The sequence below is a fragment of the Vicugna pacos genome, chromosome X, assembly GCF_048564905.1.
Source record: "Vicugna pacos chromosome X, VicPac4, whole genome shotgun sequence".
NCBI lineage: Eukaryota > Metazoa > Chordata > Mammalia > Artiodactyla > Camelidae > Vicugna > Vicugna pacos.
Window position 1 is genome coordinate 82655436 of NC_133023.1, and position 229215 is coordinate 82884650.

Sequence of the window (229215 nt, forward strand, 5' to 3'; positions counted from 1 at the left end):
GGATTTTCTAGTTCACTGCATACTGTTTGCTTTGCTCTTACCCCTATGCAGCTGTCTTCCTCTTGCCAGTGCTGTGCTTTCTTCTCGCCTCTCTCACTCGCCTCTCCCCAGCTCTCTGCTTGCTCTTCTGTGCTCTACCTGATGTTGTTATGCCATTGGGTGTCTAACCAGTCATTTTCTTAGTTTCAGGGTGTGGATGGCAGTGTGATTGATGTCTTCAGGCCGCTTGGCTTTCACTGACCTCTTCCTGAGGACTTGTCTGCTGTGGTACTTGATGTTTCAGTGGCTGATAATTGGGGTGTTGCCATATTCATATATTTCCTGATAGGTTTTTTTTTCTTTTTGTTTTTGGTGGTTTTTTTTTTTTTTTGGAGGGGGTAAAATTAGGTTTATTTATTTATTTGTTTTTAGAGGAGGTACTGGGGATTGAACCCAGGATCTCATGCATGCTAAATAAGCATGTGCTCTAGTGCTTGAGCTATATCCTTCCTCCCCCCTTTCCTGATAGGTTTTATTTGGTTTCTTGAGCAGAAAGGCAAAAAATAGTTGGGATATAAGCTGAAGAGAAGAATACTGACAATTCTAAGTTTATTTTTAAAATGTTCGCTGTCACTGTATAAATACACTGCAAAGTGACAAGTCAAAGTGAGTGAAAAGGTAGCATTAAGATGGATACAGAGAAAAATCAAACAATATTCCTCCCTAAAATAAATATTAGAAACTCACTATGTTAAATAGTATGTTATTACAGGAAGGAGCACAGATTTTAGAATTAGATAAACTTGGATTTGATTTCCTCTATTAATACCTTCCTTGGGTAAGTTATTCTGTATTAATTTCCATGTCTTTATCTGTAATACGAGAATGATTCTAAGTGAAATTGTAAAGATTTACTGAAAAATAGCATGTATGTAAAGCCTGGTGCCTAGCCAGTAGGTGTACTCAACAACCGTAACATTTCTTACTGCCTCTCCTGAATCCCTGAGCCACTCCCCCTCAAAAAGTATGTAAGTATGTGAGAAGCACCTTCTAGATATTGAGATTTCATAGACGAATAGTATTTTAGACACTGGCATAGGGCACCAACATTTTTTTGCCAACTTGACACTTTTTAAAACTGCCACCATCTCCTATCACCTTTTCATAAAAGAGAGAACATTTTAATACTAAAAAAAGTCACTCAAAAGTCAAACACAATCTTATCATCTTAGAGCAACAGTCTATTAAAGTAGATAACTCTAACTTTTGAAAAAAGTAACCATATCCTTTCATTTTTCCTTTTTCCTTTGGTGAAAATTTCATTGTGGACTTGGTGTGGCTGCCTGAGAACCACTGTGCTAGATGAACAAGTTTAAAACTATATTTCATTAGAAGAGCTTTGAAGAGTCATATTGAACCTTCCCCCCCACCCCGTCTTGTTTACCTTAAATGGAATTAAAATATGAGTGACTCAACATAACTTAGCATGCCATTTTCTCTGGTCTTCAAATTATACAGCTGGGTAGTTGCTTTTTATTCTTCGAAATATGTGCTCACCATTAATATATCCATCCCCAAAAGTTCAATTTCAGTTGTATAGTTTTGAGAGTCAGAGGCCAGATCTCGTCACTGATATGAAAAAATTAAATTATCATAATATTTTTAAGTCCTTTATTTATTATGGGGGTTCAGGGTAAAGACATGTTGGCATTTAATATTTCCCCATAAGTTTTCAAAGGAAAATCTTTCCCAGGTTCACTGGTTTCTAGCTTCCAGCCTTACTTCTTCACTAAGTAGCTGTTTATTGAATACCTGCTATATACAGGCCACGGCTGGGACTGGAGAAGAATAAGGCAGCACCCCTGTGCCAGAAGAGCTCACAGTCTGGTGAAAATGGCCACAGAAACAAGTAAGAGACCTGGAACTATCTTCTGGCTGTGGCCCTAGAAATGGCCCTTCTCATCCTAACCCCTCTCTGTTCTACCCTTCCTAGTAACTCGTGGCAGCCCACTGATTCTCAGGCCAGTCTTTGTTCATCTACTATTACAAGCAGCAAGGATAATATGGGTAAAAGACCTTATATGTAAGCATAAGTGAAGCCGAGAAAATGAATCCCCACCATGCCAACATCTCCCTTGGTCTCTGGTTCAATCCTCCCAGCCTAGAATCATTGTCTTATTTCCCCTAAAATCTTAACTGTCTTCTGTTTTGAGCTAACTTCTCTTAACAGATCCCCTCCCCTCAACTGCTCTCCTGTTCCTTTCCGTTCTGAAGCTTAACCCATTTTGTTCTGTTTTGTTCTCTAGATTTGAGTCATCTAGTCTTCTGGGGAGCCCAGGTTTCCCCCTGTTAACCACAGCCACTTGGCTGGTATAGATCCATGCACATGAAATACATTCAGGTCGGTACATCAGGGCCAGCGTGGAAGGTGGTGTGCAGATGAGGGGAGAGATCCACTGCAGATTCTCCAACAAATCAAATCCCATCAGTAGGTTATTTAGGGTGGTTCAAGCAGATAGAGTTTGCTTGTACATACAACTACCTTGCTTTACGTTTTTAAAAAAAATTTTTTTGGAATAACTTTAGATTTACAGAAAAGTGGCAAAGGAAAAACAGAGTTCCCATATACTCTTTACCAAGCTTCCCCTAATGTTAATATCTTACATTACCATGGTACAGTCATCAAAACTAAGACACCCACTCTGGTGCAATACTATTAAGTAAACTCCAGGCTTTACTCACATTGCACCAGTTTTCCACTAGTGTCTTTTTTCAGTTACAAGATCCAATTCAGACTACCTTACTGCATTTAGGCAAATTGTGCTTTCTTAATTTAATAAACTTTTTATTTTAGAATAGCTTTAGATTTTCAGAAAAATTTACAAAAGAGTTCACATATTCCCTTTACCACTTTCTCCTGTTTTTAACATCTTACATTACAGTGGTACATTTTTCACGTTAAGGAACCAACATTGGTACATTACTATTGACTAAACTCCACAGTTTATTCAGATTTCACCAGTTTTTGCCTAATGCCTTTTTTGTTCTGGGATCGCGTCCAGAATGTGACATTGCATGTGCTCGTCCAGTCTCCTTAGGCTCTTCTTAGCCATGACAGTTTCTGATGCTTTCCGCACTTTTGATGACCTCAACAGTTTTGAGGAGTACTGGTTAATTATTTTGTTTACTGTCCCTCAGTTTGGGTTTGTCTGGTATTTTTCTCATGATTCAACTGGGATTATGGAATTTGGGGAGGAAAACCACAGAGGTGAATTGCTTTTCATTACATCACATCAAGGATATATACTATCAGCATGACTGATCACCTGGCTGAGAAATGTTTCTCAGATTTCCACTATAAAGTTACTTTTTTTCTCCCTTTCCATAAATCTACTCTTTGGAAGTGAATCGCTAAGCACAGCCCAAACTCAAGGGGCAGGGAGGAGTTAAGGCCCACCTCCTTGAGGAGCAAGTATCTGTATAACTTAATTTGAAATTGCTGTGTATAAGAGATAAGTCTCTTCTTCCTCCTTTATTTATTCAACTATTTGTTTATATCAGCATGGACTTATGGATATTTATTTTATACTTTGAGTTATAATCCAATACTGCATTATTTTGTTCAACTTTTTCCAGCCTTAGCCATTGAGAGTTCTTTCAAGTTGGCTTCTGTGTCCCTTTGACTTTTTTTTTTTGAATACGTCCTTAATTTCTATCGCTCCCAACATGCTCCAGGATCATTTTGTATATTTCCTGTCCCAGCCCTATAGTCAGCCATTTGTCCAAGTTCCTTTTATTGGAAACTGGTTTTAGAAACCAAGATCTGGGTGGTAGGTGTACTGACTGCTACTGAGGTATTGTTTCTTTTATGCTCTCTTAGCTGACAGAGCAAAAAAATATATGCATGTATATTTATCTCTGTATATATACATTTCTATAAACATTTCTATGTAACTATCTCTATTAAATCAGATGTGTGTCCTTACTGATGTGTCTGACTAATCCATTAACACATGGATTATTCTAGCTTCCTCTCTTGCTTATGAATAACCTCCTCCAACAGTGAGCCACTGGTTCCCACCATTGACTACCTACTTACTTATTTGTTCAATCCCAACATAACATATTCAGCAGTTTCAGAATTACTAACCCATACCCCCACAAGAAACACCTTTACCAACTATAATACAGATTTTACATACAGTCTTCTGTCTTTTATGTCATAATTTCTGGTCACAACATTGTTTTTCAAAGTTAATTAGGTCAGAGCCTTTTTTCTCCACTCACATTACATTTTAAAATATTAGATTCATTTAAATTATCTGTTCCTCTAGTAAAATCTCTTGGGATTTGATGATATACTTAGCCATACTTATTTAGTAAGTAAGCAGTGGCATTCTTTTGCAGACAGCTTCTCTCCTGCTGAAAAAGACATGGAGGTAGAGCCATTCTGATGGACACTGTAAAAATTAAGTACATCGGTCATTGGGACTCATGCTTTGGCTCTTTGCAGCAGCTAACCTGACAGCCCCATAACTTGGTTGCAGTGAGCCTGCCTTAGTAGTTCTCTAGGGCTGCTATAACAAAATACCACAGACTGGGTGGCTTAAACAAAAACAATTTATTCTCTTACGGTCCTGAAGGCTGGAAGTCCAAGATCAAGATGCTGGCTGATTTGGCTGCTGAGAACTCTTTTCGTAGGCTTGAAGATGGCCGCCCTCTTGCTGCCTCTTCACAGGATTGTCCCTCTGTGCACATGTGCACCTGATGTCTCTGTGTGTTCTAATCTCTTCTCATAAGGACACCAGTCAGATTGGATTAAGTCAAATCACTTTAAGGCCTCATTTTCACTTAATCTCCTCTTTAAAGGCCTTATCTCCAAATATAGTCGCATTCTGAGGTACTAGAGGGTTAGGGCTTCAACATACGAATTTTGGGGCAACACAATTCAGTCCATTAACACTGCCCCCAACAGTCATTATATTCAAAATAACTCTAAAAAGTTATTTTTTTAAAAGCTGTAGTAACAGCAGGAAACAGGGAAATTGGAAATATTAAAATTAATTATGTAGCCTGTGGCTATGATTTTTTGGGCCCTGAGTTTAAGGTTATACATGAAATACATCTAAACCAGACAAGCTCAGAGATGAAGCAAACAGCGTAGAATGGGCTGTGTAGACAGGGCTTGTGTGTGTGTGTGTGTGTGTGTGTGTGTGTGTGTGTGTAAAATGTTTAGACATAAACAGATACTTAAAATGTCTAAAATCAAAACTCATTCCTTCACATGTACCATTTAAAACTTTTAAACATGTTTACTGAGATATAATTCACATAATATCAAATTAACCCATTTAAAGTGTACAATTCAATGGTCTTAGTTATGTACCTGTCACCCCAAGAAGCCCTGCAATCACTTACCACTTCTGTTCACCCAGCCCCAGTCCCACTAATATACTTTCTATCTGGACACTTCATATAAATAGAATCATACAATATGTGCCCTTTCATCTCTGGCTTCTTTCACTTCGTTTAATACTTTCAAGGTTCATCCATGTTGTATCATATATCAATATTTCATTCCATTGCATTTCTAAATAGTTTTCCATTGTACATTTTGTTTATACATTCATCAGTTGATTGACATTTATGTTGTTTCCCATCTTTGGCTATTATAAATGATGATCTGAACATTTATGTACAACTTTTTGTATGGTCATTTGTTTTAATTTCTCTTGGGTATATGGTAACTGTAATTTTTTGAGAAACTGCCAAACTGTTTTCTCTAGTGGCTGTACAATTTGCACATCTACCAGCAATGTATAACGGTTCCAATTTCTCCATATTATCATCAACACTTGTTATTGTCCATTTTTTAAATTATAGCCATCCTAGTTGTGAAAAGTCCATTGTCATTGTGGTTTTGATTTGCATTTCCCTAATTAAAAATGATGTTGGGCATCTTTTCATGTGCTTGCTCGCCATTTATATGTCTTATTTGGAAAAAGGTCTATTCAAACCTTTTGCCCTTTTTTTGTTATTTTTCTTTTGGTTATTGAGTTGTAAGAGTATTTTATATATTCTGGATATAAATCAGATACATGATATATCTGACAGATGATTTATCAGATACACGATTTGCAGGTATTTTCTCCAATTCTTTATGTTATCTTTTCACATTCTTGATGTGTCCTTTGAAGCACATATCTTTTAAATTTGGGTGTATCTATTTTTTCTTCTGTCATTTTTGCTTTTGGTGTTATATGTAACAAACCATTGCCTAACAAATCCAAGGTCACAGAGATTTACTCCTAAGTTTTCTTCCAAAAGTCTTAATAGTTTTAGCTCTTAAATTTAGGTCTATGATCCATTTTAAGTTAATTTTTATATATGGTATATGGAAGGAGTTCAACTTTATTCTTTTGCACGTGGGTATCCAGTATTCCAACCACCATTTCTTGATAAGATTATTTTTCCGCATTGAATTGTCTTGGCATCCTTGTCAAAAATCACTTGACCATAATGTAAGGGTTTATTTCTCGACTTACAGTCCTATCCACTGATCTCTATGCCTATCCATATACCAATACCAAATCATCTTGATTACAGCACCTGTATAATAACTTTTGAAATTGGGAACTCTGAGTCCTCCATCTTTGTTCTTTTCAAAATGGTTTCAGCTATCCTGGGTCACTTGCATTTCCACATGAATTTTAGGATCAGCTTGTCAATTTCTGCAAAAACTGTTATAATTTAGTAGGAAAATTTATCCTAATTTCTCTGGTAAAAATACATTTTTTGATGTACTTTTGAAGAGCTTATTTGAATTATTAAAATTTGAAAAGTCTGTGAGAACCAAATTTGAAGCAGCTGGTTGAGGCTAAAACAACACAGGAAAAACTTCAAGGCAAATGCTTTTCAAATAATCACCTGAGTTGCCTTGAAACATCTATAATATGCTTTGGATCTCAGAAATTCATGAAGGAATTACAATTATTATTTCAATCATTTTATTGCATGTTTTCTGAGTTCCTACTCCATGAGTAACTATAAAAAATAAAAGATAATAAGGTATTGCCCTTTCCTTGAAAGTTCACATCAGAACACCCTTCATTAATAGAAAGCTTTTCCCACTATTAAAACTTGTTAATAAAGCCTCTTCAGGTTAGTACAAGAGCATAACCAACAGGAAGATCTGTTACACATCTATTCAATTTCTAGTTTTGTGAGAAACCTAAATCTATAGCTTTTTGCCAAATCCTATAGAGAAACCATGACTTAAAGTAAAATGCAATCCTCAGAGAAGCATTCATGAGAAACAGAGTTGGGTTATATTTGCTGATTGCTGGCTGGGACTAATAGCAATACTTAGGTGGTAGAGAGGATTTGGTTGCTAGCATACCTGATCTATAAGCTAACACAAATTCATAAGGAGTCCTTTTTAATTTAAAATATTATTTATTTTACTTTAATATTTGTCCATTGTAGAAAACTTGACACATACCAAAAAGTATAAGAAATAGTCACCCATAATACTGTAATTCAGAGATAACCGATATTAATATTTTAGAGTATTTATTTTTATGCATGTATTTTTAAGAGCCTATATAATTATACAAGATAATTTGAATAATATTCATCGGCTATACATGGGTAGTTTCCATGTTTTTTCTTGGTGCATAAATGTTCCATCATATGGACACAGTTTAAGCAATCTATAGAACACTCAGGTTGTAACTGTATTTTATTACTATGAATAACAATGGGAGATATAGAGGCAAACATCTTCGTCAGAATTTCTGATTATTGACTTAAGATGATAAATCCGTAAAATGAAAGAATAAAGCGTGAGCTCCTAAAGCTAAGCAGTATCATAGATTGTAAAAATCTGCAGAAGAATTGGGAGCCCCAGTTTTTAGTCCTGGTTCTGGTGGCCTTGTGACTTCAGGAAAGTTAAGTAATTTTCTGAGAGCCTAACAAAATGAAGTATTTAGATTAAGACTCCTTCTAACTCAGATGGTCCATATGCCTGGTCTGCATTCCTTCAGAGGCAGTGTTGCTAAGAACTTACTTTCTTGTTTGCTCAGCAGACATCTCGAGGACCTGTGATATGCAAGGCACTCGCAGTTTATGTCCCCAGCAAAGTCCTAGCCATTTGAAGTCTGTTGAAGTCAACCCGGGGAGCTCACTTCCAGAGATGGGATTCCTGGCAAAAGAATTGACTGGCAGGAAAAAGGAGGGTGGGTGACAGAGTTGATCGCCTTTCCCCACATATCTATAGGGCCAGCCTCCCCATGCAGGTATATCAATTCTGCCTTTATTATACTTCCAGAGCTTCATTTGTTTAGGTCTCTACCCTGGGAAGGAATAACTAGTTAAGCTGGTATCAGTTAATTTTGCTTATCACTTGGCATAAACTAATAGTTGAATATAAAGAAAAATAGGGCACTGGAAAAATGTTGAAAGGTGCCAGGAAGGAAGAAGGAAGCAGATATGGGAGATACGAAGACTCCAAAACAAACTCTGTGGGCCTCACATTTTTGTCTGGGGTATTCCAAGCTGTGTTTCTGTTAGAGGCCATACCAAGGTTACTTACATCTAGTATATGGAATGTTAGACTAGGTTGATGATAGTAAAATTGGTGGCTCACAGCCCAATCCCGACAATAACCAAAACTACCAGAGGGGAACACTAGAGCATCCCTGAGTGCTACACCGCAGTAAATTTCAGCTGCTCCTGGAGCTGGCTGTATTGGGCGCATGGCAGCTAGGAACCCCAGTAAAGCCAGGGCCATCACCTGTCTCACCCAACTGCCAGGACAGGTCAGGCTTTATGTTGTTAATATCCTTATGTTCACGCTGATATAACTTGTGACCTGTGGCACCAGAAAGACGTAATCTTGAGTTCTACCCCTAGAATTTCTAATTACAACTGACCATGCCCCAAATCAGTATATTGACAAGCACCTTCCCTGGCAGTCTTTTTCCCGAACACATTGATCAGCTGGATCAGTAAATATTGTCCTCTAGGTGGTACTCAACATTTAAAATATCGCCATGCATAGTATTCATTATCTGGATAAGAAGAACAAAAGCGTAACTTAAAATTGCTAGAACAAAAGCCCGTAGATTTTCACTATCCCTAGTTGGGGAGAGTGGGAAGGAATATTGAAGCAGATGGCAGATGACTGTACTTTGCCTCCCCTGGAAACAGACCAAACAGAGGGAACCAAAAAGCAAGAATATTAATCTGCTGAGCCCCTAAACAAATTTCACATATAGTTTTAGTGACCCATGAAAGTAACCTAAGTTATTTACAAAGCAAAGTGTTTTGTAAAGCAGGGCAAGCCAGAACTGAACCTATTTTCCAAAAATGTTGAATATTAGTGAAACTTAATAATAGCCAAAGAGAATTTAAATTGAATCTCACTCTGGTAAGTCAGAGTCCATAATCAGTAGCGTCTTCTACAAGGTGAGTTTTGGATGAGGCAAAAAGACAGGACTTTATGAAGCTCTGTGTGTGGCAAGTGTGAACCCCAAAGTATGAGGTGGTGGGAGTGCAGACAAACTGCAGAGGCAGCAACAGCTGGAACAGACACTGGTGGCAGTGGAAGTGGAAGGTGTGGGAAAGCCTTAAAACCCCCTGAGAATCAAGTTGAAATAGATACAGAAGACAGGAGAGAATCATTCCACTTTATTGTTATTATGGATTGACCCATAGAATGTATATGAAAGTTGATCACAGGGCTTGCAAGTATGAGGTGTTCAACAAATGTTCACTCTGAATTGAGTCTGCTGCAGCACAGAGTACAAGGTGAAAAAGGCTAGAGTAATAGAAGAGAGATTGGGAATTATGTGTGACTTCATTGGCTCTATTTTTGCCTTGACATGAGCATTTGCTAAATCAAAGGAATAAACCATTAGACGCTGGGTTCGGTCAGCCAAGCTTTTATGCATCTCTGTTAGGGAAAGGATTTATTTTAAGCTTATAAATATAAACAGTTACATGAAAGCATTTCGGTCTCATGCATTAGTGTCAAGAACAGAACATTTTGTTTCTCCTTTTTCAAGGCCCTCTCCCTTCAGTCTGACGGGGCAGCACTTCTCAAACTGTGCTCTGTTTGGTTGGTCCACCTTCCTCAGAAGCACCTGGGAGCTTGTTATATATGCAGACTCCTGGGTCACACTGAATCAGAATCTCAGGGAGAAGGGAGACAGGAATCTGTTTTTCACAACTTTCTAGGAGATGGTTTTGCACCCTCAAGTTTAAAAGTCCCTGAGCTAGGAATGGAAGTTCAAGCAGCTAACTCACTTGGGCAAGGCCAAGAGGCAGTCAAGTATGGCCATAGGTTTGCCCAAGGCCAACAACCAATGGTGGGTGTGCTGGTAAATGTTTTAATTAACAATTGGCTCTCCACATTGTAAAATGACTATAACTTAATAAAAGTTTTTAAAAAACAAAAAAAAATTGACTCTCCAAAAGAAAGCCTCAATTTGTAGCATTTACCATTTCCATCACGTAAATACTCTCCCTATAGGCAATTTCAAGCTACCATTGTGACATCACCTAATGTGGACTTGAAAAGAGACACACAGTGGTCCACTTTTATATGGTATTCCCACCATGCAGATATAATTGATGTAAATCATCTCAAGATCAAAAATAATAGTAAAAGATAGGAAAACAATTAGGGACTGATAAGCTTTTGAGTATTTCCTTTGTTTTTTTTATAATTTATCTTATAATTTTAATTTTAACTATGACTGGCTAACAAATGGCTTGCAAATTTAATGATCGGCTCTCGCAGGTATTATAAGCTGGCACCAGCACACCATTGCCTGCAAGCATTCCTGAAAGACACATGACCCTCCTTTGGCTTGTGGACTAATCATGGCACACGAGCATCCCAAGAAAATCTGCCATCTGCCCAGTGAGGAGAGAGCAAGGTTTCAGGAGAGTAGGGGTGGGGAAGGGCTGTTTAGAGATTAATTTTGCCAGTAACCAACATCCATGTATAACCATTGGTTTGTTCACTCTGGGACCTGTGTGGCCACACAGAACCCACCAGACAGCTACTTTAGCCTCATTCAGAGACCTGCCCCAGAGCCCGCACTAAGCAAAAAGGGTATGCGTATATGCCTGCCACCCTCAGGCAGACTGTCCTCTGCATCTTGTTCTCTAGCCCAGGATTTCCTGAGTGTCAGGCACAGACAACCTGCATCAGGTCAAGGGAGGGGAGGAAGTATGCTTAGAATGCAGAGTCCAGGGCCCACCCCAGACCTAAATCAGAATCACAGGGAGCCAGGCCCTGGAATTTGCATATTTACAAACTCACCAAGCAATTCTGATAAGCACTAACAGTTTAGAACCCCTGGGTTGGAGTAGCTGTTGTTAAAGATAGGTACACATATCCCTGAGGGTACATGAAGAGTTTCCAAGGTATATATAGGCACAGATAGTTTTAAAGGAATCAATTTCCAGATCTTCCACTTCCATACTTTCTCAGATTTCCTAAAATCCTGCCTGAGAAAGAGGCAACCTGTAGAATCTCCTTTTCTGCCTCTTTCATATCACCTATATCTCCCTTTACAGACCAAAAAAAAAAATCATACTTATCCATCCCAAAACTACTATGGGGATTGGTCCCAGGGTGTAAAAACCTCCACAGAGACAAACAGAAGGATGATTCAAAATACTGGTGTTGGGGCTGAGAACATGAATGACTGCAATAACAGGATAGCATATCTTTTTTTTTAAGTGAAGTACAGTCAGTTACAACGTGTCAATTTCTGGTGTACAGCACAATGTCCCAGTCATGCATATATATACATATATTTGTTTTCATACTCTTTCATTAAAGGTTATTACAATATATTGAATATAGTTCCCTGTGCTATACAAAAGAAGCTTGTTTTTAAATCTATTTTTATATATAGTGGCTAACATTTGTAAATCTCAAACTCCCAAATTTATCCCTTCCCACTCCCTTTCCCCAGTAACCATAAGAGTTGTTTACTGTTTACGAGTCTGTTTCTGTTCTGTAGATGAGTTCATAGTGTCCTTTTTTTCTTTTTTATTTAGATTCCACATATGAGTGATATATGGTATTTTTCTTTCTCTTTCTGGCTTACTTCACTTACAATGACGATCTCTAGGTCCATCCATGTTGCTGCAAATGGCATTATTGTATTAATTTTTATGACCAAGTAGTATTCCATTGTATAAATATACCACATCTTCTTTATCCAGTCATCTGTCGATGGACATTTAGGTTGTTCCCATGTCTTGGCTATTGTATATAGTACTGCTATGAACATTGGGGTGCATGTATCTTTTCGAATTAAGATTCCCTCTGGATATATACTCAGAAGTGGGATTTCTGGATCATATGGTGAGTCTATTTTAATTTTTTGAGGAATCTCCATACTGTTTTCCATAATGGCTGCACCAAACTACATTCCCACCAGCAATGTGGGAGGGTACCCTTTTCTCCACACCCTCTCCAGCATTTGTCGTTCGTAGACTTTTTAAGGATGGCCATTCTGACTGGTGTTTAGCGATACCTCATTGTAGTTTTGATTTGCATTTCTCTGATAATTAGTGATATCAATGGGCTGTTTTTTAATAGAAAAATTGTCAAAGATTTCTTTGAAATGATGGTGTGTACGAGGAGTAGAGTGTATTCTGACTCTGTCATTACTTTTATGACTTTGGACAAGTAGCTTCCCCACCTCCCTGGGCTTCATTACCCCTATCTGCAAAATAAGACATTGACCAAAAAGATATTTCAAGTCTTTCCAGCTCTAACTGGTGATTTCGCCTTTCACCTACTTGTTTTTATTTTCCCATTAGCAATCTGTTTTCAGGCCATTGTGTAATTTCAGCTCACCTCCACTAGAGGGTAGCCAGAGAAAGAAGATGAAGCTCAAAACAGTTCGTATTCTTTAGTCAGTCTGGGCCCCTCCCCCCAAAAAAGTTGGCAGAAGAAATGAAGTTATACGGACAAAAATTTCTGCTGGTTTTATTTCTCTTAGCCATTGTGCTATATTATAGGAAGAAATTCTGACAGAGGTGTTTAATATAATTTTCTTTTCATTCAATATAAGGAAAATAAGTAGTACATATTTGCCGTGTTCAGACTCTCTATGCCCAGCTGAGAAATTTAATCTTTACTAATCAGTCTTCAAGCCCACCCCTTCCCCATTCTTTTTACTGGAGATTTCCAATGAAGACTTTTGATTAGGAACCTTCACTGATTTCCATTTGCTTACCACAAAAAAAACCTATACTCTGGACAAGTTTCTGATCAACTTTGATTCCCATCACTCCCCAGAAATTAGATCACACATAGTTCCTTGAAGAAATGACTGATTTCAGGGCTGGGCTGGGTAGGCACAAGATGAACCTGGAATGTATTGTTATGCCTGAAATTAGGGAAGTGTTCAAAATAGATGATGGGGGCATGTCACAAGGACAGGAACAAGCTTGAAAGGGCCATAAGCCAAATGTATGACAAATTGAGAACCAAAATAATTAAGTACAGTAATGAAATAGCAAACATTGGAACAACAGAAAGCCATGAGCCCATACCAATAACAGATAAATAAATATAAACAGATACATACATATATACACACAAAAGTGGAAGAAAGGGAGGGATCTTGTTTACAACAGAGTGCAACTGGTGAAAGCAAAGAAGTGCTTGAGTTGCAAAATATTGGTCAGACAAGAATCATCAATGGCTTTTTTTTTTGGTTTTAAACATTTTTTTATTGAGTTATAGTCATTTTACAATGTTGTGTCAAATAGAATCATCAATGGCTTTTGATTAGGAGTAGGGTATTTACATGTCTCAAAGTATTACCCCTGCAGATTGCTTGCTAATAGCATATTAAAAAAAAAGTTAACTAACTGTACAGTGAAGAAATGGACAACACCTTGATCAAGGGATCCAATTAACATCACCAGTGAGGCACAAATGGACAGTGTGTGCCTCCAGATACGAGACTCTGAGAAGGACCTGGCATCGCCTATGTAGTATTTCAGTTGAGAATGCATCACCTGAATCTAATAATGTGGAAATGTCAAACAAACCCCAAATAAGGAACGTTCTATTGAAAAAGTAAAGAGGAGGGTGAGGACTGTATTGCTTGAAAATGTCGATGTCATAAAAGACAAAGTCTATGGTATTGTTTCCAGATTAAAGAGACATGACAATTAAATATATACCTGATACTAGACTGGAACCTGTATGGGGGAAATGCTATAAAGGACATTGTTGGGTCAATTGACAAAATTGGAATATCATGGTCGATCACATAAAACTGTGTCAATATTAAATTTCTTGAAGTTGGTAACTGTACTGTGGTCATGTAAAAGAATATCCCTAGTCTTATGAAATACACAGTGAAATATTTAGGGGTAATGGCTCATAAATTATGTAACTTATTCTCAAATGGTTCAGAAAAGAATATGAATATGTATACAGAGAGAGAGAAAGAGCATATGAAAATGAGCTATAATAGTAATCAGGGGTATTCTCTGTGCCATTCTTTTTCTTGCAACTTTTCTGTAATTTTGAAATTATTTCTAAATTTACAAGCTTACAATAAAAAATGTAGTTGCAAATCCTGATCATGCCCCTTATAGAGGTATAGATATATCTCTATGACCCGAGGCAATATATATCACTCTCCAGCAGAGGCAGTTACCAATCATTGAGCACTTACCACGGGTCAATGTGGGAAGCATTTTACCTGCATTATCTCAGCCCTTGAAACAATACTTCAGGAGAGGCTTTATCCTGTTTGTATGATGAGGAAACTAAAGCTCAGAGAAGTTAAGTAACTTGCCAAAGATCACCTAGTAATTAAGTGGTTGCGTTGAGATTCGAACCCAGGTCTGATACTAATACCTCATTTCCAAAGAAGATAATAGTACTTAGTCATTTTTTTTCTTTTTACATAGCAATAATTATATTCTAAAACATTTTAAAATTAATTTATTTAACAGTGTGATCGTTTCTTTTCTGTCTTCCCCCACTGACCACAAGGACAGAGATGGTTGCCTATTTTGTTTAATGATATGTTCTCAAGCATCTGGAATAATGTCTGGCACATAGCAGGTGCTCGGTAATGTTTTCAAAGTAGGCTTATGCCTTTGAAGTGTTGAGAGGATTAAATAGGATGATGTGAATAACACTTTCGATATATTTTGCTGTAACTTTTAAATGAGCTTGTCACTTTTGAGCAGGGGCCCTATCAGTTCTATCAAAGCTTTGAGATTGACGAATCTCTCCTCACAGAACTAAGGTGGGGAAGCCTCTGTGTTGCAAGTTTGTAGACAGAAAACAGCTAGGCCAAAGGGCATATTCTGCTTACATCTACAAAACACCTGAAAGGCACTAAATTAATGGAAAATTTTTCATAACTTAGGACAGAATTTTAAAATACGGGTAGTTTCCAATCTTTTCAACTCCTGGACCCTGGCAAGGAAACCCTTCTTTTCCCAAGGGAGATAGATTTTCCATGTCATTGGAAATGAAAATGTGATGGTAATATCTCCATTCTAGGAGCCTAAGAGAAGCTAAAAAATGTTGAGGGATTGGTCTTGGTAGAAACTCAAGACCAGATCAAGTAACATTGAGGTTTCAGGCATATTTTTAGTATATTGTGCTGGCCCCACTTTAAGGAGGAAATAAAAATGAGAAAAAAATATGTCAGCCAAACAAAGGAGGTAGTCTGTGATTTTCATGAAAACAGTGTCTGGGTTTGCTAACCACTTAATCCCCGCCCCTAGCCCCGTGCCTGGCACGTAGTAGGTACTCAGGAAATGTTTGTAAACTGATGAACCATCAGGTTTTGCCGCAGTAACAACCCCCCAGATCCTAGATACAACAACAAAGCTTTATCTCTTGTTCATGGTTCTGTGGGCTGGCTGTGGGTCTACTAAGATTGGCTAGTCTGGCCTCTTAGGTTCAGATGTGCTCCTCGAACCAGTATCCACACCAAACAGAAGCAGCTACCTGTACATGGTCATCTTTTTAGTAGATGGCAGAAGTACAAGAAGGAAGCAAAAATAGTAGATGCCTCTTAAAGGCTCTGCTCAGAACTGATACACTATCACTTTGGCCATGAATATGCGCCAAATGGAACCATTGGTCAAAATCAGTCACATGCTCAAACCAAAGTAGATAGAATGAGGAAATAGACTCCACCTCCTCTACTGGATGGGACGTATTGCAGAGCTGCATGGTAAAGGGTTTAGGTGTATAATTCTATCATAGGGAGGAGGAAGAGCTGAGAATAATGATCCAGTATTCTAGACACTTGTCCACACACAGAGCAGAGTTAAGGTGGCTGTGGAGGCCTGTTTATTTATTCTGATTATAATTATTCATGCATTTGTGCTTATTTAACTAAGACCTATCTCTTGCACTGAATAAGAGCTCCTTAAGGGCTGGGATAGTGTCAAGTTGGGCTCCTCATTGAAATCCCAGCATCTAGAACAGTGCCTGCCACGTAGTAGATGCTTAAAAATGTCATTGAAATAATGGATGAATAAATGGATAATGAATAATGTTCCATTAGAGTTTTTACATGACCCACGCCTTTTTCTAGAATACCAGAGTGTTTCACAGTTCTGTCAGAAATGGCCCTGCAATCACTTCAGAGAACAGAGGTTACTTAAGATTTGGAAGAAAATATTACAAAAGGACAAAGGTTTGTTTAAAAAATTCTAGAAGAGGAACCTCCAAGCTGGAATTTAGGTCTGACTCTGCAATCCCAGAATGTATCTGGAAAGTTTTGATAAGAAACGTGTCCCTCCGAGTAAAGTCGAACAGAGATAACACGTTAGCCAGTCTTGCATAAAAAACTCCAGGACATAAACCAAGTAGGCAAAGGAGAAAAAGTCCTTGCACAAGCTTTCAGGGGAGAAAAGAAATCATTACTGCCCATTTACTTAGTCATGCTGAATAAATCTTCAGTTGTTAAATAAAATGGGCCTTATTCTCAGTTAACCCCCCGGGGGCTCCCTGCACAGTCAGACAGAGATGTTCTGTGAAGAGCCTAATTGTCCAGATACAGGGGGAAATCGAATGCTTACCTAACAGAGAAGCAAACGTTCGCCCTTCTGTACATCCCACCTTTTCCCACAGAAATATCCCACAGCAGAGGCATATGAATGCTGTAAGCATAAAATTTCACTGACGTCTTGGATTGTACTTTAAAAATCCATGCAACTTTTGCTTTTTACTCCATAATACATCCAAGTTCGTTGTCATATAAAAATGCCATTTAAAATTACTCATTATCTAGTCAAATAGACCCTCGAGGAAGATGCAGCTTGTTGCTTTACATAAGACTCTTTCTCCATCCCGGCCGGCTTTTAGGGCTCACCAATCTCTGCTTGAGAAACAGGCCTTTTTATCCTTGTGCTGAAGCTGTTAACCAGATTATAATACTCAGATCTGCCTAGCTAGACTTTGCCACCTGAAACAGGAGGCAGCCCCAAAAGGAAAGCCAGAAGGGAATCCAAAGCAAGTGAAAACCAAAGGATCAGAATCAACAGAAGTGAGATGTTACTCCAGGGGGGCTTGGGACATTTCTCTAGGAGCTGTTGTGAATGGTATTGAAAGACGCAGTGAGCGCTTTTGCTGTTCTGACCCATGGCCTAATTTGAGATGTCACTCTAAAATCTTCCAAGTCCCTGCCTCCACAGACATCCGCAGTGTATTTGCACAATAGTGCAAATGGAAGTGTGTCTGCCTGGAGGGGTATAGGTTGTCCAATAAGATTAGAGAAGAGTCTTCTTTTTATGATTACAAGAGTAATTCTCACTCATTGTGTAATGGAAAAGTATTTAAAAAGTAGGAAAAAAATAAGCTGATGACCCAGAGCAACCCCATTTTGGCCTATTTTCTTCCCACTTTTTTTCCTGCCTTTTTAAAAAAAGTGTAATAGAGATCATATCACATATATAAATTTTTATCTAGATGTTTGTCACTGAGTATTATAGCATTTTCCTGTGCCCTTAAATATTCCTCCAGTGATTCTGTTTAATGATTGCACAGTAGCCTGATATCTAGATATGCAATAATTTACTCAGCCATTCTCTTAATATTAGAGAGTTAGATTGTCTCCAATTTTTCAGTTTTCTTAAATCAGACTTGGATGAACACTTTTGGGCACAAATTCTTGTCCACAATGTAGACTGCACTTAGGTAAGCATATTAGAATAGGGACTCAAAAGATACACACTTTTTTTCTGCAGGAATGTGGGTTTTTATATATTTTGTATATTTTAGATAGGTATATATATTTATAGTGGCTTAGGCTATTGTAGGGTTTTTTTAATTACTGTGGTAAAATACAAATAACATAAAATGCACCATTTTGCCCACTTTTAAGTGTACAGTTCAGTGGAATTAAGTATTACACATTGTTGTGCAACCATCAACCCCATCCATCTCCAGGATTTGTTCATCATCCCAAACTGAGACTCTGTCCCCATTAAACACTTACTCTCTACTCCCCCCTCTTTCCAGCCCCTGGCAACCACCCTTCTACTTTCTGTCTCTATGACTCTGCATTCTCCAAGAACCTCATAAAAGTGGATTTCCACAGTAGTTGTCCTTTTGTTACTGGCTTATTTCACTCAGGGATATGCACATTTTTAAGGCTCTTGGTACATACAGTCAGGGTTCTTAGTTGCAAGCAGCAGAAGTTGACTCTGGATGATTAAGCAGAAAAAAGAGTTTATTTAAGGATATTGAATCTTTCACAGAACAGTTGGGAGGACTGGATAATCAAGGCCAAACTGCCAGAAACAATGCCCCAAACCAGGTCACAGAACAAGCTTGATGAAAAAGATATCATAGTCTAAGTAAGTAACACATCTTAGAGTTCAACATATATGGTGGCCTTGAACCTCACTATAAAAAACCCCATGGCCCTGCACTTTTGCCAGCACCAAAAAAAAAAAAAAAGAAAAAGAAAGAAAGAAAAGAAAGAAAAAGAAAGCAGGACCCCTCTTTTCATCATCTATGTCAGCAAAAATGGAAGCTCCGCACAGAGCCTGGTTTAATTACCATCCTCACTGCCGTGCCTTAGACTCCCGAAAGCAAAGCTGAGGCCACATGCTTGCAGGCTGACTACAAGGGACACTGAGACTCTGAGGTGGGCCTTACAAACTTGGAATTTCCACAAACATAGAAAGTAAGGTTTCCAGATAAAATACAGGATGCCTGGCCCAGTTTGAATTTCAGATAAACAACAAATAATTTTTAATAGAAGCATATCTCAAACATTTATGTAACATACATGTACTTAAAAATTGTTTGCTGTTTATCTGAAATTCAAACTTAACCAGTCAACCTATATTTTTATTTGCTAAATCTGGCAACCCAAATAGAAATGCTGTTCAGAAGATGATGGACAGCCACAAGTGAATATTTTAAACACCCACCACACTGTCACACCAACAATGAATAGGCGAGTCTAACTCAACAATAGTCTCACTTCAAAAAAAGTTTGCTAATTTGATAGGCAAGAAATGATATATAATTATTGTTTTAATTTGCCTTTCTTTGATTTTTAGTGAGGCCGAACTAGTTTTCAATCCATTCTTTCTTTCCCAGTAATTTTTCTTATTTAAAAAAATTTTTTTATTGAAGTATAGTTGATTCATAGTGTTATGTTAGTTTTTGGTGTACAGCATAGTTATTCAGTCATATATATATACATATATATATATATATATTCTTTTTCACAATAGGTGATTACAAAAATCTTCATTATTTTTACTTCCCCTTTGTGAACAGATCAGTCTTGTGCTGGTCTTTCTGTGTTCCTTATCAAAGAGAGCATTTGCTCTTCATACAAAATATATTTTCCCTCTGCCTAGTTTATTGTTGATCTTGTAATTCATGATCCTTTTACTTACAGGGGTTTTACATGATCAAGTCTCTTGCTTTCCCCTTCATATATAGAACAATTTCCCCCATCTAGAGATCAGATATTCACTTATATTTTCTTCCAGTTTTCTATGGTTTGATTTTTTTTTTTTACTCTTTGATGTGCATGGAGTGGGGGTGATTAAAGACTTTTTTCTAAAAAGTTAACCAATTATCCTAGTAGGATTTGTTGGACAATATGAAGTTTAAGAAAAACTAAAATTCTCTTACTGTTTTTTCCAGTTTTACTGAGATATAATTGACATAATGCCATTATGTAAGTGTAATGTAAACAATGTAATGATAAATGTATATATTGTGAAATGATTACCCCAAGAAGTTTAAATAACACCCACCACCTCACACAGTTAAAATCTTTTTTCCCTTGTGATGAGACCTTTCAAAGTCTACTCTCAAATAGCAACTTTCAAATATACATTATTGTTAATTATAGTCATCATGCTGTACATTACACCGCCATGACTTATCTTATAACTGCAAGTTCATACCTTTTGACAGCCTTCATCCAGTTGTCTCATCCTCTATCCCCCCACCTCTGGCAACCACAAATATGATCTCTCTTTCTATGAGCTTGGGTTTTTTAGATTCCACAGAGAACTGAGATCATACAGAATTTGTCTTTTTCTGTTTGACTTATCTCATTTAGCATAATATATCAAGGTCCATCCATATTGCAAATGATAGGATCTCACTTATATGTGGAATCTTAAAAAGCCAAACTCATAAAAACAGAGAGTAGAAAGGTGGTTACCAGAGGTTGGAGAGGTGGCAGAATTGAGGAGATGTTTATGGGAGCAAACTTGCAACCAGTAGTTAAGTCCTGGAGAGCTAATGCATGGCATAGTGACTATAGGTAACAACAACACCGTATTAACAAACTTCAAAATCTCTTAGCAACTTTAAAGCTTATAATACAGTATTACATTATCTGTACTGTTCTCACCACAAAAAAAAACCCTGATAATTATGTGACAGGATAGAGGTGTTAGCTGACACTATGGTGGTAATCACATCGTAATATATCAATGCATCAAATCAACAGGTTGTATTTCTTAAACTTACACAATGTTACATGTCAATTATAGCACAATAAAAATACATCAATTTTTAAAAAAGGATAAATTTAAGAAAATAAAATAAATGAAGTGAGAGAGTATTCCAGGTAGCAAGAATAAGCATTACAAAGGTCCTGTGGTAGAAATAAGTGCTGTATTTTCAGAGATTCTAGTCGAAAGAAGCCCTTTTGCTTAGAGGAGAAGGAAGACATGCCCTGGGAGATAGGGAACAGTGCCAGACCTGCTACCACTAGCATCTCGTAGGGGCTCTGGCCAAAAGGAGCATAAACTCACACATACAAAATTAGGATACTGCATTAATTTTTATTATCTACTAACTATAGATAATATTATATCTACAATTTTTAAAATCTCACTTAAAAATTAATATTAGCATTTTTTCAAATTATTAAAGAAAACATGATTTTTAAATGGCTATACTATAATAGATTGGATATTTATATTCAACATATAGATTTATTTCTAATTTTTCTAGATAATGCTATTTTACAAAATTCTTATAAATAGTATTGTGATGGAGATATCTGTATACCAATTCTTGTGACAATGTTTACATTTTTAAAGAAAGGTTTTTTTGGAAAAACTAATATATGTGATCTTGATTTAAAAAAAAAGATTAAATAGAAAACCTTTTCCCAAATACCTATTTGGTAGTTTATACCAAATTTGTAGTTGCTGCTTAAATATTTATAGAGGCTTAAAACTATTTTCTCACTGTAAGGGAGTTTTGGCCCTATGTCCTTTTCTTCCCTGATGGAAGATGTAGGGATTGTTGCCATTCTTTCAGCTAAACGAATTGTAGAGCTTCAGTTTAGCACTCTGTCAACAAGACTGATGCTGTCTTCTCTTTATATGTTTTCTCCTTTCTTTTGATACCAAGTATTTGATTCCAGAGGGAGAGACTCTGACCAAGCCAACTAGTAACATCCATAGTGGGCAGAGACTAGAGCAACAGGCCAAGTCAGATGTTGCCATTCTATGGATTGATGTCATTGGATAAGTGCCCATTTCTGGTCCAGTCAGTGGCTGCAGTTAAGGAACAGCCTCAGGCCACTTGCTTCAGCAGGGGATTACAGGAATAGATAAGAATAGCAAGCATAGCAAATGCTGAGATTTATATGTCAAATAGAAGGAAAGAGAAGGTTCCTTTCCCCATTGTTGGATACTCTACAGTAATTCTGTGTAGAGAAGCCAATACATGGCTCCCTCACCAACATCTCAAACCCAACATGTCCAAAATTTAATGTTGATCCCTTCTCCAAAGTTTTCTGCCATCTCTACTAGTCTTTCCCATATCAATAAATGGCATAACCATTCAGCCAATTTGTAAAGCCCTATATCTGGGAGTCATTCTTGGTTCTTTCTTGTTCTGACATTCTGGTCCAGACATGCATTCTTCAACTGGTCCTGTGAGTGCTACATCCAAATATATATATTTGATATATTTTCAAATTTGAGATATAATATATATTTGAGATATATAAAGATATATATGTATTGAGATATAAAGATATATATTTATTTGAGATATATACTTATGTATATCAAACTTATCTGCATATCTTCATGTTTACTGTTAACACTATAGTCCAAGCTACCATCATCTCTCACCTGAGCTACTATAATTGCTTCCTAACTGGTCTTGCTTACATTCTTAGCCTCTACAATCCATTCTCCACTGAGTAGCCATAGTAATCTTGGAAAAATATTAAGGTGGGTTATATTACTTTTTGGCATAAAACTCTTCAATGGTTTTCCATTGTTTTAAGAAGGGACTGAACTAAAAAATCTACAGTGTCTCCTCTGGATCAAAAATGTTGTGCTCCCTGTGGGGCAAGGCATAGATGTGGGGAAAGGAAAGGCATATTTGGGGGATAATGAGAAAATCAGCCCAGCTGGAAAGGAGTTAGAAAGTGATGTAAATCATTTGAAAGATTATTTCAAATTAGGGTCAGACAAAGGCATTTTGACCTTATTCTGTAGACAATGGGGAGCCTATGAGGGTTTTCCAAGCCAAAAGACATGATAAAAATAGTCTTTAGAAAGATATAATGATGGCAATGTGCAGTCTATCGTTGTCAGCAAAGACTGTCAAATAGAGTGGTGACCATGGAGATGGAAAGAAAGGATCCTGTACATTTTGTAGAAATAACCAAAATATTCCAGGGGTCATGAATAATTCCAACATTGGAAAATCACTGAATATAAATCACCACTTAACGGATTAAAGTGAACAAAATACGTGATCATATCAATAGATCCGGGGAGGGCGGAATCATCTGACTAAAATTCATTGCTGATTCATGATAAAAACTTGAGCAAGCTTGGAATAAAAGGAAACATCCTTAAACTGATACAGTGTATCTACCAAAAAACTTACAGCAAGTATCATCCTTAACGTCAATAATACTGTAGAAGCATTCTCATTAGTATAGAAGTCGTACCTGCCGTACAACATTATATTGGAGAGTCTAGCCAGTGCAATAAGGAACAAAAGAAGTATAAGAATTGGAAAGGAAGAAACAAGTCTATTCTTTCTTGACATGATATGATTGTTTACTTAGAAAATCTAAAATAATCCACAAACCATTATTAGATCCCATATGAGAATTCAGCAAGATTGCTGCATACAAGATCAATGTTAAAAATTCAGCAGGGTTCTACCTGCTAAGAATGGCTAACCACAAAATAGAAAAAAAATCATACAATAGGACAAAAACTATTGAATCACTTTTTGTTAAGTAAATTTAAAAAAAGGTAAAAATTTTCTGGTGAAAATTATAAAATGACATTACTGAAGAGAGATGTGTACCATGTTTGGTGATGGGAAGACTCAATATCATAAAGAGATCAATTTTCCCCCAATCGATCTATAAATTCAATGCAATGCCAATAAAAAGTCCCTAGTGCTTTGTGTGCGTGTGTGAAATTTGATAGTTTGATCCTCCAATTCATATGGAAGAGAAGTGCCAATAACCAACACATTTTGAAGGAGAACAATATGAGAGGATTTTCCTTACAAGATATGATGACTTATAAAAATATACCAATGAAGACATCATGGTATTGGCCCAGGGACAGATAGGAAGTTCAATGGATTGGAACATAGAAACCAGAATAAACTCACCCCTATATGGAAACTTGGTATATGACAGAGCTACTTTACAAGTAAGAGGAGAGAGGTTGGACTGTTCACTAAATGGTTCTAGAACAATTGGTTGTCCAAACTGAAAGAGATTGATAACATTAGATCACAACCAGACACCATGCACAGAATTAAATCCCAGCTAATTAAATACTTAAATATGAAAACAGGACGTCAACACTTTTAGAAGAAAGCCTGATAATACTGAATAATCATGCAGACGAAGAGAAAGGGGAATCTTCATAAACTTCACATGCAGGACTGTACCATCACTTGGAAGGACAACGTGCTAGTCTGTGGGAAAGTTGAGGATGGTCCTGGAGATGCGAACTCCAGAGAAACTCTCACGTAGTTGCAAAGGAAATGTGTACAAGAATGTTCATTCCAGTATCATTCATGATGCTGAAAAGTTGGAAATAACCTACAAGTCAATAGGAGAATGGGTAAATAAATGGTAATAAATTCATGCAATGGAATAGTACATAGCAGTTCAAAGGAATGAACTAGATATAAATATATTAGTATGGATAACAGTCAAGATCATTATGTTGAATTACAAAAGCAAGTTGTGTGTACAATATACCATCTACGTAAAAATTTAAGACACACAAAACAACAGTACATAGTGTTAACGTATAGGTAGTAAAAGTATAAAACCTTGGATGGGAGGGGGAGGGTATATCTGAGTGGTAGAGTGCATGCCTAGCATGCATGAGGTCCTGGGTTCAATTCCCAGTACCTCCACTAAAAAAGAATAATATTAAATAAATAGGTAAATAAACCTAATTATCCCTCCCCCTGAAAAATAAGTAAAATTTTGTAAAAACCTTGCATGGGAAGCTATATACAGAATTTACATAGTGATTCCCTATAAGGGAGTAGGGAATAAGACTGAGGAAAGGTACAGAGGAGATTTCAAATGTATTAATAATGTCTTATTTCTGGAAAAACTCTGAAAAAAATTTTGTAACTATATGAGGAGATGGATGATAACTAAACTTATTATGGTAATGGTTTCACAGTATACGTACATTAAGTCATTATGCTGTACACCTTAAACTTATACAGAGCTAAAAGTCAATAGTATACTTGAATAAAACTGGGAAAAAATTTTATAAGAAAAAAAGAAAACCTCTGAATTCCATATGGCAAAATATTAAGGTCTGTCATGTCTGAGCAGTGGTTAAATAGGTGTTTATTCTCTGCTCCTTTATATGTGTTTGAAATATTTCATAAATGCAAAACATTTTTTAAAAAAAGAATCGACAAGACGAGGTGATTGATAGAGTGTGGGTGTGAAGTCAAGAAAGGAGTCAGAGATGACTCAGGTTTCGTGCCTGGTGATGATGTCACTGACAAAGGGAGAAGCTAGGGAAGCTGGCTGTGTGGACGATAAGGAGCTATTTATTCTGATATGTTCAGCTTAAGGAAATAGCAGAACATCCAGCTAGAAATGCATTAGGATGCATGAAGCTGGAGGTTGGGGTAGGAAACTAGCCTGCAAAGAGGGAGTGGCAAAGCAGGACACTCCCCCTGAGCCCCATCTTTTCAACATGTCACAGAGCGTTTAATGGAGAAGAGATTCAAGAGGGAGGGGATGAGGGCCAATGTGGAGTCAGGTAATCGGGACTGAGGAAAGGTGACTGAATACAGTGATGACTTTCGGGTGAGAAGACTGTATCAGGCAGGGATGAGAGTCCAGGTGGCAGGCAGCTAAGGAACAACTGAGTGGGAAAGGAAGGAGAGGTGATGGAAGCCCATTCATTTTAGAAGATGGGCAATGAAAGGGAGATACTGTAGAATATGGATAAGTATATATACAGGAAAAGTAGAAAAATTTGCATGGGAAGTATATACACAGAATTTATATATGTATATACATATATATTCACACATATACATGTGTATATGAGTGTATGTATATGTATATATGTGTCTTAGTCCGTTTGGGCTGCTAACAAAATACCACATACTGAGTAGCTTATTAAAAAAACAAATTTGTCTCTTATTGTTCTGGAGGCCAAAAGTCTGAGATCAGTAAGCCAGCATGGTCAGGTGAGGACCCTTTTCTGGGTTACAGACTTCTCATTGCATCCTCACTTGCTGGAAGGGGCTAGGGAGCTCTGTGGGGTCTCTCTTATAAGAGCAGTAATCCCATTCGTGAGGGCTCCACCCTCAAGACCTTATCACCTCCCAAAGGCCCTGCCTCCTTAATAATCACATTAAGATTTCAACGTATGAATTTTGGGGGGACACAAACATTCAGACCATGGTGCGTTCTCTCTCTCGCTCTCTCTATATATATGGAAAATATTTTAATCATTCATGATACTAATTAACAGACGTCAAAATCTGTTACAATGAACAAATATGTAAATACACACACAAATATGATGCATACATAATTATGTGTATCTATATTATATAGCTATTCAAATGTTTAGCTTGTGCAAAGAGAGGATGAAGAAAGAACTTAACATTTAGGATGATCCCATACCCAAAGTTTCAAATGGACTACCAGTCATAATTGCAGACAAAGAAACATCTCAGAAAGTTTTTCACATGGAGTACTGTGAGGAGGACAAGAAGTCAAAACTACACTGACTCTGTAGACACTTCCAGCCATTTCAAGAGAAATGTGAAACTAAAGGCAATAGCCATTAAGGATTAAATACAAAAACTAAATCCTAAGAGTGAAAAATTGCTAAGTACTAGTGGCAAACCAAATACAATGGCCAAGCAATTGATGTGGAGAGATTCAGTCTCGCTTACATTCACAAATCAGAAGAGCAGGTGGAACATATGAAGTCACCAAGGTGGAGGCAGTCCAGAAGACTAAGTAAAGGACCAAAGAGATAGAGCAGTTTCACGCAATAGACTAAGCAGAATTTCCCACATGTATCTAACCAAGGAACACTTTTTTTTTAATCTTTTGGGGGGGGCGTGGGGGGAGGTAATTAGGCTTATTTTTATTTATTTATTTATTTTAAAGGAGGTACTAGGGATTGAACCCAGGACCTCGTGCATGCTAAGCATGTGCTCTACCTCTGAGCTATACCCTTCCTCTGGGACACTCTTAAAATTATCAGGTGTGGCTGCAACTCCACCAGGAGCTCAGGACAGAATGCTCATTCCAATTAAAGTAAACAACCAAACAACAAAAAAGTTTTTTTTTTTTTGGTGGGGGAGGTAATTAGGTTTATTTATTCATTCTCAGAGGAGGTACTGGGGATTGAACCCAGGACCTCATGCATGCTAAGCATGCACTCTACCAATTGAGCTATCCTCTCCCCCCAAAAAAGTTTTACTGGCAAATTAATTGTTAGAAGATATGATTACAATTTGATTCACAGCCTTTATAAATTTTATAACATATTTGACTAAAAAATCATTAGAATAAATGACATTCTGCTATTTTATCTTAAAAAATACATAAATTTTATAAGATACCAAAATACCTTCTGATAACACATTTAGAAGATTAAATTATTTTTATTTATTACAAAATATATTAAGCTCAGACAGCCTGTATTCTCAAGTTTTGTTATAAAATGTGACATAAAAAGCAAAGTTTAAAGATGAGGACGGTGCTTTTTGTGTCTTTTTATCACACCCTTTCTTCATATTATGAACAATTGTGCCGAATAGAAGTTTTATATCATTCAGTCATTCAACAAATATTTTTTGAGCGCCTACTACATGCCAAGCACTGTTCTAGATGCTGTGGATATAGCGATGAACAAAACAGAGAAAAAGTTCTTCTCACATAGAGCTGGGGAGACACAAATGCTAAACAAAATATAGGTAATAAGTGCTTTGGGAAGAAAACAAAACAGAGAAGAGAAAAAATAGGAAGTCCAGGGGTAGAGCTAAGTTGCAATTTTAGGTGGGGTGTTTAGAGAAGGCTTCACTGAGAAGGTGGCATTTGAGCAAAGGTTGGAAGGGCGGAGAGAGGGAGCCACGGGGTGGGGGGAGCGGTCTGGGGTAACAGCATTCCAGCAAGAGCAGACACCTGGAGGCTGGAGCCTGCCTGGCACGTTTGGGAAACAGCAGGGAAGCCGGTAGGTCTGGTGTGAAGGAAGTGGAGGAAAATAGTGAGGAGGGCAGAGAGGTCGCTGGAGGGCATGAACCACTGACATGACTTTGGCTTTTGCTGAGTGAAATGAGGGGTACATGGAGAGTTTTGAGCAGACTGCTGTGATCTGACTTCATTTGAATAGAATCACGCTGGCTGCTGTGTTGTGAACAAACTGAAGGGGCCGAGGCTGCAAGCAGGAAGACCTGATGAGACCTTAGGAGGTTGATGAATTACCCAAGTAAGAGATGATGGTGCTTTGGCCCAGAGTATTGGCAGTGGAGGTGGTGAGAAATGATCTTATTAAAGGTAGAACCACCGGAGTATGTTGATGGACTGGATACAAGGTATGGGAGAAAGAGAGGAGTCTACGTTGGCTCCAAGATTTTGGGCCTGAACTGGAAAAACAGACTTGCCATTCTCCGAGATGTGTAAGCCTCTGGAATAATTTGCTGGGGAGATGAAAAGCTTTGTTTTGGGCATATTAAGTTTGAGATGCCTCTACTAAATCCAGGTAGGGTGGTTGAGTAGATCAGGGGAGCGGTCTGAGCTGGAGAATAACCTGGAAGTCGTCAGCATACAGATCTGTGCTGTCTAATACAGCCTCCATTAGCCACACTGGCTATCAAGAACTTGAAACGTGGCTAGCCTGGATGAGATGTGTTGTAAGTTTAAAATACCCATAGGATTTTGAAGACTTGATACAGAAAAAAGGAAGTGAAATAACTCATTAGTAACAATTTCATATTGATCACAAGTTGAAATTATAGTATTTCAGCTGTGCTAGTTTAAGGAAAATACATTAAAATGAATTTCACCTGTTTCTTTTTACTTTTTGAAAATGGCTACCAGGAGTTTTAAATGATATATGTGGCTCTCATTGTATTTCTATTGGATAGCACTGGTACAGACAATATATAAAGCCATGAACACTGCATAAGATCAGCAAGGGAGCAAGAGAAGTAGCCAGAGAGGAGGTCCAAAGATGGCGCTTTCAGGCATGACATTCACACATATACACACAAATATATATATAATATATATACATAAATATTGTATTTACATAAATATATATTGTATATAGCACATTATATATTGTATATATATGCATTTCAAATTTATTCAGTTATAATTGTAAATAATAAAGCTCTTTCTCTCTCCCTATATACACATATATATGTGTATCCATGTAACCACCACCCCACAATACAGTTGACCCTTGAAAAACTCAGGGGTTGGAGTGCCCACCCTCTGCACAGTTGAAAATTCACATATAACTTTCCATTCGGCCTTCTATATCTGCAGTTCCTTCATATCCTAAGTTCTGTATCCTCAAGTTCAACTAACCTTGGTTTGTGAAGTAGGGTAATAGATATTTATTGAAAAAAAAATCACTTATAAGTGGACCCACGCAGTTCAAATCCATGTTGTTCAAGGGTGAACTGCATTTTAATTCCATCTTAACATGAAGAAATCATTTGGAATAGATTCATTAGAGCAAAGGGAGGAACACAAATGCCCTGTTTTACACTCTTTAATTCAGCATTTTTTAAGTCATCTGTTTCAGAAATCATTACTTCATTCTAGATAGCTCCTGAGTTTTTAGAAATCAAAGGCTCTAATTGTTTATATTCACTTGCAACTATTCTAGCTTTGTTAGATTCAGACTCTGAGCACCATAAGACTCTGGGTTTTATTTATTTTGTTTACTTATTTGTTTGTTTGTAACTTTTGCCCCCAACCAAAATATCCCTGGGGAGTGAAGAGGAGTTCATATAGCATGGGGCCTCTTGCATACAATTGAACAGATTGTCCCTACACATGCCCAGGGGGTGCCCCTCACATAGTCTAGGACGTGGTTTCTCTAGAATTGTTTAGTGTGGCAGCCCTGGTGGTTCATCTGTTTAATACGTACTTCTGAGTGTCATAGAAACTGCAGACACTTGGGAGGATGCTGTATTTCAGTATGAGCTTTAGTTGGTCAATGCTGCGTATGCATTGATTCCCTGACTAACGTATTTTCCTCCTCCTGGTGTTCTTTGATGGACTTTCAGGAGTGGTTGGGATGGCACGCCATTTAAAAAAGCAGATTATCACATAATAAGAACAATTGTATGAATGTGCTCCCTTAGACATTGCTGTTCCCAACACTTTCTGTTCTCCTTGGCAGTTTTTTTTTTTTTTGGTAACACCTTATCCACACCAAACTTGCACAGAAGCAGTTTATCAGGCCATGATTAACTTTAGACTTTTAGAGTAAGGAAATTCCTGAAAACAGACACTATGCACTATGCAGCTATAGTTTTACAAGCACAGCTTCTCTATTGACTTTTCATTACGGAAAATGTTATATACAACATACACAAAAGCAGAAAGCACAGTATAATGAATCTTCATGTACCCATAACCCACTTCAACAATTACTGGCTTTTTGCTAATCTTGTTTCATCTACCACCCCCCCTTTTTTTGCTATAGTGTTTTTATTGAGCTGAAGTTTATATAACATTCAGTTAACCATTTTTTTCTTTCTTTTTTTTTTAACATTTCTTACTGAGTTACAGTCATTTTACAATGTTGTGTCAAATTCCAGTGTAGAGTACAATTTTTCAGTTATACATGAACATACATATATTCATTGTCACATTTTTTTTCGCAGTATCTACAAATTTTGAAATCTCAGTCTGTCCCTTCCCACCCCCCACCCCCTTGGCAACCACAAGTTGGTATTCTATGTCTATGAGTCTGTTTCTGTTTTGTATTTATGTTTTGGGTTTTTTTTAGATTCCACAAATGAGCAGTCTCATATGGTATTTTTCTTTCTCTTTCTGGCTTACTTCCCTTAGAATGGCATTCTCTAGGAACATCCATGTTGCTGCAAATGGCGTTATGTTGTTGGGTTTTATGGCTGAGTAGTATTCCATTGTATAAATATACAACCACTTCTTTATCCAGTCATCTGTTGATGGACATTTAGGCTGTCTCCATGTCTTGGCTATTGTAAATAGTGCTGCTATGAACATTGGGGTGCAGGTGTCATCCTGAAGTAGGGTTCCTTCTGGATATATGCCCAGGAGCGGGATTCCTGGGTCATATGATAAGTCTATTCCTAGTCTTTTGAGGAATCTCCATACTGTTTTCCACAGTGGCTGCACCAAACTGCATTCCCACCAACAGTGTAGGGGGGTTACCTTTTCTCCACAGCCTCTCCAGCATTTGTCATTTGTGGACATTTGAATGATGGTCATTCTGACTGGTGTGAGGTGATACCTCATTGTAGTTTTGATTTGCATTTCCCTGATAATTAGTGATACTGAGCATTTTTTCATGTGCCTATTGATCATTTGTATGTCTTCCTTGGAGAATTGCTTGTTTAGGTCTTTTGCCCATTTTTGGATGGGGTTGTTTGTTTCTTTCTTGTTAAGTCGTTTGATCTGCTTATATATTCTGGAGATCAAGCCTTTGTCGGTTTCATTTGCAAAAATTTTCTCCCATTCCGTAGGTTGTCATTTTGTTTTGCTTATGGTTTCCTTTGCTGTGCAGAAGCTTGTAAGTTTAATTAGGTCCCATTTGTTTCAGTTAACCATTTTTTAAATGTAAAAATTAATTGTGGTAAAAAACAATATAAAATTTACTCTCTGAACCATTTTTAAGTGTACTGCACAGTAAACTATATTCACATTGTTGTGTAACAGACTTCTAGAACTTTTTCATCTAGCCAAACTGAAACTCTATACCCATTGAACAACTCCCCATTTCCTCCTCTCTCCAGCCTCTGGCAACCACCATTCTATTTCTGTTCCCCTAATTCTGACCACTCTAGATAGCTCACATAAGTGAAATCATACAATATTTGTCCTTCTGTGACTGGTTTATTTCACTCAGTATAATGTTCTCAAGGTTCAGCCATGTTATAGCACGTGACAGGATTTCCTTCTTTTTAAAGGTTGAATAACATTCTATAGCTAATCATTTAAAAATGTACAATTCAGTGGCATTTAGCGCATTCAAAATACTATGCAGCTACCACCTCTCTCTAGTTTCAAAAGTTTTTCATCATCTTAGAAGAACACACTATATCCATCAAGTAATTATTCCCCATTTTCCCTTCCACCAACCCCTGGCAACCACTAATCTGCTTTCTGTCTCTATGGATTTGCCTTTTCTGGGTATTTCATGTAAATAGAATCATACAATATGTGACTTTTTGTGTCTGGCTTTTTTCACTTAGCGTAATGTTTTCAAGGTTCATCCAAGTTGTAACAAGTATCAGTATTTCATTCCTTTTTATGGCTGAAGATATTTCATTATATGCTAGACCACAATTTCTTTATCTGTGCTTCTACTGATGGACATTTGGGCTGTTTCCACCTTTTAGCTATTATGAATAATGCTGCTATAAACATGCATTTAAAGTTTCTGTATGGACATATGCTTTCATTTCTCTTGGATATTTACCTAGGATTGGAATTGCTTGATCATATGGTAATTCCATGTTTAAGTTTTTGAAGAATCGCCAAAATGTTTTTCTACAGCAGCTGCACTATTTTACATTCCTACCAGCAATGTAAGAGGATTCCAATTTCTGTACATCCTGGCCAACACTTGTTATTTCCTTCTTCTCTTTCTTGCACCTCCCCCTCTATCTCTTTCTCTCTCTCTCTCTTTCTTTCTTTCGTTTTGATTATAGCCATCCTAGTGGGTGGGAATTAGTATCTCATCATAGTTTCAATTTGCATTTCTTTAGTGGACAACCATGTTGAGCATCTTTTCATGTGTCACTTGGCCATTTGTTCATCTTTGGAGGGATGTCTATTCAAGTCCTTTGTCCACTTTTTTGTTTGTTTGTTTGTTTGTTTTCACCTCCACAATTTTTTTTTGACTCTAAGGTCTTTATTCTTTTTTTTTAACATTTTTTATTGATTTATAATCATTTTACAATGTTGTGTCAAATTCCAGTGTTCAGCACAATTTTTCAGTCATTCATGGACATACACACACTCACTGTCACATTTTTTTCTCTGTGAGTTATCATAACATTTTTGTGTATATTTCCCTGTGCTATACAGTGTAATCTTGTCTATCTATTCTACAATTTTAAAATCCCAGTCTATCCCTTCCCACCCTCCACCCCCCTGGTAACCACAAGTCTGTATTCTCTGTCTGTGAGTCTATTTCTGTCCTGTATTTATGCTTTGTTTTTGTTTGTTTGTTTGTTTTTGTTTTTTAGATTCCACATATGAGCGATCTCATATGGTATTTTTCTTTCTCTTTCTGGCTTACTTCACTTAGAATGACATTCTCCAGGAGCATCCATGTTGCTGCAAATGGCCTTTGTCCACTTTTTGATTGGGTTGTTTGTCTTTTTCTTGCTGAGTTGTAAGAATTCTTAAAAAAAAAGAGAATTCTTTACATATACTGGACACTAAACTCTTATTGGATAAACAATTTTCAGATATTTTTTTCCATTCTGTGGGTTGTCTCTTCAACTTATTGATAATGTATTTTGATGCACAAACGTTTTTAATTTTGATAAAGTCCAGTTCATCTATTTTCTTTTTGGTGCTTCTCGTTTTGGTGTCCAAGTCTACCTGTGACTGTGGTCAGAGGGTGATCGGAGCTAAAATTGCAGGGGCGCTGAAGCAGCAGGGGGCTGACCCAGCATTCTTTTCCCTTCATGTAGCCTCAGGACCTCTCCATGTGGTCTCTCCACATGGGCTAATCTGGGCTTCCTCCCTGAATGGTGGTGTGAGACAGAGAAATTGCCTTTCTTTTTTTTTAGATTGTAAAATAAGATAAATTTATTTATTTATTTAAACTTTTAAATTGAAGTATAGTTGATTTACAATGTTGTGTTAGTTTCTGGTGCACAGCATAGTGATTCAGTCATATATATATATACTCCTTTTTATATTCTTTTTCATTATAGGGTCTTACAAGATATTGAGTATAGTTCCCTGTGCTATACAGTAAGACCTTGTTGTTTATCTATTTTGTATGTAGTAGTTTGTATCTGCCCATCTCAAGCTCTCAATTTATCCCTCCTCCCCCCTTCCCACCCAATAACCGTAAGTGTGTTGTCTATGTCTGTGAGTCTCTGTTTTGTAAATAATTTTATTTATGTCATTTTTTAGATTCCACATATAAGTGATATTATATGATATTTGTCTTTCTCTGTCTGACTTGCTTCACTTACTATGATAATCTCTATGTCCATCCATGTTGCTGCAAATGGCAATACTTCATTCTTTTTTATGGCTGAGAAGTATATATATTTTATATATATACACACACACACACACACACACACACACACACACACACCTTCTTTATCCAGTCATCTGTCAGTGGACATTTAGGTTATTTCCATGTCTTGCCTATTGTAAATAGCGCTGCTCTGAACGTTGGGGTGCATGTATCTTATCAAATTAGTTTTCTCTGGATATATGCCTAGGAGTGGGATTGCTGGATCATATGATAACTCTATTTTTAGTTTTTTAAGGAACCTCCATACTGTCCTCCATAGTGGCTGCACCAATTTACATTCCCACCAACAGTGTAGGAGGTTCCTTTTCCTCCACATCCTCTCCAGCATTTATTATTCTTTTTTTGAGATGTTGAAAAATGGTGGGGTTTTTTTTAATTGAAGTATAGTCAGTTTACAATGTTGTGTAGCATTTATTATTTGTACTTTTTGATGATGGCCATTCTGACTGGTGTGTGGTGATATGTCATTGTAGTTTTGATTTGCATTTCTCCAATGATTAGTGATGTTGAGCATCTTTTCATGTGCCTATTGGCCATCTGGATGCAGACAGACTGCTTATAATGGCAGGGCTCCAAACAGGTATCAAAAAAGAACGAGACAGACAATGTACTACTTTTTATGACCTAGCTTCAGAAGCCACATTGTGTCACTCTGCCATAGTCTCAAGCCCACCAGGATTCCAGAAGGGGCAACACAGACCCCTGACCTCATGGGTGTGCAACTTGGGCAGGCCCAACGGGCCCCACCCTTAGAAGGACCCCACACTTGGTTTAATGTTCTTCAGTCATTATCTTAAATCTTACACTCTTTGAAGGAGGTGAATTTAGAAAAACTAAAACAAGAGGGTGAAGTTTGTGGCTTTGGGGCATAAGAAACCTCCCGTTATTCCAAGTGGTGCAGTAGGCTGTGAATGTTTACACAATAAGGTTTATATGATTTTAAATGTCTCATACTTGTAATAGGACTTTTAACTTTTTCGAATACTCATCTGCTGCATATATTACTGTATCTAGTCTGACACCATCACTAGAAATTCATGGATGATGGATCCAGAATGAGACAAAGTGAGATGGAGTTTCTCTCAGGGCCACATGGACACTATACGACTACCATGTGACTCATCTTTCTCATCTGTAAAATGGGAAAAAAATTGTCTTGGTTCTACCTACCTTTCAAGATTGTTTTGAGGCTTGAAAGAGATCATAGATATAAACATGCTTTGGAGATTCTGCAGCTCTCTGCAATCTCAGTTTGCTTGTTGTAAAGGCCTCCGACCCAGAGAAGTGGGCAAGGAATCACAATCACTTTCGTTTTGCTTTATCTGTCTTATCTAACTAGCCATGAACATCCTCTCTTTGGAAAAGCCTCACACAATAATTTTGTATGTTTTAATTAATTACTGAGTGACCCTTATGTGCTGGGCACTGTTCTAGACCTGCCTTGTCCAGTTTCATAGCCATTAGCTGCATGTGGCTATTGAGCACGTGAAATGGGGCTTTTGTGACCAAAGAACTGAATTTGTCATTTTATTTACTTTTAATTAGTTTATATTTAAATATAAAAACTGCTATGTGATACAGTTATTGGAAGACTTCTAAACAATTTGGATATGGGAATCTTCTCTTGGAATTAATATGATGAATAGAAATACAGATCATGGATTTCAGATGAAAATTTAGAATCTGAACAATGTGAGGGTAAAGTCTGGATTTTGAAGACTTACTATGAAAAAAACAAAGTAAAAAAAAAAACTTACTAATAATTTTTACAGACAGACCTCAGGCATATTGTGGGTTTGGTTCCAGACCACCTCAATGAAGTAAATATCACAATAAAGTGACTCACACGAATTTTTTGGTTTCCCAATGCATATAAAAGTCATGTTTATGCTATATTGCAGTCTATTAAGTGCACAATAACATTATGTCAAAAAGCACATATCTTAATTAAAAAATACTCTATTGTCAAAAAATGCCAACCATCATCTAAGCCTTCAGTGAGCTGTAATTTTTTGCAATAGTAACATCAAAGATGACTAATCACAGATCATAACAAATATAATAATAATGAAAAAGTTTGAAATATTGCGAGAATTACCAACATGTCACACAGAGACATGAAGTGAGCAAATGTTGGAAAAATGGCACCAGTAGATTTGTCTGACGCAGGTGGGGGCACCTTCAAGGCATGAAAAATGCAGTATTTGCAAAGGGCAATAAAACGAGGTCTGCCTGTATATTGATTTCATGTCAAAGTGATATAATTTTGGGTATACTGGATCAAAGGAAATATACTGTTAAAATTAATTTCACAACTTTTTTTCCTGACTTTTAATGTGGCTGCTAGAAACTTAAAATTACATATGTGGCTCACATTATATTTCTATGGGATGGTGCTGCCCTAAGTATTGAAGAGAGAACAGTGAATAAATCAGACAAAACGCCCTCACTCCTGGAGCTTAAATTTTTGTGTGGAAGACAGATGATAAACAAAATAACTACATTAATACATATACATCACATGAAATGGTGATAAGTGCTTTGGAGAAAAATATAGGATAAGTTAGATAAGAGTGTTACCATCTTAAACAGGCAGGTCAAGGAAGGCCTGAGAAGCTGACATTAGGCACGACCCAAAGGAGTTGAGGGAGTAAAGCCATCAGTCCATGTGGGGAAGAGCCTTCCAGGTAGAGGGAACAGTCAGTGATGAGGCTCCGGTGATGGACAGTGCCTGCCATTTCAAGAAACCACAAGGAGGCATGAGAGTACAAGGGGGAGGATCAGTAGGAGATGGGATTGGAGAGTCCGGGGAAAGGAGATGCAGTGGGACAGGTCATGTAGACCATGACAGGCAGCTTCTGACTTGGTGCCCAATGATCCCCACCTCCTGTTGCTAACGCCCTTGTATATCTCCTTCCCTTGATTGTGGGCTGGATCTAATGAATAGAATCCAGCAAAACTGATGGGGTGTCACTACCAGGATGAGGTTCTTAAAGCCTGTGGCTTCCACTTGCTGTTAGTCTCTTGCTCTTTTGTTGGCTGCCATGTTAGGAACGCCCCATGGAGAAGCCCATGTGGCAGGGAAGTGAAAGCAGCCTACAGCCAACTGCCAGTGAGGAACTGAGGCCTTCAGTCAAGCCACCTATGAGGATCTGATCCTGCCAACAACCACTGAGTGAGCCTAGCAGGAGATCCTGACCCAGTTGAACTCTGAGATAAGTGAGACTTCACCCAACACCCTGATCACAGACTTGTGGGAGATCCTGGATCCACACTTTGATTTCAGTCTCATGAAAGATTCTGATCTGGGGGATCCAGCTACGTTGTGCTAAGATTCCCAAACCATAGAAACTATGAGATAATAAATGTGTGTTGTTTTAAACTGCTAAAGTTGGGGGTAATTTGTTGCACAGCAAGAGGTGACTAATATACTAGATCTTGTAGGTCACTCTACGTGAAAAGTGGGTGAGGGGGGTTGATCAGAATCACTGGCTGGTGTGTTACAAATAGACTGTAGCAGGGCAAGTGGGGAAGCAGGGGGGTCCGTTGGGAGGCCACTAAAATATCTAGGCAAGAGATGCTGGGGACTGGGCCTAGGGTGGTATGGATAGAGATGGTGAGCATTGCTTGGATCTTGAATGCATTTTGAACGCAGAGGCAACAGGATTTGCTGTTCGATTAGGTGCATGCTGTGTAAGAGGTAAGAGATGACTCTAAGGTTTTTAGCCTGAGCAACTAGAAAAAAACTGTCATATACTGAGAGAGAGGAAATTATTGAAGGAGTACATTTGTGGAGAAGGAATAGGAGCTAGGTTTTGGGCATGCTTAATATGAGGTAGCAATTAGACATCCAACTGGGGATGATGAATTGAATATACAAGTCTGGTGGCTGAAGCTGGAAATACAAAGTTGAGAGTCTGCGGCATTTAGATGATAAGATAGGAACATCCTCTTGCTCTCCACTCCTGCTTCCCTCCCACGAGGCCCCCTCTGTTAGCTTAGGTACAGGGATGTAGATACATACGCACAAAGATTTTTTTCCTCAAGTAGATTTGTTCTACCACTTGCTTTTTATTGATATCTTTTGGAGCTTTTTCCATGTATATACATATACCACATTCTTTTTTAATAGCCATGGAGAATTCCTTAGTATGAATGAATCCTGTATGTCCATTTATTTATTCATTCACTCAACAACTATTTTTTGAGCACCTACTATGTGCTAGGCACTGGTCTAGGGATTGAGAAAAAAAGTAGTCCCTTACGGATGGATATTTACGTTGTTTCTAATACTTCACTATTACAAACATTGATACAATGAGTATCTTTATGCAGGCATCTCAGTTCACCTGTGAGAGGTTTTCTTTGGTATTGATTCATAGAAGTGGAATTTCAAGGGCAAAGCGCTCAATAGCATTTTTTTTCAGATACTACTATTTTTTTTTAATTTTCCACTGTTTTGGATTCTCTTTTTTGGGGGGAGGTAATTAGGTTTATTTATTCTTTTTTTAATTGAAGTATAGTTGATTTACAATGTTGTGTTAGTTTCTGGTGTACAGCATAGTGATTCAGTTACACATATATATTCTTTTTCACATTCTTTATTATAGGTTATTACAAGCCATTGAATATAGTTTCCTGTGCTATACAGTGGGTCCTTGTTGTTTATCTATTTTGTATGTAGTAGTTTGTATCTGCTAATCCCAAACTCCTAATTTATCGATGGCATTTCTAATACATGAATCTTGAGTTCAGTTAGGATAAGGTTAACAAGGCAGGTCAATTCGTGATGAAATCAAAGATATTTAACAAATGTAGAAAAGAAATCACCCAATAAAATGCTCTATTGGAAGCTATAGGACTGCCTCTACAATTTCCCTTTACTATGTGAGTGTAGTCATGTCCAAATCCTACTCATCTTCAAGGTCCAACTGAAAGGCCCCCTCCCTCAGGAGGACTTCCATAGGCCCTAATAGGATGTGATCCTGCGATCTTCCTCTTTACCTCAAGTATGCTCCTTATCACATACTTCCTTATATCATAAATATGTTCTCTACTAGACTTTTTTTTTCCTTGAAAGGAACAGACAGTGTCTTTAATTCATCCTGCATCCTTCCTCAGTGCACAGTACAATGCTCAATGTTTATGTAATTAAACAGAAGCCCTAAAGTGAAAAAGTGAAACCTACAGTGTCAGGAATAAGAATGGAGCCTACATAATGACCAGATGGTGTTTGCATATCATCCGTGTGACATATGCTTCCGATGGCTCACAAGGCTCTGTAGAAATCGCCTACTTCTCCAGTTCCATCTCACACTCCTCCTCCTTCTTCTATGCTCCAATCACGCTGGCCTTTTTTTCTGGCTTTGAACACACTAAGTCTGCCTCCATCCCCAGGCCTTTGTACCTGTCATTCCCTCTACCTGGAGTGCTCTGCCTCTTGAACTCTGCTGGCTGCTTCTTTTCCTTAAGACTCAGCTCAGTTTTCACCTCCTTCAAGAGGACTTCCTTCACCATCTATTTTATTTATTGATTGACTGACTGACTATCTGACTGACTGACATATAGTCAGTTTACAGTGTTGTGTCAATTTCTGGTGTATAGCATAATGATTCAGTCATACATGTACCTACATATATTCGTTTTCATATTCTTTTTCATTATAGGTTACTACAAGATATTGAGTATTGTTCCCTGTGCTATACAGAAGAAACTTGCTGTTTATCTGTTTTATATATAGTAGCTAATATTTACAAATCTTTAACTCCCAGTTTACCCCTTCCCACTCCCTTCCCCCTGGTAACCATGAGTTTCTTTTCTATTTGACCATCTATTCTAAATTAAGTCCCCTACTCCAGTTAATCTCTATCCTAGCACCTTAATTTAACCCTTCACATACTATTTCTCACTTTCTGGAATTAATGTGTTCATTTGCTTGCACTAGAATGTAAGTTCCACCAGAAGAGGGACCTTGCCCTTCTTGTTCCACCCTGTGTACTTTTAATGGCTACAATAGAGTGTAGCAATAAGGATGCTTTTGGCTGAAAGTAACAGAATATTCAACTAAAAACTGGGTTTTCTTTTCTCAGAGGTAGGCAAATCTAGGGTTGGTTCAACAGTTCAATGCTGTCTGGATTCTGGATGGGCTTCCCTGTGACGGATGGTCTTGGACTTTCCTTGTGGTTGCGAAATGGCTGCCAAGGGCAGATGCATCACCAGAAAAGACCCCTCTCAGGGAGAAAGGGGAGCAGAGGCCTCTCTGCACAGCTCTTTTTAAAAAGGTGGAAAAACTCAGGAGCCCTCCTCCCACACTTATATTCCATTGGCCTAAAGTGAATGGGAGTCAGGACCATTCCTCTAGTAAAGGAGAATGAGGTTATGTTTTTTTTTTTTTAAAAACAGTCATAATTCATTGCCTGGAGCTGGGCCTGCCTTTCCTAAATCCTGTGACTCTGCTCTACCAGAAGCAAATCTGGGCTCCTAGCAAGGGAAAACTGTTATGACTGTTGTGGGGGTAACCATCAGTATGGGCCACACAGGCACGTGTGGAATGGAGGGCATGAATTTGTGCTGATCTACCTCCATTCAACAAGATATAAATTTTATATACATGTACTATGCAAAGCCAAGACTGGTGATACAAGGCATCTGCCTTTACAGGACTTCCAGGTCCCAAACCCTCTTGGATCCTATGTCTTGGCTTTACTGGGACTGATGTGATGGCTGCTGAAACAGGCTTGCTGCTAGGAGACTTGGCCTTTTCTGGATTCACAGAAACCATCAGCCAGGCCCTTGTTTTCATAACAGAGTCCTATATGTAGGTGTGACTGCTTGGTCTCTGAAGATGGGGAAAAGTGGGGAAAGTGCCCTATAGCAGTGGTAGGAACCTGCTTAGAAGGGCTGCATGGCAGCCCACAAATTATTGGCCATTTTCAAATTCGACACATGAAGTAACCAAACAGAGAAAACCGCTGCGATTAGCAGAGTTCCTGGCTTCACACGTGGGGAAGTTTTACTGGGTCACTAGTGCTTCAAGATTCACATCGTATTTCTCTCTTAAGCATGTTTTACATCAAACTAGATGTTCTTTAATTCTCGGGAAACAATTTCTTGGAAGGTGAAGAGGATAAGGGAAGGAGTAGGAAATGGAGAGGTGATAGCAGGGCGTGTAAAAGCTTCTAGAAGACCATTAAGTCCTCCAAACTCCAGGTCATGGCCTTCCCAATACCACCCCCACCCCACCCCACCCCTGGCGCACAGTGTCTCCTGAATCAGACAACCTGCCGCTGGCTCGGGCCCCACCAGCCAGCTCTCCCCTCGCCCTGGCTGGGGGTGGGGATGGGGAGTAGGTTCGGCCACAGCGAGCTTCCACTCCCCGAAGCTTACTCCCTCCTGAGGTTCCCCCCTCCCTCCCCGCCCACGGGAGAAGGACCGATGGGTAAGAAAACGGTGTGCGTATCGGAGGACCCAGGCGAGTCGCTCCGGCCAGAAAATCGCTCTGCCTTCTTCGACAGACTTCGGCGCGACCCCTCCCCAGCGGAGCACACAATAGGCGGCCGCTCCACATTGTTCCCCAGCCTCTCTCCGGCTCGGCCCCGGGGGCTTGCGGGTGGGAGGAACGTGAGAGTTCCCCAGTCCTCCCACGGGCACTGCAGCCTCCTGGGTGCGAACGGAGCACCGGGGTAGAGTACGCCGCACATTTGGGGACATTTCGTGTGTGCCCCCCACCCCGCCCCATATACACACGCGCGAAAAATAAAGCAGCCAGATCGCCCCTCCCGGATGCGGCTGCACCAGCAACATCAGCTGCGGGCGGAGCCCGAGCGGTTGCCACTTCCCCCCTCTTCCCTCGTGACCCTCGCCCCCCCGCCCCAGTTCTCCCTCCGCCTCCACACACCCTTCCTCGCCAGACACACCCTCCTCCTCGGGCAGCTCGTGAGCGGAGCTCGGGCTCTCTAGGGGAGGGAGCGGCCGCCGCCGTCGCCGTGGGGCCGGACAGCGAGCGGGCGAGCGGGCGAAGGAGGGAAGGAGGGAAGGAGGGAGGGGCCGCGGAGAGCGGGAGGGAGGAGCCGCGGGAGCCGCGCCGCCGCCGCGCTGCGATGTGGCCGGCCGGCCGGCGTGTAAACAGAGGGAGCAGCAGCGGCCGCGGCCGCCCCGGCCCGGGGCAGTGAGCACGCCCGCCGAGACCTGCCCGCCGCTGCCATGGCCGAAGTGCGCAAATTCACCAAGCGGCTCAGCAAGCCGGGCACGGCGGCCGAGCTCCGGCAGAGCGTGTCGGAGGCCGTGCGGGGCTCCGTGGTGCTGGTAAGTGGCCGGGAGACGGGGCGTCCTGGGGGACGCGCTCCGGGCGAGAGCGACCGGGCGGCTTCCCGCGCGCGCGGGACCGGGACGGGGACGGCGGCGGCCGCCCGGTGCGCTCCGCGCTCTCTTTCTCCGCTTCAGTAAGTTTTCGCACCCGCCGCCGCTGGCGGGGGTCCGAGTCCCAGGCGCCGGCTGACAGCGCCGCGGCTGCCCGGCTGCCCGGCTGCCCTGCACGGCGGAGGCGTGCGCCCGGCTAGACGCTGACGGGTAATCGGGGGCTCGGAACAGGAGCCCGGGCGGACGGTGTGAGCTCCAGAGCGGACCCCGCGCTGCTCTAGACCCCGCACAAAGAGCCGGCGACCCGGGCGCGACAACATCCCCATTCCCTCCTGCCGGCACCTGAGGTAGCCTAGGCGGAAGGATGCGACGAGCGTTTTGCACATATACACTCCCGCGCGCGCACACACACCGTGTACGCAAAAAAGAACCCCACCCAAAAAGCCCCGGGCGCCCAAGCTCCGGCGGGCGGTGAGAACAGAGGAAGCAGAGCGACTTCCTCCTGCTGCTGGGGAGCGGGTGGTGATGGGTGTAGAAGGGGTGCTGTTGGTGCTGGTGCTGCTCCCGCGGAGGGAGGGGATTGGAGACAACAGGGTTCGGGGGAGAGTGGGCGGGGGAGTCGGCCGCCGCTGGGCGAGGGTGTCCCCTGGGACCCGGGAGCGCTCCAGAGGCAGGGAGATGGGGCCGTGGGGATTTGGGGAAGATGGTGTGCGCCAGTCCAGGGATGGAGGACCTGGGCTCAGAGCCCCACCGCTCAGGGTTGGGGGATGGGGATTGGAAAGCGCGCTGCCCCCCTGAGAACCCTCCCATCGCACCCTGAGCCTCATCCGGATTGTCTGACTCAGGAGCGAAGCGGAAGGGTGCTAACGGGCACTTACCCCTGCCCCTGTTTTCAAGACGCTCGTTGCCAATTTCCTGGACCAGCGAGCAATACCTAAATAAGCAATCAGACTGGTTAAGTAGTGTTTGTTTTGTTACTTTGTTTTTTTTTTTGTTTTTTTGTTTGTTCGTTTTTGTCTCTCTCCATTCCCTCCACCTTACAGCGAGTCGTCTGCTGTGTTTAAATTTCACCATTAAGAGTGGGCTTTTTTTTATTAAAACAACTTATCATCGGAAGGGAACTTCACAGCTTTTCTTGTAATTTTTCTGTTAATCTTGTAGAATCTGCGATAAAAACCAACATTAAAGGGAGGCCAGGGGCCTGATCCCAACAGTGGAGAAAGTTGACATTAGTGGGAGTTCTGGAGGAGGATCAAAGGTAAAATATGTACCTTTGAGATAAAGATCTGATCCCTAATAGCTACAACTGTGCAAAGCCAAGTGACTTTAAAGAAATCTCTCTATCGTGGCTGGACCCTTGAAAGTTTAATCCTGCTGTTTAGCAGAGCTAAAAACCCAGACCTTTAATGTTGTTTTAATGGACTTGGCTTATTGTGTGTCTCGCTGATTTTAGAATGAGGTCCTTTTAGGGTCAGATTGGAACCTCAGATTGTCATCACAGCCACTTAAGAGAGGGAGGCAAGCTGTGTGCAGGGCATTTATACCAGGGCTCTCATCTTGGGTGATTGTTAACAAGTGATTCAGTCTCCCTCGCACAGAAAAGGCTTTCCTAAATTCAGGCAGAAAGAAAACCTCACTTAAGCAGAGGTGGCTGGCCCTCTACCACATGGTGTGAAGGGAGCTGGTGAAGTGGACAGATGGTCTCAAGAGAATAAATGGGACTTGCAAACCTCCACTGGGATTTGACCGGCATTTGACCTGCCACCCTCAGCAGCAAAAAGTTAACATTCGCATTCTTGCCCAGGTTTTGGGGTTTGAAAAGAAAAATTGGTTAACAGAGGTGCAGCTGCCCTTTCCTAACCATGGGCTCTGTGGCAGAGCTGGAAAAACAGTTATTGGGAGGAGACTGCTTGGAGACGCTGCCAACCTAGCTTACTTGGGACAGAGGCCACAGATTTTTACCAGGCAAGGCACGGGAATGATATTTATTTACTACTCTGGTATGTGGTCCACCCTGAGATTTTGAGGGTGGGGGAGAACAGAGTCTAGGAATCTAAATCAGTATCTGTTGAGCCCCTGCTACGTGCAAGACACAATCCTAGATGCCCTAAAATTATGAGTGAATGTGGATGACTTATCTTCATTTGTTTCCATTAGTTCCAAGCTGGGTTGGGTCTGTGTGTATATGTTTGTCAAGAGGACTTCCAGATTCTGTACACAAATCGATTTAGATTATTCATAGCACCTTAGTGAATGCTGTTCTCAAGCTGTTCAGTCAATTAAGAAATGAGGAAACAGTCTTAAATGGAGTGTACTCTCCTAAACCGCTCTCTTTCTTGGCCTCTGCTTTTCTGACACCAAGAGCTTGGTAACCAAAGTTAGCAAAGCCATGGGCGGCTAGAGGGCGAGTGGACTGTGTGGCTGCTACTGCCATAACCTCTGATTCTTTTCTGATTTAATATTTATTAGGGACAGCTGAGGTAGGATTTACTCTTGCTGCTACGAACCCGCGACACTCAAGTTAGGGCTTCAATATGGAGTTACATACTCATTAGAGTTCAAGATGGAGTCATTTCTGCCGCACGTCAAGCTTTCCTGTGGTGTATCTCTCACTAGAACTTGGAAAACACACCAAGCTGAACAAATATACAGAATTTCCTGTTTAGGTGGTTTAAAAAAAAACAATTATACCCTTTTTGGCGTGTTGCTAACATCATTCAGTTTTGTTCACTGAAAAATTCAGAAGGCCTGGGCTATATATAGCACGTAGTTGTGTATTCAAACCTTCATTCAGTTATCAGTACTTCCTCGAATCTATTAACTACGTAATGAAGCAGACAGAGAAAGAGACTGTTTCTTTGCTGCATTTTTCTGTAAGTTCGGCATTTTTATGAAGGTCAGTTTTAACCCAGGGAAAGGGATAATTACAGAATTAACCACTGACAAGAGATTTCTCAAGAGAGGCTTGGGGAGGAATATTATAACCTGAGAGTGTATGTGATTAACTGAGAAGTGTTTACATATATACACATTTTAAAATGCAGAGTTTTAACGCTGTTTTTGTTATAATATCAGGATGTAGCTCTTTGTGCCTCTGAGGGAACAAAGGCATTTGGTAAACCTGTTGTATTCTGGCTGCCCTTGGGAGGAGTCATTGTGTCAGCCTGGGAAAGTCGCCTAGGAGGGGTTTAAATACTGGTTGCTTGCTGCTGCTGAATTTACTTCAATTCCCTGTGCGCCAAAGGATCAGGAAAGAGTTGCCAGATATTACTGATTGTAGCCCCTTGAGGCAGGGCAAGGTGTGCGTGGTCTCCTGGCTGGCAGCGGTCAGATTTCATACAACCAGGCCAGTGGAGAAAAGCTCTCTGAGAGCTGAGACTGGCCCAACAGGGTCTGCAGCTGGTGACCCTCCTCCCCAACACACACGACTACCTTTGCGAGGAAAGGTTCGCACTTAGGGAAGACCTGAAAATAAATCAGCACCTCTGCTCCCTCTTCCCAGGGGAATTGGTGTTAAGTACTTAATAGCAGACCAAACAACTCACGTGGTGGAGTAAAGCCTGTTGCAACGGGCTTCTTTGACCAGTTCAGAGACTTAGCTCAGCTCTGAATGAATGAACTGAGAGGCGGGAGAGTGACCCCCAGTGTTGGTGAGTAAAGGTGAAATAGCCTCACTGCGCCTGTTGGCTCCTCCAGGTTTGGAGAAGCCATGACTAGAGGACCCGCCCCAAAGCCCAGGACAGAGGCTGCTGTAAAACCACAGAGGACTCCTCCCGAACCCTCTTTGGAGCACCAAAGAGTAGAATTTATTTAATAAGCTAAACAGATTAAACAAATTCCCTGGCTTGATTCTTTTCCTCTTCTGATCATCAGTAAGCCTTCTTTTTTTTTTAAAAAAAATTATTGCTTTATTACATAATAAATACATGTTTGTTGTAGAAAAGTTAGAAGAACAAAAGAATAATCATCACCATCTCATTACTCAGGACTGTTGTTATTGTAACATATATATATGTGGAAACTCTTTTTTTCTCTGTGTATGTATATATGAAAACATGGGTTGAAAAATATATAAAATTTTAAATAATTATTTCACTTACCAATATCTCATGAACATTTCTTCATGTCAGTAATAAAAATCTACATAATTATGTTGAATGACTGCCAAAAATTCCACTGTGAATGTACCATACATAGGTAGTCACCCTTTATTGTTTGATATTTTGAGGGATTCTAATTTTGTGTTATAATCCTGAGCTGTCCAGTACAGTAGCTACTAGCCACCTGTGGCTATTTCCATTTAAATTTAAATTGATTAAAAAATTGGAAATCAGCTCTGACGTTGCAGTCACCACAGTTCAAGTGTTCAATAGCCACACGTGCCCGGTGGCTAGCATAGAGGACAGCACAGAGAGAATATTTCCATCATTGCAGAAAGTTCTTTCAGACAACACTGGTTTAAACATGGATTTAAATGAACATCTTTGAGCACGCCCTTTCAAATTTATTAGATTGTCCCTTTAGGATAAATTTCTAGCATTGGAATCGCTTGCTCAAACATTAAACATATTTTTAGCATTAAAAATTCCTCCTAAACATGCTGTTAAATTGCTCTGCAGAAAGTTACTGCCACTTGCTCTTTTGTCACCAGGATATGTTTCCCCTCTCACATGCCAACGCCGGTAATTAATATTTTTTAACCTTTGCAATCTGATAGGAGATTAACGGCATATCACTGTTCTCATTTGCCTTTCTTTGGTTAGTCTTGAGGTTGAACAAGTTTTCATATGTTGATTAGCCATTTATATTTCTTCTTTTGAGGATTTGAATGAATCTTCTTACAGACTTATTTCCTGGTTTGTAATTCTTGCACTAACGGTCTCTACCCCAAGATTCTGTTCCAATAAGCCTAGGGTGGGGCCAGTCATCTGTATTTTGAAAAACGACCCAAAGTGATTTTGATGTGCACCGAAATGCAGATCTTGACCACTTGCTTACTCAAGGCAGGAATGTCCTCTGCACCGCCCCTGACAAAGGCTGGCTTAGAGGGCTAGGTTAGAAATGGTTCTTGCGCTGAAATTTGCTCTCTGTAAGTTCCACCACTGGCTAGGCCCAGCTCTGCCACTTGAAGGCGTGCAGAATATGTTTGCTTCCTCTTTCACATGACAACCCTTCAAATATTTGGAGACTGCCGCCATGTCATTTGCAAACTCACTCCTTCCAAAGTCAAAGAGCCTTCGTTTCTCTTGCCTTCCTCCCTCACATGACTTGGTTTCAAAATGCTTCACTGTCATGGTCATCTTGTGTGGGCTCTTTTCCGAGGTTTCAGTGTCCTTCAGAAAATGAGGGAGGCAGCGCCCAGGCTCGAGAGTCAGACCTGGGCTTGAATCTGCCTTCTCTCACCTGTGTGCGTTGTGAACCCAGGCAAGTCAGGCAAGATCTCATTTTCCTCATCTGTGAAATGGGGATAAATAGTTGTCCCAACCTTGTGGGGTTCTTGTGAGGGTCACAGAAGGCAATATATAGAAAGTGTGTGATGTATAAGTGATTCATAAAGACTATAAAGAGAGAGCTAGTAAAAAAAAAAGTATTCTAGAAGAATCTATTACAGATTACAGTGGGCAGGGGGCAATATTTCTTACCCCTTCTGGATGTGAGCCAAGAAGTGAGGGGCTGTGTATCCTTTCCCAATGCCAGTCCCTCACACAGTTCCTGCAATGCAGCAGGGACTCAGCGGGAAATCCACTGGCAACGATCTGTAGGATGGACCCCGTGTTGGGTGGCTGGAGGCCAGGTCACTAGTAAAAATATCTAGTTCCGGGGAGGGATAACCAAGGCTTTGAGGCGGTGACAATGGAGATAAGGCAGAAGACGAAAGAGAAGTGATAAAAGCAACAGGATTTAGTGATTCTAGTAGGGGGAATCGAAGGGGGAAGGAAGAAGTAGGAGGCAGAGAGAGGCGGGGAGGAGGAAGGAGGAGGGGGAAGGGGAGAGTCAGTGTGTTCAGTGATGGGGGAAGGGAAAAGAAAATGAGCAGCCTCTACTTGAGAGGGTTGTTAGGGCAAAGGCGAATTTCAGTGAAGCCGGGCGGTGGACAGAACCTTCTGGGGGAAAGGCTGAGCACATAGTGGTGTGTTTTGGCCAAAGGCTGGGGTTCTAGAGGGCAAAGAAGAAAGTGTTTCAAATGGGATCCGGAAGGGGAGGAAGAGCCAGGGCTCAGTGTGGCTGATGAGATGAGATTGTAGGCGAGATTAGCTGATGGAGGAGGTTTACACCTTTGGGGGTGATTAAGGAAGTGGGGGCAGGGTGTGGAGGAATGGTCTGGAGGCCAGCCCCAGACTTCCAGTTAGAACTGGTGATGGGAAGTCATGTCACCCCCTGGGCAGCTTCCCCTCCCGGGGTCTAGGAGCCGGTGGGGCGGGAGTGGGCGGGGAGGGGTGGAATGGGGGTGGTGGAAGGCTGACAGCCTCCTTCCCCAGGTGCCTAAAAACTCCAAATAGGGTGTTTCTGGCCCTTAAGGGACTCTCAGGCCTGGAAAGGAGATTAGATGTATGCAAATAACTGCAACCAAGAAGATGAAAGCAGGAGGCTAGTGATTGGTTCTGCCTTCTCTCTTCAGTTAGTTACATCATTTATGTCCACCCCCAAAGCTTTTTTTTGTATATGTGTGTGATCCTTAATTTTTTTCCCCCAAGAGGTCGGTCCTTTCTGGGTTCAACAATGTTAAATTAGGTCTTTTCTAATGAACAGTGTTCATCTTGAGATTTCCCACAGTTACTCCACTACAGAGGTTTAAACATTTTTTTAATGGGAAAGTAAATGGCAGCATCTAAGACTGAGAAATTCATACATGGTGTGTGTGTGTATATCTCACCTTGGCATTCCTTGACCTGACCTGACCTCTGGACTGCCTGCTGCCTTCCTAAATCCTCAGTGCTCCACCTTTGGAGCCCCCCTTGCTTGTTTGTTGGAATTCAGTTCAGAGGAGTCATTCACCACCCCCACCCCGATTTTGCTTTCTTCTGAGATATAAAATCTCAGTAGGCATGTTGAAAAATTATTACTTTTAGTTTTTTTTGTTTTGTTTTCTCTTTTTTTTTTTTTAACACAGAAGGGAAGGCTAGAAACCACAGGCGGGAGAAGGAGCGAGAGCTGTTTCCCCTTTCCTGTAAATCCTAATGGTAATTTTATGATACATTTCTCTTTGGGATTCAGATCTCTTGGTTTCCTTTAGCTTTTGTCAGGAGCACAGAGGGGTTCGTGGGTAACACTGGCCTGTCGCTTACACCAACCAAGAGCCAGGTGCCTCTCAGATTCTTGCAGGGCCTCACCCTGGAGGCTCCTAGAGCAGTGACTGGGGCAAAGGGTCTGTCTCAATCAGCTCCATTGCCTGTGACTGCTCGTTAGAGCAGAGGGGTTCTGGAAGCACATTGCTTGAGTCAAAGTTCAGCTTAGCTGCTTACTAGCTGGGTGACCCTGGGCCAGTTGTTTAACCTTCTGGGCCTTGATAACCCTCTCAGGGGTGTTTTGAATGGCTTCACAAGTTGCATGCAAAGAGCTTGGGAGGAGGGCTTGGCGAATGGAAGGCGCAGGGAGAACCACTGTGGCTCTGTTATTTCTGGGCTTTAAGGTGGGCAAGAGGTCTGTTGTGTCTGTGTTTTGTCAACAGACAAAAGTAAATAGGTAGAAGGGAAGCAGGTACCCTTGCTTGTTTATTTTCACGCCCCAAAGGGTGAGCTACATACATGGCTAAGCCAAGAATCGTACCCTTCCTGGAAGAATAAGCTGGCCGCCCATGAGGATCTGGGGAGTATCCATTCCCAGGCCAATGTGGTCATACTGAAGAGCCGAGTGGATACGAGCCAGGGCTCTGGGTCTTTGGTTGTTCTTGCCTCCAGACTAGTCAGATGAGTGAGTGGGAAGGGTAGTCATCTGGTGGGGAGGAATACCCCGTCCTGTGCCCGGGGAGAAGGTCCTCCAGTCTGGGAAACTTGCACGCGTGGCCTTTGGCAGAAGCACTCACTTTTATGACAATCTGTTCATCGTGTTTTATGCCAAGGTGTGGATAGAGAACTGGGCTTTGTATGGAAAAATAGAACGTCAGCGCTCTTTCCTTTTCCTCTCAAAACTTTATTAACATCCTGTTCACTAATGAATCCTTATGTTTAAAAATAAAATGAATATTGAGATTCAAATGCCTTTTTTTCAAGATGTATTTTGGAAACATGTATTGTAGTGGAAAATTTAAAAGCTTTACGGTCTCCTAAGAAATCAATGTCCTTTTCTATCTGGCTATTCTGGTTTTGTGGTAGCAGGATAAGTTCTCTTAGGAATAGTGCGTACAGGTTTCCAGCATGGTTGATACCATGGAAAATGTACCAGCTGTCCCGGGGACACACGGTTTACCTTTTGTCCATGTACAGCCTCACACAGTCATTTGCTATTAATGATTTCCTGCAATTCTTCACCTTATTTTTATTGCCCATTGAGTTTATTGTTGATGGCAAGTTGTATTTTTGCCTTTTTTGACAGCTTATGTTGGACTGTGTATATTTCAAGCTGCTGAGAAACGTTCGAACGTATTCTGCTACTTCGGCTTTCCCATCATGTTGCTTTCCCTGATGACTGAAATGTTTTCCTGGGTGAGATTTAACTAAGAAGTCAAGTGTTCTTCTAAGCCTCTGAGACAGAGCATCTTTTTTTTTTCCCCCGGAACATCTTTATTTGAAGTGCTTCAGTGAAGTGTGTCAGGAGGCTGGGCAAGGTCTTTGTATGAAATGGTTTTTAGATGAAGACAAGATCTTGTATTTTTATACCCCCGATCTTAGGAAGGATTAAAAATGCTATTATGCCTATGACGTCATGTGTTCTTACATGTCACTATGAAACACATGCCACGTTCTTACTTCTTTTCCATGTGTGGGGAAACAGAGGCATGGTTTCAAGCGAGGCTGGCTGTGGGCCATCCCTATTACCTAAGTGACAGAACTGGTAATGAACTACAGCCGTCTCTGTTTCTTTGACATAATCAGGTAAAGAAGCACTTGTTTCTGGGCCAGATTCCACAGTAGATCAGGTGGAGGAACCTCTTTTTGTGTGGTTTTGGTAATGATCTCCTGTTGGGAAACTGTTTATTTCTGAACAAGCTTAGATCTCTTTAGTGGGAAAGTAGGAGGTGAGGACAGGGGTAAAAAAAAGAGGGGTGGGGTTGTTATTGAGAAATGTGGGCAAGATCAGTATAGATTTTTCCTTGCCAAAGTTAGCCTAAGGATTTTGAGAACTCTTTGCAATTGGCTGCCCTTCCTTTCTTTGCTGTTTGAATAACTATATGGGGAAAAAATAGTCTCCAGAACCCTGGCTCTGCCGAGGTACCTGGGATCATTTTCATGGAAACGTTTTTATGATTTTCTTTAAGCAGGTTCGTGTTGTCCAAAAATAACAACATATATGTTTCTCTCCATGCCTTTTATATGAGTAGTTTAGTTTTCCCACTTGAGAAACTGCCAGCTTTATGCCTTACAGGACCTGTTGTCCGTGTTCACGGTGTGAGTAGAAGAGTGTTGTTGGCAAAACCAGTTTATTTTCATAGGTTCACAAGTTCCTAAGCCTTCGCTCCATTAAAGAGACCTGAAGGAGGGAATACAACCTTCTGAGTTGCTGAGCTTACCACCAAGAAATAACAAATCCAGGAGGGCTCTGAATCAACTGTTGCAAAAATTGAACGCAATCATTATTTGAAGGCTCATGGAGACCAGCTGGGTGTTTAGCTCAAGCCCTGTTGCTTGTGGGGCAGAGAAGCTTCTACCTGCTCACCTGCCCCTGGGCACTACTGGTGACCGGCATGACTGCTTAGAGAGAAACTTTGCCTCTGTCTTCTGCTTCCAAGCAAAACGAAACAGTCTGGCAGAATTCTCACCGAGGGAGCCAGAAGAGAATTCCGGAAGGCTCCTTGCTTCAATTCTGTAACTGAGGCCCTGCTCCCTCTCCCTGCCCGCCCGCCTCCTCTGCATGGAGCTGGAGCTACATGGATGTCCCCCGCTGGCTCAGTGCCACCTCAGGCCCAGAGACCAGTCTGGGCCTAAGCAGGGGACTTCAGAGGCCTCTCATCTTCAGAGATTAGGGTCTAGGCCTCAAGTCCTATAGGCTACTGGTTCTGTCCTGTCTGTAAAATCCATTTGAGATCACTGGGTTTTATCTTCTTCCTCGTTCCCCTTGTGTCACTTTCCCCATCACTGTGTCCTTGTCTTGACCCCCTACCCAGTATCTAACCCTCTGCCTTGGTTTGCCAGCCAATTACCCAGTTCCTCCAGGAGAGTTCTGGTTTCGTCGCTGGTCCTGAGGAGGGCTGCCCAACCCCCACCGAGACTGGCCCACAGCTTGAGCTCATCACAGTGGGGTTGTGCACTGAGGGGGTGAGTGTCTGCTTGGAGAGCTCAGAGGAGGCAGTGTGCTTGAGATGAGGCCTTCCAGCAGTGGCCCTGCCGCGGGTTGCACTAGATGCACGGCCTGTTAGTTTCCTACGGCCACTGTAACGAATGGCCACAAATTTCGTGTCTCAAAAGAACACAAATTTATAATCTCGCAGTTCTGGAGATCAGAACTCTGAAATGGGTTTCCCTGGACTAACACCAATGTGTCTGCAAGTCCTCACTTCATCCCAGAAAGAAGCTCTAGGGGAGAATCTGTTACCTTGCGTTTTTCAGCTTCTGAAGGTGGCCTGCATTCCTTAGCTCATGGCCCCTTCCTCCATCTTCATGCCAGCAATGTCTGGTCAAGTCTTTCTCATGTCGTAGCATACTGACACTTGCTTCTGTCATCATAGCTCCTTCTCTGGTTCTGATTCTCCTGCCTCCCTCCCTCCCTTGGTAGGAGGATTACGTTGGTCCCACCAAGATAATTAATCCAGGATAATCTCCCCATATCAAAACCCTTAATTTAGCCATGTCTGCAAAATCTCTTTTCCATGTAATGTGACATAGTCACAGGTTCCAGGGATTAAGAAGTGAACATCTTTGGGAAACCATTGCTCTGCCTAGTGCTCAGGTGTTGCTGGAGGTTGAGGAGTGGTGGGATCCTGGGGTCAGATGGGTTCCCAACATGGATACTGATACCTCATGGTGGAGGAGGAACAGGGGTCTGATAGATCGCACACTGTGAGCCAGGGGCAGACGTCTTCACAGAATTCAAATGAGGAAGCACAATCCTTTTTGAGAATTTTGGCTGAAAGAAAGCAATCTATGTTTGTAGTCTGCAATTTCAATTTGGATGTTTTCTTAAATTCTTCATAATTAAAAAAATTTTTTTCCCACACAAAACTCCCTCAGTCTGGAGTTCTTACAAGTGGGCACGGCTTTCAGACTTGAGGTGTTTCAAGATACAAGCTGGCCAGACACTTAGCAGGCACTTAGCCAGCTCAGGCCTATGGAATTTTCCACCCTCAGCTAAAGAGTAAAGAGGTAAGGGGATGTGTGTGTGTGTTTAAAAGAGAAAGGGATGGTTTCACATCACAGAGAATAACTCTTCGGCTGACAAGCCCCAAGACACCTCTCATGTGTCCGGTGTGAGAGACACTTCACTCATGCTGAAGGTCAAGTTAGACCGGCCATGGCCTTCCTGCATTTTCAAGGTAATTGACGGACCCTTTCCCAGAAATGGGTTTCTATTCATGATTAGAGAAGCAGAGAGAGGGACTGGAAAAGCGCTCTGATTCCTCTGGCTTCATGATGATTTCACTTGAGAGAGAAATTGAAACTTCCTCTCTTGTTCACCAAGTCCAGTCACTGCCATCTTGGACAAACACACACCACAGCTTCCTGGCTGATCACATTTGCACCAGCCCTGCTCACACTAGCCACTCTAACGTCCACAATGAGCTGATGGCAGGGAGCTTTACTGCCCTGAAGAAGCACTCGATCATAGATGTCGATTGCATTTTCTATTTTTATATCAGTTCTAATTGGCCATGGCTGTATTTCTCTGAGGCCTGGCCTATCTTCTTTCAGGCCCGCGGATAACTGGCTGTAAGGCGCTGAAAAGCATTATGTAAAAGGTTGGGAAACCCCCAGATTTTGTTTCAAAATCCGTACAGACAAAATATACATTAACCATCTTCACTTACTCCTGTCCATTTTTCCTTTCTTTTCTCCTCAATAGGAAAACAGTTCCAATTCTCCTTATAAGCCATATCAATTCAAAAATGCAGATATTTTCAGTGGCATTATTTTAAAATCTTTTTCTAACATATTTATATACTACTAATCTTTAAAATGTGAAACTGTAATCCTGTTTAAATCTTCTTTAGAAACTGATGTTCATTTTCTTTCTTTTTCCTTCAGGGGGGAGGTTTATTTATTTGTTTATTTTTAGTGGGGGGACAGGGGATTGAACCCAAGACCTAGTGTGTTCTAAGCATGCGCTCTGCCACTTGAGCTGTACTCTCTCCCCTCTGATGTTCATTTTTTTCATGTTATAATTTCTTGCCCTTTCACTTGCCTTATTTTATTTTATTATAGTGTATTTCATATTATTTTACTGAGTTTCTTATTTCTGTTTTGGAGTTTTTCCTTTTTTACTGGCCCTCATCTGAATTTCGTGGCTTATGGGTAGTAGGCCTTCAGTCAGTGAGCTACATGACAGAGTTGATGCCTCAGGACTGTGGAACATCTGGGAGTGTGGCATATACCACAAGGAGCTAGAAAGCAAATGTGTTGTTTGAGGGTGAGCTAGACAGAGGGAGGGAGAGAGAGGGAGAAGGGGAGAGAGAGAAAGAGAGAGGGAGGGCGCGACGCTTGCTGAGCTGTGGGAGATAGCAAGCTGCCTTAGCTGAAGGAAAAGACAGATACTTTCCTTTGGGGCATACAAAAATCCCAAGGGAAATGCTTTTAGAACTGTTGCTTGAACTGAAGAGAAGCGGAGAATCTATTTCCACTGATTTCTTTTTACTGGATTAAATCTACTTAGGGCAAGGCTGGGGGTGGGGTGAGAGAAGGCAAGAAGACAAGGACTTAATTTGAGGAAACTCGAGGATAAAAATAAGGTGAAAGGAAGGGTTTCTTACCCTCATTATAACAGACCAGGAGACCAGAGATTAAAATATTAGCAATATTTAATGAGCGTAGCAGTATGTTTTCAGATTCAGACAGGAAGAAAGCGACCTCTGGAGAAACTGCACTAGGTGCATGGAACAGTTTTGTGCGGGACCGAAGCCGGGTGAGTAGACTTTATCTCAGGGGTTGCTGGCAGTGCACGCGGTCAGCTCACATCGTTCAATACCCCAAATCAATCAGTTAAGGAAGGTGGAGGATACTTGTGTGCAGTTCTCCGCAGGATGTGACAGTTGGAACCCAGTTCTCCGAGTTAAATGCAAGTGAGAGACTTGTGACCCCTGGAAACCTGTAGGAGCCAGATTTCTTCTGAGAATCCAGGGTGGAGGGACTCACGTGCTTCACTTCCTCCATGTTCTGATGTAAGGAGGGCAGCAGTTCATACCTATTCCAGACCCATGTTTCTCAGGGCAGCCAACCCTGCTGGACAGGCCTGGTGGCAACGGCAACTGCCTCTCCAAGGCCTTGAGACATCCTGTGAGAGTGGCGCCCACTGGGGCTGGGCTCCTCTTGCTAAAAACATTCTCTGCTAAATTTCTTTCTTTCTCTTTTCACCTTCTACTGCCCCCTGATTGTCCTCCCCTCATCCTCATTTTCCTCAACTGCTGCTCTGGGCGTTCACCTCTCTGCACTGCTACCTTCCAGGAAAGGCTTCTGTATCTGGCTCCCCGGCTCCAGCCTCCCCCTCAGCGGCTGTCCCAGAGCCAGGCCCGTGCTCTGGGAACTTCCTTCCCCTGTGGGCACACGCTGGCTGGCCCCGCCTCATCTTTTTCTCACCTCTTTCTTCTCTCTCTCCTCAGTGTTTGGCCATAAAGTGTTCTCCATGGGACAGGGCCATGGCTGTGTTTATTTTTTTTAACCTTTTCTTTAGCCAAGGATGGAAAATTCCAAAGGCCTGAGCTAGTGATGGCTGGGTGCCTTTTCTGGAAATCCAGTGGCCTGGATGCTAAGGGAATGTCGTGGAGTGACACATCTGGCAAGGTTGTCCCCGAAAATGTCCTGGCTTTGGCTTTAGTGCCAACAGAAGAAGCAGAGGTTCTGTCTGTGGAATTATGGAATAAGAAGGAAGAGTTTGAGAAATTATATAATTACAACTACAGAGCCCAGTTTACGTCACTTTTTTTTTTGCTGGGTTGCATTGGGAAAGAGTGGCCTTTGGCTTAGTAGACCTTTCAGAAGTGAAACCTTCCACATGAGAAACAAATGAAGTTCCTGTGGCTCAATTTAATGGAGGATTTTGCTTTCTTGGGGTGATGAGTTGGCCGAGGCTGTGCGTATTTCAGAGCAACCAGGGACATTTCAGTGTCTCCTGGAGGGCATGAGCGTCCTTTCAGTTGACACCAGGCGGAATGGAGTAGATCTCCCCCAATGTCGCATTTCTTGCCTCCTCTCTGGAGAAGTCATTTAGGCAGGATCTTACCCGCATGTCCCTAGGGGTATGACAAATCAGAGTGGACCATCTTGACAGCAAAAAAGTTATTGTATTGAAATAGCTAGAAACTGACCCACCATTCTGCTGCCTCTCAGGAAAGGATGAGGGAAGATAACAAAGTCTCCAAACCCATAAAAATACCAATTCTATCTGCATTGGCTCAGCATTACTGTAAATGAGCACGCAGATTTCTTAGCGGGCCTTCCTGTTCCTTCCTGTCCACCAGGAGGGCCCATCCCACTTTTGAACAACTTGTCTTCTCCCATCACATCCCTTCCTGTGGCCAGTGCTTTAGCTGTGCTGGATCATTTCTGCTCCCTCCACACATTCTCCACTTTCTCAACTCCATACCTTCGCACATGCAGACCCCTCTTCCTGGAATACCCTTCCAGCTCCTTCCCTGCTAAAGGGAATCCTATCTGTCCTGCAGGGCTCAGGTCAGATGGGCACCCTCACCCCTTACATTTGGAGCAAATCGCTCCTAATACAGGCCCATCGCCTCCTGTTACTTGTGTTGGTTTCCTGTGACTACTGTAAAAAATTATCCCCGACTAGATGGCTTAAAAACAGCAAATTAATTCTCTAATAGTTCTGGAGGCCAGAAGTTCAAAATCAGTATCACTGGGCCGCAGTCCCTCTGGAGAATTTAGGGCGGGATCTGTTTCTTGCCTCTCCCAGCACTGGGAGCTGCCAGCATCCCCTGGCTTATGGCTGCATCACTCTAGTCTCTGTCTATGTGGCTCACATGGCCTTCTCTTCTGTCGTGTCAAATCTCCCTTTGCCTTTTTCTTTTTTTAATCAAGATATAGTGGATTTACAATGTTATGTTAATTTCTGGTGTACAGCATAGTGATTCAGTTTTATATATATATATATAATATATATATATATAATATATATATATTCCTTTTCATTGTCTTTTTCATTATAGGCTATTACAAGGTATTGAATATAGTTCCCTATGCTATACAGTAGGTCCCTGTTGTTTCCCCTGCCTTTTTCTTGTAAGGACATTGGTGATGGCATTTAAGGCCCACTCCAGTAATCCAGGATAATCCCTTCATCTAGAGACCTTTATGAACTCAATCACACTTGTAAAGACTGCTTTGTCAGAAGGTACCATTTGCGGGTTCCAGGGATTAGGGTGGGGGTTTATCTTTGTGGGGGAGGAGCATTTTTCAGCCCACCACTCCAGTTCTCCAGTTTTAGACAGGATTGATCCCATTCTGTGCCTCATAGCTATAGCTGACAATTTCTCTCATCCACCAGCATGTAAATGCCTTAAGGAGCTGGCAGGAGAGTCAAAGGAGCTAATGCACAGGAGTCAGAGTGCCAGAAAGGCCCAGCAATTCCACCGGCCCTCTCTGTTACCGTGGGTGGGCTATTTAACTTTGTGGAAACTCAGTGTGCTCATTTGTAAAATGTTAATAATGTCGACCTCAGTGGGCTTTGCAGAGTTGTGTATAATAGCAAAACAAACAAAACCCAGAAAACCCCCCAAGCTTAAAGAACCTAAATATTCAAAAGTAAGGGATTGGGCAAAATGTGTATCCATACACCAGAAAACCATGCAGTCGTTAAAATCGCATCTGTTTTTATTATTGACATGGAAAAAAGTGTAGTTTATGAAACAGCATGCAAAATATGATTGTATTTTCATAAAATAATGCATATGTGATACATGTAACTTTAGTTATGTAACCACTCTGTGCCTCAGTTTTCTCATCTGTAAAATGGAAATAGTGCTAGTGCTGACTTCACAGGGTTGTAAGAATTGAGTGAAATAATACAATAAAACACTTAGAATAAATCCTGGAACATAGGAAACACTGAATAAATGTTAGCTGTTAGTATTATTGTTGTATTCAAAGAAAACATTCTCAAAGGGAGTGCCTGTGTTTATAATATATGTGTGTGTATAACAATGCATATCTCTGGGATTATAGGTAAATTTTATTCTTGCTTCCCATTTTCTGTTTTTAAGATACAGCATTTCTATAATCAGAAAAAGGAGAATTCAAGAAAAGTTCCATACTTACTCTTCAGGCTGGCGTATATATGTGATGTATAGTATCTGTATAGTAATTAGCATGGTGCTGTGATTATTAAAATACTTCCTCCTAGAATCCTTCAGCTCCTTGCCCATTGCTTTGCACATCTCACGTCCTCTGTCTCTTGAACCCATAAAATTAAGATGCTCTAGAAATCAGAGACTTTAATTCCCACTTGCTTGTCATTCCTATCTGCTTAAGTATTCTCCCAATTTTGACCGTAATGGGTTCTCTATAAAGTGAAGTTTCAAAGGGTGTGTGTATATATGCCCATGATATATATGCCTGTAGGTCTACATATATCTACATAATGTTTCATATTATCTCCATAATTTTTGAGAGATAGAAATGCCTACCCTGAATTTTCTGAAATGTAAATTAAAATCTCTCTCCTCTTTCTTGCACGTGACCTAGGTCTTAGGTTGTCGATACTGCAGTCATCCTTTGCTGCCATTAATATTAGCGATCTCTAGAGGGACTTAAATTTCAAGTAAAGCTAATTAATAGGTGATATGCATTGATGTTGTAAGGATTTCTGTTTGCAGTGTTCCTAATTTTGAACATGCTGTCTTTGTTCTTTTATTTAAAAACAATCTTTGACTTCTTGTGGATTTAAAACAAATGGATGGGAGAATTACTGATGAATTAGGAGCTTTGAAATGGAAGGCCTTGCCTCTGACATTTCAGAGAATTAGATTATGCTGCACATCTTGGTGAGCAGGGTCTCCTTTTCCCTCTGTACTGTGTGCCCTTTTTTTTTTCTATGAGCATGTACATCTTTGAGTTCAGTTTTTTTCATTGTTTTTGTCCATCTGTCTGTCCTTTTCCTACCACATTTCTCACTCCTTTTCTTTCCAGTCCCCACTCTGATCATAATATAAAACTGATATATAAAAATTGATTTGTTATATTTCAACTGAGTTTTGAATATTTTCTCTTCATAACTTAAAAAGTAGCGAGGAGGGAGTCATGAATAGAGCAAGCCCAGAGGAACTGTGAAGCAGTGAAACTATTCTATGCCATACTCTGAGGGTAGATACATGCTCCTACATATTTGTCAAGACCCGTAGAATGTACAACACCGAGAGTGAACCCTCATGTAAACCGTGGACGTTGGGTGATTATGATGCGTCAGGGGAGGTTCATCATTTGTAACAAATGCAGGGCTCTGGTAGGGAATGTTGATAATGCGGGAAGCTGTGCTGTGTGTGTGGGCAGGGGGTACATGGGAACTGAGCTCCCTGTACTTTCTGTTCAGTTTTGCTGGGAACCTAAAACTGCTTGGAAAATTAAAGTCTAATTTTTAAAAAAATACCATGCATGAAATATTTTATTTTTGGAAAAAATAAACTTAAACGTAGTTCTTTTGTGCTGATATGGACCTTTAACTTTTTTGCCCATCAATGGTCTTTTTTTTTTTTTTCCTTTCCTGGTAGTCTGGAAGGTTGCATTCTCAGCTCTCTTGCCAACTTGTTTGGCATAATTAGTAAGACTAACAAATGTGGATTGAATACTTTGAAGGCTTTGGATGAAACAGCTAGGTAAAAAGCAAAGCAATTTTATTGTTACAGCGGGGGAATTATGAGTCAGAAGTTTTAAGGTCAACTCCTCACTGTATGACCCTGGAGGCGATGCACCCCACGGATGAAATGGGCATAGGAACCACCAAAATCATGGTGAAGGGGTACCTGTAATCAAATTCAGGCTTTGGTAACAGCTGTGTTTGCTGGATGAGGCCCATGTGCAAATCAAATCATTTAGCATACATTAGAGGAATCTGATTTTTGAATAAATGTGATGGGAATCCTTTGGCAAAGCGAAGAATCCTTTTGTAATGCAAATGACCACCCACTAATTTATATGTTTTGTAAGGTAAGATTTCATGCTTTAGGTTTATATAACTCCGGTGCCTTTTAAAATCAGATTGCTTTGGTGCCTGGGAGAGAAGCATCGCCCTGGGAAGTTGCATTAACTCCTTCAGCCCTGAGGAAGCCATTTAGTCAATTATTGTTTCTGGGAACTAAATAATACCCTTGTCACCTGAGAGATTTAAAATAGCCTTTGTAAGTGGCTCCTTAGTCTCTGAAAGAACATGACTCATTCCTTCATTGTAACCTGAAAGAAATCCAAGTGTCAGAAGACACTGGGAAATGGACTTCAGTTATGCTTCTAAACATCAATACTAGAGGTTTTAAATATTAAGAAACCAATGTGATACGGGTTAAAAGTTGATGGTTGGAGCCACTAAATTAGGATGTGGCTGAAAGGGCAAGGGGTGGATTGGCAGTCTTTCCTAGAATATTCCTTGGGAAATTCTTTCTGGTGGCATTAAGAGTCTTGAGCCTCGGCTGTATTCTGTGTACCATAGATTGTCCCATTCTGTCCAGGGAGCCCACCCTGACCCTTGCATTTCTGACTGCCTGGTGTTTACCTCTGGCCCCATGACGTTTCTTCCACCATCTTTACTTAGGGTTGCTTCTGCCTCAAGCAGCCTTTGGACCCATCTTCTGCATGTGACCAGTGAAAGGAAGCTTAATGTATTAGAACAAGTCTTGCATTAGTGCTGGGAGATAGACTGCATTCCTGTACCTCTAAAAACCCATGTTCTTGACAATATAAAATAGGGCTGTGGAGGGTGAGGGTTCTCCAAGTCTGGGTCAGCCACTGCCTTTCATTGACCTCAGTGGATGCCACTTAATGGAAAAATATGATCAGGGTTCACCCTATGGAATCATTGCTTAATATTGTAGATGACTCATTGGAACTAGTGTGTTAGAAAATTACTTCCAGATGTGTAGCAGAAACTTTTCCAGAAGGAAGAATTAAACTCTGGAAAACTGATTGAGTTTTCTTTTTCCTTTTTATGATCTTTGGGCCAGAATCAGATCTTCCTGTTTACGGTTAGTCAACATATATTTGGGGTTCTAAGTAGAAGGATCTTGTTCACTTACTGGTAGACTGGTACCCACGGAAGTGGGGGGCTGCCTTCAGCCTGCCTCCCATCCCGTATCAACATCCGCTCTCCCCACGCCTCCCATCTTCTAACCACGATGAATGATCTGGAAGCCTTACCTAGTTCCTCAGGCACTGGCCTCATTCTTTATCATTATCAACAATCATCTATGAGCATTCCTCTGTGAGGGCACGTTGCTAGGTACTGTGGAGGGTGGAAGTAATATCTAGTTGGAGAGCAGCAGAAGTACGCGTGATACAGCGAAGTGATGGAGAATGTGAGCGCTAATGTCAGTATCAGAGTCGAAATGGCACTTTCTGGTTGGAGAATGTTGGGAAAGTTCCTTAACCTTTCAAAGTGTCAGTTTCTTGGGCTATAAAATGGGAGTGACGGTGATAATAATACCTACCTCATGAGGTAAGTGTGAGGCCTAAAATATAATTCATAATAAATGCTGGGCATCGGCTACATAAGCGTTAGCTAGTATTAGTCATCTGCTTTGCTCCCCCCACCCCCTGTGCCTAGTTTGGGCGTATTAGCGTGAAACATGAGTTGTTGACTGATGCCCTCCAAGAAGCACCTCCAAGTCTATGATTTTTTAAGATTCTCTTTAACTTGATTTCACTCCAGCAGAGAATTCGCTGGCGTCTCCCGTTCAATGAATTTTTAGTTGGGCCGTCTTAAAAGAGATAGTGTTGTCATCTCCTCGGAGGCCCAGGATGACAGATCTTGTAGATCACACAATAGTCAGAAGGAAAGTATTCATAAATAGCACAGCCTGGAGCCCTTGCAAAAGCTAAGCCTGCTTCAACAAGGTGCCGCTGGTAAATAAAATCTTATAATTTTCATCCTCCTTTTCTTTTTTTTTTAACAGCTTACCTGTTATCACATTGTATTCAGGCAGTTTCCTGTTGAGTGTGTATTCTCCTCCCAGACCTCAAATTGATAAATGTGTTTTGATACTAGAATGTGATCAAAACACTTCTAGGCATATCCATTACTGTTCAATAGAAATTGATATCTCTACTGTTTGAAGAATTAAAAATGTTTAGGAATTTGTGAAACAGCCGCTGAAACTGCTGTAGTGGTTAAGAGTGTTCATGCCAGAGTTTTAACAGCCCTGGCCTTGAATCCTGACTGAATGAATTTTCTGTTGCTGCACAGCAAATGACCACAAACTCGGCAGCTTAAAATAAAACACACTTCTTATTTTAGTTTTGCTGGTCCAGAAGTATGGGCAGGGCACAGCTGGAGTCTCTACTCAGGGTTTCACAGGTGTCGGCAGGACTGTGTTCTCATCGGGTAGCTCAGGGGTCTGCCTTTTCTAGGCTCCTTCAAGTTGGCTTGATTCAGTTCCTTGTGGTTGTAGGACTGATTGGACCTGTTTTCTTGCTGGCTTTCAGCTGGGGGTGGCTGTCAGTTCCTCTGGGATACCCTCAGGTCCTAGCCTCTTGGGCCTCTCATAACATGGCTATCTGCTTCTTCATGGGCAGCAGGTGAATCTCCTTCTCCAGCAAGGGCCTGGTTCCTCTTCTAAGAATCACCTGATTAGAGCAGGCCCACCCCGGATGATTTCTCTTTTGATGACCTCAGAGTCCATTTATTAGTAACCTAATCAGGGGAGTGATAGCTCCTAATATTCACAGGTCCCACTTACAACCAAGGGGAGGGAACTATACAGCGCGAGTAGACTAGGGGAAGAAATCTTAGGGAACATCATTTTGACTCTGTCACTCCCTTGGATGGGTTGCCTAACCTCTCTTAGTGTCAGTTTTCTCATTGATAAAATATGAGTAATGATAATATTTCCTGCCTCACAGGATTATTGCGAGAATTACATGAGATAACACATGTAATGCATTTAGCACAGCACCTGGTGCTTAGCAAGCTTTCAATAACTGTTAGAATCGTGGTAGAGAAGAGCTACTTTTCTTCCTCCTCTCTTTTCTTTTTTTGGGGGGAGGGGTGAAATAATTAGGTTTATTTATTTAATTATTTTTTGTTAATGGAGGTACTGGGGATTGAACCCAGGACCTGGTGCATGCTAAGTACGTGCTCTACCACTGAGCTACACCCTCCCCTCTTCCTCCCCTCTTATCTTTCCACCCCACTCATCCCATAATGAAATGTCTCTGAAGGCAGATCATGTGAGCATAGACTAAAGGAGTTGAGGTTTTTTTCTCTCTAATGATTTAAGTACAAAAAGGATTTTTTAAGAATCAAGGTGATTTAACACTGAAATTTCTAAGCCAGTTGTTTTGGAATGTCTAGGTGAAGGCCATACTACAGATACTCTTCTAATTTTATTCTTTGCTAAATAAATGCACGTACAGTACTCAGTTCATGCCCCCGGGTATGAGGGATATTTCCTAGTTAAGGGAAAAGTTTCAGATTATAGTCCAGTCATGAAAAAATGGTTTGGTAGATCAGTGATCTATAATTGAGAATACCTTTGATAACAAATGCTTGCTTTATAGAGCAGGAAATATCAGCTTACAGGACCTGCACTTTAGTCTAGAGACGTTCGACGGTTCAGCCTCACAATAGTCCTGAAATTTTGACTTAATTTAGTCACATTCCAGGGGCTTTGAGTGTGGTTCCAGGGCCATCCCTAGAAGAAAACGAGGATGTGGTGCTTCTTCCCATTGCCTGTAGAAACTGATTAGATTTGAAAAATATTTGGAAAATAAGATTCCCACGTGATAGGGAGTTGTTTAGAAGCCACATTTTGCCGGCAGGAGTAGGGAGGCAGGGAGGGGCAAGGGGGAGAAAAGAAATGAAGGCCAGGGACACAAAAATGGCAATGCCTGCAATATACAGACAGAGGGAGTCACTTCTGGAGAGTTAGAGTTTACAAGAGGGAACTGAACTTGGGTGTCACTTTTCACAGTAATGACTTAAACAGTCCCTTCCATTCAGAAGTAACAGATCTGCTTGTTTATCTTCCACGTGAGAAGTTTGGAAGTTGGAGTGTTGCATAGTCAAGAACCAGCCAGAGAAAAGGGTGGCTTATGAAACTTCTGCCTGGTGGAACTGGGGAAGCTTAAAAGTCTCACAGGATCCCATGTCCCCACCATCCTGCCCACCGCCATTGGGCTCACCGACCACACCCAGCATGAGTTCCCTTTCTGTGATTCTCACTGGCACACAAGTGTCCTGCAGCATTAGCTGCCTAAGGAGGAGCCAAGTTAGGGCAGGAGTTATGAGATGTTACCTCATAGAGAAGAAATCAGTTCTGGTTCCTTTTCCCACAGAAAGGAAGTCTAAAACGAGATCTAAGGATTCCTTTCCCCATCTATACTTCAGGCAGTCTCCCTGCCCTCTAAAAATTTTACCTGCAGTTTCTTTAAAAAATAAAGTTGATTAAAAACTTTTGTGTATCAGAGGACACTATCAAGAGAATGAAAGGCAACCCACAGAATGGGGGAAAATATTTGCAAAGCATATAAAGAATTAATGTCCAGAATATATGAAGAACTCCTACAACTCAACAACAAAAAAGCAAACAGCTTGATTTGAAAATGGCCCAAAAACTTGAGTAGACATTTCCCCAAAGATATACAAATGGCCAATAAGCACAAGAAGAGATGCTCATCATCACTAATCTTTATGTAGATACACATCAAAACTACCATGAGATACCTCTTCACACCCATTAAGATGGTTATTATCAAAAAAGTGGAAAGTAACAAATGTAGAAGATGACGAGAAATTGGAACCCTTGTACAATGCTGGTAGGAATGTAAAATGGTGTCACCACTGTGGAAAACTGCTTGGCAGTTCCTCAAAAAGCTAAATATAGAATCACCATATGATCCAGCAATCCCACTTCTAGATGTGGACCCAGAAGAACCGAAAGCTGGGACTCATCCAGATACTTGCACACCAGTGTGCTATCAACACATCCTATCAGTGTTCATATCATATTACTCACAATAGCCAAAAAGTGGAAACAAATCAAATGTCCATCAGCAGGTAAACAAAACGTGGCACATATGTACAGTGGAATAATATTCAGCCTCTAAAAGGAATGAAATTCTGACACATGGATGAACCTTAAAAATATTGTGCTGAGTGAAATAAGCCAGACACAAAAGGACAATTATTGTATGCCTCTACTTATATGAGGTACCTAGAGTAGGCAAATTCGTAAAGACAGAAAATAGATTAGAGGTTATTGGGGCTTGTGGGGGAAGGGGAGTTAGTGTTTAATGGGTACAGAGTTTCTGTTTGGGATGATAAAAAAAATCTGGACATGGGTAATGGTGACGATAGTTGCAGAACAATGTAAATGGACTAAATACCACTGAAGTGTACACTTAAGACTTGTTAAAATGGTAAATTTTATGTTATGTATATTTTAGCATAATTTAAAAAGCTAATAAAATTAATTTTGTGGTTTTGGATTATAACAGCAATACTCCTTTGTGCTAGAAAATTTTAGGGAAAAGCAGAAAACGAAGAAAAAAAATCACACCTAATCCCATCACTCAGGATACACAAATCTCTAATGTTTTCATTTGACTGTACTTACTTTTTAAATTTTTTTATTTTTTAAATTTTTTCAAGATTTTTATTTACTTATTTATTTAGTGTATATATATATATTTATTGAAATATAGTCGGTTTACAATGTTATGTCAACATATTTACTTCTAACTACTCTCCTCTTGTCAGTAAAATGACAGTCACTTTCTACCACTTCCTGGATAGGTGGTATAATAATGCCTACTTCTTCCCCCATGAAATTTTGGTGCCTTAAACAATCCACAAACAGAAAAAAAATAAAAAAGGCCTTTGAGTAGTGAAAGAAGGAGCCACCGTGGCAGATGGCAGGTCTTGCATCGCAAAGCTGTTCCTCAACAGTGCGGTGCTTCTGGGGCCGCGACCACATCGTGGGGACAGCTGCTGGCAAGAGCACGGAGACCCAGGGTCAGCAGGTCTGGCTTCCAGCTACAGTTTTTAAAAATTTTTTTATTTGAAGTGTAGTTGATTTACAGTGCTGTGTTAGTTTCTGATGTACAGCATAGTGATTCAGTTATATATTGATATATATATTTCTTCATATTCTTTTTCACTATAGGTTATTACAAGATATTGAATGTAGTTCTCTATGCTCTACAGTAGGACCTTATTGTTTATCTACTTTATATACAGTAGTTTGTATCTGCTAATCCCAAACTCCTAATTTATCCCTCCCCTGATGTTTCCCCTTTGGTAATGTAAGTTTGTTTTTTATGTCTATCTGTTCCTGTTTTGTAAATAAGTTCATTTATATCATTTTTTAGATTCCACATAATAAGTGATATATCATATTTGTCTCTGTGTGACCTGGCTTCACTTAGTATGATAATCTCTAGATCCATCCATATTGCTGCAAATAGTATTATTTCATCCTTTTTTATGGCTGAGTAATATTCTATTGTATATATTACACAGTAACTTCTTTATCCAGTCATCTGTTGATGGACACTTAGTTTGCTTCCATGTCTTGCCTGCTACTATAAATAGTCCAGCTACAATTTTATGAACAGTGTGAACAGTGTATAAAAGGGCTTTAGTGTTTGGTTTTTCTTGTGCTGCACTCTGAGCCCTGGGGCAGCATCACATTTAACCACGGATTCAAGTCCTCCTTATACCAAGCACCTAAGGTATACGCTTCTACACTTGCTTTAAGAGGTGGCAAGGGCTCTTACCTCTTGTGTCCACTGTCAGCCACTCTGTGCCGTGCCTGCCCCAGGGCCTTCTGAAAGGAGCTCTGGCCACCGCCCGTGAGGGAGAGAAAGAAGCAAAGGCATTGCAGCAGGCGGCCTCTGCCTGCTTGCCGGCTGGCCTCCTCACTTGCAGCCTGCAAACGGCTACCGTCAGGTGCTGGTATTTACAGGAAAGCGGGGCCAACCTTTTACCTGGCCAGAGGCTGCAGCTTCTGCAATTGATGCCAGTATGTTCCGGGAAACTCTTGCTGGGCCAGACCTGGATTGCTCCTTCAGGGAAGCCTCCAGTGGTCAGAGGAACTGGGAAAAGGCTCAGTAGTTTAACAAGGGATGGGGCGACTGGTAGAGAAAGCTCTGAAGCATTTCGGTGGGCTCAGCCTTGAATTCTGGAAAGAAACTACTTTCCTGCTTGATAATCGGATATTTAAATGTGGGGTGAAAACGGCATTGGAGAGAGTGGACTTGAAATGGTAAGAAATCCTTCAGTTGGTTCATCCTTTGACTATGTGTATTTAAAGCAGAGAAGCAATAATCCTGTTTTTCCAGAATTACCTTGATTGTGAAATATGTCAGCAGCAGCAGTGAAGTGATTACTCTGATCTTCCTCCTTAAACCCAGTGGAATTCCACAAGCAAACAAGTACTGTCCTTTGAACAGTCAGCACCATAGGAGGCCACACAATTATTTCCTAATGTCATTGCTCAAAACGTAAGGAATTTCTTTCAGAATGAATGTATGAGTCATGAGAGATGACCAGGGCCTTTACTATATAGTCCCATCTCATACGTAAATTTTTTAATCACATATTTTTTTTTTATCATTAGGTGAGGGTCCGCATTTTGGTAATAAAGGAAAACTATCATTTTTAAAAACCTGACTTCTAGTGGTTTATTTGCATTTCTCTAAGTCTATAATTGCATCAGTGTTCCCTTCTGCACCCCCCCCCCTTTTCTGGTTGGTATAGGGCCAGTCATTTTAAGCTAAAGGTTCACTTTCTTACGCTGGAACGTCACATAGCCTATTGAAATCCTTCGAAATTTTAAACACCTTGTGTGAGAACCTTGATAAGGAGTTACCTCTTTACTTTTGAACTAGTACGTAGCATCGTACACATAGCAGGTCCTCAGTAAATACTTTTTGGTGGATTCGCTTGGATATCAAAGGGAGTTTGAACAATAGTCCCAAATTCTTTATGCTCTAAAGTTTCTCATATTATCTGAAACACTGGAACTATTAGAAATCAACAATATGAATCTAATTTAGAAGGAGGAAAAAATGGAAAAGAGCTGGAGGAACATCAGAATGGTCACTAACAGTTATCCTCTATGGATGATGGGATTCTAAGTGACTTTTATTTTCTTCTTGACGTTTTTAGATTGAAGATTCTTCAGTGAATCTGTATTGATTTATAATTATACAAAACCAATAAATCTTATATAAAAATAATGCAGCCTGTTTATAAGAAGGCAGTGGATCTTAGCCTTTCTTGGGTCACACACTCTGGGGTTCTGGAAAGGTCTGCATCCTCTTCCTATAAAGGTGTGCATACAGCATTTTCCATATAATCTTGGACTTTCACAGATTCCATGGAGCCCATCCGAGGATCACTTAGGACCCCAGGTTAGGGACCAAATTAGGAATGGAAAAAGTGGCACCCAAAAAGGAGTGCCAAATAAACGTGGACGGATATAGGGTTGTATGCGTTTTGCTATTGTTGGTGTTAGGGACATCGGATTCAGAACAGTCCTCGCATCAAGCTATGCAGATCAACCAGAACACCATTGCTAGAGGAGATTTTCCATTCGCGAAACCTCAGGTGTCCTGTTCTTCTTTAAGTCATGGGGAGCTGACAAGAAGTAAGTAAAAGCCTTGAGAGGGGAAATGAGAGTCCAGCTGAACCTAGGATTTGTATCCCGGTAAATGAAGGCCCTGAGCACTCGGTCAGGATTTCCTCCAGCAGCTGCGAAGACAGGCTGGGGAGGGGTGTGGACAAGGTTCCAAATGACAAGGGGTGTCACAAGACGGCTATTGGCCACAGGGGTCCAGGTTGAAATGAAAATGAACGCAAGACAGGAATGTGCTGTCATACGGAGAGAATGGGCAAGGGTGATGTTAGCCTAGTTGGAGGTTGTCCTGGGGAGAAGCTGTAGAGATTCTTTTCTAGGAAGGATATAGTTTTGTCATTCTGACAGTGGTTCAGCCACATGCTATGGGTAGAGGCCTGGAGAGGCAGGATTGTTGTAAGTCTGAGGTCTCACAGTGGCATTGCACTGGATGAGGAGCGTTGCAAAATAGGGATGCTTAGATAAGGTTGTGGGGAGGGCTTCTGCACATGTGTGCCGGGATGCACTTTGGATTACTTTTAGGTGAGGAAGCCAGCAAAAGTACCTGTAGGCACTTCCGGGACACAGAGTAAAGGTGAGCTCAGGGGAGGAAAGGGATGGGGGGAGAGAGGTTGTTCAGGAGGAAGTTTGGTAGTGGGAGAACTATTACAGCACAAAATGAATTTTGCTAGAATCATCAGCTTTCTCTCGGGCTTAATTTAGATGCCCAACCAACATGATTTTCTACGTCCTGACACTTCATGTATCTTTGTGTAGGTGTGCGTGGTCCTGTGAAAACTTTACATATGATATTGTGAATTTACCAAAAGGAGAAATGAATGGGTGATGATTCATGTTATTCAAGCGTTCAGTAGCAGGGCTCCTAGGACAGCTACCCAAATTTGTGTATTTCAGTGAGTATTTTGTAGATTGTGAGGCAGAAAATCTTTTTTTAAGGGGGGCAGGTAATTAAGTTTACCTATTTTTTTATTTAATGGAGGTACTGGGGATTGAACCAAGGACCTCATGCGTGCTAGGCATGCAGTCTACCACTGAGCTATTTCCTCCCTGGAGAGGCAGGAAATCTTAATGGCGAGGGTTAGACAGATTCTAACAGTGGATTCAGGATTTTGCTCATTCAGTCATTCAAGATATAATGGAGGGGGGCACTGGGGATAGAGCTGTGTATAAGACAAAAACTCTTTAATCACTTCATTCTAGAATGAATGAAGAGTTTAGCGCTTTCATTCTAGTGAGAGGAGAGACAGAAAAGGAAATGGACACCTCAGCACTTGGTAATGAGACTAGGATGGGGAAGGAAGTACAGGCACTAGCTCTGGATTTGAGGAGGTAGGTAGCACTGGGTAGGAGGGAGTAGCCATTTGTACCTAGAAAGATGGGCAGCTTCATGGAGTTGCGATGGGGCTGGGTAAGAACTGGCAGAGGGGTCAGGAGCAGCAAAGGTGAGGTAACAGGGCCCATTTGGAGACCTGCCCGCCTCCTGGGGTTGGAGGGCATAGGCTGGAGGCTGGGGTGGAGGCTTGGTCTTAAAAGCCTTGCTAAATAGTTCAAGTTTTTTTTCTGCAGGCTATGTTGAACCATTGGAGATAAAGATTAAGCAAAGGAATACTGTGATACAACTTAATGTTCTAGTTCCATCAAAAATTTAACCATTTTGGATCAAATTAGCCATTGAAAAGGCACTGGAAACAAATTAAGTGCAGGTTGGCAGTTGATCTTTTCAAAATAAAATGTTCAGGCCAATTTAGTCTCTGTCGCACAAGGAAGATGCAAGTATTTCTTTCTCTGTTTTAAGAAAAGCTCTTCACCGAAACAGAGCCCTCACTTGATTTTCCTCAATAGTTTCATGTGCAACTCTAATGAGTAGTTTTCCATAATTCAGTGTGTTGCTCCTGGAAAATGTAGACAATGGGGCAGATTTTCAGCCTATGCTGTCATTTTATGGATTAATTTCCATTAGCGCTGACCTTCTGGCTTTTAGTGCATAAATATGAGTAAAACATCTGTTCATGTCATTCCCCTGCTTAAAACCCTCTGCTGGCTGCCCGTCGCCTACACTAGGAAACAGTCCAGTCTCATTGCCTTGGCATACGTGGTCCTCTGTAAACATGCCTTTCCAGCTCATCTCTGCCATTTCTCCCTCTTCTGTATGTCCCCAGACTCCCTGAACACATGCTTTTCTTCCTCCTCTAGTACTGATGCTCTCGTCTTCACCTGCAATGCGTTTCTTTTCCTTGCCTGCCATGGACATTTTTCATTCTGTCCTTCAAGGCTCAGCGCACATGCCACCTCCTCTCTGAGCCTCCTTCACCAGTGGAATTAATCTCTCCATTACCCACATCCCCACAGCAATCTCGGTGTCTCCTGTCCCAGCCCTTACCCCATCGTATTTTAACTCTGTTTAGGGGTCAGTCTTTCCCCTCAAGCCCATGACTTTGTGAAGGGCAGGGCCCACATTTTGCCCATCTTGGTTTTTTTTTGGTTTTCTACCCACTGCGCGGCACATGGTTGATGCTCAGTGGCTGTGCAGAACTAAGCTGTGTGTTCTGTGTTTCTCACTTTTGTACCAGGCCCGGTAGTGGAATCTGGCCACAGCATAGGGTAATCAGACATGAACACCTAACCATTCTCATGAGGGTGGCATGGTTCTGTACTGGGAACTCCTCTTACTAAATAGCGGAGGGGTTTTTTTTAGGTCTAAGGAAGTGAAACTGCATAGGTTATTTTTTCCTAGCTTTCTTTACAGCTTTGTTGAGATGTAATTCGCATACCATACAACTCACCCATTTAAAGTGGATGTGCCAGTGGTTTTTTAATATATTCACAGATGTGTGTGACCATGACCACATCAATTTTATAACATTGTAATCACCTCAAGGTTGTTAAGACATTGAAAAACCTTTCATAGAGTTAACCCCTAAGACTCTACTTTCAAATGGTATCTCTGATGATAGGGGGTTTGTCATAGGGAGGGAATTGGCTTCAAGAAGGAAACAAAGATTAGAGATAAGGCAGGCTTTTACAATTTTTTAAAGAGGAAGATGTGTCAAAAAGCTGAACAGCCAAGGGATGGTTACCCAAGGATTGCTGATCTGATTTAATGCCCTTTCCTACCAGTTGAGAGAGGCTCAGCTCTTGGAGCTGTACCCCACTGAGACCCCGTAAGGCTAGATAGTGTAGACAGGAAAGTGAGAGATGGGTTTCTGGATGAACAAGAGCTGGGGAAATCACTGAAACTTTAGTAATAGGAGAGTAGGTTCTGAGCTTGATTACACTCAGCTAAAGCAACGTGGGGATGAGTGATTGTAGACGGGACACTGAGGACAGTCTGCCCAGGATGCATTAGGGCTGGTAGGACAGTAAAATAAGGATCATGACCAGGAAGCGTCTTCTGTAGACTCCACCCTCACCTCACGAAAAGGCAGGACCTAGCTGAAGAAGGTCCACTTGTTCAATCACAAGTGGGTAGACAGGATAACCATGGCTCAGGTCACCATATACTGGAATATTATACCAGGAAATGGGGCATCTCCTGATATTTTAAAGAGGTAACCTTAAGAAAAGTCAAAGGAGCTCTCACTTTACTGATTTCAAAGGGCTTTCAGAATGTATTACCTCTTAAAGTGGTCTAACCTGAAAATACTGGTTGGTTCGAAAAAGGCAGAGAGAATTTCAGTTTATGGGTAGATCCAATATGACTGATTATGGAAGTGAAATTGTTTGTAGAAAGGTACATTTTTGCCCCAGTCAAGGTTGATTCTCAAAAGGAGGCCCATCAGTTTTCTTTGCTCCATTATCAGGAGCAAATTAACGGGCTGGGTAGACCAATGGTTGGCTCTGGTGTGGAAAATGATGTGTAGCTGATTTATAGATTACTGAGCTTTTGTAACGAAATAGGCTTGTCTCATTGTGTTCAAATGACACAAACATGACCTTTCAGTTTTTATGTTTTCGTGGAATGTAAGTAATGTAGCTGGCTAAATCCAAAGACCTATAGAACATCAGTGCACTTTACATTTTGTTCTGCTTAAGAATGCAAAGTATGTTATGGTTCTGTTTATCAAACTCAGGAAAAAGTCAATGAGATTTCTTTTTTTATTGTTATTGGAGTGGGACCCAAAATCCAGGGCAAGTTGTAAATTAGTTGATGGGCAGAATGATGGGCACACAATGTCATTTCTCCTTGCATGAGTGAATTATCTGTGATAATTTTGTATGTCTATGTGAACTTGTTAAATTCTTTGATTTGTTAGAAAGCCATTAGGTGTGACCAAGGCGCATTTTTTTTGTCAATAATGGTTTGCTAAAGACTAGAAACAATGTTCTAGTTTTAAAAAGGTACTTTGCCATTCTCTCAATTTATTCAAGCCTTTCTTTTCATTTGTACTTCTTTTTGTCTTATCTTTGAGTTGTTTAAATCCTTATTAGCACAAAATGAACACAAAAAGTGAGTAAGTGAATTCAAATCAGTTCTCCTACCTGCCAGCCAGCAAATTGAGTAAACTTATAATTATTGGTTAAAATGAAGTTTTAGAGTATAGAGTTTATCAAAATTCTATTTATTCATTTGTAGATAATCTAGATTGTCTAGATAATATTTGAATTGGCTGTAATGAAAGACAGTTAACCAAGTTTGAACTAATCATATTGTATATATAGACTTGTTTATTTTGTGATTAAAAAATATACGTTCTTTGTAGGTTTTAAAAAACAGTTGTTGAGTTTATATAAATAGCCAAATAGACTTAGAAAAGGGAAGTAATTTGGCATTTAAAAAGCATTCCTCCCTATGCGAAATGTTTTATTTTTCCTCAGTGTTCCTCTGTTAGATTTAAGTACCTTTAGAATCTGATTTTGCTGATTCTTGAAATCATAAATTAAATTAAAGCTGGGATCTGAAAATTAATTCCGAGAACGTTAGCAATCAATGACTTATCCCTCTGTCCTCGTGTGCCGCCAATTTGGTTTGGAAGGCAAACGTGTAAGATCAGTCGCTTTGTTTAATTTAGCCGGTTATCCCTCATGAACCACAAAAGCTTCTGGCTTTGTAGTTCTCACGGCTCCCTTCTAAGTTCTGTGGAGGATACTGAGATGAATTAGACATGGTCCCTTGAAGATACCTTACTGTTGTTTTTTGTAACTTGATTCTTACCCACTTGAAGTTCAATCTGCCAACTCCTTTCTCCAAAGTAAAAGACCTAAGGTGCTAATCCCTACTCATTGATGGTAAATGCTAAACTGAAAGCAACAGCTAAGAAATGCAAAACTCCTTATCCAGTTACATTACAAGCTCTCTAAGCCAGCTGTGCTCAGCATCATCAGGGCGATGAGAAGACACCATCGCACTCTGGTAAAAAAGATAGGGCAGTTTGAGTAAGATTTAGCAAATCCTAAAATGCAAAGTCCATCCAGGGAAATGAAATGTGGTAGGAGCGAGGATGGGAAAAAGTTTTGTTTTTCTTTATGTGTATTATGGTCAGGAGTCCTGGCTCTGGAGTCCATCAGATATAGGTTTGAACCCCAGCTCCACTAATATGTGACATTGGACCTGCCTGAGCATCAGTTTCCTCATCTGTAAAATGGGCATAACGAAAGACCCTCTCTTGTAGGATTTTTGAAAGAAGTGAGATAATAGATATAAAATGCTTAATTTGGTGTATATTAATGCCCAGTGTAAGGGACAGAGAATGTGCAAGGCACCGTTTCCTTCTCTAGGTGTTTATAATCCCGCTAAAGAGACTAATGTGCAAAGTACCCACAAGGCAGTTATGGCTATATGTGAGTAAACGCCACGGTGGTTGGTAAAGACATTAAGGACTGTGGGTGAGAGAAGTTGGAGTTCGGGCCGTCACAGGAATAATGTGGGCCAAGGTGTGAATTAGGAATAAGCCTGGCCCAATGGTCTCATGAAAAGTATGGTTTTGCCGTTAGTTGTTAGCTTTAAGAAAGGTCAGTGTCTTGAATGCAGTTTGTATGCAGGGTTTTGTGCCAAGATTTGTCCTGGAAAACAGTCTTTATTAAAATATGTCCATAGCTAGTTTGCCAAGTTGGGTTATACTCACTGAAAAGATGGCCTTTCCTTTCCTAGCATCGTATCAGATTCTATTAATTCAAAGCTGCTTCGATACTTAGAGTTCCTATTGGGAAAGAGGGAAAGAAACGAGCTGGTGAAAGGTAATCATCTGATTGAGAAAAGATAAGGTCATAACAAAGTCAGATGCTCTCTGTTGGAAGCTTAGGGAAATGTTCCTTACAGTTATGGTTCCTTTGTTGCCGTGCTGTGTAGGGTCCCCCTCTAAAACTTCGATTCTACAGCGGTGATACTTCTCACTTCTGCTAGTCACAGCTCGCATTTTGCTGCTTCTCATCCTCACATACCGCTCTTGACAGTTACCTAGTCTCCGATCTTACAGAATTTATCAACGAAAGTAGAAGACAAGATGAAATCATCCAAGGCCACGTATACCCAGAGAAATTCTTCCAATTGATAGAAATGTGAATAGATGGGCTCACACACTTTAATGTACAACAATGCTTGTGCGGTTGCTTTGTTGGAAGAAGATGTCGTATCTGAGGGTCTGACAGATGCATGGAAGCCGAGAAAGTCTTCATGTTACAACAGCTTCTGCAATCAACTCAAATGCCTTGGGTTTATCCGCCTCCCCCTCTAGACCGTGAGCTTCTCAAGGGCGAGCACAGGGCCTGGACCTTAGGGACTCGATAAGCATGCTGTACCAGCAAAACTCACTTTCTTTTCTGCGTTGCCGGAAACTGCATGTCCCCAGTGTCCACTTTAAGTGCAAAGTGTTATTTTGAGATCTTTGTGGAGAAAACACTCCAAACCGTGCTACAGATGTCTGAAACACAAGGGGAGCTGAATCCCTTAAGGGGTCTGGAGACATTCCTGAGGGAGGGAGGTGGGGGAAGGATGCGAAGGAAAGACTCTGAGTAACCCCCTCTTTTTCAGCCTGTTACTTCTTTCCTAAGATGGTGGTTATTTTCAATAAGATTGTGTTAAGATGCCATTGAAACAGTACTCTGATCACAGTACAGCAAAAATGAGTGTCTAACTTTTGGGTGAAATCATTCTCTTTCTTAAACCAGTCGTTGCTGTGCTCCTTCTGGTATCCAAACGTAATGTGGAAAAGGGGGCAGCAGTGGTGATCGGAGAGCACAGAGATTTTTGAATCGGCCCCGTGCCCCACTGCTAAATCTTCTGCTTGCTCTGCTCTCCCCCCCTCCCAGGGCGATACAGAAGGGATTCTGTGAAGCCACTGTTCACTTTAGACTTGCAGAAGAGACATTCTTAGAATTCTTAAGGAGAGCTAGTTTCTAAAGTAAAAGATTTACTAGTAAACTAATGACCTTTGGTGTAATATCTAAGCAGGAGTAACCCAGGCTGATTTTGCACTGTTGACAGAGAAATATTACATGATTATTATTGCTTTTTAAAAATGAAATTGAAATCATATGGTTAACTTTCTAATGATAGCATAAATCGGCTTGCTAGTGATGTGTGCTTTTAGATACACAAGTGGTTGGAGAGTTGAATATATGTCTGCATATACATATTTACATACTATTTTAGGATTGTAAGCTCAGCTTTACGTGTATATACATATATAGTTAAAATGACAAAAGATCAGTCATCCTGTACTGTGGATGTATAGGGACTACCACAAAATGATAAAGTTGTGTTTGATGCTCTTAGACACTCCCCATAAGGATCCATTGCTTCCTCTCTTTGGACCAAGAAACAGACTGTAACCAAATCTGTACCGATGAGTTTCCTTTATTAATCCATGCCCTTTCATTTTCTGTTAGAAATCAGAAAGTTATCTCAATTTGTGGAATTGTGCATTTCTGTGCACTTTCAGGGTTTACACGTGGAGGTCTATTTAGATTTGGTCCTAGTGGCTGAGTAAGCCTGGAAGAGTCTGCTGTGTCTCAAACCACAGAGATCAACATTTAAATTTTTTATTTTAGGGGGAGGGTACAGCTCAGTGGTAGAGCTCATGTGTGGAATTTACGAGGTCCTGGGTTCAATTCCCAGTACCGCCATTAAAAAAAAAAACAAAACTGCTAGTTTCCTTAAAAAAAATAAATACAAATTTTATTTTACTAGGGGTTAGGAAAATACTGACTTGTTTTCCTTTTGTGGGGTGGTGACATAAAGCTTACTGTTTCTTAAATGCATTTCAATGAAGAAGAGATTTGATTTGAAGAATATAAAGTATATGATAGTGCAGACATTGTGCCAGAAATCTCGATGATTGTATGTGAGTCGAGTTTGGGAGACACTGCTAAGAACAGAAAAGGGATCAGTAGTTGGAGGACCTGGATTTGAGTCCTGATTCTACCACTCCATATAGACAGCTGAGCTTAAGCCTCAGAGCCAATTTCTTCATGTACAGAGTTGAAATGATAGTATTTTCCTTCTGTTTGACAGGTTTTGGTTAAGAAACAGGTAGAATAAATATTGAAAGTGTTTTCTTAAGACTGCAAAGTCATCTTCAAGTGAAGCGACAACCAGAAAAACCTTAATAATATTACCAGCAAGTTATTTCAGGGGAATCAATGAATGAGAACTTTCAAAGGCAAATCTTTTTTTTTCCCTCTCCATGGTGAAAACTGAGTAGGTTCCAAATTTAGGCTGACGGTTTTCTGCCACTACTTGGGAAGAGAAGACTGAAACATATGCTTACTCCTGTTCAGATTGTATAAATGCTTTTGCCTTTTCCTTAACGCTGCTGCAGAACCGTACAGAAGTACACTCTGGGATCTTGCTATTGTTTGTTCCTAAAGTACTGTTCATTATAACACAGTTTTCTTGAGTTGTAAAAAAGCGCACAGGCTGGCAGGAGGGAAACATTGCAAAGCTGAGAGAAACCCTTTGTGAGAGAGAAGCTTTATTTAGGATAACCCTGTAGGTCTAATAATAAAACGATAAAGCTGAATAGGAAGGTTAGATAAGGGTTATGTTCTAAACCGCAGAGCAGAGCTACCATTAAATCATGATCATTCTAAAAGGCAAAGGTTTTCCTTGTCTCTGAGGCCAACAGGGTTACAGCTGAATCCTCCTGGAAGGGAAATGAAGGGCGCAGTTGGTTCTCTGGGACTGACTCCTACTGGAGCCTCTCCCACTGACAGTTTGAACTGTGCTTTTACTGCCTGGGAGAGGGGTGGAGAAAAAGGATGCAGCTGGGGGATGGGAGGGGACCATTAGTCCTTCTCTTTTTCTTATAAAGATGGAGCCTGATTCACAGGCCTAGGTCTTCTTCTAAGGGAAGATTTGTGGGACTCAGAATAGCCACCCCAACTTCTTCTGCCATCAAGCTACCCGTGACAAAGGAAGTAGGTGAAGACCCAGAATGCTTAGCTGAACCCATTTTCAGTGAAAAGTGAAACCTTGTTTTCTACAGGATGAATACATGGCCTTTAAAACACATGAAGAGCTGGAAGTTTCATGTTTAGAAAGCCTCTCCTGTACATTTAAACAAGGGATTCATCTTGGCATAATCTTTTGCGTATTCATTTGACAACTACGTTAGAAAGTGCAAGGAGGATTTTTCTTTTTTTTCTTTTTCAAAGTTACTTGAGGGGGAGGGTATATAGCTCAAGTGGTAAAATGCGTGCTTAGCATGCACAAGGTCCTGGGTTCAATCCCCAGTGCCTCCTCTAAAAATAAATAAAGAAGTAAATTTAATTACTCCCCCCCCCAAAAAAAACCCCAACAAAACAAAGTTACTTGCAGCAGGTACTTGGGAAATTATTGTACAGAGAGATTAACAGATGCTAATTCAACAGGTTAAACATCGACATTTGAGGACTGTTTCTGCAATCTGTATTGGGAGGATAATTGGCACCAAAAGCAAGACTTTGAAATTATTTTCAGTCCCTAAGGCTCACCTTCTTAGATGGGGCTTTATTCGTTTAACTTCTCTGAGAAATTGATCACAGACTGAGTGTGAGAGCTGGAAGCCACAGTGGTAGCTTCCTTTCACTTCGGTCCATGAAAACATGGTGCATATGGGATGAGGGGGTCAAATTTTCCTATCAGAAAATCTCTGTGTGCCCCAAATCAGAATTTTTTCTTTCATTTCAACTCATTTTGCACGGGTATCCACCAACATGATAGGGATGGTCTGTTTGATTTGATCTCATGGGTCTGCAAATCCAAATTTAAGACTTGAAGTGAAGTATATCTTTGTTAGGATCTTTTTCCTCCAGCTTTACTGAGATATAATTGAAAAATAAAAGTATATATTTAGAGTTTACAATGTGATGATTTAATATATGTATACATTGTGAAATGATTACCACAGTCAAGTTAATTAACACATCTGTCACCTCACCTGGTTACCTTTTTTTGTGTGAGATGCTTCAGATCTACTCTCTTAGCAAATTTCAAGTATAAACTACAGTGCTATTAACTATAGTCACTGTGCTGTACATTAGATCCTCAGCACTTACGCAACTTATAACTGAAAGTTTGTCCCCTTTGACCAACATCTCCTGTTTTCCCCACCCCCTGCCCTTGGCAACCACCACTCTACTCTTTTTTAGATTCCACATATAAATGATATCATATAGTATTTGTCTTTCTCTGTCTGTCTTATTTCACTTACCATAATGCTTTCAAGGTTTATCCAGGTTGTTGCAAGTAGCAGAATTCCTTCTTTTCTATGAACAATATTTCATTGCATATATCTATATGTATATATCACGTTTTAAAAATCCATCTCTCCCTCGATGGACACCTAGGTTGTTTCCATGTTTTGGTTACTGGGAATAATGCCATAATGAACATGGGAGTGCAGATATCTCTTTGAGATAATGATTTCTTTTCCTTCAGATATATACCCAGAAGGGAGATTGCTGGATCATATGGTAATTCTATTTTTAATTTCTTGAGGAACCTCTATACTGTTTTTGTTAGGATCTTTTAGACTTTGTTGAACACTGATTCTCATTTGTCAGAGTGGTGTACTCTAATCTTTCTGAGTAATCTTACAGAGGAAGCTCTGAGATGCCCTTCAGATATGGAACTGCGATATAGCTGTGACCTATTGTGAACCACGTATAAAAACAGTTCTCACACGATTCCATCATGATACTAAGTTTTAATGTATCTTAAATACACCCATGATGATATTAAGTGTTAATATATCTTAAATTCAAGTTTTCTTTATACAGTTTTAAATTATAAAATTATTGAGAAAAATAATTTAAATAAAATGTTATTACTAGAAATCACTAATATATGCCACCTTGGTTTTGATGTGTGTGTTGAGACATGGCTGTGGTGGAATCTGAGTATCTCTAAAAGTTCATTCAGCACTAATGATTGAATGTCTACCACGTGCTGGGGACTGTTCTAGGTGCTGGGGTTTTAGCAGTGGACGAATAAAGGAAAATCCCTGCCCTTAAACAAGCAGAGAGGTCAAATAGATGGTAGATCAGATTGGGGTAAATTCAGTGAAGGAATAGTTGATAGAAAGGTAGGTGATGGGATCCTACTCCAAGTTCAGTACATTGAACTTTGGTATCTTTGTGTATTTCTCAGGAGAGGAAAGTCTGCAGGAGGTAGAAAGAACGGAGCTTTGGAGTCACAGACTCAGGTTTGCATTCTGCTTAGCCTGAATCGAGCCCAGGATTTCCTCATCTGTAAGATGGGGACAAAGATTAAACCTATTTCATAGGATTATTATGATTCTTATGTGGGAAAATGTAGAGAAAGTCCTTGGCATGGTGCCTGGCATCTAGAAAGGGCTCAGTAAATGCTAACTATTACTACTCTTATTAATAAATCACACCCTGGATTTCTCAAAGTCAGTAACCTGCTTCTTATAACCTTAGCCTCAGGCTGGGACCCTACTATCAAAGGCCAGGTCACCTGGGAGTCCAACAGGGACCCACTGACTTTGCCACCAGGAACCACATCCTTTCATGCCCTGCCCACCAGCTCCAGCATCTCCAGTACCCATGCTCGCCCCAGCTATGCTGGAACTTGATACATCCTTTGGACAGCATGCCTGGTGCAGAGTAGACACATGAATGTCGATCCTTTCTCCCCTTCTGTTACCTAATGAATAGTGCATATTCAGTAAATATCAATTGACGGGCTTCCAAATATACCACTTTTTGTTTAACCTTCAATTCAATAAATTGTTGGAAGGCACAAGAGTAAGCAGAGTACAGTGATCTCTCTCCTGAACTCTTGTCTTTAGCAGAGAGGCCTCTGTGTGTTTATATGTGTTTGGTGCGTGTGTCCAATTATGGAGAATATTTCTCCTGTAGAAGTGTCTCCTTTAAGTGCTGACTGTCAATAATCCCTTCTTTTGTGAAATAATGTGTCTTTGACACGTGATGAGGAACTTATCTCATGACCGCTTTAACAGTACTAACTGTTCGACAGTATTAACTTAAAAAAATTTTTTTTGTTATTTATTTCTTTAGGTTTTTTTAGGGGAAGGAGGTGATTAGGTTATTTATTTATCTTTTGTTTTTAAATGGAGGTGCTGGGGATTGAACCCGGGACCTTGTGCATGCTAAGCATGTGCTCTACCACTGAGCTATACCCTCCCTTGGTATTAACTTTCTTTTTGTCTCTTATTAAGGAAAAGACCAAAGTTGTTGAGCCCTTGGACTATGAGAATGTTATCGCCCAAAGAAAAACCCAGATTTATAGTGACCCCCTCAGAGACCTGCTTATGTTTCCAATGGAAGATATATCTGTGAGTTCACAATCACTTCTTTAAAGAATAAAACTGCATTTTCCAGCCTGGTTTGTATAGCAAGAATGTTCTTTGTCGTCTAGATCTCAGTGATAAGTCGTCAGCGCAGAACAGTGCAGTCCACTGTACCCGAAGATGGTGAGAAGAGGGCCCAGAGTTTGTTTGTCAAAGAGGTAAGAGCCTGAAAGGCCACAGAAGAACAGTGGCCTAAATCACATCCTGTATTTATGCATTTTTTAAATGGAGGTCCTGGGGATTGAACCCAGGACCTTGTGCATGCTAAGCATGTGCTCTACCATTGAGCTATACCCTCCCCCCATATACTGTATTTAAAATATTCTTCCTTTACTGTAAATGGAAAATTTCTATAACTTAATAAACCTATGTAACAAGTCCATATGATGTGATACGGAGGATACAGCTTAAACACTTTCACAAGTAGCATGTATTCTTAGTCTTTTTTTTTTATTTTAATACTCTTTGGACTTGGAGTCAGAGTGTCCAAGAAAGCATATGAATTGGGATTTATTGCCACCACCTGGTTTAGGAAGACACAGTTAATCCCCAAAGGAAGATTCCAGTACCAACATTCCCCGGATGATTTTAAAAGACCTATCAGCTTATTACCAGACTTTAAAAAAAGTAGATAAATGTGTACTTTTCCTACATTTCAAATTTAAGGTTCCTATTTTCTTTCAGTGTATTAAAACCTATAGCACAGATTGGCACGTGGTAAACTACAAGTATGAAGACTTCTCTGGGGACTTTCGAATGTTGCCATGGTAAGTTTAGAATTTAAGGGAAACTTTGAAGAGGAAGTTTTTTTTTTTAACTGTTTGTGAAACTTCTCAGTTATAATTTATAATAAGACAAAACCTCAGACAACCAGCATGTTTGGTAAATGTGTTTTAGGTAATTGGATATGTTTTAACTTTGCTCATTGAAATTTTTCCTAAAATGTATAAGTTCACTTTTTGGCTTTGGTACATCTATATTGACCATACAATCATCTTTCTTTGATTTTGGGTAATGTAGTGAGCATTTTCTAGTGCTGTCAAAGAAAAAGCTAGAAGATATTTGACTCAATCTGGTGGCATGACATCTTTTGATAAAAGTACATCTCTTTCAGTTGAGCTGAAGGGCTGCCGTGAGCACACTGGCCCGGGAGCCAGACTGTTGGAGTTCAAATCTTATTTCTCCCATTTACTAACTGGATGACCTTGGGCTTGTCACTCAGTCTGAGCACTGACTTTCCTCCCCTTTTGTACCCACAGTAATACTAACTTCATAGGATATCATTCGGGAAATGTTTTGGAGAAATAAGACTTGGTGGAGCCTTCTGTAGTTTTCAAAGCACTTTCCCACAGGAGAAAACTGAGTCTTAAAGATGTCCTATAAAACGGACTCCTAAGATGATCAGTCTAAGGGCATACAACAAACAGATGCAAGAGCCAGAGTGACACCAGGTTGCTTTTTGGCTTGGGAAAGAGAAAGTTCTATCACCACTGACAGCTCTGGCATGTATTCCTAGCAATTTCTGCCCTCCCTAAGTATTTGGGCTGAGTTAAGTCTTTGCTGCTGGCTGTACCGAGGGAGTCCTTAGATAAAAGGTAACGCAAGTTTAGTCAGAGGGGAGAATCTGAGCTTGGAAAGGAGAAAAGCATTTCTCTTCCTTCTGTCTTGGCATTTTCTTGTTGTGAAAGAAGGGAGTCTACTCATCTTGCTTTCGGTTTTTTTTACCTCTGTCCATTCTTTTCAGTGTCTTAAGACAATTCTCTTGCATTTTCAGCAAATCTCTGAGACCAGAAAAGATTCCCAATCACATATTTGAGATTGATGAGGACTGTGAGAAGGATGAGGTAAAGATGGGGGCAGCTGCACTGGTTTCCTCAAGGTCATTTCTGCTGAGAGCGATTTCCCTGAGAAAAGATGAGGGAGAGAATTGTTTTTGAATGATGTATGGCCACGTTTCAAGCTAATGAATGTTTAAAAAAATTTTTTTAAATGGTTGCATTTCCAAATGGAGTTCGGGAAAAGTCAAGTGAAACGGGCTGTAATTTGTATATAAACATGTTTTCCCACCTGTGGGACACGCTGGTGGAGTTGCTTTTCCCGCATGGGCATGTGGTGTGGTGATTCATCTAGACCCTCCTGCCTGGTAGATCCCTCTTGGGACAGATGGCCTGGATGTCTGTGACATTTTGAGGTGCAGTTTGCCTGTTTACGTAATGCAGAAGACTTTCCTAGAAGACAGCCCATACGATTCAGTAAATATTAAGTGCCTACTGTGTGCACGGTAGCCTTTCATCCTCTAGTTAACAATATCAAGTTTAATCAGGCATCTTCATGGGGAAGGGGGAGGGGGAACTTTATGCTTTGGAAAATGGGGCAGAGCCTAGTATGTGCTCCCCCCCATTCAATTAGACGACTGGCTGGCTGCTCTTTCACTGATGGTCTTCACTCTATTTCAGGATTCGTCTTCTTTATGTTCTCAGAAGGGTGGTGTGATAAAACAAGGCTGGTTGCACAAAGCCAATGTCAATAGCACCATCACAGTTACCATGAAGGTAAGATGTAGTTATTATATTATTTCATCATTTTAAGGATATTGTCATGAGTAGTCTGTCTGGAAACAATATATCTTTAAAAAATTTTTTTACAAGCTCTAGCAAAAGATCTTTCGTGATAGGATTCTCACAGATGTCTGGAATTGAAAGAAATCTGAAACCTCAGGATAAATTTAGATGTGCACCTTTTAAAAGAAATGTAATTATTATCTCCTGAATCAGGATGTTTAAAAAGGAGGCTGCCAGCTGAATGAAGAAAAGAGCTTTGAAACAAAAGGGCTTCAAAGGTTTCTGTGTGGAAATGGATGTGATGAGTGGAGGAAGAGGCTACTCCGTTTATTTAGCAAATGTTAATTAAGGGCTTATTATATGCTGATCACTGTTGGGGAATATCTGGATATCTGAGATGGGGTCCCTGGCCTCCAATAGTCTCCAGACAAGATTAAGAAACATACCAAATTAACTACTATACAAGTGGTATCTTAGTGCTGTCAGAACTGGAGAGTTTTAAAGCTTGGCCGGAATAGCAAGTTTGTGTATGGGCTTTGTGCGAGATAAAGTTAGAAACAGAGAGAGGGATAAAATTGGGCATGGCTTTGAATGCCTCAGACGTGAGGTTAGCTTTTGTTCGGGAGGCTGTGGCAGGCCATTAAAATCCAAAGGTAAGGCTAACAAGCTACTTGAAGATTCTGAGCAGAAAAACAAATTATTCTCTGATCCCAAATATAACTGTTCTTTCAGATATTCAATACAAGCTCATGTGGCTTGCTGAGGATGATTCACACTTCCATTAAGTCTTAAAGGTCATTCTCTCTTTCACATTGCCTGCAAGCAGAAACCATGGGTGTCTACCAAGGGAAGACTCAAATTTTATCTTAATTTAATATTTTGCCTGCTGCTTTCCATTTAGTGGTCGTGTCCTGTTCTCACTTTCATTTTCAAACCCTGAAAATAATGAATCCAAGTTGTTGGATGCTTCGTATATTTCTCAGGCCCACGGTGATGATGAGAAAATCCATTTATTGAGGACTTAACATGTGCCAGTCACTATGCTGAGTGTTTTATATTCTGTATCTCATTTGGTCTCATGGCAGCCCTATGGTATAGGTACTAGTGTTATTTTTGGCTTGCAAATGTGGAAAGTGAGGCAAAAAGGAATTCAGCAATTAACCCAAGGTCATACAGCTTCATGTTTTCAGAGGTGGGATTTGAACCTGGGCAGGCTCATGCCTGAGGCTATGATCTGAACCAGAACACTATCAGTGCTCATTCACTATGAGACTCTAAAAGAGTCTTTTTTAAAAAAACACCCTTATTGTGGTGTGGTTCCTGTACTGCAAACTGCACATATTTCAGATGTACACTTTGATGAATTTTGATAGATGTATACACCAATGAAACCACCACCACAATCAAGATAGCTCACATTTCCATCACTCCCCAACAGGTACAATTTTCGAATTCCCAATTTATCCCTTCCCACCCTTTTTACCCCCTGGTAATCGTAAGTTTGTTCTCTGTGTCTGTGAGTCTGTTTCTGTTTTGTAGGTAAGTTCATTTGTTTCCCTTTTTTTTTAGATTCCACATATGAGTGATATCACATGGTATTTTTCTTTCTCTTTCTGGCTTACTTCACTTAGAATGATGATCTTCAGGTCCATCCATGTTGCTGCAGATGGCATTATTTTATTCTTTTTTATGGCTGAGTAGTATTCCATTGTATGTAATAGAGTCTTGGGTCTTTATGTCTCCTATCAGTGTTATCAGGTTCAGAAATGTATGTGTGAAGGTGATAATTCTGTGCCATTTGGTAGAAAATGTTTGTCTAGTTTTTGACTCCACTCCCTTCCCCTAACCTTCTCAAAATATTAAAATGTTTTACCCATACTTAAGCTTTAGTCCAACATAAAGTAAATATAATGTATGGAAATCTGGATTCATAAAACAAGACATTAGGGAATTAATATTTTTACAAAACAATTCACCACAGGATTCCTTTCAAGAGTCAGTTACTCTAATGCCTTTAAATTATCCTTTGCTTTACATATAACTTTTTTAGTGGCTTATATATTATAAAGCAAAGTACAGTTGTCTGTAAAAAGTGCATGATTTAAATTTGCTTTCAGAATTCGTGAAATACAGACTGGTGGATGCGGTAGGCAGAGTGACAAGCCCCCTAAAGGTGTCTATTTTTAATCCCCGGAAGCTGTAAATGTTTCCTTCCATGGCAAAGGGGAGTTAAAATCACTAATCAGCAGGTAGGGAGATTATCCTGGATTATCCAGTGTAATCATAAGGGTCCTAGTGAGTGGAAGATGGACATTGAAGAGGAGAGTTAGGGAAAGAGATGTGAGGGTGGAAGCCAGGTCAGAGAGAGGTGCTGTGTTGCTGGCTTTGAAGATGGAGGAAGGGCCAAGAAATGTGGGCAGCCTTGGGGAGCTGGAAAAGGACAGGAAGTGGGTTCTCCCCTAGAGCCTCCAGAAAGGAACATGGCTCTGCTGTAACCTTGATTTTAGCCCAGTGAGACCCATGGTGGACTTCTAATTTACAGAACTGTGAGATAAGACATTTGTGTTGTTTTAAGCCACCGAGTTGGTGGTAATTTGTTACAACAGAAATAGAAAAGCAACTCAATCTGTTAGTCAAAGATGGATTGTTTAGCTTTTTGTATTATCTATCCCCGAGGTTGCAAACTCCACCACTCACAGGGGCCAGACGGGAACCATAAATTCATGGAGTGGGTGGTGGGTCTGAGGCAACCTGGTGACCACGTGGCCTGGCTGAAGGGTGAAGGGGACAGCTGCTGCTTGTCTCCAGCTAATTGTTGCTCTGCTGCTGCTGAGCTAGGCGCTTTGCGTCGCCTCTTTTTATCCCCAGCTGTTCATATTTTAGCCACTTCTTTTTTTTTAGTGAGATATAATCCACATACCATAAAAATACTTCTTTCTTTTTAAAACCTCTACCAAACAGTAGGCAAAGGAAGGAAAAGAAAAATAAAACAACTTGGTCATATGTGCTACACAGTTCCTTAAAAAAATGAAGGGGGGTGGGGGAGTCTAGCTCAGTGGTAGAGGACCTACTTGGCATGTGTGAGGTCCTAGGTTCAATCCTCAGTGCCTTCTTTAAGGGGCGGGGTATAAAGAATGGGGAATAATTTGAAATATAAAGGTCTTAATGAGCTTTGGAAATTGTCTCTGGTTGTGGATTTCATTTTCTTCTCTATGATGGATTCTGGCTCTTCATTTTCGATTTCTGGGAGCTGAATACACATCCTATATTCTTCTGGTTTTACCTCTTAAACCATAGAAGTTGTAGTATATTTCCGGATTTATCACAGCTAGAGTGGGCATGAGGGGAAAGTTCAGCCAGATTCAGTCAAAGGCATTTGAGGGATTTTTGCCAAGATATTTTTTTTCCTATAAGTATTGGGTTTTAACTCTTATTTAGTTGAGCATCCTTGAAAGTGGTAGAAACTTGCAGTGTTTACTGGGCTCTCTCTCTGTATATAAACAGAGGGCGTGGGAGTGTGTGGGACAGGCAGGGGGAGGACTGGGTGTGGGTCGCAGTTTCTTGGTTGCTAGGCTGGAACTTGGAGTGAGGGCCGAAGAAGTCCAGGCCGGTGACTGAGGTGCACCGGGGGCCTCGGGCTTATGTCCTTAGGTGCCTTGTTACAGGGTGGGGATCATACATGTTCTTCCCGCTTCAGGCCTGGATTGGCTCAGACACAGGACAGAGGAACTGAGTCAAAGGACTGCAGAGTTTAGAGACCTTCCGGAAGAAAAATTTCTATCTGTTTCTCCTGCGTTAGTCTTTGAAGTGAAGACCAATGTGTATCATAAGCAAGTGGGAAGATGATTCAGGTATGCTTTGGCTGAGTCATTTTCCTGATCCTGGTGGCAGTTTTACCTTTGGTGCATTGGGTGTCCCCTGCCTGCTCGGACCTCCAGCCCACACTGATGACCAACTTTCGTGGCTCCAGCAATGAGCACCACAGGGCTAGAGCTAACAGGGTTGAGAAAAGCGAAGAAGCTTTTCTGTTGGAAAATTCAAGCTTTGACAGCTTCTGCGAATTCACAGCAGACAAACCAGGAAGCTACAACAGGATCTGGGTACTAATCATGACTCATTAGCAAATAACAGCCTACAGGAGCCATGCGTCTTCCCTCCTACTTTATCTGTGCCTCCTTGATGCACTGTGGCTTGACATTGCCCTGCAGATCCTTTCGGGTTAACAGAGATTAAAACAGGGTAGACTGGTGTCTTTTAGATAGAGGTGGATGTTTATGGATTTTTGGTCATTGAAAAATTTCTGAATTTTAAAAACTATGTAGAATCAGCCCTTTGGAAAGTTTGAAGTTATGTATGACCCTTTTAAACTGTTTTTTATCAGCAAGTCTGAGTCCTTTTCCTGGGCATTTTCACTGTCAGAAATCAGGGAATTTACTAGCCAGGGAGGAAGACAGAATCATGAAAGAAGGTAGAAAGAAAATTAAAATGAAGGAAAGAGGGTTAGGAAGATTCAGCCAAGTCCAGCAGATAAAAGAAAATCAGAAGATTCCTGCTTTCTTTTTTTTTAAACTTTTTTTTATTGAGTTATAGTCATTTTACAATGTTGTGTCAAATTCCAGTGTAGAGCACAATTTTTCAGTTATACATGAACATACATACATTCACTGTCACATTCTCTTTTGCTGTGAGCCACCACAAGATCCTGTATATATTTCCCTGTGCTACACAGTACAATCTTGTTTATCTGTTCTACATTTTGAAATCCCAGTCCCTTCCCACCCCCCGTCCCCCTGGCAACCACAAGTTTGTATTCTGTGTCTATGAGTCTGTTTCTGTTTTGTATTTGTTTTTTTTTGTTTTGTTTTGTTTTTTGTTGTTTAGATTTCGCATATGAGCGATCTCATGGTATTTTTCTTTCTCTTTCTGGCTTACTTCACTTAGAATGACATTCTCCAGGGACATCCATGTTGCTGCATATGGCATTATTTTTTATGGCTGAGTAGTATTCCATTGTATAAATATACCATGGCTTCTTTATCCAGTCATCTGTCGTTGGACATTTAGGCTTTTTCCATGTCTTGGCTATTGTAAATAGTGCTGCTGTGAACATTGGGGTGCAGGTGTCATTTTGAAGTAGGATTCCTTCTGGATATATGCCCAGGAGTGGGATTCCTGGGTCATATGGTAAGTCTATTCCTAGTCTTTTGAGGAAGAAGATTCCTACTTTCTAAGGTCTTTCGAGAAAGCAACCACATGACCTATAATTCGATAGGAATCATGTAGCCAAAGTCATTTGTATATGAGCTGCTTTAGAAAGTTAAACCTCCCTAGCCAGCTGCCAGAAAGTTTTGCAAGTACATTCATGTTAATGGTGGTGGGCTCTAGGGAAGAAGGGGCCGGTGAAGGACCTAAGCTGAGTTCTTCACATTGCAATATTGGAAGACCCCATATTTATGGAATAAACATTTGTCTTTTCCCCAGTATACACCTTTCCACCAGCTCTGGTCAGGGAACATAGAGTCTGCACCATTTTGTGCAACTGTCATGTTCCCAGAAGGGCTTGCTGAGCTTCCCCGTTATTGGCTGAGAACTAGCCCCGAGGAACCCAGGCTACAGGAGAGCTGCTAATGATGTGTGTCACTCCCCAAGGCACAGTTCCCGGTGCCCGAGCGCTTCCTTGCACGGAGGCAGATGCTGGCAGCCCGCAGCTCTTGACGCACAAGCTCTGTTGGTTGCCTGGGCACAGTGACCACTTTAGTCAGCTCATAATTGCTTTGTTCTCGGGGTTCATGTTAAAACAAGACAAGCCTTGTCGTAGGTGATTAATTTCCTCAATTTGTATTTTCTTGTTAATGAGAACACACCCAATTGCCACTCTTCAGTTCCTGGAAAAGTTCTGGAGAAAAGTGTAAGATAACACAGAGCAGATATGATCCCTCAGGCAGAAACTCCAATCCTAAGAGAAAGCTACTCATTTACATGCTCTCTTTCCCAAGTAGCTGCTGGAGACGTCTGCTGTTTTCAGTGTCTTTCCATATCAGTGAAGGAATTTAGTGTGGACTGGATAGCTCTGAGATTGGACATGACCTTCCTTTGGTATTTAGAACTATTTTTCCTAGGGGGTAGAATGATATATGGAATAAGGAAGAATCTAATCTTGAGGGTTGTTTTTCATTAAAAAAAATCTGTTGCAGATTCTTGGCCAACCCATTGGGACACCCACCTTTATGCATCTTCTTGGCTCAATATGGTCACATTCCTCAAGCGCCCTCCTCCCTGTTCTTAGCAATTAAACATGGAAGTGTCTTGCTATGTTATCGGGGTTGCAAGTTCAACTGCTTGATATATGACTCACTTCTGGTGCCCTTTCTTTTTTTTTTTTTTTGCACAAAAGAGAGCCATTTGTTATCTATCCAGAGTCTAAAAGTCTTCGCTTGTTCTTCGACTGTTATGGGAGGGTTTTTTGCCTTTTGTAATGGGAGAACAAGAAGTCAAAAGAGGATTTTACCTAAGAAAGCACATATGACATTAAAATAATTGTTAGGAGGCCAAGGTCACTATGTTGATTGGCACAAAGGGAAGAGAAAGTCTTTTATTTTTGATATATTACTACATTATCTTCTCAAATCGACCAGTCCATCTCTCACAGCTAACAAACCGGTTACACTCATTCTAATGAATAACGGATTTCTCACTAATTTGTTTTTGATGTTCTGTTTTCCCTCATTCATTGGTGACTGTTTTAAAACCAGTTATTAGGGGCTTCTTATGTGTCAAACACTATTCAGAGTCAATGAATTCATCACCAGATACATATGAAATACCTTATTAGTACAAGGTGTTGACACTGCGGAGGGTGGAGAGAAAGAAGTAACATGTAGAGCTTAAAACCTATTTGGGGAAATAGCAGCACAGTAATAACATATTCTTTAAAGGTGGTACAGAGACCAAGTGCTGTGTGAGCCCAGATCACTCTGATCTGGGGTCAGGGAAGGCTTTTTGAAGAAGGTGGGGGCCTCAAAGAAAGGGAATCAGAAAGGAGGTGAGTGTGGCAGGCAGTGTATAAGGGAAAGTGTGTTAGGTGAAGTTGGGTAGTCAGGGGAGATCAAGTTGATTTGGTTTTTTGGTATCTCCCCGTGCCTCAGTTTCTCCTCTATAACGTGGAGATGATAATAATAATTACCATGCAAAGTCATTAGGAGGATTAAATGATATAATATGAGAAGAGGACTTAGCCAGAGAGCCTATAACATGGTAAGCATTTCACAGATGTCACAGAGTATTATTATATTAATAGTAGGAGTGTGGAAATTGGAGCAGGGCCCTCATATGCTCAAAGAGAGCTGATCAATTAATTTGTCATAATGAGGAGGGTGGATGGTAGCCCCTCCTTTTTAGACTTTGTTTCAAATTAAATAGTTAAAAAAATTTCCAGTGCTTAGATAGGATAGAATTGTTTAAGAAAAGCTATTTGATTTTTAAGCAGTTTTCTAGAAGGTGGACCTATGTAATATGTTAAACCTTGGTAGGACTGTAAAGTGATATGGTGGAGAGCGATGAGTGATGTATGAGGCTGCCAACCTACTGGTAGGGGCTCTTCTGTAGGATGACGTTCCTGACATTCTGGTGTAATTAACTGTGACTCAATTTTCTGATAAGTCATGGGTTTTTTTCCCCCATCATTTCTTTCATCTTTGCTTTGAACAGCCCTGAGACCCAGTGTGTCTCTGGCCCCCTCGATTTCTCTTCCTCGCCGCCCCTTCTTTTCTGTTCTGTCTGAGACACGAGTCAAGGAAGTTTCCCCTGCCCCATTTCTACATCGCTCCTGGCCACCTACTTTGCCAAAGCCTTCAGAACATCCTCGCTCAGGGCTCCTGGTTCATAGAATTTAACAGTAAATAATTACCCTCTAGGTAACATGCATAGGTAAACACCCTTGAGATTTGTTATATAAAATGGTAGTGGCTTTCCAACTTTGAGGATGCTACGTGCTCAAACTTTCCTACCTTCTGTCTTTAATTCAACCGCGTGACAAAAAGCCTCTGTTCCTGCTCCAGAAAGGGTCATATGGTAAATGTTCAAAAGGCTGTCATCCAGACAGCTCAGGGCCTTCAGGAGACTTGGCAGGACCTGATCGCAGAGAATTCTCTCCTTTGGCTAACTCTGTATTTTATTCCTCTGGGTGGGTGGTCTGAGTGGGCCACTCGTCAGGATCCACGCATCACACTAAGTAAGGTGGGGAATTTTTGGCTGTGTTCACTATGTAGGAAAAATAAAGATGAGGAGGAGGAGGAAGAAGAATATGGGCATTACAGAGAAACACCCTTCTATTGGAGGAGACCGCTGGAGAATCTGCACTGGAGAATGAATTATTCATTCATTCCTCATTCATTTTGCAAAATTTTATTGCGTTCCAGGCACTGTTAGAGGTACTGGGGGTACAACAGTAGATGAGATATGGCCCTTAACTGTTTAAAAGAGACAGACAGCAAGGAAAGAAATAGATGAATAGGATATATTTGGATAGTGATCATTCAGTGAAAAGGATAAAATAAGGTGCTGTGAGGAGGCCAGGTAGTCATAGAAGGCCTCTCAGAGGAGGTAAGATTCAAGCAAAGACCTGAAAGAGGCTGTAGACATGGGGTGGCGAGAGGCTTCCAGGTCAAGGGAACAGCAAGCACAAAGGCCTGAAGGAGACGTTTTTGTTGGAGGAACAGCAGGTAAACCAGTGTAGCTGGAGCAGCATAATTAGAAATAAAGTCCAAGAGGTAATGCCAGGCCAGATCATGCATATCATCCCAGGCTATTGGGAGGATTTTGGGTCTTATTCTAACCTTGATTTGAAGCCATTGGAAGGTTTGGGCAGATTCTCTTTGTTTGCCACTGTTATAGAATTCTTAATTCCATTTCTACCATCAGCTTGCCTTGTGTGAACTTGAGTGAGCTCTTGGCTTCTCGGTTTGTTATTGGGAAAATGTGGATAATCATGCTTGTCCCTAAGTGACATTCAAAGAATTAGCTATTGGTTACAAAGGACATGAGGCCTTCAGATGAAAGGTATGATATGGAGTAAATTACCACTGTTCTATATAGTCATTATTTTAACAGCTGTCTTCTTTTCAAAATGGAAAAAAAAATGTAGACCTGTACCCAGAATAGCAACATGAAAAAATGTCAGGGAAGTCATGTTTCTGATTTCCCTTTTGATTCCATATGAGAGATTTAGGATACTCTTTTCTTCTTTGAAAGGTACCTTAAAAGCTTCCCAGAAGTTGAAACCTAACATAAATCATAGAATATTAGAATGAGAAGAGATCTTAGAGATCTTCCAGATATGTTGTTGGGGCAGAGTCTGATTTCTATAGAAATAACTTAAAATAAATGTCCTTACTGTACAAACTGTGTGCTTCTAGTCTGTCAGAAATTGCATGGGGAGTATGGCCCCCTGCTAGGAAGGCTGCTGTGTTATTCGCTCATTTTTAATACAGTTATTTGTAGAGCATGAAAAAAAGGATCTTACAGATCATTTGGTCAGATCCCATCATTTCACAAGTGAGGAAAAGGAGAGAAGCCGAGTGTCGAGGACAGTTTCCCTTTCTGGGGAGCAGGAGTGCTGGGTGAGAGTGAAGAGCCTGTGACTCTCCGGCATCTGCTCTCCCCAGATCCATGAGCTACCTGCCCCCGTGTTACATTCAGACCTAACTGCAGTATGACAAGATGTGATTTCCAGTAATTTCAGATCCCTTTCCATCTCTATTGTAATGATGCACTTTGCTAATATCAGAAGAGGCGGCTGCCGCAAAACCTCTTTGCTTGGTGAGGCAGCTGTACATGAAAAAAATTTTGCAGGCTGTAATTTGACTGTGTGCCACAAATATTTCACTCTGTATTTTCCCTTTCCTTGTTGCTGGCTAAGGACTCTGCAAGTGGATTCTACGGACAGCACCACTGAATCTATAAACTTTGACTTTTAGATTTGAACATAGTTCAGATTCCAATCTAGTTATAATTTTTATGTTATTTTCTGCCTGGAAAATGTATTTTAATTTTTATCATACAGAATTATTGTAATAACTTAAAAAGTGGTGTTTTGTTCATTTGGAATGAATGAGCTTATGATGTCATTTTAGGTCTTCTGGTTCTATCATTTTAATAACAGATGTGAACCATTGTCGTGAAAATAAGCAAACATGGATAAATGAATGAATGAATGAATGAATGAATGTATCATTGCTATGATGGTTTACATTTTCCTTGTAAATTCTTCAATTATAGTTCCAGTAAACTTAAATGGAGGTTTTATATGAGCTCACACACAGACACACACACACCCAACACCCACTTTCTATACCTTTGTATCCTAATACTGTAATATTCACTTAATCGACATTGAAAAACAAGGTGGTATTTTCTGCTTGGACTTCTTTCTATTGATACCATATAGCCCACATGGCCCCTCCCTGAAATAGAAGCTCTAGCATTTACCGGTCTAACCTGTTAGGTTGTTCCTCACACTGGTATATTTTTGTCATTCATTCCAAAATCAATGATATTTCACCAAGTCAAAAACAACTACAAGCATATGATTTCTTTGTACTGGTTTCCCTAAAAAGAAATGCCCCTTAACCGGTTTCTGCATTTTGCTTACTCATGCAATGGAGAAATGAATTGTTGATATTTTAGATATGTTGCCCGAAGTTAAGTAGTTTGCAAGAATGATCTGGCCAAATAACACTCTTTCCATAATTAAAGTTCTTAAAAGAGTTAGAGATCATACTGGATAATCAGACAGGTGATTGACAATGGTGAGCTTAACTCTTGAAGCCGACCGACTTCAGCGCGTAAGACGGGATGCATAGGGATGCATTTCCTCAGAAGTGTCACCAGCAGGCTATTTCCTAGTCTCTCTTCCCATTCCCACCCTGAAATGATTTTCAATCTCTTATCCTGGAGAATTTTACTATAACAAATGCTTGATACAGCTTGCAGTCTGAGGCTTACTGAAGGAAGCATAGGTTCATCAGAGAGATCAGAATCCCCTTTTTATACCTCCTTCATCAGGTCCAAGGCTCTTTTTAGGGGAGGGTAGAGGGCAGAATAAATGAATCAGGCTTCCTCCTTTTCCCCATCCGTATGGGTTCCATTGTGAGTTGTAGTGACAGTCTACTCCTTAATGGTTGAATCCCTAATTTCAAATGGGTGGCACAATCTCATTGGGCCTTTGGACTCAAATCTCAGTACCCAGGGCATTCAACAGTAACTGGTGGCAGCTCATGGCTCTCAGTGTTTCCCTGTGAGAGTGCTATAAGCTAGATTCTCAGAAGTGGGGCCACTGGAATACATAGGTGAATGCCGTAAGATGTGCAGGTGAGATGTAAAGATACGATAGAGGGTGTGTGTGTGTGTGTGGTGTACATATTGATATATTTATACTTGGATCTCTAGTGATATGAACGAAATTGTAAGAATCCAGTCATGGTTTGCAATTAGATGAGAAAAGGATGCTCTAGTGAAATGGATAGTGATTTAGATACAAAAATGCTTTATAAACTTTATAAAACTTCTTCTCCAGATATTTGATTAACTGAGAGTAAATCCCTTGACTTCAAGCTCTCCATCTTAAAAAAATGAAGATAATGATAATTCCTAATGACTTCTCCAAGTTATCTGAAGATTGCCCCGATATAATTCCTGTGGCAAGACCTTCAAGGTTTTTTTGCTCAAATGCAATGTGAATGTAACAAATGTGTTGTTGGTTTTTTCCCCCATAGGTATTCAAGAGACGATATTTTTACTTAACTCAGCTTCCTGATGGTTCATATATTCTCAATTCCTATAAAGATGAGAAAAATTCAAAAGAATCTAAAGGTTGCATCTACTTGGACGCCTGCATTGACGTTGTTCAGGTAGGGCTACAGAGGTAATCCTTCTCTTTGTCCAAGAGGGTTATTGATCAACTATTAAGAACCTCAGTACTTTTCTGCCTTGGTTAATGGCATCCCCATCCACCACAACGTTTCAGACTAGAAACTCAGAATCCTCTTCAGTGTTCCACTCTCCCTCTGTGCCAATACTCAGGGGTTTACCCAGTCCTTTGGAGTCTGGCTCCAGAGTGCCTCTGGAATCTCTGTACCTTCCTTCCATTCTCATTGTCTTCCTCGACTTCCCCCTTTTATCCTCTCTTGCCTGGAGTCTTGCTTTCCTGCCTTAGGATGTGTTTTCCTGTTCCACTCCACCTTCCTAAGACACAGATGGGGTCCTTCACTTGTCTATTGAAAACCTTTTGGCTCTTGATTGTCTTGCAGAGTGAGCTCTAAAGGTCCTACCAGGGTATTGCAGGCCTGCAGCGATTTGACCTTATTCTACTTCCTAATCTCCCGTGCATCTCTTGTACCTTCTGTGCTCTACTCACACCAGGCTAAGCACTCACAGAGTTTCATTCCAATATGCCTTTCTTCTTTTTTTAAATTGAAGTCGAGTTGATTTACACTGTTGTGTTAGTTTCCAGTGCACAGCATAGTGATTCAGTTCTACATATATATGTACGTACTCTTTTTCAGCTTTTTTTTTCACTATAAGTTATTACAGATGTGCCTTTCTTTCGTTTGTTTTTCTGCTTGCATCTGTTTCTCCTTCTGTTCCTATTTGAATCTCATCTTTTTTTAAAGTCTTGGATCCAATGGCTCTTCCGCCATGAAATGTTTTTTGTTTTCTTCCTCACTCTCATGCCCACTAGGTGGAATTCAGCTCCACCTCCCCTGGGCTCCCACTGTGCTTTTTCCTCTATCCTATCACTGAATTGGACTCTCATTTGTGGTTAGTTCCGCACATTCCTTTTTGGATTACAGGGAAGATGTCATATTCATGTCTGGGTCCCTTATAATAATTAGCAGAGTTGCACACACAGTAGGGGCTTAACAAATGTTTGCTGATTTGAGTTACTGAGTTACTGACGGGAGTGTTAGCATGGACGGGGTGGGAAGCAGAGGGCAGAAAGATGATTAAATAGCAAGTTGATGGCCCAAGAGAAAAGAGCCATCACTACAGAGCCAGGGAGGCATGGTCGACTAAAAGGAGTGCTGCATTGATAGGGAGGCAGGGATTCAACACGCTCAACTGATCTGAATCTTAATTTTGAAAACTGTATAGTGGGATTAATCATATTTATTCTCTCTAACAAATGAGATTGTCATGAGGAGCAAATGAAAAAACACTTTAAAATAGAAAATATAAAAAACAGGAAGATGTATGTGAGTAGAAGGTGCCTTCTTTTATATATGTATGGCAGCTTTCTTATCTCACTGGAAGGAAGAAGGCGCGTGTAATTCCCAGGTTTTCTCAATTAGCCCTTGTCCGGATTGCCCTTCCTTTATGGTGCTCCCAGCCTCTGCTCTCCCCTCCTATTTATGATTCCCCCCTCCCAAATATTTTCAAATAGATAAATCTTTATGACTTGCTACAGCAGTTTAGTTTCCTCCTTTACTATACTTTGAAGATGAGAAGGAGGACCTTTCTTGGTTCCTTCTTGAATAATGCTCAGGCAGTGGAAAATTATTGAGCCTTTCTTGAAATGAGTGCTGAGGTATTTGGGAGCATTTCTTTTGTCATGACAGAGAAGGTGCTAACATAAAAGAAGGTGTCATCATGTTTGAGGACAAGAAGAGGCTTTTATTTTCCTTGTGTGCTGCTATGCAGTCTAGGCCATCTTCATCATTTTTATTGAGAGCCACTATTTAGTGTGAACTGACTACAGTCTTCTTTTATGCTCCTGTGATGCCTTTCATATGATGCATGGTAAAGTGAATTAGATAGTGATGTTGCATTTTATGGTGTGATATAAAGCAAGTACCAGATTTATTTCAGGTCACATTGAAGTTTGTTTTTAAGGGCTGATTTTGAAAATCTATAAATATGCCAGAAAAACTTCAAGCAGGGTGGAAATAGTAAAATATTGGCTTCTTTTTATAGTGGTAGTTTAATTATCTAAATGTAGAGGATGTCAGAAGGCCTTAAATGATAATACTCACCCAACATGTAGTATTTTATGCCAACTTTGTGCGGATATTACTGTGCTCAGTACTGAGGGAAATAAAAAAGGTATGTTTGGCATGGTCATTCATCATCTTTGAGTTCCTATTCCTTGTTGAAAGAAGCAATTCTTTCATGAAAGTATTGACGTACGTATGTGCCGAGCTGAGGTAAAAATAAATAAACTAATGGAATCTAATATTAAAAGGGCAACTAAACTAACTGAACACACACCTTCTTCTTTTTTTCCTCTAGTGCCCCAAAATGCGCCGTCATGCTTTTGAACTCAAGATGTTAGATAAGTATAGCCATTATCTGGCTGCTGAAACCGAGCAGGAAATGGAGGAATGGTTGATAACTTTGAAAAAGATTATTCAGATCAATACCGACAGTTTAGTGCAAGAGAAAAAGGAGACGGTAGAAACAGCACAAGGTCAGAATTTTTAAATGATTCCTTATCGAGGTAAAGCCCTTGTCTTTAATCTATGGGAATGTCCTTTGGGGAGGGTGAATACAGAGCTCCTAATCTTGAAGGTTGACCTCCTTCTTCATTAAAAATGACTATGGTGGTTGATAGATTTTTTTTTTAAGAGTTGATGCTACGTGGGCTCTGACACATGAAATACAACCAGACTAAAACAAATAGGGAATTCGTGGCAGATTTTCAAAAGTCCATTAAAGTTTTCCCTATGCTTTCATAATCAAAATTCTTTGCAATAAATCTCGTAGGAGAGGATGGGGTGGGAGAGATACTTAGGATATTCCTCTTAGGTGATTAGTAATGGTTTGCATGGTTTGAAACATCTGTTTTTAATGAATTTGCAGATGATGAAACTAGCAGCCAAGGAAAAGCTGAGAACATCATGGCCAGTTTGGAAAGGAGCATGCATCCGGAACTGATGAAGGTACATCTTTCTTACGGCAACTTGCCTTCGACTGAGCCAATGCAGGAATGGCTGTTAAAAGTTTTAATGCTGGATTTCCATTTGGCAATGTCATTTCTAAGTTAAAAACCATGGCAAATTAGTGAAACAGGTAGAGATTGTAAAAGAAAAGTTACACCCCTAAAGTTAGACTTATAAGTGGCAGTTAAGAGTTCGGAAAATCTTATTTTTTCTCTCTAGACGCCAAGAAGTACTCCTAGATTTTTGTGACTTTATTAACTTCTATCTGCTACTTCTTATTCAGTTTAATTACTGTATGTCATTCATAAAAGAAGTATTCATTCAAGGGGCTACTGATGCAGAGTGAACATGGTATTCAGTCTAATGATTTGTATATGTTAATTTCAGATGAAAAGCACATTCTCTATGTGAATGTGTATGTGTATGTATATGAATAATTTCATCAGATGAGGATTTGGTTAGCAGACATCGTTTGTGCTAATTACTCTTGCTCTTTGGTGTTTGAAGGGAGCCTATTTTGGAAGTACAGAGGTGATTATCATACCTGTCTTAGTAGGTTACATATTTCACTCTGTGGACTCTATCCTGTAATACATTAGAAAGTTATGACCCATTTCTTCATTTCAATCCCTGCCAAACCTATTTACTTTATTTTATTAAAATTTTTTTTTGTGAGGGAGATAATTAGGTCTACTTATTTATTTAATTTTTTTAGAGGAGGTACTGAGGATGGAACCCAGGACCTCTTGTATACTAAGCATGCGCTCTACCACTTGAGCTATACCCTCCCCCCACCAAACCTATTTATATTTTTACTTTATTCCTCTTCCTGGACTACTAACTTATACAAGTTTAGAAGTTACTTTTTTCTATTTTAAACTTAACTCTTCTCTTAAGCTTCAAAGCTATTTTTCAAAATTTAGGAACACACCCGTGAGCCCCTAATCTACGCTTTCTGTGATTTTGTACATTTTAATGTGTCCCCTCTGAGTCTTTGTCGTTCCAGAATATACAGCCCAATCTGTTTTTCCTAAAGTGATGGAATCAGAATTATATATAATATTTGATGGCTAGCACCATGGATGTGTAAAAGATAGTGTTTTCTTGCTTGTTAATTCTCTTTTACATCCAAAGTCTTTTGTATTTCTTTTTTGTACTACTATGGGTTGAATAATATTCTTAATATTAGGAAAAGCACATAGAAAATATAAGAACCTGATCTATAGCTTATTATGGGTAATGGAGACTGTCACTCTGCCCAGCAAGCACTCTTTATCCATCTTAAGTACTTGGAAATGGAGAATAGTATATTTTTGAAGCTGTGTCAGATTGCTAGTTTCACATTAACTAGGTATTTAAATGGTATTTAATACTGCTTTGAAGGAAATGAAGTAATGTTCAGTATATGTGTGTGTATACATCTTTTTTTAACATTTTTTATTGATTTATAATCATTTTACAATGTTGTGTCAAATTCCAGTGTTCAGCACAATTTTTCAGTCATTCATGGATGTGTGTGTATACATCTTTGTTTTCATTTTAGTATGGAAGAGAAACTGAACAGCTTAACAAGCTCAGTAGAGGAGATGGAAGACAGAATCTCTTTTCTTTTGATTCGGAAGTTCAGGTATTAATGATATACTGCTTTAAATAATCCCAGAATTGTTGCTTATTTACATAAACAACGTCTATGAAATGTTGAAATCACTGATTTTTGTGCCACTGGCATGTCTATTGCTTTATATTTGTCTTGATTACTTTGAACAGGTGGCTTAACAACTAACTTCACTTAAGAGGACTGACACATATACAAGTAGTTTGGGACTGAAAATATATGTTTATTTTCTCTCAGTTCTGTATATTCTTTTCATTTCATCTCACTCTTCAAAATGGATAAAGCAAAGCATCCTTAGCAGTGGTTTCAGTGCTTTGAACCCATTAAATACAATTGTGATCCAGTCGCAGTGACTTTCTGCAGTGTGAGGAGCACCAAGTCATATGAGACTTGTGATTTCTTTTCCACTTTTGATGTGGGCCCATAGAACTGGGATAATTTTCATACCTGACTTAATCTCACTTTAAATGGAAAGCAGTGCAGGGAAGTGCAGGTTTGTGTGCATATGTGCATTTAAACCTCCGTGAGAGTGAGGCACTTTTTTTTTTGTATTAAGGTATATATGCATTTAATACTTAATTCTATGATATGTTCTGATTAAATTGCTGATTTGTTTAAATGGAAGAATTCTACAGTATATAAGTATTACAAATATTTTTCCCAATGGAAAACATTTCATAAGAAAATGAAATTATTTGAGGGAAGATGAATATTTTTGGTTTTTACTTTTTCTATGTGAGATTTCTAATTAAAATCTGTGTGATTATTTTTTGAAAGAAAAAAGTATGCATTATGTAAGCATTACAGTTTTCTTCCTCAGTGAAAATATTTCATTAAAATATGGAATAATTTTGGGAAGAGTGATTTTGTTTTTGTTTCTTGTTGCTTGCTATGATTTTCTAACAAAAGATTTTTTAGTTGGAAATGGAAAAAATATATAGCCTATAAATAATGCAGAAAATTTTCCTTAATGAAAATGCCACATGAGAAAATAAAATTACTGGGGGAAAATTTGTTTTCAATATTTTATCTCCCTTTTTCCCCCATAGCACTATTATATTTTTCAAGTTGTATGATTTTAAGAAAAAAAGAGTATAGCAGGCCCCAGGAATGTTAGTTCCAAGACATTCATTCAGAAATTTACTTGTTCCAAGCATGTCTGTGCTTTTGATTCTGCAACCCCCCCCCCCCCCGCCGCCTGATTGGGCTCTAATTGAACAAGTCAGACTCTTTGATGGTATACAAAGAAGCCAATTGACTGTGGTTAAAGCTCAATCCAGTCTCTTTAAAAAAATTTGTGGTGTAGTGTTTTTGTGGTCATGGAACTGAACTGATTTTATGTTTGACTTGTTTATCAGTGAGCCCCAGTGAGAGAAAAATTCACAGTTGCGAAGAAAGTTGAACAAAAAATGAATTTAATGTTGATTACGGAAAACAGTCTCCCCACAGAGAAATCCATGTTGTATGTGTCCAGTTCCTTTCCGGGCAGTGCCTGCTTCTAATGTGAACCTTCTCTCTTGGCCACAGTTCAGCATTTAGAGACGTGTTTTCTACCACTGACCTTAGAGAATAAAGAAACACTGACTGAAGGGGATGGCTCTGACTTTGAACTACTGGGGAAGGCCATATGTCCCAACATTTGCACTCGCAGGCCTTGGAAGGGAAGGGATTTGGGGGCTGGGATGGTTTAGTCCAGTTTCTCTTCACATTCCTCTGTCTGAGTCAGATAGGAAGGAGAGCAGATAAATGGGCGGAAACTAGAATTGATCTCCATGGCAATGACTTGCCTCCGCTGGCTCCACAGATAGATAAGTGTTTGAGAGGGAGCTGTCTAGTCCCACACGTTTGTAGATAAATAGACTCTGGGGGGGAAATCGTGCTTTCAGGTATGAATATTCTACTTTAGGCCCTTTTAAGGAGAGTTTTATCAGTGATGTAAGCAAGGTCAGAACAGCTATAATTATCCAGGACTCTTCAGGCACTATACCTGTTTCGGCTTGAATTACTTAGGCAATTGAGAAAAATTCTTCTGTTTCTTGGCTTGAGTTTTCCATATTGGCAGTGTTCTGCTCAGATTCATCCCATCATTTCTTGTCTACCCTGTCTCTGATCTAATTAAAAATACAGTAGGTTGTCCAGCAATTATACTTTTCCTCCCATTTGTGAACAGAGTGTGAGTCTGTTCAGACACCTAGAGTGAACAGATGAACTCAGGTTGCCTGAGCTGTGAACTGAGGACAAGGATTCCATGAGTATCTTTGAGGGGGGATGGATTCCTCCCCTGCTGAGAGGAATTCCTTGACTCCCAGTATCTTTTTTTTAAACTCCATTTTGAAATACCAATAATTGAAAAAACATATCTCTGGTAGCCGGTTTATCCCTCAGCTCTGTTAGAAGCTGAGCTCAGTGATTTTCAGTTTCCTAAGCACACACTTCTCCTTCTGGTCATCATTTCAACATAGGTAGTCCCCAGGGTTCCAGCCTTGTCCTCCTCACCCAAGTTGCCACTGATTCCTAAATCCTGATCTCCAACCCACACCTCTCCCATTTTTCCAACCACTTACTTGCATCACCTCAAACTCAACACATCCCAAACTGAACTCACCATCTCTACTCACCCTCCCTCCATGCCTGCTATTCACTTTTATTTCCCAACTAAGTTGATAACATCACGATGTACTGAATCTTCTAAGTGAGAGGCCTTTTGTTATTCTTGTTGCCTTCCATATCCATTCATGTCAAATTTGTCCTCTGCACAGCTCATGAAAGAAATAAAATTCCTATCATCCTGCAACATAGTATTTTGTGGGGAAGACAAACAATGAACAACCAAATAAATATTTAAAATAATGTCAGAAAACAAAATTAAAGAAAGGGAGTCTAGAGTGTCAGAGTACAGTTTTTTATAGGAAGTTAAGGAAGGTCTCTCTATGGAAATGCCAATTGATTGGAGACTCAAATGAAGGAGTAAGCCATGCATCTATCTTGGGGGAAGAGGGTTCCTGACAGAACAGCAAGTGCAAAGGCCCTGATGTAAAGTGTACTTGGTGTGCTGGAGAAATAACCAAGGAGGGCAGTGGGGCTGGAACAGAGGTTGGGGGTAGGCTGGAGTGGTAGGAGATGAGGTCACAGGAGTGGGGTAGGGAGTGAGGTAGAGATTTCTATCAGTGTTTGAATCTTTGTATAAGAGCACTACAAAGGCTTGTCGAATGAAAAATTAGGGTTCACATGAAGAATGGACAGAGAACTATTGGATTCTGCAGTTTTTACTTATAGATCTATATTCATATGAATTCTGTTTGGGGGAGAAATGATTCATATTATCTATTTTATAGAGGTTGGACTTTTCAGGAATTGAACCAGATATAAAGCCATTTGAGGAAAAGTGCAATAAACGTTTCCTGGTCAAGTGCCATGATTTAACTTTCAATATCTTGGGTCAAATTGGAGACAATGCAAAAGGGCCACCCACAAACGTATGTATGACTTTTCCTTCTACCTCCCTTAAACCAGTGCCTTAAGGGAATGTCTCTTTTATTTAAAATCTTTTTTTTGCTGAGAATTAATTTACTGGGTAAAAATTCCATTGCTACATCTTATGATAAGTTTGACATAGAAGAATTTCACACACATCTTTCTTTTGCCAAAATAGGAATATGTTTTCATCCTGAGAGGATTCATGAAGCTTTTACCTATTCAGAATAGCAGATTGAGTGGGTAGGCTCTTGACATTCAAGAGGGACATATCTCTAGAACCTGGAAAATCCTCAAATTTGTAAATTCTACTAGGGAATATGACTTCTGTGAAATTGACTCCTAGCTTTGAGTAAGGAACACCGAAGCCATAGAGGAACACGGATGCTGTGCAGTCCGCTAGCCTCGCTCGACTATTTTCCTCAAGTGAATTCATTGTGTTCTACACAGAAAATTCTAATTATTAGCTGTCACGGATCATTTGAGTTGCTCAGGAATACTTGCAACTATGAATGTAAAATCGCCACGGAGACTGCATTTTATGTTCATCTTTTTTGTTGTTGTTCTAGTTTGTCTTTGAAAAATAGCTACAGTGATGATTTATTCTCTTAACAAAGTAACTGAGATGCACTAGCAGACTTACTGTGTGTAAAGGGTTAATCTTTATGCCATCTGGCATGAAATTTCTCTTTGTGACCAGCTTTCAAATGCCATCTGTAGAGAGGAATCATGTCTTCCAAAACTGCTGATGGGGCAAAGCTTTTGTCAAGTAATTTGGTGTTGACTGATATTAGCTCTTATTAAACATATAATCCAGTAAACTGTAACCCAGCAAAAGGGAAGATTTATTTCTACTCTGAAATACTGGCATGATTTTTAGGTAATTTCAGTAAGCCTATGGAGAATTAAAATTTATTCGTAGAACAGTTGATGTTCTTTAAATGTGGCTTCTGATTTCTATTCATCATTGAAAAAACTTGATAACTTGTGAAATTATTCATACCTGACAAAAGTGAAAATTTGATAGTCTGTTATTTAGAATGCTCTTTTTTTTGCCCCATAATTCTCTTTTTAAAAACTTAAAAGAAAATTAAAAATTTTTGTTGAAGTGTAGTTGATTTACAATGTTAGTTTCAGGTTAGAATGCTTTTTCTTATATGCAAATGAGCCATAATGCAATTTTAGCTAAATGTTGAACTTAGAAACGAACCATAATCACAGAAACTTGAGAAATGAAAAAAAAATTATTTTGTAATTTGTGCCCCTCCCCCTCCCTCACCTTAAAAAAAGCAGTAGTTTAAAAGTGTAATGGTTTTCCATTCCTAGGTTGAACCCTTTTTTATCAATCTTGCCTTATTTGATGTAAAGAACAATTGTAAGATTTCAGCTGACTTCCACGTAGACCTGAATCCCCTGTCTGTCCGTGAAATGCTGTGGGGCCCTTCAACCCAGCTGGCCAGTGACGGAAACACCAGAGGCTCTTCCCCCGAGTCTTTCATTCATGGAATTGCTGAATCTCAGTTGCGCTACATAAAGCAGGTAAGGAATGATCTTTTAGCCTTGGTAGCGCATCTAGAATAAGAAACAGCAACAGCCTTGGATTATTTCAGAGTTCCAGGCCAGTGTTTTCACGGGCTTCCCAACTCTTGTAGGGTCTGTTGTATAGATGGTTTTCTGGTGACTGAAGTTGGAGGGGAAAAAAGAAAACCAGCAAATAAGCTAGTGATCATTGGTGAAGTAACATTTTCAGTAGGACCATGATGTAAATCTCAAAGGAAATTACTCCTTGGAGCCTGAGCGCAGATGACACAGACACGCCCCCGTACCATGTGCATACTTCTGAGCAAGGCAATAAGTACCTGAAAGGCCCTTTTTTTCTCTTTGAAGAAGAAGTTGACCCTACAATAACCTCCCACCCGTAACTCCCATTCCGAGTAGGTAATTTTAATGGAGCATAAAGGCTCTTTACACAAGGAGTTTGGGTTCAAAAGCAATGGGAGGGTGCTGCTTGCGTCACAGCTGTAATGCCCCGCTCTTCCGTCCCATCTGATGCAAAGACTCCCCTTTAGAAGGAGCCTAGCCAGTCCCTGGCACTTTGACCTCTGACCAGACTGGAGGCCATAAGAGGTTAGGCAGAGCAGAGTTGATGGTCTGCTTTCTAGACTTTTGCAACTGAAAGGAAACTAGGGTATGGCCTGGAATTAAAGTGGGAAGAGGCAGAACAAAGCAGCTCACATTATAGGGAGGTTTATTTTACCCAAAATAAAAATGATCTTCCTTTTTTTTCTGATTATAGAGAGATATACATTATTATGTGGAAAATTCCAACAATACAAAAAGTAATCAAGGAGAAAGTAAAAATCACCACCTGTAGGCAATAAGTATTAACATTTTGGTGAACATCTTTCTAGATCTTTCTGTCGTGTATATATAAGCACATTCACGTTATACACACTCTTATACAAACTGTCTCATAGTCATACTGTTTTCTACTTACTGTATTCATTTAACATCATGTTTGTCATCCAATATCAATATCTCTGGATTGGTCACATTCTTATTAAAGGCTAATATGATATTCCACTGATTTAGCTCATGACAGGATAGTTCTAATTTTTGGATATCATCAGTAACACTACATTGAACATTCTTGCACGTACACGTGAGCTCATTTGTTCAATTATCTCCTTAGAATAAACTCCAAGCATTGGGGTTTTCAGGGGAAAAGATTGTGCTGATTGATACTGGTTGCCCAGTGGGAGGGGAAGACTTGATATGTGCTGTCACTACACTCTTTGGGCTGTGGATCTCTGGTCATTTTTCCCCATGTTGCCCCTTATTCCCTTACCTCTCCTTAGTTTGTTACTCAGACTCAAGTTGTAACATACATGAACACTGCACTACGATGGCCTGTGCTTTTAAAAGAGAGATTGAGCAAGGACAGGATGACAAGTATTTGAGAACCTGCTATTAAATTTTATGTTTGAGGGGAAGGTATAGCTCAAGTGGTAGAGCACATGTTTAGTGTGCACCAAGTCCTGGGTTCAGTACCCAGAACCTCCTCCAAAAATAAATTAAACCTAATTACCCCCCCCACCCCAGAAGTTTAAAAAATTATATGTTTACAAATTTCCACACAATGGCAGATAAGTCCTTCTAAGCCAGTGGTGTATTTGCCGTGTCACTGCAACGTGCCAGCTGTATGTTCAATGCAAGATGTTTAAATTGTGGTTTCAGGTGTCGTCCCATTTGTTATCTAGGTCAGGGAGAAAATCAACATTTTTGGAATAGCTTTTGTGCCGGAATTGTCCAGTGGTATCTTACGTAAACACCATAGTCTTGGAAAAGAGGATAATTATTGCTGTTTTGCAGATGAGGAAACTGCAGATCAGGGAAGTGAAGTAAGTAGCCCACCATTACATGCCTACAGTGGTGAAGGCAGGATTTGAACTTAGGTCCATTTGCAAGACCTCAATCAACAATACTAGGCAGAATATATTTTCAGATTGACTAATAGTACGAGGAAGTGGTCATTTATTTCGAATAGTGGAACATTTTATTTTGAAGAAGTCTTTTTCTCAACTTCTTCCTGTTTAGGACTAGGATGCAGTACTCTGTAGGGAGAGGCTGAATGTTAGCATCGATTTTTTTCCACAATGTTTTTTCAGTATTTTCTAGGAAATTATCTGTATGAAGTCATTTAATTCTCACAGCACCCCCAATAAAGTAAGTAGGTACTATTCCTGTCCTCCTTTTATAGATGAGGAAACTGAGGCACAGAACAATCAAGTGGCTGATTCCAGGTCCCAGGGCGAGTAAGATGAGGAGCAGGACCTGCACCTTGATCTCGCAGGCTCTGAAGCCCAGCAGTCCCCTGTTCTGTACTGCTTCCCTGTCACCCTAGAGAGAGGGAAACAGCCTCTCTCGAAAAGGGCTGTCTGGCAACCTGCTCCCTCCCGCAAGGCTATTCAAGTGGCAACATGATCTGAGGGAAGAGGCTGCTCCCAGGGCTTGGTGGACCGTGGGTGTTTGGGGGATATTCTAGGCCCTCCCCCTCAGCTCCTTGGAGTCTTCCTCTCTGGTGGCTTTCTGAGGAGCAACAAGGTGACCTTAGGAAAAGGAGGAAGCTGGGTCTATTGAAGAATTTTGCCTCTCTGACACCAGACAGCCACTGTGACCAGTCACTTCACTCTCAGCTGCCTGGCAATTCCTTCCCAGTTGCCCTGATAGCACTCAGTCTGCCATGTCCTCCAAGCTGGCCTTGGGTTGGGGTTGGGGAGAGCTGTTGACTTTTGGGGGTCTGCCTCCCTGTGGCTTGTGGGCTCCCCAATAGGGGGCAGCAGTTGTTGGACTCGTGAAAAGGTGTCACGACTACCACATACCCTACCGTGCTCTGAGGGGCTAAACGCTGGGGACTGGGGTTGAGGGACCTGACCCATTCTTTAGAGGGAAGGGGCAGCGAAGCGGATAAAAGTCAGGCACATCCAGGCTTCCTGGCGGGGAAAGGAGGGCTGGGCCATAGGCCTTATCCTAAAGAGCCAGACCCCCAGCCCACACAGGATTCCTGGGTGTTCTCTGGCTGTTCTTCTGTGTTCTGGGGACGAGGGGAAACAGAAGCTGATGCGACAAAAGGCAGATCAGCTCCAGAGAATGTCCCCCTACACCAGCATCCCGCTCAGTTGAACACTGAACATCTCTGTGCCTCAGCATCCCTATCTGTAAACTGGAGGTAACCATGGTACCTGCATCTGGGGCGGCTGTGCAGCTCAGACAAGGTGTGCCCTCCCCAGAAAGCCCTCGGCACAGTACCAGGCTCAGAACGACGTGGCTGCTGGTAGGAGCAGCAGTAACGGGGATCACAGATAAACAAGTGAAAGCGTCTTGCCCTCATCAATTGTCAAATCCTTTAAAAATACAGTATTTGTTGCTGGCATCAGTGTGGGGAAACTCCCAGAGTACTGGGCACAGGGAACCATAGGTGCCCGGTGAGCGTTTGCCGGGGCGTAATCAGTATTACTCTTAACGTCCAGCCTCATTGCATGAGATGTTGGAGGGCTGGGTTGCGAGGCGGCAAGGCTGTATAGCATGGGCTGTGTGGTCTGGAAGCCCTGGCTACGGTCCTCACCCACTTGCTCACTGCATAAACCTCTCTAAGCTTCGATTTCTTGATCTGTAAAGTATGTATATTGTAGTGCCTACATTTGAGGGGTTTTATGAAGAGTAAGGGAGAGACTGCACAAAAACCATCTGGCACAGTTATGTGAAATCGGAAAGCATGAGGCGGCACTCAAGGTGCAGCGCTCATCATACCTTCTGCGGCAGCCACTCCGGTAGTCTGCCACCTACATCTCACAACCCGTGCAGCATGCTCCTGGCAGAACCAAAAATCAAGTTCTGTGACCATGAGACTTTGGGCTTCTCTGGTAATAACCAGGTACCTAATGTGCATTACGTCATTTAATCCACTCAAGAAGATACGAAATAGCTATTACTCTCATCAGCCCCCATTTCAGAGATGAGAAATCTGAGCTGTAGAGAGGATGTGACTTGCCTAAACTCATAAATGGTGGAGCCAGAATTTGAACCCAGGAAATTTGACGCCCTGAGCAGTTTTTAACCACTTCCGTCCATGCTTGCTGCTTGGGAAGTCAGAGCTGAGTCAGCCGATATCCAGATCCCTGCAAGCCGTTAGATTTGGGGGAATTACTTAGCGTCTTATACCCAGTTTTGTCTTCTTTCCTGCCTACCTCAGAGGGTTCTCTCTGGAACAGATGAGCTAATCTGTCTGAAATGCTTTGAAAACTGGAACACGCTATCTTAACACAGTTGGTAATATACCAAGCAGAAAAATAAAACTTGGTGGGGTCCCAGTGATGGATTTTTCCACTTGACTTCATTTGTGTGGTGCTCTTTTAGGCAACAGACATAACCAACTAACGGGCTATTTGGAAGATATTATATGGTTGTTCCACATGCATTCAAAGAGAACTCATGGAACTTGGGTTGCATCTGCATTAGTACTTGCAATAAAGTGTATGGGAACAAAAGGAGTTTTAGACCATCTGTCCTTTGCTTTTACATTGAAAGCAACAGAGCTCCTTAACAGCAGCAAACGAATGTTTTCTATAGGATAATTCAGTTTTTATGTTATGCAGAACAGTAAAGTATCTTCTTCCTTCTTAGCTACCGTTACTAGTCATTAAGTGTGAGTGAATTGCCCTGGAGTTAGAGGCAGCTACATTGATGAATGCATATCCTATTCCACTTGAGAAACGCACACTGTCTGAGCACATGCCACTTAAGCCAAACAATACACGTTGTATTGATTAGGCCTAAGGATGCACCTCGCAAGCACAGCCAAACACGAGAGGCTAAGCAACCATGGTGACACTGCATGTTGGGGACTAATAGATGTGATGTTGGTGACAAAATAGAAAATCCATTCTGAAAGGAGCATCGGGAGCTTTGAAAAGTGTATGAAAGGAAATCTTATCTATTACCGAGGTCCTGAACATGATCCTATGTTGAATATCAACATTCAGTGCCAAGCACGCCACTAGGAATCACTAAGCAAACAACTGTATCTATGAGGTGACGTTAAAAAAAGAGTCTAATGGAAGGAATTTTTTTCCAGGGAATTTTCTCCGTGACAAATCCACATTCTGAAATTTTCCTAGTTGCGAGGATTGAAAAGGTTCTCCAGGGGAACATCACGCACTGCGCAGAGCCTTACATCAAAAATTCTGACCCGGCAAAGGTACTTATACAGATTGTGAGCATTTCAGCCTAAGGTAGAATTTGCCTTTTACTGGCATTTTAGTTTTATCTATCTATCTAGTTTTTAATGGAGGTAGTGGAGATTGAACCAAAGACCTCGTGCATGCTAGGCATGCATTCTACCAGTGAGCAATACCCTCCCCCCTTACTGGTATTTTAAATGATATTGTCAATGATTCTACCAAAAAGAAAAAACCCCCAAAAAACCAATACTCCCTTAGCATGCTGTATATTCTGAAAATATTGTCTACTCTAAGTATGCCTACTCAAGCTTCAACATGCCTTTTTTCCCTTTTCATTTATGTTCTTTTGACATGCCAGTCTGATTTCTGCTTGTTTATCAAAATAAGAACTGAAGGCTTTTAGGCCACATCTGTTCATTGACACCGTCTCCTTGGCAATAGCTACTCTTTCTTTACTCCCAGCCCTGCCTACAGCCCTAGAACGGCAGAGCTGGGATGGGAAAGAGGACCTGGTCCTGTGGTTTCGAAAGGCTAGTCTGTACTCAAGTTGACTCTTGTCTGTGATGACATGAAAAAAGAAAGACAAGAGAGTGAGCCATTCGTGAAGCTTCAGTGTATTGAATTCAAAGGGCTAGCCTTTATTCTGAGATTTTTGGCCTCCTACTTTTTAAACATCACACCTGCCTGTCTTCCTGAAGTGTTGGCATAGTACATAGTGGGGATTGTCCTTTTTACTGTCTAATATCTTGAAACGGCAACCTTAAAAGTCGGGAACCCCTAGAATCATCCAAATTTCTGGATCATGAGATACAAACTTGTAGAAATTTGTGATCTCATCCTCTCCTCTTGCTTTGTAAATGAGAAAACTGAGGCCCATAGAGGGGATGCATTCGTGGCTAAGTTCATTAGCGGCACTCCAGCTGCTGAGTATTTATGAGAGTTGATCTGTTGTACATGGCATTTAGTTTTGTCTCCAAATAGTGTTTATTAAGTGGGAGACGCTGAGGAGACATATGACTAATTTGTGGGGGGAAAAAAGATCTCAACAATGTAGATAAAAGCCTCACGCATCCTGTCTCCCTCGGGATAAGCGTCCAGCCTGCATTTCGCAGCCTGTTTAGACTCTATAGGCAGTTAATCTCCTGTGTCATCTCCCCGCGCCTGTGCAAACAGCAGCTCCTGCCCACTCGAAAGCTAATTGCCTTGATTCTTGGTCATTTGGCTTTTATCTTGGGAGTTGAAAGGTCAACTGTACCCAGACCAAACTTCTCCCAAGAATGATGAGTGTCTGCCTGCTTATGTGTGAAAGGAGATACATACACAAACTGCTTAAATTTTTCCCACTAGTGGTCTTTGGTACAAAATATGCCCCACATGCATTTTATGTGTCGTCTGATATCTTGATGAGGGCTCTCTTGATGAAAAAACACAGAACCTTTAGGAAGTGCTTTGGTCTTGAAAAATGGGTGGCTGATGTGTATTGTGTTTTATTATAGCTATTTCTATGTTTTTCCCCCCTAGATTTTGATGTTTTTTATCAGTAAGTTGGGGAGGATTATTTTTCTGGATGAGTCCCTGGAAGTGTGAACCAATATGAGCCTATTTTCTTGTTTCTGTCCCTAGACAGCCCAGAAGGTGCACAGGACAGCTAAGCAAGTGTGTAGCCGCCTTGGACAATACAGAATGCCTTTTGCTTGGGCTGCCAGGTTTGTACAAATAGAATCCTGACCCATCTATTCACACTCCTGTGTGAAGTTGAAGGCTGTTGTCCTTGCCAGCAGCATTCGGAAGTCTGTTTCTGACAAGCCAGTTGGGATACTTGGGCTGTGTCTCAGTCCATTTGGGCTGCTATCATAAATTACTGTAGATTGGCTGGCTTAAACAGCAGACATTTCTCTGGAGGTTGGAAGTCCGAGATCAGCGTGCCAGCATGGTTGGGTTCTGGTGAGGACTCTTCCACGTTGTAGATAACCAACTTCTCCTTGTATCCTCACATGGCAGAAGGAGGGCGGGCTAGCTCTCTGGCTTCTTTTAAGAGCACTAATCCCTTTTATGAGGGCTCCATCCTCATGACTGAATCACCTCCCAAAGGTACCACATTCTAATATCATCACTTTGGGGATTAGATTTCACCATATGAACTTTGGGGCCGGGGGAGGACACAGACATTTAGTCCATAACAGGATACAAGAATTCTTTCTCTTGGAATTTGCTGTGCCTCAAAGACCCTTTGATTTCTTCAAATGTCTTGCTTCAGGGAAATTTTCTTTGGCTTGGGTTACTGAGCTGACTGACACCACTTAATTTTATTACATTTTAAAGCAGAGCTTATTTGCTAAAGTGATGGAATATTTTTTCCCCAGAAAACCAGAAACTGTGGTGAATTATATACAATATGCCCACTGTTTCAGAGTTGGCTGGGTTTATGCTTTGAAAAGCCATCATAGAGTAATTCTGAAAAACATACTAAAAATTAGAAGGCAAAGAATGTAGTAAGTGCAAGTGTGTAATTACTTAATAGACTTTCTTGCTCTCTGATGACAAATTTGGCAGCCCCTTCAGTGCTAGTTATTAGGAAGTGTGTTATCTGTACCACATATCTGATGGTGGGTTACATGATTTTCCTCCAAATCTTACAAATCTGCCTACAGTGATGACTTAAAACGTGTTTTTTGCTTATTCCCCACTTTGAGGTACAGGTTCGCTGGCTTGTTTGTGGTACAGCCTGTACAGCTCACTGGAACTTCTGGGGAAAGGGCACCATGTTCTGAATAATTCAATCAATTCTGTTCAGTGGGTCCTGGGGAGGAGCATAAGGGTAGAAGATTCTAAGCTAATTAACTCTTCTGTCACCATGGATAATCATTTCATTTTTGGGGAAGGTCTCAAAATGCTTTGTATGTTGGTAGATGAAAAGGCACCTTGTCTTTGTTTTGCAAACTGGTGAGAAATGATAGCTAAAGATGGGTCAAGGGCAGGGAGCAGTGGAGGGTGGTATATTTCGGCATTATAGAAGGTGAAATACAGCGTGTAGATACAAGCGCACTTAGTGATGCCCCAGCTACTGCTGCTGTTATCATTTACGGTAATTAAGTGCTAACTTTGTACAAGGCCGAGGTTTAAACGTTTCATGTATACTTTCTTAAGAGGTAGGGACCATTCTCCCCCATCTTGGAGATAAGGAAATTGAGGCACAGAAGTAAAAAAAAATCCTTGGCCAAGTTCACATGGCACGTGTGTGAGCAGGGCTCAGAACCCATGGCACGTGACTGTAGATCCTGCTCTGGAACCCTACGGCACCCTGCCCCGGACCCCTGCGGCGCCCTGCCCCACCCCCGCTTCAGGTCGGAGCAGTCGCTGCTTGATGCTGATCTGTATCAAGAAAAGTAAATTTTAAAATCTTCAAAGTTAGAAGCTTTGATCCCCAGTTCTGATGAGGAATTACACTATTTTTTTTCTTCTTCCTGAGCTGTTTTGGTTGTCAGCAGTAGCAGGAGCTCACTCTAAAGGCTTGGCTGGGGTATTTAAAAGATGTATGATTAAACCCCTGTTTACTGAATATAAAGGAGATATGCTTAGAAGTAGGAACAATGGTTAATGCATATAACCACATTTTCAGAGGCTCTGCCGGGGGAATTATGTTTCTGGCTCTGGCTGCTTCCAGCGTGTTGGGTGCTTTATGTTACTTCCCGTTTTAGCAGTAAGATAGCTGCTTAAAAATGGAAGAAGGGGAAGGGCAGGGAATAGTTCAAATTCATATTGGAAACTTTACAAATATATTGTAAACTATAAGTTGATCTTAAAGACCTAATTTAATTTTTATCAACTTTATTGAGATATACTTTACCTTTGATTAAAAAATGCACATTTTATATGTCCAATTTGATGAATTTTCACAAGTATATTCAGTCATGTAACTACCACCCCAACCAAGATATAGAACATGTCTATGACTCTGGGGAGTTCCCTCACGCTCCGGTCCAGTCAGCCATCTCACCTCCACCCAGGCAACTACTGGCCTTAGATGACTTTTACCTATTCTAGACCTTCATATAGATGGAATCACACAGTATGTTCTCTTACGTTTGGTTTCTCATGCTCAGTCTGTTTTTGAGTTTCATCAGTCATGCTGTATGTCTCAGTTGTTCATTTTGAGTAGTATTCCATTATGTGAATGTACCACAGTTTGGTTAGCCATTCACTTGTTGATGAATATCTGGGTTGTTGCCAGTTTGGGGCCATGGCAGATAAATCTGCTGTGAACATCGAAGTACCATGTAGAAATATGCCTGGGAGTGGAATTGTAGGGTCAGAGGGCAGGCATATGCATAACTTCATCAGAAATTGCCAAGTTATTTTCCAAAATAGTTTCACCATTGTATACTCACCAGCACTTTTTTTATCTTAATTTATCAATACTTCTTTTTTTTAAACCCCTCCTGTTGCTGTTTTAGACCCATTTTCAAAGATATTCAAGGCTCTCTTGACCTGGATGGGAGATTTTCTCCTTTGTATAAACAAGACAGTAGCAAGCTTTCAAATGAAGACATTCTCAAATTGCTCTCGGAATACAAGAAGTAAGTGTGTGGAGTTACTGTGGTAAATTGATATAATAGAGGAATTTTAATTTCTTAAAATGAGGAGTATGAGTCACATATGGGAGAAACCAAGTGCTTTGGAGCATTTGGGTTTGGAAGCATTTGGAAGGTTGGATATAGGGTAACCAGTGCATTTAGTAATCATTTGTTTTAAGTATAAAATATTCTTATTTTATGCCAGGCCAGAGAAGACCAAATTGCAGATTATTCCTGGGCAGCTAAACATCACAGTAGAATGCGTTCCTGTGGATTTATCAAGTAAGAACTTACATATTGCAAATAAACCTTAAGGGCTGTGTTTGAATCTCAGGATTTTATCTTTGCAGTATTTTTCTTGAGGTTTACATGGTGTATTTATTAGTTTCCTAGGGCTGCTGTAAGGAAGTATTACAGACTGGGTGGCTTACAACGAAACATTTATTCTCTTGCAGTTCTAGAGGCTAGAGGTAAAAAATCAAGGTGCCAGCAGGGCCAGGCTCCTTCTAAATGCTCTAAGGAAGAATCATTCCTTGCCTCTTTCTAGCATCTGGTGACTCCCTGCTACCCTTGGCATCCTTTGGCTTGTAGCTGGATCCCTCCAATCTCTGCCTCCGTCCTTACATGGCCTTCTTCTAACAGTACCAGTCATTGGATTAGGGCCCACCTTCATGCAGTATATCTCATCTTAACTAACTGCATCTGCAAAGACCCTGTTTCCAGATAAGGTCACATTCTGAGCTTCCAGGGGACGTGAATTTTGGTGGGACACTATTCAACCCAGTACACGTGGTGAATAGTTACAGATTAGGAAGTGAAGTCACTTGATTTTATCAGATGCTGTTTCATCTATAATATGTGATGTTGTGAGTGTGCTCCAGTCAGTTTCTGCTCCCTTTGCCTTGGATAAGTCTCATCCACGAAGGGATCAAAAAGGAGGAGAATTTTTTTCTTGTCTAAAGACAGGACTCTAAGATCCCAGGAGAAAAATGGACAGAAGACACCAAAGACAATCTGCAGGAAATAAAATGACTAGTAAAGATTCGAAAAATGTTCAGTCTCAGTAATTATGCCACTAATGCAAATTTAAACATTTAAGCATTATGATGTTTTTGTTCTTCTATCAAATTTACAAAAATAAAGTGAAACTGTCTAAGGCTTGCTTGGTTTTGGCCTGGCATCACCACCTATCACAAGTAGGAGGATAATTTGGCAGGAGATACCCATGAATGTCTATAACTAAGGCATTCCAATTCTGAGATTCACCGAATAAGCATTTCTTTTTTTTTTTTAACACTTTTTATTGATTTATAATCATTTTACAATGTTGTGTCAAATTCCAGTGTTCAGCACAATTTTTCAGTCATTCATGGACATATACACACTCATTGTCACATTTTTTTCTCTGTGAGTTATCATAACATTTTGTGTATATTTCCCTGTGCTATACAGTGTAATCTTGTCTATCTATTCTACAATTTTGAAATCCCAGTCTATCCCTTCCCACCCTCTACCCCCCTGGTAACCACAAGTCTGTATTCTCTGTCCATGAGTCTATTTCTGTCCTGTATTTATGCTTTGTTTTTGTTTGTTTGTTTATTTTTGTTTTTGTTTTTTAGATTCCACATATGAGCGATCTCATATGGTATTTTTCTTTCTCTTTCTGGCTTACTTCACTTAGGATGACATTCTCTAGGAGCATCCATGTTGCTGCAAATGGCATTATGTTGTCGGTTTTTATGGCTGAGTAGTATTCCATTGTATAAATATACCACATCTTCTTTATCCAGTCACCTGTTGATGGATATTTAGGCTGTTTCCATGTTTTGGCTATTGTAAATAGTGCTGCTATGAACATTGGGGTGCAGGTGTCATCCTGAGGTAGATTTCCTTCTGGATACAAGCCCAGGAGTGGGATTCCTGGGTCATATGGTAAGTCTATTCCTAGTCTTTTGAGGACTCTCCACACTGTTTTCCATAGTGGCTGCACCAAACTGCATTCCCACCAGCAGTGTAGGTGGGTTCCCCTTTCTCCACAGCCTCTCCAGCATTTGTCATTTGTGGATTTTTGAGTGATGGCCATTCTGACTGGTGTGAGGTGATACCTCATTGTAGTTTTGATTTGCATTTCTCTGATAATTAGTGATATTGAGCATTTTTTCATGTGCTTTTTGATCATTTGTATGTCTTCCTTGGAGAATTGCTTGTTTAGGTCTTCTGCCCATTTTTGGATTGGGTTGTTTATTTTTTTCTTATTGAGTTGTATGAGCTGCTTATATATTCTGGAGATCAAGCCTTCGTCGGTTTCACTTGTAAAAATTTTCTCCCATTCCGTAGGTTTTCTTCTTGTTTTACTTCTGGTTTCCTTTGCTGTGCAGAAGCTTGTAAGTTTCATTAGGTCCCATTTGTTTATTCTTGCTTTTATTTCTTCTAGGAGAAAATTTTTGAAATGTATGTCAGATAATGTTTTGCCTATGTTTTCCTCTAGGAGGTTTATTGTATCTTGTCTTATGTTTAAGTCTTTGATCCATTTTGAGTTGATGTTTGTATATGGTGTAAGGGTGTGTTCTAGCTTCATTGTTTTACATGCTGCTGTCCAGTTTTCCCAACACCATTTGCTGAAGAGACTATCTTTATTCCATTGTATATTCTTGCCTCCTTTGTCAAAGATGAGTTGACCAAAAGTTTGTGGGTTCATTTCTGGGCTCTCTATTCTGTTCCATTGGTCCATATGTCTGTTTTGGTACCAGTACCATGCTGTCTTGATGACTGTAGCTCTATAGTATTGTCTGAAGTCTGGGAGAGTTATTCCTCCAGCCTCTTTCTTTCTCTTCAGTAATGCTTTGGCAATTCTAGGTCTTTGATGGTTCCATATAAATTTTATTATGATTTGTTCTCGTTCTGTGAAATATGTCCTGGGTAATTGGATGGGGATTGCATTAAATCTGTAGATTGCCTTGGGCAGTGTGACCATTTTAACAATATTGATTCTTCCAATCCAGGAGCATGGAATATCTTTCCATTTTTTAAAGTCTTCTTTAATTTCCTTCATCAATGGTTTATAGTTTTCTGTGTATAATTCTTTCACCTCCTTGGTTAGATTTATTCCCAGATATTTTATTACTTTGGGTGCTATTTTAAAGGGGATTGTTTCTTTACTTTCTTTTTCTGTTGATTTATCGTTAGTGTAAAGAAAGGCAACTGATTTTTGAACGTTAATTTTGTAATCTGCTACCTTGCTGAATTCTTCAATCAGCTCTAGTAGCTTTTGTGTGGACCTTTTAGGGTTTACTATATATAGTAACATGTCATCAGCATATAATGACACTTTTACCTCTTCTTTTCCAATTTGGATCCCTTTTATTTCTTTCTCTTGCCTAACTGCTGTGGCTAGGACTTCCAGGACTATGTTGAATAGGAGGGGTGATAGTGGGCATCCTTGTCTTGTCCCAGATTTTAGTGGGAAGCTTTTGAGTTTTTCACCGTTGAGTACTATGCTGGCTGTAGGTCTGTCATATATAGCTTTTATTATGTTGAGATATGTTCCCTCTATACCCACTTTGGTGAGAGTTTTTATCATAAATGGATGTTGAATTTTATCAAATGCTTTTTCTGCATCGATTGAGATGATCATGTGGTTTTTGTCCTTTCTCTTGTTGATGTGATGTATTACATTGATTGATTTGCGTATGTTGAACCAGCCTTGTGTCCCTGGGATGAACCCCACTTGGTCATGATGTATAATCTTTTTTATGTGTTGTTGGATTCTATTTGCTAAAATTTTGGTGAGGATTTTGGCGTCTATGTTCATCAGTGATATTGGCCTATAATTCTCTTTTTTTGTAGTGTCTTTGCCTGGTTTTGGTATCAGGGTGATGGTGGCTTCATAGAATGAGTTTGGGAGTATTCCCTCCTTTTCAATCGTCTGGAAGAGTTTGAGAAGGACTGGTATGAGTTCTTCTTTGTATGTTTGGTAGAATTCCACGGTGAAGCCGTCCGGTCCTGGACTTTTATTTGTAGGGAGGTTTTTAATTGCTATTTCTATTTCCTTTCTAGTGATCGGATTGTTCAAGTGTTCAGTTTCTTCTTGATTCAGTTTTGGTGGACAGTATGTTTCCAGAAACTTGTCCATCTCCTCTAGGTTATCCAGTTTGGTTCCATATAGTTTTTCATAATATTCTCATATGATATTCTGTATTTCTATTTTGTTGTAATTTCTCCATTTTCCTTTCTTATTTTGCTAATTTGTGCTCTCTCTTTTTTCTTCTTTGTGAGTTTGGCCAGAGGTTTGTCGATTTTATTTACTTATTCAAAAAACCAGCTTTTGGTTTGGTTGATTTTTTCTATGGTCTTGTTAATCTCTATTGTATTTAATTCCTCTCTGATCTTTATTATTTCCTTCCTTCTGCTGCTTTTTGGGGCTTTTTGTTCTTCTTTTTCTAATTCATTCAGGTGGTGGGTTAACTTGTTTATTTGAGATTGTTCTTCTTTTTTGAGGAAGGCCTGTATCGCTATAAACTTCCCTCTTAGCACTGCCTTTGCTGTGTCCCATAGGTTTTGAGTGGTTGTGCTTTCATTATCATTTGTCTCAAGGCATTTTTTAATTTCAGCTTTGATTTCCTCATTGATCCATTGTTTTTTCAATAACATATTGTTTAATCTCCATGCTTTTCTTTTTTTCTCCTTTGTTTCTCTGTTGTTGATTTCCAGTTTCATGGCATTGTGGTCAGTAAAGATGCTTGGGATAATTTCTATCTTCTTAAAATTGTTGAGGTTTCTTTTGTGCCCAAGTACATGATCGATCCTGGAAAATGTTCCATGTGCACTTGAAAAGAATGTATATCCTATTTTTTTGGGGTGTAATGCTCTGAAAATATCCACCAAATCTAGTTTTTCTATTATAGTATTTAATTTCTCTGTTGCCTTGTTTATTTTCTGTCTGGAAGATCTGTCTAGTGATGTTAATGCAGTGTTAAAATCTCCAACTATGATTGTATTCCCATCAATATCCCCCTTTATCTCTGTTAGTAATTCTTGTATGTACTTAGGTGCTCCTATATTGGGTGCATATATATTAACGAGTGTAATATCTTCATCTTGTATCACTCCTTTAATCATTATAAAATTTCCTTCTTTATCTTTCTTTATGCCCTTTGTTTTAAAGTCTATTTTGTCTGAAATCAGTACTGCAACACCTGCTTTTTTGGCTTTTCCATTTCATGGAATATCCTTTTCCATCCTTTCACTCTCAATCTATATGTGTCCTTCTCCCTAAAGTGGGTCTCTTGTATGCAGCATATTGAAGGTTCTTGCTTTATTATCCAGTCTGCCACTCTATGTCTTTTGACTGGAGCATTTAGTCCATTAACATTTACAGTAATTAATGATAGATGTGTGTTTATTGCCATTTTGAACTTATCTTTGCAGTTGAATTGGTATATCCTCTTTGTTCCTTTCTTCTTCCTTTTGTGGTTTGGTAATTTTCCTTTGTATTATCATGGATTTTATTTAATTTTTGTGACTCCCTTGTAAATTTTTGACTTGTGGTTACCCTTTTTTGTAAATCTATTAACCCATTACTATAACTGTTTTTATTAAACTGATAGTAACATGATCTCAAACCCATCCTACTGTTAAAAAAAATTTAAAAAAGAAAGAAAAAAAATATGCTGTATTTCCCTGCCTCCCTCTCTCACTCTCAGCGATTTGTATGTTTTCTTTATTTGTAGTTCATGAGATATCACCTTTCCAGTTGTGAGTTTCTCATTTCTGTAGCATCCTGCTGCTTTTCTATTTAGAATAGCCCTTTCAATATTTCTTTTAGCGTGGGTTTAGTGTTGCTAAACTCCTGCAGCTTTTTTTTGTCTGTGAAACTCTTTATTTCTCCTTCTATCCTAAAGGATAGCCTTGCTGGATAAAGTATCCTAGGCTGCATCTTTTTCTCATTCAGGGCTTTGAATATATCTTGCCATTCCCTTCTGGCCTGTAGTGTTTGTGTAGAGAAATCAGCTGAGAGCCTTATGGGGGTTCCCTTGTAATTCACTCTTTGCTTTTCTCTTGCTGCCTTTAGAATCATTTCTTTATCCTTGACTCTGGCCATCTTGATTATGATATGTCTTGGTGTGGGTCTATTTGGATTCTTCCTGTTTGGGACCCTCTGAGCTTCCTGTACTTGGATATCTGATTCCTTCTTTAAGTTTGGGAAGTTTTCAGTCATGATTTCTTCAAAAACCTTTTCAATCCCCTTTGATCCTTCTTCCCCTTCTGGGACCCCTATTATGCGAAGATTGGGACGCTTTATATTATCCCATAGGTCCCTTATGCTATTTTCATTATTTTTTATTTGCTTATCTTGTAGTTCTTCTGAATGGGTGCTTTCTATTGCCCTGTCTTCTAGATCACTAATTCGTTCCTCTGCATTAACTAGTCGGCTTTGCACAGCTATTAGATCATTCCTCATTTCTTTCAATGAGTTTACCCGTTCTACTTGGCTCTTCTTTATAGCTTCAATTTCATTTTTGACATATTTTATATCTCTAAACACTATCTCTTTTAATTCCTTCAGCAATTTGATCACTCCTTTTTTGAAATCTTGGTCTAGTAGGCTATCGATGTCTATTTCATTGATCTTTCTTTCAGGGGATTCCTCTTGTTCTTTTAATTGGGAAAGGTTTCTCTGCTTCTTCATCTTGCTCATACCTCTCTGGCACTGATTTATGGAGTATCAGTTGTCTATTTTGGATCTTAAGGATTTTATCTAATGCCTACTTAGGAATAGAACTTAGGAAAAAAAAGAAAAAAAATAAGAGAGAGAGAGAGAAAGATTTTTAAAAGAAGGGAGAAAGAGAGTTTGAAAACAGTGTATAATGAATAATAGAAGAGCGAGTTGAAGCAGAGTATTAATCGGGTTGAGACGTCCTTTTAAAACCTTAAAAAAAAAAGAAAAGGGGTGGGGAGATGAATAGATGTATTTGAAACCTGTGTCTAATCAATAACAGGACATCAAAACCCAAGAGAAATAGAAATGAATTAAGAAGTAAAAATTAAGAGAGTATTTGAAAATAGAACAGGTAAAAACAGATTAAAAAAACAAAAACAAAAAAACAAAACAAAACAAAAAAAATCAAAAAAAAAAAAAAAGGGGTTTGTCGGTGTTCTCCTGGAGTGTGTGTGCTTTTAATGTGACGTCTTTCTGTCTTCGTCCTGTTTTGGAAGCTCAGCTTGTTTTCAGAGGCCCTCCGTTGGCGCCCTCTTCTGTGCTGCTCCCAGCACCTGCCGGCAAGCCGATCGCGCCTCCTCCTAACACCGGGTCAGGTGCAGCTCTCCTCTGCTGCGGGCGGGCGGGTCACTGCCCCTCCGGATGCCGCAGTCAGATGTTGCAGACTGGCCAGGCAGGAGGGCGGGTCGTGCCCCCTCCCAGCACCTCGATCAGGGGTTGTGTTCCTGCCCGACAGGCGGGGGGCCGCTCTCCCCCTGCCTGTGCTGCCGGTAGCTCCGCTGCTCTGTGCGGCTGCGCGCTCTGCGCCGGCGCTCCGCCCCGTTCGTTGCTCCGCCCTGGTCGCGCTCCGCCCCGTTAGGCGCCCCGCCCTGGTCGCGCTCCGCCCTGGTTGGCGCTCCGCCCTGGCCACGCTCCGCGGGTGGGCTCGGGGAAGACCGAGGGGCATCCTCGTCCCTGCTCCGAGCCAAGACTCAGCTCCCCGTTCGTCTCCGTGGAACAAGTTCTCCGAGGGGCCAGGATGGAAGGATCCCACCTGCCCCGGGCTGTAGGCCCGTCTCAGTCTGGCCCTTGAGGCTGCTGAGCCCTTCGGTGCAGATGCAGGTTTCGCCCCTGCCCCCGCCTGGGTGCTCAGCGCCGGAGAATATGGCGGCTGTGCCTGGGCCCCGCCCCTCTTCCCCTGAAAAGTTTCCGCGGGTTTTCAGAGATGGGGGTATGCACCCTCCCCCCGAGAGCACATCAACCTTGCTGTTTTATGGAGGGCCCAGGTTGTTCTGTCCTGTACACCCACAGCCAGGGCGCCCAGCCCCTTGCAGTCCCCCGGAGCTGCCTCCGTGCAGCCGCCCCCGTCCTCCGCCCGGCTTGTGCAGCCCGGCCCTGCCCGCCGCTGCCGGCCCGCGTCTCAGGCTTGGTGTCGGGGGAACGCTCTGTGCCCGTTTAACTTAGTTCTGTCAGACAAGGGCTGCTCTGTACAGATCCAAGCCTCGGAGGCTCCCCCTCCGTCCCGCTGGCCTCTCGGTTGGAGAGGGGAGACCCAGCGAGCGAGCGCCAGTCCTCCTTTGCCGCTCCCTCCCCGCGGGACCCGTCCCGCGCTGCTTTGCCTTTTGTTCTTTCTTTTTTCCTTTTCTCCTACCAGATTTTTGGCGTCTTTATCTTTTGAAGAGGGCGATGATCTGTTGGAGTTCCGCAGGTGCTCTGGTTGGCTGAGTGGGTCTGTAGATGTGGGTCTTTGTGTATTTGTGGGAGAGGGTGACTTACGAGCGTCCTTCTACTCCGCCATCTTCCGGAAGTCCCTAGGTCAGGTTTCGAATAAGCATTTCTTGAGTAAACTTTATTGAATACCTACAAGACGCTTTAAAAGTATGGAGATTAAAGTCTAAAAGGAGTGACAGATATTAAACAAGAAAAGAAATAAGTGAGTGATTTCAGTGATTGGGGTAGGCTGCTTTAAAAACGGTGGCCAAGGAAAGCCCACCAAGTGGTCCAGGCAGCATACGTTGGTTGGGACTGTAGCTTCCACTCTGAGGGCATCCTAGATACAAAGAGCTTGAGATGGGAGCTACTGTGGTTGGTATGAACAGAAAGGAAGCCAATGTGGCCGTAGTGTAGTGTGTGATGGGAGCAAGGGAGAATGGAGATGAAACAGAAGTAGGAAGGATCACATCCTGTACAGAATTGTAAAGACCATGGTAACTCTTTAAAACACTGGATTTTATTCCAGATTCAATGAGAAGTCACTAAAGGATTGTAAGTAGGAAAATGGCAATTGACGTTTTAAAACATCCAAGAGTAAAATGGATTATTTTCTCCTGAAGAAACAACTTGAGATGTAGACAGGAATTTATGCATAAAGATGTTCTTTGCAGTATTGTTTATATTGGGGAGAAAATTGGAAATAACGAAAGAGTCTAACACTGTCACATGTGGTTAAGACAGTTATGGTATACTGATACCATGAAACTTCATGCAGCTATGAAACATGACGTTCACAAAGAGTTCATGGAATAAGACATCAGGTAAAATGCTGAAAAGCCAGGATAAAGTTCCATGTATACAGTGGGACTTTTGTATTTTTATATAACATACACATGGAAAGAAGACTAGAAGAAAATACGCCAAAGCACGAACAGTAGTTATCTCTGGGTATTGGAATGATCACTTGTTTCTGTACACCTTTACTCTGTACCTCCACATATTATTCTGTTGTAAGTATTGCTGTGGTATAAAACCAAACCCAGTGAAAAATATTGTGTCCTCAGGTCTGACTCTCCTGGGTCTTCCTTCTCCACCAGTATCACTCTGCAGCAAGGACAAGCAGTCTTAGAGCCCCTTAATGTGTCAATAGCTTTTACTGCAGTGGCTCCCTCAACAGCATGCTGCTACCCTTCTCTGAGGCTTTGGGTTTTGCACGTTCGGGAGGATTGAATTTCTTATTGGTGACACATCGTAAGATCTGTAGTTTCAAAAGGCTGCCATTCTTTCTTAAGTGAAAATTTGCACCTGCACCAAGTTCACTTTTGAAAAGCCATGGGCTAATTGGAGGCATAAATTTACCGTTACTTCCCTGATACCAATAAAAATTTGCAGTGAAAGCTAAATTGCAGCCACAGGAGGAGAAACATAATGGATTTCTTTGCAGAGTTTAAATTTGTCAAAATTATAATGTGTTGTATTTGGCAAATCACTCTCCTCTGTGTTAACAATGAAATAGCAATCCACGTCTGGTTTGAAGGGTTCCACTAAAATCAGCATCAGACTATTTACTCCATCTTGTTCTTCTGGGTTCTCCAAGTGGTTGTATGACTTTCTGTCAATCACTAAGAATTCTCTTTGTTAAACTGCTCTTTGAGAACACTGTGTATATTTTTATAAATGTAGAAATGTGTTAATGATTGTTGAGTTGTATTATCTCTGCCTGTTTTTTTTCCTGCTATAGATTGTATTACTTCTTCATACGTGCCCCTGAAGCCTTTTGAAAAGAATTGTCAAAATATTACTGTGGAAGTTGAAGAGTTTGTTCCAGAGATGACAAAATACTGTTATCCATTTACTATTTACAAAAACCATCTGTATGTATATCCCTTGCAGTTAAAATATGATAGCCAGAAAACATTTGCCAAGGTAAACAGTGTAAACTATACATTTTGGGGTGTAAAGTGTTATTTATAATCATCTTGTTTTGTGACTCATTTTGAACGATGAATCATTTTAGGCCAGGAACATTGCGGTCTGCGTGGAATTCCGGGATTCAGATGAAAGTGATGCTAGCGCTCTAAAGGTTTGTTTACGATGCTGGTAAGCATGCCTTTTTAGTAGAGAGAGAGATTTTGGTCCTTGGTAGTTTCATATGCTAAATTTAATGTGTTTAAACGTCAAAGAGAAAATGTACTCAAGTGACACATGTAATATTGTCTTTTCTGCTCTTACACATTAACTATAAGGATGAGTTAAATATTAAGAAATAACAAAATGAGTTAGGAACATAGATAGCTCTAAAAGTGAGGAAGCTTCATAGGCCAGATTTTTGCCTTTGCTCCACTTGGGTTTTAGAATTCTCCAGTGCCTAATCACAAGGTCATTTTCTGCTCTGACCTGACAGTTTGTAGTGGTACCATCAGGGGAGTATAAACTCCATTCTCCTTGAAACCTGAACGGGCTTCTAGCTGACAGAAGCAGAGCATGACTGCTTTGATCTGAGATCTTACTTCTCTGTGGCTGGCCAAATGGGGGCCTCCAAACTTGAATTAGTGATCTATGGAAAGCATCTCAGTATTATCTGATACTGCAGTCCTTAAATAACTGTCAGTTCACAGCGCCTTTACATTTGCGCTCTTTATAGCTGCTTTGAAGTTTTGGCTCCTTTAGCCCTTTCATCAGAGGCCTGGGAGAGAAGTCAGAACATCTAGCCATCTCAGAGTGTTTATCTGGCTCCCCACTTCTCTGGCCTGAGCCTAAATCAGACAGATGGAGGGCAGTCTTCCACTTAAACCATCTCGGGAAAGAAGCTGGAGTGTTCCCGATTAAGTCATTGGATGTTTCCTCACTCCTACCTTTGGAAGATTTGTTTTCACAGAGGAACCTAAGTTAAATTAAGGATTAGCTGGATCAGATTAAGTATATTTTCTCTGATTCTCCCTTGAGCAGAGGTGAGAATAACATTTCCTTTGCCCCCACGCAATATCCTTTTGTATGCTGAAAGATTCTTAGGTTACCTCTCAGCAATTCCTGCAAATTGCCCACATAACCCTATTTCGGGAGAACTGGTAATGTAGTTACATGGAGTCGCAGGTTCATTTCTTAGCTGGCCTGGAGGCCAGCTCTGAAGTACCCGAATGAGGCAGTTAGGACCTTGGCACGCTCACTCCATATTCATCCTTGACCTTCTTAGGCCTATGGAAGTGAAAAACACACTAGAAATGAAATCGGATCTTTCCATGGAACCGTAGAAAGCTTTCCATTTATTTTATTGGTGTAACAGCAAGCCAGTGACTCTGAAAATGTGGCTCGTAAAGTGCGAGAACAGTGAGCTTGTCTGTAGCTTAATGGACCCTTAATTTCGAATTCCTTTAGGCTAGGAATATATCTGCTGGTCAGTTCTGTTTTGTTAACTCCTCACCTTGCCCACCACACAAGGAGCATTCAGCAAATGCTGCTGACCGACTGAGAGGGAGCTTCTTGTATTAAGAAATGCAAATAGCTGAGAGAAGTAAGCTTTCCAGGCCTGATTGGAGTCTTTCCCTTCCATATGATTAGAAGTGTTCAGCCTCTTACCATCAGCTAGGTTGGAATTATATTTCTTTGATGGCTGGAAATTCAGGAGCATCCATGCAGCCAACTTAGGCGATGTCTGGGGTGGTGTCTGGAGTTGACTGTAAATGATTTGGAATTTACAGGCTCATGGTGAGAGCTGGGTGGGCTTGGCCGTGACCCTGTGCTCACAGATGCCTCTAACTGGATGTGGTTCCATAGCATGGTGTTTAAAGAACAGCATGGAGAGTGGTGACTCTGTTTCCTTCTTTTGCAGTGTATTTATGGAAAACCCGCGGGATCTGTTTTTACCACAAATGCTTATGCTGTTGTCTCACATCACAACCAAAATCCAGAGTTCTATGATGAGGTAAAGCACAGGATTCTAACGTTTATGAAATGCAGGGGTTGCTCTTTTTTTCTTTGTTATTTCCAACATTGTATCTGCACTTTCAGCCCCCAAGTGTTTTGTCCCATGAAAATAGAAAATGTCACATCAAAACAAGGGGCCACTGCCTGCTTGGTGCCCTTTGATGACAGCGGAGCATTTGCCCACAAGTGGAAGGGGCTCGGACGTGAGATAATGTAGGAAACAGACACCAGGCTGGAACGAGGTTTCTAGCCCTCCCTTTGACACCTGGCTCTGTCACCTTGAGCAAGTCACTTCCCCTTTCTGAGTCTCCATTTCCAAAGCTTTAATATGAGAAATTTAGAAGGGATTTTCCGAACACCCTCTAGCTGTTTCCTCCTGTGGTTCTGCATGGGAGGACACAGGCTCTGTAAGTGAAACTCTTTGAGAGACTCAGCAGCTCAGCTGGGCCACCAAAATCCCGTTGGCTGTACCAGATGTCTCAGTGCCATGCAGGCAAAGGGGACTGGTGTGCTCTCTGGGTCTGTGGGCACCCTTCTTCAGTCTCTGTCTTTGACTCCATCTCTGCCTCTTTTTCCTTCTTCCCACTTCTCATTTTTTTTCTTTTTGGGGGTTTGGGGGCAGGAGGTAATTAGGTCTCTTTATTTAATTATTTATTTACTGGAGATGCTGGGGATTGAACCCAGGACCTCGTGCATGCTGAGCAAGCGCTCTACCACTGAGCTATACCCTCCCTCCCCCACTTCTCTATCTCTATGTCTCTGTGTCCTTCCCAGTGTCTTAGTGTCTCTGTCACACTGCCTCTTCTAGTCTGTATGTATCTGGCTTATCTGAATCCTCAGGCTGTTTTTGATTCCCACATGTCTCCCTGGAACCTGGCTGTGCATCCCAGGCCAGAAACTCTGCTGTTGCTGCTGCTCAGGCCCCACGTCTCCATTCCTGGCTTGGTCTGAAACCATCCCCCCTGCCGTCCCGATTTCCCCAGGTCCACCTGCTGTTGTGTGGAGGAGGCCTTATACCCCAGCCTTAGGCTGGCTCATTCCTTCTCAGTCCAATGCCCCTACATTGGCGGGGGATGGGGAGGAGGATAATGGTGCTTTGCGTTTTTGCCACCCAGGGAGGGAGTATGTCCATATTTATGTGCAGCAGAGCATTAGATACCCAGATGGTCTGCGTCCTGTGGATAGGCAGATTCTGTGGTGAAATATACCTACAACAGAAATTAGTTATAACACCAAAACCATGCCTTGTGTGAATGATAATTAGACCAGATGTCCATCACTGAGCTGTTTAATATGTCCCTCTCTGCAACCAATGCCAGTCACTAGAGAAAACTTGTTCATGTAGTAAATAGTCCACATTGTCTTTAGAAAGCCAGAAATAGACTTTTTGATCATTCACTGTATATTGACCAGGAAAGTGAATATGAGTGTGTGTGTTTGCGTGTGTTCTCTGCAGGTACACACATGTCCGTTAAATCAACTCAACCTGTAATCTGTCTCCCACATACTTCCCAGGAGGTATTATGAATATTCAGTTGGGTTCTGATTGGGAAATTACTCGAGATGCTTGTATTAAAGTATTAATTTTTCACATTAAATTCATGTGTCAGGATGGCGTTTTTTTTTATTCAAGAGTAAAGTTGTGTTTTTCCTCCAAAGAAATTTATATGAGTTGTAATTTGTCGATACCATAATACCACAGTGACTTTGGCACATTTACTTGTAAAGGCTTAATTTTTTTTTTCATGGAAAGAAGGGCAATGATTGCCAAAAAAGCAGCCTTTCAAGTTCAGTGCACATTGTAGATGGATTGCATTCACTGACTCAGATTGAGTTACATAGTATCCCTGGGCTGTAAGGATGTGGTTTTGATCCAGCATTTTAGAAAATCCTACTGCGAAGTTGAATCCAGGAGAATCAACTGGACTCTCCAGCAAAAGTAATAAATCAGCCCTCACAACCCGGGAGAATATTGTTGTCAAACTGAAACTGACCAGAAAAGCATTTGGAATATATTTAAATGATAACTATTATTTGAACACTTGGCCTGTCCTTTAGAAAAGTATGTCATTGGAAAAGTATGATGAAACAGAACTAAAGGTCTGACAGTCCAGCTTGACAATTAACACAAAAGAAAATGCTGTTTTTATTTTGCTTTCCTTTCAGATTAAAATTGAGCTTCCCATTCACCTGCATCAAAAACATCATTTGCTTTTCACTTTTTATCATGTAAGTTGTGAAATTAACACAAAGGGAACAACCAAAAAGCAGGACACAGTTGAAACCCCAGGTACGTGTGCTCCTTCAATGTCTCTCTCTAGAGCTGTTTGAAGTGGAGTTGTCTGGGAGATATAACCTCTTTTCCTCAAGTTACAAACCACTTCCCTTCACCAAAAAGTACATGTCTGTGTTAAAAGTTCACTGGTAAAAGATGAATTATGTGTTCATTTTATCATCATTTCTACCCAGTGTCATGTCCAAATGCTTGCAGTGTGTTTAGACTACTGTAGGCAACATAAAGTAATACTGCCCTTCTCAGAGGGAAGCCCATGTTGTGCTGCAGCATTTTTGTTATCTCTTTGATGTAGAATGGCCCAGCAACCAGAACTTTCCAGTTCTGCTCAGTGAGAAGAGGGAAGTGAGCCCATAACCATGAGCATTTTTGAACCTGAGGGAGATTGGTGTTCTAATGAGAAGAGGACAGATTGCACGAACTTGAATAAGCATTGCTCTTGAAGTCCCAGGCATGGTCCCATTCAGCAAGGTTTTAGATAAACCAGGGAGAGGCATCCTTAGAACGAAGGAGGCCCTGTGAACACCCACTATATAAATGTCAGCAGGCCCTGGGATTCAGATCCAAGGTAGTCTAGATCCATCTTAAATTCGTTCATTTGTTCATTCACTCAGCAAGTATGTCTGCATAGTTACACTGTATAAGATACTGTAGGTGGTGCTCTGGAGAATACAGTGGAGAATCGAACCTAGCTCTCATCTTCAGTGAGCAGTGATCTAGCAGGGGAAATGAGACCTAGGCAGACAACTCTAATACAAGATAGAAAGTAGCAGTTACCAAGAAAGTGGCTCCCTGTGATCTTAGAGCAGAGCGAGTTATTACTTCAGTTGGTGGAGGGACAACTGGCTGGGATTCAGGGAAGACTTCCAGAAGGAGATGGTGTGTGTGGGAGGCCTTAAAGGGCAAGGTAGTTCAATAATGCAGAGATGGCAGGAAGGTGGAGGACTCCAGGGTGAATGAGCATCCGGTACAGAGGCAGAGCGTTGAGGGGTATGGACGGGGAACCACAGGTGGTTCAATGCCGCTGAAGCACAGGGTCCTGCGAAGGGAATCATAGGATGCCAGGTGGAAAAGGAGGCATCTGACCGTGGAAAGCCTTCCAGATTGTGGATTTGATTTTATTCTGTCACCAGTAGGGAAGTACTGAAGAATTATAAACACCAGTCAGAGCTGTTTTGCAGGAAATCCAAGCAGGGAGCAATATAATGGGTAAGGTGAGTTGGAGCAGGAAGAAGGAAGGAAACACCAGTTAGGGGGCCATTTCAAAGGCCAGGAGAGGAAGACAAAGAGAATTACAGAGAAATAAATTAGGCCTGGCGAGAGACTGGCTGCTAAAGAGATAATTCTAAGTTAGCACTGAAGTTTCAAAACTGGAAAGAAGGTATTGCCAAGTAGCAGAATTGTGGGTAGGGATGGTAGGTTTTGGACTGATGCTGAGCTTGAGGTGTTAGTGAGACATCTGAATGATGCTTGGCAGGCAGAGGACTGAATGTTAGGAAGTTCCGTTCGTGGCTAGCACGGTCCTGTTCTGGATCCCCATAGAAATTGCAGTTCATTCAGGCTCGGGACCTTGTAGGGTGAGAAGAAATCGGGCAAACAATGAGAACCCATAACAGTGCACCTCCTGAGAAACAAATTGGCTAGTTCCTTATCCAGATCCTAAACGGAAGTGGGCAAGATGCTCAGTGAAGCATGAGACACTTATTTGGTGTGTCACCGTCACTTTTAACTGTCTGTCCTTTAAGTGGCTTCACACCTTTGAGCGGAGCGTCTGCTTGACATTGTACCTTTATAGCTTCTAGGGGTTCTACATGAGTTTTGACTGAGACACCCTGGGCCATGCTCTGATTAATTCACAGTGCAAAAATGTTGCCCAAGCAATTCCAGAGAGACAGAAAGCAGATGAGTGGTTGTCCGGGACTGGAAGGAGAGGGGTGTAAGATGTGACTTCTGAGGGGTATGGAGTTTCTTTCTGGGCTGATGAAGAAGTTCTGGAATTAGAGAGTGGAGGTAGATGCCCAGTTTTGTGACTATACTAAGAATCATTGAAGTGTATACTTGAAACAGATGAATTGTATGGTATCTGAATTATATCTCAATAAAAATTTCTATGAGGAAAAAATATCGTCTAAGAACAAGAAATCTATTTTCGTTTTCCTATTCTCTAGACTGGAAACCTTTGTCATTTGTCTAATTTTCAGTTTAACTACTTTGACAGAGTCCTTTTGAGTGATTCTTCTGCTCATGTTCCTTTCCTCTGCCTTTTATAAACAGAGAGCTCTGGGTAAAGCATTTCTGAAGCTGTACTAGTAATGATGTCCTTCAGGCATGTTGCAGCATCTGAGAAAACCATTCAGTCTCCTTAGAGAAAGCAATGTATTAGTCTCCTTAAGGATTAAAGCATTTGCCAAATTAAACACGTGAATGAAAACATTCTAACCAGATTTGTGTTGACTTCTACATTCACAGTGTAAACACGCATACACATACACACTCATGCAAAGTATTTTAAAGCATCAGAAAGCAGTTGCTTTAACAAGCACTCTCTGGCCAACACCCTCTCTCAGATGCCAAAACTCAGTCCAGAGTTTTGTTTTTTTTTTACAGCTGAGTTATAAACACTTGAAGCCCAGAGTAATCTCTATAATGGAAATACTGACACTGCTCGACTTGAGCAACACAGATGGCTCTGGCTTTTTTAGGAGAACATGATGAGTTTTCTAATGGGAAGCCAAGAGGCTCCTTTGGGTAGAACTGTTCAGAAATGTAGACACTGGGGAGAAAAATCTCTCGGTGGATTCAATTTGTAAGCACTGTGCCCTGCATTCTCCTCCTACACCTCTTCCTTCTGTAATCAGGAAGACTGCCCAGCTGAATACTGCCTTGTATAAATATGGAATGTAACCTTGACGTGTGACCTACATTTTCCATAGTCCCTTACTTCCCATAGGGTTGCTGGAAGAAATTTTAGAACATGGTGATTGCTGTCTGATTATAGTCTCAGATATGAGACTTTACCTTCTTAGTAAGGATGGATGAGAGACATGTGAATCTTTTGAAAAATTAGTCTACCAAAATTATTTCCCAATGTTAATGAATATTAAATATTATGAATAATATTAAATAATACTTGAAGATAATGAAATTGATGTACTTTAAATGTTTTAAGGTATTTTTGTATATTTGCTCACTTTGGTTTTTCAATAACTGTTAGATGGAAAAACGATGTGTTGTTGTTCCCATTTTTATAGTCAAAGAGATAGAGTAAATAACCTGTTAGTGGCCAGGCTGGGATTAGGAAGCGATCCAAACGCATCGATCCTTCCTGAGTACTCAGATGCCCAACAGCTGGATGAACTCCCACCTACAGACCCCTGGCAACATCATCAGCCCTGCCATGCTCCCCAGTGGCCAGACATTTGTGTAGCTAATTGCATTTGCGATTTCATGTCTCATGGTTGATTATTGTCTTGGCAGTTGGCTTTGCCTGGGTACCTTTGCTGAAGGATGGTAGAATCATCACATTTGAGCAGCAGCTGCCAGTTTCCGCCAATCTTCCCCCGGGCTACTTGAATCTGAATGATGCAGAATCCAGAAGGGTAGGAAAATATCTGTGTTTGTTGAAGTAATCATGATGAAATGTTTAAAAAGTAGAATTCCATTGGCATACTTGATAGTTTGGTCTAGTAGTAGCTACTCAAAGTGCAGTTTGAGGACTGGTGCTGGCCCACAACAAAAATAAGTATGGGAAATGAGTGCTGAAAAGTCTTTATAATAGTTTGACAAAGTAACCTCACATCTCTTGGTTCTAATAATGATTTTTCAAAATGGGACTTCGATTTTATTCATCATTTAAAAAATTCATTTCTTTGGTATTTTTATTGTAATGTATAAAAATATTAGCCTGAAAAGGAGTGGAAGTTCAAAATGATTTAGGGTACATTTATTCTAGACACAAGTTACTTTCTCCAGTAACTCCCTATGTGTGAAAGTAACACACTTGTTTCTGAAAAATGTTGAAATGCATAAAGGTGTTATATGTTGTTCATATATCTGTTGCTCTGTTACAGAAACTCAAGTGTGTATTTTCTGTTCACAGCAGTCTAATGTGGATATTAAGTGGGTAGATGGTGCCAAGCCTTTGTTGAAGATTAAAAGCCACTTAGAGTCTACCATTTACACTCAAGTAAGTTGCATCAACTGAATTTTGTCAGTTTTAATACCTGAGTGTCTTTCTTGATTAAAATAGATTATATTTGATTGCTACAGCCTTAGTGAAGTTGTCGCCTGAAAGACTTTCTCATTAGTGATAACATCATTCTTACTAATAGCTCACATTTTATAATTCTTCTCAAATCGCACAATCCTTTTATTCTCAAACTGAGTCGAGTCTTACAAAACTCTGAAAGGAACATGGATGCTAGTATCACCATTTTTTAACAATAAATTTTATTTTTTGTGAACAGTCTTAGATTTACAGAAAAATTGTTAAGCTAGTACAGAGATGTCCCATATACCCTGTGCCTAGGTCCCCCTGGTAGTAACATCTTACATTACGATGGCACTTTTGTTACAACTAATGAACCAGTGTTGAGACATAATTATTAACTGAGGTCTGGACTTTATTCAGATTTTTTTAGTTTTTACCTATTAATGATCCTTTTCTGTTCCATTTAGTTGTCCCATCTGAGGCTCTTCTTGGCTGTGACAAGTTCTGAGACTTTAATTGTTTCTGGTGACCTTGTCAGGTTTCAGGGGTACTGGTATTTTGTAGGATGCCCCTCTGTTGGAATTTGTCTGATGGTTTTCTCATGGTTAGACTGGAGTCGAACACAGAAATTTGTAGTCAGTGGATCAGGGCTGACCACTACGGTTTGCTCTTAGCCTTGGCATACATGTCATTAGAGTCAACTACCTGTGAGGAAACCTCAGGCACGCTTTGAAAATCACCGAGTAGCTGAAGTCCCCACTTCTTGGTGTGGTCTGCATGGTCCTTCTCAGCTCTCCCTGCCCACTTTGCCATTTTATAGGTAAAGAAACTGAGGCTCGGTCAGATTAGATGATTTACCCAAGGTCACACAGGTAATAATAACTACAGGAAGTAAGTCACAATCCAAGTTTCATTATTCCAGTTCCTGATACAGTCCACGCTGTCCCCAAAATCAATGTCTACAGATTCCACATAGGACAGCTGGACACCGGCCGGTGCCGGAGACTTGTTCCGGCAACTCCCTGCTGCAACCTTCTCTTCACCTGTCAGTTCAGACCTCCAATCCCACTCGTTTCATTAAAATACAGAAGCAGCCCGACTTTAGAGACTACACTAGCCATAAAAGAAATTAAATACATGCTTGACTAGTTGGGCATGAACTGAGGCCGACCTGGTGTGTGTAGGTCCGTGCTGAGTGCGCCCGGGTTTGCTGCCTCGTGTGCTGCTCGGGAGGACTCGGCTCCTTTATGCACACATGTGCTGGTAGCTGCAGCTGCCGAGTCTGGCCATTAGAATCCCCTGGTAAATAGGTTTGCAAGATGCGGGTGGTGGGGAGGGGAGAAGTAGAGAGCCTGTGTTGAGGGTAATGAATCAGATTTCATATGGCTGTGTCCATCTGTTTTTCAGGATCTACATGTGCACAAATTCTTCCACCACTGCCAGCTGATTCAGTCAGGCTCAAAAGAAGTTCCGGGGGAGCTCATCAAATATTTAAAGGTAAATGAACAGCAGCTTTCTGTGAAAGGTTTGTTTTTCATGTCTTTTTGTTGCCACATTTTTGATGTGGCGGGGAAACACTCGAACACTTTGAAAATACTTTCCACTGTGTAGCCTCAAGAGAACACTTTCTATTATTTGCTTTTCCATCAAGTGACTGTTAAAAGCAGAGAGCAGAATTGCTACATTAGGAAGAAAATCTTATAGCTAGAATTCAACGTCGTATTTTTAAACATCTCATGAAAATGTTTATTTCCGGCTCCATAAATGGATTTTTCCAGGTCTTTTCTCATCCTGCTGACTTGACTGCCTGGTAAAGGTGGAGAGTGCTCTGCGGAAAAGGGCCAGGAGGAGCACAACCACTTCTGCCTGGAAATGTGAAATGATTCCTCTGTCTGTAGGTGAAAGATTATCAGAAAGGTCAGCTAAAGAGAGAGAACCTAGTTTCTGCATGTTACGTAGAGAGAATCTTAAGAAACACCACATTTTATCAGACGTATTGGGAATCCAAGACTCCGTTTATTTCCTAACGTGGACCTAGCTGACAGTGACTTTTCCTTTGGCTGCTCCTTCAGTAGGTCAGCCATGGCCAGTCTGAGGAACTTTGATTTTAAATGAAGCCTCTACAGGGTTTCCCTTTGGACCTATGTTAATACTGAATGATATTCTTAGGGGAAAAAATATTCGTTTATTTCAGAGAGTTACTATGATATGAGATAACACATGAATGGATTCTGGAATCACAAACTCAGATCTGTCAGCTCTGTGATTGACCTTAACCAAATTACTTAACTTCTCCAAGCCTTTGGTTCTTTATCTGTCATGTAGTGGTAATAATAACACCAACGTAGAGGGTGGTTGTGAGGCCTCAGTGAGATAGGGCAGCTGTGGTGTAGCAGTCATTCAAGAAGAAAGCACTTCTTTCCTGAGTGCTTCCTATGGGCCAGGCATCATTCTAAGCATTGGGAGTATAAGTGAAGAAAACAAACATTATCCCTATTTTCAAGGATCTTACTTTGTTGTAGAGACAGATGGACAATAAACACATAAACAAATAAATATATACATATACAGTAGTCCCTCTGTATCCACAGGGGATTGGTTCCAGGACCCTCCATAGACACCAAAATCCAAAGATGCTCAAGTCCCTTGCAGTCGTCCCTCTGTATCCGCAGATGTGGAACCTGCAGATACAGAGGACCGAGTGTGTATGTCGTGTCATAAATACTATAAAGAAAACCAAAACATAGTGAAGGGGAATAAGGAGCGATAAAGGGTCCCTCTTTCAGATAAAATGTCAAAGAAGAACTCTCCAGTAAAGTGATATTTGACAGAGACCTAAAGGAATTGGGGGGGGGGGTGCCAGCTATGTGGACTTCTGGGGGAGAGCTGGAAACAGCAAGTGCAAAGGCCCTGAGGAGCTTGCTTGGTACATTGAAGGAACATCAGGACTTCCAGCGTGGTTGGCACATGGAATGATAGGACATCACATTGGAAAGGTAGCTGGGTTGCTGGTCAGGTAATGGCTCAATAAGACCTGATGAAGAGTTAGACTTGTACCCCGATTGAGATGGGAAGCCTTGGACAGAGGAGTGACAGGATGTGCCTTTGGTTTCTGAAGTATCATTCTGCCTACCATACAGAAACGATACTGTTGGAAGGGGGATATCAGGGAGCTAGCTGATAAATGGTGGCTGTTATTCTTAAGTATCAGTGAGAGATAGAACAGTCATCTAACTTCAAATCTTTTCCTTGGCTAAGGGCTGGAACTCCCGCTCTTTGTATGAATGCTTTGTCTGTTCAGATCTTGGCGTTTCTTCCAGTGGGGAAGCTTTGTAAAAGTTTTAACAGAGTTAAACACAGCAGTATTTTCCTATACTGGTATTCCTAGAATGGAGGGGAGAAAAAGTACTCACATTTGCGTTTTTAAGGGTGTGGAATTTCTGATATTTATGTGACCTATGCTCGCCCTCTAGTGGCAGTGAATGAAATGCCATGAGATTACAGAAAGCCAAACTCCTGTATGGAATGTTAGTGCTGAAAGGGCTCCCTAGAGAATTTTTTTTACAGATGAGGAAACCAAGGCTCGAGGAGAGTGACTTGCCTGTGGTCATTCAACTGGTTAGTAGTGGAGTGGAGCTGAGCTGAGCCTGTTTTTTGCTGTGTCTCTTGACTCCTAGTCCTGTGTTCTTTCTACCAAACCTTGCTATCTGTTGTTGTCCCTATAATGACATTGTTCCATTGGTTCATTTAACATCTACATTTTGAGCTCTTATTATGTGTTTAGTATATTCCTAGATGTTGTGGGGCTTTCAAAGAGTAATAACTTTGGCTCAATATCCATAGGGATCTTACAACCAGTCAGAGAGACAGGACACATATAAGTCAAATGACAATATACATCAGTAGTACAAATGATAGTCCAAAGCAATATATCATTAAACGTCAAATCCATGATACAGGGTATAAATGCTAATAGTTCACAAAACCGCTGAACCACTAAGACTAGAGGGTTTCCATCTTTTTCCAGTCATTCCTCAAATATTTACTGAGCACCTGCTATGGGTCAGATACTGCACTGGATGCTGGGAATATAATGGGGAACAATTCAGACAACGTACCTGGTCTGGCTGGGGTAGAGGGATCATAAGTAAGTAAGTAATGTTGGATAGGGATGCGTGCCATGAAGGAAACAGAACAGGTTAACGGGATCTAACATGACCAGGAGTGCAGTCGAGATGGAGTTGTCGAGGAAGGCCTGTCTGAGGAGATGACGATGTTTCAAGCTGAAAAGAAACTGATGCCAGGAAGACACCTACAGGTGGTAAAGCTGCGTAGAAAGATGACAGTATAGCAGCAGGTGTAAACACCTTGCAATGGCATGTGTGAACAACAGAAAAAAAGCAATGACAGCAGAGCTAGCGCGCACTGAGCAGGGAAGGCGGGGGATGGCCTCAGATGAGTGTGGAGAGACACACAGGTACGTGTAGGACGGGGAGCCCTTGACAGCTTTTTGTTCATGGTGCTTTGTTTTGTTTGTAACAAAGGGAAGTGACATTATCGAATTTGCCTTTCAAAAGAACCCTCTGGCTGCTGTGTGGAGAATAAATTATAGGGGAACAGCACTGGTGCAGGGAAATCAATTCTGCACGGAGTGTCCGTCTCTCTTTTCTACCTGACGTGATCCTGCTTGTCCTTTAAGCTTCCTCCTCTCTGAAGCCTCATGTGATGTTCCCTCCTCACTTGCAGACTTCTCGGTTGCTTCTTCCTCTTTGCATTTTGCATATTACCGCTGTCGTACTGTTCACTGTTTGTATTGCGGTGATTTAGGTCCATGTATTTCCCCCCCATAGGCTGAACTGCTTCATGGTAGGAACCGTGTTTTTTGTTGTTGTTGCTGTGCTTGGCAGCTGGAAGTTCATTCAGTATGCCTTTGTTGACTGAGTGAGTGAACGGCTTCACTGAAGTGGAGGTTTGAGCTTGCCTTGGAAAGCTGGCTGGGATTTAGCTAAAAAATGTGAACAAAGGCACAAAGGTAGAAATGCATACAATATATGCAAAGAGCAATCAAGATAGCAGTTTGGCCTTGTCAAGAATGATGGGTATTAAGGCTAAAAATGTAGGTTGGGTCTTAAGTAACTTAGACTTAAGAGTTTCTCAAACTTGGCACTATTGACATTTGGGGCAGGATAATTCTGTGTTGGAAAGGGCTGTCCTGTACGTTGTAAGATGTTTGGTAGTACCCCTGGCCTATCCACTAGATGTCAGTAGCACCCCCGAATTGCAACAACTCAAAATGTCTCCAGACATTGCCGGATATCCCGTGGGTTGAGGACCACTGCCCTAGGTAATGTGGAGACATCAAAAAAATCTTGATGGTGGCAGGTGGTGGCCTTATGTAACCAGTATTTGAGGAAGATTAATTTTTGGAAATGAGAGTTGGACATATTGGGAGTGAGGAGAAACTGTACAGAGACCTACTAGAACATTATTAGACTATTTTGGTTACAGTTGAGCGAGTCCTGAAAAAGGGTGACGGCTGTGAGGATAGAAGAGAGGGGGCAAAATGAAGAAAAAACCTGAAGGATAGACCATGGGTTCCTTGAGCTCAGTTTCTTGCCTTATGCATCTGATTGAAGGGAAGCTGCTGGAGATCTCAGAGGTCACTGTTGAGATGAGAGAGGCCTGAGAAGGGATGGTCGGTACAAGGATGGAAAGATGGAGCAAAAGTAAGAGAGACTGAAAGAGAAATATTGAGTTCCTTAGTACAGAGACTTGTCCATCTCTGTATTTCCCATGGCACCAAATACTGAATTGGTGTAGAACAGGGTTCAGTGAGGTTTTTTGGTTGGCAAGTTGACTAAGTGAATGAATGAATGAATGCATGCGAAGAGAAGGGAAGGAAGAAGAAAGAAATTTTAGAAATTTTGTTGCTTGTATCATTCTATGTATATACGAACACATTTCTTCATTTTGATATTAACATGGCAATCACTAGAGACAGGGTGTTAGCATTTTGCAGAAATGCATTATGAAGTGGTTAGATTGCAAAACTGCTTCAGTTTGTAGATGATGCCAACGTAAAGCCAATTATATGTAGAAACACACTTTATTGAATCCCACGTAGGTTCTCACCAGAAAATGATGGCCCACTTTCCCCAGTAAAACACACTGCTGGGGCTGGTAGGCGGTCTCCAGCACCTCTAAGCACACCTGCTCCCCACCCCAGTTGAGTGTTGGTTTACCAAGAGTCAGTTGTCTTTATTCCAAAACCTGGTTTTCCCAGGTACACTTGTTATCTTCAGTAGAATATTTAATATTAAATAAACTAACAACATCTGAGTGCCGAAATAAGAGACGTGGATAAAGTAACTGACAAAGTCCTCTATCCCATGAAGCTCATATTTAAGCGAGCTTATAGTCTAGTGAATATATTTCTCATTACTTAATTTTTTGTTGTTTCACCTTTGCAAGTTATATCATATTTCTGTTTGTTTCCATAACTAATAATGACTTATTTTAGTGTTTGCATGCCATGGAGATCCAAGTCATGATACAGTTTCTACCTGTAATTCTTATGCAACTCTTCCGAGTTCTCACAAATATGACCCATGAAGATGACGTTCCTATCAACTGCACCATGTGAGTTTCGGTGTTATAATACAAAGAAGCAACTTTTGTTTCCTCTTGCATTTCTTCATTTTAAATATGAATTTAATCTTACAAATGAGAACCCAAAAGTCAGAAATCTAGTATCAGTTTTCTCTAGTTTCATGCTTCTCAGATTGGGGGATTTATATCCGCAGGGATAGATGGTACCAGAAACCATAGGATAAACTTACTGTTTTCCTCAACCAGGGGTTCTAAAACTGCTACTTGTTAGGATCACCAGGGAATCTTTTAAAAATGTCTATTCCCAGACCATACTTCATACCAATTAAACCAGAATCTCTGAAGGTGAAACTCAATATCAGTAATTAAAAAAAAACTTTCCCAGGTGATTGCATAATGCAATGGACTTTGAGAACTGTTGCCCTTGACCAGTGTTGTCCAATAGAACTTTCTCCAGTCATGGAAATGTTCTATACTGGTGCAGTCCAATATGGTAGCCATTAGCCACATTTAGCCACTGAGCCCTTGAATTGTGGCTAGTGTAACTGAGGAACTGACTTTTTAATTGTAATTAATTTTAATTAATTTACATGGCCACTTGTGAATAGTGGCTCTCATATTGGACAGAGTGGCCCTACGCCATCAATTTTTACTTGAAAGAATAAGGGAGTGTTCTTTTTATATAAAAATAAACGTAGATAAATTGTAGAGTAGAATGCAAAGTGTACCTGAAATTTGAAATTAAAACAGGAGACTTCCAAAAAATTGTGAGCTCAGTGCTGGGTGTTTCTGGCGTTGCTGCTTCCACTGGTGCCACAGCCTCTCCCCTGAGTGCTCAAGCCACACACACCTGCATACTGTTTGCTCTTCTCTGCCGTTGGGGATAGTCTGCTCGAAAATTTAAGAAGCATTACTCTAGCCCAGTGGTTCTCAAAATGTGCTTTCTGGATCAGCCGTATCAGTATCACCTGAGCGCTTATTCAACTGCTAATCATTGAACTTCCCGCAGACCTAAAAACTCAGCAGGTCTGGGAGCGGGTTGAGCGCTCTGCCCTCCAGCTGATTGTCGCACACGCTCAAGTTGGAGAACCACAGCTAGTCTCGTAACTCTAAAACTTTCTATGAATTTTATATTTGCTTCCAATTTTAGTTCATATCATTATACCTGTTCTGTCTCTCCCTTCCTGTTCCCCCATCTGTTGACATGCTTAACATTTTAGTTTTCTATTTTCCTTTTATTCTCACCTAGAGGGGATTTCAATATTGACCTTACGGAAGGTGTCTTACTACATAGTAGCTATGACTACCCTTCAAATGTTATTTAGGAAGGGGATGAAACATCTGGGTTGCCAAAATAAAATATCCTTCTTTTGAGCCAGGAAATATATTTTACAAGGCCCTGAGCACGTTAGATACTGAAATCTTTGTTAGACCTAAACTACCACTACGCTGGACCCAAACTCCCGTCACCTTTACTTGTTGAGGCAGTGTTAGGTAGTTTTAGCGTTAGACATGACGGTTTTATCTAACAAACTGTGGTCGTGAATTGTAATCTGGTGCACTGACTTTTGTGAATGTTGTTTCAGGGTTCTCTTACATATCGTATCCAAGTGCCATGAAGAAGGCTTGGATAATTATTTAAGATCCTTCATAAAGGTTTGTGGAATAAGCTTTCTTTCTGAGCAGTTTGTCTTATGAGAGAATTTTGCCTTATGGTTCGTTTTCTTTGATTGCAGTATAGCTTCCGACCTGAAAAACCGAGTGCTCCTCAGGCCCAGCTAATACATGAGACTCTGGCTACCACGATGATAGTGATATTGAAACAGTCCGCAGACTTTTTAGCAATAAACAAACTGCTAAAGGTAAGGACACAGGCGACAAAAGCAGCCAGAGACATGCTTGTTTTGACACCCTCCCATTTCCCACCTGGTCTGTCATCGGTTTCTTATGTGACCCTCCTTTCCCCTCCAGTTCTCCATAGAACCTCCCACATTCCCTTCACCCTCCCCACCCCTCCCTGCCCACGGTCCAATGTGTAATAGAAAGAAGTTTGGAGCAGAGACCTGGGTTAGAATCCTGTATCCACCACATAATAGTTCTGGGACCTGGAACCTGTTAGCAGTTCTGAGCCTCTATATTTTACTGAAATACAAGTAAAGTATGTAACATGTTGCGGGCACAAAGTAGGCACTCAAATGGTGGCTCTTCCTGTTATTTTTACTATTCCTGTTATTAATGGTAGACTTTGAATTTCAAGTATCTTAAGATGTGTCTGCTTGAGGCTTCTCTGTACTCTTCCAAGTGTTCTCACACAAACACTTCTGCTACTCGGGCTGGCCTCAGTGTTGTACCAAGGGCAGGACTGGGTCCCCCACAGGGTGCAGGCAGTACTACGGTTCATTATCTACAGAGAATTTAAAAGCAGTAATAAAATAAACTAAAAGTTGGTTCGTACTTATCACCACATGTAGGCAAATGAAAGCAACATCAGTGATAAAATGCCCCTCCCTGCTGAGGTGAACATTCCCAGCAAACGCCCTTTGTCCTCCACCAGCCGGCCCTGAGGTACAACGTTACCTTTTTGCCAACACGATTTGAAGGTGTTCTGTGGGACTTCAGTAGTCAATTGTGATCACTTTAAAATGTTATTACAGTTCAGAGACAAGTTCCATATTGATTTGTCAAACTTTGCTAAGCTTCAAGGATTTGGGTAACTTCTAAAGACTGATTTTTATTTATTTGTTTATTTTAGTACTCATGGTTTTTCTTTGAAATTATTGCAAAGTCTATGGCCACATACTTGTTGGAAGAGAATAAAATTAAGGTAAGTAGGCTCAAGAATAATATTTAACATGGACAGAGAAGGCTAATCTTATTCACAGGTAGCCATGACATGCAAATCCTCTTTTATATTTTAAGGGCTCTTGGCCCCTAGCTTTTTAAATTTTACTTAAAAAAATGGATGTATTGCAAAAATCTGAGGTCCAACAGTTCATGTGTTTTGGAAGTCTAATCTTCAGAGACTCTTCCTCATACATTCTTTCCTGTTAGGTATTTCCCATGTTAAATACATTGTCTTTGAAGCTTTCCCTTTGTCTTGTGGTTTTAAAATGTCTATGTTAAAAATATTCATTTGGAAGAAGAACAAGTACCAAATCAGAAAGAACCTTTCTCTTAGAAAGGTCCAAGGCATGTACAGAGTTAAAAGCACTTTGTACAATAGATGTGTTCCTGAAATGTTCTGTATACATTTAGTTGTATTTTTAAACTCTTTCAAAAGTACAAAGAAACTTTCTTAGTTATAGAAATTGAAAGCTAAGATTTGCAAAGTAAAAAAATACTTGCTTCATATTTATCATTTTTGTCAGAATTTTCACAAAACAAGTTTACTGAAATTGAGATGCAGGGATATGTGTATAACTTTGTGTGTTAGGGAAAAGATGGAATGAAAAATGGACGTGTCTGTTTCTCAGGAACTTCATTCCAGAGTTGGGTCAGAATGTCCAACTCTTGTTCATGATTTCAGTCAGTTATAGTATTAGAGGTCCAGATAGTTCCTGTAATGATCTAAAGTATACATTGAACTAGTGATGTCATTTTTAAGTTGGGAGAAAAATTATACTCTGGTTAAAAACACATTTATACAGAGAATGTTTCAAACTAAAAACAACTGATTTATTTGCACCTTTTTTCCTATGCCTATTTAAGCTTCCCAGGGGCCAGAGGTTTCCTGAGGCATACCATCATGTCTTACATTCACTGCTTCTTGCAATAATTCCCCACGTGACTATTCGCTATGCAGAGATTCCTGATGAGTCCAGAAATGTCAATTATAGTTTGGCTAGCTTCCTGAAGGTGAGTTAAAGGTGGCCAGAACATGGTCAAGAATTATTCTTCACCAATATGGTCTTTAAAGCCAAAGGAAAATAATTATCCACTTTCTAGAGACTCAGCTAGGCTGCTGGAGAAACTTTTGACTGAATTAATCCATCAATTTAGTTAAACAGCCAAGTTTGATCCATTTACCCATAATGGCTAATCAATTAAATCAGAAGTCCCACACAGGTGGCTTAGCCAGGAGGCATGTCACACTTGTTTTACATAGCATTTTTCAAATATGTTCATTTGAATGCCATTAGATGGGGCATGTACTTTCTAGGTTGCCACAATCCCCACCACTCCTTAATGTGCCTCTGACACTCTTTATACATTTAAATCACTTCCGTGACCCCATTGTCCTTTGAATTTGTAACTCTTGAACTAAAGCACAGTCTACATTGTTGCTGATGTAAATGAAAATTGTTAATTTTGGTCAGTAAGATTATCTTGTTTTAGAGAGACCAGAAACATCTGTATTTATGAAAGATAGTACATTTCTCTTTGTTATATTTTGTTATCATTATGTCAGGGGCAATGCCGGAATGCAGTTATTCTAGAAAGTGGGTAATAACAATATTTGATTTGTTGCAGAGAAGGGCCATGGGTTTGTGTTGCCTTAGTTTTGACTTCTTTCCACTCCTTCTCTTCTCACAGCCCTTCATCATGTCTCAGCCTTATTTTAAGAACCTCACAGTCAATAATCCATCCAGTTTTAATGTGTAACATACCCTTGTTTTCTCATTAAAAATTCACAACTAGATTTCAGATCTCCAGAGCATGATTTTCTGATATAAGACCTCTCTTTGCCAGAATTAAAATAAAGATTTAACACTATTACATAAGCCCTTTTGTGTATTAAAAACCAAACATACGCATACCTTTTTAAAGTAAAGATGAGACCATCTGAAATACAAAGTTTCAGTTTCTTCCATGGAGTTTAAACTTGAAGTTTGTTATGTAAAGGAAATAGAACATAGTTGATTTAGTAGCAGTACTTACCTAATAAGTCAACATTTGTCTGTCTTCTATGTGAGGATTCAGAGATTCTCAGCCTCTCACAGCTGTCTCTGTAATTATGTTCAAATACATCTACAAGGTAAAGTGTGATGACTGTTACACTGAAAGTACAAACAACAAAATACAATAGGGACAGAGAAAGGGAGGGAGTATGACCAGGGAGTATGAGCAGAGACTAGAAGAACAGTTCCCTAAGTCAAGGGTTGAGGGTGTTGCAGGTGGAGGATCCGTGAGCAAAGATGAAACATGGATGCTCTGGAATTGTTCAGGGATGCCCGAGAAAGTCACTGTGCAGGGTTTAGGATGTATGGAGGTAGAGCTGGAATGGCCATCTGGTGCCAGATGATGGAAGGCCTTGAATGTCAAGGTACAAATGTAGATTTTGATCTGTATGCAATGGAGAAATACCACCAAGATTTTTCAGGATAATTTTATCGCTGGTGTGGTGGAAGAAGTCAGGGTAAGTCCAGAGTCACAGCCACCAATTAGAAGATCAATCCCTCCCCCTTGTCTGCCTGGCAGGGTCCATTCATCTTTTAGGCTCAGCTCTTCCCTAGCCTTCCCATGTTGTACTGATCACCCCTTCTGTTGTTTACCCATCTTTTACATACTTCTATAACTTCTTTTTGTGCTGTATTTTAATTATTTATTTGTTTTTACCACTGGACAAGACTAAAGAGCATGTCTTTTTCACCTTTGTATTTCTCTAGAATGTTTCAAACACAATAGATTCTCAAAAATGGTTTTGGGTGAATGGATAAATATAAGCCTCTCTCATTAATCCACGTGAGAGATGATGAGGCAGTAGACGTTGAAAGAAGAGTGATATGAAAATGGCTGGTTAGTCAAATAGAGTTCCTTCTATTTCACAGGAATATTCTAGGTATCACGGAGAATATAAAGAAAATGAGATAGTTCCTATTGTCCTCTCTAGGTGAAAACACAGGAAAATAATAAGTATGATACAAGCTAGTATAGAATAGAGTGTTTAAAGGGCCCTGTGGTCCAAGGTGGTTAAGGAAGATGGAACTTCATCAGAACATGGAAGAATGGGCAGGATGAGGTGGAATCAGTGACAGAATTGCTAGCTAGACGTGGCATGAGCAGAGACCAGAGGTGGGAATGCACAGGGCATCTTGAGGCGATAATAGATGAGCTGTACTGGGAGATAAAACTGACAAAGTAGGTTGAGACAAGATTGTGAGTGTCCTTGAATGCCATGCTAAGGTGTGAAATTATGTTAGAGGCATTAGGGGACTATTGAAAGCTTTTGGGAAGAAAGGTGACATAATTAGAGCTAGGACTTAGAGATTAATCTGGAAGCAGTTAGATGGAAAGATTAATGTCGGGAAGACTGGTTAGGAGGATAACTGCAGTTGTGCAGTTGCAAGGTAATGAAAGTCTTAAGTAGGAGAATGACAGCAGTAACATATGAACACGAGTAGGGCTGTCACAGAGGAAGAGTGTTTTATACGCCAAGGCTTCCCAGACCCAAAGAAAAACTTCCCTTTTGGCCTGAAATATTTACATAGGCAAGCCCCACTTTCAACAGCTAACTGACCACCCTACAGTTTACTTCGAGCTTTGAGAGCCAATCAAAATGAGATAGTATAGCTAAATAGATTACATATATATGCATATACACGTGTGTGTTTATATGCATATATATGTATATATATGCATACATGTATTTGTGCATGTGTGTATATATATATACATATTTTGAGTTATACAGTTGATTCCCAATTCCAACCGTAAGTCATTTGCTCTTTATCTCTTTAAGGTCACTTAAATCTCTGAAAGTTATTCTATTATCTGTAAAAGTGAGAATGTCATCTTCTTAATGTGGAACAAATGTTTAAATTTTAAAAACTTGACAGACTTTTAGAATTATTTAACTAACAGTTCATTTTGATTTGGTTTCTATAGCGCTGTTTGACACTAATGGATAGAGGATTTGTTTTCAATTTGATAAATGACTACATATCTGGATTCAGCCCCAAAGATCCTAAGGTAAGTTATAAGGACATAACTGTAGTGGATATTAGACATTAGAATGTGAGACCAATGGTGACATTTTTTCTCCTCTGGAGGATCTGGAACTGCTGTTTTCATTTAGGTACTTTGAGTATAGCTGTACCTCAAAGCAGGGAATAACGATAGTGTTTTGGGGGTCCCCAAGACTACCCACTTGTTTGGTGGTTCAAACTAAATGATTAGAATGACCCACAGGACTCAACATATAGTTATACTCATGGCTAAGATTCATTACAGTGATACAGTAAGGACGCTCAGCTGGATCAGTGAGGGAAAAAGATACCAAGTGAAGTCCTTGGCAGTCCACGTGCAGGCCTTCTGCAGCCCTCCCTCCTGTGAACAGTCACACAGCACATCCTCTCTCCAGCAGTGAAAATTAAGCCACATTTGTGCAATATTTCTGTTTAGGAAAGCCCATTTGAGATTCAGAGTTAGGATTTCTGTTGGGGGCTAGTCATGTTTTGGAGGCTGGTCAAAATTCCAGAGTCTTGGAAGGGAAAGGAAAGCAGATGTTCACCATAATCACACTGTTGATACAAAACTCTGAGCAGGCTGGAACAGAAGGCAAAACCTTATCATGTAGGGAATGTTTGTTTCAAGATCTAATTTCCCATACCACAAAAAAGAAAGTCACAAGCCAATATTCTCGATGAACATAGATGTAAAAATCCTCAACCAAATATTAGCAAACCAAATCCAACAGTACATTAAAAGGATCATACAGCTCGATCAAGTGGGATTTATTCTGGGCATGCAGGGATGGTTCAACATCCACAAATCAATCAACCTGATACACCACATTAATAAAATGAAGGATAAAAATCATACAATCATCTCAGTAGATGCAGAAAAAGCATTTGACAAAATTCGACATCCATTTATGATTGAACTCTCAACTATGGGTATAGAGGGAACGTACCTCAACATAATAAAAGCCATATATGACAAACCCACAGCTAACATCATGTTCAACAGTGAAAAGCTTAAAGCTTTTTCTCTGAGATCAGAAACAGGACAAGGATGCCCATTCTTGCCATTTTTATTCAACATAATATTGGAAGTCCTAGCCACAGAAATTAGGCAAGAAAAAGAAAAAAAAAAACACATCCAAATCAGAAAGGAAGAAGTAAAACTGTCACTATTTGCAAATAACTTGATACTATGTATAGAAAACCCTAAAGACTGCTTTAAAAAAAACTGTTAGAACTATAAATGAGTTCAGTAATGTCATGGGATACAAAATCAAAATATAGAAATCTGTGGCGTTTCTATACATTAATAACAAGGTATCAGAGAAATTAAGAAAACAATCCCATTTTACAATTGCATCAAAAGAATAAAATACCTGTGAATAAATTTAATCAAGGAGGTGAAAGACCTGTACACTGAAAACTAAGATGCTGATGAAATAAATTGAAGAAGACACAAATAAATGGAAAGATTCCATGTTTATGGATTGGAAGAATTAATATTGTTAAAATGTTCATGCTACCCAAAGCAATCTACAGATTCAGTGCAATCCCCATAAAAACTCCAATGGCATACTTCACAGAATTAGAACAGATAATTCTAAAATTTGTATGGACCCACAAAAGATCCTGAATAGCCAAAACAATCTGAGAAAGAACAGAACTGGAAGTATTATGCTCCCTGATTTCAAACTATACAACAAAGCTCTAGTAATAAAAGCAGTATGATACTTGCACAAAACAGATATACAGATCAATGGAACAGAACTGAGAACCCAGAAATAAACCCATACATATATGAACAATTAATTTACAACAAAGGAGCAAAGGACATACAATAGAGAAAAGACTGTCTCTTCAATAAATGGTGTTGGGAAAACTGGACAGCCACATGCGAAAGAATGAAACTAGACCACTATCTCATACCGTATACAAAAATTAACTCAAAATGGATTAAAGACTTGAATGTTAGACCTGAAATCATAAAATTCCTGTAAGAAAACACAGGCAGTAACCTCATTGACATCAATCTTAGTGACATTTTTGTGGATCTGACTCCAAAGGCAAGGGAAACAAGCAAAAATAAGCAAATGGGACTACATCAAACAAAAAAGCTTCTGTACAGTGAGGGAAACCATCAGCAAAATGAAAAGGCAACCTATTCAATGGGAGAAGGTATTTGCAAATCATATACCCAATAAGGGGTTAATATCCAAAGTACAGAATGAACTAATACTACTTAACAGAAGACAACTTGATTTTAAAATGGGCAGAGGATTTGAATAGACATTTTTCCAAAAAAGACATACAGATAGCCAACAGCATATAAAAAGATGTTCAACATCACTAATTATTGGGAAATGCAAATCAAAACCACAATGAGATATCACCTCACACCTGTTAGAATGGCTATTATTGAAAAGACAAGAAATAACAAATATTCAGAGGATGTGGAGTAAAGGGAACTCTCATGCACTATTGGACTGTAAATTGGTGTAGCCATTATGGAAAACAGTATGAATATTCCTCAGAAAACTAAGAAGAAAACTACCACATGACCCAACCATCCCGCTTTTGGGTATCTATCCAAAGAACATGGAAACACTAATTCGAAATGATGTGCACCCCTGTGTTCACTACAGCATTATGTACAATAGCCAAGATACAGAAACAACCTAAGTGTCCCATCAGTGGATGAATGGATAAAGATGTGGGGGGCGTGTGTGTGTGTGTGTGTGTGATGGAATACTACTTAGGCATAAAAAAGAATGAAATCCTGCTATTTTACAACATGGATGGGCCTTGAAGGTATTATGTTAAGTGAAAAAAGTTAGAGAAAGAGACAAGTACCATATGATTTCATTGGTGTGTGGCATCTAAAAAAAGAATTGAACAAACAAAACAAAAACAAACTCAGATACAGAGAACAGATTAGTGGTTACCAGAGAGGAAGAGGTTGGGAGGTGGGCAGAATGGTGAAGGGGGGTCAACTGTATGGTGCTTGATGGCAACTATAGTTTTGGTGGTGATAACTTTGTAAGGTATACAGATGTCAAATGATAATGTTGTATACCTGAAGTTTATATAATTAAAAAAGTTCAATTTCCCAAATGCCAGCCAATGACCAACCTTGCAAGCAGGCCTTCATAAGGAGAGTCTTGGGCCTGCTATGTTAACTCTTTACTACACAGGTCACATTGCAAGGTATGCCTAAAATACTAAACACTTCTATTTTGAAAACGAATGTTCTGTATTATTTAAATAGTGAATGCCTATTAAATATGAATTAATGTATAATTTCTTTCCATTTAGGTTCTGGCTGAATACAAGTTTGAATTTCTGCAAACAATTTGCAATCATGAACATTATATTCCTCTGAATTTGCCAATGGCATTTGCAAAACCTAAACTTCAGCGAGTTCAAGGTATGTATTTGTATTTTCCATCATTTGGATTTGTGTTTTCTTTTTTTTTTTGGCTATTGTTAGTGTAGTAAATAATGTTATCTAGTTAAACCAGTCAATCTAAAGGTGACCTCAGAATTGTTAATTATCTGAAGACAGGTTTGTTAATGGTACTCTGAATTTCTTTCTTAGTGTCAGTGCTAGTACTCATAGTATGAAGAAATCAGGCATGTTATATAGATTGCTGCTTAAACACAGATGTCAGATACTAGTAAAATTGTTCTCTGTAGTACTGTTTGGACTCTCATATGAGACTGAATTAAGGAAAAAAAACCTAAATGCATTTCTGCTGAATGGAACATCAAAAGAAAAGTATAAAGGCAGAATAAAATAGTAATATGTATGTATTAAATTTTTGAAATGCCTTCAGTTATCTCCATTGCTAGTTTTATTGAATGCTTTGTTGTGTAGCACTATTCTTATGTTACTATGTTTTTTATTTGTCCCTTTTCTTTTCATATATTAATTAGATTTTTTTTCATTTGCGGTGGACCGTTTGACTTCAGTAGGTAGGTTTAACTCGGTTCACTCTAAAGTAGTTTGCTGTCTTTAAAAACAATTGATTTCATGAAATGGCTAATATGGATGGGGGCTTTGTTTGCTTTTCAAATCCTCCCTAGCCAAAATGAGGCTTTAGTTAATATACCCAGAAACCCTAGGAGGCGGTGTATTTGTTTACTCTTAAAATTAGCCTGAGCATTGGTTGCTGGAGGAATCAACTTTAAAACACCATTCTCAGAAAACTAATTTCAGCTCAGGCCAGCATGGGGTATCTGCTCTTTAAGTGTATGTCATCTCTCTCAGGCTCACATCCCTTCTCTCTGACCCTGTTTAATGACTGCGTGGCCACAGATTTGAAGGTGTGGATGAAACTACCTGATTGAATTTATTCAAATCGCTGAAGTAAAAAAAAACTTACTACTTTTGTAGGGTCTACCCAGATAAGGCCACCGGGATTACTCAGTACTGGCTCTTGTGCATGGAAAGTGAGTGGGATTCACGAAACATCATGACCAATGGCAGGAAGAATATCAGCTGCCTTGGTTGTTAGGGGAGTAGCTGCTGAGCAATGCTTGAATTACAGCCGGTGAAAATGGAGAAAAATATTAAAAAACCCAAGCACCCCATTCAACTACTCCCTTATTAAATTCTGAGCATGTATAGCTCAAATACCTCCCCAGTATTTGTTGATAGCTTGAGGAATTCAGGGATAGGAAAGGGTGAGGATTTAGGGTGAAATCTAACTTAACATTTAGAAAGTCCTAACTGAATACACAGCATTTTACTAAGTGCTAAAGAGGCCAGAAAAGATATGGAAAGCATAGCCTTCAGCTTTATGGCCTAACTAAAATTAAAGGATAGGAGAGAGGAAACGAAGATAGTAAAAATCTACTGTAAAAATTACTAAACTTGGTCCCAATCCCTTCTGAGTAGTTATAAGGCAAGTCCCAACTAAGACATTAGCAGCTGGGATTTAAAGTGGTTGGAGGATCTAAAAGGAAGTGAAAATAAATAGTTTGAAGAGGTAATTTTTCTGAAATAAAAGATTTGTGATTGTGTGATGATGAATTTGAGTTGAGGCTGTTTTTCTTCTTGTTAGTGTACCCCATTGTATTTGGGTCAATATGTAACATTTACTAAAACAGTCAGTAGTTATTACTGTTACAGTGATTCAGTGGTCTAGTTTCTCTTTTCCGACTTTACAAATATAAACAGATGAACAAATCAAGTATTGTATAGAATTACTCCAATTTGTAGCTGTAAGACTAAATATCTTCAGATACAAAGAAATGTGTTAAAACATTGCCAATGTTCATTCTAGATTTTATCCTAAGATTTCTAAGAGTTGAAAAGAATCTAGGGGAAAAAAAAAGAATTCTAGGGACTGTCTTACCAACTGAAATTTTCATTAAGGCTATCCTCTAGCCCTAATGATGAGTGCTCTTGTCTTGTAAAATTTTGCATGCTTATTCTACATGATAAAAGAATTGTTCAGATTTGTTAATGATAAAAATATGGCTCTTGCTAGCATGATTACATATTATTAAGTAATAAATATGGTATTTTAATTTTAAAGTAATTTTGGAATATTTTTATTAAGTGGATTTTAAATTTCATTGTACTGCAGATTCAAATCTTGAATACAGTCTATCAGATGAGTATTGCAAGCATCACTTCTTGGTTGGTCTACTTCTGAGGGAAACCTCCATTGCTCTTCAAGACAATTATGAGATCAGATATACAGCTATCTCTGTTGTAAAGAATCTTTTGATAAAACATGCATTTGACACTAGATACCAGCACAAGGTAAGGATGTCCATATCATCAGTATCATATTAGTTACTTTCTAATAAGATTTTACATTTAAGATGAAGTTTTCAGTAAGGAACATGAGTACTGATGAATTTATTTTTACGAATACATTTTGTTTCAGTTTCAAATGATTAGGCTTTAAAAATACTTTTCCATTAACTGTTGAAGAAAAATACTGGTTTCTCAAATCATGTTTAAAGAACAACATATCTCCTTCATTATTTGTTATATAAGCTAATTAGGATTTTAAAAAAAATCATATACAATTTTAGCCATGTGTACTCTTTCAAATACATACCTTAATATATATCCTTAAATGTATCTCCCTAAATAAATACGCTATTATTATTAAGTGATTAATAATTAATAAGACATGTTAAGTATGTAAAATATAAAATATGTATATGAAGCTTTTCTTCTTACTGAAAAAATATGGATGTGGCTATAACCTTTACGTACATTACACACTGTTTGTGAGGGTCACAGCTGTAAGTTGCTATTTGCTGCACCTTTGAGGGTGGTATATTTAAATCTTACTAACATTAAACACTATGGACTTCAAAAAGTAGGTGGCAAAGTGTATGAATTTAGAATAATGTAAGTTACCTGATATCAGATGGCCCAAGGTAACATATTGCTTCATAATTAATCATTTGTCTCTTTATTTTCACATTCACATTTAAATAAAATTATGTCATTTATTATTGTAATCATTTTGGAAAGCTGACTTGGAGATGGATTTTATTCTTTTTCTGCAGTATTCCCATTTGTCCTTAAAAAACAGAAAATGCCCGCCAGCTACATCCAGTTATGTTTCTTTAATTACAAAGATTTGTTTACTTACAAATTTTACCAGTTTTCTTCAAGTACTTCTATCTTAAAGTGGATTTAAATTCCTTACCTTTAAGGTGTTGATTACTTACTGCAGTTTGCATTGTTTTTTTCACATTATAATTAAAATAACATATTCGCACTCAGTGTGGTTTGCTCTGTTATGTGCCATTTTCTTTCTTGTGAAAGCTGATACTGACTTAACATAAGTTAACCGATGTAATATATTTAAGTGAAAAGATATCTTAAAGGTCATCCATTCCAACCAAGCTTTGTCAAACCTTTAAAAATGCCAGTTACCCCTGGGCTCTGGTTATGCCTAGTAGTAAGGAAAAGGATCTTACGCAATGTGCGGGAAAACGTCTTTAGCCATCATTTCAAACGATTCATGGGAAAAATGCAAAATGAACTCCTCCTTGAAGCAAGAAGTTGTATTGTTTCCTTCATCTCTTCAGATGAAAGTGAAGGAAAATGGGATTTCATTAGTGTCTTGCCTAGAAGTACAATTTAAAGTATTTTATGTCACATATTTGCACATTATTTACTCTTTAAAATTCTGAGAGCAGTGTATGTACACACATGTACACACGTACCACTATTGTTATCTGTAAATAACACTGTGCCTGTTTGAGTGTTTGAGGTTTTAGACTATGGGAAAGATTGAAATACCAACCTCATTACCCTTTCAGTGATTTCTAAAGCCCTTTCTTCTTTGTTCAAAATCTTCTGACAGTTATTAAAAGAGTATAGGATTCTCTTCAATAAAACTTTGCTTCATGGGCCTGGTTAACCAGTTTCAGTTCCTTTCTCTGTTTAGCCCAAAGAGTTCACAGGTGGCCTGAGTAAAAGCTCATTTGTCAAATACATTTAAGTAAAACATATTCACCATTAATGATGATGCCAAGGTGATGTGATGGTGGAAAGCAGAGCTTTAAACCTCCGTAATTTCCATCAGGTCCCCCAAAGTGACCCCCAATAAATAGTCAAGAAAAAAAATGCTTCCTATGGAAAGCCTGCTTTGAGACTAGATCTCCTAGTCACTCCTCCACTGCAACCACATTGTCTCTCTCAGCCCCTCCTCTAATGAAATTATGGAGATGTCAGTGGTCCCTGTTATGTGCTACTCATAAACTGCTTTGGGAGATCTAACTTGTTATAATTACCACAAGACATCTTTCCTACTCAGAAGAAGAATGTCCAATGTGTAACATATATTCTGGGGTCTGTATCAGTTCCTGCACTCACTGCAAATGATGTTGACACCTAAGAATTGCAATTTCTACTTGGGGTGTGAGCCAATATTTTTCCTTTTTTTTTTAAAAGTAATCCACGTACATGGTAAATACATACATACATACGTGTGTCTTTCCCAGTCCTTACCTCTGTGCCTCAATTCATCTCTCCAGAAGCAGCTACTATTATCAGTTTCTTATGTATGCATCTATTTTATGCATGCAGAAGCCTATATGTAATAAAATACATAATAGAAACCATTATGCTTTTTTCATCTAACAATACATCCTGAAGATTAGATCTATCACATTAAAAATCTGCATAGTATTCCATCGTATTTTACCTTATTTATCAAACTTGTCTTCTGTTAATGATTCTTAGATGGTTTTCTGTCTCTTGTACAGACACAACTTTTAATACATTTTGCACTGGCTGTATGTTTTCCTGTGTTCCTGTTCACCTGAGAGAAGTGTAGTATCTCCTTCCCTAGTGATGACTCACTATCAGAACTAAAATGCACTCCCATCTAGAAGCTATAATAATAATAGCCACTAAAATTTGTTGAGGACTCGCTATACGCCAGGCACTGTATTAAATAGCTCATATGAATTAATATCCCTAGTACAATCCCCATTTTACCAAAGAGAAAACTGTGGTTAAGTGGCTTGATCACAATCAAGTAACTAGTAATAAAGAGGGCCGGAATTCATGTGTGTCCAAAATCCAAACATCTGTGCTCTTAACTACTAGACTATACTGCCTCTCAAATCTTAAATGGTACACTGGATAATTAGAGAACTGCCAATAAAAGGTGATCGCGCTGGTGAAAAATTAAAAAACCTAAAGCCATGTGAAGAATACGGGAAAGTAGTAACAGCTAATTAGCCTTGTAAAGAGTGAATAAGGATGATTTCCTGGTAACTGTCTCCAAATATATAAAGGATTGCCACATAAAAGTGGAAGTAGACTTAAAATCTTTGTAGTTCCAAAGGGCAGATCTGTACCTGGCAGGTGGAACTTAAAATCAGCCAAAGGACCTTTCTAACAGAACGTCTGAAATGTCTGGAGTGTTTGTAAGGAGAATTTTAAAAATTAGCCTGTAAGGCGTGCAGGTAAGGGCCATTCCTGCCTTGGGCAAGAAGCTGAACTAGATAAGTGAGTCTCAAACATCATCAGCACCACCTGGGGCAGATTCCCGGGACCCAGCCCAGACCTACTGAACCAGAATCTCCTAGTGATAGGGACTACTATTGATGAGGGTTCTATGTTAGAAGTAAGTCCTTTAAGGGTTCCTGAAATTCACAAAAGAAGTGCAGATGGCCAGTGAACATGAAAAATTATTCAACCTCAAGAATAAATGAAAATTAAAAAAAACTATGAGATACTATTGATCTGTATTCTGTAGGATGACCATTGGGCCCTAGAGGCCTTATCTAAGTCTCCAGACAAAACTCCCAAAGTCCTAAAATATGGAGGGCAACTCTTGTGTCATCACAACCACTGTTTTTGCTGTTTTGAATATATATACATATATGGTGAGAAATGCCTACTGCTGAAAAAATAAATAAATTTGTATAAGAGGTACCACATTAAGACTACCAGTGGCTAGCTTTATTTACATATTTACAAATATATCAGTTTCCCAAGTCTTATAATTGATTTAGGGGGCCAAGATTACATTTTCTTAATGCAGCTTTAAAAAAAGAAAAAAAAAAGCTTCTTGAACGGATACAGGAATTCACTGTTTCTTTACTTCTTTCATTTATTCATTCATTCAGTGAATGTGTATTGACCGTACCCTATGTGCCCAGGCACTGGGGATGAAGCAGTGAACAAGAGAGACAGGATCCCTGCTCTCATGAAACTCAACCCTCACTGGAGTTAAAGAACAGGACTAATATGATTATAGGTCAACTGCTATTTTAAAAATAAACTTTGCCTTTTATTTTATGTAGTTATGTTTGAGGCATGTGATATGCCTCTGAATTGTATATAAATCCAAATACCAACCAAGTTCTGTGGTAATTAGTTTTGAGACTATGAGTATAAATAGACTCATGCTTTACTGATTTGTTTTGGATATTAGCTTGCTTTTAGTCTTTAAACTGATAGATGGAGCCAATTTTATTTGTAATATATACATATTATCTACCTATTAAGCTTTTGATAATTATTTTTCAGAACCAACAAGCCAAAATAGCACAGTTGTACCTCCCATTTGTTGGACTGCTTTTGGAAAATATACAGCGATTAGCAGGTCGAGATACTTTGTATTCTTGTGCAGCCATGCCTAATTCTGTAAGTAGTAATGTGTTTCTATTGGCATTTTATCTCATTTTATTGACTTTATTTGGGATTGGGGACATAATTCCGTATGGTCTCAATAGTTCACCTTTTACTCCATTTTTACATTGACATTTTTTCCTGGAGCAGTGCTTCTCAAACCTTAATGGCAAGATGAATCACCTAGGGAATTGTTAAACAGAGATTTGAATTCAGTAGCCCTGAGGTGGAGCTTGAGATTATGTGTTTCTAACAAGCTTTAGGCTCTTTCTGGTCCAAGGACCACACTTTGAACAACGAGGTCCAAGAGAACACCGAGAATCCCTTGTGCTCAGTGTTTTGATTTTAAGATTTGCTACTGTCATATGCTTTCATATACTTGTTCAACCTGAAAACTGAACAAGAGTCTTCAGGTTCTACAATGTTAGGCACCAGGGATTAAACTATGCCTTTACTCCTCCCTTCTCTTGACAGCCTCCTTTCAGCACTTCTGGGTGAACTGCTTTTAGCTCATCACAGTTGGTCTGTGCTTTATTTCTCCCCTTAGACACTTAAGAGTTGAAAGGACCTTTGGAGGTAATTAGTCTCTCATTTGACAAAACAACCTTTTGTCATAGTAAAAATTAAAACTTTCCTTCTCACATTAGACCCAAAAGGTTTTCTATCCACTTCTCCTAGTTTTGCCTTCTAGAGCTACATAGAACACATCCATGAACACTTCCATGTGATACCCCTTACACATGTGCCTTCGAATTTTTTCTCCAGGCCGGATAGCTCCACTTCATCATTTGTTGTTCCAAACCCTTTACATTCTTGGTACACTCTCTTGTTATGTTCCATTTTACCAATTGCCTTATTAAAATGTGGTGCTCAGGATTGTATACTTTATAGTCTGCCCAGTAGGACTAATAAATCCTGCCCCACCCCAACTCCGCGTTCTGTATGGCTCAAGATCACCTTCATACATACAGTAGCTGCATCACATTGTTGGGTGGCAAGTGAAACTGTGTCCTTTATAACTTCCTTTGGAAATTCCCCCTATCAGATGTCCCAGTCGACCTGTCAGGCCTGCCTTGGGTTCCCGATGAAGCTGCTTTGAAGCCTCACTGACAGCTTGATTGCTGTAGCTCCTGATTTTGTAGGTCAGCTAAATGTGGATGCTGCATTCCTACCTGGGTGTCAGGCTGGTCTTTCTTCACAAATACAGTAACTCATGTTTATGTTCATGCCACATTTGACAGTGATATTTGGAAACATTTGATATTTGGAAACATTTTACTTATCTGTTCTTTCTTTTGCAGCTCAAGTTCATGTAGGGCCTCTAGTCACACCCCTCCTTCTAGTATTGCCCCTGATTCAAGGAAGAGAACAGAACCACGTTTAGGCTGCACCAGTCGCAGCTTTTACTAGCCACCTAGAGTTGTGTCATTTGGCCAGAAGTCATGGTTGTAACAGTATACTAGGACCCATTTTTTAAAGGGATGACACTTAAATGCCAATACTGATACCTGATTTAGGCTTACACAGTGAGCTTTGTTTAAAATTAGGGTACCATCTCCTGTTAATTCTGATTTCTTATCCTAGTGTACAAATTCGTTTAAATGACAGAGGTATCACATTGTGTTACAGGCATCGAGGGATGAGTTTGCATGTGGCTTCACTTCGCCTACAAGCAGAGGGAGCCTGAGCACTGACAAAGACACTGGTAATTAACTTCTTTAAAGATTATACATGGTATAGCTGTTTAGAAATGTACCCTATACTTCTCTGTATTTTTGAAATGTCTCATTAAAAAACTATACATAGCATGAGCTCTACTAAAGTTTAATTAAAATCTGACTCACACCTGCAGCCACATTTCTTTGCTTAGATTTGTCTCAGCTTGTATAAAATGTAGCTTAGTATACTAAGAAAATAGATGAGAAAAACACTGGTTTTCATTCCTCTTTTCCGTCTCCAATCTTGTACAAGACACTTCCCTTTTCTGGGCCAAAGTTTCCTTATCTATAAAATTCTCTCTCTTAATTGGCTTTATTTTGTGACTTCCAAGGAATTTCTTGTAGTTCCATACATATTAAAGTGTTTCAAGAGGTGAAAAAAAAACGCTTACCCTTTATTTGGCTGCTGCTTCTGGTGTTTTGATACACTATATAAACTTCATACTTTAGATGACCAAGATCTATTTCCTAAAATATGTTTTTATGTAAATTAACCCAGTACTTATTTTTTAAACTATTTTTGACAGTTCCTCCTGTTGCTAACAAGAACTTGGGTTTTTTCCAGCTTATGGGTCTTTTCAAAATGGACATGGAATTAAGAGGGAAGATTCAAGAGGTTCCCTCATCCCAGAAGGAACAACAGGATTTCCAGATCAGGGCAGCACTGGTGAAAATGTAAGAACCTAAGTATATAGGATAACCCTAGTGATGTGTTAAGCTACAATAGTCTTTCTTTTTATGTAAATAAGAGGCGCTCTACTCTCCTATAGTCCATCCTGGATCTGTAAAAAGCATCCCATAATTCTTGGATGTTGTAGCAGTTCCTTCCTATCCTGGCAGCTGCTACTTGGATGTCTTAAACTGTTTATAGAGAATAAAGCATTCATCTTTAAGAGTTCTAACCTTGAATACCTCCTTTAACCCTAGCACATTGTAACCTGGTCTAGAGAGGGGAGGTTCAAGTTTAAAATATCTAATGTGCCTTGTCATTTAAGTCACTCCCTGGCAGGATTAATTCAGCCTTTTTATTCTTTTGTAATAGAGTAATGGCATTGACATGGGGGGAAAAACTTAGGTCCCCAAATTAACGACCTCAGTCTCTCAGAATCACTTTATCAGAATATATTCTTTAACTTTTCCATCAAATTGTTTCAAGCCAACCATTAAAGTTTGGGATATATCTGCCTTGATACAGAGAAACATCATTTTAGACTAGTAAAGCCTTGTCACATTGCTATGTGAAATCATAGAATCATATAAAATTAGAGTTAGAGGGGTCCATAAAAATAATAAATTCCAACTCTCAATTTACAAATGAAAACTGGGATTATGAGTTAGGACAACCGCACAGCTATGGCAGGGCCAGACTTGAACCCAAGTTTACTAATTCCAGCACTTTTTCTCCTATATCATGGTGTTAGTGTGCATCTGGGGGACTTAATAAAAATGGCTCAGCCTCACCCCCAGAATTTCTGATTCACTTGGTCTGGGATGGGGCCTGCTCATTTGTATTTCTAAGTTTCCAGGTGATGTGGCTGGTTGAGAACCACCCCTTGAAACCACTGGACTATACTCCCTCATGCCTTTGGGTAATTAGTAATTTATTCACAAAGGTTCTTATTTCACACCATTTAGAATTAAGACAACAGACACTGCCATAGTTAAGGTGAATAAAGGGCAAAGAGGCTAAATGACTTGCTAGTAGTCACATCGCTCGCAAGCATTCAGAACCCAGATGTTTTGCTCCAAGTGAAAGTTCTTTCTTAGTAAATCCTACATTAGTGCATGTTTATCCCTAACCCAGGTTAGCCCAACTGGAAGTATTGGTTTTGGACAAGGGTAAAATCTTTAGATTAGTATTACTGTATTCATATAAATCCCCAAATAAGTCAGACCTTGTCATGCTTAACTGATATTTTACCAAAAGGTTCCTATTATTTCACTGAATAATAGGAACATCACTACTTTGTAGAGGCTCTAATTTTAAAGTATTACTGGGTATTACTGGGTCCTCCTTAGTGAAATTATCTTGTAATGTCATTAAGCCCCCTTTTAAGATAGATTTTCTGACCTATTATTTGGAGGTTGGATTTTAATAAACTCTAAGGAGAGATTCAAGTTAAATAGTTTAAAGTTTCTCATGCTTCCACATACCTTTGTTAAGTTCCTCCTTAACGTAAAAGCTGTTTTTCCTGGAATAGCCACATAAGATTATTTAAAATTTTTCCTACTAAAACACAGGACCTATGGGAATGAAACATACACTATATATTCATGGCTGTATCTTGACGAAGACTGCAAAGTAATTTCCAGTGGTCTTACTAGGCGCAGTAGCAATGAAGATTCAGCCCACTGGCCTTCCACGTGTAATACAAAATTTGGATTTATGCTTAGAATATTCCCAAACAAGACTAATGATTAAAATAGTTATTGAGTTAAAGGTTATGGGAAACTATAGTATCAACATTGTTTCACAAAGTCCTGTCTTTATATTACAGACCCGACAGAGTTCTACAAGGAGTAGTGTATCCCAGTATAACCGATTGGATCAATATGAAATCAGAAGCCTCTTGATGTGCTATTTGTATATAGTAAAAATGATTTCTGAAGGTGAGTTACCAGCATATTAACCATGGACTCTACTTCACCCTCACAGGTTCACAGGTTCATGCAATAAATATTTGACCATCATCTGCATGTAGAACACATACACATTAGAAAGAGAACTTTGAAAACTCTGGCTTTAGAATGTTCCTGCCTTTTAACTTCAGATAGGTACCTTTCAGTCATACAGGTTTGATTTTTGAAATAATTTTTTTAAACGTTAAAAATTGGTTTCTCAAATGAGGCAGTAGTTTTAGAAGTGCTAAACGTTTTTTCCTGCAGAGCATATAACACATTAAATGACCAATGTAAACAGAAGGAAATAAAAATAATCAGAAGTCATATTTAATTCTTTAGCTTTTATTTGACCCAGGATTTGGAAAACCAAAAGCAAACAAAAAGACAGGAAGGGTTCTTTGAGGGCAAGGACTGCTCTTGTGATCTTTACAGTACCACTGTACGGCTTTGTATGGTGTCGGGTTCTTTCTCCGGCTCTGTTCTTTCTTCGGCTCTGTTCTTTCTTCCTTTGTGTATTGATTGTATTATTTACTAGTATTACCATTTCCTCTTTACCTTATATGATAGAATATAACCAAAGCATTTTCATAAACTCCATGTCCTCTGGAAGTAAAATCACAAGGTTATCTGATTCTCAGTACTACATTTATTTATACAATTCCCTTCCCTTTCTTCCTTTTCTCAGTGTTTGCTGAAAAAAATGTATGTAGGAATGAAGAACATAAAAGCACCTGGGTTCTGATCATCCTAATAGTTATATTTTACTTATTTTCTATTTTTCTATTTTTTATTTTGTTTTAGTAAATATTTAAAAAAATTGGTAATAATGCAAGATATAAAACCTTAAAAGAAAAGGGGTGGGAAGGGGTAAATTGGGAGTTCAAGATTTGCAAATACTAATAAAACAATAAGTTTATACCCTATAGTACAGGAAACCATATTCAATCTTTTCTAAATTATAGTGAAAAGAATATATGTATATTCCTATATGACTAAGTATTGTGCTATATACCAGAAACTGACACACTGTAAACTAATTATACTTCAATAAAATATATATATACAAAATCATAAAAGAAGTTGACAGTTAGCTAGAGACACTGAAACAAATTAAAAGCTAGATATGCATGGTCAATTCTAAAGTACATTAATAAAACAGCTTTAAATAACTAGAATCTTCAAGTTCTAAGAATGTATGATTTAGAGTAAAAGTCAAAGATTATATTGAGGCTATGTGGTGAGCCTCCATGTTTTGAGAAAGAAATCAGTAAAGGAAGATCATTTTCAACCCTGGTGGTATTTCATTCCAGAAGATGAGGATCAGTTAACAACTACAGCCGCAGCTCCCTGTTTTTGTCTCCCCACAAGGTGAAGAGTAGGGGAATGTAGAAAGTGACTACTAATATGTATGGGTTTTTTTTAGGGTGATGAAAATATTCTAAAACTGTGGTGATGGTTTTACAACTCTTTGAATATACCATAAACTACTGTATTGTGCACTATTTAAATGGGCAAGTTTTACAGCATATGAATTCACTCAATAGTTTTTTTTTAAAGGCCCAAGAAGCACATGAAAAAAAAAACTGAAAAGAAAAAAGTAGTTGAATACCACCACAGCCCAGGGAAAATAAGAAGGAGGGTTGAGGGGCGGTGGTCAGGAGAGAGAAGGGAAGGAGGAGAGGGAGATGCATTGCTGACTAGTTCTCCCCTCCTCCACCCCAGTGCACATGCACGTGCACATGCACACACACATTCCCACATACCATATGCTGTGATAACCAGTGACAAGCCACTGGTTGCTTTTTTTTAATGTCATGGGTAGAACCATAACTGCTTTATTTCTTGAGAACTTCATAGCTCCTCCTCTTGTAAATGTTGACCTTGCTTGCTAAATATTTAAAGTTAGGTTTTTCTTTATTCTGTTATTGTGCTTTGATTTTTAAAAGCACATTTTTAATAACTAGTATAAAGTCTGCGTCATCTCTATCTTTTGTAAATATCATCCTGCTGTATGGTATCTGTAAAGTCATATTCATTTTATTTTGAAAAACATCTGCTTTTGGATCCTTCTCAATGCACTTATTCTAGTTACCTTGTCAAGCCCAGTAAATATTTCATTTTCATTACTCTATGTACATTTAAATGTTTAACTCTTACAGTCTAGAGCCTTAAGGTCTTTTGGCTTTCTGGTTTTGGCCTTTTTGTTGGTCCATAAACAGTAGCAAATTAATTTCAACACAAAGATGGTAGACCTCTATTTCTACACTTTTATACGGAAGTAGAGAGATTCTGAAGAATGAGTTTCCTCCTCTATTTGTAGCTGAATTTATTAACTGGGAATAATTCGCAATCTCAAAGTCATAGTCATTTGCCAAACTTATTTTAGGTCTTATTGCCTTGTTTATTCTATTCTGAGAAGTGGAATCAGAGTCAGGGGTGATAGGTTACACAGTCTGAGTTCACAGGAAGACTGTCCTCTTGTAAAAGAAAAGCAGTCTCCTTAAGAGAGGATGAGGGAAAGCTACTTCCCTCTTCTTTCTGACTGAATCCTGGCCTTTCTCTTTATTGCAGACCCCAAAACGAAAGTCTGGGTCTCACCTTGTGGCTTATCAGCACCATGCCCTGCTCCTGTAGATTCATTAGTAGTCATCTTCAAAGTCGACTGTTCATTGGAAGGTGTCTGGCTACAGCTGTCTCTCACGGAAAACCCAATGCTGTAACGACCCATACCAATCGACCTTCTTTTCCCACCAGATCTTACAGTATAGTCAAAAGGAAATATATTTAAAGGGAGATTTTCCTTTCTCTGGGTAAAAGGAGGAAATGAAATTCTCTTATAATCAGGCTTATTTTCCTCTGAAGTTGCAGATATTGCTTGAGAAGGTGGATTTTCTCCTGTAGAAATACTGGAGAGGCTCCAAGAGAAGTCAATCTGAGTTCCGTACTTTTGTGAGGAGGTCTTCTGTGTGGAGATCGGTTTTCTTTGGGGCTGGCCAAGCCTGTCATCAGAAAGATTTGAGTCACCTTGAAGTCCATACCCCTTTTGAGGGCTAAGTGTAGGTGTTAAAGGAAGGTCTGCAGATGACTTCTGGTTGGCACTGCTTCCTGTGGTAGGCTTACTGTTGTTAGAGGAAATCTTCTCCAAAGGGGTGTCTGGCATCTCAAAGAGATCTTGACTATAAAATGGATTTGGAAACTTTGAACTTTGTTGATGTTCCTTTTTTCCTCCAGATTTCATCTGTTCAGTATTTGAACGCTTTATCAGTTTGACAGGCAGATGCACCTGAGTGCCTGGCGTAGGCTCCCTGACGGAAAAAACTGGTATGCTCTTTTGAGTGCAAGAAATGAAATCATCGTCACTGTCGGAAAAAGAAGGGCGAAGATACTGTTTCTGGTTTACTTTTAGTCTTGCAGAAAGCTGTTTATTTTCTTCTCTTAATTTATTCCTTTCTGCAGTGAGCTCGGCAATGAACTTCATATTTCGTTGTTGAATATCATAAAATTCTTGCTGTAGCGTATTCCTGTACGTTTCATTCATTGAACAGCGGTCACATCTTTTGGCCTTTAACTGATCTCGCAGGTCAGTGATAGTGGTATTCAGTACTTTCTGTTGCTCCGTCAACTCTTTAATTTTGGCTGTGGAGCCCGTCCGCCTTCCATCTGCCAATCGCTCTTTCCTCAAACTGGTTAGTTTCCCCTGTAGACGGAGTAGCTCTTTGTCGTGGAGCTCTTTCAGCGTCAGCCAGGTTTTTTTAAAATTGTCAGAAGACATATCACAGACGCTAACCTGCATTTTATCTCTTGCCGAAGACCTCCTGCCATTTCCCTTGTCACCTCCACCCACATTCCCTGCCTGCATCTTGTTTTCTTGACTGAGACTGGGAAACGCTGGAGATGGCCGCTGCCGACAAAATGGCGGAAGGGCTCCTGACTAGGGCTGGGCCTCGGATGGGACTTCACGGCTTTGATAGACCTGCGAAGTGGCTTTAGGGCCCAGGGAGGGCACGGGGGTGGCTTGAGGATGCCTCGAGGACGGACAGAAGGGCCCGGTTTGAGGGCAGAAAGGAGGCAGGAGCCTCCTTTTGGTGGGACGAGGCGGCTTGTGAGAGAGTGAAGATGGCGCCTTCAAGCCTCTCTGTGACGAGGAGCCAGAAACCGCAGTGACTTATGGGGGAGCCCCACCCCTCTGAGCTGAAAGGCACTTAAAGGCGCGCGTGGGTGGGGGGAGACCGGAAGTCACTGCTCGTTTTATTTTGGAAACAAATCTAATTTGACCCTATTTTAGCATCTTTATTACTGATGGTTAATATTTTATAATTCTTGAAACTATCAATACTCGTGGTCTTGAGTAAATTGGAAGTGAAGTTAAAACCCGCACACTCCTCACCCCTGTCACCCCTCCGTTTAGCCCACATTGCTTAGTGGTCCATCCCTATCTTCAGAGGCTCTGGCTGGGCTGGCAGTTACGTCATTGCTTTTGCTTACGCTTGCCATCCCTACTAGCTTTTTTAATTTAGAAGAGGATCTGCTGACACCGTTAGGTATATCTGAATAGGATAAAAAAAGAATGGAAAGTTAAGTAGGGGCAATCTTCTCCTTTTAAAAAGAATCTCAATGAGTGGGTTGGAAGTAAAAAAGAAAAGAAAAAAAAGGAACAATTCGGAAGAGAAGTATATGTGATAGATTTAAGGGACTTTTAGATCTGAAGTAGTTGTTCCATGAATGTGTGTGTGTGTTTTCTTGTTACCAGGACTTCAGAGTTTATAATCCAAAGGCAAAGAAAAAAAGTTATATCTTGTCCTCTAAAGTTTAAAGTTCTAAAACTTTTTGGTTCACAGAACCCTTTGAGTAGCAGGCAAAGGTGTTTGACCCTCCTTTTGGAAAAATGCACATAAACGCACCATCTTGCTTAAAATTTTAGGAAGTTCACTAAAAACCCCAAGTCTGCTTCCCTTCGTCTGTCTTCAGGGATGATATGAAGATTGGGATAAGCCACACAAAAGAACGTTTACAAAATAAATAAAAATAATTGTTGAGGTTGAAATAATTACAGGTTAAATGATCTATTTGGAATTAATTCAGAAGAATATAGTGTGTGTATTGGACAGTGAGATGAGATGAGATGGGACGGGAGGATATAGATGAGACACAATTGGCTGTGAGTTGATGGCTGTTGAAGCTAAGTTACTGGTACTTTGGAGTTCACTATGCTATTTGCTGAAATTATTTCAAAATCTAACACTATTTATTCCATTTTCAGATACACTGTTAACTTACTGGAATAAAGTATCTCCTCAGGAGCTCATAAACATTCTCATACTTCTAGAGTAAGTTATATTAACTTATTTTCATAAGCTCCCTTTATTTGAGGCAGCTTAATTTTTATACATAATAAAATGTTACCTTTTTACTGTTTTCAACAGCTTATTTGCTAATAATGTAGGAAATGTTAAACTATTTTGATAGTTTGAGACGCTGACATACAGGGTCTTCACACAGAGGTAGAATAAAAACATAGAGATGAAATACTTGTGATATTATAGAAAGCTCTAGCTAATAATAGACCATCTTTACAGACCATCAGGAGTCTTTTTGTGATCCGGAAAACTAGAAGTGGCATCAGCTGTCCTAAATCATTCATTTAGAGCAGATGCTGGCTTAATGGAGCAGCTTAAATGACTGGAATTTAGAATTTGTACTCTTATGTACAGCTGAATAATTCTACCCACTTCAGAAATGCATATATATGTATGTATATATATATATTCTCCATTCCAAGGCACTTGGGGTAAAAATCTAGTCTTTTTCCTAGGTGAAGATGGGAAGTTGTCCTATATTGTATGCTGAGCTATTTTTACATCATTATTGAAAGCTAAAAGAAAAAATGAAGTGTAAGAAATTTTTAAATAAATAATACACATATATGATATTGTATGTGCATGTATGCCAAAACACAGAGGATAATCAATGCATAAAAATTTAGTAGTCTTTCAAAAATTTGCAGTAAATGTCAGCAAACAAAACAGCAGTTAAGATTTTTTAAAAAAATTTAATTATATTGAAATATTTACTAATAAAAATATGTGATGTTGGGGATTTACTTCAAAAAAGACAGGAGATAGAGAGCAGTGGGGTTGTTCAGGGTAGAGGTTAAGGAAGAATGGCCATGAACTGGTCATTGTTGAAGCTGGTGGGTGCTGGGTATGTGGGGTCTAGTTTGGTATTCTCCCTACTTTTGTTTGAGATTTCCAATACTAGAAAGTATTTTAATGCCATTATAAGAACATAGCAATTGCACCAATTTTTAGGGCTAAAGAACCTTTTTAGGTGTTAATGACTCTACTAGAGACCTTTGCTATCATACATTATAGAGCACAAAGGATGATTTGCATTGACAGGTTTTTAAAAAATATGTCGTTAGAATTGTATATTGAAGACATGGGGCTTTTGAGAGATGATGTAATTGTAGCAAATAAATGTAGAGATATATAATATGGCATTAATATATATATATATAATATGGCATTAGGTATTTGTATATTTATTTTTGTATACCAAAACATACATTATTTTAATATGATTTTAAATAGGCCATTCTTTGTAACACATGAGTTTTCAAATGTTACTTGTTAAAATGCAAATTATGGTGATATCTTACTAACATACTATTGTTTTTCTTTCTAGAGTGTGTTTATTTCACTTTAGATATATGGGGAAAAGAAACATAGCAAGGTAATTGCCATAGCACTGCAATTTCCACTTTTTCCCTTCTCTTCCAACAGAGGGCAGTCTTAATCATGCCATGTAAAATCTAGATTATTCATTTTGAGTTAACATTAAGATACTGATGATTTATTTAATGTGTCTCAACTCAGAGTTGAAATTAAACTAATGTGAACAGATACATTTTTAAAAGTTTTCTAAAGGGTAATGGCTAGACTGATATGCAGAGTTTCTGTTCTAATCCTAGTACAGATGCTTGTCTCTTCTGAAAGATGTGAGAAAGGGCTAGATCCAGGGGAAGGCAGGAAACCTTAAAGTGAGGCCAACTGTAAGGTCTGTACTTTTATCTACAAGCTATCAATACTCTCCTCAGTTCCTAAGGTAAATAGAAATCCCCAACAGTGATTAGGACATGCATTATATATTATCTATTTCTTCTTTTTGTTGTGTAAGTCTTAGTGAAATAAATACTTAAGAAAACATTTGAGGGACCCTAAGAAAAAGATTGTTTGCTTACTTCAGTAAGATATATTTCAGGGGTAGAGTTACTCATTAAATAAAGGAACTCAAATAGAATTCTTTTTTTAAGTTAAATCCCATGACACGTCCAAAAACTAAAGAGGCAGTTTGGATGGGGTTATTGCTGAGTCTCTGGGACATCCTAATAATTCAGGCGATGATTTCCACTGTCTTTTCCCAGCACTGGGAACTGGTTTGGAACTGACATGGTAACTATCACCATGAGTCTTAACCTCGCAGATTCTGCAGGCCCTCCCTCTCTGTTTACTAGAGCATAAACAAACACTCTTTTTCTTCCTTAGTTCCTGTATTACCTGGCTGTCATTTTTGATGGAACCTTAAAATGAAAGGAAAACAAAGAAAAATGTGCAAATTCTAGCAATTGATATGTTCGTAGAGTAAAAATTTCTGATCCAAGTTTAACTCCAGTCCTCAAACAGATTAGATAGGCACTCATTTCTGAACATCTAACTCCAGAAATTCTCCTCGCCTCATTTCAACTCTGAGTATCCCTCTCACTGTTTTCTCTGACTCTTGCCCTTCCTTACCTCCTGAGAAAAGACTGAATCTTATTGGAGTGTTGTCCACTTTCCTCTGATACTTTTGAGGAGGAGGGAGGTAAGAAACTCTCCCTACATTTCTTACTTATATTCTTGTAGTATAAGCTATTTCAAATAGCTTATAAGTTTCCAGTGATGCCTCATTTAAGTTAAAGTAATAGTTGGTAGAATATTGAACATTGTACTGTGTTTCTGTGGAAACCTAGTCATTTATTAGTTTTAAAAATCTAACATCGAGATATATTATTGGAGTACTCCATTTTTAATTTTAACATCTATTTTAGGGTGCATGATGCCTGGCTGTCAAAACACTTTGGAATAGACCGAAAATCACAAACCATGCCAGCTCTTCGAAACAGATCAGGAATAATGCAGGCCCGGCTTCAGCATCTTAGTAGCCTGGAAAGTTCATTTACACTTAATCACAGTAAGTGAAAATGTGTGTAGGGAACCCACTTGAAACAGACATGTAATGCCATTTAACCTTAAAGAAATATTGGCTTAAATCATAAATTCGATTGGAAATGATTTCACATACATATATTTGCATACCTCTGTCTGTTTATGTACAGTCATTTCAGCTTATGTGAATATGGAATGAAATATGCATGGACTTTTCAGCAGTTTTAGGTAATGGTGGGGCTTTTTTCTTAGTTCAGTATGGAGGAAATTAAATTTTCCCATTGAGTTATTGTTCTTATTTTACATTGGATACCCTTTATTCCTACTTTAATGCAAATAATGGCATCTTAATATAATAAGATACATAATATTTGTTTAGAATTACTATTGTTCATTCAGTGATATTAAGGGAGTACCCATGCTGAGCTGACCGCAGAAATCAAAGAACTGTAAATACTATTTTGACAGAGGTGTGTTTCACACAGGCTGAAGTATTGACAAGTTGAATAGGACAAGGAGGAACTAGAGGGTTATATAGATGGAAGCAAGCCTCTGAAAAGCAAATATTAATACAAAGTCGAAGAGTGAGAAAACTTTCATTTCCATACAGTCCTCTGGAGGTTGCAGAAAAGGCAGCCAGCAGAACTGGCTTTGCAATAAAGACTAATATTAAAAACAAATGTCTTGAGCAGATAGATCCTGAGCTAATAGACTCAAGACCTTTTTTTAAAAAATGCAAGTCTTAACAGCTTTCAGCTTTGCTGTTATCACTTGTACAAAATATAATGAACTTACGTCCTTCAGTTGGCCCAGGTGCTTTGTTTTCCTTCTTTTTGGGGGGGTGGGAGGGAGTAATTAGGTTTATTTATTTAATTTTTTTAATGGAGGTACTGGGGATTGGACCCAGGACCTTGTACATGGTAGGCATGCACTCTACCACTGAGGTATATACCCTCCCTCTGTTTTCCTTCTGCTTTACAAACAAGTCTCATATCATTGGCATCACTGAAAACATCTGGCCATAGGGCATCACTGTGTGTAATGTAGTTGCATTTCTATGAGTTTCTCATTTTTGCACACATAATTAGCACAGCCTAAAATGCCTTCTGTGTTATTTCTTGGTTACATCACCCCTAGTTCATCACTGAAATCTTGTCCCCAAAGAAGTGGGCATCTAATTATGTGTTGTAGAGTTGTTGATACAAAGCTGAAGTAAAAGTCAGTGGACCTGATTAACCCAGACCATATTTGATTAAGGAATAAACACAGTGAAACTCACTAGGTCTGCAGGTATTGAGAGCCGGCTTTCTTCTTGCTTGTCTCTGTCTGAGTCTTCGGGGAAGAAAATCATCCAGGACTGTTACATGAATCTCTGTGTTGGGCTGCTTTAATTTCCTTTTTTGCATCCCAGGTTCGGCAACAACGGAAGCAGACATTTTCCATCAGGCACTTCTTGAAGGCAATACTGCTACTGAAGTTTCCCTAACAGTACTAGACACCATATCGTTTTTCACCCAGTGCTTCAAGGTAAAAATGAAGAGTTAGAATTTAGTTGGTATCACTGCCAAGAAAATATTACACAAAAATTAACTAGTCAGAGGAAGCCTAGTGGAGTATAAAAGACCCCAACGAGCAGTCAGGAAACTTGGATGGCGGAGCGAATCTGGCTCCTGTGTGACCTTGGGAGATCACCGAGACTCGCATGCCACATCCATAAAATGAGGGGATTGGACTATTTTGCTCTTAATTTCCCTTCTCTTTTATTTTCATGTTTAAGAACAGTTTTCTTTCACACTTTTTTTGGGGGGCAATTAGGATTATTTTTATTTGTGTTTTCTTTAATGGAGGTATTGGGGATTGAACCCAGGACCTTGTGCATGCTAAGCACGTGCTCTACCACTGAGCTGAACCGTCCCCCTTCTTTCACACTTGAATGAAAATATCCAGGAATTTTTAGCCTAAATTATGATTGAATCAGTTTGTCCAAACACCCGTTATGATGAGGTGTCTTGTCAGGCTAGATGGTGTCCAGGCAGGCTGGCTGGCTGCCTTCCCTTGTCAGGTGCTTCGTGGTTTTTCTCAGCTGTTTGCCTCTCAGTACAAATCATCATTGCTAGGTTTAAAACAAAATAAGAAGAAATTAAAAGCACTTATCTTGTGGGATTGTTGAAGGAGTAAAAAGAGATAATGGATGTAAGACTGCAAAGTAAAAACTATAATAACTATCATGTAAGGTAACACTAGTGGGAGAACTCAAAAGTGAAAACACTTGTTGGCTTTTCATCTGAGTTCTACAGATAATTTTTTTCTTTTCTTTCCCTTTCTCTAAGTAATTCAGTTAATTGCTTCAGCCCTCCAGATTTACTATGGAAACCTGGCCTGTGCTTTTCAAAGAGGCTTATAAGGGAAAACTGAATTAGATACTCATAAGAAATTGGCTGCAGCATCCCTTTATGAAGTATTAAGTTCGTTCTGGTTACAATGCAACCCAGATACATTTTTTATTGTGCCAGTAAGTAAGAAGGACACTTGGTCTCAAGATTTGCATTGTATTCCTTCCTCCTATTCAGATTTTTATTTATTTAACAGATACATCTCTTGGTAGATGTCAGGCACTATCTTAAGTGCTTTAGAAATATTAACTCACTTTTATATTGTGGGACTGGAGGTGGAAAAGGAGAGTGACTGCAAATAGGCACCAAGGATCTTTTTGAGGTGATGGGAATGCTCTAAAATTGGGTTGTGATGGTTGCACAATGCTGTAAATTTATTAAAAGTAATTGAATCATATACTCAAAATAGGTAGATTTTGTGTTATGTAAATTATACCTCAATAAACTTCAAAATACAAACATGAACTCACTTTGAATCCTCATACTAGCTGTGTGGTATAGATACTGTTATTTTTCCCATTTTAAAATGAGGAAACTGAGGCTGACGGGGAAGTTAACGTCACATAGGTGGTTAGTTGCAGAATTGGATTCAGATCTAGGCCAGTTACTATAGGAGTCCATGCTTCTAACCACTACACCATGCTCAGAAGAAAACTAAGTTAAAGAGCCGGAAAGATCTAACACCATTCAGCGTTTCTAGCTGTCATTGTTACCATTAGATCTGTCACAACTTTGCATATTGTTTTGGTTTTTTGTTGTTATTTTTGGCCAAGTTGTAACCTGCTAATTAGTTTCTTGAGGAATAGAGTAGGGCTGGAAATGTTAACCAGTCATTTTTTTTAAAAAAGGTTCACAAACCAATAGATATTTCTCTACAATTTGTTGTTTCTCTTATATCTCTCTTTGCAAGGAACATTTAAACAATTTACATAGTCTGTTCAATTGTGATACCTGTTATTATCTCTACTTATAGGGGGTTAATTTGTCACCAGTGGCTAAACATATCTTATACTAAACATACTTTTAAAAGCAAATTAGATACAAAACAGAAACAGACTCACAGACATCGAAAACAAATTTATGGTTACTAAAGGGGAAAAGTGGGGATAAATTGGGAGTCTGGGATTAGCAGATACAAACTACTAGATACAGAATCGATAAACAACAAGGTCCCACTGGAGAGCACAGGGAACAATATCCAATAGCTTGTAATAACCTATGATGAAAAAGGATATGAAAAACAATATATATGTATAGCTGAATCACTATGCTGTACATCAGAAACGAGCGCAATGTTGTAAATCAACTATACTGCAATAAAAAATAAAAAGTAAAAGCAAATTAGATAACAGACTTTTAAAGCAGAATTGATATTTTCCTTAATTCTTGTGTTACTTAGTTTCCTTTGGAGAAATACAAAGGCTGGTTACCTTGTATTCATTTTTAATTTACTGATTTCTTGATTGAGACGCCGTTTGGTTAGGATAATAGAAAGTACTCTTCCCATACTCATTTTGTATTTACTGGGTTATACTGGAAAAAGAACTTTTTTCATTTAAAATGGTAGAATTAAGTATAGATGTAGTTTATATAGTATTTTGAGATTTCCGAGTTGAAAGATGGCACATGTGTTTTTAGATTATGTTAAACTTTTAATTTTTCTGCAACTTTCAAGCAGTGGTTTCATAAACAAGTATTGGTAAAGTCTGTTCTCTCATTCTAGGGTGAGCATCATAAACTATTTCTGCAAAAAATTTTTTTATGTTTTGTAGAGCCAACTGTTGAATAATGATGGCCACAACCCGTTAATGAAAAAAGTATTTGATATCCATCTTGCTTTCCTTAAAAATGGGCAATCTGAAGTGTCACTGAAACATGTCTTTGCCTCACTGAGAGCTTTCATTAGTAAGGTAAGGAAAAAAAGCTTTGTAGCTGCTATTGGCCTTGCTTCAAGACAAGAAGGAAAGAGGAACAAGGATCACTGTGACAACTTATACAAGCCTCAGATAATGAAACAATCATACTGCCTTTGTAAATATAAATACAGAACAGCAAGACACATAACGAGGGCCTGACCATGAAGTCCCTAAAAACAACATGTGCTTTTTATTTTGTCTCGTCATTCCTTTTCTTTTTCAGTAGGCTCCTTTGACGAGTGTCATCTTAAAATGACCAACTTTGCCAGTTTTTCTTCTCTTTTGCTTCTTTTGAAGTATTATCATGCTGAAGCTATACAAGCTGTGAATGCTCTCCTGTGTAAGCGCTTTGAAAGCAGAGACCAAGTTTTATAACCCCAGGGCTTTGTATGGTATCCTGCAGATGGTAGGCACTCAATACATGTTCAAATGAATGAATCCTTCCTTTCAATACTGATTGTATCTGTGGGCTCTAAATTTTCAGGCCATTTACCTCATCTAAACTAAAACTTCAGACTAGGGTTTTAGGAATAAATATGACTGAAATGGATAGCACAGATTTATTTCTGGTTTGTTTTTAGTAGCCTTTGACCATAATAAAAAGTACCACAAACCAAGATGGAGTTAAAATTAAGGAAAGGCACAGTCTAGGCCTCCACTCTGGTATGTGTAACTCCAATGAGACACAGAAATTCAGTGAATTGATTTGTGTAATAGGATAGCTAAGCATGGAAAACTTTTTTTTGTCATCATTATTTGTATGGCAACTTATTGTGTTTAATCGATACAGAAATTAGGTGGATTTGAAGATTGATTTTTAAATTTCCATTCTTTAATACAATTCTGTGAATAAAGAAATGGAAAACTGAATTCAGTACAAGCATGTTACAAGAAACTAAGGGAAAGTGACTCAAATAATTCATTTAACAAACAGGTACTGGGGAGATACTTACTGGTATTAGACACTGGCTCAGGGATACAGTCTGAGAGCTTATTGTTAGTAGAGGGAAACACACACAAAGATACATACACATTCACGCACAACCACGAATAGCATTAGCATAAAAGAAGTCTATACAGAGACCTGAGGATGAACAGGAGAAAAGAGGGGAAACATTCTAATTTAGCGTAAGTTTCTTTGCAGCGGTGAAGTTGTGATTTAGTACGAACTCAGCAAGAGATAAGACTGAAGAGGTCATTGGGGACCAGATGATTGTGTACTCATCTTAGGAGTTAGATTTCATCTTTTAGGTACCAGGGAGCATGGAAGCAACATAATTAGATTGTTATTAAGAGAGAATTGGTGCGGGTGGGGGAGAGTAGGGGAAATCTCTTTAAAAAGTATACATAAGCATATTCTCTGCCCTCATGAAGTTTTTAGTCTAATAGGGTGGGAGGGGGTGACAAAAAACCAACAAGTAAATAAAATAGTAATTGTAACAACTTCTAGGAAGGAACCAAGGTGCTGAGATAGAGAATAATGATTTGTGGGAGTTGCCTTACTTTACACAGGTTTGTCACTTTTAAAATGAGACCTGAAATGTGAAAAGAGGCCCACGATTTGCAAAGCTCGAGTAAGAATATTCTAGGAAGGACACGCATACGCAAAGGCCTGAAGCTGGGATCGATCCTGAAATTCCAGGACCTGAAAGGCCCAGTTTAGCTGGAACTAGTGAATTAGGGAGATCATCAGCATACCAGTGGTAGCTGATGCCATGGGAGTGGTTTAATTTCCCCTAGAGAGTGTGTAGAGGAAGAACAATAAGAGTATCAAGAGCAGTATGTTGGAGAAAAACCGCAAGGAAGGGGTAGGAAGAGGAATCTGTAGAGGAGATGAGAGGGAACAGTTACAGAAGTAGGAGGGAAGGCAAGAAAGAAGGATATCATGGAAGCCAGTAGAAAAGAGTTTCAGCATTATTCTGAGGTACAGAATGGTCTAATAAGATAAGCTGGAAAGGAAGTCCATTGGAATTGGCAATTATGAGGTCATTGCCCACTCACAGAAGTGATGTAGGTAGAAGACTTATAGTGGATTAACCACATGACAGCTATGCCCTCCCTTACACCTTTGTTTTCATACTAGACTATCTTGCCCAACAAGATTTGGTTTAATCTGGAGAAACTATTGATGAGATTTCTCAATTGCCAATCAGAAAACAATCACTAAATGTTCATCATCTGCATAGCATTGCATCGGTGTTGAGGTGGTAAAAAGAAGTTAGATTCCTGTATAATATGGGTTTAAATTCAATATTTCTGAGAAGTCATTTAGAAAGAGTGGCCCTCTAGCTTCACACTCCCAGAAAAACATCCATTGTGGACCTTGAAGCAGCTTCTACGTGTTTGTCTAGACATGTAAACATAGGAGATTGTAATAAGCCGATCTTACAGTTTATCTTCCACAAAGCAGAATACGTTCTCAAAGTAGCAGCCACTTGCCTGTTTTGAAGATTAAATAGTCACTTGTATGTTCTTTTTCTGTGCCCAAATGTATTTTAAACACCAGCATTTATGAGTAAGGGATGCACAGGTTTATGTTTGTGTGTGTACACTTCATCGATACCCCATTTTATTAAAAGATTAACCTTATTTGCTGAATGGATTCCTGCTGTAATGTTCTCAGCATTTGGAAGTTCATAACATAAGGAACTATTTAAATATAAAGCAAAAAAGTAATGTAGATTGTCCTTCCCATTCTTAAGGCCCAAATTGAGACCTGTTAATTATTCAGCATTTCAGCCAGTCGTTAATCCAATACATATTACCGAGAACCTACTTACCTTCTTTTCCAGACCTCCATGAGCTCTTCTTGGATCTGTGGCAGTTTTAGTCAGTACCTGACATTTTTGTAGAGGCTTGTATAGTGACTGGAATTGTTCTGTCATTGCTACACGCTAGTCTTTATGTTTGTAACTAGTTTGGGTTCTCTAGAGCAGAGCCCTAGTCTTATGTTAATTTTGTATCCTCAGAGCACCCAGCATAGTTGTAGTTGAGAATAGAGTAGGCACTTGATAGTTGATTGACTTTTATGATTGGGTTTTCAGATCCTTGTTTATGATTTCCCTGTTCCTTAGTTTCCCTCAGCCTTTTTCAAAGGAAGGGTAAACATGTGTGCTGCATTTTGCTATGAGGTTTTAAAGTGCTGCACATCGAAGATTAGCTCCACCAGGAATGAAGCATCTGCACTTCTGTATCTTCTGATGAGAAACAACTTTGAGTATACCAAAAGGAAAACCTTTTTGAGGACACATCTACAGGTCAGTGTGAAACCAAAACTCCTCTGCTTTCTTCTATTCAATCTTTAGCCTCTGCCTCAAGATCTTGAGCTGTCCAATCCAATACAACAGCTCTTAGCCACATGTGGCCATTTAGCACTTGAAATATGGCTAGTCTGAATTCAGATGTGCTGTAAATATAGAATACACATTGGCTTTTGAAGGTTAAGTACAAAAAAAGTAAAATATCTCAATTGTTTTGTATTGACTGTATGTTGAAATGATATTTTGGATATATTGGGTTAAATAAAATGTATGAAAATTCACATGTCTTTTTACTTTTTAATGTGGCTACTGGGCAATTTAAAATTACATATGTGGTTCACATGATATTTCTATTGGACAGCACTGCTCTGGAGCATAGATGTTAAGAGCATAGATTCAGATTCCAGGACTATTACACGCGGTGTGACCTTAGCAAGTGACTTCCTTAGTCTCTCAGTGCTTCAGTTGCTTCATCTGTAAAATAATGGTAAATACCCACTTCATAGGGTTGTTGTGAGGATTAAATGAGATGATTAAGTGACAGACAAAACACTTATTTTTTCATGTTCCAGCATGCCCTGTTAGTAACAAAAAAAAATGACAGAAGTCTCAAGGCTTTAGTGGAAAACATGGACTTTAGAATCGCTCCTACCTGGGCTTAAATCATAGCTCAGCTGCTTACCCTAGGCAAGTTACTCAATCCGTCTTAACTATTTACGTCATCTGTAAAATGAGGCCAAGTATGTTTCAGCTTGCAGGGTTATCACGAAGGTTAAAAATAAAGTATGTGTAGTGCCAGGAACAAAATGCCTAGCACGTAATTGACACTTGGTATGTGGTAGTTGCTATTCAGTGTCTCCATATTTTTTTGCTTATTTGATGGAACAGCTCTGAACTAAACTACAGTTTGGACTTCTTGGCTCAGTAGCCCTCTTCGTAATATGGGAAATCCTTGGTCATATTTCTATGTTCACTGCCGTGGTCTGTCCTATTGGGTTATAAATGGGGAAACAGCCATAAGCAGCTTTTCAGAAATGTCATCAGTAATGTGAAACTCTGATAGAAGTATATTCTTCCTAGAAAAATCTTCTGTATAGTTACTTTTGGATACTAGGGCCAGCATTATATGTTAGGGCTTTTAATATTTGCTTTTATGTGAGGTGTCACTTGACTACAACCTTCCCCCAAACCATTCCTTCAGTTAGTGTGCTAGTCTGTCTGAAATTCCCCATTAGGGTCCATTCTTCTAGATTAAAACATCAGTTCTCCCAAGTCCTTTATTCAAATATAAATGCATTAATAAATGTGCAGACTTAGAGCCATGGTTAAGTAGTAGTATTATGATTATGATCTCTTTAATGCTCCTAACAGCTCTATAAAGCAGATAATGTTATCATCCTCATATTGCAAATGAGAAAAATGAGGCACAGGACAGTTAAATAACTTTCCCAAAGCCAGTGAATAGTTGATAAAGTCAAGATTTGAATCTAGGGCAGTTTGACTCAAGAGCATGCACTCCTAGTTCCTACGGTATCTTGTTTCTCAGGATCAGGGGTAAAGCTTCCAGCCATTAACAATTTAGCGTGAATTATACAGGCATTCATCTAAGGGAGCCGGAGAGATTACAAAACACCATCAAAGGCCATTACATATACTGATATCTAAACTAAGTAGGCCCTAGTCAGAAACAAAGAAGGGAGCTGAGGCGCTGGAGTTGGAAGTCCAGCATGCTGAAAATGGACTAGAGAAAAGGACTGAGATACCATCAAAAAATCTCATTTATTCCCAACTTTGCCATAGCTACGACCCAGCAAGCATACTGAAAGTAGAGACCTGACCACCCTTGTTTCAGTTCACTATTAAAATAGTTTTAGACCTAGCTGTGCCAAAAGCTTTGAAAAGTTTTTCATATCTAATCAAGAAAAATGCCAGTAAAATTTGAAATTGGAAACCTTGGAAGTTGCTCTTTCAGTAGAGAATTAAAACCCCTCATGTATGCAGAAAATACATTATGATGGAGCTAGGTAGAACCCTTAAAAGAAGCAGTTTAGATGAGTGCCTATGGGTTTAAACAATGATGCAAATGAGCAGCCTTTGTTCAAAAGACATTTGAAAAACAGTGTTTGCTTCTTCCCACAGATAATCATTGCTGTAAGCCAACTGATAGCTGACGTAGCACTAAGTGGAGGATCAAGATTTCAGGAGTCTTTATTCATTATCAATAACTTCGCAAATAGTGACAGACCTATGAAGGTATGTTCTCACTTCAAGTAATAAATCAGAACCTCCTTTACTGTCCGGGAAGTTTATACTCCTTAGAGTTCATGGGATTCACAGCGTTTATCTAGTATGGCATCTATAGAATGTGAACTTCATGAGTCAAGGCTTTGTCTTGTCCACCGCGGTACCTTGAGCACCTAGAACACTGCCTGCTACACAGCAGATACTCAGTTTTAGTTGAAGGGATGGATGGATGACTGTACTGTGTATATACATAGTTGTTACTGATAGGATCTGAATTTTCTTCTGGGCTTGATTTTTAAACTTGCTCCGAAAAGAAATGAGTCCTTTCGTAACGGTTGTTACCATTTTATGAGACTGGTTAATTAAGCATTGAGTTGGAAATTTCACAAAATCTCACTTGCCAGCAATGAGGAATGGCCCAGTGGCACAGACGGGATTCATTATTTGATGATTTTCTGAGTTTCAAGAATCATCTGTTAACTGACTGGGGCTTGCCAGAGATACTTATTGGCAAACCCAAGTCTAAGGCTGTGGTTCTTAGGCACCAGCTGGCTGAGGCTAAGCCCAAGACCCTGACCACCAAGACCCTGACCACCAGTCCTCTTTCCCACCTATATGCTTAAAACCTATAACATTGTAAAAATTCATTTGTTGTTTTGTTGCATGGAGAGCAGGTTCTGATCTTCAGTGATGCGTGTGTACAAGGGAAGAAGAATCCTTTGCTGATAGAAAACTTTTCCTCCCAGAGGAATCATCCCCATTCTTGGGAAAGGTCATCTTTCAGCATAATTTGACAATTTGTGTAAAATCTGGAAAAAAAGCTCACAGTCACAGCATACTTGATGCTTGGGACGTGTCAAATCTATGTACCAAAAAATATTCCCATAGGAATGTTGCTTAGACTGAAAAAAACACCGAGTAGTGCCAGCGTTCTCAGGCTGGGAAAGTTTGCTTTTCAGCCAGTTATTCTGGTTCCTCAGGAGATCAGTATATGCTCCAACTAATCCCACGAGCACAGAAACAACTCATGTCATTTAGGACCTTTTACTCATACCCTAAATGTTTATTTTACCAGTTGTTACCATCTTCAATTCCATGTTATATAAAAGCTGGATTAGCAACTTTTTCAAAGTAAATGGGGTCTGTTTTAGCCCTCCTTGATAGGAAATCTTCATGACTCATTTTCGGTTTTTTTTTTTGGTCCAACTATTTTATTATTATTATTTTATTTTATTTCTTTTTATTTTGAGGGGGGAGGTAATTAGGTTTATTTTTATTGGATGTACTGGGGATTGAGCACAGGATCTCATGCATGCCAAGCACACACTCTACTGCTGAGCTATACCTGCCTCCTTTTCATGACTCATTTCTGAAATGACTTAATTGTATTCTAGTAGGGCAGTCATTACCAGTAAACCCTATTACAACAAGGTATGCCTTTCCCCCAGTAAATGGAATCTCTATTAATATATAAGAAGGGACTTCATGTATATAATTTGTTTTTAAAGAGATCTTTAAAGAAGGCACTTAAAAATGATTTTCTCCACATTTGGTTACATTCACATTGAAAAGCTCCCTAACCTCTGTACCTGTCCCTTACTCATCTTTTTTTTTTTTTAATTTTTTAATGGAGGTACTAGGGATTGAACCCAGGACCTTGTGCATGCTAAGCACACACTCTACCACTGAGCTGTACCCTCCTCCACTGTCCCTTACTCATCTTTGAATCCTACAAATAATTGTGATTATTCTAGTTAATAGGGAGTGATAGGACTTTTTAAATAGTGCCCAGGATAAAGAGGAAACGAACTTCATGTTTTTGTGGACAAAAACAACACTGAGAGAGGTCAATGATCTCTTTAAACTCTTCAGAACATTCTGTGATTCATAAATTTTTACTTGCATAATTGGAAATTTTTGCAGTATGGTTTTCACCTTAGTGTATGTGGTAGTCAGTAGGTGGGACAGGTATGCTTGTCAGTATGGAAGGGTGACTCAGATCACTAGCTCTGGAGCCAAACACCTGGGGTGTAAATCCTGTCTCTATCACTTATAACTGCGACACCTTGGCCAAGCTGTGTGCCTCAGTTTTCCCACTGGTGAAATGAATTATAATAGTACTTAATTCATAAGGTTGTTGTAAAATTTAAAACATGTAAAGCACCTAGGCCACTACCTGCTGCAAGGTAAGCTGTCAGTTTTTAGTTGTTGTTGTAACTAAAATTACACTATAATAGCAAATTCAAATTACCCTCATGGCTGTAGACGTCACAATAGTGGAGCTCGGGTCCAAAGTCAGACAGTCTGGCTTCTGAGTCCATGCTCTTATGTATTACGAATATACTGCCATCAAGTTCAGTGCCCTTGAAGCCTGAGCTAGTTGGATATTTTTAAAAGAACTACTTTAAAACTCTTTAGGCATACCAAGAACCAAGAACCAAATACCAATAACTGTAACAAGGGGTAAAAGTTGTATGTTATTCTTAGGATTAGATGTTGAGGCTTAGAGCATATCAGTGGTACTGATAAACATGTCTTTTTTTGTTTATTTTGAAATTAGGCAACTGCTTTTCCCACAGAAGTCAAAGACTTGACCAAGAGAATCCGTACCGTTCTTATGGCCACTGCTCAGATGAAGGAGCATGAGAAAGACCCTGAAATGCTGATTGATCTCCAGTATAGCTTGGCCAAGTCCTATGCAAGCACCCCAGAGCTCAGGAAAACCTGGCTTGATAGCATGGCCAAGATTCATATAAAAAATGGAGATTTCTCAGAGGTGACTTCTTAAGGCTTTGTTCTAAACACAGCCCTGCAAACTCCTGGAGCACAGTCTGACGGTTCTTTATTTGTCATCCTTTTTCAGGCCGCAATGTGTTATGTCCATGTAGCAGCTTTGGTTGCAGAGTTTCTTCATCGAAAAAGTAAGATATTTCTGTTCTTAGAGATGGGGAGAACTTCAGTTAGCGTGAGAGTTTTTATCTTTGTAGCCTGCAACTATGAATATGATAAGATTGAGCTCTGAAAAATATGTTAACCTTTAGCCTCATTCAGTGTTAAATAGAAATTTTTATAAAAGAAAACTGGATTGTTCCTTTGCCTTCTGCTTTCATTAAGAGTACAAGAATAAGTTAAATGGTACAGGGCCAGACCTGATGCCCAATGTTTATTTTCCAAGACTGTCTCCCTGGAAAACTGCCACAAATTAAATTCTTCTCAGGGCGTGTGAGAAGCTCTGGATAATATAGATCACTTATTTTCCCCTCATCTGCCTCAGCGTCACCAGCAACTGCCCACAGATTATATCTCTACAGCCACTTTAGTGCAATAATATCTTGGTATTAAAAAGGGAGGTGGCATATCAGCAAGATGGCATCCTCCTTTGTATACCCGCCTCCACAACAATCTGGCATCCAACCACAGACAAAAGTGCCTTTGTCAGGGCTGTGGGATCCAGCACCCTATGCCAAGGGACCTGGGAGGAGTTTTGCTCACCTATGTATTGGGTATTAGGCAGACAGATCTCAGTCGTGTCTGTGGACCCTGCAGTGACCTATTAGATGGCTCCAGCCCCTCTCAGCTGCAGTCTGGATCCTCTGGAGAACACTGTCTTAGATAATCACCCACAGACGAGTGAGCCTTGAGGGAAGTCCAGAAGTCCAGTGGAGAAGTTCCAGCATGTTGTTGGAGCAAAAATAATACATGTTTGAATGCATTGGAGAGGGTAAGAGGAACGGTGTGATTTTACTCATGTTGCCCCTTCTCCAAGGTGACAGAGCTCAGTGACAAGAGAGGGCCTTCTTGCCCGTGATTTCTTCTGCAGGGAAAAGGGAGCATGTGAGTGGGTACCTGGCCTTCCTAGCAGTACAGGATGCTGCCAAAGAAGCCCATTTCTTTCTTGCCCCATCCAGGGTACTGAGTTGTGAGCTGAATGACTAAGAGGGGACAGGAAGAGGATGGGAGAGCAGCACATAGGACTTTTAGAGGGCATTAAAGGAACATAGATCCTACTAACCATATCACAGATTGCATCAAAAATCCTACCAACAAGCCACTAGAGATACTTAGCCTGTGGATCCCCACAACTGGCCCATGGGTACCCCCAGTGTTCCATGTGCCTCAACCATATTCATACTCCCTCATCCTGTTGCTGGATCTCTGGTCTTTTGAAATTATCCAGCCAGAGGAGAAAAAAGAAAAATGGAAAAAGGTCAAGAATATCTGCATGATCTAAGGGATACTATAAGCAGACACCTTAGAGGCCTGGAGAGCACTGGGTGATACTTTCGAAAGAAAAAAAAACCTGCCAACCGAGAATGCTCCATCCAGCAAAGCTGTCCTTCAGAAATGGACAGATGAAGACTTTCCCAGAAAACAGAAGCTGAAGCAGTTCTTCACCATTAGATCTGTCGTACAAAAAATGCTGAAAGAAGTTCTTCAAGCTGAAATGAAAGGATGCTAGTTGGTAACATGAAAACATATGAAATGGATCCATATGAAAGGATAAAGCTACAGCACACATACTCAATGGAATATTATTCAGCTACAGGAATGAAGGAAATCCTGCCATTGTGTCAACATAGATGGACCTTGAGGGCATTATGCTAAGTGAAATAAGTCAGGGAAAGACAAATACTATGTGATCTCATTTATATGTGGCATCTTAAAAAGCCAAACTTGTAGAAACAGAATAGAATGGTGGGGGCCAGTGGGTAGGGGAAATGGAGTGACTTTGGTCAAAGGATACAAACTTCCACTTATAAGATGGGTAAGTTCTGGAGATCTAATGTACAGCGCAGTGATTACTGTGAATAATTCTGTGTTGTATACTTGAAAGTTGGTAAGAGAGTATATCTTAAATGCTCTTACTCCCTGCCAAAATGGTAATTGTGTGTGGTGATTAACACTACCCTGTTAATCATTTCACAATATATATATATGTATCAAATCAACAAATACACCTTAAACTTACACAGTGTTAGATATCTGTGTCTTAATAGAGCTGAGGCTGGTTGTGGGAGTGGAGACAAAAGAGTCATGGTCGTAAAGGGCTCAGGATCCAGCAAGTCCAATTGAGGAATCTGCCTGAAAGCTTCCTTTCCAAAATTAATATTGTTAACTGTGGTAACAACTACTTAAATAATAAAACAGTTGAGTTAGGTTTAAAAATTGATTGGCAAAGGACATTGCAAGGAAATCTTCCACTAGCTCTCATAATGGTCAAGCTGTTTCCTTGCAGGCAATCAAATGAGTTAAGATGAGGGCTAAATGAAACCATCTTGTAGGAGTCACATCACTGTGGTTTTGGCTATGAGAACCATGTTTTGTTTTGTTTTTTAATTCCAGAATTCCTACAGTTAACTATATATCTTTCTTCCCAGATGTGGTATGACTAAAATGTAGATTCATTTTATTTATATTTTACATTTAATACTTTCTGTTTGATGCTAAAATTCTTTAGAGCAATCCAAGTTTCTGAAATTGGTATACTCTGGTATTCTCCTTTTAGTGCATATATGGTTTTAAAATGGAGAATGAGATTAATTATGAAAAAAGGCCCTATTAGAGGTTTTTTCTGTATCACTGGTATGCCTGTGAAATTACTGTAAAAATAAATATTGAAATTGCACACTTGCAGTTCCAATAAACTAACAAATAATGAGAACCCTAAACATGGTACTAAATAAAGTTTTAGGTGTATCATCTCTCAGATAAATCAGGTTAATATTACCTCATCTTTTAAATTAGTACAAATCTGAAATAAGAGTTTTATATCTACTAAGTATAAACTTATACCCTTTAGATATTGAAAATAGTTAAATATATTAAAATATTTCCTTAGGATTTTTTCACAAGTGCAAAGACCTTGAAACTTCAGCAAAAATCAAGAATTACTTATTCCATTTTCAGTCCTTAAGCTTTTGAAATATAACTATAGGGTTGTACAAAATAGCAACTAAAATATATAAATATTGCTGTGGGTTTTTTTGGACATTAGCTTGAGACAGCTAGCTTGAACACCAAACAATGTGACATGTTTCAACAGATGGAAACAGTGCTTTTAACTAATCATTTAAATATTTCATAATACTTTCAAGGTTTTTCTTTTAGAATTTATTCTTCATAGAAATTAAAGAGCCTTTCCCTGAGTAGGAAAAAAAAGATGTTTTGCATTTTCAACAAAAAATAATGTTAAATTTAGGAGAAGTTTACATATTTATGTATACGTGCCATCTATTTTTATGCCTGGAAAATTCTACTCGCTTAAACTAGAAAATCTTATTCTAAGATGATGGCAGTAGTAAAATCCTCAGGGTTTTTTCCCCCTTAGCTTCAATCATGCCAATAATCCAAAACACGTTTTGTTAATTAGCTGATTGACCTGAGAGTCATACCAAGGAAGATCACTAATTTACAACACAGGTTAAAAACTTAATCTGTTAACCTGTCATCCAGTCTGAGAAATCCAGATCTAGATAAGACCTGGATATTCACAGAGTAAATAAACGTACATTTAAGTGTAGAACTGAAAAAACGTTTTATTTACACTTAAAACAAACTTATTTGACAAAAAGAATTGAGCAATTATAAAGCCTTTTGTTTTCTATCAAGTGCCCTTTGCAGTGATGACAAAATCTCTGGCATATCAACTGCCAGAATTTCTTCTGTTTTCTCAAAGTCCTATGCCATTTCTCTTGAAGTCACTATAAAGCTTTTCTTTTCATCAAGATGGAATGAAGTGCTACAGCTGACACATTGGAGGCAGATGTTCTCCTGTTTAGAGTTTTTAAGAAAAGAAAAAAAGTTTGTCACATTGGGTGGTTGCCTAAGTAAGCAGGGGTGACCACAGAACACCAGTGAGGGACCATTTCTAGATCCTTTTTTTCATGTTTCAAGCACTGAACTGAAAGGGGAAGGGGAAGGAGGGGTGCAGTTCTCCCTGCCCCACCCCCAGCCTCAGACTTCTTTAAGGCAGCCAGAGCGCCTGCTCTTTGTACCAGAGACCTTAAGGATGATCATTCTCCTCCTTTTCCCTAAGTTACCTCAAAGTGGCGATACTAAGTGTTAGTTACTCCTACCCTAAACATATATGATAAAAAAAACAGATCTAAATTTCCTTACTTCTGTTTTGTCTGAGAACCTCAAAATGTTCTAGATCTCATTCTCTGGAGACTAGACTTATGTACCTCTCTCTCTTCTCGTCCCGAGAGAGTACACAACTGTTTTCCCCCGGGGAAGACCAGAGTCAAGTCTCTGCATTCTTCCACCACCACACAGCATCCGAGGTTCAGCAAAGCTTCGGGCCTGTAGGGCTCCTCCATCATCGCAAAAGGAATTTCCTTTCCCATAGAGTCTGTTCTTTCCATGCCTTATAGGGTAATGTTGTTCCCTTTCCCAAGTCTTTGTACCCAGCATCTGATAGCTTAAGTTCTGCAAAGCTTTTTATTCTCCAACTCCTTCCCAATCACAGCTTTTTCCCTTTTTGCCCTCCTCTTTAGGCTCTTACCTGCTAGCCCTCTTCTGACTAGCAGACTTACCTTACCAAGGCTTGGGCTGCTTTCCCATCCTTCAAACTCCTCCTTACTCTTTTCATGGGATAAGTTGTGTTCAAGGTAGTGGTCTCTACTTAGACAGTTTGCATCTTGCTTCCCCTAGGACAGCCATCAGGAATACAGAAGTTACAGCTATGAAGGGCAAAGTCAGGAATCTGGGTCACATACCAGAAAAATTCAAAGCAGACTCTCCAAGACTACCTTATAGCATACTACACATACTACACGGGGCTACGGGAGAGCCCTCACACACAGGCCGCCCTCTGTTGGGATATATACACTGACCACTTCTAGATTCAGCAGCTTGTTTCATCTGAAAATCTTCCTAAGACTAAAGAGAATTGGAATTTTCCCCAAGCATTTTAAAGACCCTAACAAATGAGTCCTCTTATGGATAGTTTGGTGGGTGTTGATAACTTAAGCAAACAAGGGGATGTATATAGGCTTCTCTAGGGAGAGAGAGAGGTCATCAGGTATAGGAATCAAGGTAATATACTTAACAAGAATAGTGGACTCTGAAGCTGGAAATCCACAACAGTAGTCTTTCCAGCAGATAATGCAGACAACAAAGTCCAAAAGTAGGTGTTGACTTGTTTGTTTCTGAGAAGAACCATAACTTACCATCCTTCTACTTAAGATACACACGAGAAGACTCTTTCAAGATGCTTTAGCTTCATCGAATCTCAGGCAGAGGAATGTGCCCCTTTTTGTGCTCCTCAAAATCGTAGCATTCTAGAAAAACCCTAGATTGAGGAATCACTTAAAATACTAATATCCTCGGAATAGGCAGGATTTTTCCCCAGTCATGGACCTAGCTGCCTGAGGCCTTCAGAGATTGACCCTTTTCCTTGTTAAAGACTAGATTATTTCTTCACTCAAGTTTTGGGGCCCTCTTCTGTACTGCCTGGCTCTGGACTTCATAGAGGTAATCAAGTGGGATGTTTTCTCCTAACTTTCAAAAAGTTCTCCCAGTGCACAACTGCTCAGAGTGGCCCATGGACCAGCTGCCAGACTGTTTATTCCTGGTCCACAACAAGATAAGGAGTATTAACCTGAATGTAAATCAGCTGTGTCACTGAGCATGCTGGTTAGTTCAGCTGATTTTTGTTTCATAGAAAGACTTTGTTGAAGAAGGAAATAAAATGATTTACATTCTGGTGCAGTTCCTTATCTTGTGGTCCATTACTTTGAATAGAACTCTCCTAGAATTCTATAATAGACCATTTTAGGCATGCTTATCTTCAGAAATGAAATGTGTTGTGTGCTATATTACCGTCTCTTAAGACCTAATTTCTTTGAACAAAAATGGCTCTAAAGTCTATTGCATCAAAGTAAATCTCATTTTCATTTCTCCCTTTTCTTCCTTAACAGAAATCCACTGACTACTGCCCTCTGTGTTTCTTCATTTTTGAAAAAGTACTTCAGAATAACCCCCATCTTCCCTTACCAGAATTCCATCTCTCTCATAGAAGAGTGATGCTTACTTGATAACTCATGTTCTGTCAAGCATCTTACGAGAAAATGTATGTCTAGTTAGCTTTCATTTAGACAAGAAGAGATGGCAAAATCCAAGCCATAATACATGACCCTTTCCATCAGAATTGAGAAATCTCCTCATTATGAGGTCTGGCTTTCTTAAACCTTCCCTCTTCCTTCCCCAACCTCTAACACCAGGAAGCTTACCAAATATTTAGTTGTGAGTATGTCGTCATTTCTAAGCATCACTATTAGGTTGTAGATTGCAAAAGCTGTTTGTTCTCTTGTGACCAGTCATTTCCCACTAACTAGCAGATTCTGTTATAAAGAGGTTGAATTGTCCTTAACTCTAAAATGACAGCCCACTTAAATAGGGGTAAAGGCAACCACAGGAGAAGTGTTTGGACATGTTCCCCTGTTCAGAATCTGTGGGGCAACCACGTGGCCTTCTATACCCAGACTCTCGCTTGACAGTAACAATTTGGTCCACAATCCTACGGCAGCTGTTCTCAGCTTGAGCTCACTTCCTATTTCCCAAGGGTTCAGTTGCAGAATCACTTACTATACCAGCTGCTAGCAGTTGTTTTATTTTATCTTGAGAAAACTAGTTTATTTATTGGTAGTTTGTTTGGTAATAATAAGTCAGTGAACACTTGTTATTTTCCAGGTTTGTTCTAAACACTTTACATTTCGTTTAATTCTTATAAGGTAGCTATCATCTTTGTTTAACAGATGATGAAACTTTTTACAGTCCTAGAGAGATAAACATGTCTAAAATCACACAATTAGTGATAGAGCTGTGTCTGTCTGACTCCAGAAGCTCTGGTCCTTCCATTCTGTTTCTCCAAAGATGCTTCATCCCTGCCATCTCTTTTATATCCTCCCTCTCTTTACAAGTCCTAGGCTAGGCCAACAATCCACTTTCTTTTCCAATTCTCCAGTGAAATGAGGAGCTAGAGATGGTTAGAGAAGCTCATTCATTGGTTACCTGAAAAGTACATGCCCTCTTTGTTTAGGTGACAGACTATAAACGCACACAAGATCGAAGTGTAACTACCTTAATACCAATTTTTAGATTGCACTAGGAAAACACTTACTATGCTAGTCATTGAAGATGATGCATAGTCAGAGAATGAAACTTATTTGTAAATAACTTGAACTCACTTTTCGGGGAAAAGACTGGTAGGATGTATAGGAGCTAGAAATGATTTGTAAAATTCTTGTTTTTGGTAACTAAAAATTACACATATGACTTTGATCCTTACAAAGATACTTGTTTATTTTTAAGGGTAACTAATCTCTGTAAGGCTATCTGTTATTTACAAAACACTTTTTAAAGATAAATTCACTTCACTGCTTTTTAATTCACACAGAATTATTCCCTAATGGATGTTCAGCCTTCAAGAAAATTACTCCCAATATAGATGAAGAAGGAGCAATGAAAGAAGATGCTGGAATGATGGATGTCCATTATAGCGAAGTAAGATTCCAGGCCCTGCATTGCCAATTACATAAATTTAACTTCTTAAAATTTATTTACTTTAAAATATTATTACAGCTAACTTAATCTGGATGGTAACTAAGGGTTGATGAACTGTAAGCATTAAAACTGCCCAGGGAAAAGATGTTCCTGTTTGGAATGTGGAGCCCTATCTCTGGAACTGTTCTTATTGTCTGGTTTTAGAAATATACCATTTATCATCCTCAAATCACCATCCCAGTAACTAGATCAGAGTCAACATACTTTGGAAAAAATCTCCATAAAAAATAGTTAACAATGTAACAGCTAAACAGAGGATGCATACAAGTATTTATTTAAAAATGGAAAATTTCTGCTCTTAACTTCTTATGGATAGCAAACAGCTTCAGTTGTCACTCAACAAATATTTGTTGAGCACTGACTTATGAGCAAGGCTTTGGACTTGGTGATATAGGAGCTATAAAATAATTAGGTACGGCTGATCCCTGACCTCCAGTGTCTATCTGAAGAGATAATACATGAAATGGAAAAAAGCAAGACAGTGCCATCTGAGTAATACAGACAGTATGTTCCATGCAGAGTCAGAGTTGAGAAGTTATTTCAGCAGAGGAGAATAGCAGGGACAAAAATTAAGAGGTGGGAAAGCAGAAGGCATGTTCGAGGGCACAGTGAATGGATCCTTTTGGCTAAGCCAGTGGGTTCCTACAGAGAAGAGTACTAGCTGAGGTCAGATTTTGAGAAACTTGGAATGTTAGGGCTTTATTGAGTAGAATGTTGAATTGCTATCAAAGGTTTCTGAGCAGAATAATGACAAGATGAAAGCAAGGAAGAGGAAAGGTTAATTTGGCGGTAATACGGGAAATGTATTGGAGGTAGATGGATGGGGGCTGGAGGCAGAGGCTGGAGCGAGGGCTGCCCTGAGAGTCCAGACGTGAGGCAGTCGGGCCTAAACCCAGATAGCGACAGATTCAGGAAACACTGTGAAGAAAAGAGGAAGACTTGATGGCTATTGGAGAAGAATCAGAGGTAGCTCCGAGATTTCAAGTTTGGTATAGAAAAATGACGGATGGAGGATTTTACAGGGAAGATGATGAATTCAGTGTTTGATGTGTGTTGAATTGGAAGTGAAAGGCTATGGAAATAGAAATAACATCAGGCCACTGGAAATTCAGAACTGAATCTAAGTAGAGAGATCAGGGTTGGAGAGCCACATCTGGAAGTCATATCTGTGTGAGAACCAAAGCAGAGTGATGACGGGAAGTAATATAGCAAGTGACGGCCAGGCAACCAAGGACTGAATCATACAGATGCCCGCAGTTAGGGAATGTGGAGACAAAAACAGAAAGAAACAAACAACAAAAAGCAGAGAGATTTAAAGGGTTGAAGTCCCATAGAAATACATATTTAAGATTGTATTAAGAAACGTAAGCAGCAGTCAGGTTAAAGTGAGAGAGACACACTTTATACTTTATGAATTTTTTTAAAAAAATATAAGCAATCTCAAGCTAGCCCTAGTTCATTTAGCTAAAGTGATCTCTACCTAGAAGCTCTACTTACTATTTCTATATTGGTCTCTCTCCTCATCAGTAAAATAAAGACGCTAACACTGTCCTGATCACTTCACAATAAATGTGAAGGCTCTTTATAAGTCATTAGGTGCTACAGGAGTGTCAGGCTTTCTCACTGACCAACCTGTTAGCAAGGTTTCCTTTTACCCCTAGAACCTAGAAGAGTAGATATTTAAAACATGTTTGCTGAATTAGTTAATCATAACAGAGAAATCAAGATACTTGAATTTTAATCCCAGTTGATTGGTTATTGACTATGAAGCCTTGGGTAAGTTAATACACTTCTGGAGTTGTAGTTAGATCAGCTTAGATGATTTTCATCTAAGGTCTCCAGTTTTTGTGGGCTGACAGCAGAAAGATTCAGTGGAGTTTGTGGGCGATAAATGGTTCAGCACAACTGAAGTTACGTCCTTTCTTCCAAACAGCAGCTTGAACATAGTCATAGAAATGGCCTTGTGCCTGACCTTTTTTTATACTCTTAAAGACAGCAGTAACATTTCTTACTAGTCAAGAACTATAATCGGTTTTCTATGTAAACACATTTGTTAGAACTCTGTGTTCTACAGTAATAATTTATACATACTTTTAATTTGACATATACAAATAGAATCATATTCTCCGTAATGTCATTTTATGTTTAGTTTCTATAATAGGGCTTCTTCCTCATGCCCTAGCCAATGGAAAAATAATGCCATTGATTTACAAGTTTTATTGAAATGAAAAATACAAATTGTTGTTCATTTAGTGCCTTATTTAAATATGTGAGTTAAACCAATATTAATTTGTTTTTAAGACTGCCATTTCTGACTTTTGCAAGTTTTAAAATATATAACTAATGTACAATAAAATGCACACATCTTAAGTGAACAGCTTAATTTTGACAATTGTATGTATCCATGCAACTTAACAACCTCAAACAAGAAATAGAACATGTCCGTCCCTCCAGAAAAGTTCCAGTGTGCCCATTTCCAGTCAGTTTCCCCACCCCCACTACCTGATTTCTATCACCATACACTAGTTTTGCTGGTATCTTGGCGTCATAAAAATTGAATCATTCAGTGTGTACCCTTTGGTATCTGGCTTCTTTTGCTTAGCCTAATGTTTTTGCAGTACATCCATGTTGTTGGGTATATCAGAAGTTCTTTTTCATTGCTAGATATTCTATTATATTGACATATGATTTTTAAATCCATTCTCCTATTGATGGATTCTGGATTGTTTCCAATTTGAGATTGTTATGAATAAGGCTGTTTTAAACATTCTTATCTATGACCTTTTGTGGACATATGCATTTGTTTTTCTTGGGTTCATTCCTGGGAGTGAAACTGCTGGATCCTAGGGAAGTTATATGTTTAACTTTATAAGAAACTGCCAAAGAGCTTTTCAAAGTGGTGGGATGATTTTATACTCCCACCAGCAACTGATGAGAGTTTCAGCTGCTCTACTTCCTCACCAACAGCTGATGTTGCTAATCTTTCTATATTTTTACCACCCTATTAGACACGACTTGGTATGTCATTGTGCTTTTCATTTGTGTTTTCCTAATGACTAATGTGTTGAGCACTTTTTCATGTGCTCCTTTGTCTTTTATATATATATGTATATATAATATATATATGGAAATAGTACTGCTTGATTTTTTAATCTTATTTTTCAATTTATTGTTGCTAGTATATAGAAATACAGTTGATTTTGTATGCTGATCTTACAATCTGCAGTCTTGCTAAATCCGCTTATTAGTTTTAGTACTTTGTATATTCTTTAGGATTTTCTACATACACAATCATGTCATCTGCACAGAAAGAGTTTTACGTTTGCCAATCTCTATGCCTTTTTTCTTTTTCTTGCCTTATTATACTGGCTAGGACCTTCAGCATAATGTTGAATAGAAGTTGTAAGAGCAGACATTCTTGACTTGTTCCCAAATTAGAAGAGTGTTCAGCCTGTAGGTTTTTCGTAGATGCTCTTTATCAGATTGAGGAAGATCTCTTCTATTCCATTTCCTGAGGGTTCTTTTTTAACATCATGAAGGGGTGTTGAGTTTTTTCAAATGCTTTTTCTGCATCTATTGCTAGAGATCACATTTTTCTCTTTCATTCTGTTTATGTGGTTCATTCTATTTACATTGGAGTTTTTCCTAATTCTAAACCAACTTCACATTCTTGGGACAAACCTTACTAGCTTGCAACAGATTTTTAATTCCCCCCAAGTTCTTCCTTCTCACTGTTGCTGGAAATTTTAATTTGACTATTAAATGTTAATATACAGATTATTTATTCAAGTAGCAACATTTAATGAACATCAACTATGTGCTGTCACCATACTAGTAAGCAATATAAAATATTGTCCCTACTTTTGAAGAGTCTCAGCCTATTTGGAAAGTCAAAGACAAAGAAAATGGGCAAGTATGGTGATAAACATCCACTCAATAAATTTATCAGAGTAAGAAAGATAGGTGTCTAGTGTTTTGCTGCTCTGTGATCAGGAGAAGAATCCTGAAAGAGGTGACAGTTAAGCTTTCTTAAAGGGGTTAAATAAGTGAAAGGGATTAAAAGATAAGAGGGTAGAGCATGGACAAAGGCACAAAGTTAAGACAACACCATGGTGCTTCAGGGAAACTACTAGTACTTCATTGCTATTGGGGATAAAGTACAAGGCTGGGCATGATGAATGATGATATTACAAAAGTATCAGCCAGATCACTGCAAGCTTTGTGTGCCAAATGAAAGAGCTTGTCCTTAGTTCTGTGAATGATGGGGAGCCATCATGAGATTTTAAGAAAGCAAGAGGGACGTGGTCTGGTTTGCATTTTAATCAGAACCCTATGGCAAGAGGGGAGGGTATAGCTCAAGTGGTAGGGCGCATGCTTAGCATGCAGGAGGTCCTGGGTTCAATCCCCAGTGCCTCCTCCCAAGAATAAATAAATAATAAATAAACCTAATCACCTCCCCTGCCAACCCCCCCAAAAAAACTTTACAAAAAGAACCCTATGGCAGATTTGTGGAGGGTGGATTTGAAAGGGCCAAGGATGGAGGCAGGAAAATCAGTTAGGAAAAAGTAATGAAGTCCTTAGGAATAGACTTACCATATGACCCAGGAATCCCACTCCTGGGCATATATCCAGAGGAACCCTACTTCAAAATGACACCTGCACCCCAATGTTCATAGCAGCACTATTTACAATAGCCAAGACATGGAAACAGCCTAAATGTCCATTAACAGATGACTGGATAAAGAAGATGTGGTATATTTATACAGTGGAATACTATTCAGCCATAAAAATGACAACATAACACCATTTACAGCAACATGGATGCTCCTGGAGAATGTCATTCTAAGTGAAGTAAGCCAGAAAGAGAAAGAAAAATACCATATGAGATTGCTCATATGTGGAATCTAAACAAAACAAAACAAAACATAAACACAAAACAGAAACAGACTCATAGACATAGAATACAAACTTGTGGTTGCCAAGGGGGTGGGGGGTGGGAAGGGACAGACTGGGATTTCAAAATGTAGAATACATAAATAAGATTATATTGTATATAGCAAAGGGAAATATATACAAGATCTTATGGTAGCTCACAGAGAAAAAAAATGTGACAATATATATATATGTTCACATATAACTGAAAAATTGTGCTCTACACTGGAATTTACACAACATTGTAAAATGATTATAACTCAATAAAAAATGTTAAAAAAGAAAGAAAGAAAGAAAAGAAAGAAAGAAAGAAAGGAAGGAAGAAAGAAAGGAAGGAAGGAAGAAAGAAAGAAGTCTTGACCCTTAGCAATGAGAGTAGAAATGGAGAGGAAGGGTCCGATCTGAGAAGTATTTAGGAAGTAAAACTGGCAGAACTAGGTGATGAACTGATTACAGGATGAGTAAAGAGAGTGTATTTGATTCCTAGGGTTGCCATAACAACGTACACAAACTGGGGGGTCTTAAAACAATAGAACTTTATTGTCTTAAGAGTTTAGAAGTCTGCAATCAAGGTGTCATCAGGGTCATGCTCCATCCGAGACTCTGGGTAGAAGCCTTCCTCGCCTCTGCCCAGCTTCTGGCAGTAGCTGTAGATCTTTGACCTTCCTAGGCTTGTAGCTGCATTGCTTGAGTCCCTGCCTCTGTAGTCACATGGTGTTCTTCCTGTATGCCTCTGTCATGTTGGATTGAAGGCTCACCCTACTCCAGTATGACTTCACCTTCACTAATCATATCTGCAATGACCCTATTTGCGAATAAGGTCACATTGTGAGGTACTGGGGGTAAAGACGTCAACTTATCTTTTTGAGGGACACAGTTCAACTTACAACAAAGGGTAAGGTAAAAACTGCTCTTAGTTTTCTAGCTAAGAGTTTATAGGGTGTGGCCACTGGCTAGATAGAAAGCACAAGTGAAAGAGTGAGTTTAGGAAGAAGATGAATTCAAAATTGTCTCAAGGACATACAGGAAGAGCCGTTGTAGCAGTCAGTTCTACAGGTCTGAAGTTCATCTCTTTAAGATAAAAACGAACTGTTAAGATTTATAGATAGCATGAGTGATTGGCTCATCTTATTGTTGAGAACATGAGATGATAGTTCACAAAATTGTTTTAGAGCAGCTGTTATTATGGCAAAGTCGGAGATCTCTATCTTGAGGTATTATAATATCATTCTAATTTTAGAACCAATAGACAAGAAGGAAGAATTCTTGACCAAAATCACATCATTTTAATAAACACCTATGTCACTAATGCAACAGCTTGAAAGTTGTCAAATTGTCTAAAGATTTTTGTGTGTAATACGATTTCAACATAAAGGGAAAATAATGGACATTTATAGGCTTAGTGAAATTCACCCTGTTAGACAATGACATCCTCAGTTTGGAACAATGTATCCCTTTTTAAAAATACTTCCTGTCTATATGTCACTACTTGTAAGTACAGTTAACATCCTCATTACATGATAAACAAAATAAACAGATGTAGTTTACTATTGTCAATATTAACTTCATACTTTTAAGAATGGTTTCAATTTCATATATTTCAAGTATTTGATTTAGAAAATACAGTCACACAACTGTACTCTTTCTGTGCATTTCATTAAATTCAGTACATTCTGTTCTTTATTAACTTGAAATGGTTCAAAATACATTTGCCCAGAACTCTAAAACTACCTCTAATTCCTGATTGCATTTTTCTCTCAACACAGGAAGTTTTGCTGGAGCTGCTAGAACAATGTGTGGATGGCTTATGGAAAGCAGAACGTTATGAAGTAATCTCTGAAATTTCCAAGTTGATCATTCCAATTTATGAGAAACGTCGAGAGTTTGAGGTAGGTAATTTAAACATCTGCATCATTGGTCTATATATTTTATTTTGGTCTTAAGTTACTATCCTTAAAAAATGCTATGAGGTTCTAAAAGTAGAGTCCTACCTTATATTCATATAAATTTTCCAAATGAAATTAAGGATAAAAAATCTAAAATAGAAATTGAAATTTACATTATATCAGCAGTTCTCAAAACATTTTTATTTAGCAGTCTCCCCTCTTTCCCTCATGGCATAAAACGATTGATGTTGTCTTCACTAAATCTTTGCTAAAAAGGCTGTTGGATTTCCACGCTGCCTGGGAAGAGGCATTGGCAGGATTCAATTCTTTACAGTTTGATGGGGAGATGAAAAGTGCTGGCAGATGACAGTGAGGGAGGTAATAAGACACTAGTAATAGCACTATTATGAGAAATTTTTCAATTTAGTCGGCTGGATAAAACTGTTGATGAAGGGTAGTTAATAAAGAATAGCAGTATGATGAACAGCTGTTGCCACCAGCACTGAACAGGAATTTTTTATTTTCATGTTTCTAAGTCCCTATCATAATTTTCTACCCCTCCTATGCTAGGAAGGGGTGATTTAGGATTCAAGCCATTTTTTAAAGCAATTTATCCTTCAATATAGCAAGTAGTCTTTCGTTGCTGAAGAAGTTTCCAAGAGTGAAAACATACATTTAATATCATCTATATAGTGCTCTCATCTGTGCTCCAAACTGGCTCTGAGCAAACTCACTTTTTCTGGGTCTTTCTCTCTTTGCCATACTGTTGGTGTATATGGGGCATGCCTGAAAAATCATAGTTAATGTTCAAATGATTATATTAAAAAGCAAGAGTTAGATAATTAAACCTAGGTCATGTAGATGGCAAAGAATAGCCTGTGAGACGAGACAGGAATTGGCACTGCCCCTTTGATCAAAGCATTACATACTAAGAACCTTTTTAAAAGTTTCAGAATACCCACTTTATTACTCTAAGGTTGAAAATCAGTCTATTAGAAACCCAGGGAGCATTTTGCTACTCAGTTGACTAAATAGGGAAAGAAGAAAAATATGTCTTCCCTACACATTAAAGGAAACGCTATGTTCTGTAGGGGAACTACTCCTATTTCCTTGTAGGGGTGCAAGGCTCTGTATAGATCCCCTAGCATTCTGCCTGAGATGAAGTAATTTTTCAGTATATCTTTGTGAGATGGGCTGAAAAGTGTCAGAGATAGCACCATAAAGGTAAGGAAACTTCCTTCAAATTGAGCTCAGCTGCAGGAAATAGTATGAATGGAAAAAATTTTAGAGAAAGAATATCTGCTTCTGTAAGCCAGAAAAAGAAAAATGCCATATGATACCACTTATATGTGGAATCTGAAAAAAAGGATATAAATGAACTGCTTATTATTTATAACTTAGATGACTGATTTCTTGAATATATGTAAGCACATTTTGACTGTCCTTTATGATTGGATTACTGCATTCTGTTGATTCTTATTTTGTGATTGGCTTTATTCCTTTGATAACTATGTAAGTTTAAAAAGCTAAACCTCTAAACTGTACTTAGAAACAATGAACAATACATACATGTAAATTTTTAAAATGCGCAGTATATTGTATATATGTATTTACATGCAATATATTGTATATGTGCATCAAATTGTATCAGTTTTACCTCATAAGACTGAAAAATGGGGAATAAAACAAAGTAAAACTAACCCCCGAGTCACACAAAAAAGAATATCTGCTTCTGTGCTCCCCCTTTTTTATTGAAGTGAAATTCAGATAACAGCTAACCATTTTCAGGTGGACAGTTCTGTGGCATTTCGTGCATTCATGGCATTGTGCTCCCACCACCTCTCTCTAGCTTCAAAATGTTTTCATCACCCCAGATCCTTTAGGTAACCACTCTCCATCCCATCCTCCATCCCCTAGTAACCGCTAATTTGTTTTCTGTCTCTGTGGACTTGCCTGTTCTGGATGTGTCATAAAAAAGGATTAATACAAGATGTGACCTTTTGTGTCTGGCTCCTTTCACTTAGCATAATATTTAGAGGTTTATCTAGGTTGTAGCATGTATCAGAACTTCATTCCTTTTTGTGGCTGAGTGATATTCCATGGTATGGATATGCTAGTTTGTCCATTTACCTGTTACAGACATTCGGGTTGTTTCCACATTTTGACTATTACAAATAGTGCTGTTGTAAACATTTATGTATGAGTTTCTATATGGGCATGTTTTCACTTCTCTTGGATATATACCTAAGAGGGGAATTGCTGGGTCATACAGTAACTGTATGTATAACTTCTGAGTAACCACCAAACTGTTTTCCCTTTTCCCTTCCCCCCAGCAATGTACACAGTCCACATTTTGACCAATACTTGTTTTGGTTTCTTATTACAGCCCGCCTGGTGGATATAAAGTGGTGTCACATTGTGGTTTTGATTAGTATTTCCTTAATGACCAATGATTTTGAACATCTTTTCATGTACTTGTTGGCCGTTCATGTATGTTCTTTGGAGGAATGTCTATTCAAGTCCTTTGCTCACTTTTAAATTGGGATGTTTGCCTTTTTATTGTTGAACTGTGAGAGTTCTTTATATTTTCCGGATATGAAAATTTATCATATCTGTGATTTGCAAATATTTCCTCCAGTTCTGTAGGTTGTCTTTTCATGTTCTTGATAACGTTCTTTGCACAGCGTGCTCCCGTTTTCTGGGTGTGAAAAGAATATATTCTTTGAAAATGTCTGTGAACTTGTATAAAAGCCGTCCTCACACAGGCTCACACCATCATTTTTGTGTCTGCATTTCATGTTCTTCTCCCAAAGTGCTTAGACGGATTGTTTACTCCACCTAAGGGCTCAAGCAAAGCATTTTGCTTCTCTTTCAGTTAAATAATTCAGACATATAGAAAATAGTAGTCAATAATACATTATTTGTAAAGTATACATTATCATTTGTATATGAATGAAATGAAGCATGATATTTAGAAATGCAATGTCATTTGACGAATTGAAGCTCCACTCTGTGACCTAAACTTGTTAAGGAGTTTTGTTTAATTTCGTGACCAAGAGGGAGGGGAGTGTGAGTTACCCCACCGAAACCATTTTGAAAAGGAAATAGTGTTGCTTTTTTACCCCCTGTGCATTTATCTTAGACATTTAGTAATTAACCAAAACATAAAGCTAAAGTTTATTCTCATTTTTTTCAGAAACTTACTCAAGTTTATAGAACTCTTCATGGAGCTTACACAAAAATTCTGGAGGTTATGCACACAAAGAAAAGGCTTTTAGGAACTTTCTTCAGAGTTGCCTTTTACGGCCAAGTAAGTATACTTTAGTTAATAAAGTTGTTTTTCTTTTTAAACTTTCACCTTTGAATTGTTAGATTACTACAGCAGCGGTTATTGGTCCTAGGAGTCTGTCTAGATGGAGTGCCTATCACAACAGCAGGAAGCCTCTTGTGAGTGTAAAGTTCACTTTCGTTCCCATATCTAAATCCACTAGGTCAGAGTACAACATATAAGATTTGAATTTTTCCTTCAGTTTCATTTTATGTTAGGCTTCTTAAATATATATTTAATATCTAGTACTGCAGGTTTCCAAATAAAAATCAGGTAAGTATGCAGGGAATGAAAAAAATCAAGTGTGGAGCTCTTCAGGCCAATAATATGTTCATATGACCGTGAGTTTGAAAATTCTCACTTACTTAATTTAAAAGAGTGAATATAGGCATGTAGCTTTTAGTACTATTATTTAAAATCTATTTCAAATACAATTATTGCTAGTTATTTAGTAGGTTTTCTCTAAATACTGTGTTTGCTCATACTACTTATAATTTACTGTATGTTTAACTTTACAATAGTCTTTTTTTGAAGAAGAGGATGGAAAGGAGTACATCTATAAAGAACCAAAGCTCACCGGCCTCTCGGAGATTTCCCTGAGACTTGTTAAACTTTATGGTGAAAAATTTGGTACAGAGAATGTCAAAATAATTCAGGATTCAGACAAGGTAACATATGCGCTGCATTTTGAAATCATTATTTGTTACTTCCAAGCATGGTACATTGCTCCTGACTTTTTCCTTTTTCAGCTGGGGAGAAGCATGGAAAATAGAGCCTTTCTAGATCGTGCAAGAAAGGATAGCGGCTTTGGAGTCAGAGAGGATTCAAATCTCCACTGTCTGCCACCTGCTAGCTCTGTGACCATAGGGAAGTTACTTAACCTCTCTGTGCCTCATTTTCCTCATTGGTAAAATGGAAATAATAGTGCCTTCCTCATGGAGTTGTATGGATTCAGTAAGTTAATATATGGAAAGTGATTAGAGTTCTGGTATATGAAAAAGCATTCACTAATACTAGAAGCTGACATGCTCAATAAAGTTTAGCTATTACTGTGAATGCTGTTGTGTGCATGATTGTCAATTTCATACTTTATGATTAAAATAATCTTCGTGCACACATTTTATTCTAAGGTATCCTTAGTCTAGTAGTTACATTTGCAGTGATGTAGATTTCAGAGAGATGCCTTAGGCCTTACTGTAACCACTATCCATCCTACTAGGCCCTCCCAAGGCAAGGAAGGATGAGAAAGGTTCTAGCAAGAGACGCTCTTTCCTAGAAATGCATAGTTCCCTACAGACAGAATTTCAGGAAGGCACAGTAGGAATGCCTGACTGTCCTTAGTTGCCATGGGTGTGCCCACGATGAGCACTGATTTTTAAGGTAGGTACAACCTATACAGCGCAGGGTCTACAGGCCCTAGCAGTATTTACTGAGTGACTATGATGTGCATGGTGCTATGTAAAGCACTTAACAGCTAATAGGCAGCGTTGCCAGAGTGAGAAGCCCATGGCAATGGTAAAGATACTTCATTTTCTACCATGAAAATGATTTCTTCACTTTGTAGACTTACCTTTATCTCATAGAGGTTGTTTTATCTTAAACATATGCCTTAAGATATTTAAAAATAGATGTGCTGGTAGGTTCAAAAGTCATTAATATTCAGCAAAAAACCTCTCAATACTTATCAGTTTCACTATTTTGTGTTGTTTTATTGAATTAAGACAGCGGAAAATGTTATCTCCTTGTAGCCAGAAAGGCTTAGGCTTGCTGCCATGCTACTGATACTATAAATGGAAAGTTAATGGAAATCCAGACTTGCAGTACAACATGCAGTTTTCTACTTTATTCTGCCTCTGAAAACCTGGCAAGCAAGCAGTAATGACAAATCACCATCAGGCAGCTGGACTCCTGACATTATTTGTGTGTACAATATTTTAGTCATTCCTCACAGGCAACAGCCATAATAAGCAGTTGCTACTTTTAAAGACCTTATTTTTTTTCTTAATGTGTGAAATCCAAAATTAAAAACACTTTTACTTGCCAAAGAACAAAATCTGCTTAAGGGCACAGACAATTTGAGGAACAGTTGGGCAATGTTTTCCAGTATTTAAAATGTATGTTTCTTTGGAGCCAACAATTTCATATTTAAGATTTTATCTCGTAGATGTACAAACACAAAGATGTATGTTTAAAGGTGTTTATTGCTACAAAGTTTGTTAACAAAAGCCTGGAAGCAATCTGATGTCCATATGGTTAAAGAAATGATATCACTCACATAATGGATATAGTAACCTAGGCATTAAAAATTTTGTAAGTATTGATATGAACCTATCAAGATATATTATTGAGAGAAAAAAGGTGAGGTGCAGGACATTATAGATAGGATGATCACGTGTGTAAAAACTGATATTCACATTTACTCACTTGTGTATGCTTAGGAAATTTCTGGAATGATACATACAAAATTGTTAACCACGGTTATCCCTGAGGAGAGACTAGAGTCTTATGTGGAAAGACAAACTTTTTAAAAAACTTTTCATGTATACTTTTGTGTTCTGTTTAAATGTTTTACCATATACATATTTTACTTTTATAAGGTTAAAATCAAGCTTGATCTCTATTTTGTTGATTGCTTTTATTATGAAAGGGTGTTGAATTTTGTCAAATGTTTTTCCTAATTGTTTCAGATGATCATATGGTTTTTCCCCTTCATTTCTGTTAATGTGGTGTATTACATTGATCAATTTTCCTACGTTGAACTATCCCTGCATCCCAGGAATAGATCCCACTTGGTCATGGTGTGTAATCCTTTTAATATGCTGCTGAATTTGGTTTGCTAGTATTCTTTTGAGGACCTTTGCATAAGGGATATTGGTCTGTAGTTTTCTTGTACTGTTGTCTGGCTTTGGTATCAGAGTAATGCTGACCTCATAGAGTGAGTTAGGGAGTGTTCCTTCCTCTTCACTTTTTGGGGAAAATTTGAGGATTGATGTTAGTTCTCCTTGAAGACTTCACCAGTGAAGACATCAGATCCAGAGCTTCTCTTTGTTAGGAGATTTTTTAAATTATAGATTCAGTCTCTTTCCTAGTTAAAGATCTCTTCAGATTTTTCTATTTCTTCATGGTTTAGTTTTGGTAGGCTTTGTGTTTCTAGGAATTTGTTCATTTCACATTTCATCTAGGCTGTCTAATTTGTCGGCATATAGCTGCTCATAGTACTCTCTTATAATCCTTTTTATTTCTGTAGAATTGGTAGTAATGTCCTCATTTTCATTTCTGATTTTGGTAATTTGAATGCTCTTTTTTTTTTGTCTATCTGTTAAAGCTTTGTCAGTCTTGTTGATCTTTTCAGAGATCCAACTTTTAGGTTAGTTTCATTGATTTTTCTCTATTTTTCTATTCTCTATTTCATTTATCTATGTTATAATCTTTATTATTTCCTTCCTTCTGCTAGCTTTGGGTTTAGTTTGTTCTTTTCTTTTTAGTTCCTTAAATTGTAAAATTAGATTGTTAATTTGAGATCGTTCCTATTTTTTAATGTTGAATGTTTACAGCTATAAATTTCCCTCTTAGCACTGCTTTTGCTGTGTCCCATAAGTTTTGGTAATGTTGTGATTCCATTTTCATTAATCTCTAAGTATTTTCTAATTACTCTTGTGAGTTCTTCTTTGATTCATTGATTTTTTAAAAGTATATTGTTTAATTTTCACAAAATTTACTTCTTAAACTTGAATTTATACCAATTTCAATAACAGAAAAATTCTGCTCCTTTAACAGCTCCATCCCTAACCCTTTCAGTTGTTGATGTCACAGAATCACATCTCTATATGTTGTGCATCCAAAAACATTAGCTAATAATTTTAATGTATTAGTCTCTTAAATTATTTGGAGTTATAAACCAAAGTTTTGGTAATACTAGCTTTTAGACCAATTTTTAAATGTATTAGTCTTAAATCATGTAGAAAACAAAAAGCAGTAAGCAGTATCGTTACCATGGTTATGATAGTACTAACTTTCGTAATTACACACGTATTTACCTTTACTGAGATCTTTATTTCTTCATACAGCTTTGAGTTACTGTCTGGTGTCCCTTCATTGTAACCAGCAGGACTCCCTTTAGCGGTCCATATAGGGAAGCTCTAGTGGTAACAAACTTCCTCAGCTTTTCTTTATCTGGGTATGTCAGTCTCTCCCTCACTTTTAAGGAGAGTTTTGCCAGATACAGGATATTCTTGATTGACAGATTGTTGTTGTTGTTTAGCACTTTGAATGTATCAGTTCACTGCCTTCTGGCCTCCAAAGTTTCTGATGAGAAATCTGATCATCTTATTGAGGATCCCTTGTATATGACTGAGTCATTTATCTCTTGCTCCTTTCAAAATTCTCTTTTAACAGTTTGATTTTAATGTGTCTCGGTGTGGGTATCTTTGAGTTACCCTACCTGGAGTTTCTTGAGCTTCCTGGATGTTTATAGTCATGTTTTTCATCAAATTTGGGAAGTTTTCAGCCATTATTTCTTCAAATATTGTCTCTGCCCCTTTCTCTTTTCTCCTTTAGGGACTATCACAAGGTATATGTTGGTCTTCTGGGTGATGTTCCACAGGTTTCTTAGGCTCTGTCACTCTTCAATTTTTTTTTTCCTTTCTGTTCTTCTGACTCGATCATTCCCATTGTCCTGTCTTCAAGTTCGCTCTTACTTCTGCCTGCTGAAATCTGCCTTTGAATCCTTCTGGTGAACTTTCATTTCAGTTATTGTATTTTTCAGCTCTGAAAAAAAATTTTGGTTTCTTTTTAGGTTTTCTACCTCTTTGTTGATATTGACATTTTGTTCATGTATCATTTTCTTGATTTTATATTTTCCTTTAATTATTTAATCCTCAAGGTGGTGGTTTTAAAGTCTTTTTCTAGTAGACCTGCTATTAGATCTGCTATCAGGGACAGTTTCTCTTGGTTTATTTTTCTTCTTTGAATGGGCCGTGCTTTCTTGTTTCTTTGTATGCTTGTGATTTTTTTTGTTGAAAACTGGACATTTGAAATTAATTAATAATATGGTCACTCTGGAAATCAGAATTTCCCCCTTTCCAAGGGTTTGCAGTTCTGTTTGTTTTTAATCGTTGTAGGCTGTCTCTGTGCCAAAGAACAGCCCGAGGTGTAAACTTGGGGGTCTTCTCAGGTCTGTTCTGAGCCTGCACCTTCCCTTGAGCATGCCCAGTGACTTTCTAGTTTCCCTCATATATGCAGTTGCTTTTGAATGCCCTAATCTTTAATGTCTGGCTCCCAAGAGGGGAGAAAGAGGAAAATGAAGTGAGGAGGGTGGAGAAAAGATACTGGTCCTTTAAATTCCCTGCAAGTCCTTCAGCCAGATGGGGAGGGCCTTGCAACAATGGGGAAAGGTGCAACAATGGGGAAAGGTACAACAATGGCCACAGCCTCTTTGCACCTCTGGGATCAGAAGCAGCAGTCAGCAATCACAGCACAGATCCCCAGTATTTGGAAGGCAGGGTCCTTCTTGTTCATCTTGGCTCCCGCAAACTGTTCCAAGAACATGTGCACAGCTGCCTGCCATGGAGCATGGGGGTGAGGTATGGGTAGCTGCCATTTTGTCAAGAGCTAAAACTGACCAAGATCAAAATTAACTGCAATTTTATATCCATGCCTTCCCCTGAAAGTTGCAAACCTTTGATAGACTCCAGAGATCTGAAATAGTTACATCAGACAGACTCTGCCAGTGTTACCATTGTCTCTGTAGGAAGATAAATCTCTGGTGCTCTGCCATCTTCTCAGAATCCTCTCTGTATTTTTGAGGTGGAACTCAAATGTACAGTTAATCATTTTAATATATTTTGAGGAATCAGATTATAAAAAATGCTCAGCATGATCTCAGGTTCATAAATATATGTGCATAGAAAAAAGATTAGAAGGAAATATATGAAAATGTGAATAATGGTCACTGCTGAGTGGTCGCATTACAGTTTTTTTTTCCTGCCTACATTTCTGTAATCTCAAATTCGTTTCTGTAACTTCTTTATAATCAGAAGGAAATGATCCTTAAAAAAAGAGCAAAGACCTCTTCCAAGTGTGTATTCAGTTCACAGTGTGTTCAATGACAGTGTTCCTCAGTTGATCTTAAAGTTGTTAGTAGCTTACCTGTACCCTCGTTTCCTTTCTATTGCATAAAAACAAAAGTTTCTTACATTACAGGTAAATGTCAAAGAGCTTGATCCAAAATATGCTCATATCCAAGTCACGTATGTGAAGCCCTACTTTGATGACAAAGAACTCACAGAAAGAAAGACTGAATTTGAAAGAAACCATAATATCAACAGATTTGTTTTTGAGGCTCCTTATACATTATCAGGCAAAAAACAAGGTTGTATAGAAGAACAGTGCAAACGCCGTACGATCTTGACTAGTAAGTAGGACTTGGCATAACTTCTTTGTTTGACATATGGTCTTTTTGATACACAAAAGTAGCAGCTGGTCAGCAGGAAAATGTAACTGAAATTTTAATCACTCATTGTTCTGCTGTTCAGTCACTAACTTGCACCAACTTGGCTATGTTATAAACCATTGTTTTCCCATGTGTAATTCATGATTGCTCTGAGTTATCTCATAAAGAGAATTTCACCCTCAATCCTAAAGTAATAAGGTGCCTATTTGGTCCCCTGAGGTATTTTCTACAGAATGCACAGGGAGAATTAAGCACAACAGATTTTTTTCCCTTTAATTTGGCTGTCTTATTTACTATCTTAGAAACTCATTTGTTCAATCTTAACATTTAATAGCTTCAAACTCATTTCCATATGTGAAGAAGAGGATCCCTATAACCTATGAACAGCAGATTAATTTAAAGCCAATTGATGTTGCTACTGATGAAATAAAAGATAAAACTGCAGAGCTGCAAAAGCTTTGCTCTTCTGCTGACGTGGACATGATTCAGCTCCAACTTAAACTGCAGGGCTGCGTTTCAGTGCAGGTATGGTGGTTGCTAAACGTGTATTAAATATTTCTCAATGTTCCTCTTGCTCTCTAAGGGCACAGAGCAAGCACTAATGGAAACTGTTATATTGAATGCAAAAACCTGTACGTTTTGATTAACTCAATAAAGCAATTATGTTCAATTTCTATAAATTTTGTGTTCCGTCAGAGGACCTTAACATAAATCCCTCTGACTGTAGCCAAGCCCTATATTTACATATCAGAAATCATTAACTTATTAGAATATCATCTTTGCAGATGATTTACTTTAATTTTTTCAAATAAATTTATAGTATGAATAGTAAATGTTAGATAAAAAATGTGACAATGAATTATATATAGTTCATGTATAACTGATAAATTGTGCTCTACACTGAAATTTGACACATTGTAAAATGATTATAAATCAATAAAAAATGTTAAAAAAAGAATAGTAAATGTTTCTCAGATGTGGATTTTTAACATACTGTTTTTTTTTAAAGAGAAATGCAAAAATTACTTTTTGATTACATTCCAACAACTCTCTCATTTTCCTCCTTTTGTAATTTAGGTAAATGCAGGTCCATTAGCATATGCAAGGGCTTTCTTAAATGACAGTCAAGCTAGCAAGTATCCACCTAAGAAAGTAAATGAGTTGAAAGACATGTTTAGGTAAGTGCTTTGTAGTTCTCAGATTAGACCTCTATTGTTTTACTCTATTTTCTTCTTAAAAGAAACCAAAATATTCACCAAATGTCTCTTCAGAAAAGGACATTCTCTGTTCTCTTTCACAATATTTAAGTGACCTTCTAATGGTACTTTAAGTAGAGAGGAAAGGTGTGATCTCTTTCCTACTGCAGGACTTTAACAATGTCCTAGCGACCCCAAGAGATTAAATATGCCAATTTACTTGATTGCTTTCGATATTATGACAAAAACACAAGCCTACGTTCATCACATGATTTCCTCCTCTGTCTGATTGATCTCATTTTACAGCATTTCAGGCCATTTAGGGTAGGAAGGGTTGGATAGGCTTGCTCCTGTCCCATGTCGTTTAGTTCCACGTGGGTTCCCCCAGCGTAGGGCATGTGATAGCTTGTCTAGAATAAGCATCCTTCTAAGCTAAGGCATGTCCTGAATGGTCTTGCATTAGAAGACAAAATCTATTTCATCTATAAAAGGAGTTTACATTCAGAATAAAAGAGACAAATGAGTAAGGTAGACTAAGGACAAAGATAACTTATCCACTCATTTGCTCCCAACTTATTTCACTTTTCCTCTCTGTGTTATCAGCTGTTTTCAGGTTAGAGTAACCAGCAGTCATTCAATGTTTATTAATGCCTGGCATATAGAAAAAGATTCTACCAGTTGCTATGACAGGGATACAAAACAAATGGGCAGTGAGGTACTTTGTCCCCTAAGACATACATTCTAATTATGGACATTAAACATAAACACGTGAAATGATGGAAAAATGCTTGTATGATAAGTCATCAATTCTCTGTCCCCACTCTTACCAGCCCAGGGCAGATACTTCATACCTATAGCACCCAGCCCTGGACTGGGTACATAGTTAGCCTCAAATAAATTATTTTTGAATGAATGACATTATCTACAGATGTAAATTAATGCTAGCACAACTTTAGCTGATATCATATCAAGTAAATGACTGAACAAGTAGGCTTCCTAGAGGGTATATGTTTTGAGCAAAGTAAGAAAACCAGAGGAGAAAGGTGGAAGAGATATTTCAGACTTAGTGGCACTAGCAAAACACAGAGATAAAATACAGGAGTCTAATCTTCCTTCTAGGTAAGCCATGGTTAAAGTAAATACTAAATTTTCAGTGAGACTTTCTAGGAATAACAAAAACTTTATCTTTGATCTTCATCCACAGGAAGTTCATCCAAGCATGCAGCATTGCACTGGAACTAAATGAGCGGCTAATTAAAGAGGATCAGGTTGAATACCATGAAGGGCTTAAGTCAAATTTCAGAGACATGGTGAAAGAATTATCTGATATTATTCACGAGCAGGCAAGTATTAGGATGGTTGAAAACAAAAATTTGATCTGGGGTCCCTAAACAGTTACTTAGCAAAACCTATTGGTTTGAAACATGTTACCTTGAAATTACTGAGTCTGTTACTTTGAAATTTGCTCATATTTAGTCATTTAAATGATATAATACAAATCAAATGTGAAGCAGTTCTCTGAAGCAATTGCTACAGCAATTGTCAGTAATAAATCATTTTGTTCTTGTGCCACAATGCCATTAGAAGTGAGTAGCTGAGCAAATCTGTTGATCTACTATGAACATGGATAAGAGTCTTTCAGAAAGGATCCTAGAGAAGTGAAATTATTGGCTCAGCAACCAAATCCCTAAATGAATATCTCTACCTTGGCTGTAAGAAACTAGGTACAGTCTGCCCACCATATCCACAGGTTCTGCGTCTGCAGATTCAACCAACTGCCAATTGAAAATATTTTTTAAAAATTCCAGAAAATTTCAAAAAGCAAAACTTGAACTTGCTGCATGCAGCAGCTCTTTACCTAGCATTTACATTGTATTAGGTATTATAAGTAATCTAGAGATGATTTACAGTATACAGAAGGATGTGCATAGGTTATATGCAGATTTTATATGAGACCTGCGCATCCTCAAATTTTCATATCCTAGGGAGAGGGGGCGATGGTCCAGGAACTAATCCTCTGAGGATACCTGGGGGCAACTATACTGTCATTTAAGTGAGATCCTGAGTGACTTCCAAAATTTGGGAATTGTCTTAACTACCCATACAGCCTGCAAATCTCTCTATTTTCATAAAACTTAGCATTTTAATCTGTGACTGTTAATGACAGTTATAGCTAACTTAGTAAAGCACAATCTGAAAAATATAGAAGCAACAATCTGCTCACCACTTACAGCCAAATTGTTATAATTAAGTAGTTATGACTTTTATATACCTACTTACCTTAAAATCAGAGTACTCCTGGATTATCCTGGTAAACTTCATTCCTACATTGCAGTCCTGAAATCTGTTTACAACCAATCTATACATGGATGGTCACTTAAGTGTTTTAAAATCTTCAACACATTTGTAGAAGTCACCACATGATGGATGGTCTTGATCCCTCAGGTCCTGAGCCTATTAAGCTTATCATAAAATCTCCCTCATTTCCTTACTAAGGAAAACACCCAGTAAGATTAATATTTGCTTCAGAAACTCTTCAACCTCTCAATTTTTTAAGAAATTAAGACTCCTTAAAAGAAACAAGGATAACTACAACCCTTTAGCGAATGCATTCTTAACGATGGTTCCAGAAAGGAGAACTTCATCTGTCCTGTTATCTGCATTTCAGTGGTCACTTGAAGGCACTCCCCTGTGTGAGACCATCATACAAAGGGTGTACTTACAAATAGGCTGACAGTGGTTAGTACCCAAAGAACTGCAGTGAATTGATGGGGAAAAGAAAAGATATTTCTAGGGAAACAAAAGCTAGTTGACTCTGAATCAAGTTCTACCTCTCTGAATTTGTTTTACATGCTTTCTTAGAAAGGACTATGGGAAATTTAGTTACAATTATCCCACGGTTGCACTGAGTGACCAGGAGTCTAATTTTCTAACCATTATCATCTCTATACCTAGTATAGAGAAACCAGTCAGCCAGACTTTCATCATCCCATCTGTTCAATGAGACCACTTACCCCAGTCTCCTACTCTCCCATTCTCATGGCTGGGAAACTTGTTGGCTTGCGGAGTGTTGGAATCAGCGTTCTGTCAGTTCTTTTTGCCGTCTTTACTTATGTTAGCCCACTTAGGAGTGAGTGCAAACTGTTCCAAGGCATGCCTTTGCTGCTCAGTTTTCAGAAGCCCTTTTTTGCCTCTTTCCCAAAGCAGCCAGGCCATCAGGGCTAGGAAAGGAGGGAATCATTCTACTTCCTTTATTGTTTGTATTTCAAGCTCAGTCCATGAGTACAGTGGGGGTTTAACCTCTCTATCATCACTGTTCTGGGGTATACTTTTATCAAACAGATTATATAATTTATTCCTAGAAACTGTCCAGTTTGAGTTTCTATTCTCCATAGTCCATAGGAAAAAAACAGCAAAAACTGCTCCTTCACAAAAGATATAAAGCAATCACATCATTTTAAGCCAATGTGTATTATATTAGTTACATAATTTACATGCAATTGTATGACCTAGCCTTGAACTCGATTATTCAAATTGAAAGCAAATTATTCAATTTACTGCTATTACTGTGATCAAAATATTTACAGCAGTTATTTCATAAAGTTCTCTTTTCCCTTGTTAAAAAAAATTCAACTGAGTAAATTTTTAAGATTTTGGCTTTATTCAGTAATTGAGGATTTGGGCAGCATCCCATCTAGCAGACAGAAAGGCGCTCCGAAGAGCTTTACAAAATGGAAGACTTACACGTAGAAGGAGGCAGAGCAAGGAAGTTATTCTAGAAACGACCTGATTGTTTCAGGCAAGGGTACCTTCCTTTGGTGCAGGGCAAGGGTCTGTCAGGTGGATTATCTCACTAGTACCAAGTAAGTAATTCCAGACTGAAAGTAAGACACATACTTTTTTGGCTGGTTAAGGTTACCAGCGTGGAAGAAATTGAAACTGCAATTAGATTAGGTATTAAGTCTCAGGCTTTTAGCACAAGTGACTCTATTTTGGGTCTCTTGTCTCTTTTTTAACACCCTGATGAAGCATGGATTTTACAAATCTGCTGTCATATTTCCTACCTCTCTCATTGAACTTCCATAAACCATGGCTATTTTATCTAGTTGTAGAGACCAGTATTTTAGATCCTTGATATAATTATATATTGATAGCTAACCCAGAAAAGCCTTAGTTTCTATTGGTTTATATTTATGCAAGCTATACTGTCATATTGCATCATATCCAGATATGCCTTACTTTGGGCAAATGTTTTAGAGTGAATTTTTGTGAATCGGTATTTCCTATTAGATTCTCACATAAAAGAGAGTCTTTTTTAATCATACACTTTGAGACACATTACTTCCCAGAGGAAAATATAATAATACAACAAAATAAGATAAAATATAGCTGTACGCTGAAATACAAATTATCTGTTGCACTCCATAAATGATTACTTGACAAAAAGATAATGGCCTGGATATTCCTTGGCCCTTTGCAATGTAATCTGCTACACTACACCAAAATATGAAGTCCTTTTAAAAACTTCTTCAGGCTTTTGACTTTTTTGTAGGGATTTATATTATCTTAAAACTATTAATTGCAGATTTCTAAATTAGATAGATTTAGTGGTGGCCATTGTCGTTTCTGTTTTGTTTTCTTCATGATAAATGCTCTGTTGGCTTGTCGCATCTGACAGGTGTGGATAATCTCTTACATCTCTCCTGTGCTTTCAGATTAATGTTAGGAGTTACGATTTTTGTGAGAGGAAATTTCTCTATTATGGACTTTATATAAGACATGATATGTAGCAACACAAATGATATGACCCATTACTGCCACCAGAGACCAATCTGCAGGCTTAGTACTGAAGTTTCAGAGCTAACTTGAGAACCCAGTGTTAAAAGTGTGAGACCTAAGTTGGCACCTAGTTATAGTAAAGAGGTTGGATGTGATGTGTGTGCTATTCTTTTCTTTCTCCTAATCCACCCATGAGATCTCTGTTGGATAATTTAAAAATGTCTATAGTAATATGAATATATATGTTTATATACTTATGGGGTATAAAATTTATATTTATTAAATTTTTAATTTCCAAGAAAAGTCTTCTGTATCACTTAGCTTTTAAAATTGTAGTGTGTCTTTAGAAATAGTCACTTATTTTCTCTTCATTTAATATTATTTCCCAAGTCTCCTGGGAAGGAGCATGGTATTTGCGTGTTTGAAAAGCCCCACAAATGGTCCTGAGAACCACTGTTAGAAGATGATCCATAATCTCGTATCAGAGAGTCCACTGTTTAGGGATCTTCATATGACCATCTGTTAAAATTTTTTTTTAAGATTGTTAATGTCTTGCTTTTGATTGAATTTTGCATTTGACAACATTTTGTCTTTCTTAATGAGTAACCAGATTTTTTCTGCTTTTTTGATATGCTGCCTTTGTAATACAGCTTTGAAGACTTGAGTCGGTAATGTTATTCTTTGCTCTTTGTGCTTTATATCATTTTAAATAGCTAAGTGTTAGTGATAAATTGAAATGTGCCTATGATTTCATATACACATACTTTTTCGGCAGTGGCTATTTTGCTTCATGATAAACATGCAGGTTTCTTTTGTTCTAGATATTACAAGAAGACACAATGCATTCTCCCTGGATGAGCAACACATTACATGTATTTTGTGCAATTAGTGGTACGTCAAGTGACAGAGGTTATGGTTCCCCAAGATACGCTGCTGAAATATGAGGATGTGGAGATGTAAAGTGGCAACGAGACTGAACTTTCTCAGGAATATCTGGAGCTGTGCAAATGTTAACATTTAAAGATTTGATATACATGGAGTGTTTCTTCCTGACACCAAATTTTCATGCTTTCAAACAGGGTGCTTACATATTTGTAAATATTTAAGCAACTTGAAAGTGCCTGGAAAATTGCACCACTGTGCTTGGTTTGTACTTTTTTAGGTAAATCTATATACCAAGAAGTAGAGCTCAAAAACATTCATTCGAATTGCTTAATTATTGCTTAAAATAAAATGGTACTATGTAAAATTGTATAATGGAACACAATAAAAGGTAAAACTTATTTGTAATTAGAAGCGAAGGAAATAATACTTTGAACTTAGCATTTTTCTTGACAGGAAGCTCAATTCATTATACTAATCCTTGGAGAGAAAAAAAGATAACATTTTCATAAAACATGAATACTTCAAATTGGGGAGATAATTTGAAACCTTTTCTACCAATGATCAAGACTGGGCTAAAGGAAACAAAAGCATCATTTAAAAAGGAAAATTTCACAAAGAAAGGATATATATAGAATACCAAGCTTACTGATCCTTCAGGTTTTGATCCAATGATGCTAGGTATCCAGTTGGTCTCTCTCCAAGATACAAGACGAGGGATTTGTACGTGGCATAGGTGTGCCCAGCAAGCAGCATGTCCTGCCCAAGCTTTATCATCTGAGGCGATCCATAAAGCTAAACAAAACATTTCTGAGAATTTGCAGTCAGTACATACTATGCAACTTCAGAGCTTTAGCAGCAGAGTCTGAGGGGTAGGCATTTTTGTAATGATTATTTTCTTTAGTTTACAAGGTTAACAAGCACTTTGATAGAACTTGCTGGTTGCAGCGTTTCTTGGGTCAGTGTACATAACCACCACAGATTTAGCAACTGCTAGCTGAGGATAACATCCCTAACTATGTAGAAACCTCAGACTACCTAAATAATTCAGGAGAGAGCAAGATGTGAAGAACTTTTTTTTTAAGCTTGAATTCTCCATATAATTTTAGCTGCCTTTTATGTAAACTTTAAGTCCTAGACTTATTTTTTGTATATAGTTTAGCCTATTTTACAGACAAAAAGAAAGAAAGAAAAAAGAAAAACAGATCCTGAAATATAAATGGAGTGCATGGAGCCTTAGCTTTTTAAATACTTTGTGATCAAGTAAATCTCAAGAGATTATGCACCTGGCGTGCCCATTTTTCTTTACATGTCATTTTTAACCTTTCAGGGAAGTATGAAATTATTTATTGAAGGTTTATTTTGTATTTCAATAGGGGATTCAGAAATTTCAGGGGTGGCTAATAATTCCTTAATATCTTGGAGTAACCTGTAGAGTTAGTTTCGTCTTTAAAGTGATTATATTTGGCATGTATGTATAAAGAACTGTCACCTAGAGTGAATGCTGCCTTCTGAGAATGAGGCATCTTGGGGAGTCTTCAGTGCTCTTTTGTCAATGACTCGTCCCTATCATGTCCCTCAGCACAGCATTGTGCCCTGTGGGTAATTTTTTTTGAGTATAATAAATGGCCCTCAACTAGACTCAAGAAACTTGCAGTCTAGTTGAGGCAAGATATACACAAAATTAAATAATACATGAATTAACAATATAAGACAAGAAAAGTTGCCAAATGAATGACACTGGCCATAACTCTTACCACATTCAAGGAGTGAGGGGTCACTGTGAATTATAAATGTTCAGGAATGGTTTCATGGGCAAAAGGCAGCCTTGAATAGGCTTTCAAAGATGAGACGGTATTCTAGGCAGGAGAAACACCATGAACAAAGTTGCAAAAAGAATTAATGGAAGTTCAAGGCTTGGTGAGGAGATCAGTTTTGTTCAAGGGAGTAGCAGAAGTAGATCACATATCTAGAAAGAAAAACTCGTATCTAGATTTTGGAAGACCTTGAATGCCAGGCTACTATTTAGACTTTATTCAGTAAACATTGGGGAGCCAGTTAAGGTGTTTTTTTTTTTTAAAGGTTTTTAAACAGATTATTTGATTAAATGTTATTTTTAGAAATTTCATCCTTTATATTGCTGTCAGTTGTATTTGAGGCAGGGACAAATGGAAATACAGAAACCAGTTAGACAGTTCCTACAGGAATTTAGTTATGAGTCCATAAGCCCCTAGGTGTGAGCCAGGATGGAGAAGAAAGGACAATCACAAGAGATACTACATGAAAAGACTGGACATGACTTATTGATGGCTAAGGAGAAAAAGGGAAAAGTTCAAGATAATTTTGTGTCCTGTGGCCAATGAGTTCTCCAGGTCATGGCACAATTTTGCTAGATTCATTCTGCCAACTTTTAGACTGAGGGCAGAAAGCTATAGCGAACAAGTGGGCTAGACTAGAGAAAGCCAGCTATGTGTGTTTTGAAACCTGCATATATAAGGTATTACTGTTTATATAGTTTAATTATTTCATGATAAAGTCACATCAAAGAGTACATTTCTGCTGTACTGATTATTTTGCAGTTAAGCTTGAGTCCAATTTTCCCTGGAAGCTATTCTTTTGATAGTCTTTAAACATATTGTAAAATGTGAATAAGTCACCATTAGTAGTGTTAGTTTATCACTACAATGATAACCTATGGAGAAAATTAGTTCCATGCAGATTTTCCTAGTAACTAGTTGCACCACTGGCATCATGTCTGTAGCTGGGATTGTTATTATTACCATATTTATATGACTTCACTGCCTATATAAATATTATAAACATCTTTTTAAAAATGAAACCACAGCAGTGGTAGCCACAGCCTTGGAACTTTGACCAATGTATCATAGAATTACAGATGATTCATTGGTTAATTAACAAACCAAACAGGTCAGCATAATAAAAACCCAAGCCTTTTATTATAAATACTAGTTTATCTGAAATGCAGAACCTGAGCAGTGTATTCAAATAATAAGAATTACCAAATTCTTCAAAATATTAATAATCAGATACATATTTCAGGCTTCTGATCCACAAAATGGTGCACCACCTTCAGTCTCAGTCTTGTTCTAACAGTGCACTACTTCAGCTATCCAAACACAAGGGAAAGGAATAGAATAAAAGTTGGCTGGGGTTGGGGAGTGGGTTTGTGAAAGAAGGCTATTCCTTAATCCTAGGAGTTGGCTGCTTCCAGTTACAACAAATGCTCTGTTCCTAGTCCCTAACCACGCAATGGTCACTCTGAAAAGTGTGTATGTATGTTTATTCAACTCCTGATTGAAATTGTGACTAAATTCTTCAAAGATTTTGCCTCTGTGTATAGCATTTTAAATCTTTTTGCAACATGCTTTTTTTTCTCTTCTGTTCTCCTCTTTGAGATACAATTCATATACTGTACAATTCACTCACTTAAAATGCACAGTTCAGTGGTTTTTAGCATAGTCAGAGTTGTGCAACCATCACAATTAATTTTAGAACATTTTCATCACCCCAAAAGAAACCCCATACACATTGCAGTCACTCCCCATTGCCCACCAAGCAGCCCCCAGCCCCTGACAATCACTAATCTTTCTGTATCTATAGATTTGTATTCTGGACATTTGATACAAATGGAATCACACAGTATGTGGCCTTCTGTGACTAGCTGCTTTCATTTAGCCTAAGGTTCATCCATGTTGTAGCATGTAGCAAAATGTGGCTGGATAATATTCCTTTTGTATGGATACACATTTTATTTGTTCATCAGTTGATGGACATTTGGGTTATTTTCACTCTGGCTATTACTGATAATGTTGCTATGAGCACTCATGTGCAAGTTTTTGTGTGGATATGTTTTCATTTGTCTTGGGCACACACCTAGGAGTTGAATTACTGGGTCATATGGTAACTCCATGTTTAACCTTTGGAAGAACTGCTAGACTGTTTTCCACAGAAGCTGCACCACTTTCCAGTCCCAGCAGCAGTAAATAAGGATCCACTTTCTCAATATTCTCAACAACATTTGTTATTATCTGCCTCTTTGGTTATCACCTTCCTAGTGGGTGTGAAGTGGTATCTCACCGTGGTTTTTGTTTGCATTTTCCAAATGGCTAATGAAGTTGAGCATTCTTTCATGTGTGTGTCGGCTATTTTTATATCCTTATCTAGATAAGTCTATTCAAATTCTTTACCCATTTTTAAAAACTGATTTGTCTTTTTATTGTTGAGATGCAAGAGTTCTTTATTTGTTCAAGGTGCAAGTTTCTTATCAGATATATGATTTCCATATATTTCTCCTATTCTGTGGGTTGCCTTTTCACTTCCATAATAATGTCCTTTGAAACAACAGTTTTTAATTTTGATGAAGTCCAATTTATCTATGTTTTCTTTTATCACTTGTGTTTTGATGCTTATCTAAGAAGACATTGCCTAATCCAAGGTCATGGAGATTTATACCTACATTTCTTCAAGCTTTATAGTTTTAACTCTTACTTTTAGGTCTTTGATCCATTTTAACCTAGTTTTTGTATATAATGTGAGCTACAGGTTCAAATTTATTCTTTTGCACGTGGATATCCAGTGGTTTTTTTTTGTACCATTTGTTGAAAAAACTGCCTTCCTTCATTGAATTGTCTTGGCACCCTTTAAAAAAAAATCAATTGACCATATAAGTATAGGTTTACTGTGGACTCTCTGTTCTATTCCATTGATCTATATATCTTTCCATATGCCAGTACCACATAGTCTTGATTACTGTAGCTGTGCAGTACATTTTTAAATTGGGAAGTCTGAGTCCTCCAGCTTTGTTTTTTCAAGACTGTTTTGGATATTCTGGGTCCCTTGCATTTCCATATGAATTTTAGACTCAAGATTGTCAATTTCTGCAGAAAATAATAGCTGGCATTTTGGTAAGATTTGCTGTGAATCTGTAATTTAATTTGAGGAGTACTGTCACCTTAACAATATTAAGTGTTCCAATCCATGAACACAGGATTTTTTTTTCTATTTATTTAGGTCATTTTTAATTTCTTTCAACAGTATTTTGTAGTTTTTAGTGTAGAAGTCTTGTACTTCTTTTGTTAAATTTATTCCTTAGTATTTTATTCTTTTTAATGCTATTGTAAAGGGGTTTTTTTAAAAAAAATTTCATTTTCAGGTTGTTCATTGCTAACTTATAGAAATACAACTGACTTTTGTATATTGACCTTGTATCCTGAAATCTTGCTGAATTCATTTATCAGCTTTAATAGTTTTTTTTTGCAGATTCCTTAGTGTTTTTCTATATAAGATCATGTCATATGAAAATACAGATAGTTTTACTTCTTCCTTTCCAATCTTGATTCTTTTTATTTCATTTCCTTACTTGGCACTTGGCTAGAACTTCCAGTAGAATGTTGAATAGCAGTGATGACAGCAAGACATCCTTGTCTTCTTACTGATCTTTGGGAGAAAGGTTTCAGTCTTTCACCTTTAAGTATGGTATTAACTGGGTTTTTCATAGATGCATTTTATCAGGTTGAGGAAGTTCCCTTCAACATGATTTGCATCTGTTTTCTGATTTAGTTCTCCCAGTAAGCATATGCTCTCTAAAAGGTATATAGAAAAATAGATAACAAATGGTTAAGAAATGTACTCAAGGCGAAGAGGGTGTCGTTCAAGTGGTAGAGTGCATGGTTAGCATGCACAAGGCCCTGGGTTCAATCCCCAGTACTTCTATTTAAAAAATAATTAAATAAACCTAATTACCTCCAACCCCTCCTCCCCAAAAAACTAATTTTTAAAAACTTTATTTTTTTTAAATCCCTCTTCAAAAAGAAAAAAAGAAATGTACTCAAGATACATATCAAATTAGAGATAAGACCAAGGTATCCTGACTCCCAGTCCACAGTGTTTTCAACCTATGGTCTCCTGCTGCAACATCCTGCAAATTTTCTACAGAGATCAAAAAGTTTCTCCTCTTCCAACATTTTACTGAAGAGGTAAGCTCCATAAGGGTAGAGTCTGTGTCTGATTTTTCACCTGTTTCCCTGGAACCTAAAAGCGCCTGCCACAGAATAACTGCTAGTGCAGTCTCAAGGAAATAAAGCCAGTTTAGATAAGCAGATACCCCTGGAGCTTTTATTATGTACAAGGCAATGGGGACACTATCCCAGCCCTCAGACTGTGGTTGAGAGAGATAAGACATAATCACATAGGAAGATACGAAGAGGTCTGATAATAGTAATAGCAAATCAGTGGTAATGACAAGTGCTCGAATAAGCAGAGTTCTTCTAGATATAGAACAAAAAAGGTTTCATGGAGAAGATGGAGATCAACAGAGCCTTGAAGGATGGGTAGGAACTAGCGTGTTTGTGTGTGTGTGTGTGTGTGTTAAGGCAGAGTTTTTAAACAGGAAGTTGAAAAATTAACTTCTTCATTTTATTACATGAACTCTGACCATTAAAACCAACCACTATTACCAGGGACATGCAAAGCAAAAATAATAATAGCATGCATACAAAATCAGATAATATTCTCTATTGTCTTTCTGACTCCCTTATCCTTTGGTAAAACTCAAAATGGGTAAATCAGCCTTTTATTTTTGTCCAGAATAGTTACAGTCTATTTGCTTCATTCCCATGCTAGAAAACGTTTTCAGCCAACCTCAGTTGAGTTCTGAGCTATAAGTCTTGTTCTCTGTGAGTTACAGCACTTTGTAAAAATCACTACTTCATTAGATCTCCTAGGTTTGAGAGTTTTAAAGGCTCTGGACTCAACCTGCAGGCTGACTGTGTGCCTCTGATAGGAAACCAATGGACGCTATCATATGAGCAGGTCAGGGCTGCAACCCGGGAATTGTAGACCATTTGTCACAATCTTTTGATCTCCCATAGTGAGCCAGATTATCTGAATGATCAAGGCAGTATTCAGTGGGCAGATATGCAGATGATAGATTATAATTATAATCTAATAGCTAATCCAAGGGTAGTCTTTTTCCATCAATAACTGGACTGGGTCTTCTGAATTATGTATCCCTGAAGAGAAACATGTCTTCTTGAGGGATGCAAATAACAGTGCCTAGCACTGATAAATTTGAACATTTAACATTGAGAAACAAGAGCAGAGCCAATATTGATGTGGAGTTGTGTTCGATGCAAAGCTGAGCAGGTCCTATATTGCTCATGCAGTGAATTATTTCAGAATTCCTGCTTGCCGGTCAGGATTTGAGATGTCTCCAGAATCACTGTAACAGCATGGTAATACTGAATGCCCTCCCTCCACATCCCAAACTAATTCTAGACAAACACACATAAAAGAGGTGTATGAAAAAAGGGCTGAGTTGACAAAACTACCCTTATCAAAACAAGTACAATTAAAATGAAAGACTTCCAGAAGGAAACTTGGCTTCATTTTGTTCCACCTTAGCCCCAAATAGGTACAGGGTCAGATGAATACAATTCAGGTTACATGTAAGAGAAATTACTTTCAGGGAAGTAATTTTGGGTATTTATGCAGAATGTTTTGTTTTTGAAAATAAGGTAGCCCCCTCACCACCACTACTACCACTTCCTCCTTACAGAAACAAAACTTAAAAATTCTAGTCCTGGAAGGAGAATCTTCAGGAGGGAAAATTCCAACTCTATCTCCATTGGTTTAACCATCTTGAGATTTTTCTCATTTCTCTTTGAGCTGCCACCACTGTCATGATAACTCTGTGCTTCTAGATAAGACTTTGACAGGGGTGGACTAGTTAGGGGTCCTCATAGTCTATCCAGGGGCTTTGTCTGCCCTCTATTGATTATTCTCATTTTGAGAGGTTTGGCATTCCTTCTACAGAACACACAGTGGTTAAGTGCACCCACTCTGAAGCCCAGCTGGCCAGGTCAGAATCTGAGCTCTTGTTTACTAAGTTGTGAGTCCTGGGCATGATTCTTGACCCTTCTATGCCTTCATTTTCTCATCTGGAAAATGGAGGTATTAACTGTACCTACCCCCTAACATTATTGTGAAAACTCAGTGAAGTAAGGTATGTAAAGCACAGAGAACGATGCCTGGCACGTCCATTTGACTGTTACATCTACATATGTGTTAGCTAGATCTGTAATCTTTACCCTAAAGCATAGGACAGTTTTGCCAGCCACCATGCCCTCTATGTCTCTGGACCCATCTTTCCATTCCAGGTGGAAGTGGGGTAGGGACAATGGATGGGTCAAGATCAGGCCATTTTTACCACTTGATATTCCACAGATTACCTCTGGCCTCACTCAATCTTACCATGTGATAGAGATTTGTGCCCCCACACGGGGATATTATTTCCTATGTGGTATGGGCACTGACAAATATACACAGATGCTGGCTGTTAGCACCAAACACTCATACTGGTGCATCCTGGCTGAATATCAGCTCTGCCTCTGTCTTTATAGCTTCTATACTCATCTGAGCATTGACAAGCCATCCCTTATGCCCCCCAAACTCTAGGGCCTCTCTGCTTACCTCTGCTGGCTTGCTTCCACTATCAGAATTATACAGAAGTGGTTTTGGATTTGAGATTGAACTGATAGAACTCACTCCCTCAGTATTCCCTCTATAGACAGTCTCTACACAGCCTCCTTCAACTGAGTTTAATTTATATCTCTCATATTGGATTTCCGCTATCAACGGTCACAGATAACTATTCTACAGCTTTCTTGAAAAAGATCAGAAAAGTTTTCAGAGTTTCCCTTCCCCATTTCCTACTCATTTCTCTGTAGCTATAGAAACCCTTTAGGGGAAACTGCCCAACCAACCTTGTTTAAAGGTATTTCATCCTCTCTTTAGATGATGCGGCTTGGAGTTGAGGTCTCCTGTCTCCTCGCATTGTAGTAAAGTGCGGGCCCCTATCTCCCAATCCACTCCTAGACCCTGTCCTTCCCTGCTCAGTCCCTTCATCTCTCCGAGAGCTCCCACACCCCCCATGCTGGGCACCCTCCTCACACTAGCTTCTCAGTGCTCACTGTCTGAATGAATCTATTTCCACAACCAAGACCCAGAACGCCTGCTCATCTCACCTAAGGGCATTTCAGCAAGTTTCTGCAGCCACTGCAACTTGGGGAAACTGACATTTAGTCAGGAGCTGACAAGCCAGCACTAGGGGAATGTCTTGAGGTAGAACTGACTATAGTTTCCCTCTCTCCAACCAAAAACTGAAATTTTTTGCAGAGACAGATACCTCTCCGCCCTCAGTCTCCCTCCCTGCCGGCTATTCCCTAGCAAGAGTTTCTTCCTTCAGATGGCTGTGAGCAAATCAGTCCCTGCCCTGGTCTGCTTCTTCCTCCTCCTGCTCTGATCTTGGGCCATCCCTAGGAAGTCAGCTACCACACCAACCCACCCCCTCTACCAGGATGTGGCAGAGTGGGGGTGGGTCTCTTGCACTTCCCCTTTCCAGGAGGCCAAGTGGCCAAGACTGAACTGCCTAGACCGAAACCTTCACTGCCAGCACCCAGCTGGCTGAACTCACATGCCCACTTCTTTGGTTATTGCTCTGCTCTGCCATCCCTTAGATCTTAGAACAGTGATTCTTAATCAGGAGTGAGCCCCCTGCCCCACTCCAGGGGGACACTTGGCAGTGCCTGGAGACATTTTTGCTTGTTATAACTGGGAAGTGGGGTAGCTACTGGCATTTAGTGGGCAGAGACTAGGGATGCTGCTAAACATCCCACTATGTACAGGCAGCCCCCACAACAAAAATCAGCCTGGCCCCTAATGTCAGTAGTGCAGAAGTTGAGAAATGCCGTTTTGGAAGGACTGCCTGCCTCACTGGACTCTGATGACTACTCCATCAGCTGGTTTGTCCTCAAGGACCCTTTTGCTGATCATCCCACCAATAAGTCCACTGGGAGATCTCTCTTTCCTACTAATGGCTGTTTTTCACCCTCAATTGCAACTATCTGCCCCCTTGCATGCTTGCACACCACACACAGTAGGCGTTGGCTTGACCTTCATCTCTAACACGGCACTTAGTCCGCAGGTTGGCTTTGCTCGAGAGCCTGAGTATGCTCCAGGTCTGTTCACCATCTTTGCAGCTATCCCTTCCTCTTTCCAGTGCAGCCTTTCTCATGACTAGCAACACTCCAACTTGCTAAGTTGGCCAATTTCAACTGTTGCTGCTGCCACGAATAAAGCAATTTAATTCCTTTAATAAAACAAAACCAAAGGCCTCTAAGATAATTAGCCCTGAAGGGAAAACTTTAGGCCAAGAGGACTATCTAATGAAGGATATAAAAATCAGGTCCTGAATCAATGGAAAAGCATACCTTACCACAATTATAAAGATACGACTTCTCACCTAAATGTCTAAATTCAATGCCGCCCCAATCAAAATCCCAAAAGAATTTTTAAATTTGAAAACATGATTCTAAAGTTTATCAGAGAGAATAAAGATATAAAAATAGCTAAAGAATATCCCCCCAAAGAGGAATAAGAAACAAAGGCTCACTCTAGCTGACATTAAAATGAATAATATAGCTAATTAAAACCAGGCATTTACAGAACAACAAAATTGGAGGACTAAGACTACCTGACTTCTAGACTTACTATGAAGCTACAGTAATCAAGACAGTGTGGTCTTAGCAACAGAACAGACAAATGGATCAACGGGACAGAAGAGAGTCCAGAAATAGGCCCACATAAATATAGTCAATTAATCTTTGACAAAGAAGCAAAGGCAATACAATGGAGCAAAGACAGTCTTTTCCAACACATGGTGCTGGAACAACTGGACATCCACATGCAAAAAACGAAATCTAGACAACAGACCTTACACCCTTCACAAAAATTAATTGAAAACAGATCACAGATCTAAATGAAAGATGCAAAACTATAAGACTCCTACAAGATAACACAGGAGGAAACCTAGATGACTCTGGGTATAGTGATGCCTTTTAGATACAACACCAAAGACAGATCCATGAAAGAAATAATTAATAAACTGAATTTCATTAAAATTAAAAACTTCTGCTCTGTGAAAGACAATGTCAAGATAATGAGAAGCCGTAGACTGTGAAAACATATTTGCAAAATAGAAGCATTTACAAAGATGTTCCACATTATATCTCATCAGGAAAATGCAAATTAAAACAAGATGCCACTATGCATCTATTAGAATGGGCCAAAATCCAGAACGCTGACAACACTAAATGCTGACAAGGATGTAGAGCAGCAGGAATTTCATTTGTTGCTGGTGGTATAGCCACTTTGGAAGACGGTTTGGTGATTTCTACAAACTAGACATACTCTTACCATATGATCCAGCAATTTACCCAAAAGAAATGAAAACTTATGTCCACACAAAAACCTGCACATGAATATTTACAGGAGCTTTATTCATCATTGCCAAAACTTGGAAGCAACCAAGATGTCCTTTTGTAGCTGAATGGATAAACAAACTGAGGTACATCCTGACAATGGATTATTATTCAGCCCTTAAAAGAAATGACCTATCAAGCCCTGAAAAGACATGGAGGAATGTTAAATGTATATTACTAGTTAAATGTATATTACTAAGTGAAAGAAGCCAATCTGAAAACGCTACATATTGTATGATTCCAACCATATGATATTCTGGAAAAGACAAAACTATGGAGACAATAAAAACATCAGTGGTCACTGTTTGGAAGATGGGTGGAGGGAGATGACTAGGCAGAGCACAGAGAATTTTTAAGGCAGGGAAAATATCCTGTATGATATCATAATGATGGATACATATCATTATAGATTTGTCCATACCCACAGAATGTACAACACCAAGAGTGAACTATAATATAAGCTATGGTCTTTGAGTGATTATGATGTGTTAATGTAGATTCATCAATTGTAACACATACCGCTCTGGCTGGGAGATTCTGATAAGGGGGAGGCTATGTATGTGTAAGAGCAGGGGTATGTGGGAAATCTCCATACCTTCTCTTCAATTTTTCTGGGAACCTTAAACTGCTCTAAAAAAAAAGTCTTAATTCTTTAAACTGGGAACTCACTAATATAGAAACAGAATAATATTTAAAAATCTATATGACAAACGTTTCATTTCAAAAAAATCAATAAATGGTGTTGGGATTATTCAATAAATAATGTTAGAATAATTGGCTAGGTATCTGCACAAAATTTAAGTGATCTTAACCTTACTATTTGCACAAAAATGAATTTCAAATTGATCATAGATTTAAATGTAAAAAACAAGGCCCTTTAAGAACTGGAATTGAACACGTATTACTATGTGAACAGTCTTGAGGTTGGAAAGGTCTTTCTAAGGAAGACTCAGAATCCGGAAGTCAAAAAAAGAAAAGCAACTAATAAAATCTGATCCAAAAATTTTAAATTAAAAATGTTATAAATAAAGTCAAAAGAAAAATAACTGAGTAAAATATTTGCATCATGTATGGTAGATTAAAGATAAATATCCTTAATATAAAAAGGGCTCTTACAAATCAATAAGATGAATTTTCTAATAGGAAAATGGGTAAAGAACATGGATAGGCAATTTGCAGAAAGGAAAATGCAAATCGTTGATAAATATATGAACAAATGTTCAAGTTTCTTATTAAAGAAATATAAATTAAAACAGTGACAGTCAAAGGAGGAGGAGGGGACATGTTTATTAAACTCTGAGAAGGAACAAAAAGTCAGTAAACATTTGAGATATCTAGCCTTAAAAAAGACTGGCACAACTTCAGAGACATCTTAACCTAGGGTCCTCGCTTTTTTTCCTTGCTTCTTACCACCCACAACCTACTTCTCACCCCAAGAGGTCCTTCCTAGACACTGTGACTTCTTCTTGTTGAAGATTGTCAGTGTCCCAATAGATATGCCAATGAAGGCTCTCCTGCCCAGTTCAAATTGTTTGTTTTTGGTTTGAGGGACTGTCCTTTTACCAAGGTGACTGACATCTGGAATTGACTTATTCAGGTGAAGACTCACCTCTGTGAGGTTCTTTATCTAAGCAAAATACAAGCGCAGCACTCATGAAAGAAAACCCATGCCTAGGCAGTAATGCAAGTGGGATAATTGCAGGACAGTAAATAATAAGGAAAGGAGGGGAAAAATGATGTAGAAGGGAGCGATGATAACAATAACTCACACAGTACTTAAATATGTGCCTGGCACTGTTATAATTGCTTTGCATACATGAACTCATTTAATGCTCACTACAACTTTGGGAGGTAATTACTAATATTACCCACCATCTTATGAATGGGGAAACTGAGGCACAGTAAAACTAGACAAGTTGCTTGAGATTACATAGCCAGTAAATGAAAGAGTTGGAATTTGAACCCGGGGAACCTGGTGTAAAAATTCACACTCTGAGCCACCACACCAAGACGAATCAAGGGAAAAAGGAGAGATCCAGGAGAATTAAAAAGGAAGAAGGAGGAAAGAAGGAGGAAAATCTTGGTTCCCTGATGCTGCAAGGCAGTTTCTAGATGGTACCCAGCCTCCTTCCCTAGGCCCTTGAAATCCCCCCGTCTCTGTTACCAAAGCTGCCTACACTCACTTGATTTGGGCAAGAGTTCAAACCAATGAAATAAACGGTGTCCAGAGAAATCAGTGTTGTTTTTTATATTGTGAAAAACAACTGTTATCTGAAGGAATCCACGCGAATTCAGGAATACAAAAATGCTGCCGTGTGGTTTTGTTTTTAACCCCTCTGCCAAAGCACAAGCTAGAGCAACAAAATCAAAAGATCCACTTATGCCCCACTCCACGCCCTCCTCCCCACTATT

The 229215-nt window shown here is 39.3% G+C and overlaps 2 protein-coding genes across 4 annotated transcripts; one reads left to right on the forward strand and one right to left on the reverse strand.

Moving 5' to 3' along the window:
* The first annotated feature begins 42574 nt into the window (after window positions 1-42574).
* On the forward strand, window positions 42575-215878 carry DOCK11 (dedicator of cytokinesis 11). Of its 3 annotated transcripts, none has more exons than XM_072956720.1 (54): window positions 42575-42816; window positions 82588-82704; window positions 82788-82877; window positions 83404-83486; window positions 84494-84563; window positions 85176-85271; window positions 97052-97186; window positions 99564-99741; window positions 100134-100213; window positions 101757-101840; window positions 105164-105304; window positions 106629-106841; window positions 111937-112059; window positions 113666-113748; window positions 116497-116619; window positions 116822-116898; window positions 126768-126952; window positions 127044-127109; window positions 128856-128948; window positions 131117-131240; window positions 134721-134842; window positions 135343-135429; window positions 136861-136950; window positions 141974-142092; window positions 143649-143718; window positions 143799-143924; window positions 144815-144886; window positions 145771-145917; window positions 148888-148971; window positions 152277-152388; window positions 152898-152936; window positions 154556-154734; window positions 158986-159102; window positions 160717-160792; window positions 161371-161480; window positions 163304-163415; window positions 168688-168754; window positions 170112-170159; window positions 171514-171656; window positions 173043-173158; window positions 175797-175934; window positions 179015-179197; window positions 181340-181453; window positions 184005-184220; window positions 184308-184365; window positions 191844-191950; window positions 198709-198831; window positions 202025-202138; window positions 202678-202824; window positions 208358-208568; window positions 208942-209132; window positions 209685-209785; window positions 211008-211146; window positions 215404-215878. In XM_072956720.1, the coding sequence occupies exons 1-54, from the start codon at window positions 42715-42717 to the stop codon at window positions 215524-215526; spliced, it is 6264 nt and encodes a 2087-aa protein (XP_072812821.1). In that variant the 5' UTR covers window positions 42575-42714; the 3' UTR covers window positions 215527-215878. The 3 variants fall into 3 exon arrangements, with proteins under 3 accessions (XP_072812821.1, XP_072812822.1, XP_072812823.1); XM_072956721.1 differs by having other exon boundaries at window positions 135346-135429; XM_072956722.1 differs by lacking the exon at window positions 152898-152936.
* LOC140692045 (uncharacterized) lies at window positions 163754-167542 on the reverse strand. The gene is made up of 2 exons (XM_072956723.1): window positions 166026-167542; window positions 163754-164030 (listed from the first exon to the last, which is right to left on the reverse strand). Exons 1-2 carry the CDS (start codon window positions 167284-167286, stop codon window positions 163984-163986), a joined length of 1308 nt encoding a protein of 435 aa, XP_072812824.1. The 5' UTR covers window positions 167287-167542; the 3' UTR covers window positions 163754-163983.
* Window positions 215879-229215: the final 13337 nt, after the last annotated feature.

Bases quoted from the DNA above. Each gene is read 5' to 3' on its own strand.
- DOCK11 (XM_072956720.1), top strand. From the start codon at position 42,715: ATGGCCGAAGTGCGCAAATTCACCAAGCGGCTCAGCAAGCCGGGCACG. The intron at 82,705-82,787 runs GTGAGTTCACAA...TTTGTCGTCTAG, and splicing joins TTCCAATGGAAGATATATCT to ATCTCAGTGATAAGTCGTCA. The intron at 97,187-99,563 runs GTAGGGCTACAG...TTTTTCCTCTAG, and splicing joins CCTGCATTGACGTTGTTCAG to TGCCCCAAAATGCGCCGTCA.
- LOC140692045 (XM_072956723.1), bottom strand. From the start codon at position 167,286: ATGCAGGCAGGGAATGTGGGTGGAGGTGACAAGGGAAATGGCAGGAGG. The intron at 164,031-166,025 runs GTGAGACCCAGA...TTTTACTTCCAG, and splicing joins TGGTGCTGATAAGCCACAAG to AGGACATGGAGTTTATGAAA.